A 252,725-nucleotide genomic window follows, 5' to 3' on the forward strand; every position below is an offset into this window, starting at 1 on the left:
CTGTGTTTGCTGTGTGCTGGGAACACCTGCCAGAGCTACTGTGGCTCAAGGAATGGCTGATCTAGTTTCCATAACAGTTGTGGGAGGCCAACAGCCCAGCAGGGTCTCTCTCTCCCTGCCTCTCTCTGAATTCCTTCCTGTTCTAAGAATCCAGGATGATGGTAGCTCTCCAGGTCATCTTCAGAAACAGAAAAGCACTGATGGTCACATGTGGAGTGGATAAAAGCACCCTATCAGGCCTGGGTCACTCATCACAGAGGACAGCTTGCATGCAGGGCAACCAGCTCCCTGAGACAACTCTACTATAGAAAGGGAGGCCCATGATAATTGAAGTTGCTGCCAAACTGAACTAGATTGTGTTTGAAGGTGAATGCTAGAAAGGATGGGACTTGTGGAGAAAACGGAAGACTGCACACTGTTGGTGCAATGGAAATAGTGCGGCCACTTCCTCCAGCACTCCAGGACTGAGCTACCCTGTGGTCCAGGCGCCACCAGTCTCCATAGCCAAAAGAAATGCCTGTATGCTAGGGTTTAGTACTAGAGTTCTTGCTACCAGTAATAGCTGTGCTACAGGACCAGCCCAAGTGCCCATCTGCAGATACACAGTGAATTATCACCCAGCTATCAAGAGGACTGGAATCTGCCACTTCTCAGGAAGATGAATGTAACTGAGAAACACCATGTTAAACAAAACAGACCCCCCTGCAAAAAAAAAGTTCTCTCTTAAATGTGGAAATATAAGGAAAAAACCTGAAAAGTAGTCATTACTAGGGAATAGGAGTTTGGGGAGCCAGGTAAAGGTGGAGGAGGAATGCCTGAATATGACCAACGCTTGCCACACACATGTATGGAAACACCATTGTGGATTCCACTGATATGTACAGTTCATGTGCTCATTTAACAGAATGGCACAGTATACTGTCATGAGCACTGCAGAATGAGAAACATCAATTTAGAACCAGGCATGGTGGCTCACATAATCCCAACACCAAGCTAGGATTCTTCATTTGATCTTCCTCTTTCCAGATGACTCCAACTTGTTTCAAGTCAAAAAACAAAACAAAACTAAGCAGCCCACCAGGTTTTACTCTCTGTTCTAGGAACCCTGGATGTCCCTGCAAGCAACCTGGTGTTAGACAGAATCAGAAGCAGTCTTCAGATGTGCCATTTGTGGTGACTGGTGTTTCTTTAACAAAACGGGCTTTCACATATGGGATTGTTGAATCCTACATTTTCCATAGGTGCTCTTGTAGACAAACATCCAGAACATCGTGGGTCTTCTAAACCTTTTGGTGATGATCCTTTTTGTAGTGGCATCTTGCTTTGCAGTGAACTTTCAGTGGTGGCCACTGCCGCTTTAATCTTATCCATGCAATTAACAGATTAAAGATTCATGATCATAAAAAAATAAAGATACATAGTAAAGACTGATTCAGATGGGGGAAAAAGCTCTAAAGGGTTTACTTACAGTGTTTTAAAATATACATAGACTTGGAAAAAAATTTTAAAAAAGGGCAGATTTATAAAATAGGATTGTAACATACTGCACCAAGAATGAGGAATAGGCAAGTATTACACTCATGAGGTAACAGAAAAGCATATGGGAAATTATTTTAATAATGTATGGATTATTAAAGGAGGTATAGATTTTACTCATTGCCAGGTACGTGGGCAAATACCCACCGCAGAAAGCAAACAACTGAAAAGGGCACGCATTCTCCACAGGGAGCATATGACAACTCATAACCCACATAAAAATAACATTCCAACTCCTGGTCTTTACAACTTTTCTAAAAGACCGATAAAGCTAAAATGTGTGGGAAATGTATATGTAAGTCTCTACAGACGCAATCAGGAAACAAGCTAGGCGAGCCCTGGCAGCACACAGGACTAAGGCGCAACCGCCTATAACAAAGTACAAATAAGGTAGCCCAGCACTGCAGTTTTGAACACTGGAGAGGCTGAAGCAGGGGGATTTTTGACAACTTAAACTACCTTGGGCTACCATGAGAAATCCTGTCTTCAAAAACAGGCAAAATAAAAATATGTGAAAAAAAGGCAGGTCAAACACATGAGGGAGGACATGAACATAAAAAAAGTTCTAGTTTGTAGTTTTGGTGTCATAATTCTAATGAGATGTTTTCACAAATCAAAGTGATGAAAGATCGTTTATTAAACAAAGCCCTTCGGAGACAGAGCAATCTGCCCAAGATTTTGAGGGGCAGTGGGCCTGCCCACTAGAGCTGGAAGAAGAAGCCTACAAGGACTTGGGCATGAGGGCCAGGGGTTCATAGCAATGCTACATTGTGAGGTATCTAAAAACCCACTAATAAAGAGGAGTTAAATAAATTACAGTCCTATATAACACAACACTCAGACGTAGACAGTTCTGAAGAATGAGGTAGGTAACACAGACAGATGTATGAAGATGCTCTGAGATCATCAGTCCACTGTCAGGACACACAGGAAACAAGCTCCAGGCTGTTTAGATGACTTGGTACACAAGGAGACTCAGGGGATGCACATGTGTTCTCTGCTGTTTTGGTGGTTCGCTGCAAGTGCTGTCTGTTTTGGAGATTCTGGGCACATATCTGTTCCTCTCTGGAGAAAGAACTATCCCCGATACTCACTTTTTAGATTCTTCTCATGTTTTCTTTAGATTTTTCACTCAAACCCAAAATTACAAGATGCAATTGCAGCTGGGGAGCCTGCATGGGACCAGGACCTGTCCCTGGTGCATGAGCTGGCCCTTTGGAACCTATTCCCTGTGGTGGGATGCCTTGCCCAGCCCTGATGCAAGGGGGAGGGGCTTGGTCCTGCCCCAACTTTATATACCATGCTGTGTTGACTCCTGTGGAGGCCTTACCCCTTCTGAATGGGGACAGAGGAGGAGTGGATGAGGGGTAGGGGTAGAAGGTAGGTGGGGGAAGGGAGCAGGAGAAGAGGGGGGAAGGGAAATTGTGGTTGGTGTGTAAAATAAATAAAAACTTTTTAGTTAAAACAAATCACATCGTTGAAACTCATTTTCTCTTAGCATATCTTCCCTAAGAGCTCCAGAGCACCTGCTGGAAGCCAAGGAGCCCATGGATCTAGACCCACTTCAACCTGTAGTGTTAGTGACATCACCACTACACCGTGTGTTCTCTCTCTGTCTCTGTCTCTCTCTATCTCTCTCTCTGTCTCTCTCTCTGTCTCTCTGTCTCTGTCTCTGTCTCTCTCTCTCTCTCTCTCTCTCTCTCTCTCTCTCTCTCTCAGGTTAAAATATGCATCAGGAGACCAGCTTCACAGGGAGATGTCTACTGCTCACTGGCAGCCTCCATTCGCTGTCCCACGGTACGTAACAAACGCTGCATATTCGCACAGACCTGCCAGAGATGTTGGCACATCAGCGCATGGTCTTTACTGGCCACGAAGGAAGATGGCGAGCCAAGCTGGCCCATGTCTCCCACTGTTCACACGAAGGAATGTGTCTGGTTACTCTGCAACTCTGTGCTGCTGCTCTGGTCCTGGCAGCCTCAGAGTTACGGCAGCTCCATCGCCTTCCTCCAGGAAAGCACTGGTCTCCCTGGGATTCTTCTCGTAGTTGACCTCGGGGCAATCTGGGTGCTGCCTCCTGTGTTTGTTCTTCTGCCTCCTCTTGTATGCCTGATATGCTAGGTGGAAAAAAAAACAAATAGCATTGAAAATCACTTTAGACTGAGTGGTGGCAGCGCACGCCTTTAATCCCAGCACTCAGGAGACAGGCAGGTGGATCTCTGTGCATTTGAGACCAGCCTGGTCTACAAGAGCGAGTTCCAGGACAGCCTCCAAAGCCACAGAGAAACCCTGTCTCAAAACCCCCCTCAAAAAAATCACTTTAGCAAAGAGTACAAGTGGGGGACAGGGCATACGCATCTCTACTTTGGGAGAGTTGATCGGTTTGCATGGTACGTGAGTGGGAACCTGAGGGAAAGAAGTGAGAAGAGAAAGCTATGGAATGAAAGGTGTTGGGTATCAGAATGGCTCTCTCTATGTAGAATTGCGGTTTATTCATCAGATCTCTGAGCTTATTCACTCAGTCAGCCAACAAACCCTTGCGGGTGCTTACTGTGCATCGGGCTCTCGCCTGAGTGCTAGGACATAGCTGCAAAGAGGCTCAATATAATGTTTCTTGGAAACTTTGGGTCTCAGAACTGGGAGTTTGTCCTAATAGTACGTCTGTATCCCATAGGAAACCCCCAAGCCCAAGTGTCCTTACACCACTGTTATCATACCAATAGCACATGATAATCAGTATGTGTGGTGGTTAGTATGAGAGCACGCCCCCACGAGCCCATGCATTTCAACACTTGGACCCCAGTGCTGGGCACTGCAAAGCCTTAGGAGACGGAGCCTTGCTGGAGGAAGTGCTTCACTAGGGACACAGTTTGAGCTTCTTTGGAGCCTGGCTCTGCTTCCTGTGTGTAGCTGAAACATGACCAGCTAGTCTCCGGCTGCCCTGCCTCCTGCCACTATGTGCACACGCCCCCACCCTCTCTCTAGCTGTAAGTGAACATGAGATCTCTCTTCTATAGGTTATCTTTGGGCGCTGCATTTCACCACAGCAGCAGAAAGGTGTAACGTGTACAATCAACTCCATCAGTACCCACTAACCTTCCTAGAGCCTATCCCAGAGTCCAAGACCGAGATAAACGGATGTACATGTACATATGTGCATTCACACCTTCTTGCAATTTGTCTCCCGCACATAAGCATTTACCCCCAAAGTAACATGTATTCGGCTGAGTAGGCAGGAGACTAGCACATGTGGGTCCATGTATGCGTAATATTGCACTGTGTCTGCATTTGTTTATGTGTTAGGTTTGTATTTGAAAAATCCTCTGCACCAGCTGAGCCTAGGTTTTCCTTCTCTGGGGCCCATCATTTGGAGAAGCTCGAGCCTCTGAGTGAGACACGACATAAAAGCTACGGGGATGGTTTTGTATAGTTCAGCTCTCCGTGGTTTCAAGATCTCACTCAAATGGCTTTTTAAATATTTTCTGGGAAATGCCCACTGCATCGGAGTATCCTGACGGAGTATCCGGACTCCGTGGTCCCCAACAGTGTGAGGCTAAAGTTACAACACCAGGGCAGGACATACAGAGAGAATTCATCCACCTGCGACAATGAGGAGTCCATGCAGCACTTGGAAGAGCCCGTAGGCCAACGCAAAGTTAAACAGCTGGACCAGGTACTCGGCAGGGAAGGACAGCTGCAGCATGGCGACGCACAGCTGGATGTTCTGAGCTCCGGTCTCTATGGAAATCGTCCTGCACCTGTCGTGAGCAGATTGGAGAGATGTGAACTAGCAAAAAGGACCACCCTCGAGAGTTCCCTTCGAATAATGACAGGGCTAAGCTACAAACCCAGGCAACTAAAAGAATGTGTTCACTGACAGCTACTACTGGGATCATCTTCTGTATACGGCAAGGATGCCCCATGGAATAGGGCCTGGAGAACCCTGGCCCAAGAATTGGAGTAAAAGGACAAGACGCACACCAGAAAAGGTTCACCAACAATTTGAACAATGATCAGGGCCAGGAGATGCTGTAGAAACTCAGCAGCGGCAGTTCCAGGAAGCTTTGCAGAGTAGTGAAGCTACAGAACTTGAAGAGGTGATCAGTATCAGGGGAGTGGCAGCAAGGAGCGTGTGAGCATGGCACGTGAGTGAGCAGACCCAAGTGTGAGCATGGAACAAGTGTGAGCATGGAACAAGTGTGAGCAGGCCCAAGTGTGAACATGGAACAAGTGTGAGCATGGAACAAGTGTAAGCAGACCCGAGTGTGAGCAGACCCGAGTGTGAGCATGGAACAAGTGTGAGCATGGAACAAGTGTGAGCAGACCCAAGTGTGAGCATGGCACAAGTGTGAGCAGACCCAAGTGTGAGCATGGAACAACTGTGAGCAGACCCAAGTGTGAGCATGGCACAAGTGTGAGCAGACCCGAGTGTGAGCATGGAACAACTGTGAGCAGACCCGAGTGTGAGCATGGCACAACTGTGAGCAGACCCGAGTGTGAGCATGGAACAACTGTGAGCAGACCCGAGTGTGAGCATGGCACAAGTGTGAGCAGACCCGAGTGTGAGCATGGAACAAGTGTGAGCAGACCCGAGTGTGAGCATGGAACAAGTGTGAGCAGGCACAAATGTGAGCAGGCACAAGCATGAGCGTGGTTCTTCAGGAGGGGCTTCTTGTACTAAAAGCCAGTCTGCATGCAGAGGAGGAATGGAGGAGACCAGAATATAAGGCGCTTGCAGCCTTCATATGTGAAAAGGATGGTTAAAGGTGCTTTGGTGGAGCCGGGATTCCACATAGACACGGGGTGTGAAACAGGCAAGTTCTGTGACACACTGTATTCCTCCTTCCTTCATGCAGAGTGCACTTCCCTCAAACTTCCTAGCTTGATGTGCCAACACAGAGTTGCAGCTCACCGGGACCATTCACAAAGCAAATGCGGCTATCTCCGGCCTCATCTCTGTCAGGCTAGGGGATGAGAGAAGGACTAGACAGCTGACAACGCTTAACTTTTCTCCAGATCCAGCCGTCAATCTCCATCACTCACTAGTCTATGCTCCTAACTATTGAACTTGGAAGCAAACCCAGGTTCAAACCCAAATTCCCCTTTCTAGCTATAGGAACTTGGTTACATTCCTAATCTTCTCCAGAGGGCTTGCTCATCAGTGGGCGGGATAACCACAGCTCCCTGCTGTCAGGTTGCAACAAGAAGAAAGCAGGGCTAGACGAGGCGGGGCCTCACCCAGTGCTTGTGCAATGCTCAGTGGTGTTCCTGGGTGGAATGGAAGCAGTGTAAGAGCAACCCAAGCCTTCCCCACCCAGCCTTTCCAGTCCAGACACTTTCCTGTAATCATTCCCAATTTAAAAATAAACCCACTTGCTGAGAAACAGAAAATACTCCCAGGAGTTACGAAAGAACTGAAATTACCCTTGACTTCCCTGCTCTAAATACCATTTCTTCCAGTATTTTTCCATATTCTTTTTGCCTTTTTCCCACAAAGTAGAAATCAGCAATTTTAAACTAGTTTAGCTCTGGATCATTGCCCAATATCATCAGGATTAATGCAGTGTTCCTGTCACACACATGCTGCATAAATAAACATGACCCTATTGTTAGATATTTAAATTGTTTCCATTTTTACCTTTCTAGAGAGCACTGTAATTGGCATCTTATTGTATCAGTATTCATGTGTATATCTGATAGACATAGCACTAGAATAGATTACCAATGAGTGTGGGGACACACACCTCTTTAATTCTGTCACTCAAGAGGCTGAGACATGAGAATATAGAGTTAAGGTCAGCCAGGTCTCCATAGCAACACCCTGCTCTCAACCACAGTCAAAAGCACTGAGTTAATAGTCAGAAACACACACGAGGCTGCTAGTACAACACTAAATTGCCTTCCAGAAAGTTAATGCTGGTCTCTGTCACCATCCCCCTCATTATTATATCATTGCATTCATATCATGACATGCACGCCGACATTTAGATTTTACAGTATTTATAAATGTATACCCAAGTCCAAATGATAATATTTAAGACAAATTCCTGTATTATTCTAAACTAGTAATTCTTTAAAAATCTGGCACAATGAACGAGGATTTGGTCTATTAAAATGTACTCATGCCCTACTATAATCTCTATATTGAGCAAAAAAAAAATTTCACCCCTGCTATTGATCCATGGGTTCACACATCACCCTTCTCGGGTTTATAATTGAGACAGGGTCTTCTGATGTAGTCCTGGCTGGACTTGAACAGTTCAGAGACCAACAAGCCATACTAAAACCCTAACCCTAAATTCATAAACTACAACCAGTGCTGATGCTTTGTCACCTTGGCATGAGCTGGAGTTATCTGAAGGAAAGGCACCTTAATCAAGAAAATGCATCCATAAGATCCAGCTGTGGGGCACTTTCTTAATTAGTGATTGATGGGGGAGGACCCAGCCTACTGTGGGAGGGACCATCTGGGCAGGTGGTCCTGGGTGCTATAAGAAAGCAGGCTGAACAAGCCATGGGGAGCAAGCCAGTAAGCAGAGTCCTCCATGGCCTGTGCATCAGCTCCTGCCTCCAGGTTCCTGTCCTTCTTGCTTGAGTTGCTGCCCTGACTTCCTTCAATGACTGACTACAATGTGGAAATAAACCCTTTCCTCCCCAGGTCGTTTTTGGTCAAGCTGTTTCATTGCTGCAATAGTAACCCTGACTATATAAACCCCATCCAGCCGGGCGGTGGTGGCGCATGCCTTTAATCCCAGCACTTAGGAGGCAGAGGCAGGCAGATCTCTGTGAGTTCGAGGCCAGGCTGGACGGACAGCCTCCAAAATAATACAGAGAGACCCTGTCTCGTAAAACCAAAATAAAATAAAATAAACCCCATCCATGTGACTTTCGTCTATGTAAAGAATCACCATAAGCTTCCTGATCACAAGCGAAGTAAAACCCTTCCTGTTTCCTGGCAGAGCTCAACACACCTGCCTCAGAAAGCTTACAGAGCCCAGCAAGAATCAGAGGAAGAGCTTGTGTCTAGCAAACACAGGTCTGAACCCTGAGTCTCAGACACACACATGCATGCACACCTTACAGGTTATGTAACTATACCTTTGCCAAGATTGGTGAGTGAGGAATGCCAGCAGGAAGCCAGTGACATGGCCAACCAAAGGAAAAATGAAACTGATGATCAGAAGGGTGACATCTGTGTTCCATCCTTTTGCCAGAACCACACCAGTGACCGCCACCACCAGAAGGAGGATTCCACCAACGATGGCCCCAACCTACAGCAAAGCAAAAACGTCAGTGATTGGGAGACACAGCTGAGGTTCTTCCTGTGAAGCTGAGCTCGGCACAGGTGTAAAAGGTTAAACTTTAGACGTTTAGCCGGAGCATTAAATCAGATAAAGTGAAGGCTGGATCCTGTATAACACACATATATGCACTTTCTTCATAGGCATAACTATGATGAAGTAGATTAACAACTAAATAGCAGAAGGGTTGTCCCTGATCAGGAGCAGTGGATAATGGTACAAAAACAACCACAACTACACAGAAAGGCTGAAATGGGATTTTTAAATTGTTGTCAATTAATGCCCCTTTAAGAAAAATAATTAATGACTGAGTACTTGAAAAGAAAGTTCCCATAGTCACACTGCCCTCTTGTTCTGTAAACATTTCCCCCTGGGAATGTTCTCCTCTTAAAGTGACAGTGATGAGTGTGGGAACGAAGAGGCCTATCCCATGAGTGCAGCCCAGTGCTCCATGCACTCACTCAGGTCCTCCTTCACCTGTCCTCTCGCTCTCTTTGGAGCAACAATGGGCATTGTTCAACTGGAATAGCAGCCCACAGAGGCAGAGTGAGCTCAGATAGGGCCAAACCATAAACTCCAAGCTGAGATAAACGGACATTTCTGCTGAACCTCCAATTAACCCCCAAACGCTCATTTCTTCCTAAATGTAAAACACAGCTGAGATTCCTTCTCAGCTTTGAAGAAACACAAGCCTCTATCTTCTGACGTGATTTTTAAAGTCATTTTAGCAAGAACACTTATTCCTCAAATAGATAAAAGACAGCCCTGCCAAACAAGGGAAGAAAGGATGCTTGGGTTCCCACCATTCCAGCCCTCAGCGCTTTCGGGGTGATCTCACCCACACCTTGCCATGATGAGCTCAGCAGCCCTGGCTTGTGTATACCAATCACAACTCCAGCGGCGTGTGCCTGGGAATGCATCAGCAAGGCAGCCCTTCATCCTGTTCTGCTGAGGAGAAGTCACCAATGTCCCCACACACTGAGGTTCCATTGTGCACACTGCAGGGAGGAGCTTCACCTTGCTGGTGCTCGTAGGAAGCCCAGGGGAGGGACAGGTCCTGGCCATCACAGGCCGTGTCAGGCCTAAGTGTTTCTGTCCGCTAAGAGCATCATGTTTTCCAAGCTGTCACAAACATGTGTGGGCCAATGGGACTGACAGAGCAAGGCTCCCAGACAAAGGGCAGGAAACGGGCTGTACTGGGACAGCTCTTGGGTTCCACCTCTTAGTCTCTGTGTCTGCTATGTGTAGGAGGGGGTGCTGACCTTAAGAATGACTTTCGCTTGCTTTGGCCACCTATAATTCACGTAGACACCGAAGGCCACAGGAACAACCAGGGACACAAGGGTAATTCCTAAAAAGAAAGAAAAACCATCAGACAGTGCCCCTCTCCCCTAGTGCCCCATACCTTCCCAGTAACTTCTGATTCAATTAGTTAACAGCTTTGAAATAACTTTTTGGTTTTTTAGGGGGTAGAGGCCGAGACATGGTTTCTCTGTGCAATAGTCCTGGCTGTCCTGGAACTCAACTTTGTAGACCAGGCTGGTCTTGAAGTCAGAGACTCACCTGCCCCTGCCTCCCGAGTACTGGGATTAAAGGCGTGTGCTACCATCACCTGACAAGACAATTTTTGAAGAGTATGTTCTGCTAGTAAATTCTATCACATCTGGGCCACGGTTTCGCTCAGAATCCCCCAACAATCAACCACAGGGATTTTCAAGACAATGGAAATACCCTGGTGAGAAATGAGAATGGTCCTTCTATGACATTCCCAGCTAGAGGACGGGGCTCATAAAAACATGCACCATGGTTTGTGGACACCTAGCCAGTGTGAGACACACTGTGAGCTCAGTAAACCTGTCTTCTTCATAAATATGCTGCCTCAGATATTCCCTACACCAACAAAAACTAGCGCATAATGGCTAGGTGTCTTGGTGTTAGGGTCGGAGTCCTGAGTTAGGATTTCAGTTCCACATTTCATCCAGTTACCTAACCTTGCTAACCCTGAAAGAATAAGAAATAGAACTAGAAGCAAGGAGGATCGATTTAGATGGTGCTAAACACCACATAAAGAGATTTGTAGTTATCTGTCATCTGGACCATTGTCACTGCTCTTTCTACTCATTATACAAGCCCCACACAGACCTATGCTCTGATACGGAACGGTGAGACTCTGTGTAAGGTTCCAGGACCGGGTGTAGACGTAGAGACAGAGAGGCATCATCCCCAGGGCAGCCACTGTGGAACAGGTGGTCATACTGACGCTGAAAGGAAAATGAAAATCTTAGGAGGGAAAGTCAGAAACCATGGACCTGGCCCTTACCCACTTTAGTACATAGTCTTGGGCTAGACGTGGTGGCTCACTGGATAGAAAGAGGCGGGTGGGTCTCTGTGAGTTCAAGGCCAGCCAGGTCTACATAGTGAGACCCCTGTCTCAAAAGAATTAAGAATGTAGTCTTTGCCAAAAGCAACTCCTAGAACCCACTTTTTCAAAGCAACTCTGGGACCCACTTTCTCAGAGGTTACTGGGGATACACTACTACAGAGCTCACTGCTCTCAACTCTAAAGAAAGCATGCAAGAATTTCTTAAACCCTTTGGGGCTTGAATAAAACAAGTTAAAACACCAAAACTCTGACTAAACACCTGTCTGGTACAAAGTGTTAAATATTAGGAAGCCATCGGAACACTTGTGTGAGATTCCCACTGGATATGGAGGAGCCTGTAGTCACTGACTCCTGACTGGGAGCATTGGAAAGCTGAACCAGGGAATGGGATCTGAGAGAGGAACTCCATGACAGGTGGTGGGCTGAACCAAAAATGCTCCTCCGAACAGTGTGTAACCTTCCGGCTAGGAACAGGCATTGATTTCAAACGACTCTCACTTCTGTAGCAGCACTCCTCCAAAGTGAAATCCCAGCACTAAAAGTCTGGAATTTTCTATCTGTTAGACATTTGCCCAAAGCTTGAGTTTGCAGTGTAGACTACTCTAGACATGCAGTGTAGACTATCTTTGACGTCTCCTGAAAGTATTGAAGACAGATCTCATTGTAACCTTACTACACACTTACTTCTCCGAGACTCACTCTCTTTAATGCTCCCAGCCTCTTCTTGCCCTCCTCCCTGAACAATCTGCCTTATTGGACCTTCTCTTCTTGCCTAGGGGGCTCTTTGAAAATCGGGGTACATAGCATTTTGCATGACTCAAGCCTTTTTTTGATAAATTTACCGTTTATCATTGACTTTGCTCGTGATATTTGTCATAATTAAAATTTATGTAGTTAAAGCTGTTGGGTATTTTTTCCAGGTGTGACAATGCACCCCTTTAATCCCAGCCCTCAAGAGGCAGAGGCAGGTGGATCTCTGTGAGTTCCAGGACAGCCTGGCCTACATACTGAGTTCCAGACCAGTAAGTTGTTGTTTTCTGATGGCCTCTAAGTTTCCCATCCTTGTAAAGATGTCTTCCATTCCTGGGGGGCATTCTGACATCACTCCTACATTTTACTTGATTTATGGCTTGATAGTCTATGTTTTGATTTGTAGCTCATTTGAAGTTTGTCTTTTATATGGTATAGGATATGAAGCTATTTTGTCTTGAGAGGCAAGTGTGTGGATACACTTTGCTCACTAAACTGAAGTACTGCCTTTATCATGTACTAATTAAATGCCCAAGTTTTTCAAATATTTTGGAAAACTCTAATCTAGCTCACTGGTAAGTAATTTTTTTCCTAAACAAATACCAGACTTTCTTAACTAAATTGTCTCCATAAAATACAGGGTTGCCTGGCGGTTGTAGCACATGACTTTAATCCCAGCACTTGGGAAGGAGAGGCAGGTGGATCTCTGTGAGTTCAAAGCCAACCTGGTCTATAAAGTGAGTTCCAGGATAGCCAGGGATACACAGATAGGCCCTGTCTCAATATATATATGGTCAATATTTCCACAAAATTTTTCCTTTTTAAACTTTGTCTCCTAAAAAACTTTTTGCATATCTTTCAGCCCATATAAACCTAAAATTATTTTATTCTGTCCAGAGTAGCCTCTGGAGTCAATCTCCAACACCCAAAACAAAACAAAGATGTCTTCAGCTAAGCTAAAGAAAGGCCAGTATTTTACCACAGCTCTTTAACCTGTTTCCATGGGGATGGCACCCTATTTCCATGGAGATAGCACCCTGGGAAGTTTTCCAAATGCTTGACCTATGTTGTATGCCTTGGCTCTCTGCTTACCAAGTCCTGGAAGGAATTCTACGTTGCATCACTTTAATCTTGAACTATGGAGTCTGGAATGCTCTATGCCACCCCCATATGGTTTTGGCTCCAGCAGCAAAAGGGTGAGATTCCTCACTGTAAAAAGCTAAACATCAGCAAGACTGTGAAATCTTGCCCCCAACCTCTGTAGAATCATTTGATCCTGTGCTGCATTTAATGGTGGCTGTAGAGGGGCAAGAGAAGCTCTGGTGGTCTGCCATCTACTGCAAACAGCAACCAAGGTGGAAAAGCACAGAAACTGAACTGCGTGATGTTTAATGGGAAGCCACGCCTTCCAGTGCCTGCCAAGAAATTCCAATGCAACATCAACAGGGGATGTGGCTAACTGGATCCCTCCACTGTTCACAGGGTGGAAAATCCACAGGCATTATCTGACTTCCACATAACAAGATTCCACTCGCACAGGGAAGGTTGGCACCACCAAAAACTATTGCAGAGAATAATGAGACAGATTCAGCAAGACTGGACAAACAGGTAAATCCTGAACCTCCCTTACAGCAAGGGAATAGTAAAGCCACGCATTCCACTAGAAGGCAGTAGTCAATATCATTCTGCAATTGGGGATTAAGTTATTCAAATGTGAGCCTTGGGCAGCAGATCAGTACCCATCCCAAGTATACACACGGACTTTGGACTCCCATAGAACAATGTGAGGTGCACTCTCACCCTGAACTCTTGGGGAAGGATCTAGGCCCTGCCCTATATGAAATGACAGACTATGGACACCCCCATGGAGGGCCTCACCCTCCCTGGGGGAATGAGGGGATAACTGGGGGGGGTTGGGGGAAGGGCACGGGAGGAGGGGAGGGAAAGGGAGAGGGACCTGGAACTGACTTGTGAAGCAACCTTGTTTCTTATCTAAATTTAAACTGGAAAATAAAATTCTAAAAAAGTTATTCAAATGTTTTGATTCTAAACCCAAAAAATTGAGAACTCAGTGCATGGTGGCCCATGCCTGTCATTCCATCCTTTACCAATGTGGGACCTGAGAGCCAGGCATGGTGGCCCATGGCTGCCATTCCAGCCCTTGGAGGAGCAGAAGAAGGAGGAGTAGGAATTTAAAGACATCGTTAGCTATGGATGGAGTTTGAGGTCAGCCTGGGCTACATGAGATCCTGCATCACAACAAATCAAAACAATTGTGGAAACTGAGATACAATGAGATCAATGGCTCCATGGGGCTCAGCACCTTGAGAGGCACAACGCTCTATTGCCTGCCTCATGGACGACAGGTCAGTAGGCAGATTGTGCTAAGCAAGCAGTCTAAAGTACACACACACACACACACACACACACACACATACCACACACACACACACACATACACACACACATACCACACACACACACTCACATACACACACACACATACCACACACACACACTCACATGCACACATAGACATCTACACACACACTACATTTAATCCTCACAGCTCATAAAATGATTGTGTTTCTTGTCATTTTAGAAATGGAGAAGGCAGGTGAGAGGACTCATGGTATAAGGGCACTGACAGCCAAGCCTTGCAATCTGATCCACAGAAACCACATGGTGGAAGGAGAGAACCAACTCTTGCAAATTGTCCTCTGACCTTCACACACACACACACACACACACACACACACACACACACACACACGCCAAACAAATATAAAACAAAAGCGAGCACATTGCAGCACAGATAAATTCCATAACGTGCCCAGATGTCTCTGCCAGTCAACTTTGCACCCCGTTACTGTGTCTTGATGCATCCCATTGCTATGTCTTGATGCACTTAACTGCTGCATGGCACGGCCAGTTCCTGATTCTTGAGCTCTTCCCTCAAAAGCAGGAATCTGCATGTCTCAAACAGAGCATACTGCAAAAAATGTTACCAATTCCTTACCCATGTCGTCTGCAATGTACTTTGAGTCCAGCCCATGGAGGGGCAAAATCATCTTGCACCCAGGCTGACCTTGCTGTTTGCATTGGTGCTGGAATGTGGTGGGACAGATGGTGATCGAGGTTCAAACTCAGGCCTCACATAGCTTTGCATGCTTCCCCTTTCTCAGAATCCTGGTGGATCTAAATACACACACACACACACACACACACACACACACACACACACACACACACACAGACCGACAGACACACATAGAGAGACAGAAAGACAGAGACAGAACTCAAGAGCACATGTGAACATTAACCACGTTGTCTCCTGGCTGAAGCCATCAGTCCACATCTAACCCCAGCCACCCCCAAAGGGTCCAGCAAAGAATGCCTGGCTGACTCAGCCAGGCCCTGGTGCACTGTGTCTAAGCTTTTTGGTACATATAAGCCAATTTCTTTTAGACCAATTAGGGAAAATCATACTATGACTGCAGCAGACAGATCAGATCAGCTGACATTGAAAGGTATTTGAAGAACACGGGCAAATGGAAATGGGAAAACCAGAGTGTGTTTAGTGAACAATGAGGCGTTCGTTTTGACTGGAAGCCTTATGAGAAAGTAACCTGGAGAGCTGAGGTAAACTGGTCGATTCAGTAAGCGCTAGGATACTGCATGCATGACAGAAGTGTTATAATTTCCGATTACAAGAACCGAGGGCAGACACTGTGCTCCTTCCCTTTCCAGGGACAGCCACATCTTCTCATGCAGTGCCAGTCTCAACCAAGACACATGGTAAAGGTCACAGGGAACTGATTTGGCCTCATCGGGCTCTGGTCTCCAGGGCCGTCTTCATCCCTAGCAAAGTGGCTATTGTTGCCCTCAGTGACTCCTTCATTGACCTCAACTACAGGGTCTCCATGTTTCAGTATGACTCTACACATAGTAAGTTCCACAGCACCGTCAAGGATGAGAATGGACCTTGTCATCAATGGGAAAGCCATCTCCATCCTCCAGGAGTGAGCCCCCTTCAACACCAAACAGAGTGACGCTGGTGCCAAGAATGTTGTGGCATCCACTGGTGTCTTCACCACCACAGTGAAGGGTGGAGCCCACTTGAAGGGTGGCTACAGAAGAGTCATGTCTCTTCAGCTGGTGCCTGCATGGTCACGACGGGTATCAGCAATGCCCCCCCCCCCGTGCCCCGCCTACCCACCCTGGCCAAAGTCATCCCTGACGATTTTGGCAATGCCCTCATCAACCACTTTTGTCAAACTCATTTCCTGGTATGACAACCAATTTGGCAACAGCAACTGTGTGGTGGCCCTTATAGTCCTCACGGCCCCTTGGGCAACCCAACCCCAGCAAGAACACAAGAGGAAGAGAAGGGCCCTCAGTCCCTACCCCAATTCAGCCCCCACTACACCGAGCATCTCCCCTCCTGGTTTCCACTTCAGGCCCCAGAAGAAGGGGAGTGGCTTAGAGAGCCCTACTTCCTCAAACACAGAATACCATCAATCAAGTACCCTGTATGAAAGACGGGAAGAGAGAGGCCCTCAATTGGAGACTGCTTTATCTATTCATAACAAAATGGTAACAAAATGTGGAGAGAACCCCGTGAAAAGGCAACTCTTGGCCATGAAAGAAGACCCTAGGGCCTGACCCCAGGAAGCAACAGTGGAGGATGACAGGAAGCCAGGGCTGTGGACCACTCAGCAAGAGGGTGGGCCTGGCAGTGGACTGAGGGAACAGAGAGAGGAACAAGAGCAGCGAGCTGAGGGAGCCAAAGACTAAGGAGAGGAGCCCAGGGCCCTGCAAGGTGCCTGTGTTGCCACGCCCAGTGTGTAGACACTTGCTCAAGTTGGAAACACCTGTTTTAGGTGAACGCAGGAAAAACCACGTGCCGACTGAGTTAAGTGGAGAGAAAGCAACAGAGCTGTACCGGGGATCATCTCCCCAGAGCTTTGCCTCAGTTTCCCCATTTGTGAAATAAAGATGTGGGATTAAGCATGCTTCCATTTCAGCCAGAATGACTGTTGATGACTGTGTTTTACCCAATGTGATTTTTGTTGGTAATCAGCTGTGAAGCAATGTGCTGAATACAGACATGGTTCTGCTCATCAAGATAGAATGTTCTGAGCCGGGCGGTGGTGGGACACACCTTTAATCCCAGCTCTTGGGAGGTAGAGGCGGGTGGGTCTCTGTGAGTTCAAGACCAGCCTGGTCTGCAGAGTGAGTTCCAGGACAGCCATGACAGTTACACAGAGAAATCCTGTCTTGCAAAACAAAAAATAAAAAATAAAAAATAAAAAAAAACAGGCTATTCTGTTTGAATGAAACTTTCCCTGAGATTTAAACATTTATTAGTGCTATATCCATAGGCTTTTAAAACCCAACATTTAGATCCCATTTTAAAATTCCACCTCTAAGAGGATTGCTTTCAGCTCAAGGCCAACCTAGGCTACATATTGCGTTTGAGGTCCCACTGAATTTGAGGCCAGCTTGCACACAGGATAGGGGCACTCCATGGTGAAGTGCTTGTCAAGAAAGAAAAGGAGGAAAGTAGCTAACATTCACTGCATATCTGGCGTATGCCTGGCTCTGTGTCACATGTATACATGTGTACGTATTTTCAGACAAATTGATGAAACACTAGGGCTAAGAGATGGCCTAGTGGTTAAGAGCACTGGCTGCTCTTCCAGAGGACCCAGGTTCCATCACAAGCACCCACATGGTGGCTCATAGCCATCTATAACTCCAGTCCCAGGGGATCTGATGCCCTCTTCTGGCCTCATCTGATACCAGACATGCAAGTGCTATACAGACATACAAGCAAGCAAAACACCGACACACATTAAAGAATAAATAAATAAATCTTTTTTTAGTTGAAATGCTGATGAAACCGGGAGTGATGGCACGTGCCTTTAATTCCAGCACTCGGGCGTCAGAGGCAGGCACATCCCTGAGTTCAAGGCCAGTCTGGTCTACAAAGGAGGTTCCTGGACAGCCAGGACTACACAGAGAATCCCTGTCTCAAAATCATCAACAACAACAAAGTCGATTGAGAACACAGATGGTGACAGACATGTGGTGTACAACCACAATCCCAGCACTAGGGAACTGAAGACAAAAGAATCAGGAACTCAAAGTCACACGGGCTAGGTTAGACCTTGTCACAATAAAACAAAAGCAAAATAAATAAAAGAGATAGAGTCAGTAATAAGAAACAAGACGAACTTTATCTTCCACACACATTCTATTCATTGGTGTTTCTATGGCAATTCTGATGAGCCAGGGGTGTGTTTCCCCAAACAAAAGTGTTTCAAAACACTGTTAAAGACTTGGGCTCATACTCCAAACAGATGATGCGGTTTCGTTGCCAAATGTCATGGGAAAAAAACTGCCTAAGTTACAAACTGATATAAACCAGATGTGAATTCCAGTGTGAACTCAGCTCTACTTCTTGTTGCTCTTGTTATTTAACCAACTTGAATCGCCTTCTCAGAATAATAAAAGGTCACTTACGAGGTGATTATGAGAGCCCAGGAGAGAAGAAGCCCAGACCTCCTCTGTACCTATGAACATTAGATTCCTTTCTTTCCAGAGACCCTTGGGACCCAGGCTTCATCGCTGACACATGAGCATTAATGGACAACTTCACTGAACTTCAAGTAGCGGCTTATGAGTGGAGATAGAAAACCATCAAGAATTTTTTTCAAGTGGGTAACTAGTAGGCATTGCCATACAAAAGTTAATTACTTGTCTATGCGGTATGCTCCCATTAAAATGTATAGTCGAAATCTGTTCAGTATACTAAATACTCAGTACATGCAAGGGAACTAGAAAGAGACCTGAAGCTAACTCACTGAGGTCAGCTCCCACTTCAGTCACCAATTCTGACTCATGGATTCATTCGCTGATTCATTGTTTCATTCATTCATTCATTATATAGTAAATCTCAATTAAATGGCATACACATGCAAAGATTTAAATTTATATGGAATATTTTTCCTGCACAGAATGCAAACGTGTTTAGAAGCAAAAAAAAAATATCTAGGGAGATCATTGTTTTTTAACTCCCCACCCCCAATCCTGACTCATCTATTCTTTTTTCAAATGTTGTTCTTACTTCTCCTCAAAACACTTGACTCCAAAATTGTGGGATTCACTCACCGTTGTTAGAAGGGGAATAAGTGATAGGGTTTAATTTCTCCTGGAGTATTTATCTACCCCATCAGCAGGATTAAACTCTGATGCAAACCTAAAGGAGGCAAATGCAATGAGACAGCTTATCACCGAGTCTATCTGCTGCCCTGGAGTCCTTCATGCAGGCTCTTAAAGCATTGCTTCTGAAGGACATCATGGAGATGCTCCTGAGAGCAATGAGAAAAGAACGAGCCACATGGGCTCCATTCTGATTATATATCTTGCTACCATTACCATCACTATCATTGGCTATACGGAATTCTGGTGCTGTCCTGGGAAATTATGGTTAGAGATGCCAACAGACAGAGAATGAGTGCATGCTCAGGAAATGCCATCTCTGCATATGAACCGCATCCCATCCATGACTCAGGACAGGAAAAGCTGCCAAGAAAGCAGAAGCCGATCGCAGCAGAGAGAGTTTGGAGCTGAGAAAGGCTGCCCAAGTTTCAGCGATGTTTGTAGTACTTTCCACTCAGAGCTCCCCAGAGATTACAAGATTTTGCACCAAAGTGTCCTTGACTCCTAGGCAAACAGGGAAACCTGGGGGAGGTCCCTACTGTGACTTACCTGAGATCCATATCTCCATCAACCCAGAAGGTGAGAACATTAGAGATGGTGCCCCCAGGGCAACACCCCATGATGAGGACAGCAATAGCTTGGAAGGGTTTCAGAGAGAAGCCAATGGCTAGCAGATAGGCTGTCACAGGCATGAGCCCAAACTGGCAAAGCAGTCCAACCGCAATGCCCCAGGGTCTTCTGAGGTGCGACCACAGCTTCTGAATCTCCACAGAACATCCGAAAGAGAACATGACCAGACCCACCATCACGGCTGACACCACGGTGAAAACAAGCTTCAGGGTTCCTTGGCCCTCCATCTCCCCCGACAGTTCTCTCTCCATGCTGTTGGCAGAGCAGGTGGAGTTGCTCCAACAGTCTGAGCTCATCTCTTCTCTAGACAGCAGGAACACAGAGAGAGGAGCATCAGCAACCAGCACTGGGCAGGTCTATCCAGATGCATTTCCTAATAGTGCAACAAAGTGACGCTGGAGAATCCTTCCAGTTGCTGTTGGCCAACCACATGATTCACCCTAATCTGATCAAGTTATTCACAAGTGACATTGTGAGAGCAATGTGGTCAGGCAAGAAACTCAGCAAACTATGGCAAGCACGGCTTTGCATTCTGTTCTCACTAACTACTGACTGTCCAAGTGCTGGGAATGAGACAGACAAACATATTGTCGAGTGGAATGAGTGGACCACACTGACAATATCACATCATGTTCTAGGGAAGTAGGCCAGATGCCAAGACATAATTCCTCCAAATTCAGTAGGGATTTCAAACAGCCAGGATGCAATGTTATGTAGGCAGACCGACTAAGTCAGGAAAAAACAAAGACAGCTGTGCCAAAGCCACGCCTCACTGCATTCATAAGACGTTTCAGATATTAAAAGCGAAACAAGGCCAGTCTGGAAAATGTCAAGGAGGCTGAGGATAATTTCAAGAGATTTTAAATTGGCCTTTTCTTTTTCTTCTTCTCCTTTCTCTGAGGACTTGTGTCTAAAGCCAATAATTAAACACCTGCAAGAATAAAATGGTATTAAGCACCTGGTTGTGTCTCATAAAGCATGTGGAAACTCGGTTTCTCTCCCAACATAATTTAAATTTTCTTCTGGAGACTCAAGTCCGCTTTGTGACACACACTGTTGGGCCACCTAGTCAAGTCTGGCAGCCTTGCAAATGCACGCCATGGAGCGCTTGCTCTGAGAACCACTCCTGATGCCGTGCACTGGCCCTCTGTACCATCTAACCAGGTCCGAGGGGAAACAGAATTCCTAAACCATCAGCTGCCACCCTCTTCTCACTGACAGCAGAGGGCTGGTTTTGTTTGTTTGTTTTTGTTTGTTTTTTCAGTGTGCAGAGTGGGAACAAGGCACGCTTTGTCAACCTGTCCCCAGCCTTAAGAGAGATGTCCACTATGTATTGCTTGTTCTTGGGTAGCAAACCTGTTCCATGACAAAACGCTCAAGGCATGCTGGCTGCATTTTGTACACTGGTTGGCTGCAGGTGAAAAATAAAGGATAAGCAACCCTGGAGATATCCTGACAGCAGCTCTGGAACTCTCAGCACTTGGAAGACAGAGGCAGGCAGATCTTTGTGAGTTCAAGGCCAGCCTGGTCTATTAGTAAGTTCCAGGACAAGTAGGGGAATGTAGAGAGACCCTGTCTCCCTACCCTCCCCACAAATCGAAATCAGCAATCACAGAAAAGGCAGGCTGTGTAGACATGGCCCAAGATGAAAGGACAAATTCAGGATCTTTTCAAAAACTAAACTTCAGAAATAGAAAGACTAATGTCACACAGAAAAGAGACAAAATCCTAGAAAAGAAAACTCACCAACACCAGGCCTGAGAGTCTAGCTCAATGACATAGACCTCCCTATTCTGCCAGGCATAAGGGTCTAGCTCAGAGACATGGGCCTCCCTACCAGGCCTGAAAGTCTACTTCAGTGACACGGGGCTTCCTTAATCTGCCACACCCTAGGTTCCTTTTCCAGCACTGAAAAATAAAATGAGGTGAATATCGCCTGTTTGTAAGTGCTGAGGGAAACAAGGTGTTCTCCTGTAGTTCACACATCAGGCTGAAACATCACAATATTTCTGGGATGGAAACATGTATCAATAGACTTGTAATTACTATGAACCTAGTAAGTAAGTTTAAATATTGGCAAAGGCAAACTTGTTCTTCTTTGGGGAAGACATTCTTACCCACAGCAGTCCTGTTACTGAGGAATGTCTTCTTAATTATAATGACGTTGTGTTTATAAAGCAGAAACCTAGAAATAAATGTCCAAACAGAGACTAAGGATTTTATGGTACAACTAATAGTGAGATATTATGGGTTGCTTAAGAGGTAAACATTTTCGAGCCGGGCGTTGGTGGTGCACGCCTTTAATCCCAGCACTCGGGAGGCAGAGGCAGGCGGATCTCTGTGAGTTCGAGGCCAGCCTGGTCAAGGCTAAGCTAGTTCCAGGACAGCCTCCAAAAACCTCGGAGAAACCCTGCCTCGAAAATAAAAAAAAAAAGAGAGGTAAACATTTTCACAAGAAAAAATGTTATGATAGCTAAACAAGGAAAAAAATCAAGATCAAATGGTATGAATAGAATGCTCCCAGCTGTTTTAAAATAATAAACAGAATAGCTCAGTGGTAGAGGTTGTTCACAACACACACACACACACACACACACACACACACATACACACGTACACACTACAATTATTATCATTGTTTTTAAACAAACAGGAAGAAAGATCATGGTGATTACTTCTGGCTAAGGGATTATTGACTTTTATTCCTCTGTATTTTTTTACCACATTTGTCATCTTTAAAAGGGCTGTTAATCAATGTTTTTATAAGAAGAAAATTGGGAGAGTGGAGAAAAGGGAGCTAAAATGAAGAAGCTGTGACGTAAAGCGCCCTAGAGGGTAACAACCTGATGACTTGTCATGAGCAAACAGATGGTCACAATGTCGCAGTTTCCATCCATGTTCTTAGCTTCGCATGGGGAAGAACAGATAACAAAGGCTTCCAGGTAAGGGACATTTGCAGAAATGGAAGGTCGGCCAGGAATGGAGGAAGGCTGACCCGCCAGGTCGCAGTCAGAGACCGTGGAAAATGGAATTGCTAGGAGCTTCCCCTGAACAGCACAGGACCCACATTCAGGGGGAAACAGCCAGGGGCAGAGAGAAAGCACTGATTAATGAAGCTAGGTGCCCACCCTGACCTGCTGTCTGCACAGAATAGAACATCTAGTCCTCTTCCTAGATGTCTTTTCTGGCCTCCATTTACCAGGTTATATGTTATTTAGATTGTAACTCTACATGCTCAACAGTTGTTTAAGTGCTGGAATAATGGCAAGGAGATGCATCACAAGTTGTAATAAAAGAAATTAATCAGGTTTGTCTGCTAATACATATGCCCCGTGAGAACAGCCATATTTACTTAGAGTTCCTGTGCCCCGGGCCCTCTGATGGACCCTGAGCACCTCTCTGTCAGCCCTCCCAACAGCCTGCCAAGTAGACCACATCGTGACTCACTAAGCATGAGGGAAATGGCCATCGAGGAGATTCAACAGCCTGCTGGCTGAGTTTCTGAATGAGTCAAGATGTGGAAGCCACTTCTAAGTCTCAACTATGAAAATAAATAAAAACACATGGGGCATGCTAGCCTACACGTTTTATCCCAGCTCTCCCAAGGCAGAGGCAGGTGGATCTCTGAGTTTGAGGCCAGCCTGGTCTACATAGTAAGTTCCAGGCAAGTCTGATGACTTGAGTTCATTTCTATATAAGCAAATGAAAATAAATAAATCTCCCCTATGAGTTCTTAAAAATAAAAGGCAAGCTGGGCAGTGATGGCACACTCCTTTTAATCCCAGAACTCAGGAGGCAGAGGCAGGCGGATCTCTGTGAGTTGGAGACCAGCTTTGTCTACAGAGTGAGTTCCAGAACATCCATGAGTGTTAAACACAGAGAAACCCTGTCTCAAGATGCAAGATAGATAGATAGATAGATAGATAGATAGATAGATAGATAGATAGATAGACAGATAGATGATAGATAGATGACAAATGTATGAACTTTTATTGTATATTTCATTGTTACTGATATTCAAATTCAGTGCCATGTCCTGTCATTATTATTTACCTTAACCTTTGACTCCTGTTTATACAAGTACTAAATGATACAATAAATAAACTAATGGACACTAAAAGAGTGTGCTGGAAAGGACAGCACCCTAACTTGTTCTCTATTGTGCAGTAATTATTTGGTTCAAACACTCGAGATCCTAAGCACAAAGACTGTCCTTGCATGTATTATGGGCTCTAAATTGCTTTTCAGTAGCCTTGCTAAGGTACATAAACAATCTGGGCGTGCTTGGTTACACCTATAATTCCTGTGTTCTGGAGACTAAGGCAGGAGGATTACCATGAGTTCCAGGCCTCCCTAGACTACAAAATAGCACCCTATCTCAAAACATACAAACAAGCAAAAATATACAGAACCAAAATGGGAAAGAGGAGACAGATCCAGTGCCAGTGTGGACAACAAAAGAGGATATTCACCCTGTCTTCCACACTTTCTTTCTCTTATTTCATTTATTTATTTGTTTGTTTCTTTTAGGTTTTCAAGACTGGGTTTCTCTGTGTAGCCCTGGATGTTCTGGAATTTGCTCTGTAGGCCAGGTTGGCCTCAAACTCACAAAGATTCACCTGCCTCTGCCTCCCCAGTGCTGGTATTAAAGGTGTGTGCCACCAGAGCCCGGCTCCACTTTCTTCTTTTTAGTGGTTTCAATTTACCAATAAAGAGATTGGCTTGTTTTGTGGGTAATCCTTTTACATTTTGCTTGACAGTTTCACCTGTCTAAATAATGAACGTTAGCTACTTCCTCCCCTGTTTCCCTCCCTCATCCTCCCCTTCTCCTGCCACAGCCCTTCTCACCAAGCCCCGCCCACACTCCCGCGTTCTTTCTGTGTGTGACCCTCTGAGTTTAATAGGAGTTACTTGTGCAACTGGGGACAAGACACAGGTGCAAGTGTCTCTCCTTTCACAGCAGGGAAGGCCAAAGCCAAGCGGCGCAGAGTGGTGTGGACATCAAGGCCAAGCATCAGAGGAACTTCCATGGTGGCACCATGACAGCCAGTCAGTGTGCCATTGGACTACGGATGGGTGGCAGCAATATATGTTCCAGCCGGTCGGATATGACTGACTGCAGTACCAGACAACACCTTTGTGACCCCAAGAACCACACCCTGAGATCCACAGCATCACCAGCTTACGGGTGGGCACCAACAAGTGTGCCAGCCGGGGGCATGACAGTTCCAACAATCCAGGGACACATCTAAGACACCAAGTTGGACACCAACAAGTGCCACACCTCTTCCGGGCCATTGTGGATGGGGTGCACATGGGGTGCCAGCCAGAGAAGCTAGAGAAGCTAGGTCTTTGCTCTGGGGAGGCAGGTGTGTAACCCCAAGTATTGACCACAGAGCACAGAAGCCAAAGGGGGTTCATCCTTACTGTCAGGAGGAAGCCAGCTACTGAACACCCTTGTGGTGAATTTGGTGGTTTCCTGTGTTTTCATTGTGGTTTTTGTTTTTTGTTTGTTTGTTTGTTTGTTTGAAGTTGAGCCTCACTCGTAGCCCTCTCTGGCCTAGACTTCACCACAGTCCTCATGCTTCAGCTTCCTGGGGGTGGGATGACAGAGCAGCGCTGTCTATGATTGGCTTTCCCTCTTCCCCATCATGCCCTGCTTCCCAGGTTTTTGTGTTTTGTGGTCATCTCTGCCCCTGCTTGGGAAAGGGGCCAGTGGCAGGGGATGAGTGCCAAGTGGAGGACAAGATCTTAAAACACTGAGGTGTTTTGAGGGAACTCATCTGTTTCTCTTAGACCCCCCCCCAGACCTGAGCCTCCCAGTAGCCCAGTGGGGCAACTGAGGCTGGAATAGGATGAGGGACTGAGAAACGAACCCGGATGTACCTACACCTGGCTCCTCTGGGTTTTGAACTTCCTAGCTCTTCCTACACCAGCTTTATTAATTATCCCAGGTCCGTGCTGGCCTACAAATGCTGGATGTGACATTCCCAGAGGCCCCTGAATCTGAGATACTTTGTCTGGACCAAAAAGATTTTAGGCTGGGCAAGGGTGGCACATGCCTTTAATCCCAGCACTAGGGAGGCAGAGGCAGGCAGGTCTCTGTGTAGGCTCCAAAGCTACACAGAGAAACCCTGTCTTGAAAAGCAAAAACAAAAAAGAATTTTTTTTCTAGACAGGGTTTCTCTGTGTAGCCCTGGCTATCCTGGAACTCACTCTATAGACCAGGCTGGCCTCAAACTCAAGTATCAAGTATCCACCTGCTTCTGCCTTTGGAGTGCTGGGATTTAAGGCATGCTCAACCAAGCCCGGCTGAAACATTAGTATTTAAAGGCAGTTTGACAACTCAACATTTTAGCAGAGCATGGTAGTGGGTTCCCCCTGGGGCCTATTGCCTCCACAGCCAGGCTCTTAACCAGGATTTTGGAATCTGGCATGAGTTGCCTAATGGGGAGCTGACCTCAAGTCCAATCAGAAAAGCTGGTTACTGTGCTACCTAATTTTATGTCAGTTTGACACAGGCTAGAGTCACCTGAGAGGGGGGAAATCTCGACTGAGAAAATGACCCCTTAAGATCCGGCTGCAGGCAAGCCTGGAGAGGATTTTCTTAGTTAAAGTGATTGATGGAGGGGGGGGGGGGGGGGGGCTGGAGAAATGGTTCAGTGGTTAAGAGCACTGACTGCTCTTTCAGAGGACCTAAGTTTAATTCCCAGCACCCACATGGCAGCTCACAGCTATCTATAACTCCAGTTCTAGGGGATCCAACACCCATGGCAGAACACCAATGTATATAAAATAGAAATAAATAAATTTTTTAAAAGCGATTGATGGGGGAAGGCCCGGCCCATTATGGACAGTGCCATCCCTGGGCTGGTGATTCTGGGTTCTGTAAGAGAGCAGACTGAGCCGACTTGCTATAAAGAGCAAGCCGACAAGCAAAACCCCTTCATGGCTTCTGCATCAGTTCCTGCCTCTGTAGTGACCAGCCTCCCCGTTTTAGCAGCCATTACAGGCTAACATGTGCTTGCATGACCTTGCCCTCTCCTGTCCTGGTCACTAAGGTCAGACGCCCTCCTCATGGCAAGGAACCAATCAGAAGTTAGCTGGCAGGGCTGTGCTTTACGGCTCTGGGTGTGCTTTACGGACAGTGCACAACAGTGACGTGCAGAGCATAGCAACCGCTCTGGAAACCTGGAAGCGCACCAATCCTGAGACTCTTTCATGCCCCTAGACACTCCCCTTACACTGCCCTTTAAGATCCCTGCCTCGAGGTTGCTTGGGGTCTTTCTCCAGCCATTCGCCTTGGTGGTGGGGTAAAGGGCCCGAGCTAATGGGGTTAGCTCGTTAAACATCAACAATAAAAGACTCTTTGCTTTTGCATAGAAATGAGCCTCTTGGTGATTTGGGGTTCAGAATTTGGGCACAACACCTCTAAGTTCCTACCCAGTTTGATTTCCTTCAATGATGAACACTGATGTCGAACTGTAAGCCAAGTTAACCCTTTCCTCCCCAGCTTGCTTTTGGTCATGGTGTTTCCTCACAGCAATAGTGACCCTAACTAAGACAAGTTGATACCAGATCTGTGGGGTATTGCTGTGACGGACCTGAACATATTTTGAGGATGATTGTGCAAGGGCTTTTGGCTGGAGAAGTCATTACAGGTCGAGAGCTTGGTGAACTGTTCTGTATGAGCTTAGACGATGAGGACCTTGAGAGCAATGTGAACAATGGAGGCCTGGCTTGTGAAGTTTCAGAGGAAAGCAAAGGCTCTACCGGGCCATGTATATGAAGAAACTGTGGTGTCTGGTCAGCTGGGGCTGAAGAAGCAGCTATGATTAGCAAGAGCCCAGCATCACTGAGGTGAGATCTTCTGGGAAGTGTTTCCTTCAGACCAGCACACAGAAGCTGTGCTCCAGAAGCGGCCAAAGTTGTACCTTTTGTTGGCAGCTGACCTTGGTAGTATAAGAGCCACACCGGTGGTGCTGGTTTTGAAGGCACGAAGGGGTTATAGAAAGCAGCTGAGGCTTAGCATGGTGTGCCTGAAGAGGGCCCAGGAAATCCTGAAAGTGCAGCCCGGTAGCAGCAGAAGACCCAGAATTTTGAAGATGCCAGGACCATGGGACGGTCACCAAGAACATCAGCAGCCATGGAGTGGAGCCAGCTGGAGCCTAGAAGACAAGCTGTGTGTGCCGTAGAGGTTAGGGCCAGAGAAGTGGTGGATCCCAGACATGGGACACAAAATTATTTATACTGTTGGAGTTTGGTTTGGTTTGTGCAGCAGTGGTGCATGGAGCCTGCCCTAGCTTAGAAGACAAGCTGTGTGTGTTACAGAGTAGAGAAGTGACCCAAACCCTTTGAAGGAACCTAGAAGATCATGAGTTTGGTTTTGCTTTGTTCAGATTGTGACTGTACCCATACTCTTCCCTATTGAAGTAAAAGCTTTTATTTATTTTATAGGAACCCACAGTTGAGAGACTTTGAATTTTTAAGAGAAATTTGGGTTTTTAGGAGACTTTGGATTTCTATAGAAACTGAATTCATTTTTTAATTAATCTTTTGTTTTGTTTTAAAGACTTTATTTATTTGTTTGTTATGTATACAGTGTTCTGTCTGCACACATCATTAAAGATTGTTGTGAGCCACCACATGGGTACTGGGAATTGAACTCAGGGCCTCTACAAGAGCAGCTAGTGCTCTTAACCTCTGAGTCATCTCTCCAGTCCAGGACTGAACTTTTAAAGTATTTGAATTGGTAAAGACTTTGGGACTTTAAGTTTGGAATATGTTTTATGTTTGTGGTATTTATTAATCTGAGGTCTTATCAGGTTGACAAGGTCAATTGTGCTGTCTAATTTTATGTCATCTTGACACAGGCTAGAGTCACCAGAAAGGAGGGAACAACAATTGAGAAAATGCCTCCATAAAATCGGGCTGTAGGCAAGCCTATAGGGCATTTTCTCAACTACTGATCAATGGGGGAGGACCCAGCCCATGGTGGGTGGTGCCATCCCTGAGCTGGTAGTCCTGGGTTCTATAAGAAAGCAGGCTAAACAAGCCATAGGGCGCAAGCCAGTAAGCAGCACCCTCCATGGCCTCTGCATCAGCTCCTGCCTCCAGGTTCCTGCCCTGACTTGAGTTCCTATCCTGACTTCCTACAGTGATGAACAGCGCTATGGAAGTGTAAGAAGTGTAAGCCAAGTTAACCCTTTTATTCCCCCCACACACTTGCTTTGGTCATGGTGTTTCATGGCAGCAATAGAAACCCTGACTAAGACACTTAGCTTCTGAGTAGTCATACACTCTTGCACTAGAGGACACCTCTTCCTAGGAGGTGGTTATTGTGACTTCAAGGCTTCATAGTTGGGTAAGACTGCTGTTAGTGTTTCGCCCCCAGGGGACCATGTAGCACCTCCAGGCACTAGGAAGACTAGCTGATAGGAAGGAAGCACCCAGCCTGGCTCCAGTTTGATTTCTCTGTGCTCTGACTAAAATGTGTTGTTTCCAGGAATCGGGTCTTAACATAAACTTCTACCAAAGCAATAGCCATTGCTTTGTTTGTAGATACTTTGGGACCTCCCTGGCCAACAATTTATAGGGAAGTGATGTGCACCTGACATTGAAATTTATTTGATAACCCATGGCTTCTGGGAGGAGCGTAATCTACCCATGGAAGACATCTCCATTTAAAATGGGTTTTTATTGTGTTTCCAGTAAACTTGTAAATCAGGCTTCTGTATGCTTCTTTTTCATATATCTAATTTGTATTTCACTCCCCACTCTCCTCCTCTTCCATCTCCTCCCCACCCCTCCCTGATTAAACTTTTCTACCTATTATTTTTATTAACCATTTGTGTTTTCTTCTTTTGAGAGCTTAAGTTCCATAGACAGTTTTTAAAGCAGGCTTTTGATTTATCGCTATAGTTCTTTTTTTTTTAACCACTTTTTTTATTTAAATTAGAAACATACTTGCTTCACATGTCGATCCCAGCTTCCTCTCCCCCCCTCTCTTGGCCCTCTACCAGCCCCCCCAGTCCCCCACCCAATCCCCACGCCATTCTCTAAGGGAGGGTGAGGCCCTCCATGGGGGATCTCCACAATCTGTCATTTCATCTGGGGCAGGGCCTAGGCCCTCCCCCCGCTATAGTTCTTGAAATCAGATGTTTTTATTACTTCCAACAATTGTTATTTACAGGATAATGAAGCTTTTGTGCTTCTATGTGCATTTGTTTTATTTCTGTGAAGAATTGAGCTGGCATTTTGGTTGGGGCTGCATTGAACTTGTAGATTGCTTTTTGTAGGTGAATGTTGTTGCAGTATTGCTACCTACCCATGAGCGTGGGAGGCCTCTCTGTCTCCTGTGCCTTTTTCAATTTCTTTCTTCAGGGTTGTCAGGGTGTGTTGTTGTTGTTGTTGTTGTTGTTGTGGGTTTCTTTTCCTTAGGTTAATTTCAAGGCACACTGTTTAGGCTGCTGTGAGTGGGTTATTTCCTTGATTACTTTCTTGATATGTTTGTCATTGGTATATAAAAAGATGACTGTTTTTTGGTTTTTTGGGTTTTTTTTTGTTTGTTTGTTTGTTTTTACAAGACAGGGTTTCTCTGTATTGTTTCGGAGGCTGTCGGTCCAGCCTGGCCTCGAACTCACAGAGATCCGCCTGCCTCTGCCTCCCGAGTGCTGGGATTAAAGGCGTGCGCCACTATCGCCCAGCTCGATGACTGGTTTTGTAGAAGTTGATTTTGTAACCTGCCGATTGGCTGAACTTGTCCTTCAGATCTAGGAGTTTCCTGGTGTTTACCTTAGGGTGTCTCAGGTACAGAATCATGTCATCTACAAGTAAGGCTGCTTTGATTTCTTCCTTCCATATTTGTCTCTCTCCTGTTTCTTTTACCTTACTACTCTAGGTATGGCTTCCGGCACTCTAATGAATAGGAGTGATGGCAGTGAGCACCCTTGTCATGTTCCTAACATTACTGGGGATGCCAGTGTTAGTGGAGTGTCTCTCCATGTACCATAATCTTGACTACAGATTTGTCCTAAGTAGCCTATATTAAGATGGGAAGTATGCACGCCTTTAATCCCAGCATCAGGAGGCAGAGGCAGGCATATCTCTGTGAGTTCGAGGCCAGCTGGTCTGTAAGAGCTAGTTCCAGGACAGCCTCCAAAGCCACAGAGAAACCCTGTCAAGAAAAACCAATAATAATAATAATAATAATATGGGAAGTGTTCCCTAGTCTCTCTGAGGATTTTATCATGAAGGGATATTAGATTTTGTCTGCATTTATTAAGATGATCATGTGATCCATCATTCAGACCATTTGTATGACAAATTACACTTATTGATTTAGTTAAGTTGAATCACCACTGTATGCCTGGAATAAAGCTAACTTGATCACAGTGAAAGAACTTTGGGATGTGCGGAGTTTAATTTGCAAGTATCTTACTGAGAATTTTGTGTTCATTCGGGAGATTGGTCTGTAGATTTTTTGTTGTTGTTGTTGTTTTTGTCTGGTTTCAGATTCAGGATAATACTGTTTTTTTTAAGATTTATTATTTAATATGTTCAGTGTTCTGCCTGCTGTATGCCTGCAGGCCAGAAGAGGGCACCAGATCTCATTACAGATGGTTGTGAGCTACCAAGTGGTGGCTGGGAATTGAACTTAAGACCTCTGGAAGAGAAGCCAATGTTCTTCACCTCTGAACCATCTCTCCAGCCCAGATAATGCTATTTTTATAGATGTCCTTTTCTATTTTATGGAAAAAATTTAGAAGTTCTAGCGTTAGTTGTCTTTTGGATGACTTGTAAAATCCTGTGCTGACATCTGGACCTGGGCATTTTTTCAGCTGGAGGATTTTAAATTATGGCTTTACTCTTATTTTTATAAGTCTTTTAAATTATTTCAACTTCGTCAACTGTGTGGGGTCACATGCTCTCAGATTTTCTAGTTCGGTGCAATGTACAATGTTAATGCATGGCCCCCTCATTTTCTGGATTTCATTGGTACCTGCTGTAATGTCATCCTTTTCATCGCTAATATTATTTTGTTCTTCTCTCTCTCTGTCTTGGTTAATGTGGCTGAGGGCTTGTCAATCATGTAACAAATGGTGTCCTCTGGCCTTATGCACCCTGGCACCTACACTCCCTCAAAAGATCATAAGCTGAGGATAAACATAACTCAGGAGTAGACACTGAAAGAGAAACCATGCTCCATGTGGGCCAGTGATCCCGCTCAGCAGATAAGGGCCTTGCTCAGAAGTCATACAATCTGAGTTCAATCCCCAGGACCCAAAAGGTAGGTAGAAGTGACTCCTGCAAGTTGGCATCTGACCTCCGTATGTGTGCCATGGTATATGCTTGAACACAGGTGCCCACAATAAACACATATAAACGCCCATAACAAGTGGATCTTTAAGAGAAATCCCAGAACTAGCTAGTGCCTTCCACATATGGTGGTACCTCTAAAGGAGGAAGGGCCCTCACCAGATGCTGGGTCTTCTTTATCTGAGGAAAAAATGGGATTTTTAACATTGCAGCCCAAATAGAGCAGTAGGATTGATCTGAGGGAAATCATAATACGATTTAAGATTTAGAGGGAAATAGAAGGGTTACTTTTGAGTTGAAGCTGGGGCAAAGAGAAAGTACTTATTTTCTTTTTTCTGCTGATAAATCAATATATTATCCCCACAGAGGGGAAAAACACTCAACATCGCAACATGATCGTGTGGGTTGGTCACATGACAACACGTAGAAATAGAATGAGCAGGCAAAGTTACCTGTCTCCAGTGTGAGAACCAGGACGGGGAGAGGGAGCTGTTTTTAGAAACAAACCTCTCCTTGACCCTTTAAATCATATTTGTTTCATTTTAAATTTTAGCATAACATACAAAGTAATGAATGTCAGCATGGCACCGTCCACATGTGTCATTATAGTCTGGACTTATTTGTTTCTCCACCACAAAATACATTTATAACTGGTTGCTTTATAAGAAAGAAATATATTTATCTCTCTCTATTGAAATCCAGATCCACCCACCATTCTCCCCCTCCTTTTTTTTTTTTTTTTTTTTTTTTTTTTTTTGGCCTCAAGGAAACACAACTCATAGAAAGGAGTGACAAAAAACCAAATCTATAAACTAAAAACCTGGACATTTCTATTACTATCTTAAGTATGGCAATATCTTGTTTGTACAAATAAAGTGTGTCTGAAGATCAGAGAGTGAAGCTTGCCACTAACTAACCACAGAGGTCTGGAGGTCTGTATAGACAGACAGGAAGTGAGATGGTTGGTCAGAGAAAGGAATATAGATAAGAGAAAAACGGGTCTCTTTTCTACTGGGAAGCTAGTGAGATAAAGGTGGCTTTGGCTTGCTCCTCCCCCTCCCTGATCTCAGTATTTTCCCCTATATCTTTTTATGGGCTTTTATTAAGACTCTTGTTACACTTATATGTGATTTTTAAGGTATTAAAACTAACAATCATGTCAGCAGTTATATTGTTCAGTAGACTTGTAGACTTTTGGAAACATAGTTTCCAAGAAAATTGTTGGAGGCATTAACTGTTGGGACTCATGGATTACAGACAGTAACGTAAAAGGAGTGCATTTACTCTGCATCCAGGCTGTGAGCTACAGAATAAGCAGGTGACATTCATGTCATCATGGCACAAAACAACTTCATACAGCTTTAAAGTATTGAGATTATTTTTTATTCCTTTATGTGTGTGTGTGTGTGTGTGTGTGTGCAAGTGAGTGTGAGTATGTGTATCCTGATAAGTTTCATTATTTGCTTACAGTAAGGACTTATTCAGAGAAGCATGGGTACCTTACCAGCCCATAAAGAAAATGTTTCTTCGTCATTTGCAATTTCTCTTGAAAACCTGGACTATTACAATAACTCTTCCCGCCAGCCTGGTCCCAGAACCACATCAGTCCCAATGAACATGCAGGATGCTATATTAATTATGACATCATTGGCCGTTTGCTATGGTTTCTTGTTGGCTAGCTCTGACTTAATCATCAACCCATAACTGCTAATCTGAGTATTTCCATGCAGTTTTCTCTTACTGGAGAAAGGGTTCAGACCTCTTACTCTTCTCATATCCTACATGGTGACTGACTGTGCCTCCATTTCCCAGAATCCTTCACCTCTCCTAGTACTACCTATCTTGCTTCCCTATTTGCTAACAGTGCTTTATTCATCAACCAACAAGACAAACATATACCCAGAAGAGCATTCCCCATCACTGGACAGTTTTCTCCTCGGAGAAAACAGAATTGCACATTCTTCCCTGATGTCGATGTGGTGTGGTGTCAACAGAGCGAGGCTGAGAAGCTGCTGCCCTTCAACAAGAACCATGTCTGTAACTCTCAAGTTTGCACTGCATCTTTGTGTAGTCACTGATTGCTTTTGATCATTGATGCTACTTACTCGGTGACTAGGCTTGAGCTCACAATGCTCATCTTGATACCAGGATGAGCTGGTTAATAAATGCCTGTCTTATTTGATAACTGGGATAAATAGATCATTATGCCCATCTTACTTGGTACCAGGATGAGTGGATCCATAATGCATATCTTTCCCATAATCTTAAAAACCTAGAGTGACTGTCATACATTCAGTTGTTCAAAACAACAGAATGCCAGGCTGTTGACATTATATACACGCTTTAATCCCAGCACTGTGGAGGAAGAAGCAGGTGGATCTTTGCCAATTAGAAGCCGATCTAAAAAGCTTATTCAAGAACCGTCAGCACCGCCATGTGTGTGCTGGAAATCAAACCTAGGTTATGTGCAGGAGCAACAAGTGCTCTTAACTTCTGAGCTGTCTCTCCAACTCCAGGGTTTGGTCCTCAACAAAGTGGTAGTCTGGATGCAAGGTTAGAAGCTACTGAGAAAAGCAAAAAGGATAGTCCTTTTCCCTCAACAGGGACTGGCTCTTTTTACAAATGCCTATGTTTCAAGAGAAAGTTATAAGGTAAGGTGGGCTGGCTACTTTTACAAATACCTACATTTCAAGGGAAAGTTGTAAGATGTGCAAAGAGAAGTTTCTCTGTAGAGTGGATGATAGTTAATAGACTCAACCAGGGAAAGTGAAGAGAATATATGAGACTATGGAGTGCTAAACCTGACATCTACATCACCTGACATTTCCCTCTCTCAGAGCTCAAAGAACATCAAAGAGAAGGGTCAGAAAGATTAGGAGAACCAGAGTCAAGTTGCTGTGAAATGTCTTCTGGACATGACCGGAGACACTGCACCCATGAACTCATAGCCACTGTGGTTGCTGGCACAAGATCAGTCAGTACTCCAGTCTAAGATCCCACCCATGCCCAAGGAGATAATGGCACTTAAGGGGTGGCTGCTCCAGGAGGGAGTGTCTGTTTTCTTCAGTAGCCCATGGTCATTCATTGTCCCATGCTCCAGGAGGGCATCCATGAGTATTTGGGTAGCTCTAGTTAAACTCAGTCGATTTGTTGTTTGGTTGGTTGGTTGGTTTTTGGACATAGAAGTTGTAGGCAGAATGTGGAGGGTAGCCTGTGAGGAGTTGGAGCAGGGAATATTGTTGTATATGATCTAAATACATTGTACTCACATATAAAATTGCCAAAGAATACACTTTAAAATGTGACTTTAAAACCTTCGCTCAAGAGATGGAGTGTGTTGATTCAGCAGCCAGGGGACCAGGGGAAACCAGAGACAGGCAGTGGCAGTCTGTCCAGCCCAAAGGCTCAGGTGAGCTCTGCCCTCACAGCTGCAGTGAAGGGCTTCACTAGACAGAGTGTGGTGAGGCCAGCAAAGACTGCGTTGTAGAGGAACACGATGTAGAAATTGCCCAGCCAGTTGAAGGGTCCAAAGTCACCCAGCAGGTCGAAGCAAGTCAGCCAAAGGGTCCGAGAAGACAGGAAGTGTCGTGCCATCTAGGCCTCAGGCTTCGGAAGAGTGGAGAACTGTAGAAACCCATGACTGAGGACACCATCAGCTAAAAGATCAACATGACCTGGATGATGACACCAAAGGATCCCAGTTTGGAAAAGGAGACCTGACCCAGGGAGACATCCTGAATGCCCCTTGGCGTGGCAGCCTCATCGATGAGCAGCTCCAGGATACGGATGGCCACAACAAGCACGGACAGGCCCATCAGCAGCAGCAAGCACAGCATGGTCAGAGGGTAGCCCAGGTTCCGCTGCCAGGCCGAAGCCTTCCATCGCTTTTCTAAGAGGACCCTCTGTGTCTGCAGAGCCAGGACCTGTCTGTGCAGCAGCTGCATGTCCAAAGGCAGCCAGCAGGAGGAGGGATTGCAGAATCGTTGAGTCAGAGCTGCCTCCTCAAAGGCTCAACAATTCAGCTGTTCTTCCAGGTCTTCTAGCAGCCGGGGCTTGACCAGCAACTTCCCAGTGACTGAGAACATGCGGGCCAGACCTAGGGGAGTGTACACCAGGAACAGGAGAACTCTGAGGAAGGAGATACAGGAATAGAGGTAGGGGGTTAGTACTCCCAGAAGTCAAAGAGCGACTCTCTGCTGGCCTTGTCATTGTCTACAATGGCTGACGCCACCCACGCCATGCCCAGCACAAGCAGGGTGAGGAGGAGTATCAGCATCACCACTGTCTCATAGACCCGGCCCAGGACACCCTTTCTGGAGCCAGTGAAACCCTCAGACTCTGTGAAGAAATATGCAGAGGGCATAAGGAAGATGAGGGACATTGGAGAAGAGAAAAATGCAATCTTGTTAGCTGTGGCATCTTCATCAACCACTGTGGTGAACTAGGCGGGTTTCTTGGAGCCCATCAGGAAGATACAGAGGATGTACAATGTTGCAAACAGAAGTATTGAGATGATGCACTTGCGGACCCTGTCGTGGAACAGCTGCTCTCGCACGGGTAGCACTTCATAATCAGCTGCTTCCATACTCTGCTCAGCATGACTGGGGCAGGAGTGTCCCCGGGCCCGGGAGGATGAGCAGGGATGAGGCCACCACCCACCAAGCACCGGGACCTAGCCTAGGAGCCACCAGCTCCTCCTCCTATCTTCACAAGCAGTATTAAGAGAGAAAAAGAACACGTGCCTGCAACTATTGTGTAGTCAGAAGACTCGTGCAGCTGCAGAAGGCACTTTTCTCTCAACTAACGCGGAACTGCTGTGTCTTCAAATCTCATCTTAAGATGCTGTTAGATGCTTTCTGCAGGAAAGCTTTTGGCAAAAAAAAAATTTTAAAGGTACATGTTCATTAACTTTCACAGCAGCACAAAGACTAGAAACCTAGCATAACCTGTATCTGAGGGAAGATATGACATGTGTGACAGGCCCTACAAGGTCCTGAGTGTCAACCACAAGCCACTCACTCTCTATGTTATGGGGAACTACAGGGGGACACTCAGATGTCACCTTTCTGCACACAAACTATCCAGAGTGCTCTTAAGGGAAAGATGTGACAAGCTATTATCAGCGATAACACCACTTTTTTAAACAAAGACACCTCAGAACTTCCATAAACATAGTGTGGCTTGATCCTGGAACCCTCCCCAGGGCCTGCAAGGAAATAAAGGACAGGCACACAGACACACGTGCAGAAAAACTGCACACAAGTAACCGGTAACCTCCATGTGTTTACTATGTGCGGGATGGTAGGGTGGCTTAGCTGCTCTCGGAAGCAGGTCTCTGGGGGCAGCAGCCTTGAGCTGTAAACAGAAGGAGAACAGTGCATTTAGGGTACTATTTTTGCACATGCTGATAAATACTCGGCAAACATGTGTACTTGGACCGGAAGAAGAAGAGGGCTTTGTCAATTTCCCTTGGGTCTGTGGCCTTGGCCCTTGTCATGGCTGTGCCTACATCATTAATACACATTCACTCGGGATGTGCTCATGTCTATCTATGTGTCTGTCTGTCTCTCCATCTCCACCCTGCATGTACATATTAAAACATTCCATCCTGTAAGAAGTTCCTTAAGTTAGGAAGGAAAACAACTCAAAATAGCTTCAGGAAGTCCCTGAAACTGACCAGATTCACTAGGCTTCTCCCTGCCAGAGTAGCCAAGCCAAGATGCAAAGATGACTAAGACAAGATTGGCTTCTACCTGGGAGAGGTGTAGACCAACTGAGTAACTTGGAAAGGACACTCTCCAAACTGTTGAGCTGCCTACAGGCTGTGCAGTGTGCTGCAGGTCCGCAGCTTTTGTGAGCTGTCGCCATGCTAAGGCAGGCTTTGGGGATGCAGCCATCTGTGAGTCATTTCTGGTCCTCCATCCACATTGTTGTAAGTAACTCCCGGTTCACCAAGTTGGACTTCCGTGGTTCTGCACTTCAGTCTGCTGTTGGTTCTTCATCTGGGGTGAGTAGACCTGTGTGGAGTCCCCCTAGCAAAAGTTGTCCAACAATAGTGTGTATATGTGCACATGTATGTGTATGGGCATGCACATGACATGATATATGTGTGGAGGTCAGAGGACAGTCTACAAGAATCAGTTCTCATCTGTCCCCATGTGAGTCCCAGGGAATGGATTTAGGTCATCAGGCTTGACAGCAAGAACCTTTACCAACTGACCCACCTCTTTAGTCTAGTGCCATACTTTGAATTAAAATACCAGGTCACACAACCTGAACACACACACACACACACACACACACACTCAAGATCTTTCTCTCCCCCAGGCTGGCTTCAAACTCAAAAATCCCCCTGCCGGACTCCAACCTCTTGCATGTTGGAATGGCAGGGGTACATACCACACAAGACATTTTCTGAAAAATTCAACAGTTCTGGTTTCCACAAAGGTTGACAGAGTCAGGTAAACACCATTTTCTACACCTAGATTATAATGACACAACAGGGTGCTGTGCCCACAGCAATGGTTAACACCAGAGGAATTCTCATTTTACCCCGGTAATTCATCCAGTACCATGACATCACTATAAACTACTTACCATTCTTACCACCACTTTGCGCATAGACTTGAAGAAAAAGTCACCCAGCCTGAGTCACATTGCTATGTGCAACTGAAGAAAAGCAAGTCTAGAGTCTGTTCTGTTTCTGTTTCTCAGTGCTGGAGACCCAGACCTCACATACACTCTACCGCTGTGTTACAAACCGACTCAAGGCTGAGAGTTTAAAAACCGCTACATCACAGAACCCTCTGTGAAGTCAGGGGATGAGAAGATCCTAAGATCTCTGTTGAACCACCTTTAAAAAACAACAAAAAAAAAACCAGTGCTTAAATACAACATTATTATCCAAATATGTTTTATTGTATGTAAATTCTAGAAAACATACAAGTTCAGTTCTTTCCAGTTAATTCCTCACTCTGCAAACATGAATTTTCCTCACAATAAAGCCTTCTTTGTCCCTTCATGACCCTTTCAGGAGCATGTGCACACACAACACCTGCTCCAGGTCCATTGTAAAAAGATCATTAGCTGAAAGGAAAGTGGCTTGACAATTTTTTCAGGATAACAAAAAACAGAGTAAGTCTCTCTTTAAAGGGCCACATGATAAAGCGTTAAAAAATAAAGTGCTGCATGGGTATAATAAGTGACACTTTACCAAAGAGTGACAGCTGTGGAGTTACTGAAATGTAATCTACCATTTTCTTAACCAGACGAAAATGTGCAGTTTCTCCTTTTTAAGAGAACTTCTCTCTCACCGCCTTTCTGAGAACTCTCCTTGGGATCTCAAAGACGCAGTGTTTCTTCAGAGTGCTGCGTCTCACGAGGACTGTCCTCCACGCCATCTTATAAGCATGAAATGAGAAACACAAAACGACTCAACTCCAGGTGCGTGTGCATCTACTTACAGGGAGGGCTGCTGTATGTGACACAAAGAACAAGAGAGCGGCAGGAAGCCAGGAGCTCCGTCAATGTCTACCACGCCATGCCTAGAAACACTGGCCCAGTCATCCATGGGCACCTCTGTGTCTCCTTGACACCGTGCAAGAATTGGAGACCTCCATCCCCATGGACGCCGGAAACAGGCTCAGACTCAGCAGCACAAGGGGTCACTTGGGTTGAAGCGGCGTTCTCAAGCCGACTCTCTGCTGCCTTAGTGCAACCTGGACCTCCTCACGAGCCTTCTCCTGTTGCTTCAGCTTGGTTAGGCGCTTCATTTCATACTCGTTCTCTACTTTGATGGCTAAAAGGATAAAACAAACGAAGTCGTCTGAGTGGCGGTTTCACCTGGCAGCATCTCAGAACACAGAGCAGTTGGACACTGCTGAAGAATTAACAACTTGACTGAGGACAGATGGGGAGCACAGGTGTGGATGACAAACTTAAAAGTGTTGTGGTCACTAGCAAATGATAAATCATTTATTAAAGTAGATTGGAAGGAAGGAAGGAAAGAAGGAAGGAGAAAGAAAGAAAAAAGAAGAAAGAAAGAAGACTTACTTTGTGCTGAAGGGAGCAGGCCTTCCTTGACAGTTTTGCATGCCGCGAGCTTTATGGGACTACAGAATGTAATTTCTCCCAAGAACGGCAACTTGATGTTCGCTAAGTTTGTGTACCAGGTCTTTGTGAGCTCTGCAAGGTCCCACGGTTCCTGTCTGAAGCAAAAGTTCATGGACTTGTTCAGTTTGTAATCGGGCATGCTATGTGAAATACAGATGTCTTGCTACCCTTCCCTCCAGTTTGGTTTTTAGAGGATTTTCCAGAGTTACCACCATAACTAGGAATAAAAAAAAAACTACTAATTAACAGAGACAGGATTTGTTTACAGTGCAGCAGATTACAATTCCAGGAAATCCACTAATGAGATGGTAAACAGGAACTATAGGCTACAATGTCTTTATATAAATATATATATACATATATATTCATACATATATATATACATATATATATATATATATATATATATTGACACAGGGTCTTACCATGATGCCCTGGCTAGCTACTGGGACTACTGTGTGGTGGTAACAATGTGTGTTCATTATGTGTTCCCTGTATCCCAGGCAACCAGCAGGTCTTAGACCTGCATTGGTTCATTTGCAAGCCCCACCACAATAGATGAGCGTGCACTGTGTTACAGGTGTGGGAGATAAGGATAAGACACAGTGCACAGAGGGAGCCAGGTTTGGAGCCCAGGACTCCAGACTGAAAAGTCCATGTTAACATACACTGTCTGCCAAAGAGGACGGTAAGCTAAACTGAACCTTGGCACACCAGCTAAGGAAGTGCTCTATACAAGTCTTATTAGTACATTTGTATACTCTCAAGATGTGTGTTAAGATGGCAGCGGTAAAGCTGTTTTTGAATGACTGAAACTAAAGAAAAACACACAGACATATACATTTAGACATAATATTAAGAAACACGCTGGGCGGTGGTGGCTCACACCTTTAATCCCAGCACTCAGGAGGCAGAGGCAGTCAGCTCTCAGTGAGTTTGAGGCCAGCCTGGTCTACAAAGTGAGTTCCAGGACCGCCAGGGCTGTTACACAGAGAAACCCTGTCTTGAAAAACAATTTTTTAGGGCTGGAGATGGCTCAGTGGTTAAGAGAATTGACTGTTCTTCCAGAGGTCCTGAATTCAATTCCCAGCAACCACTTGGTGGCTCACAACCATCTATAATGAGATCTGGTGCCCTCTTCTGGTGTGCAAGCATACATGCAGAACACTGTATACATAATAAATAAATAAAATCTTTTTTTTAAAAAAAAAAGGCCGTTTTGCTCAGTCTCTGCCGCATCCTCCTGCCTGTCGCCATGGCCGCCTACAAGCTAGTGCTGATCCGGCACGGCGAGAGCGCCTGGAACCTAGAGAACCGCTTCAGCGGCTGGTACGATGCTGACCTGAGCCCGGCGGGCCACGAGGAGGCGAAGCGTGGCGGACAGGCATTGCGAGATGCTGGCTATGAATTTGACATCTGCTTCACTTCCGTGCAGAAGAGAGCAATCCGGACCCTCTGGACAGTCTTGGATGCCATTGACCAGATGTGGCTGCCAGTGGTCAGGAGCTGGCGCCTTAATGAGCGACACTATGGGGGTCTGACTGGTCTCAATAAAGCAGAAACTGCTGCTAAGCATGGTGAGGCGCAGGTAAAGATCTGGAGGCGATCTTACGATGTCCCACCGCCTCCAATGGAGCCTGATCATCCCTTCTACAGCAACATCAGTAAGGATCGCAGGTACGCAGACCTTACTGAGGACCAGCTACCCTCCTGTGAGAGCCTCAAGGACTCTATTGCCAGAGCTCTGCCCTTCTGGAATAAAGAAATTGTCCCTCAGATCAAGGAGGGGAAAAGAGTCCTGATTGCAGCCCATGGCACAGGCCTTCGGGGCATCATCAAGCATCTGGAGGGGCTCTCAGAAGAGGCCATCATGGAGCTGAACCTGCCAACAGGCATTCCCATTGTCTATGAGTTGGACAAGAACTTGAAGCCTGTCAAACCCATGCAGTTCCTGGGAGATGAAGAGACCGTGCAGAAAGCCATGGAAGCTGTGGCTGCTCAGGGCAAGGTCAAGAAGTGAAGGCAGACTCCTACCCTAACACCCTCCTCCCTGCCTGTTTACGCCTCCTGCACCCTCCCCCAACACCTGCCACACTGACTACATCTTTAGAATCTTAAGTTTAAGTTGTAGTTGCAGATGGGGACCCATGGCTCCCATTTTCATTTAGTATTTTATCCCCTGCACCCACTCCCTTCATAGAGCCTAGTCAGAAAAACACCTCTGGGGTGCAGGTTCTTGGTCCACATCCAGGGACATCGCCTCTTACCAGGAGAGGTGAGAGGTAGTGATTACTTTTCTTAGTCCTGTGTTTACTAAGGGTTGGCTTTAGGAAGAAGAACCATGCAGTGATGTAACCAGTGAGAAGCTGCAGCCAAGTTTTGTCCCAGTTAGGTAACTGGGGGCTGTAGCCATTCCAGTAGAAGGTGAAGGTAACTCACATGGTGACTTAAACATACTACCTTCCTATCTGATCCTAAAGGAGCTGCTGGCCCTGGAAGGTTGGGATCAATCCTGTCAAGTCTTGTGTTGTTACATTTACTTTTACAAAAAAAAAAAGGGTACATATGTATTTATCAGCAGAAAAAGCCCCTCTGCTGTTTCTAGTGGTGATTGAAATAGTTCCATGTGATCACCAGAAAATAAGCCATTCCTCATATTAGATGGGATAAACTCTGTGTCCTCAAGGGGCAGGAGTGCTTCTCGCTGTGTTAAGTTACCTCTGCCTTGCTTTGGAGAGGTGCAGTTCCCTTTGATCATGTCCAGGTTTTGTCTTTCACTGTCTGAATCATGTTCCAGCTGCTTGGCCCTACTATGTGGGTTCAGAACTCGTTTTGGGCATAACTACTAAATCTCTTTCCAGATCAGTATAATAAAGGAGTGATGTGCAATAAAAAAAAAGGCGTTTTTTTTTAAAAAGAAAGAACCCCACTATTTTATATGCTAACTTAAAAATTAAAATGTTTTTAAGTAAGGTAATGCAGTCTCCCCCAGAATATCATAAGCACATGGCTGTGGTTTGATCAACCTAGAAACATGTCTTCTCATTTCAAAGTCTTTCTTTGGTGTGAAGACTGAATAGAATTGTGTCTCAGTTGCAACTGTCAACTTGATACAGCCTAGAATGACCTAAGAAGGGAATCTCAACTGAGGGATTTCCCAGATCACAAGTCCTATGGCCTCATCTGGGGGGGGGGGCTATCTTTACTTTTAGTTACATTGGAAGGCCCAGCTCGCAGTGGGTTGCAACACTACCTGGAGGCAGGTGGTCTGGGGATGTATGGTTAGTTAAGCATGAGCCTTGAGCCAGTCAGCAAGCAGTGTTCCTCCAAGGTTTCTTCTTCAAGCTCCTGCCTAGAGTTTGTGCTTTGACTTACCTCAATGATGAACTATGATGTGAAAGTGTCCTCCCCTGTATGCAAAACTTATTTTTCAGATTATATATATGTGTGTGTGTGTGTGTTTTGCTTGCACATATGTATAGGTATTCATGCATGCTTTATGCCCCTTGGGTCCAGAAGAGGGTGACAGGTCCCCTGGAACTGGAGTTGGAGACTGTGGGTACTAGGAACCAAGTTCTGATCCTTGCAAAAGCAGAGGGTGCTGTTCATCCATGAGCCATCTCTCTAGCCCCCCGTTTGTATATCCTTATAAAAGTAGTATTTGGGAAGCTGCAAGATGGGTCATCCGTTAAGGGGTTTGGTTCCCAGTGTCTACAGAGGGCAGCTGACACCACCTGTTAACTCCACTTCCAGGGGAGGTCTTCTGTCCTCCATGGGAACCTGCTCAAACACAGTGCACATACAAAGAGGAATGTACAAACATAAAGATAAATAATTTTTCCAAGTAGCCTTTTAGAAACAAAATCCAGACACTTTGAAATGCTTTCATATACTCTATTAACTTGCTGCGAACAAGAGTGCCAAACCCGTCACAAACTCCAGCAATACTATCGTAGTGTGTGTGTGTGTGTGTGTGTGTGTGTGTGTGTGTACTTACACTTTATAACAGCTGCCCTTCAAAATGGTTTGCACTGTGTTCCTTCTTGGCAAGCCATATGCCATGGCGAACGATGACAATCTTTTCCTTACATAGGAGCCTGGTGTAGCATCTCCGATGCTCTATTCACTTTGCCTGAAAGAATAACAGTCTTAGTTAACAGCTCTAATTTGAATATGGTAGGGCCAAATAATCAAAAGGTCGCGACAAAACATTGAGGGGTGTCAGGAAGCACTTTCGTAAACATTCCATGTATCTGAACCATGAACATAAAAGCTAGCTGTGTTCCATGAACATAAAAGCTAGCTGTGTTCGTTTTTCAGGCAGTTGCTCTATCAGTTCAGACACCATCGAAGAAGAGGGAAAGTCCAGCGGCAGCTGTCCTGTGAGAGGATGCAGTTGGCAGTGGTGCGCCATGGCACCATAGGTGGTTACTGCCTGCGCCTGAGTCCTCACAGCTGCGCACCCTTGTGGCTGTGATAGGGACAATGATCCCGCAGCTCTACGCCCCGACATCGCCAAGCTTGCACTGGCCACCGCCCTTCCCACGGCGCAGTTCCATACAGAACAGGCTGGGGCAGAGCAGCGAGTTGCCCTGCGGCCCTCCCACGCCCATCCGCTTCCGGCCCTCTGTACCCGGCTGGAGCCGCGGCCCCGCGACCCAGGGCGGCAAGCGCTAGGCGCACATGGCCGCGCACTCGCAGCCGCCCCGCCGCGGACGCGCGCCTATCTACTTGCTCGGGCGCCCGCCTGCTAATGAGCCGGCTTGCTTGCTCATGCGCTCCCACTTGCCCGTGCTCGCCTTGCGTCAACCGCCGCCTCAATAAAGGGCTTTGTGTGCGCGCATAGGGTGCTCTGACTCAACCGGTCCGCGGTGGGAGTCACACTTCACGAGCGGGTGACAACCTCTGTCCATGCCCACGGTCCAGGCTCTGGCGATAGCATCTACAAAGAGCAGATGGATTTGAGTGGATTGTCATCAAAACCGTGACCGTGGGGGTCCATCTAGTCACTTCTTAGGGTGACACACACAAATGGTAGCACAATGCGGGAGGGTTTGCTAGAGTTGCTCCTCCCTCCTCTGACCCTAAATGACTTCCTAAAGCAAGGAGAATATCTTATGTGTAGGTTTCCTGGGTTGTAAGGATTACAGATAATGCTTGAGAGTCTGTGAGCCACGAAGGGAAAGATTATATCATCGTGAGTAGTGACAGCCCTGTGAAACAGGCAAAGGGTTCCGATTGAGAGGAGAATGCACACTCAGTACGTAGTGAGTTCCAAGGCCAGCTTTTAAAGTCAAACATACCAATCTCTTTACCTGTCACACTTCTTTCCCGTTTGGTTTTGTTGAGAGTCAATCTAGAATGACCTACGACCACTATGTAGCCCAGTGTGGCTTCAAACATGCAGGTCATTAGGCGTGGCTGCAAGCCTTTATCCCTGAGCCACCTCGACAGTCCAACCTATACTTAGCTGGCAAGGGAGATGTCATGATCACAAAGGTGGTTTTCCCAGGGCGAGTCTTATCCATTGCACTCTGGATGTGGGGAGCCCTGCAAGTTCCCCAAATGTGAGATGCTCCACTGCATAATTTGTGGTAGTAGGGGACTATATTTACCCTTCCGTCTGAATTAGAAGAGGACGGGGGAGAGGAGGAAGAGGAGAGGAGGAAGATAACAACGAACAGAAAACATTTTTACAGACAGGTGCCCTACAATGATCTAGCAAACGCTCATCCAGACCCACTCATAATCCTTAACTACATCAACAAAGAGTATGTGACCGCACTGCATCCCCACAACTACAGGAGAAATAAAACTAGCCATTCAAGGAGGCTGTCCAATGGAGACCTACAAATAGACTATTTTCTGAATCTTCTTTAGAAATACCACATTTTGGCTGGAGAAATACCTCAGTGGAAAAGAGCACCTGTTGCTCTTCAGAAGACCCAGATTCCATTCCCAGCATCCACGTGGGGCTAACAACCATCTGAAACTCCTGTTCCAGAGCATCCAACACCCTTTTCCGGCCTCTAAGGGCATGTACATACAAGGTGCATAGACATGCATGCAGGAAAAAATACCCTAACACTCAAAATAAAGCCTTAAGAGATAGAGAGATGGTTCAGCAGTTAAGAGCTCTGGCTACTCCTCCAGAGGATACAGATTCAAATCCCAGCACCCACGTGGCCATCCACAGCCCTCTAACTGCAGCCCCAAAAGATCTGATGCTGTCATCTGACCTCTACAGACTACATACATGCACATGGCACACAGACATACATACATGAAAGGAGAAAATAGCCATACACATAAAAAAATTTTAATGAGCTGGGCGATGGTGGCACACACCTTTAATCCCAGCACTCAAGAGACAGAGAGAGGCAAGTGGATCTTTATGAGTTCTAGGTCAGCCTGGTCTACAGAGTGAGTTCCAGAGTTCCAGGACAGTCAGAACTATTACAGAGAAACCCTATCTTGGAAAAGAAAGAAAGAAAGAAAGAAAGAAAGAAAGAAAGAAAGAAAGAAAGAAAGAAAGAAAGAGGAAGTACCAAATTCTAGCAGGAAGGGACATAGGGTCAGTAAGAAAAAATAATGAACTTGAACAAAGAGTATGGATACATTTATGAAGTTCCTGGGATAAATCCCAATACTTTGTGCCCTAACTTAAATTACCAAATTCTACCTCTCTTTGCTTCCCCTCTCCTCCCTCCTCTTTCTGTGTCTCTTGTTTATGCCCATCTTTACCTCCATCTCTTAGTCTCTCCCCATTTTGCTGGTACCTCTTCCTTATCCTACAGTTGGTTAACATTCTTCATTTTAATTGTTAAAGTGAGAACTGATGCCTCCTAGTGTTAAAATTACAAAGTTACAAAGAAGACTGCCAACCAGATGAGTGCCCAAACAGGAACTTTCAGTAACTGTAATAGCACTTACCATGTTTTAGATGCTGTTCAATTCAGTGCACAACTGACTCATTTAATTACCACATGATTGGTGGCCTCCTGAGGTTAAAGGTGTGTGCCAATGCGTCCCAGTTTATATAGAGATTTTGTTTTTTCAACACGAGTTTCTCTTTGTAGCTCTGGCTGTTCTGGAACTTACTCTGTAGATCAGGCTGGCCTCAGACTCAGAGATCCACCTGCCTCTGTCTCCCAAGTGCTGGGATTAAAGGTGTGTGCCACCACCACCACCACCACCACCACCACTCAGCACAATGAAAACTTTAAGACAACGAAAAAAGAAATTAAAGAGTATAAAAAGACTTGGGGAAGACTTTCATTCAATTCTCCTAGTTGGCAGAATTAATACTGTGAAAATGACTAACCTACAAATTCTATGAAAGCCCATCAAAATCCCAATGCTATTCTTCCTAGAACTAAACAAAAAAATCCTAAAAGTTTTATGGAGACACAAAAACACCACAGCAGTCCTGACCGGAAAGAAGCTGCCAGCAATTTCACAGTACCTAACCTCATATTGCAGTCAATCACAATGACAAAGACAGTATGGTAAGGGCACAAAAGCAGATATGTAGGCCATTGGGACATAATAATAAACCCAGAAATGAGCACACATGGTTACAGTCTTCTAATTTTTGGTGAAGGGGTCAAAATAATATACTGGAGTGGAAAAGCCTACTTGACACATAGTGCTAGAAAAAACTGGATACCCACCTACAAAATAAGTAAAATCTATTCAGTTTTCTCTTTCTGCACAAAAACCAATTCAAAGCAGATTAAAGAACTTAACTTAGTGCTAAGACACTGAACTTGCTAGAGTACAGTGTAGAATATTTCAAGACAGAGACACAGGTGGGGTTTCTAGATAGGACTCAAGTAGCATGGCAGAATCCCAGAAATTAGAATGAGGTCATAGCAAAGCAAACCATCAGCAAACTGAGCAGCTGATCCACAGGGTGCCAGAAAGTCCTCAGCAGTTCTACACAGACAGGGAGTGAATATCTAGAACATATGGAAAGATCTGCAAAAATTAAACTCTAACAAATTGTCAGGTATTACAGCACATGTCTTTAATCCCAGCACTTGAGAGGCAGAGTCAGTTGGATCGCTGTGAGTTCAAGTCCATCCTGGTCTACAGAGCAAGTTCCATGACAGCCTCCAAAGTTACCCAGAGAAACCCTGTCTTGACAAAAAGAAAGGAAAAGAAAAAGAGGAGGAGGAGGAGAAGCAGCAGCAGCAGAAGAAGAAGAAGAAGAAGAAGAAGATGATGATGATGAAGAAGAAGAAGAAGAAGTCAAGTTTACCTTAATCCCAGCACTGGGGAGCCCCAGTGGCAGGTGGATGGATTCTATGAGTTCAAGGCCAGCCTGGTCTACACAGTGCAGTGAGTTCCAACTCTGGAGACAAGGTCCCTCTGGCCTCAGAGGGCACCTACACTCATGTGTACATACCCACATATGACATATATATATGTATATATATACATATACATATTCGATTGAAGATAGTTCATTTAGTTGGGGCAGCACAGGACACAAGGACCTGAAACACAAGCCTACATCCAAACTCGCATCTTTTCCCAGCCTGAGCCCAATGCCTCAGTTCTCCACACAAGACAGAGTCGATTGTGTATACATCATCACTGTCATAATTTGAGACTGCATATTAAGACGTAAGAGAAAGTTTAGCACATGCTATATAAAGTAGAAACTCTCAGTATTTTGAGAATTTGAAAGAAAAAGTTTAGGTCTGACGAGGTGAAGCATAACTTAGCCCCAGCACTCAGGAAGTTGAGACAGAAGGACTGCTAGAGACGTATAATAAGATGTCTCAAAAACTCAAACAGTTAAACTTGGTTTTCAATGTTCTTCCAAACCAACAGGAAGAAGCAGGGGAGGCAACGGAGTCAAGGAAGTGCTTGCTAAGCAGGTGTGGGGCCATGAGTCTGAGCTTCCCATAAAAAGCTAGGCGTGCTGGCGTGCACCTGCAATCCACTGCTGAGGGACAGCCAGGACAACCCTAGGCCTTGCGGACTGGTCAGCCTAGACTGTTTGGCACTGTCTCAAAATCCAAGGTGGGCAGCTCAGGAAGGACAACAGCCAAAGCTGACCTATGGTCTCTACATGTATGTGTACACATGTGCACATTCGCCTGCACACACAGGGGCTCTGTGTACCACTGCCCACATGAGACTGTTAATCCTAAACTATCAGACCAGTAAATGATCAGTGGATAATCTGCTACTATAACCACCAAATCTTGTGAAGTTATGGAATGTTTTTGCTTTTTACTTATGGCTCTTCTGAGAAGGCAAAAGATTGACTTCTAATTCCCCCATGTAACCCAGGCTGACCTCAAACTCACAGTACTCTTGCCTCAACCTCCTAAGTATTGGGATCCTAGGAGATGCCACCATATTTCCAACTAGAGAAATTCAAGCAGATACAAGAGCAAGAGATTCATGTAATCAAGTCACCATGCCCTGTGCCCAAGTAACAGTTGACCCTCGAGGTCAGCTTACTGGATTCAAACTACTGTCACCTAGGAGACTTCCAAGGCACCCTTCTGAGTGTGTCTGTTTCCAGACAGGACTAATAGGAAAGGAAGAAACCCCCTTACATGTGGGCAGCCACACCTCATGGGATTGGAGCTTTGTACAAATGCAAGGAGAAGGAGAAAGCAAAGCCAGCAAATAATCGCCTTTCTCTGTCTCCCGACCGGGATGAGGTGAGCAGCCTTCCACACACTTCCCCTGCCATGATGCACTGCCCAAGTCATGCAAGGAGCCAGGCATTGATGGTGCATGCCTTTAACCCCAGCACTTAAGAGGCAGCGGCAGAGGCTTCTGAGTTCAAAGCCCACCTAACCAGGCATGTTCCAGAGCGTGTTCCAGAGTGTGTTCCAGGACAGGCTCCAAAGCAATACAGAGAAACCCTGTCTCAGAGAAAAACAAGAAAAACAAAACATGCTCATGCAGGGACTGAACGCTTTGAATCCATAAACCAAAGCAAATCTCTCCTGTTTTTAAGATATTCTGTCAGGGATTTTGGTCTCAGGGACACAGAAATAGCTAATACACTCATCAACCAATGGCAGCCACTAGCAACATGATTCCAACACTGTTTACTCTGTCGCTTTCTGCCTTTAAAATGCGTTGATCTGCTCCGGTGTAGTGGTGCTTGCCTGTAATTTCAGAACACCAGAGGTAGAAGGGGTGGATTAAGAGTTCAAGACCAACTGCAGCTATAAATTCAAGGCCATTCTGAGCCTGATAAGACACTTTCAAAAAGAAAAGGAAAAAAGGAAGGGTAGGGAAAATGGAGGAGTTACAAGGGAAGGGGTTAGCAGAGAGGTGAGAAGAGAAAAAAGAAAAGTCTTTAAAAACACACACCATTAATCCCAGCACTCAGGACAGCGAAACTGTTAGTTCAAGGTCAGCCTGGTCTACATACTGAGCTACAGGACAGCCAGAGCTACATAATGAGACTCATTTGAAAAAAAGAAAAGGAAATTCATTGATTGGTTATGCCACCTTTTTCTTTTTCTTATGGTGATAGGAATTCAACCTCCCCTCTATCAACTAAGCAACAGCCCAGCCTGGTCTATTGAAACAGAGTCTCTCTATGGCTCAGGTGGCCTTGACCTTCCCAAAGATGGAATCCCAGACTATGCCTACCTAGTTGTGTTGCCTTTTAATATTTACTTAGAATTAAAAATAGATGTCTCTGGAGCTGGTCATTTTAAAACATTTTTCTAATGTAAAATTTCAGGCTGAGATGCTAATGGCTGGATGTGAAGGCCACATAGAAGGAGTGAAAATTGGCATCTGGGGGAACCAGTTTCTTCCACACAAGCGAAACACTCACCACAGTCTCAATCCACACTGTAGGTCTGGAGGAATGGATAGCACCACATTGACAACTGATAGCTGTACTTCTCCAAGCAAGAGAGACACCACCCCAAGCTTTCCCCAGCTGTACACTTGGCACTTCCTTTGTGTGCCAGGCAAGGGTTCCAGCTCAGTCCAGAAGCCGGTTTTACAAGTGACAGAGGGCTTGGTCCTGGTTATGGGAGACACCAGAGAGACAAAGAAGTGCTTTAAGGGCACCCATGGGGAAAGTGGATCATGGAAGAAGGCCTTGCCAACTTGGCTGGCAGTCAGGGTATCCAGCCAGAGTGGGGTGAGATTAAAACGGAGTGTAGAGTTGAGAAGGGAGCACTCCCGGTTGAGAGGCCCTCTTCAGTGCTCCCCTGGCCTCAGACACTGCCCCTCTGCAATGTCACCATACTGGACTTAATCTCTGAGTGCAGGCATTGGTCTGCAGCCAAGCCTCCTCAAGGGACGAGGCCATGCTTCAAGTTAGGCTCTATGTCAAGCTCCTGTTTTCTCACACACAGCTGTAGCAATCCCTCCATAGTACCTGAATGACAGTTATTCACAAAACTGGAAACTGATGTCATTTCAAGGAGAAGTGGCCTAGTGATCTGAGATTAGTCCCAGGAAGATCAGAGTCCCCATCATCAGGAAGACAGTTCCAACATCACTCCGGCTTCTGAAGTTTGGATTATGGTGGGTTTTTTTGTTTGTTTGGTTTTTGGCTTTTGTTTTTTTGAGACAGGGTTCTCTGTGAAACTTTGTAGACCAGGCTGGCCTCAAACTCACAGAGATCCACCTGCCTCTGCCTCCCGAGTGCTGGAGTGCTGGGATTAAAGGTGTGTGCCACCACCGCCCGGCTGGATTTTTGCTTTTAAACTTTTCTTAGGGCCATTTTTTTAAATCTTTGTTTCTTTTCTGTGTAAGTGTGTGTGTGTGTGTGTGTGTGTGTGTGTGTGTGTGTGTGTGTGTGTGTGTGTGTGCCTTTTGTGTGCAGGTGTTACAGACCCAGAAACAGGCATTGGATCTCCCAGAACTGGAATTTCAGGCTGTTGAGAGCCACTCGATGTGGGTTCTGGGAACTGAACCTGGGTACACAGTAAGAGCTCTTAACCCCTGCGTTACCATTTGATGGGCTCCATAATAATGTTCTGTGGGCAAACAGGAGTATCTCACATAGGCCCTCATCAGCCACAAACAACTAGAGTCTGTGCAGGCTGGGTGACCTTGAGAACACAGCCATTTCCCAGGAAATGCTAAGCTCAGCAAGCAGATGAGTATGGATCCTAAGGGTCAGGAAGGGACAACTTTCAGATCAATATTTATTAGTAGGAAGGCCTTGTCTCTCCAGGGGGCCTTTGTGGCTGTGGTGTAGAGTAGAAGATCACCGGTGTGTCTCAAAGGGTAATTTTGGGACATCCTGGCAGTCAAGCAGGGAATGACTCTGAAATACACAACCCCAGGTTCTCCCTCCAGATTCAGCCAGTCTGGGCCAGTTCAGGAAGCAAGGTTTTCTAAACAAGTGTCCCCTATCCCCTTTCAGATAATGCAGGATGATCATCTAACCAAAAGGACTCCATAGAAAACCAGCAGGGACTGACCACCGACCTGGAGCATTGTAGAAATACATATTCTTTGAACTTCATGATTTTTCACTTTTGGGTGGTTGGAGGTGAATGAGACAGGACCTCATGATGCAGCCCCAGCTGGTCTAGAGTTTTCAAGTAGTTCAAGAAAGCTGCAAGCCTTTCAACCTGAGTACATAAACATACACACACAGCGCATGCGCTCATATGTACCTACATACGACTCATGCATTCACACTGGCACACACGTTAGTGTGGTGTCTAGACACAGAAGTGTGGAGACAGAATACATAACACAGAGGAAAAGGAAATACAGGTGTTGCTGAGTGACTTAGTTGTAGTCAGGGAAAACACAATTTAAAGTCCTAATTTTGTTTCAATTTTCCTTCTTCTCGTTCCCCATGAAATTAAGCAAATGACTTTCATTTCCCTATTTCAAGCACCTCCTCCTCCTCCTCCTCCTCCTCTTCTTCCTTTTTTTTTCTTCTTTAAGAGTCACATGCAGCTCAGGCTAGTCTCGAACTTGCTACATAGCCAAGGAAGACTTTGAGCTTCCTCTCCTCCTGCCTTCACCTCCGAAGTGATAGGATTGGAGGTTAGGGCCACCATACCAGACTGCTTTTTTAAAGTTTGGTATCATTCTTCAGCCCTAGTCAAACTGGAACTCACTGTGTAGCCCAGGCTTGGCTCAGTCTCAGTGCAATCCTCCTGTCTCAGATTTCTGAGTACTGCGTTACAAGAGTAAGCCACGATGCCCTAGTGCTGTTCTGATGTTTTTTCTTCTCTTTCTTAGCCCTGCCTCTCATTTTTTAAAAATTAGAAGTCACGGACAGGAGAGATGGCTCAGCAGATGAGAGCACTTCCAGAGGCCCAGGGTTCAATTCCCAGCACCCACATGGCAGCTCACAACTATCTATAACTCTAGTTCCGGGGCTTCTGATACCATCCCACAGACATGCATGCAGGCAAAACACCAATGCACATGAAATAAAAAGAAATTTTAAAAGTTAGAGGTCATTGGCCGGGCGTTGGTGGCGCACGCCTTTAATCCCAGCACTTGGGAGGCAGAGGCAGGCAGATCTCTGTGAGTTCGAGGCCAGCCTGGTCTACAAAGTGAGTTCCAGGACAGCCTCCAAAGCTACAGAGAAACCCTGTCTCGAAAAACCAAAAAAAAAAAGTTAGAGGTCATTATTTTAGTAAATATTGCCTGAGGACTCATTATGTGGTGTGTTTGCTGTTGGAGAAGGTGGTGCCCCAGAATCTAAAAGTGGAACTTGAGACTTACTCAGATGAGTCACGAATAGCCCCCCCTAAAGCAGTGATGCAGGAGGACAGCTTTAGCAGGGTACACTCTGCAATCTGCGATCACTCTTGGACAGCAGGGTCTGTGCAGGAGGAGAAGAACAGAGCACAGGGCTGGGAGAGAGCCACGCCAGGCGGAGCCTGGCATTACCTTCATCTGTTTCAAAATAGCAGAGAGCAGAGATGAAACCCTGCCCAATCTCCGGGGCTTGAGGACAAGCCCAGCTAACCTGATGTATATGGGGAGACTGGGTTAAGAAATTATGAAAAGCCAGGCATGGGGAAGCATGCCTTTCTTTAATTCTAGCACTCAGGAGGCTGAGGCAGGAGGATCTATGTAACTTTGAGTCCAATCTGATTTATGTAGCAAGCTCCAGGACATCCAGAACTACACAGAGAGACCCTACCTCAAAAAATATAAGCCGGAGTGTGATGCTGCACGCCTTTAGTCCCAGCACTGGGGAGGCAGAGGCAGGCAGATCTCTGAGTTCAAGGCTAACCTGGTCTACAGAGTGAGGCCCAGGACAACCAGGACTGTTACACACAGAAACCTGTCCCTAAAAAAGGAAATTTAAAATGAAAATAAAAAATGTGATGAGAATTCCCAGGAGGCCACATGGCTGAGGTTGGTTGTCAAAGTGCAGTCTGAGAAAGTGTGCTTGTCTGGGTTCCAAGCCGTGGGCAACTCCTGGCCATCTCTCTTAGTAACCTCTTGTGTCTGTTCTATGGATTTCCTACCTGTGAGAAACTGGCTACATGAAGATGTCACCAAGTAAGTATATAGTCGATACCTAATAGTGACAACGGGGGCAGTAGTTAAGGATAGTCAGCAGGTTTTCATACCTTTATGTAACTTAGCAACTAACAATTACTTCCGCATCTCTTTCTTTTGAGGCAAGATCTCACCACGTAACTGAAGACCAAGCTGGTCTCACACTCACAGAGATCCATCTGCCTCTGCTTCTACTCCAGAGTGCAGGGATCAAAGGTGTGTGCCACCACCTCTGGTTAATCACTTCACATTTTAATCTAATTATTTTTATCAGATGCGGAATTATGAAGTATAGGACTGCCTATCTGTCCACATGAAAATAATCACCCGTGTGAAATAAATACACACCTTTCTACCGTTCCTTACATATATCTCCTCTCATCCACTTCCCAAAATATTCTTCAGATTTCCCATAAGGTTTGAAGTAAATAAAACCCCAGAAGAAGGGAGAGAAAGATAATATTGCAGCCACATAATAAAGTCACAAATGCTGACACACTGATCATAAGTCTAAAATTAAGTCAACTTGATTTTTAAAAAATTGCATAACTTCCAGAGAACTAGATCACACCAAACAGTTTACAGTGCAGGTACTGGTTTATCCCATGGGCCACTGGACAGAGCAGCCAGCCCTCAGGCAAACATTGAAACCTAGACTAGGCAGGCACTCATGACTCCATCTCTTATGGCTTCCCTCTGCCGTCGCTACAGGGCATATGTTCCTTCCCTCGTCAGTTGGATTTCTCTGTTCTTCTTAGATGGAAGGAATACGGCTGCTCTTCTGAAGCTAGTTTGAAGGGCATAGAAACTGACTTTCTGTCCCAATACCACAAAGGAAGACACTAACTGCTTAAATTCAGAGTCGGCCTGTCTTCCCTGAACCAGCCTTGGTGTGGAGATGGCAGGCAAGGGAAGAGTCTTCACGACAATCTAAAGCCAGGAGTCCTGTCCTGCAGAGGACTAGAGAACCCACCCACCCCTAGATAAGGGATTACAGGCTGTGCAGTCCTTAGACACCCACACACTGACTTCCTTACTGATAGAGGACACTGGACTCCCCTGAAGCCAATCCGAGATACATGATTCCCCATGAGGACTCAAAAAAACAACAAAAACAAACAAAAGAAAGAAAGAAAGAAAGAAAGAAAGAAAGAAAGAAAGAAAGAAAGAAAGAAAGAAAACAAGCCTTCTCCACAGCTTCCTATGACGGTTAATAGGAAGGGAGGCAGTCAATGAAAAGTCAGCGGGCTCAGCGTTTGGGCACTGGAGGAGCTGAAGTTAATTCAGGATTGCTAACTAAGCGAAGCACTTCCTGGAACGAAGTGAACGTTGTCCATCGCCTTCCTGAATCGTCCCTCCGTCTTCCTCGCTCTGCCTTCTTGTTCAGGTATCTGCTGCTCTTCACTGAGCTTGTACAGACACTCCCTAAGCCCTGTGAAGGACTGTGATGAGTCTAGCATTCTCTTTGTCCCCAGCTGTGTTAGGCATAAATTGATGGTGTGTTCCGTCCAGTGATATGCTATATAAAGTCACCTGTAACTTTCTGAGAAAGAGTTCCAGGACAGCCAGAGCTGTTACACAGAGAAACCCCGTCTCGAAAAACCAAAAGAAAAAAGAAATGACCATTACCAAAAAGAAAAGGAAACAAGGCATGAGTTTCAGAAATGTGAAAATGCCATCCCAAGGGTGGGAGTGAAGCCAAGTGCTCTTCAGGCAAGCGCTGGGTCAGGCAGGCGGATCACACGCTGGAGAAACAGCCCAAACAGCAGCTGTCTCGGGGGCCAAAAACCTGAGCACCTCTAGTGTTCAAAGCAGACAAGCCCTGGAGTCCCAGGCTCTCTCTAATCCCAGCAGAGAGGAAGAGGCAGGAGAAACAGAAATTCAGGGTTATATTAAACAATATTATATTTCTTCATGGTGGAAGAAATGGAGGTCATTCTGTGTAGATGAGAGGGTGGCAAAAAAGACAAAATAAAGTGCGGGGAGGGGGAGGGGCGGGCATCGAGGTGGCACAGGCCTGGGGATGGGAGCAAAGGACGGGGAATTCAAGGTCATCCTTGGATATATACCAAGTTTGAGGCCAGCCTTAGGTCCTCAGGAGTCTCTCAAAAAGCCAGCAGAGAAAGCTTGGCATAAAACAGTAAAGTCAGAATGGAAAGGAATCATGGCAGAGGTGCATCCCCGCAGGGCTGCTTGGGGAAACTGAGGCGAAGAATGTCACTGACCGGATGGAAGCTCAGATGGGCAAGGGGACGTCTTAGAGTGACTCACGGGGAGTTTCCCATTTCGTTAGCTTCGGGAAATAAAATCAGACTAGCCTAATGGCTCTCTTCCCACCGCATCCTTCCTTCAGCCTGAGCTTTGGGGAGCCCAACACCCGTCACTCCGCTAAGCCCTATAAACAGACAATTAGTATAAAAATGATGCGCGTTCGTCTCCCAGCTAGTGCGAGCGATGGAAAGCCCCTGGAACGGCACCAGGTCCTTTTCTGTCTGGGCTCACGCAACGATTCTGTAAACTTTTCTCAGGGTTTTTGGCTTTGTTTCCTTCTTGAATTGATCCTGCTGCCGCGCAGTGCACGTCCCCAGGGATTCCAGTGAGAACACCCAATGCTCATAAATTGCCAGTCGTTTTTTCTCACTGCTGCTTTTGGTCCTACTATCTCAGTTCGGGAACAAGCTGGGTCTGGAAAGGTTAAGGAAGCTGTTGGCTGCACATCACTTAGCTAGAAAATCTAAAGAGGATCAAATCCAAAGCCTGGTGCGCTCCTATGAGCCCTCTCCCCCACCCCCCAACCCCCACAGCGGGTCTCAGGTGCCAGTACCTTCATCGAAAGGTCTGCCTCGTTTCCTGCTCTCAACAAAGACTTACAAGTTAAGATCTGGAGCCGAGCACATGATACACACTTGTACTCACAGTGCAGGTGGAGGCAGGAAGGGTCAGAAATTCAAGACAAGGGCCGGGCAAGAGTAAAGACCCAAATTTGGATCTCCCAACTCACATATAAGATCAAGAATGATGGATCGAATCTGTAACCCCGGGCTGGAACTTCAATGGGAGGGACAGAGACATCAATGTCCCTGGAGTTTGCTGAGCAGCCAGTGTAGGCATTAGCAAGCTTCAGGGTCACTGAGTCTAAGGAAAACATTAGGGGAAGACCAATTGAATACGATATTCATCCATCCAGCGCTCGCCTTTAATCCCTCATTTGGGAAGCTGAGACAAGGGAATCTGAGTTTGAGGCCAGCCTGGTCTACAGGACAACCCTAACAACAACACAGGGAACAGTCTACAAAACAAAACAAAACAACAAACGAACAAAAACAAAGAAAGGAGAGAGAGAGAGAGAGAGAGAGAGAGAGAGAGAGAGAGAGAGAGAGAGAGAGAGAGAGAGAGAGACAGCAGGCAGTGGTGGCACACGCCTTTAATCCCAGTATCAGGAGGCTGGCAGGAGGCAATCGGATCTCTGTGAGTTCGAGACCAGCCCGGTCTACAGAGAGAGTTCCAGGACAGCCTCCCAAAGCCACAGAGAAACCCTGCCTTAAAAAAAAAAAAAAAAAAAAAACACCCACTTAATATGATTCCCAGCCCCAAAACAACAAAACTGAGTCACTCTGTAATAGGGACAATTAACATCTGTACTGAACATATTCAGATACTCTCTCGTGGTTGCGGCTAAACCAACACAACTTACAAATCATTTCCATACCGCTTCAGTATATTAGTATTATGGTATTAGTACTTCAGTATATTAGTATTATAGCATTAATACTTCAGTATATTAGCATTATAGTGTTAGTATTTTAGTGTATTAGTATTATGGTATTAGTACTTCAGTATATTAGTATTATAGTATCAGTGCTTCAATAATAGTATTATACACCTACAGATGACCTCAAATACATAGGATGATGTGTGCAGGCTAACCACACCATTTTATATAGGATTTCAGATCCGTGGAATCTTTTCTGGGGTGGAGTTTCTGGAAACCATACTGCGTTGTGACTATTTTGTCCTTTGTTGTCCACATTTATACACTTCAGCCATCTGTAGTCTAGCTTTCCACATGGCCCCCAGTCATTATCTATCTATTCTTGGGCCAACAACATTCGACACTTATTTATTTGCAATGTAAACTGTTTTTTACTCCATGTTTCCAACATTGACTTAGCTATTTAGGTACTCTCTGACCCCATTCTGTGAAATTTCATCAGCTTCCTTAAATTTTTATTTTACTATTTATTTATTTGTTTGTTTATTCTGAGGCAGGCTCTCTCTGTATAGGCCTGGTTGTCTTGAAACTCACTATGTAGCGTAGGCTGGCCTTGAACTCACAGAGATCTTTACTGTAGTTTTAAGTTTTCTCCATGAAAGTGTCACTGTTGGGAAGAAGGGGTGGACCTGTGCTTAGGAGAACTTGTTTTCTTTCAGAGGAGATGGGGGTTTGGTTCCCAGCACCATGCTGTGGCTCCCAGCACCACGTTGTGGCTCAGAACCCTCTGAAACACCTATTCCCAGGGATCTAATGCCTTCTTCTGACTTCTGTAGACACCAGGTATGCACGTGGTGCACATGCAAACATGCAGCCCAAGCAATTTATACATATGAAATAAACAAGTACAAAAGGGCTTACTCAACAATGTTGAGCATGCAAATTCAGACCCGGCCCCCTAATGACAAACCAGATATCTAGCTCATGCACGTAACCCCAGCTCCAAGGAGGGTGAAACGGACGGTGCTACCTTCCAGCCTAGCCAAGAAAGCCCAAGCCTGATTAAGTGATAGATTACCTCAAAGGGAACAGCAAAGAGTTTGATCACCAGCCTTTGTTCCCGGATGAATCGAACATGTACACACACTCACACAGATACACACACATAATTCTTTAAGTGTAACCACTTGGGAGGCTGAGGTAGGAAAATGTTGAATTTTGAGAACCAACTGGCTCACAAAAGAAGATTCTGTATTTAAAAACAAAGCCAAGTGTGGTGGTGCAAGCCTTAATTCCAACACTCAGGAGGAGGAGGCAAACAGATGTCTGGGAGTTCCAAGACATGCTGGTCTAGATATTGATTCCAGAGTAACCAGGGCTACATAGAGAGACCCTGTCTCAAACAAAACAAAACAAAATCTCAAAGGGTCAATAAGTTGGCTCAACAGCTAAGGATGTATGCTTCCAAGGTCAATTTCCAGTACCCACACACACCATAGAAGAAGAGAGCTGAGTCCTGCAAGCTGTTCTCTGACTTCACCTGCATACTCTGGTACACACACACACATATGTACACAAACATATGATAAATAAGCAAATGTAATAAAAACATATAGCAAATTTTACAATGTGAAACTCCATCTTTTTCTAGTTAAACTTCAACTGCTTTGTAATGTGCTTAAACAAAGCCCTACCCAGCAATGACCTTGATGTTGCTGGAAAAAAAAAAAAAGAAAACCTGCCCAGTGTGACTGCTGACTACACAGTTAAATTGTATTCCCTAATCCCCCAAGACATGTCTATCTGTGACTGACCTAGTTTTGGAAGGGTATTGCTACAGATGCCATTGAGCTAAAGTGAAGTCATACTGGACCAGGTGGGTTCCAATCCAATGACAGATGTCCTTATAATAGAGGGAAATTTGGACACAAATTCAGAAAGAAAATTCCATGTGCTGATGGAAACAGAGACCAGAGTCATCCATCTCCAAGCCAGCATACTCCAAGATTCCCAGAAGTCACCAGCAAAGAAGACTCCTCTCCAAGACCCTCCAGAACATGGCCTTACTAACCTTACTTCAGAGAGCTGAGATGCAGTGGACTTCTGATGCCCTGTGTGTCTGTTTATTATGCTGTCATTTGTCGTCACAGCCCTCGGAGCATAATGTGTCTCTTTTGTCTGCAATAAGAAGGCAGAAGTTTGTCCTTCTCTTGGTTCTTGTACAGGTGGAAACAATCTGGCCAGATGATCAGAAGAGGGGACAAACTGAAGGTGTGGTGTCAGAGCCTTAGGGGAAGGAAGTCTGTCAATGGGTCTTTCTTAGCACAGATACCATCTATATTTCTGTCTTTATGACCAAAGGAGGCCCACTGAGAGGATGCTCTTAGTTACCAACAAGACCACAACAGCCTCTGAGGATGCCAAGTAATCTTTTTGTTCTTACTTTGTGGACTCACACACAAAGTGGCCATGATGGCAAGAGGGGAGGCTAGCTATGTGCTCAACACATAGATTTCTTACCAAGACTGACCAGGCTAGCACTATTGCTGGGAGCCTTATCTGCCATTGGCAGACACCAGCACAAGCCCTCAGATAGGGCACCATTGTCCACAGCTGCCTGGCATGGGAGGATTATGCTGGCACACGTGTGTAGTCTGTGAATAGATGATCTTTCTACCTCTGCCAAGACCTCCTCAAAATGCCTTGTTTGCCATTGTGCCATTCCATACAGCATGGCTTCCGAACACAAGAAACTCATGCACAGTCGTGGGAATGAGCCTGTAGAACTTATATACTCCATCAGCAAGAAGTGGCTGAAGGCAGAACTACCTATGACACTTGAAGTGACTGTCGAGGTCTGTTCAGGATGCTACGACAACCCACTAAGAATGAGTGGCTTACAGACAGTAGAAACTTATTTAGCTCAGTTCTGGAGGTTGAGAGACCAAGATGAAGATGACATCAGTGTGTTGTGCAATGAGGTCTTTCTTCCTCAGGAACAATTCTTTGCCACTCTGTCCCTGACTGCTGGAAGAGGGAAGGATATCTGTAGCCTCTTTTATAGAATCGGTGCTGACCTCATTTGTGGGGGCTCTCAAATGCCACATCTCTAAATACTATTTATCTTAGGGGTGTGGTTTGCAAACTAGGAATTTAAAGAGGTACCACAGCATTGGTGAAACACCTTTAAAGGTGGGGTTCTGGGGGCTGGAGAGATGGCTCAGAGGTTAAGAGCACTGACTGCTCTTCCAGGGGTCATGAGTTCAGTTCTCAGCAACAACATGGTGACTCACAACCATCTGCAATTCAATCTGGTGCCCTCTTCTGGCATGTAGGCAGAACACTGAATATGTAATAAATAAATAAATCTTTAAAAAAAAGTAAGATGGGGTTGTGTTTTGCGAGTTTCACTGTTTGCTTTAAGTGGAGGACTATTTTACCGCCATGTCCGCCACACTGAGAATACACAGGTCTAGACATCAAGATTCAAGATCAGCTATTAATGAGCAGCCCTGTCAGAAACAGTTTCTTCTGGTCTTGTGTAGAGAGAAGCCTTTTCCTTGCCAGCCGCTTTGGTTTTTCTCCACCAGTAGCCTGGACTCTGCTGCGTTGTAGTCCCCAAATAACACACAAGATGCTGTATTAATTATAAAGCTGTTGGCTTTGCTTGTTTCTTACTGGCTAGCTCTGACTTAAGTATTTAACCCATCTAAGCATTTCTCTTACCAGATGGACATCTTACTTCTCGGGTGGGCTACATGATGACTCCCTGTATTTCTCCTACCCGGAGTCCTCCTGGACTCCTAGTCCCACCTATCTTGCTTCCCTATTGGCCAACAGTGCTTTATTGACATATATACAGGATTTCCCCATAATCTCCTCTTTTCTGTCTAAAAAGAAATGTCTTAACTTTAACATAGTCAAATTATATATAACAGAACAGTTATCAAGTAAGAACATAGTTACAATATTTTGTCTATCAACATTTAGCAAGATTTAAAGAAAATATCATCCATCCCATCCTTGTGGATCCAAAGTTCCATATGTAGCTTATCTTTTATCATAACTAAGGAAAACTCAACTTCATCAAAGACCACAGAAGGATAATATATAAACACTAGAATTGACAGAGACATCTCGCTTCCTGGACAGTCACCCGAAGTTCCTCTGTAATGTTGGGACATCCATCTTCAGCCCATACACCACAGTGTGTCTGGAAGACTTCTCAGCAAAGCAGGAAATTTCAAACTGTCCATCTGCATCAGCAGTCTGTCATTCATTTTTCTGTGTCCTGCAGAAAGTCTTGTAGACTCTTCCATGAATCAGGAACCCTGAAAGACTGTTTGAGTTTAGCAGTCACTTTCCTGTGGGCCCTGTATGTCTAGTTTATACAGCAACAGTCAAGCAGTCTAGGCAAGAGCAGTTTCTTGCCCAAGTGGCTAATCTTGCTGATTGAACTTATTCCCCAAAAAGGAGTACTTCTACCACAATATGCCACAAAGCCATCAAATCAGAAGATGGTGGTACCACTTCACTGTTTCAAACTCATATCACAAAACAGCGGCCAGGAAAGGTCTCTGTGCTGATGGAGTGGCTGATATCAACAAGCAAAATTCCCAGCCACCTTGAGGTCCCACCAGTGAGTGCAGGAATATGTCTGAAACACAGGCATATCCAGGACCAGCCCTTCCCACTTCAATACCCAATAGTGCATACTAATAGAAAACTGTAACAAAAAAATAATAAAGGCATTGAAAATGCAATACCTTAGTGCTGTATAGATGGCTCAATAGTTAAGAGAACTGACTACTCTTCCAGAGGACATGGGTTCAATTCCTAGCACCCACATAGCAGCTAACAACTGTCTTAACTCCAAGATCTGAACTCTCACACAGACATACATGCAGGTAAAATACCAATTTATATAAAAGAAAAAGAAAAAAGGGAGAGAGAGAGAGAGAGAGACAGAGAGACAGAGAGAGAGAGAGAGAAAGAGAATGCAATACCTCATGTCTTAAAGTTTAGATCACTTTCCAGGCCAGCAGACCAGTTGAACTTCTGAGGGCAAAGGAAATATGAACTAAGAAGTAGAAAGAGGAAGTATTAACTATGCAATTTTGACCTCAGGACCAGCAACAAAGACAGGGGCTATGGTAGTTTTGAATTTGTTTTCATTAGATGTACGTTGATTCATAAGTATTAATCATTATTTTCTTTTATGTCTATTGTAATTTCATATTCAGGCGTTGGTAGTTGGTTTTACAGAATGTTTAGTAGAACTATGACAAAGTAAAAAGCTATCAGGAAAAAAAAGCTATCAGTAGCTGGATATGGTGGGGCATGCCTCCACTCTCAACGCTTTCCAGGGTGAGGCAGGAAGATCAGGAGTTCAAGGCTAGCTGGGCTATAGAAGACTCTGTCCAAGCTGGGCATGTTGGCACACACCTTTAATCCCAGCAATCAGGAGGCAGAGGCAGGCAGATCTCTTCAAGTCAGGATGGTCTACAAATGAGTTCCAGGACAGTCAGGGCTGTTATACAGAGAAACCCTGTTTCAAAAGAGAAAGAAAGAAAGAAAGAAAGAAAGAAAGAAAGAAAGAAAGAAAGAAAGAAAGAAAGAAAGAAAGAAAGAGAAAGAAGGAAGGAAGAGAGAGAGAGACTAGAGGGAGGGAGGGAGGAAAGAAGGAAGGAAGGAAGAAAGGAAGGATAGAAGGAAGGAAGGAAGGAAGGAAGGAAGGAAGGAAGGAAGGAAGGAAGGAAGGAAAGAAGGAAAGCCTGTCCAAAATAAAAATGGAAATTAAAAAAATTACAGGACTGGAGCTGGAGAGATGGCTCAGAGGTTAAGAGCACTGGCTGCTCTTTCAGAGGACCTGAGTTCAATTCCCAGCAACCACATGGTGGCTCACAAACACCTGTAACTGAGATCTGGTGCTCTCTTCTGGCATGCAGGCATATGTGTGGGCAAAACATTGTATACATCATAAATAAATGTATCTTTAAAAAAAATACAGGACCAATTACATGGGTCACTATATTATGGCACTTGCTGCTAAGCCTGAGTTCAATTCCCAGGACCCACATAGTAGAAAGACAGAACTGATCCCTACAAATTTTCCTCCTGACTCCCACATATGTGCCGTGTGTGTGTGTGTGTGTGTGTGTGTGTGTGTGTGTGTGTGTGTGTGTGTGTGTGTGGTTAGAATGAGGTGTCCTGACAGTCCTGGGCTGTAGCTATTTGGGAAGGCCTAGGAGGTATGGCCTTGCTGGAGGAGGTGTGTCACTGGGGCAGTCTGTGAGAGTTCCAAGACTCACACCATTTCCAGTTCACTTCCTGCATCCTACCTGCTTTTCAAGATGTCAGCCCTCAGCCGGGTAGTGACACACATCTTTAGTCCCAGGGCTCAGGAGGCAGAGGCAGGTGTGGATCTCTATGAGTTTGAGCCCAGCCTGGTCTACAAAGAGAGTTCCAAGGCAGCCAGGGCTATACAGGCAGAGAAACCCTGGACCAGAATGCCCCCCTCCAAAAAACTGTGAACCCTCAGTTTCTGCTCTAGTTTGTTCAAGGCTTGTTGCAAGATGCTCCACCCCGCCTCTCACCCCTCTGGCTCCGACTTGGCTCTGCCTCCCTAGTCTTGCACCACCACTACCTACCAATAAATGTAACTTTTAAAGTAGTCAGTGTTCAAATAATTTTTCATTTCACTTTTTAAACTCGCAGTAAAATACATAAAGCTTAGAGTTTATCATCTTAACCTTTGTGGGGTATTTGGTCCTGGGGATTGAACCACAGAGCTTTGTCCATGCTCTACCATGGACTAACAATTCCACCACAATTTTAACCACTTTTACTTGTCATGAAATACATTGGTATTTTGTGCAACAACCACTGTGCAACTACCCGATTCCACCGGTTTCTCTATCTCCACTAACTGAAGCTCTGTATGTGTTAGGCAATCAGCTTCGGTTTGTCCTCCTGACGTGGGCTGTGGAAGCTGCCTCTCTGCTGTCTCCATGGCTCTTCTGGCTACCTCGTATAAGTGGAATCCTATAATGCTTGCCTTCTTGTGAATGGATTTTGGGGGGGAGGTGAGGAGTATTGGAGATTGAAGCTAGGACCACTGAGCCACATTCTGAGATCCTATGTAACTGGATTCCTAAAAAAAAAAAAAAAAAAGGACAGATTTTGCCTGGGATGGTGGTACACACCTTTGATCCTAGGACTGGAGAGGCAGAGGCAGGATCTCTGTGAGTTTGAGGCCAGCCTGGTCTACAGGATGAGTTCCAGGACAGCCACGGCTACACAGAGAAACCCTATCTCGAGAAACCACACACACACACACTATTTTATCTTTTATTATGTCTGCATGAATGTGTGCATGTGAGTTTGTATACACATGATTTCAGGTGCCCATGGAGTCCAGAAGGGGGCATCAGAGCCTTTGCAGATGGAGTTATAGGTTGCTGTATGCTGCCCCATGTGGGCGCCAGAAACCAAACAAACTCTCTGCAGGAGCGCTACCTACCCTAACCACTGAGCTACCTCTCCTGCCCTAATCCCTAATCATTTATAATCTTTAACTGTTGTAATTTTAAAGAAGTAAAAGTCATAAACCCCATATAAACATAAAACGAATGTATCAGAGGTCTTACATAACTCATTAATAAATGAAGAGGCCAGTACGATATTGCAAGTAGGTCAAGGATGAATTCAAAGAACCACACACATTTAGAGGACACATAATGTTAGAGTAAGTTAGTCTACTTTTTTTTTTTTTTTTTTTTTTTGAGACAGAGTTTCTCTGTAGCTTTGGAGCCTGTCCTAAAACTCACTCTGCAGACCAGGCTGGCTTCAAACTCTGAGAACCACTTGCTTCTGCCTCTCAAGTGCTGGTGTTAAAGGAGTGTGTCACCACTGCCCAGCGAGTAAGTTTTCTTTTTCAAAGTGTGCAAAATGAACTAGGGTGGTAGTGCACACGGGTGCAATCTCAGTGCCTTGGAGGTGGAAACATCAGCGTTGAGTCTACCACTGCTACATGTGTGAGTTTGTAGCTGGCCTGGAATGCATGGCATTTTGCCTAAAATAAATACATACATATCAAATCAAAACAACAATAAAATAAATCTAAAAAATCAAAATAGCAAACGATAAAATATATAACATCATCTAACCTGACAGAAATAAGCTATATTTTCCCTAGGAACAGTCGATTTTACTTCTGTGGGTTAAAATCCTGTCTCAAAAACAAACAAACAAATAAATAAATAAATTACTATTTATCTATGCATTATTAGTACTTTTCTACAAATTAAGGCGTTGTAAAATAATCTCCCGTCTCAAAAACAAAGCAAAGAGCCAAGGAGTGTGTTCAAGACAGGCCACCCGGTCACCATACACAGACCAGGCTGGGCTCAAACTCACAGCACGGGTGGGTGTGGGCGTGCAGTACTGGGTGGGGAAAGCGGAGGCGGGGAGCGCACGTGTCCGCCATTGCCTTTCTGCTGCATTTCCTTTTTCTGGCTCTCATTGCCAGCTCGTGCAATGTTAGGCCTCATCCGTAGAGGGCACTAGAGAGACACCGGAGGCACTGCGGTTCCCTCCCCAAGCCACTGGTCCCTGTGGCAAGAAACACAGGCAACCCAGAGGAAGACTTCTGGCTCACAGTCCTGCCCTGCCCTGGGCAACTGTCTGAATCCCAGTCCAGCTCAAGGCCTCTTCTAGGTCGGTTCCTGGAGGCACGCACCCTGAGCTCAAACTTGGCGTTACACCACTTCTGATAAATTTTCAGTGTGGTCTCCTGTTGTCACCGTAATGATCAAATCTCTCCCTGTTTCTTTCTTCCTTCTCCTCCTCTGCCCTACAAGCACAGGGTCTCGCTGTGTACCCCAGGCTAGCCTGCCACTGACTAACCCTATTATTTCTTAAATTTCAGACTTAGCTTAGTGGAAGACTGGCTGCCTAATTTAAGCAAGGTCAGCTCCCAGCACTGCAAAAAAGAGGATAAACAAATAAATTAGCACATTCTTTGTCTATTTGAATTCCTTCCTCCTGAAGTGTCCATTGTATTTCTTAGATTTCAGTTCTGAGCTGTAAATTATTTACTTTTACATTTCTTTTCTCTTTGAACCTGACTGCCTCTTCTTTTTTAAGGCTACAATAAGTACACCTGCACTTTTTGTTTTTCTTCATTTCAGGACTTTCTCAAAAACATAATTTGTGTGTGTGTGTGTGTGTGTGTGAGTGAGTGTGTGAGTGTGTGTGTGTGAGTGTGTGAGTGTGTGTGTTTTGAGACAGTCTCATCTCACTATGTAGTTCTGCCTAGGACTCACTATGTAGATAAGGCTAGCCTAAAAGTATGAGCAACCATGCCTGGCTTTTTCTTTTCTTTTTTTTTTTTTTTTTTTTGGTTTTTTTTCGAGACAGGGTTTCTCTGTGGCTTTGGAGGCTGTCCTAGAACTCACTTGGTAGCCCAGGCTGGTCTCGAACTCACAGAGATCCACCTGCCTCTGCCTCCTGAGTGCTGAGATTAAAGGCGTGCGCCACCAACGCCTGGCCTGGCTTTTTCTTTTTAATATTTACTTATTTATTTACTGAGACAGGGTCTCTCTACATAGCGCTGACTGTCCTGGAACTCACTCTGTAGACCAAGTTGGCCTTGAACTCACAGAGATCTGACTGCCTCTGCCTCCCAAGTGCTAGAATCAAAAGCATGTGCCACCACAGCCAGGTCAAAAAAATCATTTTTAAAGTGGGTCCTTTGTATGATGAACCGTCTCAGAATTTGTAAGTCAGACATGCTAGTTTTAGTGTGTGTGTGTGTGAGAGAGAGAGAGAGAGGGAGAGAGAGAGAGAGAATGTGCTCCTATTTTGTTTTCTTGAGGCAGTTGTTACAGGGCTCAGGCTGGCCTCCAACTCATTATGTAACCTAGTATAACTTGAATGTCTGGTTATATAATGGGAATGACCTTGAACCCCTGGCCTTCCAGCTCACCTTCCAAGTACTGGGATTAAAGGCTTGTGCCACCACATCAGGCTCTTCCCTTCTCTGTCTTTGAGGTGTGACCTTACTTTTAGCCAAGGCTGACTTCTATCTCAAGAGTCCTGCCTCAGTCTCCAAGTGCTGTGTTTGCTGAAGTGAGCCATCATGGTCCGATGTGACAACTGGACTTCAGATGACTATTGATTCAAATTTTTAAGTATAAAATTCTAGTCTCAAAGGGTTTCTCTTTTGTGTTTTAGCGTTTAACAAATACTATCATCTTGGAGCCAATGTACCTTTGAGAAGTCTAATATCACATGTTCTCTGTTTCTAGAAGAGATTGTCTTCTTTATCGTTACTGCTCTTAAATTCCTCGATAATGTGTCTACTGTGGACTTTTCTTATCTCTTCCCTTTGGTGCTTTATGAACCCTTTCAACTTGAAATTTGACTCTGACTCTATTATTTACTTGGACATGCCCTCTTCCTTCTCTGCCCCAGAACAACACAGATCCCGGAGCAGGCTGCACGGGGAGGGCAGTGGCTGAGCACCACTCGGCACAGCTCATTTTCCTTTCATTTCTCTTTCAGACTCCATCTTCCTTTGCTCCTCTGACCACCATGTTTTCTTGTTGTGTCTTATTCATTAGTCTTTGTGGCAGGTTTCTTCACTTGGTTTTTAGAGCAGGAATAAACAAACAGCATCTTAGAGGGTTAACCATATCCATTCTGCCGATGCTCATTTCCGTGGTGTGTGAGCTGTCGCTGCTCTTCCCCATGGCATACTCGCTGTGGACACTTTGGTGTTATAATGGCTGAGTACAGTGCTTTGCTAGAGAGTCTAGGTACTGACAAAGCTTACTTACATTTGTACTGACTTGCTGTTTACAGAAAGAAAAGGTTGGCACACGCCACTTGGGATGCAAAGGCAGGCAGATCTCTGTGAGTTTGAGGCCAACCTGGTCTACAAATCAAGTTCCAGGACAGCCAAGACTGTTACACAGAGAAACCCTGTTTCAGAAAAGAAGGAAGGAAAGAAGAAAGAAAGAAAACCAATCATCAGTGGCACACACCTTTAATCCCAGCACTCAAGACGCAGATGCCGGTGTTATCTGAGTTTGAGGCCAGTCTGATCTATATATTGAGTTTCAGATCTGTAAAGGCTACCCAGTGAGACTCTGTCTCAAATAAAATAAACCTGCCTCTGCCTATTGAATGCTGAAAGTAAACCCAGTTTTAAAAGCTTTGTTTTAGCCGGGCGTTGGTGGCACACGCCTTTAATCCCAGCACTCGGGAGGCAGAGGCAGGTGGATCTCTGTGAGTTCGAGGCCAGCCTGGTCTACAAAGTGAGTTCCAGGAGAGCCTCCAAAGCTACAGAGAAACCCTGTCTCGAAAAACAAAAAAAAAAAAAACAAAAAAAAAACTTTGTTTTAAAGAAAGAAGTTTGAAAACCCCTATTCCAGAGTAGGAATGAACCCAATTTCTCTTTCTAGCCCATGGACCTACAATGTGCCTTGCCAGGGATCATTGAATGAATAAATAAACAAGTAAACAAATAAATATGTTTTGAAGGACAGATACTATAGCACAGGCATAAGCATGCACACACACACACACACATGTGCAAGCACACACACCATGCCATGCTAGAGACCAAACCCACAGCTGTCAACTCACTACACAAGCCTTCTACCACTGAACTAAACCCACAGCCTGACTGACACCATTTCAAAAGGGAAAACTAAGAAATATTGTTCTGAAGGTTCAAAGTGTTCCAGCTTAAGGGACTAGAATAGTCCAAGACAGTGAAATGAGAATGGAGGGAGCTTTTCTAGCGGAACAGAATGTGCTACAGAAAGGAAGTTGATGTTTGCCTACTTGAGGACAGATATTTTCACTGTACGTTAGACCAAACAATATACAGATAACTTGAAGAACCAGATAGAAACATTTGTCTGTCTTCCATTAAGTCAGTCACTGAAGATGTGCAAGAACATGAAGTAATCTTGGCCATTTCATTAACTTCATTTAGAGTTAGGAGAAAAGTGTTTTCATTAAAATGTACTATTTAGCCAGGCAGTAGTGGTATATACCTTTTTTTTTAATCCTTTTTCTTTTTTTTAATTAATTAATTTATTTATTATATATACAGTATTCTGCCTACATGTATGTCTGCTGGCCAGAAGAAGGCACCAGGTCTCCCTACAGATGGTTGTGAGCCACCATGTGGTTGCTAGGAATTGAACTCAGGACCTTTGGAAGAGCAGTCACTGCTCTTAACCTCTGAGCCATCTCTCCAGCCCCCTGTGGTATACACCTTTAATCCCAGCACCCAGGAGGCAGAGGCAGGTGGATCTCTGTGAGTCTGCGGCCAGCCTGGTCTTTAGAGGGAGTTCCAGGACAGGCTCCAAAGCTTCAGAGAAATCTTGTCTTGAAAAACCAATAAATAAATAAATAACTATTTATTTATTTTATCTTGTAATTATTTTTATTATTACCATAAATGAATAAAGGTCTTGGGGGGGGATTCGAGACAGGCTTTCTCTGTGGCATTGGAGGCTGTCCTGGAACTCTCTCTATAGAGCAGGCTGGCCTCAAACTCACAGAGATCCACCTACCTCTGCCTCCTGGGTGCTGGGATTAAAGCTGTACACCACCACTGCCTGGCTATAAAGGCCTTTCTTAAGACAAAGACAAAAAGAACAATTTAAGAAATAGTCTCAGCCCCCTCCCCCAAACAAACAAATGGGGCCTTGGTGCCACACATCTCTGACCCCAGCCCTCAGGAGTCAAGGGCAGGTGAATCTCTGTGAATTCTACATGGTGAGAATCAAGATGACATAGAGAGACCCTGTCTCAAACAACCAAAAACCAACCTCCCCACCCCCACATGGAGATGAAATAGTCATTAGTTTAATGCCAGCACCACATGTGCAGAGCTAATCTGGTTTTAGTAAAATTAAAAGTTGAACCACATAGGAAAAGAAGTTCAGGAAGTCTTGAGCCTCAAATGATTCACGTAAGAGGACTCCTCCGGCAGCTGTGGAAGACAGATTAGAGAAGGGAAATGGGGGACAATAGGGTGGGGAGCAGAGTGCAGCACTGAACATGAGCCCACACTCACTTCATGCAAAACCCAATCTCAGACTTGTTAGAAAAGGTGATGTCAGGCCACTGGGAACTGGCTATCTCGCAATGCAGACACAGTGAAATCGAAATGGCTCTTTTCATGCTGACCAGGTGCGCAGCGGTCACGTTCACACATCTACCTCCCAGGTAGTCCAGAATTTCTCCATCTGCCCACAGTCTATACCTGACTTTCTGCACACTTTATTCCATGGCCTTAGAGATCAGGACCGCAGCTTCACTGGCTCCAATTCATTGTCATATGTCAGTCAGCGTAATCTTTCCACAGTGTAGTGTAGTCAAAGCAACCTTCTGGGACTAGAAAGATAAGCCAATGATTTATAGCATACACCGGTGACAAGGACTTAAATAGTCCCAGGGAATTAACAGCTGAAGCTGTTAAGAGAATTGGCGTTAGTGGAAGACAATTACAGATGGCATATGTGGATTGTATAGATCCAAAACTTAACTGCATTCTGGTCATATCACCCTCTAAGCAATCCCCTACAGGAATTTAATACAGAGGCAAGATGTTATCATAGTGTGGATCTTTTTTTTTTAACCACATAAACTGAATTAAAAAATTAAAAACTTGGGCTGGAGAGATGGCTCAGAGGTTAAGAGCACTGACTGCTCTTCCAGAGGTCTTGAGTTCAATTCCCAGCAACCACATGGTGGCTGACAACCATCTACAATTCAATCTGGTGTATATGTAATAAATAAATAAAATCTTAAAAAAAAAAACTATCCCCCCCCAACAAGCAAACAAATATTGCCCAATTTATTGACTGATTATACTGATTAATAATAAAAAAATTAAAAACTTATGTGGAAAAGATCTCTGAGTTGATTCTAAAAGGAAAATTGAGACTTCATCAATTAGCAGGAATATATCTAGCAGAAATTATAGTACCATTTACAATGACGAAATTGACAAATTATGGAAGGCAGGGAACCCTAGCAAAGAGCAAGAGAACTGACTGGATCCTTCCTCCAATTGTACGGGAAACACCAATAACTGGAGCCCCTACATTCTATACTGATGCAAATAAATCAGGAAAGGCAGGTTGCAAATCAGAAAATTAAACTAAAGTGGATCTAAGTCCTTATAATTCTGTTTAAAAATAAGAATTATTTGCTATTCTCACAATGTTAGTGGATCATAAAGAACCTCTCAACATACTTACTGATTCACAATATGCAGAAAGAATTGTTTCACATATTGAAACCACTGAATTTATACTAGATGGTACAGAATTGACTTCATTATTTATTCAGTTACAAGACATAGTCAGGGACAGGAGTCATGTCACATTGCACACATCTGATTCCATACAGGTCTGCCAGACCCTCTAGCACAAGGTAATAATGAAATTGATCAATTATTGCTAGGGAATGTGCTAAAGGACTCAGAATTTTCTTAAAACAAAAAAACACCATGTCAATAGCAAAGGTTAGAAAAAGGACTTCCATCACTTGGCAACAAACCTAGGAAATTATGAGGAAATGTCCTACTTGTTCTTTTTACAACCAAAGTCCACTACCTGCAGGAAGTAATCCAAAAGGTACTCAAAGGAATGAAATCTGGCAAATGGATGTGTTCCATTTTGTAGAATTTGGAAAATTGAAATATGTACACCACATCATTGATACCTATTCAGGTTTCCAATGGGCAACTGCTTTAAGTTCAGAAAAGGCTGATTCGGTAATTACACATTTGCTAGAAGTCATGGCCATCATGGTTATATCTGCACAAATAAAGAAACACAATGCTCCAGCATATGCCTCTAAGAAAATAAAACAGTATTTTGCTCATTATAATATAAAGCATATTACAGATACACCACACAATCCTACAGGGTAAGCAGTTAAAGAAAGATCAAGTGGAACGAAACTCTAGAGGGTATGCTAAATAAACAGAAAGGAATGATAAGGAACCCCAGAAATAGACTGCATGGTGCTTTATTAACTTTGAATTTTCTGAATGCTAATGAGAAAGGAACAACAGCCGAGAAGAAACACTGGATAATAGAAAAAAACTACAGAATTTTTTTTTTTTTTTTGGTTTTTCGAGACAGGGTTTCTCTGTATTGTTTTGGAGGCTGTCCTGGAACTCACTCTGTAGACCAGGCTGGCCTCAAACTCACAGAGATCTGCCTGCCTCTGCCTCCCGAGTGCTGGGATTAAAGGCGTGTGCCACCAACGCCCGGCTAAAACTACAGAATTAAATCAGCCAGTATACTTTAAAGATGTCTTGACCTCTGAATGGAAGCCAGAACATGTGTTACGTTGGGGAAGAGGTTTTGCTTTTATTTCCACAGGTGAAAAAAAAAGCTATGGATACCATCAAAATTGATAAAGATTCGATGTGAACAAGCAACTCTTAACTAGAAGAGATGATAGTTCATCAAGTAGCATGGCCATTTAATCTAACATATAAAACTAATGTTTTCCATTTGATCAGATATAACCTGCTAAAGGAGAACCTACCCAAAAATTTAGGGTTAGGGAAAGGTTTTATTTTTGTCTTTTTGGGAGAATAAAAGGATACAGCTAGGGAATCCAGAGACCATTGGACAAATGAGACATCTAAAGAAAAGGGACAAATAATGCAGAAAAATTATTCCAAGGAAAGGAGTAAATTAGTCTATTTTGGTATCATATTTGCAACAGGATAAAATTTCATAAATCTTCCCAAATGTTTGTTTCTGCTTTTCTATATAGACATAGTGCAAATGGTTCTTTTGTAGACCCAGTCCAAATAGAGATTAAAGCTGGCTTTGGAGTTGGAGAGTGACTCTCTCCTTCTCTAAACCTAAGCATGCTTGTTAAAGAAAAATAAAAAATATTTATCTCATGTCAGAAGAGCCACCTGATATGGAACAGAAGAACAACAAATATTTAAGGACTATTGTATTGCCATTGAAATGCCTAGAGGGAGCTATTGAAAGCCCCTATTCCAAAACTGGTTCATTCATTTCCTGCCACTGTGGATGAAATTCCTTCCCAGAATAATTAAATAACCTAATGCCAATTGAAAAAAAAAACATTGTTCTGGATGAAAGAAAAGTTTTAGAAACTAAAACAAAAAATTCAGGGGAAGCCATAGGTCAAATTTGATAAGGATTAGATTAGGAACCTCTCCAAAATTAGGGTTGGGGAATGGTTTTGTTTTTGTCTTTCCAGAAAAATGAAAATAAATATCTTGAGGAATTTAAGACCTTTGAACAAATAAGCATCCAAAGAAGAAGGGAGAAATACCCAGGAAAAAATTACCATAAAAGGGAATAATCTTCCATAATGTAATCTCTGAAGTCTCCAAAGAGAAGACTGAATCCCAGCAGGGTGGAGGTCACACACACCTTTAATCCCACCACTTGGGAGGCAGACATGGGTGGATTGTGAGTTTGAGGCCAGCCTGATCTACAAAGTAAATTTCAGGACAGCCAGAACTGTTGACACAGAGAAACCCTGTCTTGAAAAACAAAACAATTAACAAATGAACAAACAAAAGAAGATGGAACCCCATAACAGCAACTTTTCCAGGACTATGACAACAGCTTTAAACTGAACAACACCAACTAAAGATTGGCTTTGGACTACAAACTGCTCAGACCTTTTTTGAGGAGGCCAACTGAAATGATCTCTATCCAGGACTTGAGACAAGCCCTGTGCTTTTCCATTATGCAGAGACTGGACAAAAAAGCAATACAGCTTGCCTGGCAGTGGTGGTGCACACCTTTAATCCCAGCACTCAGGAGGCAGAGGCAGGGGGATCTCTGTGAGTTCAAGACCAGCCTGGTCTACGAGAGCTCGTTCCAAGATAGCCTCCAAAGCCACAGAGAAACCCTGACTCGAGAAAAAAAAAGATACAGCTTGACAGTTAACCCGAAATTTTCTTTTCAGGATCCCCTAAATATGCAGCCACCCCCTACCCCACAGCAGGAAGTAACTTTAAGAACACAACACCCAGGGCTGGAGAGATGGCTCAGAGGTTAAGAGCACTGGTTTGCTCTTCCAGAGGACCCGGGTTCAATTCCCAGCACCCACATGGCAGCTCACAACTGTCTGTAACTCTGGTTTCAGGGGATCTGACACCTTCTATACCAATGCAAATAAAATAAAATAAATAAATAGTTAAAAAAAAAACACAACACCCACATTCCCAAGAGGTGGAGTGGGTGGTTTTTGGTCACTCAATAGGTTATGGATGTTTGTCATTGTTTAGGGAAACTGGTATCAGGATTCTCTGGCCACACTGAGAAGAGGCAGCAGTTTGAAGCTTGATGAAGAGCTCATGCCTGAGCTTGAGTTTGAGATAAGAGCTAGTGGCCGACTGCTTTGCCTCCATTATCTTCAGGTTGAACCCCAATATCAGTCTCTGGGTTCTTTTTTTATTCGTGTTATGGTTTTTATTTGTGTTTGTGTATGTGTATGGCTGAGGGCATGCAAGTGTGGAGGTCACAGGACAGCTTTCAGGCTCTTGGCCTTCCAGCTTCTTGAAGCAGGGTCCCCTTTGTACCTGCTGCTGCCCTGTGTGCTGAGAGCTTCCAGGCAATTCTTCTATCTCCACATTCTGCCTTGAGGGAATGCTGGATTACAGGTGCCTACCACGGCATCTAGTTTTGTTTTGTGAGATTTAGTTATTTATTTTTATGCTATGTGCATTAGTGTTTTGCCTGCCTCTAGGCCTGTGTGTTGCATATGTGCAGTATCTATGGAAGGCAGAAAAGGGCACTAGATCCTCTGGACCTGGAGTTACAGATGGTTGTAAACTACCATGTGGGTGTTTGGAACTGAACCCTAGTCCTCTGGGCGAGTAGTCAGCACTCCTAATCCTGAGCCTTCTCTCCAACCCCTGCATCTGGCTTTTTAATGTGGATTCCTGGGCTCCAAGTCAAACTCAAGTAGTCTACTGTGGGATAGTGCTTTTTCCAGCTAAGCCAGGAAACGGTGACATATGTGATTAATCCCAGGACTGCCTCTGCCTCCTGAGTGCAGAGAGGAAGGTAGATCCCACCCACTATGCTGTGAGGGGTATCAAACCATCCTCTGATCTGCTGGAATAACAAAAAGCATTCTCTACCGCTCACACATTTCACCAGCCCTGATTTAAGTACTTCTAAACTGCCCAGTTATCAGTGAGGAAACCATAGGTGTGTGCTGACACTGATCACTAACTCATGGATACCTGCCTCTTCACTGAATCTGTTGTGAGCTGTTGTAAGCTGTCTTTGTTATGGTGTGTCCCACTCATGGCACACAGCCTTCAGAAGATCACAGAAGTGGAAGAAACTGTTCTCCAAAACAAATCTCCATCACTCTCAACTTCAAACAAAACACTGAACTTCCAGTGTCAACATCATGTCCCTCTGGTCTTTTACAATGAGATATACATTAGGAAAAATACATATATTAGGCATACAACAAAAAAGGCATACAAACTCATCAGATACGTTTCTACTAGAAAATTGTAAGAATGGTCCAAATACCGAGGTGATTCCTGTCCCGCTCTGCCTGAGCTATGTGAGAAGGTGTTTCAGATAAATGAGTAAACATTTAGGGACAACAACAAAAGCCCTGCTGCTTCACCGGGGACATTAAAATTATTTCCACAGTAAAGTAAATTAACACAGTGTCACCGTGGGGACACAATCGAGAGGCAAGCACTGTGATACTGAACTGAACTCCCTATGTTTTGGAAAACAATCCATGGGCACTAAAGCGCAGTAGTCAATAAAGTGTTTAATTTGGAAATGCAAATATTTATCGATCCGGTTTTCAATTTTATGAACAGTGAAGGTCTCATGAGGGACAAAACAGCACTTAATTGGAAGAGGGGGCAGGACACAGCACATCGGATTTCTTTTTCATAGGTTGTATTTATTTCCATAGGCACTGGGTTACATCTAAGTAAGATGCCTTCCTTCCTTCCTTCCTTCCTTCCTTCCTTCTTTCCTTCCTTCCTTCCTTCCTCCCTCCCTCCCTCCCTCCCTCCCTCCCTCCCTCCCTCCCTCCCTCCCTCCTTCCTTCCTTCCTTCCTTCCTTCCTTCCTTCCTTCCTTCCTTCCTTCCTTCCTGTTTTGTTTTTCCAGACCCGGTTTCTCTGTGTAACAGAGCTGTCCTGGAACTCGCTTTGTAGACCAGGTTGGTCTCAAAACTCACAGAGATGCGCCTGCCTCTGCTGGGATAAAAGGCGTGCGCCACCACCTGTCACCCAGCTGACTTTCATAATTAAAGACACGTAGCCAGGCATAGTGGCGCATAGTGAATTTCAGGGCAACCAGGGCTACCTAGTGGGAATCTGTCTCAAAAAGAGAACACTCGGGGGCGTGTCCTAGGACATTTCATACACCCTGACTTTTTCAGGAAAGAAAGTGAGGTTCGGGATTGGGGACAGCTGATTAGCTTGCTCAGAGTAGGACTCTTAAAGGAACTGAACCCTTCTTCCTGTGGGTCTGCACCACCGCGTCCTGAACATCCATTAGAATTCCCAGCGGTTGAGCGGGCAGAGCGCAAAAAGCCTGAGGCGCAACTCCGAAGCACAGCTTTCCTAAGTGACTTTGTGGCAGGTCGGCGATATTGAGCAGAGTTTCGGTTTCATTATTTGAGAAATGGGAACAGTGTATCTGTTTAAGAAGGTTGCTGAGAAGATGAACTGGGCCTGTGAGTGAAGAGCCCGTTCCTGTAAATCGCTCCCAGATGCTAGTTGTTATCGCCATTAAAGGACATGGAATCCTATTCAGTTGTACAGCTTGCAAAAAGCCGCCTTGACACTTCCCCTCGCAACTTGACCCGGAGCTTAATCTGGTTGTCAAGCTAAAGGGTTCTAGGGTCCCCACAGCAGCCTGGGGCAGGGTCACCCACGCGGCCGGCGCAGTCACTGCCGCGTTCTCTCCGGATCCGCAGCCACCCCTCACCCCACGATCCTCCCACTCGCGTCTCCGCAGGAGGACCGCGATGTTCCTAGCCTTTAGGGTGGCGCGGGCCGGAGGGCGTGGACCGGGGCGGAGCTGGACCGGGTGGGGGGGGTGGGGTGAAGCGAGGGGCGTGGTCTGGTGCGGCGGGCGTGGCCTGGGCCTCCGGGCGGCAGATGCCCGAAGCTGGCAGAGCCCGGGTGCACTCGGCCCGCAGCCTGTACGCACCGTAGTGCCGGCTGCACCCTCGAGCCCTTCAGCTCTAGAGCTGAACTGGCGTCCCTGCATCTCAACAGGTCAAGGGAGGTGACGAGGACGCCCCAGCGAGGACTGGAGGATCAAAGGAAGTAGAAGGTAAGCCGAGTCCTGCGTGCCCCGGGCTGGGGGCCTGGGGGTGGGGGGGAGTTCCTCCTGGTCCCCGGCGCCGCAGTCGCGAACTTCTCCGCAGCCAGGCTGCCCCGCACTCTAACTCGAGGCCGGCCTTGCCACTTTGCCAGTGGGAACCTTTCGGCAGAATGGGCGCAGAAGACAGGCTCTCACTGCTCCTGTCTGCGGTTCCGCTGCAGGTAGCTTCCAGAAACCCAGGGGTCGAGGACCTGAGAGGTCGTTCGTCCACCCTCGCTCCCTTGAGCCCCGCGCCCTGCGGGAAAATGTCCCGTTGTTAGAGCCTGGTCCCTGAGTTGCGTAACAGGACTCCCAGAAGTTTCTTGAGTACAGCCAGGTTCTTCCCTCCTCCTCTTCCGACCCTCCTTCCCCCAGCATCTGGCAGGAGATTAGTGGTACCTACCCATCGCCTCTAATTGTGATGGAGAGGAGGTGTGGGGCGGTGGTCAGCATCCTCCAGGCAGGGAAAGTTGGAGGCACTTCTGAGAACTGCTGTTCCGGACGGAGGGAGACTGCCTTTTAAGAATAAGGGTTGGCCAGTTTCTCTGGACGCTACCCACCACCCCACCCCCACTGTTTTCTCCAGTGCCGGGTCCTGGGTCACTGATCCTTTATCACTCGGTTAGTGAGTTTGAGGGGGACGGTCCGAGAGTACCAATCGTACGCTTCCTATGTGGAACCCTACTTCCATGAACGAAGTCCTGAGGGGCCTTCCAACGTCTTGCGTTTGGGTTTTCTCCACCAATACTGTTATGCAAATCGTCCTAAGACCCTTGGCTTTGGAGGTTGGGAGTGTGTCCGAACCAGACAGAGCTGGCGGAAAGCCCTAACTGCCGGCGGTTCCATTTGCCTTGCTTTGTACTCTTTTGAAGGGTAGGGTGGGATAATTTTAATCCTGTTGGTTCGCCGTGGGGGGTATGACCCGCCACTGAGGAACTTGGCACATTGAAAACCTTCAGTGCGGAACCATGAACCGAGATGCAGACGCAGTGCTGCCTGGGACAGTTTCAAAGTGAGAATTCTGAGCTCTGCAATGGAGGAGGTACTGGAGGAGTCCTAGGAGTGGGCTATGCGCAGGATTCAGGGCAAGGTCATACAAAATGCCTGCAAGGTGGGGGTGGGCAACTGCGCTCTCTCAGACCTAGGCGGCGTCAGGCTCGTGGTCTTAGAAAGGGGCTCGCAAAGGGGGAAAAAAAAACCTGAAGTTCTTCCTTGCGGCTTACAAACACCTAGATATGGCCCTGCTTGAGTGTTTGCTTCCTCTGTCTAATGTATTTCCTTAGCTCGCCTTTCATCTTTAGTGGGAAGGATTCCGTGAGTGGGTATTCTAGAAATAGATTCACAAGAGATTGAAAACTCTCGTTGGCTCGCCTGCTTCATTTAAAGGTGATTTCTTGACTGTGTGTGGGAAGATAAACATGCATAAAGGGAGGGGAGAATGGAGAGCTAACAATCCTGGTGAGAAGAGGGAAGATAAATTCTAATTAAAGCCAGGGAAACGCATTTGAAACCAGTGTGTCCGAGGAGGGCAGGCTTAGGAAAGAAAGACTGGGATGAGAGGAGCCAAAGAGGGGGCCTCAGACGAAGACCGAGTGTTAGACAGGCGTGATTGTTTTTAGTTTTGAAATGTCACCAGTTTGCTGATTCTGGGGAAGCGAGACTAGCAGGTTCTTTGCAGCCTGAAGAAAGAAGCTGGGCTGTTACATTTTGACGTTAATTTGTTTTACTCAGCCGGGAGGTGGTGGCACACGCCTTTAATCCCAGAACTCGGAAGGCAGAGGCAGGAAAATCTCTGTGAATTCGAGACCAGCCTGGTCTACAAGAGCTAGTTGCAGGACAGCCTCCAAAGCCAATTCAGTGCAGAAAGTGCATTTCTATGGGACCCTCGGCTTTGGTCATTCGCCTAACTCTTCGACCTTGCAAAAAGACAGTTTTGATGAATCATGTTGTCTTCGGTTAGGATGCAAAGATCACCCACTCAAAGGTTAGATAATATAGCAGAATAAATCCAGGCTATTTTAAATACTCCTTTCCTGACTGTATGCCTAACAAGCTGCCCCCACCCCCCAGCCAGTGTTCCGCTATGGGGTAATCAGTATCAGAACCCGCTGTTTCTTCTGTTTCCTACTTGGTTTAACTGAATTTTGTCAAGCACTGGTTCAGCTAACAGGTGGTGGCGGCAGTGGTGTTACTCCTGTTCTTTATCCTCTACCTCCTTTCCATCCTTCTGGGTTTTGCTTTTTTTTTTTTCCCAAAGAATCTCACTATGCAGTCTTTGTGATCCTCCTGCCTCAGCCTCTGCTGGGGTTACAAGCATGCACTATACCCCTAGCTTAGCTTTAGAAGACCTTCAGTTAAGATATACATATATTTGGGGTTGGGGAGATGACTCAGTGACTAAAAGCACGGGCTGCTCTTTCAGAGGACCTAGGTTCAATTCCCAGCACCCACATGGCAGTCCACAACTATCTGCAACTGCAATTCCAGGGAATTCAACACCCTCACAGGCATGCAAGCAGAACACCAATGCACATAAAATAAAAACAAATCATAGAAAAGGTAAACACACTTATGAGTTGCATTTTTGTTAGACACCAATTTTTTTGTTTTGTTTTTTATTTTTTGTTTTTTATTTCCTGACAGGATTTCTCTGTAGTCCTGGCTATCTTGGAACCCACTCTGTACACCAGGCTGGAAATTCAAAGAGATCCACCTGCCTCTGCCTCCCAGGTGCTGGAATCAAAGTGTGAACGACCACACACCCAGCATACACCAGTACATATTTATCCAAACACTTGTTCAGTTAATTGCTGTCTTCAATGTTGAAAACATGAATAGAAAATTGTTCTTTCTTCCCTTGTGTTTTGAGACATGGTCTCGGTCTATAGTCCAGGCTGACCTAGAACTTGATACATAGACTTGTAACTCTATATTGTCTCTGCTTCCCAAGAGCTGGGATTATAGACATAAGTTATGTCTCTTGTTATTTGCAGACGAGTGATTTTTTTAAGAGTTTATTTTATGTGTGTGAGTGCTTACCTGTAAGTATGTGCATGTGGTACCCGCAGAAGCCAGAGGATAGTGTCAGAGCCCCTGAACTGGAGTTAAGCTGCAAATTCCCCATGCACATGCTGGGAACTGGGTCCTGCAAGAGCAGTCAGTGCTCTTAACAACTGAACCATCTCCTCTCCAGCCTCAGCCAGACAGATTCTTTTCTTTTCTTTCTTTTTTTTTTTAATTTTTTGAGACAGGATTTCTCTGTGTAGCTTTGGAACCTGTGCTGGAACTCACTCTGTAGACCAAGGCTGGCCTCGGACTCACAGAGATCCACCTGTCTCTGCCTCCCAAGCACTGGTTTTAAAAGAGTGCACCACCACCACCCAGCACAGACAGATTATTACTATGTAGCTGGATGAAACTAGTATGGAACCCAAGAACTGTCTGCCTCAACTTGGGAAGTGCTAGGATTGTTGGGGTGTACCACCACATAGCCAGTTTAAAATCAAACTGTTGAAAAGAAACTTGTTCTTATTATTTTTGAAAAACAAGTGGAAAGAATTCCATACTAGGCTCTCTCATCAAATTTGCATAATCTCATGGAGTTAGTTGAATGTTAACATCCAAGTCCTGAAATAGCCCTATATTTCCAAAGCTGAGCTGGAAAGAGATCTCAGTAGTAAAGAGCAGTTACTGTTCTTCCAGTGGACCTGGATTTAGTTCCCATTGACCACATAACTCTAGCTCCATGGTATCTTTCATGCCCCCACCCCAGGCCTCTGAGGGCATCCCCCCCAAAAAGGTTCTTTGAGATAGGGTTCCTTTGTATAACAGCTCTTGCTGTCTCGAAACTCACTCTGTAGACCAGGCTGGTCCAGAACTCAGAGATCCACCTGGGGAACTGGGGACTTGAATCTTGGATTGTATTAAAATTAATTATGTAAATGTGACTTACTTGTAAGTAGCATGGAAATAAATATGAAATGTGTAATTCTTAATAAGTGCGGGTATTTTATTTTTATATTTATTTTTTTATTTTTTTATTTTTTTTGGTTTTTTCGAGACAGGGTTTCTCTGTGGCTTTGGAGGCTGTCCTGGTACTCACTCTGTAGACCAGGCTGGCCTCGAACTCACAGAGATCTGCCTGCCTCTGCCTCCCAAGTGCTAGGATTAAAGGCGTGCGCCACCAACGCCCGGCGGTGCGGGTATTTTATTAATGGATATGGTTAACTCGTGTATGTGTGTGTGAACACCTGTGTGTGTGTGTACAGGCCAGAGGAGGAAGTCACATGTCCTGTGCTACCACTCCTGCCTTATTCCCTCGAGAACAGGGTCTAACACAGTCTGGAGCTCAGCTGGCACCCAGTGAGCTCCAGCAACCTGCCTTCACCCCTCACAGAGCTAGGATTACAGGCACATGTGGGTCCATGGCTTTGAAGGCAGGTCCCCATGCTTGCCCAGCAACCACCTTACCAGCTAAACCCAGTCCTCAACCCCCCCCCCTTCTCTCCAGTTTTGTGGTAGGGTTTTCTGTAGCTAGCCACAAACTGTGCATGTTCCTGGAATTGAACCATGGACCTGTGCATAGTAGGCAAACACTCTACCAAATGAGCTATGCCTGCAGCCACCACCCCTCCAACCCCTTAACTTCTGGTGTTTACGTGTGTTATCATAGTCTTGACTGAGTGACAAGGCCATCATGGCTGCTAATGAGTTTGCTGCTAATGAGTTCCTCTTTCCTGCCTCAGGACAGCTCTCCTTTAGGAGCATTCTCCAGGGGAGGAAAGTCAGCTGACATTCTTAAATTATCTGGCCCATTTTAAACATGACTAAGTGTTTCTTGTTAGAGTGACTTTTTCCTACTGGAAGAGTTTTGTGACAAGTGGAGCCTGAAGGAAATAATGTTATGAAGCCTCTTGTTCAGTCCTGATACCTCTTCGGTGTGCCAGCCTGCAGCCTGCTGAGCCTCGATCTGCAGAAGAGCTATTGGTGCACTCCCCTAGAGCACTTCTGTGCTACTGCCCTGGCAGGCAATCCGGCACACCTAATTGTAGCTCTTAAGCAGAAGTACATTTTCCCTTTTAAAATCAGGAAACTGAGCTGAAGTTGAACAACTTGACTCTGTGACTCAGGGCCTGGTGTACTTTCTAGTACGGTACACTATGTTGGCTATGTTGATATGTGGTTTCCTGTTTTTCAAGAATTACAGCTTGACTTTAAAATATAAATAGTCTTTCTCCTTGGCTAAGTGATTCTTTCTCATCACTGTGGGAGTGAAAAAGTAAGCATTTTCATCTTGCATTCCAGATATGTATTTGTGCCCCAAAGGAGGCGAATTTAATAGGCAAATTGTATTCATCTGCACTGGGGCTCTTAGTTGGGCCTGGAGTCTGTAACCCCAGGTGTTCAGCAGGCAGAGGCAAGAGAATCACAAGTTCAAGGGGAGGAGCTTGAGAGAGATGGCTCAGTGGTTTCATCGGCTGCTCTTCCAGATGACCCAGTTCCCAGCACCCACATCATTGCTCACAGTGATCTGCAACTATCCAGTCTCGGGCAACCTGAAACCCTCTTCTGGCCTCCGCAGATAATTCCAGAATATGGTGCATGCATGCACAGACACATGCATGCAGTGCAAACACTCGTGCATAAAATACATAAAATCTCAAAAAAAAAAAAAAAAGAGACAGGTTCAAGAGTAGCCTGAATAACTCATTAAGACTCATTCTTAAAATACTGCTAGGCATGATGGTTCAGAGATTTTTAGTCCCAGCACTTGGAAGACAGAGGCAGGCTGATCTCTGTGAGTTCAAGGCCAGTCCAATCTCAAACACAGTGAGATTCTGTCCTACAAAACACACAAATAATAAATCAAAAAGGGATGGGCATATAGTAGTATAGTTGATTAGGTCACTTTTCTGGGACAGGTGGAATAGAGACAGGCTCCCTGCCTACCCAGACTAGCCTACTTGTCAAGCAAGAGACCTAGTCTCAAAACCAAGGTGGAATGACCCCTGAGGTTGCCCTCCAGCCTCTGCATATATGTACTTACAAACTGGCTCCTTTATTTCAGAAAAAAACATTACTGAGTTTATGAAAGCTCCATTGTGGCTTTCAAGAATACATACCTGAGTAGATCCCTCGTTCCCACCCATTTCCTTTAGCTTAGCCTTGTAGATTTGTTGGGTGTGTGTATGTATGTATGTTGATTCGGTGATTATCAGCATCTCCTGGAAGGTTTCATAGCCACAGATGATCCCATTAGTGCCAGAGTCCCTGATTCCGGTGAGTCTGAGATGCTGGTGCAGAATTTGCATTTGTAACCAGGAGCTGTTGCTGTGTAACAACTGCTTCTATTTCTGGAACCAGCTTTAGCACCCCTTGTATAGCAGAGGCTTAGCACTGTGACTCTGGACTGGATGTGCAGCCTACAGCCTTTAATGTACCTACCGCTACTTGTCAATACTCTGGACAAAGCAATTAACTGCTGGTCAAGGAATGTGAATATGTGATGTTATCCTATTTACAAGCCAGCAAATTAACCTGCCACAGTCTCCAGGGCTGCGTGGCGACAGAGGAATGACTTTGTCATTCATAATCAGTAGCTGGAGTGCCAGTATTTTATTTTCCTACTCTAAGCTCCAATTTACACAAGGGTTTACCTGCAAACTCAGGGAACTGTGTTCCAAGAAGGAATCCAGAACCCAGGGAATCCCATCTTTTTGGTTTTTATGAGGCAGGGTTTCTCTGTATTGTTTTGGAGGCTGTCGGTCCAGCCCAGCCTCAAACTCACAGAGATCCGCCTGCCTCTGCCTCCCGAGTGCTGGGATTAAAGGCGTGCGCCACCACTGCCCCGGCAGGGAATCCCATCTTTTATAATTGACAGTACAGCTGTTCTGAACTTCAGGCGAGTTAGTGTCTTGGTTACACTGTGTAATAAACATGTTCCCCTTTGTTGTAGAAGTAGACACTAGCTGTATTCTCCAAGGCTGTTCCATACATACAGTCTTGAGGGAAACCTGTATCACAGACACTTGGTATCTCTGCATGTATGACATTCCACAGACCTGAGAATTGTCTCTAAAATAAGGGAGTGGCACAGTAGTGCTTGCCCTACTAAGTAGTTGAGTCAACTAAGCCACTAAATGAATGGGTACTTAGAGCAGAACATTATAAATGCTACTTTTAATATGTGTGTGGTATTTTTACCCCAATGGAAAGTGTTGTGTTGGCTTTTTATTACATTTTTGTGTGCATATGTATGTGTGTGCAAACCCACAACATGTATGTCGAGGTCAGAGGACAACTTGTGGAAGTTGGTCCTCTCCTTCCAGAATGTGGGTCTCGGGAACTCAGGTTACCAGGCTTGGTGACAATTTTTTTTTACCCACTAAGCCATCTCTCTGGTCCTCTTTCCTTGGTTTTTCAAAACAATGTTTTTCTGTGTAACAGTCCTGGCTGTCCTGGAATTCGATTTGTAGACCAGGCTGGCCTCAAACTTCCTGAGATCCTCCTGCCTCTGCCTCCCAGTGCTGGAATTAGAGGCGTGCCCCACAGCTGCATGGTGGCCCTCTTTCCTTCGTAACTGTAACTAAATGCAGGGACTAGAGTAATGGCTCCTACTTGGTGATCATTTCAGTTCTCAAAACCCACAGAGTGGTTCACAACTACGGCAGGCTTTGACATGGCATTTCAAGTTCCCTCTCTGCTTTCTGCTCCAAGTTGGAAATGTGAACTCTCAACCGTTGCTGCTGCCACATCTGCTTAATGACACTTCCCTGCTATGGTGGACTCTTATTTCTCTGCAATTTTAAAGCCCAAATAAACCATCCCCCCTATAAATTGCCTTAATCATGGTAAAATAGATAAAAATACTTTAGGGCTGGACATGGTGGGACACACCTTTAATCCAGTACTCTGGAGGCAGAGCTAGGTAGATCTCTGAGTTCTGTTGAGCCTGATCTATTGAGAAATTTCCAGGATATCCAGGGCTACACAGAGAAACCCTGCCTTGGGTGAATACTTGGTCTGGGTTGCTTCTGCTTCCTCATCAGATTGTAGTCTCTACCAGCTTCCTCTTGAGCCATGGTTAAAGAATCAGACATTTCCCTTCTACTATTCCTATGCAGACTTCAGCCCTGCATTTTTTAAGAAAACAAACAAAAAATAGGGTTTTGCCCTCCAGCCCTGGCTGCCTGGCTGGCCTGAGATATTTAGATAACACTGATAACAAACTTGCAGCCTTCTGAGTGCCCACTATGTAATAGTGGAAGGAACACCATGGGAGTAACCATCTTTCCAATTGAGTTTAAGATGAAATTCTTTCCTAGTACTGTTACTAGACCAAAAACCTGTGACTAGACAGGTCGTGGACCCGAGGGGAAAACCTAAACTACTTTCCTGTTAAATAAACATAGTATTAAACTGACTCCTAAAAAAATTCTACCCGCCGGGCGTTGGTGGCGCACGCCTTTAATCCCAGCACTCGGGAGGCAGAGGCAGGCGGATCTCTGTGAGTTCAAGGCCAACCTGGTCTACAGAGCGAGTTCCAGGACAGCCTCCAATGCCACAGAGAAACCCTGTCTCGAAAAACCCAAAAAAAAAAAAAAAATTCTACCCATAAGTTAGTGCATTTCTCAGCCCTTATCCAAGACTTCCATTTGGAGTTGATGGTGGTTAATACAGAGACCCACAACTGGTCAGGATGCAGAGAAGGAGACTGCTGGGTTTTCAGCTCTGAATGGGATGCCTGTTATCACCCCCCTCCTCCTAAGGCTCAGGAATCTTTGTTTATTTTTGTTTGTTTTTGGGGGGGGGTTCCAGGCAGGGTTTCTTTGTGGCTTTGGAGGTTGTCCTGGAACTCACTCTGTAGACCAGGCTGGCCCAACTCACAGAGATCCGCCTGCTTCTGCCTCCTGAGTGCTGGGATCAAAGGCATGTACCTCCACCACCTCCTGGCACTCAGGAATCTTTGTAGAGGGGCCGGCCAGAAGGACTGTAGATCCAGAAGTAGTGGATAACTGTAAGGAAATGGTTTTCTGGGCACAGCAGGGCAGGGAATTTGCTGTGCTTAGGATGCACAAGAGCTGTGCATGCTCAGGTCAGACAAAAATCTCAGCCTGGAGAGAGGAAGTTGACACAAAGCCCCACCCCTACCTGAGGAGCTATCAGTTATTGACAACTGCTGGGAGAGGAAGAGTCAGTTTTCTTTAGGAGTGTTACCCCTGGTAAGTGGCTGTTCCCAGGGAAGGCTACGCACCCAAGAATATACGAGCATCACAAACTGGACTCAATTGTTTGAAAATTAGAAATTAAAATTAGAAAACAAAAAAGGATGGATGTGTAGGGAAGGGGAGGGGCAGTTCTGGAGAAGCCAAGGAAGGGGTGAATATGATCAGAACATATTGTACAAAATTCTCAAAGAACTACCAAAAAATGAAAAAAAAAAAAAAAGAGAGAAGAGATTATACTTCTCAGTAGCTGAAGTTTCTCAATGTGTATCAAATTTCCCACCCCTCCTCCTCAGTATGGCACACAGGTATGCAGCTGACCCAAAGTATGAACTAAGCATCTATTTGGCCAAGCCTCAGATTTGGAGGGTTATTTGACAATGTAACATTTTCAGCCAGGCCCATGCAACCTCTGGCCCAGAATAGCCTTAATTAAAACATTTTGGCCCTCCCCCCATAAATAAATTGAGCTATTCTTTTTTTAAAGATTTATTTATTAGTATACAGTGTTCTGTCTGCATGTATGCCACACACCAGAAGAGGGCACCAGATGTCATTATAGATGGTTGTGAACCACCACGTGGTTGCTGGGAATTGAACTCAGGTCCTGGAACTGGCTTGGTAGACCAGGCTGGCCTCGAACTCACAGAGATCCGACTGCCTCTGCCTCCCAAGTGCTGGGATTAAAGGCATGCGCCACCAACGCCCGGCTCAAATTGAGCTATTCTTGACGTGGACTTTGTAATGACAGTGTCCCATCACCATGTCAAAAGGCTACATATATATTCTTACTGTACTTCACTCCATAAGGTCTGTCTGTTAATTCAAGAATCATAGCCTCTGGGGATACATATGAAAATTAGAACTGAAGTTTGTATTTCATTGAGGAGAGTTAAAAATTTTTTATACATTAAACTCAGATACTGGTGTGTACTAAGAAAAAAAATTAAAATATGGTCTATGCTGTTATTTTTCTCCCTAATACAAAATCCCATTTGATCTTGTTGCCATGGACCCCAATTTTGTGTAGAACTACGTTCATCCTACCTTAGATGCTGGGCCACCATCCTCTGCCATTCTCCTGATTCACCTGCCTCTCTGGAAGCTGGGAGACCACTTCCTACAAGTGCATTTTTGATGGCCCACATCTTTAAAGAATTTTTCTTTCTCAACAAAAGGAGAATTTGGACCATTTGTACTCCTCCTGCTGCTGCTGCTTTCTTCCTTCCTGCCTTGACTATGAGTTAGATGTCTGTGTGTAGCATCCAGCTTTTGCACCTTAAGATGACAAAGCATGGTGAAGAGGGCAGAGCAGAGGGGACTGGATTCCTGATGCCCCGACTAGCTGAGAGTCTCCTGGAGCCAGCCTCCTGGACTGGCTATAGAGGAGCATAGACTTAAATATATTTACATATTTATTTATTTTTGGTTTGTTTTTGAGACAGGGTATCTCTGTGTTGCTTTGGATGTTGTCCTGGAACTCGTAGACCTGGAACTCACAGAGATCCACCTGCCTCTGCCTCCCGAGTGCTGGGATTAAAGGCTCCACTAATGCCCGGCAGGAGCATAGACTTAAGACAAATGGTTGTTACCTTGCTACCAAGAGCATTGTTAATTATCCAGGAAGAGAATTGGGGCTCATAGAGAGCTGTGGAAAGCCTATTACATCACTAAGTTTCAGGAGTCAGAGATGGCCTTCCTGTCCCCCAGCTGGGCACCAAATCATGGCTGAGGGGAGCCAGCAGTACATGGGTGTGTGCTTGGATCTGATGTGACTGCACAGACTCTGGATGGGAGTTGGCTGGAAAATCATGCTCTGTGGGCTTGTGGGCCATGTGGCCTTGGAGAGATAGAGGAGTTATAAGTGGTCAAGTCTGTTTGGAGTGGGGCGAAATTCTGGAAAATGGGGGGGGAAGTGATTCATGAGTCACCCTAACACATTGCGAGTTACTGAGAGATGACTATTCCTGGAAAGGGGTGGGGGTGGGGATAGTAGGGATGGCCAGAAAGAGAGTAGTGCAGGAGCCCTCTTGCTTCTGTAGACACTATGGATAAAACTAGGTCATGATCATGGGATCTGAGACCAGGTTAGTTCAGTTTGTCAATTCAAAACTGGAATCTTCAGGGTATGCCTAAATCAACCAGATCAAACCAGACGAATAGTACCACTTGGGAAGTGTGCTCCATGATGATGATGTAATGAAATCAATGTAAAATGAAAACTTCAGGAAGACCTTTTACTTTTTTTTCCCTCCTTTCTTTCTCTTTCTCTCTCTCTCTCTTTTTTTTTTTTTTTTTTTTTTTTTTTGAGACAAGATTTCTCTGTAGCCCTGGCTCTCCTAAGACTTGCTCTGTAGACCACACTGAGCTCTTCTTGACTCTGCCTCCTGAATGATGGCACCTAAAGCCACCAATGCCTGGCTCAGGAGAGTCTTTTCTTTTTTCTTTAATTTTTAAATGTATTTATGTATGAGTGTTCTGCATGTATACCTGTATCATATCCTATTTTAGACATCATATCCTTTTATAGATGGTTGTGGACCACCATGTGGTTGCTAGGAATTGAACCCAGGCAGAGCCTTGTGTATATTAGGCAAGTGCTACTACAATCCAGCCCCCACGTGACTACGCACATTCATACTCCAGCAAACACATGCACACACCACACACACATACACACACAGATTTTTTTTTTCATTTGAGGGGATAGGAATGGGTCTACTAGCCCTGGCTAGTCTCAGACTCACTGACTTTGAAATCTTCCTACCTCAGCCCCCAAGTGGCATGATTAGAGGCTTGGGCCACCATACCCAGCTTCATGTGACTGTAATTTTTGTCAGGGAGGGGTGAGACAGAGTCTAATTGTGTAGATGATTGTATATCTAGGAAGGATTCCTTTTTGTTTTTGTTTTTTTTTTGTTTGTTTGCTTTATTTTATTTTGCTTTTTTTGTTTGTTTTTTCAAGACAGGGTTTCTCTGTAGCTTTGGAGGCTGTCCTGAAATTCACTCAGTAGACCAGGCTGGCCTCAATCTCAGAGATCCGCCTGCCTCTGCCTCCCCGAGTGCTGGGATTAAAGGTGTGAGCCACCACAGCCCTGCTAGGAAGGAGAGATTCCTTTTTTTTTTTTTTTTTTTTGGTGGTTTTTCGAGACAGGGTTTCTCTGTGGCTTTGGAGGCTGTCCTGAAACTAGCTCTTGTAGACCAGGCTGGTCTGGAATTCATAGAGATCCGCCTGCCTCTGCCTCCCGAGTGCTGGGATTAAAGGCGTGCACCACCACCGCCCAGCCAAGGAAAGATTCCTTTTAAAGTAATTCCTTGAATAAGAGACACTAACCTGGATGCTGAAGAAATGGCTCAGTGGTCAAGAGGTCTTCCAGAGGACCTGGGTTCAATTCCCGGCACCCACATGGCACCCACATTCCATCTTCTGGCCACTGTGGACACCAGGCCCACAGATGGTTGTTAAGAGAAGCTTTTTCTTTGCTAGCCTCTTTGGTTTATCTCCCGCCAGCCGCCTGGGCTCTGCCGCATTGTAGTCCCCAAATGAACACACAAGACGCTGTATTAATTATGAAGCTGTTGGCCTTGCTTGTCTCTTACTGGCTAGCTCTGCCTTAAGTAATTACCCCATAATTGTTAATCTAAGTATGTCTCTTACCGGAGAATAGTTCCGGGCTCCTACCCCATGGGGTTACATGTCGACTCTCTTGTGTTTCTCCTTCCCAGAATCCTCCTGGACTCCTAGCCCCACCTATCTAGATTCCTATTGGCCAGACAGTGCTTTATTAACATAAGACTTCCCCAACATTGACGGTGAACTGTTATACATGCAGGCAAAACACCCATACATACATATAAAATAAAAATAAATAAATCTAGTTGCTGGGCCTAGTGGTGAACTCCTTTAATTCCAGTACTCAGGAGGCAGAGACAAGCAGATAAATATCTATGATTTCACGGCCAGCCTGGTTTACATAGTGAGTTCCAGGATAGCAGAAGCTATATAATGAGGCCCTGTCTCAAGAAAACAAGCAAACAAAGAATTAAAGAAATCTAAAAAGAGAGCTGCTGGTCTGAACTGTAAGCGCAATATCTTTCTGCAGTGATTAGAATGATATTCTGACTATCCTGGGCCTATCTTCTAAACCCACCTTCTATCTGATGAATGTACACTAGCTGTGCAAACCACATATGAGCAGAGTAGACAGATCCTGTAGACAGAATCGGGTCTTTCCTGTTAGATTAAGCCCTGAGTCCCAGCGGCACAGTCATCTTGCTCCTACCTCTGTGGTTTCAGAAAGCGTCTACCTCTCAGCTAAATTGGGGATGGGAATAGCACAGGCTGTGGTCGCTTTCCCTTCCTATGCACGTAAATGGCTATTAGCACTCCTGTAGCCTTCCATTTCTCAGCCTGTAGGGCTGTCTTGGGTGGGTTCTCAGGGCATGCTTCTCCATCCTTTGATGTCCCTCTGCATGAAATGAAAACTGACAACTACAATGTTTCCTGAGCATCACATTCTCTACTTAACCTCTCTATAAAGTTTCAGTATCCTACCTCAGTTCCTCTCTGGCATTCTCCACCCCAGTTTTGTTCTCTATAGCAGCTCTTGGGGGTAGAGTATCTATTTTGTTCAACATTTCTTCATTTGTGCCTCCTGTCATGCATGCACCTGTAACATTAGTAGAGGCAGGGCTGTGTGCTTTATCTTCTGGTTGCTTATTGCGTGCCTTCGGAGCTAGGAATCTGTTTCAGTCTTGTTGGGTTTGTTGTTATGATAGACACTATAACAAAAGCAATTTAAGCTGGTGGTGTATGGTGTAGAGCATGCCTTAATCCCAGCAGGCAGATCTCTGTCCATTTGAGGCCAGCCTGGTCTACAAAGCAAGTTCCAGGGCAGCCAGAATTGTTACACAGAGAAATCCTGTCTAGGAAGGAAGGAAGGAAGGAAGGAAGGAAGGAAGGAAGGAAGGAAGGAAGGAAGGAAGGAGGAAAGGAAGGAAAGACAACTTACGAGAGAAAGGGTTTATTTGGTGATTCACAAGTCCAGGTTTTAGCCCTTCATTGTGAGAAAGTCAAGGTGACAGGACTTGAAGCAGCTGGTAACATGACCTCCATAATCAAGAGCAAAGAGCAGTGATTTAATATGCTCTTGCCAATGAACAGTTGGTTTACTTTCTCCACTCACCCAATTCAGCATCCTTTGCCTAGGAGATGGTACAACCCACAGTGGGCAGGTCTTCCTACCTCAGTTAAAACATAATCCTCACAGACCAGACCACAGACCAACCTAATCTAGACAGCCCCCTGCTGAGAGTCCCTACCCACGTGATTCTAAGCTGTGTCATGTTAATAACCTCATAGACTGGGTAGACTGGCTTGATCAACAAACAGTTTGGGCTTCATTAGCAGAATCACGGTGGGAATGCCATTGTAGACTCTTTAAATGCCTCTTCAGAAGTATTACCAAGGATAACACCAACAGGATTCCAATAATTTTATTGATCGTTTTCTGTGTTCAAGAAAGTGAGTCAGAGAGGAGAGGAAAGGACGAAGGTGGGAGAAAGTAAGGGGGGGACAATGTCAGGGAGGGGAGCAGGATGAAAAGGGGTGTGGAGTTGGAGTTTATAGGGATCTTGCCTAAGTTCTGTTGCCTGGAGGAGTGACTCCAAAAGAAGTTTGACCCTGAAAACCTTACAGCTCCACTGGTGAGAGTGAAAGGCAATATAACATCTGCTACATTGTAGCTTTTGGGTAGAAGAGATAATAGTAACAAACAGTGTCTATTGGGACAGAAACATTGTAATTTAAATTTCATGGAAAGAGATATCAAAGGCCTTATCAGCACTGCTAGAAGAACTAGGGAGGATTCTATAGAGTGGTTCAGCCCCAGGTGAAATTGTTACAGTTAAGTGGTCACAGCAGGCAATTGAAAATGGTTACAGATTTCATGTAGTGTTGCCATTTGTATCAAATAGTGACAAATTAAGGTAATTGGCAACCCACCTTTGTCTTTACAAATGCTTGGGGAAAAAAAACCAAACAAACCAACAGTAAAGCAAATTAGAGTAAATCCAGCCAATTTACGGATAGGCAGGGAAAGGAAACAGCTGCTGGTATTTACTCAGAAAGTTATTCCTAGACACGCAGATAGAACCAAGGCCGCCTGCCCAGATTGTAGGACAAATGCCTTTTACTAAAATCCAGTCTCATTTTTAGAGAATACACCAAGAATTTTATTTTAAACCAGCATATGGCACATGCCTGTAATTGTAACTCATAGGAGGTAGAGGCAGGATGATCAGGCAACTTGTGTTGTATAGTGATTTTTGAGACCCTGTTTAAAATTGAAGAAGAAAGGGAGAAAGAGGAGATGAGGAGTAAGATTGCCATTTGGATCTATCTGTTTGATTTTTTTAGACAGGGTTTTGTTGCATGCTCAGCCCAGCCTTGAACTCTAACCAGGTTATAGGTATGTGCCTCCATGACTAGCCAACCTACACTTTTAAAGAATTCATGGGCTGGGCAGTGGTGGTGCACGCCTTTAATCCCAGCACTTTCGAGGCAGAGGCAGGTGGATCTCTGTGAGTCTACAAGAGCTAGTTCCAGGACAGGCTCCAAAGCTACACAGAGAAACCCTGTCTTGAAAAACAAAAACAACTGGGTGTTGGTGGCACAAGCCTTTAATCCCAGCACTCGGAGACAGAGGCAGGCGGAGGTGGATCTCTGAGTTCGAGGACAGCCTGATCTACAGAGAGAGTTCCAGGACTGCCTCCAAAACAATACATAGAAACACTGTCTCGAAAAAAATAAAACCAAAAGCAAACAAAAAAAATTGAATTCATGTTTATTAAATACAGGCACTGTGTGCCCCCACCCCACTTCCCTGCCCAGACAGCAGCAGTCATGGCTCAGTGGGCCCCTACATTTCTTTTTTAAAGTAATACATTGTTACATGAAGATCAGCTGTTTCTGGCATTCTCCATACCCTTCCCCCTCTCCTCTTAGTTCTGTTTCATATACTAATACAACCTGTGACCTTGATTGGTAGCTTCAAACCCAGTCTCATCTGCAAGATGAGATATTAGTGCTTACTCTGAAATTTTATCATACTATTTACTTGAAACACCATTTTTCAAAGGCTTACCATAATGCTTAGCACAGAGTTGACACTAGAAAAAAATGATAATTTCCTTCCCTCTTTCCCATCATAAGCCTATGTATATTTTTTTCCTTTCTGAAATGGCTTTGAGTAGCCCCTCAAAACTCGTAGTAATGTTTGACTTTTGAAATATGCTAGCTACTTTGTTCATGAAACTTGGAAGTTATTGAAAAAATTTTCTTTCTAAAATGTTTTAAAACTAATTTTACTTGTATTTTGTATACATTGGTGTTCTACCTGCATGCATATTTGTGTGAGGGTTTCAGATACCCTGGAACAGGAGTTATAGACAATTGTGAGTTGCCATGCGGGTGCTGGGTCTTGAACCGGTGTCCTCTAGAAGAGCAGCCAGCACTCCCAACCACTGAGCCGTCTCTCCAGCCCCTCTAAAATAGTTTATTCTTTGAGAATGTCATACATTTTGAGTACCCCAACTCCTCCCAGATCCATCCCCCATCTCCCTACCCAGAACTCCATGTTGTCTTTGTTGTTGTTGATATCCCATGGACTTTAGTTTATGCCCTCTGGTATGTGTGAACCCATAGACTGGAGATTGTCCTCCAGGAGCCACACCCTTGAACACTCACTCTCCCTCCTTGAAAACTTAACTGCCCAGAGCTACTCCTTTAGGGGTGAGGGCTCATGCACCTATTTCCAGTTCGTGATGCAGTGTTGACAGTGATCCCACCCATGTCTCTACAGGCAACTGCTGCTGCCAAGCTCGTGAGTGCTGTGGTCCCATGGTCATGGTCCCATCATGGTCAGCAGACACTGTTTTGCTTCAGTCCTTCCTGACTGCTGGCTCTTATGCTTTTTTTTTTGTTGTTGTTGTTGTTCCTTCTTCTGAGATGGTCTCTAGCCTTGGGGAGGGGGTGTGATGATGTAGATGTCCCACTTGTGTGTAAGTATTCCTCCAACACTTCTTCTCTGTCTTTTGACCAGTTATGAATTTCTGGGTTAACCGGCATTCATTGCACAGAGAAACTTCACTGTTGAGGTCTGAGAGCTGCACTGTCTATGGGTAGAGAGATTCAGATTTAGAGGGCAGCTTGATACTGTGTCCATGTTAAGAGAAGAATCAGTTTGCTGAATGTGGTGGCAAACGTCTTTAATATCAGCTCTTGAGAGGCAGAGGCAGGCTAATCTCTGTGAGTTCTAGATGAGCCTGATCTGCATAGTGAATTCTAGGCTATCCACGGCTACATAGTATGACCCTGTTTCAAACAAACATAGTAGTGAGTCCATCCATGTGACCTGAGAGCTCCCCAACATGGATTCTTGGCCAGATCTACAGTCCCAGGCATGGGTTCCCTCCTGTATACTGGCCTTAAATCCAAGCAGAAACCAGTAGGTTACAGCATATATGTCTGTTATATCTGTGAGCATATGTTTCCATATCACTCATTATTGCTGCTCACTCGATTTGAGGCTGAGGAAGACCATTGATGTTTTCTCTTCCTCCCAGCAGCCTGCTCAGTACTGGTTAGTATAAAAGCTAACCAGTAGCTTCCAGTGTGACAATCGTGTGGTGTCTTCAGCAATAGGGTCTTACCATGATGAACAATCAAGAGTAATGGCAATAGGCTGTACTGCTTGTGGGGTAGTCTCTTAATTTTTATTTAGTTATTTTTATTTTTATTTTATTTATTTTTTATTTTTTTGGTTTTTTGAGACAGAGTTTCTCTGTATTGTTTTGGAGGCTGTCTTGGTACTTGCTCTGTAGACCAGGCTGGCTTCGAACTCACAGAGATCCACCTGCCTCTGTCTCCTGAGTGCTGGGATTAAAGGCGTGCGCCACCAATGCCCAGCGTGGGGTAGTCTCCTGGATACCACTAGCCAACAGCTTAGAGGAGGGTATCCCACATCTGGCACCGGTTCCAATTAAATTCCATATAAATATTTGGAAGTTTATATAAGAGTAAGTTTCTTTTTCAAACATCCTTAGTATTAGTTATCTCTTCCCCAGTATCATCCTCTGTTCTACCCTTGCATCTCTCTCCCAATTTAAACGCTCTTGCCTTTATCCCCCCCCCTTCTTGTCACTAGTGTCCTACTCTTCACTCTCTCTGAAGGTCCTGGGGGGGGGGCAGTGGTGATGCACATCTTTAATCTCAGCACTTAGGAGGGAGAGGTAGGTAGATCTCTGAGTCTGCGGCCAGCCTGGTCTACAAAGTGAGTTAGTTCCAGGACACCTGTGACTACAAAGAGAAACCCTGTTGTGAAAAAACAAACAAAAAAAGATCTTCCTTTCTCTTCCCCCCAGTGGTCCTACCTAATTTCCTGTGCTCTGAGGACTCTCCTGACTGAACGCACAAATCTTAAGATTTGATGCTAAGATCCACATATGAGTGAGACTATGTGGCGTTTGTCTTTCTGGGTCTGGGTTATCTCACCTGGTATGTTTTCTAGCTCAACCATTTACCTACAAATTTCATTTCTCATTACAGCTGAGCAGAATTCCACTGTAAGTGTTTACCACGTTTTCATTATCCACTCATCAGTTGCAGTTGATGGGCATCTAGGCTTTCCCCATGTCCTAGCTGTTGTGGGTAGAGCAGAGATTAACATGGATGAGTGTGCATCTCTGTAGTAGGAAATAGATTTCTTGAGGTATTTCCAGGAATGATATAGTGGTATAGTAGGGTCACATAATGGATCACATTGATTTCTATAGTGGCTGGGCCAATCTGTACTCCCTGAGACACATGAGGGTTTCCCAAATCCTCCCAACATTTGTTGCTTTTTGTTTCCTTAAGTTTAGCCATTCTGACTGGGTTAACACGGGGTCTCACAAAAGTTTTAATTGTCAATTCCCTGATGGCTAAGAATGATAACATTTTTCCCAATATTTCTTAGCCATTTGTATTTCTGAGAGTCATTTTCTAATCCAAGTGGGAACTCTGACTTCTGTCTCTGTGATGGTTTCCCAATGGTGTCACCATGTTTACAGCTGCTGTTTCTCTTCCAGATGAGGACCTTCCACTGACCAACAACAATGGCTTTCAAAGGCAGCAGCAGCAGCAGCAGCAGGTAAGTATGGAGTCCGGGATTCAAAAGAATTTAACATTTACGGTGACATTTAAGTTTAGAATCTGATCCTTAAAGAACTCCCAGCTGCTTGTCATTCCAGCACTCTGAAGTCTGAAGCTGGCTTGGACCACACAGAAAGTTGTAGGTCAGCCAGGACTCTACTTGTCACTTGGTTCTGGGGAAAGCCCTGAAGGTTTCTGCCTAGCTACATCCATCTGTTCAATCTGGGTACCCTCACATGCAACCCATTCCATTCCTTTGACCTTTTACTGTTTTGATCCATCTGTAAGTACATGTTGTTGTTGTTGTTGGCATTTTGTTTCAAGTTTTGATTTTTTTGAGACAGGGTTTCTCTGTCCTGAAGCTCACTCTGTAGACCAGACTGGTCTCAAATTCATAGAGATCCACCTGCCTTTGCCTCCCAAGTGCTGGGATTAAAGTCATGCGCCTCTACCACCCAGCTATCGATATTAGTTGTTTTGACTTGTTTTAAGACAGGGTTTCTCTCCTGCCCTAGCTGTCCTGAATCTTGATTTGTAGACCAGGTTGGCTTTGAACTCAGAGTTCTTGCCTCTGCCTCCCCAGTGCTAGGACTAAAGGCATGTGATACCACATGTGGCTAAGTGTACAAAATTATAAAATTTTGTATCAATAGGAAAAGTATCTGGGTATGGTGGTACATACCTTTAACCTTAGCACTGTGACTTCCAGACCAACCTGGTCTACATAATGTGTTCCAGGCTGGCCAACACTACATAGGGAGACCATGTCTCCAAAAAAAAAAAACAAAAAAACAAAAACAAAAAGAAAAGAAAATTAAGGTGCATGCTTGTAATTTAACACTTCAGAGCCAGGCGGAGACTTGAAGACGCAGAGTTAGAGGCCAGATTTAGCCACACAGGGAGTTTGAGGCCTGCCTGGTCTCATGAGACCCCATGACTCAAACAAAACAAACAAAAATTAAGTGAGTGAATACATGACTCACTCGAAAGCATGCTCTGTTGCTCTTGCAGAGGACCCAAGTTTGATCTGTAAGTCCTGCTGCAGGTATCTGATGCCACTTCTGGCATCTAAGGGGTCCTGTGCTCACATACCTTCACACAGGCATGTATGTGTATAAACATAACTTCAAATAGCTAGGCAAAGGGGCAAATATCTTTAATTCTAACACCTGGCAGGAGGCAGAGGCAGGCAGAAGCAGGCAGGTCTCTGTGAGCTCAAGCCTAGCCTGGTCTACAGAGCTAATTCCATCCAGGATAGCTGGACCTGTTACATGGAGAAACCCTGCCGTGAATGAATGAATAAATAAATAAATAAATCTTTTTCTTGTTTTTGAAGGAGACTCTGTAAGTTTAAAAGCATGTACCACATCACTGTGCCTAGCTAATAAGTTTTCTTTTTATTTTTCTTTATTTTTTCTTTTAAGAAAGTTAAATATGGCTATGTAGTGGTGCACACCTTTAATCTCAGCACTTGGGGGCAAAGGCAAGCAGATCTCTGAGTTATAGACCAACTTTGTCTACAAAATGGTTCTAGGACAGCCAGGGCTACACAGAGAAACCCTGTCTTGAACCCCCTCCAAAAAAAAGATTAAAATGAAGGATATTAGGAAGGGATTGTTGTTTTCTTTTTAGACAGAGCCATATTTTAGACATCTTCTAATTTTTCTTTTTGCATTTGTGTGCATGCATGCATGCGTGTGTACGTGTGTGTGTGCACACATGGGTATCTGGGTCCCAGGGTTGTCAGGCTTTGTGACTTTCCTTTACCCACTCAGCCACCTCACAGGGCCCCCAAGTCCCGTTTAGACTCTAGCATTTAGAGCGGAGGCTAATATTGATGAGGACAAATGGATGCATGAGTAACCAGTTCAAATTCAAGCCACATTCTCACTTCTCCCTGTCTTTGGATTGTGTTGGGTTTTTTTGTTTGTTTGTTTGTTTTGTTTTGTTTTTAGTGAAAGTTTAATTATTTTTATTTTATTTGCATTTGTGTTTTTTGAGCATGTATGTCTGTGTGAGGTTGTCAGACTTGTAGTTACAGACAGTTGTGAGCTGCCATGTGGTTGCTGGGAATTGCACCTGGGCCCTCTGGAAGAGCAGTCAGTGCTCTTAACCCCTGAGCCATCTCTCCAGCCCCAAACTGTGCTGTTTTGACTGAACTTTCTAATTGATTTTTTTTCCTCCTCACTGAAGCAGAACTTTATTATTATTTATTTTAGGCAGGGGGGCTTTATTTCACTCATGAGTTAAAATTTCTTACCCTTTTTAAATCAATCGCCGTGATGTCTATTTCCTTCCGTGACTCACTCTTAAAGGCAAAGTTAAGTTTTTCATAGCATGTGCAAAATTATATTCTGGGATTGGGTTCCAGGTACGACACTGGAACCAGAATCAAGCTGAGAGATATTCAAGAAATATTTGTTTTGTAGCTGAGGAAGGTTGAGTTTATTTTAGAGTCTCCTACCAGATTGTTGGGGTACCATTTGATAATCTCCATGAAGGGAGGTACATATGATCCCTGATCAGGTCAGTGGTCTCCCTCTGGCAGAAAGCGCTGTGTGACTCTCTCCTAATTGAGAGGAATGCCCAATTACCGAGGAAGCTACAAGGTGTTAAAGCAGATTAGCACCTGTCATTGAGACAGATTCTCTCAGGGTAAGTAGACCAGGGACTGAATACTGAAGAGATGAATGGTCTTTGACTATGGTGTTTTGTTTTCCTGAAATTAACTGTCTTGGGCTTTGTAAAGAACCCACACCTGGAAATATGAAATGCGAGTGTGAAGGTTCCGGGAGTTTTCCAAGTGACATAGTTTCTGGTCTAACTTACAGCATCATGCTCCCGCTGGCTCAGAACACGGCTTTCCCGTGTTAAAGAAACATGTTAGTAATTGGCAGGTTCGTGTTGTTGTCCCATACAGCTTTGCATGAGTCAGCCCAGCCTGATGGGCTTAGGAAAGTTTAATTTGGGGTTTATCTCAGATAGAAGGGAATCATTTTTAGAATTGTTTCCTGAACGGTCAGTTAATTTGGTGGTGGGGAGACTAAACTATAGAAATAGAAGTAGAAATTGATTTCCCAGTAAGATTATGTAACCTCTGCTCACAACGATGGGGCACTGTAGGCAGGAGTCCATGACCAGCCTCTGTGGGGGCCTCTTCTCTAACACAGTCAGGAAGGGGGATTGATTTATTGGCTTTTAGAGCTCCGTTAAAGTCAGGCTAAGGGGAATCATTAGCATAAAGTGCTTGTCCATGTGCCTGGAACATCTTAACCTCTCAGTCTGGAACCCATTTTCCACTCAGGCGAAGGTGGCGATGGGAGGCTTGCAGCCGCCTTCATTCTCCTTCGGGGGGGGGGAGGTTTTGGCTAGTGGTCAGGTCCTAGGAAGAAGGGGGTCTTATTCTCCAGGAACAGCTTCAATGGGGAGGGACTTTAGAACGGAGGCACAGGCCACAGTGCAGTTACTGCTATAGCTGCTTCCAGACTACTGCCATAAATCTGTAAATTATTCTTCCCAAGCAAACAAGCATGACACAGGACACACAGCAGGTGGTAGCACAATGTATGTGTTCACTCAGCAGGTGTTACTGTGGTCTATTTCACCTCTAAGAATGTGGGGCGGGGTGGGAGTTGGGTGGTGGAGGTGCATGCCTTTAATTCCAGGTCTGGGAGGCAGAGGTAGGTCTCTGTAAACTTGAGGACAGCCTGATCTACAGAGTGAGTTCCAGAACAGCTACGCTACACATAGAAACTTTGTCTTGAAAAATCAAAAACAAGCAAACAAATAACAAACAACTAAATAAAAAGTGCCTATGGGGTTGCCCTAAGAACTAACCATAAGAGCATTCTTCCTGGGCCAGAGAGATGGCTCAGTGGTTAAGAACACTGATTGTTCTTCCAGGGGGTCCTGTGTTCAATTCCCAGCAACCATATGGTGGCTCACAACCATCTGTAGTGACATCTGGTGCCCTCTCCTAGCAAGGAGGCATACATGCAGGCCTACTTTATTCCCTGAAGTATTATTTACTCTTCTGTAATAAACTTCATTGAGGCATAATTTACATCTTTTAAAGTATACACTAAACACTTTCAGCACAATTTTATTCTTTAACATTTGTTTAATTTTATGTGTATGGACATTTTGCCTGCTTATATGTATATGTACTATGTGCATGAGTAGTGCCCATGGAGACCAGAAGAGGGCATAGGACACCATGCTGTGGCTAGGAGCTGAACCTGGGTCCTTACAAGAGTAGTCAGTGCTACTGTTGAGCTCCATCTCCAAGTCCATGACAGCCCACATTTAGACATGTCTTCATCAGTAATAGACAAAGTTACTTTTTTTGTAGTTTGTTAAAGAGAAGCCTTTTTCTTGATAGAAGCTTTCCCGCCAGCAGCCTGGGCTCTGCTGCGATGTAGTCCCCAAATAACACACAAGATGCTGTATTAATTATGAAGCTGTTGGCCTTGCTTGTTTCTTACTGGCTAGCTCTGACTTAAGTAATTACCCCATAATTGTTAATCTAAGTTTGTCTCTTACCGGAGAATAGTTCCAGGCTTCCTACCCCCATGGCGTTACATGTTGACTCTTTCCTGTGTTTCTCCTTCCCAGAATCCTCCTGGACTCCTAGCCCCACCTATCTAGATTCCTATTGGCCAGCCAGTGCTTTATTGGCATAAGACTTCCCCAACAGTAGTTAACCCTGGTACCTCCTTCCTCACCTATTAATGATATTAAGCACTTACCATCTTGATACATTTGTCTGTACCAGGCAGGTCATACAAATGTGCATGTGTAGTGTAACGTATTTATTTCATCCTTTGGGTTTTTTTTTTGTTGTTGTTGTTGTTGTTGTTTTTCGAGACAGGGTTTCTCTGTATTGTTTTGGAGGCTCTCCTGGAACTCACTTTGTAGACCAGGATGGCCTCAAACTCACAGAGATCCCCCTGCCTCTGCCTCCCAAGTGCTGGGATTAAAGGCTCATCCTTTGTTTTAAATTGAGAAATGATATGCCATTGTCTGGGCAGATGTCTTTTTCTTACTGCTTACATTCAAGTTGCATTTTCTCTATTGTGAATAATGTGCATGTGTTTTTCTGTGGGCGGAGGGCGGGCGTTCAGGAGGGGATTGTGTGCTTGTGAGGCAGATGCCACCAGAGTCATCTAGTCATCTATATTAATCGAAGCATGCAGTTTAAGAGCCAGGAGGTGGTTTCGGGTTCATTTGCATGTGGCCTGCCTCTCTGCATTCAGCCACAGATGTACAAAAGCTGACAACCGGAAGCCGATGACTTAATCTGGTCCTTGGTGTCTGTGTTCTGCACACTGTCCGGGCCGCCCTATCTGCTGAGGTGTGAATGAGTAGACTGCACGTTCTTGGACTCTGCTGGGTGCTAAGGCAGGAAGAAGTCCTCTTCTTTTTACAGACTTCTGTGACATGTCCTAGCCTGTGACGCTGGCTGTGGGCTTCTCCTTTAGAATTCAGGGACCAGAATTAGAACTTCAATTCCACTTTCCCCATGATTTTCACAAGTTTGGGGGATATTATTTCAAATCATGACTTCTGTCCTCTGTCCTTGTTTTCCTGAAAACAGTAAAGGCACAATGAGTATGTGACTGAGGCCATGGGATGCCGGGGCCCCTACAGTTTGGGGCTCAGAAACCTTGTGAGTTTGCAGTGAAAACATTAACTCAAGGCCCTGTTCACATTGTCTCCACTTTGACCAACTTGTCCTAACACCTTCACCCGAGAAAGCCTCTTCCTAGCCCACAGAGAAGAGGATCCTGTTTTTTTTTGTTTGTTTGTTTTGTTTTCCTATCTTAAGAAAGGTTTAAGCCAAGTGGTAGTAGAGCCCACCAGAGGCAAAGGCAGGTGGATCTTTGTGAGTTCTAGGCCAACCTCGTCTACACAGTGATTTGGTTTCAGGACAGTGAAGGCTACACAGAGAAACCCTGTCTTGGAAAACAAAGTAAAATTTAAAGGGGGCTGGTAAGTGGCTCCATGAGTAGAGATGCCTGCAGCCAAGCTGACAGCCCAAGTTCAAGCCCCAGGCCCCACGTGGTAGAGAAAAGACTCTCCAAAGTCTTCCCTCTGACTTCCACATGGTTGGGCAGACAACAAACAAATGCAATAACAAATGGGTTTGTGTTTGTTTTCTCCAGACAGGGTTTCTCTGTGTAACCTTGGCTGTCCTGGAATTTGCTCTGTAGACCAGGTTGGCCTTGAACTCACAGAGATCATGCCGTATTAAACCAACCAAAAGAGGAAGTTATTGAAGATATCATTTCTCTTTTGTTTGTGTTTTTAGAGACAGGGCTTCGCTTTGTACTCTCAGCTGGCCTGGAACTGGCTATGTAGACCAGGCTGGCCTGGAACTCCATCAGCCTGACCCCCACCTGCTGGAATAAAAGGCATGTACTGCCACACCTGGCCCTTAGAAGCTTTTGAAACAGTGTTCACCAGAACTCACAATGTGAGAGAGAACCTGCTCCCATAAAGTTGTCCTCTGTGGTGGTGTAGGCAAGCATGCACACACAATAGATGGATGGATGGATGGATAGATAGGTAGATAGGTAGAGAGATAGATAGATGTAACCAAAATTTAAAGAGTATATTAATTATAGTGTTACAAATAATTTTTGAGTCATCATCTTGTTATATACCTTAGGCTGGCATCAAGCTCTCCATCATTCATCCATCTCCTGGGTTACATGTGTGTACCAGGATGACTGATTTTTGTAATTTGTTTTTGCTTCACTGTGTAGCCACATCCAGCCTAGAACTGTTAACTAGGTCAGGCTGTCCTTGAACTCACAAAGATCTACTCCATCACTACCCCTAGAGTGCTGAAATTAAAGGCGTGTGCTGCCATACCCAGGTAAATGGTATGCTTTAACTTAAAAATATTTACTTAAAAATAATGTCTGCTGGGTGTGGTGGCCCATACCTCTAATTCCAGAACCCAGGAGGTAGAGGGCGGTGGATCTTTGAGACCTGCCTGCTCCAGCACAGCTAGAAGGACGGAGACCCTCTCTCCAAGGCTAGCAGAAAAAACAAAGTCTCCCTGCAGGACGCCTTCCTCTTGTCTACCCCTCAGACTTCTCATCTACTTTAGAATTCTTTAAACATTTAGCATTCTTTAAAAGAAAGTTCCGCAGGTAATTCTGGTGCGGGGGGGGGGCACGGGGACGACGGCACACGGGTTCCTCCTTGTGATGTCCACCTCAGGCAAGTGTAGCTGAAGCATTCTTTACACTGGAGAAAATCTCCGCCTTGCCCTGAGGGAGGAACACTTGACGGTTCTGGAAGGTTAGACCCCTTGGGCTTTCTAGGGAAGCATAAAAAGCCAGAGAAAGTTGTTCCAGATGGGATGCCTGTAGTGGGAAGTTGCTCTCCAGTGGGGTTGGAGCAAACCCACACCAGAGTGCACAGGGGTGTGCTGAGGATATCTCTTGAGCGAGATCTTAAAGCAGTTTCTCTCCTGTCTCTGATAAATAATTGGAAGGAGAGGCAATGAATTTTTTTTTCTGACAGTTGTTTCTTACTGGGGGCTGGGGCTTCGTTTGCAAGTGAAAGGGCTGCAGCCGGGAGTAGTTGACATCACAATAGGCCCTGACTCTTTTCACATCAAAGTGTAAAAGAACCCCCAGGGGTGATAAATGGGGGCTGCTGGACTCTTTCCCTGTAAACAAAGCTGAGAGATGACCTCTAGATTTTTTTTTTTAATTAAAGGAAAACAGGGTTTCCTAGTGGTGCGTGCCCGCTCCTGAAGTTTGACTGTTCTTTCCGGAGGGGATCTCTGTTGAGGTTGGGGGCAGGCAGCCCAGTTTCCAGGGGCCTGCCTTGGAAAAAAGCTCCCTGCCCAGGGTGGGCCTGCAGGGATCTTTTTTGTTCCTACAGTAAGGCTGGATTTCAGTAAGGCTGATTTCTGAGCCCTGCTGTCTGTCCTGGGAAGGTTGAGAACTCTCTTCTCCACCCTCAACATCAGAAGAAGCTCTGAGCATATGTGCTGGATGAGGAGCTGAGTTTTAAGAACTGGCAGTTTATAAAAGTGGTCCAAAGGCAATTGTAAAGTTTTCACTCCAAGATTGAGGATAGAGTTTCTTTTATGTAGTTAACAGTACTTTCCATGCGGTTGTGCTTTAAATTTAGTGTTTGGAAAGGCTTATGGTGTTGAAAGGAACATCGCCAAAGTCGCATTTTATGGAAGACTAAGATTTGGGAGCTACTGTCCAGACTGAGGGCTCGCTGGAGGTTGCGTCCTCATGAAACTCTGCTGCCCTTAGCTTGGCTCCTCCGTGCTCCCTGTAAGATTGTAAGATGGAGGCCAGAGCATCCTTTTATGATCTGAGCAGCACTGAGCAGGTCTAGGTCAGCACTGGGCACTCGAATTCTAAAGCTTGCTTGATTTTGCAGGCTGTCCCCAGTCTGTGTTCCGTGTAGCTGGAAGATTGAGAAAGGGGCAGAGGTCACAGCTGGTAAGGAGCTTGGAGTTCTGGAAGGGTGGCAGGGAAACAAACGCAGGATGCAGCCAAGGTCCGCTCAACCATTTTCAAGGCCTCCTCATCCACCTGAGAGGAGGAAGGGTGGGAAATGAAGGCTAGCTAGCTACGCACATCTACCACAAGTCGAAACCAACTAAAGGCACTTTTTATTGGGTTTGAGCTAAAAATTCATGGCATCCTAGGCAAGTCCTGTACCACTGAGCATTGTCTTCAGTCCTAATATTTAATGTGCATAGCTAGACACTGCTAAGCCTTTTTCACATTTTTTATTTACTTATTTTATCTATATGAGAATTCTATCTACATGTATACCTTTATGCCAGAAGAGGGTGTCATCAGATCCTACTACAGATGGTTGTGAGCCACCGTGTGGTTGCTGGTATTGAACTCAGGTTTCCTAGAAGAGCGGCCAGTGCTCTCAACTGCTGAGCCATCTCTCCAGCCCCCTCTGCTAAGTATTTCCTAGACCTCCTTCCTTCCCTTCCTCTCTCCTTTCCCTGTTTCTTCCTTACTCTCTTTTATGCAGGGTTTCACTCTCTCCCTGGGGAGATATATGCAGTTACATTTTGTAGATGAAAAAAAATTAAGTTGATTTATCTGGGACAGTTAAACTAGTTTCCCATTTTTTATTGGTAGACTTTGAAACAGGGTCCCCACTCTATAACCCAGGGTGGCCTAGAACTCTTCGGCAAGTCGCCTGCCTCAGTCTCCAAGCGTTGGTTTTACAGGCATGAGCCACCGTGCCTGGTTTAAGTCCAGCTGTTATTAGAACCCAAGCCCAGCTGTATATTAGCTGCTTAGGAACAGGAGGCAGTGAATGCTGCACACTCTGGCTTGCCTGGAAGAGATTTATGCTGAATCCTTCTGGAGCCTACTGTCATTTCTGATACTGTTAATGAGTACTAGGTAACAGGTTGTTCCTAGGGGATCGGTTCAGCACCACAGGGGGCACCCAGCGAAGACACAAAGCCGATTAGGATGGGAGGGGGCCGGGTGGCTAACGAGCCATATGGCGGGGAAGAGATTAGGTACCGAGAGGAGGAGGCGGCTCTCCTGCCTGGACCATCTCAGCTGCACCCACCCAAGTTTCCCACCCACGAGATAGGGTGTTTCCAAGAGTGCTTGTGGTCGGCACAGCCCCCATGCAGGTGCCAGGTGGTGGCCTTGCATGCAGATCAATCGCCCTCCCAACGGTTGCACTGTGCAGCTGTTCCTCTTTTAGACTGTCTGGCAACATCCGGCGGAGACTTACTTCCCCCAGTGGCCTCTTGCTGCCTGAGATAGGAGATTTTCTAAATGTAAGGATGGAGCACTAACTTCCATGTGGGACCCAGTGTGTCAGGGGTGGGGCTGCAGGACAGTTTTTACAAAAGCATAACAAGCAAATTCTTTGAGGTAGCGATGCGCACCTTTAATCCCAGCAGGTGGATAATGAGTTCCAGCCCAGGCTGGTCTAGGAGTAAGTTCCAGGACAGCCAGGTCTATCTACACAGAGAAACCCTGTCTTGAAAACAAAACAAAACAATTTATTCACTACTAAGGGCCACAGCTGGTGGACGGACTGGGTGGTGAGTGGGTATTTGGACAGCATCATGGTTTCCTTTTGGTCTTTGACCAATGGTAAGGACTGACTGGTCCTCCTTACAGCCTCTGAGGAGCCTCTGCTGCCTTTTGGGGAATAGTGGCCTAAGGAACTCAAAACCAGCTAGTCTTGGGTTTGAATTCTAGCATTCCCCCACCCCTACCCTTAGGTGTGTAAAGCTGGGAGAATTACCCCTTAAGTGTGTTCCTTTGTCTGTACAGTAAAAATAGGATTCAGTGTTTGTTGTTTCAAATCCCAACAGATGGTACTGTGGCAGTGCATGCCTTTAAAGATTGACAACCAACAATAATAATTAAAGATTGTTATTGTTTTGAGACAGTCTCACTATGTATCCTTCACTGGTCTGGAACTCAATATGTAGACTAGGCTAGCCTAGGAACTCATGGCAATCCACCTGCCTCTGCCTCCCAAGTGCTGGAATTAAACGTGTGGACCACCACTCCCAGCCTTAAATTATTATTATTATTATTTTTGGTTTTTCGAGACAGAGTTTCTCTGTATTGTTTCGGAGGCTGTCCTGGAACTCGCTCTGTAGACCAGGCTGGCCTCGAACTCACAGAGATCTGCCTGCCTCTACCTCCCGAGTGTTGAGAGGCATGTGCCACCAATGCCCGGCTCCTTAAATTATTTTTAAAAACCATTTTCTGTGTATGAGTGTCTTGCCTCTGCTTGTTTTTCTGTATGCCACATGCATGGCCTGGAGCTCACAGAGGCCACAAGAGGGCATCAGATCCCCCACCGGGGACTGGAGTTACACGGTTATGAGCTGTCATGTGTGTAATGGGGATAAAAACTTGAATCTCTTTTGTTTCATTTTCATTTTTGAGACTGGGTCACTCTATATGTAGCCCCAGCTGTCTTGGAACTACATAGATCAGGCTGGGTTGTCCATAGTTCTGGGACTGAAGGGGAGCATCACCACAGCTGGCCTTTGAGCAGCCAGTACTCACAATCACTAGAGATCACTCCTCCCCCAAGCTATGAAAGCCACCCTGTGGAACCAGCAGTGTGTGAAAGCTGCTTCACCGTGTGTCCTGCTAACTGAGGGCTCAGGCTTTTTAGTGGGACTTTAATTTGTTGTTCGGATCTTATTAAGAGCCTGGATAATTTATCTATTACTCACACTGATAATGAAACCCAGGCCTTCAGCATGCTAGGCATTACTGCTCTACCACAGAGCTATAGCGCTAAACTCTAGCTATCCTCCTCTACATTTGCATAATTTAAAATGGCAGATAACCAGGCGTTGGCGGCACATGCCTTTAATCCTAGCACTCGGGAGGCAGAGACAGGCGGATCTCTGAGTTCTGAGTTCGAGGTCAGTCTGGTCTACAGAATGAGTTCCATGATAAGCCAGGGTTACACTTAGAAACCTTGTCTCTAAATAAACAAAAAATGGTAGATACACTTATGAACTGACTTATCATTATATTTCATAATTCCTGTTGAAAGGTCATTGTTATTGATTAATGTAGATAACTGTCCAGAGAGTGTAGGTGTTTATAATTTTTCCTTTTATTTTAAGCAGGTAGAAGCACTGTTTTCCCCTCAGATTCTACACGATAGTTCTTTTTCTCAAAGTAATAACCAGAATTAGGTTATGGAGAAACCCCAGTGTCCAAAGGGTCCAGCTGGAAAAGGCAAGCTAGGAGCCACTGAGAGTTGTGCAGGCTCAGGTCTGAGGTGGGGTGCCTCGGCCCCTTTGGAGCACCTGCCAGAGTTGACATCCCAGTACCTAGGAAGAGAAGAGAATGCCACCGGGCGTTTGACATGTCATGCTTCATTTTTTCAAAGAGTTATATTTTCAATCATTATGTGTGTATGTACGTATGCACACGCGTGTGCGTGCCTGCCCCCTATGCGTGTCCCTCACTTCTTGCAAAATCAATCCAAAGTTTTTGTTCTGTTACTAATTAGTTAGCTTGGTGTTTGTGTCAAAACCTGTTACTAGGGAGATAATTAGTCTTGTTGACCCAACTGTTGAACACTGTATTTTAAGGCCTGGGTATAAAATCTACAGAATTGTGTGAGTGGTGACTTCATTGTTCTTTTAAAACCAAATTGCTTTAAAACACAGGCAAACCTCCTGGCCAGCCATGCTTGACAGTCACATGTACTTCACTCTACAGACTAACTTGTCAGTGGTATCTCATGGCAGGCATCTTGTCTGTTGTAGTCAGGGTGCTTGTTTGGGCTAATGTTCAGATCTGTGCATAGTTGCTGCCTATGTGGGACATTTTCCCCCTGTCATATAGAGTTTTGAGCCTGTACCTAGGAACACAGCAGGCCAAACCCCCAGACCACAATCTGTGTTTGGGAGAGATACATTCTGTGGTGGCTTCTAGACAGTTAGAATTGATGCTATCATCATTAAGCTGATGCGCGATTTTGGGGTGTTTAGTGGTTATCCCATGCAGTTTGCTTGTCGACCTGTTGGGATTTGCTGCCCAAAGCTCAGGGGTTCTCAGTGTGCCTTCTGCAGGGCCCTTCTTCCCCATCCACCAATGGGCACCTAGCATTTCTTTGCTCTTGCTTGGGTCTGTACATCCTCCACTAAAGAACCCCTTTTATACTTCAGCAAAGTATGTGGATGTGAGATCATCATGCTTAGGTGTTTTCCCCTAAGATAATCTTGAAAGTTTGAGAAACATGCAGCTTCTTTGAAATACATATAACAACATGCAGGAGTGTGTCTTAGCCCAGAAAATGCACCCAGCAACTGTGCATAGTGATACATATTGAAGTTTCCTATGCTGTGGTCAAAGCTTACTCTCCCAGGTATAGGGCACATTGGCTCACGTGCTGGGCTTTCTGCTCTGATTAGGTCCCATTTATTTCTTCTAACACTTCCTTTTATCCTGCTTCACTGTCTAAAACTAAACAAAATAGCCAAACAACAACAACAACAAAAACCTTGCCAACTCCCAAATCTGACCTGCTTCCTTGTACTACAGAGTTTTCTCTGTATAGTGTCATTTTCAAAAATTATTTATTTTTGTTTTATGCACATTGGTGTTTTGCCTGCATTTACATCTGTGTGAGGGTGTCAGGTCACCTAGAACTGAAATTACTGACAGTTTTAGCTGCCATGTGGGTGCTGGAAATTGAACTCAGGTCCTCTGTAAGAGCAGTTAGTTCTCTTAACCACTGAGCCATCTCTCCAGTACTCTGTATGATTTCTTAAATCTTAGACAAGATCTCACAGCCCAGCCTGGCTTCCAGCCCTCTATGTGATAGAGGGTTGAACTCCTCTATCTTGCCCAGTCTCCTGAGGGCTAGGATTGCAGGCCTGCACCACTGTGCCAGCCCCTGTATATACTCTGAGAGTGGCTTCACCACCCCCAGTGTGGCTCTCAATCTGGACTCCTAAGCCTGAACTAGGCTGCCATCATTTCCCCTGCAATTACCCCACCCTCTGCATGTGAGTTAGCATATCTCTTTCCATCCTCCCTTTCCCTTGTTAGGAAAGACCTCATTAGAGTAAGATTTCTGAGATCATTTTCATGATATAGAAGTTCAGGGGTCCATCAGGACTCATCCTCCATCAGCCCTGTTGCCTAGCTACGAAAGTTTCACAAGCCCATCTATAGGCTTCTGCCTTCAAGCCCCCATGCCTTGGCACATGTTGTTTCTTTCATCTCTGCCCTGACCATCTGTTCCTTTATCTGCAGCCACCGTCAGGAGAGTATGGGGGCTTTTACGAATGTATAGGAGGAACACCTCTTGCATTTGTGGCCAACAATCAGGGAAGGCTTCTTGGAAGTAGAGAATTTGATGCTCAGAGCTCAATGGTTAAGAGCATGTACAACCCTTGAAGAGAACTAGAATTGATTTCTCAGCACCAGAAGCACCAGCTCTAGGGAGACCCAATGCCTCTAGCTTCCTTAGTTACTGGTATGGTTGTGCATATACTCACCCCCATATATATGTATATTGTGAGGAGGGTTCTCCTTATGTAGTATGGCTATGTAGATTATGCTGGCCTCAAACTCACAGGTCTGTCTGCCTCCGCTCCTAAGTTCTAAGGTTAAAGGTTTGGCAATACACATACATCTCAAAACAAACAACAGCAAACAAAAAACCTGGTGTTTTTTTTTTAGGAGTTTTTTAAAAAAAAAAGTGACCGGGCTTTGGTGATACACACCTTTAATCCCAGCACTCTGGAGGCAGAGGCAGGCGGATCTCTGTGAGTTCGAGGCCAGCCTGGTCTACAGAGTGAGTTCCAGGACAGCCTCCAAAGCCACAGAGAAACCTTGTCTCGAAAAACCAAAAAAAAAAAAAACAAAAAACAAAAAACAGACGTCAAGAGCAATCAATGTTTAATCCTTTGGCTTTTCCACATGGAGATGCTGTCGTTAGGATGAGGACAATAGAGGACAGATCAGGTAGAAGTCCCCTCTGAATGAAGCCACAGTTATGTGCCACAGTGCATATGGGGAGGTCGGGGGACTGACTACTCTGCACAGTTGGCTGTATCTTTCCTTCTAGTTGATGGGATGCAGGGGTTAAATTCAGTTTTTCCGGCTTGCACACAAGTGCCTAGAACCAGTGAGCTGTCACTGCCCAGCCACACTTTCTGAGCAGCCATGGTTGGACATACCTCTTACCTGTCTAAGTCTGGAATTCATGGCAGGTCAATGCTTAGGATGCACATTTATTCTGTAGAAAATGAATCTCAGCTGTGCTGAGGTTTCCAAAGACAGTGAGAAGGTGGGAATGTCCAGAAATAGAAAACACTAACAACCCAGTGGCAACTTAATAACAAGAAGGCTGGCAGAGTTTGAGGAACTGAAGCTGTGTAAAGTCTGGGGTGCAGCTCAGTCCAGAGGGCTTTCCCTACCAGGAGCAAAGATGGTAACTAAGGACATCATCTCAGCACCTCTAAGGTCTCTAAGATAATTAAACATGAGAGAGCTGGGGGCCCTCAGAAATAGTTATTTTTGTTGTTGTTGCTTTGCCTGCTCTGTTTTTGTTGTCTATTTACTTATAGACAGGAGGAGCTCATGTAGCCCAGGCTGGCTCCAAACTTTGCCAAAGATGACCTTGAATTCCTGTTCCTTCTGCTTCCTCCCAGGCACTCAGAGCACAGTTGTGCTCTATCCAATACCCCCCCTCTGTTCTTTTGTTTTTGTTTTTAATTCTCGGATCTAGGGTGTTTTAAAATATATGTCGGCATTTCTTCACAGTACACTGTAGAGGTTTTCTGTAGTCATGGTGGCTGAGGTACAGTGTTGTACTTGATTCCTGTGACGGGCAAAGATCTCAGGAACAGAACTTTTGGTGACCTTTCCGGAGGGTTTATGCTGAGGGGGGATGGGAACTCTTGTTAAAATAAGCTGGCCAGTGGGTGGTGGTAAGGTAAGCTATGAGGAGAGATTTATGAGCGGCATCCTGTCCTGGGATCACCGCTGGGGATGGAAGAGGGGGAGCAGCTACTATATAAATCAGGAAGGCAGCTCCGGATACGATGTGGGCCACTGGAGGGTCTGAGGACGACTCGCTGCTGGGTTTGGCAGAACACATGGTAGAGGAGGCTCCACGGGTCCTGTTCTTGAGTCCACACAGGAAGTGGTGTTGAGTTAGGCGGTCCCTTTCCCTGAGGGGAAAACAGCAAAGCCAGAGACGTGGCACTGTGTCCCAGAGTCACCTATAGACTTCAGTTGCTTCCTGGATTGTGAAGAAAGGGAGAGGTGAGCCTTGGGAGAGGGAGTGGGAGGTTGTGTGGATTTTCCTGGGTCTTGTGTTGAGCACATCCATCTCTCCATGGATCACCTGCTTGTTCATTCCAGAGTTTGCAGAAGTTCCCACTTAGTGTAGGGTGAGCGTGTAAAAGCTTGAACAGAGGGAAAAGCATTAACCTGATTAACTCTCCCTCCCCTCAATGAAGGGCAAATTCAGTAGAAGAGTGGATTCTGAGATTAGGGCTGGGGAGATGGTTCAGCACTTACCGTTCTCTCAGAATCAAGAGTTCAGTTCTCAGTTCCCAGAGCGGCTCATAGCTGCCTGTAACTCCAACTCCAAAGGATCCAGTGTCTCAGGTCTACACTGTATTCACTCAGGCAAACAGGTACACGCACACATTCATATTTTTTTCCTTTACAAAGGGTAAGATTGGAATATAGCTGAATTAGCAGAGAGCCTGTCCAGCGTCCACAAAGCCCTGAGTTCCATTCCTAGCATTGTATAAATTGAGTGTGCCGCAAGGACGGTCTCAGCTAGTTCCAGGCTGGCCTGGGATACCTGGGGCTCTGTCTAATAAATAAATGAAAAAAATAAATATAAGATCATGCCCTGGGGCCTGGACAGACGGCTCAGAAGTTAAGAGCACTGGCTGCTCTTCCAGAGGTCGATTCCCAGAAACCACATGGTGGCTCACAACCATTGTAATGAGATCTGGTGCCCTATTCTGGCCTGCAGGGATACATGCAGGCAGAACACTGTACACATAATAAATAAATAAATCTTAAAAAAAAAAAAGATCATGCCCTGTTTTGGAAAGTCTACAAATTGCCAAGTAGAACGAAAGGCACCTGATTTTTTTCTGGGTAATATCCTTATTTCATCTGCCAGACTGTGTGGGTGATGACTTGTATGTTATCCCAGCACTTGGGAAACAGTCAGGAGCATCTCTGAGTTTGAGGACAGCTTGGTCTACAAAACAAGTTTCAGGATAGCTAGGGCTACACAGAGAAACTCTATCTTAAGAAACAAACAACACAAAGATTATTTCATTAGTCTAGATGAGTACACACATAACAGGTTTGAGAGTAGAACAATAGGTTTAGAATCACCCCCTCCCCCAATTTATATACTTAGAGGTAAACATAAGGATTCAGGCATTATGCTGGCCTGCCCCTATCACCTGGAAGAATGCACTCAGGCGGTACCCTGGTCAGCACAGGTGCAAAGGACCCCTTTAAAAGAAAGACCTCCGCCCATTTACGATCTCTTTGCCTGCTCCTCTCTTTCCCGCTCTCTTCCCTTTGTTCCCCTGGGGCAGACAGGACTTTTCCTGTCTCCCTCTTCTCTTCTGTCCTCTCTGTCTGTCTCTTTACCTCTCTTCTCTTCCCTTCCCCCTTCCCTCCCCTTTCTAATAAAAAGACTCACTTAGGCTCTGTCCGCCTGGCTTGTTTGTCCCTCTGCCTCGGTCACCCTCACCTGTCAGAATCCACCAAGGTTCCTCACTCTTTATCATAACAATATGACTGTGTGTCTTTAGATTTTGTGTAGAGATTTGCTGTGTAGGTAAATTTATGATGTTGCTAAAATGTTCTTACACTGGCTCCCACCCCTGGAGACACATGCACACCTACACATACATGTCGCAGGGAGTCAGGATTCAGCACAGGTTAACTGAAGTTTATTTATTCAGGGAGAATGCACTTACACATGAAGCAGATGGCCACCACGGATTCCTTCTCCAGGGATCCACCCATGCTGGTCTTTGTGACCCGACTTGAAGCAACAGAGAGAGAGAGAAACTACCTGTGCCCCGACCCAGATCTAAACCCCCTCTCCATCACGCCTGCACCTCTGGCCACGCCCAAATGGGCATGGTCAGCGCTACAGGCCCCGGGCGGGGTGGGTATCTCCCTACACATACGTGCACATGTGTGTGTTCAATGACTAAGTCTTCATTCTTCTGCTTCCTTTAGAGAAAATGAAAATGTTATTTGGTCACTGTATTATCACTGTGACAAAACCCCAAGGAAGACCTTTGTTTTCTTTCTTGATTTCAGAAGAATGGTGACTTGGCCCCTGTGGCAGGGCAATGTGTCATTGTTGGAGTACTTGTAGGAGGCTTGCTCACCCCATGTTGACTGGGAAGTCAACAGGGAAGCGGGGAAAGTGGGAGAAGGAGCCCCAATATCTCTTTTAAGGGCACACCCAGGGAACTTGCTTCCTGTATGTCCCACATCTTCTAAAGTGTCACCACCTCTCGGTGGCTCCACAGGCAGTGATTTAAACTTTTACTTCAGGGGACAATTCTGATCCAAATTGCAACCGTGGGCATGTGAGTGCCAGTTGTATTCCAGGCATTTTTCTGTTCACTTAAGGCATGGCAACTAAAGATACAAGATCTTTCTGGTATCAGTGTCAGGTGTTCAAAGAGTAGGCATGCACCTGGGTCAAAGAGTAAGACTGGTGGGGTAGAGCGTCAGGTGGGCATGGAGGCTCTTCCTTTTGTGAACATCGCCTGAGAGCCTCCTTAGATAAACTATATAAGCAAAGACCCGAGGACTGGGACTAGGCATGGAGGCAAGTTTTTATTTGAGACAGGGTTTCTCTGTGTAGCCCTGACTGTCCTGGATCTCCATATGTAAACCAGGGTAGCCTCTAACTCAGAGACCTGTCTGCCTCTTTTTCCTGGGTGCTGGGATTGAAGGCATGTCCTGGCCGTGGTGTTTCTTTGTTTTTTGTTTTGTTTTTTCAAGACAGGGTTTCTCTGTATTGTTTTGGAGGTTGCTCTGTAGACCAGGCTTGCCTCGAACTCACAGAGATCCACCTGCCTCTGCCTCCCGAGTGCTGGGATTAAAGGCGTGTGCCACCAACACCCAACGCCCCTACTCTGGGTGTTTCAAAGTGGCTGTGAGACTGGGACTCTGAGAGAGGACGTGGTTCCCTGGGCCCTGGAGTGTAGCAGGTTAGGTTGGGGGGCGGTGTCCATAGGAGTTTTGTTAATGGGTGGTGGCAGCTACCAGAGAGGAAGCATGCCGTCAGCTCACGCCTTTTGCGGGACACTTGGGAAGCTTTGTGGTGTTATGCTACAATCGGTATTGGGGAAACCCCTTGTGCATGGGTGTCCTCTTTCTCTCGGTTTACAGAGAGAACAGAATTATGGGGATGAAAACATTCCCAAGTTGGGGCCAGATTCCTGGTGGTTCTTCAATGGTCATCACTCACAGAAGGGAGTCTAGCCGGGCCGTGGTGGCACACGCCTTTAATCACAGAAGCAGGAGGATCTTTGTGAGTTCAAGACAAGCCTGGTCTACAAGAGATAGTTCCAGGACAGCCTCCAAATCCACAGAGAAACCCTATCAAAAAACTAAAAAGAAAAAGAGAGAGTCTAATCTTCTAATCTGGGAATTTCTATTTCCTAGCATGTTGTTGTTGTTACGGTTTTTGAGGCAGTTTTACCTCAAACTTGTGACCAGCCCGCCTCCCTCCTCAGTGATGACAGGTGTGTGTGTGTCAATACACTGAGGTCATGGCATGGTATGTTTAATAGTTCTCCAATTAGTTACTGCGACTATTACCTTGGTGCTACAGAATGTCTGGGGCTTTCTGGCCTCAGTCGGTCCCCTTCTTCAGTGGACATGGTATTTCTGAGCCCATCAGTGTGAGTTTTATGTCACCTTTTCCATGACAAAGTGAAGCTGAACCCACATCCCCAGCCCTGGGCTGTCAGCCTGGATTAATCAAGGCCCGAGATCATCTATTATGAGGCTGGTAAATTAAATAAAGCTTTGGCTTTCATCAGAAGCTTGTCAAGGGGCTTCTCTCTGGAGGCGCAAAGCTCTCTTTGTGTTCCCAGCTGTGGTTCAACAACCAGATGATTTCTTTGGACTTTACAGCATTGACAGTGTTATACAGTTCAAACTGTGTTGGAAGCACAGAGGACCTGAGGCATTGTGGCTGGGGACTTGGCAAAAAGCTTTGTGATCACCTGGACCGGGTATTAAAGTTGAGAGAGAACAGAACGGGTTTCACTCCTGAGAGAGCCAGACAGGTTAGCCTGGAACATTTTCTTCTATTGCAGTCTGTTACAGCCCTAATGTCTCCAAGAAAAGAGAAAGGAGGCAGTGGGTTCAGAGAAGTTGGAACTGCTTGGGCTATGCTGCGAAGCCTAGAATGGTAGTCAGTGCCTCTGCTGCAAAGAATCCAGAGTAGTAGATAGTGGCCCCCACTGTGGCCAAGGAGTTAGAAGCAAAACGTTCGGTCAGGATAAATAAACATAGATTTCAAAGAATTAGTCTGTGGGCAGGAAGAGAATAAAGCTACGTCTTCCTTAACTAACTGCAAGTAAACATAAAGAGGTGTACTGTTTGGGAGTGGATCCCCGTGTTCAGTCCCCAGTGCTGCCTACAAACTGGGTGTGGCATCATGGCTTGTAATCCTGGCACTCTGGAGTTAGAGGCAGGAGCATCAGATGTTCAAGACCTACTTGAGTATATAGTAAATATGAGGCTAGCCTAGGCTATTTGAGATCCTGTCATGAGAAAAAAAAAAGGTACTATTTCTTTTTATATTTGAGCCAGTCTCATTATGTAGCTCAGCCTGGCCTCAAACTCAGAGATTTGCCTGCTTCAGTCTCCCTAACACTGGGATTAAAAGTGCACCACACCCAGAAATACTGGGGTTTGTTTGTTTGTTTGTTTTTGTTTTTTTAAGACAGGGTTTCTTTGTGTAGCCTTGGCTGTCCTGGAACTCTCTCTGTAGATCAGGCTGACCTCAAACTCACAGAGATCCTCTTGCCTCTGCTTTCTAGTGATGGGACTAAAGGAGTGAGCCACCACCACCACCACCACCGGACACAATACTGCTTCTTTTAAATAGGTCATTAGACATGATAACTCAGCATTAACTTGCTAACTGATGGACTTGAATTTGCTAAGTAGCTGATGCTGGAATTACAAGCATTTACCACTATTCCTAGCTTGCAAATTTAAATTTAAATTAGATTGTATCTCCTGGTCATAGCCTAGCTAGCCCAGGGCTAGTCACTGGAGAAGAGGAAATAAGAGAGGTGAAAGATTGTGGGAGAAAACAAAGATAAGAACACCTGGGCTGGAAGATTCTGGAGTTCTCTCTAGGAGGCGTGGGACCTAAGGCTTTTGACCTTGGTCACAGTCTGCTAGTAGGAGTGTTGCTGGAGGCTTTGAAGATGGAGGTCGGTAGTCCTCCATGGGGAGTTAACTTGGCAGCTTTTGGGGGAGTGGATTAGTCCTGGTGAGGCTGGAGGTGGAGACCGGTTTGGTCAGGTGCAGTACCCATAGCACCAGGCTGCTTTTGCGCTGCTTCAGAAGTGTGGAAAGTGTGGCTTCCAGGTGCTAGGCTATAGGAATAACCACCAGACTGGCTTGATAGTGAATTTTACATTGACTTCCTCATCTAATCTATGCCCCCACAGACCCTTAAATGACCATAGCCAGGCAGAAACTTATCCTCTCCTTAGTTCTGGATGCAGGCTGACTTGGAGCAAGAGGGAACAGCTAAGGGACACGCTGTCACGGAGATTTTCTTTGGGACCCAACCTTGTTTTAGAAGGCTGGTGTTTTTTTCTTATCCATCCATTGGTCAAATCTTTATTTAACAAGAAGAGCATTTAAAAGATAAAATCTGACCCGAGGCTGAAGATTTAACTCAACTTCCCTGCCTTGTCAAGAGGCCCAGGGTTGTATTAACTCAGGTAGGGCAGGGCAGGGTGGAGACCCAGTTCTCAGGAGACAGAGGCAAAAGAACTGGAAATTTGGGGCCAGCCTCTGCCACAGAGAAAGTTGCAGGCCAATGAGGCTCTATATACTGTGTGTGTGTGTGTGTGTGTGTGTGTGTGTGTGTGTGTGTCTGTCTGTCTGTCTGTCTGTCTGTCTGTCTGTCTAGACTCAAACTCAGGCAGTCCAAAATTAAGGGCACATGGAAAGGGTAGGGAGGCCTTACCCAAAAGTCTGCTAGAATTTTCTTGACAGAGTCAAGAATTTTGTTACACTTAACAATTCACTACTGTGAAGATTGCTTGCATAGAGAACAATATTCTTTTCTTTTTTAAGAGAGTTATTTCAAATAAGAATGTTAAATAGCAATCTGTTATGTATGTGTGACCTTTGAGTTTAACTTACTTTTTTTTCCCCAGTAGAAAGTCTTTAACACTGGAAATCTTTTTTTTTTTTCCACTCTGGAAATATTAAACAAGTTTTTGGACTTGTTTACAGTCAAAACTTTTTTTAAAGCCCTTGTAACCTAGTATTGTAAAGATTCCTTCCATCCTTGTGACTCAAGGTTTTTATCTTATCAGACTGTTTTCTTATCAGTACCTCAGAAAACATTCTAGGATCTCATTTTTACCAAGAGGGAAAGGGGGGTGGGGAGGAAGTCCTTAGAAATGCTATAAACTAGGCAGGTCAGGGTGTCACATGTCTTTAGTTCCAGTACTAGAGAACCAGAGGCAGGGGGATAGAACTCTTTGAGTTGGCAATCACACACACACACACACACACACACACACACACACACACACACACACTCTTTTTCTTGTTTGTTTTTTTAAGACAGGGTTTCTCTATGTACCCTTGGGCATCCTGGAACTCACTTTGTAGATCCTCCTGCCTCTGCCTCCCGAGTGCTGGGATTAAAGGTGTGCATCACCAGCGCCCAGCGTGAAACTATTTTTCAATAAACAACTTTGCTTCACTCTATCATCTTATTTTGAAATGATTTTTCTTCTTAAAATATAAATTTTTATTTTATATGTACTGTGTTTTGCCTGTATGCAGGTCTGTGTATCATACGCATGCAGTGTCTTACAAAGGCCAGAAGGGGACTTAAGATCCTCTAAAACTGGAGTTAACTGGTTGGGTTGTTGTAAGTGCAGGGAATTGAATGAGGTTCCTGGAGGAGCAACCAGTCAGCTCTTAGCTTGAGCCATCTTTCCAGTCCCCTTCCTCTATAAAGAACTAGTGGTATGAGGAAACCTATCAAGTATTTATTTATACCTTCTATGTACTAGGTTTAGGTGTTAAAAATAAAATGGATGAATAAAACAGACACAGGTCCTCCTGCTCCTCAGGTACTTTAGTGGGAGAGACAGAAACCAAAACTGAAATTGATCTAATAAGTGATTGAGGCTTTATTTAGCTCAGTGATAGGACGAGGGTGTCCCTAACTCCACCAGACAAAAGCAATCAGAGTAAAGTAATTGAAAGGGTAGGAAAGTCAAGTTTAGATCAAAAGGAGATGACACTGAGCAAAAGCATTCTAGGTGATCATCACGGGTGAGTAAAGGAGCGTGCAGTGTGGAGCTCAGTGCTGTGTGGCAAGGAGGGGCCAACAGAGGCAACGATAGACAGACAGATAGACAGACAGACAGACAGACAGACAGACAGACAGACAGATAGACAGATAGATAGATGGATGATAGGTAGTTAGATAGATAGATAGGTATATAGATGATAGATAGGTAGATGATAGAGAGATAGATGATGGGTAGATAGATGGTAGAAAGCTATAGGTAGATAGATGGTAGGCAGTCAGACAGATGGATAGATTAGATAGGTAAGAGTGTCTTCTGACACTTAGAGGAAAGTGTTTAGTGAGGAGTATTTGAAGGGTTCTCCATGCAGACGCATGGTATTTGAATTGTGTTCCTAGAGCCTGGAAGGTCACTGTGTTACAGTCAGTGCAGAGCTGAGAAGCACATGGAGTCATGGCTGGTAGATGTCACAGCCTGTGGCACACTCTTGCTTGCTGGGTGGACGAGGCGAGGGTTTTATTTTGTTTTCCCAGTCTCCTGGGCTTCATCTTGTCATCTGTAGTAACCCTGGAATAGCGACAGCTCTGTTGTTAGGTCATTGGCAGGACTGATTAAATTGATCCCTCTCACTTTCTTGGAACAGTGTCTGTCACACAGTAAGTCCCTAAGAAGGACGGTGGCTGAATGGGAAGGTTCCTGTCTCTTCACATTGCATTGGAATGACCCCGGAGCTCCTGCAGGCCCCTGGCCCTGACTGCCAGGTAGATATGAAGGAGCCTTTGGCCTTCTCACAGCTTTAGAGGGACTGAGCACATGTGTTAGGCTGGAAGCCAATTTCTGTGTGTCCTCTGGCCTTGCCCATTCCCCTCGCCTCCTGCATAATTACCTGTTCCCTGGTCTATGTTCCCACAGCATTCCAACTCCTTGGCGGTATTTTCCCACTGTATTTTATGGTGTGTGCTTCTTGTTCAAGACCAAGCCCCTCGGGGTGTTAAGGACTATGTGGTTAGTCATCTTCACATCCCAGTGCCAAAAGAATGCCTAGTGCTGGCACATTCTGGGAACTTGATAAATGTTTGTTGAATTTATTTGAAAGATTTGCCAGGGAGTTGCCCTAACTTATAATTCAGGAGAAAGGTTCTCCTGAGGGAGAAGTCTGGGCCTGTTGCTATGGGAGGGTGTTTTCGCTCTTTCATGCAACAAGTATTTATTGAGTGCCTACTGCACACGGTGTTGTGGGGGAGATGGAGATGAGTCAGGCTCGCCCTCTGCCCTGGGTTGTGTTGACTCTGATAGTCTTAATTATGGGTGTACTGGAAGCAGTAAATGGTTGCTGATAGGTGTAATGAGAAATGCGCTGTGAAGTGGTTTTCTTGTATTGGAGGCTTTGTTTGGAAGTGTAATTACTTTGATCAAGGAATCTTGGAGTTGTTTTCTTTTTTTCCACCACATCTCATTTCTCGTGTTTCCTTTTTGTTTTGTGACGGAATCTGTCTGGTCAGTTTACCAACTGTTGGATTTTAATGCTGAGTAGCTATGACTCCCATCTGTGTGAGGTGTAGGGAAATGGCCTTAGCTAAAATATTTTCATGAGTTCTAGTAGATTGTTCTGGATTTACTTCACCGTGTTGGGTGTTACCTTTGATTAGAGTGCCTCGTTACACGCTCTAGTTCCAGCTGTATTTTGAATTTACTGGCTGGCTTGTCTTTGCTTTTCTCCCTATAATTTGCTGGCACCTTCAAATGCCCCTACTCCCTCCCTTTACCTTGAAAAGGTTAGCTTGCTTTGTTTGAGCATAACTTTTTTCTCCCATGAGTTTTATAAACCAGGAAACTTTGCCTGTTTTAGCCAAGGAGTGTTCTCAGGCCCTCCAGCTCTGTTGGTCTTAGATTCCAGGGACTGCTAAATTCTTCCACTCCCAAGTCCCCCTGCCAGTGTTGGCACATGGGCAAATCCTGGAACACCAAAGTCCTGGGTAAATATGCATGGCTCAGATGAGCCGATAAGCATGAAGTGTGTGAGGGGTGGGACCTGTTTCTAAGCTGCCCAAGTTTCTCAGGAGGATATTTTAATAGTTCTTTGTGAAGTAATTATTTGGGAACCTTTAAAATATCCTATCAGAGAAACTGAAGTGTCGATTAAATATGGAAAGGTCAATCCTGCATACTAAGATGGGCATGGAAATCTCACTTGTCTACTTGACTGGCAAATGCCTGGAGTTTGACATGTATTGTTGCTGTAACTGGTAGGAATGCGGAATGGTACGTAGCTCGGTGACAAAGTGAAATACACATTTGGGCTTTGTCCTGTTTCTTGGCACTAACCCCTAAAATCCTTGGCATTTTCAGAGTGATAAATGTCTTGTCCTATGCTGTGTTGGCTGATGGAGACCAATCAATCAAATGACCAAGGGCTGATTAAATTCAGCTTACCTCCCAGAATAAATCTTGAGAAATAAGAGGATATAGGTTGTAAAGAACCCTGAGACCCATTCACTGTGCAATAAGGATCCTGAACACACAGTTACATCTGAAAACCAGTTGGACAGTTTATGCTGTGGATAAAAACTTACTTTTCATTAAGTTTCTGCATCCCATAAGCCTCTCTGCTGATGCAGTAATCTAAATCAAACCAAATCAAACCCAATTAGAAAAGCCTGTGTTTAATGGATACAATGCTCCTGGACGGCCTTCCAGCTGCCTCTCCCAACCCCCCCAGCCAGAGGAGACAGTAAAGTGAGACCGGAAAACCACAGTCTATTTTCTGGAAGGCAGTTTAAATACCCTGTGGGAGTGGTCTTGAGACTCTCTGAGGGAGGGACCATCATTTGGTGTTCTTTCTGAGATGCAGCAGGGTTAGGAGGAAGATGGGTGAGGGGGTTTGAGTGGAACTTCCACCATAATGTCCCAGACTCTTTGGGTATATGGATGCCAGGGGCTGGGGTGAAGCTTCCACCATAACAGTTTATAGTTTAATTAATTAATTAATATAAAATTGTTTGAATGAGTTGCTAGTACTTCGCTCACGTTTTAAAAGTCTCCGCTTTCATCTGTTAAAACCTGGGAAATGGCAGTCCTTGAATTCCCTCCTATAAAATACGGAAGAGGGCTCGGTACCTGCTGGCCTCTTCTGCCTTGCTGCTACAGTTACCTAACTAGCAATCCCTCTTGCTTTTCTCCCAAGAGTCTATTATGACAGTATGTAGGTTCCCACATTGCTTGCGGATGGGTCCCCTTTAGCCTGTGTGCTTGTGGGGTAGGGACATTGTGCTCTATTTCTAGCCATTTCCTGGCTCTGAAGTAGGATCTTGAGTCGGGGGTGGGGGGGGGGTAGGAGGGGTAGGGAGTGGGGGTGTCAGACCTGGAGTTGATAGGCGAGGATTTAGAGCCCAGAGTGAATCTGCCTTGGGTGTGGAAGCTGAAGTTCTTTTTAGTAGGTAGTGACTACTGACTTAGCCCCTCCTGATGGCTGCATAGCTTTTTGGAGGCACTTATATACCCGCAGGGAGATCTATATAGGGATCATTCATTCGTGAGCTGCTTCAGATAGAAGGATGAAGGACAGTCAGTGTCAGGGGACTCATCTCTGTAAGACTGCACACCACAGGGGGACTACTGTATCTCTTGAACCTCTGAGGTCTCCCAACAGCAGATTCCGATTGCCCATTAGCAGGGTGCTGGCCATAGGCAGCAGCCTTAGGCACTGACAGTGAGAAGAAGAGAGGAATTTCTTGCCAATCATTTATTGGATAACATCTGATAGCTGTCATCAGTTCACATTTATCTGGCAAAAGTGGGGCTTAAGTGTTGTGGTAAGCAGGTGAGGCTGTCCAAATGGTGTGCCCCCAGAAACTTGGTAAAACTCCTCCTAAAAAGGAATGAGTTATAGAATTGGAAAGGTTCCCACTGTCCTATTTTGTTTTGTTTTGTTTTTATATTGTTTGTTTGAGACAGGGTCCCATAAACCCCAGACCAATCTAAAAGTCCTGGAGGAGCTGAGGCCAACCAGTTGATTCTCTTGCCTCTACTGCCCAAGTGCTGGGATACAGGTGTGCTACAAGCCCAGCTCATTTCGTACCTGTGATCACCTGTGATTGTTGGACATTGATACTGCAACCCTGGCTCTCCACAGCTCGCATTTGCTTAGCAGGCACATGTACGGGTGCTGTTAGTTGACATTGTCTTAGCCCAGTGTTCTTGGTCTTCCTAATGCTGAGACCCTTTAATACAGTTCCTTGCCACTTTATAATGGTGATTTTGCTATTGTTATGAATCATAATGTAAATATCTGTGTTTCCCAATGGTCTTAGGCAATCCCTGTGAAAGGGCTGTTGCCCCCACCCCCACCCCAAGGGGGTGAAGACCCACAAGTTGAGAACCACTGGTAGCTTATTTAAGTTTCTTTCTTTCTTTTTTTTTTTTTGGTTTTTTCGAGACAAGGTTTCTCTGTGGCTTTGGAGGCTGTCCTGGAACTCGCTCTGTAGACCAGGGTGGCCTCAAACTCAGAGATCCCCCTGCCTCTGCCTCCCGAGTGCTGGGATTAAAGGCGTGTGCCACCAACGCCCGGCCACCTATTTGAGTTTCTTAACCATATTTTTTGGTCACCATTCTCCTTGAAACATCTGCTAAAGAAAATATTATAGGGTCCTAGTTTTCTTTAAATAGGGTTTTTTCATCCTTATCTTCAGTCATTGAACAATAGTAGGCAATTTTAAGCACTGGATTTCTTTTTTAAGTTTTATTTATTTTTCTGTATTAGTGTCCTATCTGCATGTATGCCTTATGCCAGAAGAGGGCATTGGATACCATTATAGATGGTTGTGAGTCACCATGTGGTTGCTGGGACTTGAACTCAGGACCACTGGAAGAGCAGCTAGGGCTCTTAAGTACTGAGCCATCTCTCCAGTCTGGCGGTGAATTTCCTTTAAACCCCAGATATTTCTAGAGATAACCAAACCAATTCAAAAGTAACTTCATTTGGGTGTAGTGTGCCAAAATATAGATAGATAGCGGCAGGAAAACTTTTTCTAAAGATCTGGGACTATTTCCTCAATATAACAGCCTTTCCTTGTGTGTATGTGTATCTGTCTGCCTCTCTCTGTGTCTCTGTGTCTCTGTGTCTCTGTCTCTCTCTCTCTCTCTCTCTCTCTCTCTCTCTCTCTCTCTCTCTCTCTCTCTCTCTCTCTCTCTCTCTCTCTCTCTCTCTGTGTCTGCCTGTGGGTCTATTTCTTTTTTCAGTGTCATGTAGTCCAGGCTGGCCTCAAACAGGCCAGGTGACTTCGAACTCAAATCTCCAGCTTTCATACTGCTGGAGTTTACATATTCACCACCCTCAGCTAACAATAGCATTGATTTGTAATTTATTAGGCACCATGCATATATATGATGTGTGCATGCCACAGTGTATGGAGTGGAGATTAGAGTCTGTTCTCCTACTGTGTGGGTTCCTGGAATCCAACTCAGGCTGTCATGCTTGACAGCAAACACCTTTACCCGTTGAGCTGGCCCAACAATAGAAAGAGAGACGGTAGAACACTGTGGTTCTGAGGCTGGACCCTGGTGAGAGGGCCTTATCTCTGTCCCGAACCTTACCAGATGCATGACTCTGAGAAAGCCGACCGTCTCATGAGGTTCATTTTCCTTATCTGTGTTCAGCAAGGGTGACCACACTGTGTGGTTGAGGCCTGTTGCAGGAATTAATTGACTATTATTAAAGCATGTAGAACAGGCTGTTCAGAAAGCTTGAGTTTCTTACAAAGTCACCCTCACATTTGCTGTTGGCTTTGGATTCTGGTCTAAAGACACCAAGGGCTATCCCCCTCATGTCTGGAAGAAAGGGACCATTAGGTGAATTTTCAGGGGGAGCCCCTTAAGTTAAGCATTTTCCAGCACGAGGCTAGCCCTGGCTTTGCAGTGTTCCTGCCTTGTGAGGACACTAGCAAGCTTGTCAGCAGGGAGAATCTCCCAGCCATGAGTTCACCTTGACAAGTTCTAGTTGGATTAGCAGGGACATGTCCCCCATTGTGAGAACCTCAAAATCTCTCTTGCTGGAGTTTCACCTCTCTGCTTTCCATCTTCCTTGTATGCAGGGATGTACCTCAGGGCTTCGGGCATGCTGAGTACCCCCAAAACCATAAGCTCCCCCACCCTGGCCCTACCCCCAGAACTTCCTTAAGTACGTCTTTGAACATAGGCTTTGAAATAATAATTTTAGCTCAGTAAACTGTAGTTTTTTTAAAAGAGGCTGTTAAGTTATTTTTATGTGTCTGTAGGAATTTGCAAAGCACCTAGAAGAAAGTATCAGATCCCTGGGAAGCTAGTTACAGGCCACTCAATAAGAATTAGGGAAATAGCCAGGTGTTGCTGACACACGCCTTTAATCCCAGCATTCAGGAGGCAGAGGCAGGCGGATCTCTGTGAGTCTGAGGCCAGCCTGATATATAGAGCAAGTTCCAGGACAGCCTCCAAAACAACACAGAAAAACCCTGTCTCGAAAAAACCAACCAACCAACCAAACAAACAAAAGCACCAAAAAGCAATAACAAAAAGAATTAGGGTAATGTAACTGAGGTCCTCTGCAAGGGCCAAGCCAACTGTTGATCGTGAAAAAAATTTTTTTCGAGACAGGGTTTCTCTGTAGCTTTGGAGGCTGTCCTGGAACTCACTTTGTAGACCAGGCTGGCCTCCAACTCACAGAGATCCGCCTGCCTCTGCCTCCCGAGTGCTGGGATTAAAGGTGTGCACCACCAACGCCTGGCATGAAAATTTTAATAATAATAATTGGTTATTATTTAACTTTCTATCCCTTATAGTCACTTTATCTTCAGATGTTTAGAATTTAGCTACAAGGTAGAACTCCTGATAATCTTCCAGTTCTTGGGAGGTGGAAATAATTCAAGTCCCTGTTATTACATAGAGAGTTGGAGGCTAGCCTGGGATATAGGACATTGATCTATCCCCACTCCCTGCCCCCCCCAACTTAGCAATGGAGCTGCTCTTTCTCTGTTTGAGGTAGTAAAGGCTTAGAAGGCAGATACTCTTCTCCCCACCCCATCAGTAGCCCCAAATTATCTATAGTGTTGCATATAGCTTTAGAAATAACAAGGGCTTAATGTTTTTGAGACAGGGTTTCTCTGTGGAGCCCTGGTTGTAGATCAGAACTCTGGCCTCTGAACACTAAGAGATCCGCCTGCCTCTTCCTCCTGAGTGCTAGGATTAAAGGCGCGGGCCAACACCACCTGGCAGTTTTATTTAGTTTTAATCTTACTGTATTTGTGAATTAGGTGAAGACTGCAGCTGGGCGTTGGTTGTGCACACCTTTAATCCCACCACTTGAGAAGCCAGAGGCAGGCTAATCACAGTGAGTCTGAGGCCAGCCTGGTCTACAGAGTGAGTTCCAGGCCAGCCAGGACCATTATACAAAGAAACTGTTGAAAAACCAAAAAATAAAATAAAAAAAAAAGGACAGAGATAGACAAATAAAGCTCTCCTGGCTATCTGAAGAGAGCCTTGGTCCTAGACATAATGTCAAATTCATACCCCAAATTAGGTTCTGAATTGCTTGATGTCAAACACTTACTAGAAATAACGGCAGCACTTTTACAACTGGCACCACAGAACATTCCAGTAGTTGATGGAACCTCATTTGTGTGTGGGAGGCCAGGTCTCTGTAGTTCAGAAGCTGTGAGTATTGAAAATTGTAAGTATAATTCTCCCTCTCCCCCAAGGCAAAAACACCCCAAAACTCTTGGAAATATTCCTGTCTTCCAATTCTTAAATCCCCCCCCCCCATTTTATGTCTTCAGGGAAATTTTGGGGTAGTTTGGGACTAGGAAAAAGCCACAAAGAAATGAATGACTGTTCCTTTGATTAGTGTTTCTATCTCTGAGGCACAATCTCCTGGCATAGCCCACCCTACCTTCAGGCCTCTCTCTCTCTCTCTCTCTCTCTCTCTCTCTCTCTCTCTCTCTCTCTCTCTCTCTCTCTCTCTCTCTCTCTCTCTCTCTCTCTCTCTCTCTCTCCCTGCCTCCTGAGTGCCCCAGTGGTCACTTACCTTGGAGAGTTTGCAGAATGACATGTGACACTTCTCAGATCTCAATGGTATTGTGAACTGCCTGAGAATTTTGTGAAAATCCACTCTGATTCAGCAGACTGACTAGGGAACCAAAGTCTACCTGTCAAGCCAGCAGCCAGTATTAAGGGTGTCAGCGGAGTGGTGGCTTGTTTTTCGTGGTCAGGCCCAAAAATAGAGATTCTCAAGCTTCAAGGTAGATTAAGTCACCTGAGGACAACAACTGACTCAAAACTCCATCCTCAAAGCCACTGACCTGGGCTTGGCTAGAGGGTGTTGGCAAGTGTCGGGATGGCAGCACACAAATCACCCACGTGATTCTCTGCAGCAGCCATCTGTGAAACACCGCACTATCAGGAAGTACTTGCCTTCACAATGAGGATGTGAAAGCTGGAGGAATATGGTTCAGTGGCTAAGGGCGCACACTGCCTCTTGAAGAATACCTCAGTTTTGTTCCTGGCATCTCTGTTACTCAGTTCACAACCACTTGTAACTTCAGCGTCAGGGAATTTCAGGGAACCATCACCATTTGTCAACCTCCAAGGGCACTGAACTCATGCATACAAACCTGAGGATGTACACACACACACACACACACACACACACACACACACAGAGAGAGAGAGAGAGAGAGAGAGAGAGAGAGAGAGAGAGAGAGAGAGAGAGCACATTTAAAAAAGTTGAAGTGGTGATGTATCTCTTTAAAATTGTTTTGTTTGTTTTTCCTTCTCCATTGGACCCAAGTTTTGAAGACACTAAGCATTGTGGGTCAGTGGTGTAATGCTCACCTGCTATGCCAAGGCGTTGGATTCATCCCCAAGCACTGTGTAAACAGATGCATAAAGGAACATCTACTGTGTTTAGTCTCTGCTGTCATCCTGTTGCGATAAAATACTGTAATTAAGATAATTTAAGGGGGAAAGGGCTTTTTTTAAAGATTTATTTTTATTTTACATGCATGGCTATTTTGCCTGCACGTCTGCTCACGGCATTCACTCCTCATACCCTCAGAGGCCAGAAGAGGCCATCAGATCCCCTTCTGATAGTTGTTTCAGACAGTTGTTAGCCCCCATGTGGGTGCTGAGTATTGAACCCTGGTCCCTTGGAAGATCAGCCAGGGCTCTTAACCACTGAGTCATCTCTGCTGCCCCAGAGGGAAAGGGCTTCCCGACTCATGGTTCAAGGCTACACCTATCATAGTGTGGAAATCACTGCAGAAGTCTGAAACAGATGGTCATACCACATCCATAATCGGGAAGCAAGCAGCTCCTTTTCTCCATTCGGAATGGTGTCACCCACAGTGCGCTGGTGTTCAACACCTCAGTTCAGCCAGGGTGATCCTCTACAGGCTCTCCTGGAGGCCCATTTCCCAGGTACTCCAGATCTGTCAAGTTGACAGACTCTGTCATGGACGTCCCCACACCACCCCTGCACTTTCCCCCTCTAAAAGGTCACATCTGGGGGTTGCTGTATCTGGGGATCGATGTCTGGAACAGTAAGTGACAGAGGAAAGGAGATCATGTGTTGTGGGCCATTCTGCCCAACTCTGGCCCTGTTGAGCCAGAAGTACTTAGGGGTCCCCCCAGCCTTGACTGGTTTCTCTGCTGGCTCCGGCTCTCCCCCATCTGCGTTCTGTCTGTGGAAAGGGTTTCATTTCCCGTGTTCTGCCTATTTGCTCATGTGAAGTTGTCATGTAAAAAGCACAGGGAGCCCAAATTTCTTTTAGTTCTGACTGTGACAGTTAAGGAACACAGGTGACCTGGTACTGTTTATAGTTTTGTGGTATTCAGAGTCTTCATGATCTGCTAATGGGAAACACCCCTTGAGTTCTGCCTCCTGCAGAGTTGCCCAGAGTGGAAGTGATGAATCAATGTCCCCTTCTTTCCTGGTCTCCTTTCTCGTTGAGAACCTGTGGGTTTCTTCTGTGTGGAAACTGATCTTTGCAAACCAAAGGCACAGCCATGGTAGTGTGGTAGCGTGGACTTATTTCTTGTGGCAATTCCTCCAATTTTTCAATTCTTTCACACATCCGGGAACCCAGAATCAGACTCCAAAGAAGGGAGCAGACAGAAGGGTCAACTTTCAATTTGACATCGCTATTACTATTACTATGGTCTCACACATGCCACAGTGCTCTGTGGAGGCTAGACTGTGGAGTTTTCTCTCTTACCGTTTCCTTTATTCGGGTAGCTGAACTCAGCAGTGCCAGGGTCTCTATTTCCTCCGGCAGTCTCTAGAAGAATTTGTAGAAACATTCCAAGTAGTTATTGTCTACTGCTACAAACGTGTGGCATCCACAGAGAAGACTACCTGGACATGGATTTATTCATGGCAATAGAAAGTTTTTTTGACTATACTGGGTGTGGCACTGAACCTTTCTCAGGGTGAGCTCATAAACACAAAAGCTGTATCCTGGGTTGACATACTTCAGTTAAGATCAGTTAGCCAGAAGCGAGGCTACAGAAGCAAAAAAGCAAGGTCAGTCTATTTGGAGGCTTTCCTAGAACTATGGACTTTGGATTAGGTCTCTGATTCCTTTTTGGGCAGTGGTACTGCCTACACACTGAGTTTTACAGCTGGAATGGTACGTTCACCATGAAGTCAGTTGTGTTAAGGTCTGGGGCCTGTGACACTTTTTAATTTTATTTATTATTAAGTATACAGTGCTCTTCCTGCAGGCCAGAAGAGGGCACCAGATCTTGTTACAGATGGTTGTGAGCCACCATGTGGTTGCTGGGAATTGAACTCAGAACCTCTGGAAGAGCAGTCAGTGCTCTTAACCTCTGAGCCATCTCTCCAGCCCCACTTCCACCTTTTAGAGGTGCCACTCATCCCTTACCTCCTATTTATTTATTTAATCTATCTATCTATCATTTATTTTTTTGAGACAGGATGTCTTAAACCTCTCTTTAAGGGGGTGGACAGACTGATAGACACAGGGTAGTTGGCAGACTTCCTCTCCACCGTCAAAATCATAAAAACGGAAGGACAGAAGAAACTCCCACTGCAGTGTAAATGTGATACTTTAATGGGAAAACAAATGAACTCAAAATATGGAGTTTAGTTCAGAGGGATTTACCAATGTTGATTTCTCAGTTTTTTTCCTTTGTTTGTTTTTTTCAGTTTGGGTTTCTCTGTGTAGCTTTGGAGTCTGTCCTGGCACTTGCTCTGTAGACCAGGCTGACCTCCAACTCAGAGAGATACGCCTGCCTCTTGCCTCTGCCTCCCGAGTGCTGGGATTAAAGGTGTGCACCACCGCCCAGATGGATGGTTTCTCAGGTTTTTTAAAGCACGGTAATAGAAGATACAATTCATAGCTGGTGAGATGCTATGTGGAGCATCCTTTGTAACTCCTTCAAGCGAATACATAATAGTTTTATTCTGGCTGGCCTGCCTCTGTCTCCTAAGTGCTGGGGTTAAAGGCATACTCCCAACCAGGAGTGGTGTTGAAGCCAGAAGACCGAGGTCAAAATCACTATAGATCACACAGCAGGAGAGCTCATTTTAAAAACTTTGTAGGCTGGGCATGGTGGCATGGGCCTTTAATCCCAGCACTTGGGAGTCCCAGGTGGAACTCTGAGACTTTTACCTGGTCTACACAGTGCATTTCAGGACAGCCAGAGCTAGGTAATAGACCCTTTCTAAAACCAAACCAAACCAAAAGACACCAACAAATAAATAATAAAAACAAACTGTGCCGGGTGTTGGTGGCACATGCCTTTAATCCCAGCACTCAGGAGGCAGAGGCAGGCGGATCTCTGTGAGTTCAAAGCCAGCCTTGTCTACAGAGCGAGCTCCAGGATAGGCTCCAAAGCAATACAGAGAAACCCTGTCTTGAAAAACAACAAAACAAAACAAAAACCTGTCTGTGTTGCTGATGGGGATGGACAAGTGAAACTTTGAGCTAAGAACTATTATTTGCATGGAGGGGCAGAGACGTTGAGGGAGAGCTGACATAGAAGGTTTTATGAATGGAGAAATAGAAGATAAGGACAAGTGCATGCCTGAAGAAAATGGGAATTTTTGGTTTGAGTTTCTCTTTTAAAATGATACAAATTTGCAAGTCCTCATTCTCAAAGTAGTCAGTGAGATCAGGAAGTCTGAGCAGCTGGTTGTCCTTCCTTTCCTGTCCTGAATGCCTGGGAGGCAAGGTGTGAGGGCTGGCTGTGATCAGTTTGCTATGTGGATGTGTTTGATGAGGAGTCAAGCAGGAGTACTTCTGAGCTCCAGGACTGGGACTCAGCCGCCCTCTGGAGAGAGCAGTGCCTTGGAAGTGGTACGGTTCTTAATCCTGGAGCAAGCACCATTTCAGATCGATTTGAAATGGATTAGAGACTTGCTTTTCTTTATCCAATGGGGAGGGCAAGTGGAAGTACGTGTGTGTGTGTGTGTGTGTGTGTGTGTGTGTGTGTGTGTGAGAGAGAGAGAGAGAGAGAGAGAGAGAGAGAGAGAGAGAGAGAGAGAGAGAGAGAGAGAGAGAGAGAGAGAGAGAGAGTATCGTTTGTAACAAGGAAGGCGTTTGGGGTTGGGGGGCATTTGGAAATCAGAGATCTGGAAATAGATTTCCTTAAGCCCTTCTTTGCCCTTACACATACTGTGACCCCCCAATCACCCCAGTTTGCAGAGGTAGGTGAAACGTTGAGGGAGGGGTGTGTGGAGGTAGCCCCCCCCCCCCATTTCAGGCATGCAGGGGAAGACGCCTCAACCCCTTCCCACTCGCCTCTTCTCCCTTCTCCTCTGTCTGTTTTGGGTTATTTTATTTTTAGAATCTGGAACACTTCTTTTTGGCAAAGTGATTTTGACCACATCCTTTTCAACTATAACACACTGAAACGAAGCGGCATTTCTTGGGAGATTTGACCTATGTGGCTCACAGGCCATTTTGGTTTATGACAGTCACATGCCCATTGTGGTACAAATGTGTACACTGAGGTATTTTAGAGCGAATATGGCAGCTTGCATTTAAAAAATTGTATGATATGCTGGGTGCGGTGGTACAGTCCCTGAGTCCCAATACTGCTGAGCCAGGGAGAGGCAAGATCTGTGCAAGCTCTGCGCTAGCCTGGTCTACATAACACGTACTTTGGAATTTAAATAGGCATCTAAAAACATATTTGTGTGCTTTATCAAAGTAACAGTGGAGTGCCTCAGTGATGGCTCTGAACTGCCTCTCATCCTCTCTATTCCTCTCTCCTTCCCTTCCTTCATTCCTCTCACCTCTCCTCTGCTGCTCTCCTACCTGCTCTTCTCTTCTAGCTTTTTGGGACAGGGTCTCTTGTAGCCTAGGTCCCTCCAACTGGATAGATACATTGCCCAGTATGGCTTTAAACTGCCGATCCCACCGTTTCAGTCAACGATGGCTTACCTAGTTTTCATTTCTGGACAGATTCAGTTGAGTTGGTGATTATTTAAAATACATCTAGCTGGGGCTACAGCTAGCGGGCTTGACTGAGACATACCAGCCCTGGGCTTGAATACTGTGTGTAGTTAGCATTACACACACATAAGAGTTATTTTGAAAGCTCATTTATTTAAAGAGCTAATGAAAAGGTCCTCCTGGCATTCAGGAGGTACAACGATTGCCCCACTCAGCTTGTAAAGTTTGCCCTCTGCTAACTTGAGCACCCTGGGCCCCTGTGGGAGTAATGGATTCAGGAAATGTAGAAAGAGAAAGTTGTTCTTTTGTTGTGTGAATGATGAGCTTTGCTGTCTCACAATTGCTGTCTATCATTAAGAGAAAGTCTACTGGGTAATAAGACAACTCTACATTTCAATTTTTTAATGAGCCAATTACTATTTAGGACAGAGTCTTATATGTAGTTTGACTGACTTGGAACTTAGTATGTAGACTATGCTGGCCTCTAAGTGATCCGCCTGTCTCTGCCTCTGCGTCTGGAGCGAGAGCCGTCCGTGTTCATTCCAGCCAGCTGGACTCTGGCAGTCTCTAACTTTCTCAGGTGCTTCTGAGATGACTGCCATGGAAACCCTGAGCTTCAGCACTTCATCAGAAAAGCCAAAAAGAGTTGTGTGCTCTCAACACCTTCCCAGTGGGTTTTGCTCACTTTCATTTCCCAATTAGACCTTGGGTCCCACGTAATGGCGATTTTAAAGCACTTGGCAACAACAGTGTTGAAATTGGCCCATCTTTATTCACACAGCCTCCACTGGGGTGACTTTTCCTGGACTTCTAGTTTGTTTTGTTCTATTACTACTAGTGAGGTTCACTTCCATTTTAGATTCTTTTTGGGGGGAGTAGGGGAGGATTTTTCAAGATAGGGTTTCTCTGCTATCCTGGAACTTATCCTGTAGAGCAGGCTGGCTTGGAACTCAGAGATTCACCTGCCTCTGCCTCCTGAGTGTTGGGATTAAAGATGTGGACTACCGCCGACTGGCAGATTATTCTAATTTACATTATAAAACACTCAGAATCCAGAGACTGTCAGGTTTGTTTCACCTTGATAGGAAAATTTTGTTGTATTTTTATTGACATTTAAATTGTTTCAACAATTATCACTTGAAGAGTGCCGTCATTTGTTTTGAGGTGTGGGGGTCAAACAATGAGCTATTTTTATAGGTTAGGAAAGCTCTGCTAGGCCACAAAGCCAAGCCAAAAAGGAATTTAGAAACATCTTTTTTCAGGGAGTCTCACTGTGTAACCCTGGCTGACCTGGAACACGGAGCACTGTCTGCCTGAGTGCTGGATTAAAAGTGTATGGCACTGTGTCCACCTTAGACTTTCCCTCCCTCACCTTGCTGAATCTTTACTTTTTTCTTTTAGAATAAACCCATACAAGGTAAGACAGGAGTATAACCCCGAATAGAAGGAAAAGCATTTACATGCTAGTTTTCAGCAGAACTTGCTTCTAATTTTAATACTAATGACATTTCTAGCCCATTCCTAATGGATATTTTGAATGAATAATGTTTTCTCTGATTTTACACCTGAGGCTATTTTGTTTACAGAATAAGTGACCAAAGTTGGCATACAAGTCCCTTATACAATAGTGTATTTCCTGATTTACACAGAGAAGGGTATGTCTGAGTGTTGGTCCAAGTGAGCTTTGAAATTTGATCCTCCTGCCTCAGCCTGCCAGGTAACTGAGCTTATTGGTGTGAACCACTGCACTTTGAGGAAGTTATTTTCATAACATCTTTTTTCTCAAGATTCCAAGAGGATATTTTTCTAATTTTTATTTACTTATTTTTATGTGTCTGGAGTTTTGTCTGTACATATGTCTGTACACCAGTCTTGTGCCTGTTGCCTGCAGAGGCCAGAAGACAGCTCAGATCCCTTGGCACTGGAGTGGCAGTTAAGAGCTGGAGTCCTGTTGAATGTGGTCTTCTGAAAGAGCAGCTGAGCCATCTCGCCAGGCCTTCGTGCAGGATCTTGCACTGTCAAACGTTGTCATTTAGAACCTACGGCTCCCTAAGTCGCGCAGGTCTTTTGAATCATTCACTGTCACCATGATCTGTCAGCATCTCTTTCTGAGTATGGGCAACTGTCTCTCTCACAATGGCATTTGTAAAGTTTTCCCAAATGCTTGGAAGCTTAAACTTTATCTTTGGCATTGAACACTGGCAGTTGTTTTCCTTGAAGAAAGACTTTGCCAGCTGCCCTAGTCAGAAGTTTGTGAAGTGTTCTTTCAAGGAAACAACACAAAAACACAACCAATTCAGGGTTGCGGCTAGCTCACTTTCACAAATGCTGGTTTTTGGGACCACCAACGTGCTCCCCAGTTCAGGATCGTGCACCTTCCATTTTGTCTCCCAGAGAGGAGGAGGAGGAGCAAGAAGGAAAAGAAACCTCACTTAAGAGTCAAGGTTTAGCGTTGGTGGTATAGTGGTGAGCATAGCTGCCTTCCAAGAGTCAAGGTTTAGCAGGGCGGTGGTGGGGCACGCCTTTAAGCCCAGCACTGCAGAGGCAGAAGCAGGCAGATCTCTGAGTTGGAGACCCAGCCTGGTCTACAAGAGCGAGTTCCGGGACAGCCTCCAGAGCCACAGAGAAACCCTGCCTGGAAAAACCAAAAAAAAAAAAAAAAAAAAAAAAAAGACTAGTTACTTCATTAAGGGCATTCCCAAAGAACACGTGCTCTCCCGACCACTAATGGGTGTGGTGAGGTGGAAAAAAAGCAGTGACCACTGGCCTCAATTGTGGAATCCTCCGGAGGTGTCAGTCACTATCAGCATTGTCTTGTATTGTTCTGAAAGTGATTCTGACCTCTGGGAGAGGACCCTGGGGAGTCTAGAGAGAGAGAGAGAGACATTACATTGTGGTCTTGGTGTCGAACCTTTCGGTCTTCAGGAATTGGGCTGTGTGTCAGTGAGCGTCGAAGCGCACCCGGCAAGAGTGTCCTTTCAGCATTGCTCTAAGGGTTTCCGGCACCAGCAGCAAGACGGTCCTCGGGAAGCCGAAGTCCTTTCCCTGCTGCTCTGCCTATCGTAGTTCTTAGCCGCTTCCCAGGCAAGGCTTGGTGCCATCCCCGATATCCGAGTTGGACGCAGTTTCGATTGTACTTTCGAGCGTTTATTGAATCGTTGTTTGCATCACGGTTTTTGTTTGGGGGAGGGAAGCAATTCTTTTAATTTATTAGGGGACTTCCCCAAATGGTTGTTTTCTGTGAATCCGCACGTTGCCCCAAGAGGGAAGTCGTTGTGTAAACACTTGTCTCTCAGTACTAAACTCAAAACTGAAAGCAAAGTTAAAGCAGTGTCCCTTGCGGATCCCTGACGTTTCCGATGGCAAGCCCTGCAGTGGCGGCCAGAAGCAGAGAAGGTAGTGTGGGACTGCCCGCTTCCTGCACAACCCCGCGGCTCCAGGACGCCGAGGTCCCAGCCGGAGCGCCAGGGTCCGCAGAGCTCACGTTTGCACACGGCGGGGCTGGAGGCAGCGGCGGCTGAGTGCGCTGCCCTTAAAAGGAGGCGGGCCGTACCACCGCGGCGCCCGCGGGGGGGTCCCGGCGAGCTCGGGCTCCTCGAGGGGAGCCGAGGGCCGTGCGCTTCGCCCTCGGAGTGCGAGCCGACTGGCAGCGGGGAGCCCTCGGCGGGCGGTGGAGACGCGACCGGTGGTCTTCAGTGCCCCGAGCGTGCCCCGGGGCGGTGGGCAGCGCCGGTCCCCGGGCTCGAGCGAGGTGCGGTTCGCCCGGCCGCCCCCTGTGCCCGGATGTCCGTCAGGCTCGGCGCGAGCCGAGGCTCCGGGGGGCGGAGGCGGCGCTGAGGACGCAGCGGCCGGGAGCTGAGCGTCCGCGCGGCTGGGGCGTCCGCTGGGTAGCGTCGCAGACGGCTGCGGTGGATGCGGAGCGCGGCGCGGGCGGAGGAGCCCGCGGGCCGAGGGTTCTGATGGACTCGGGACGCCGGGCTGTGTGAGCCGAGCCATGGCAGCCCACTCCAGGTGAGGCGGGCGGTCGGGCGCGGGGGCTTCCCGGACCCTCCGGTGAGCGGCCGCCGGGGCCGGAGCTGGGGTGGCGACGCGGGTGGGGGTGCCGGGGCGGGGACCGCAGGAAGCCACTGGGTCACTGCTATCTCATCCCCGAGTGTCAGGCAGAAAAACAGGGTCTGCACCGGGCGCAGAGGGGACCGCCCGAAAAGTTAAGGTTGAAGTTAAAGCTCCCGCTTCTGCCCAAAGAGCTGTTACTTTTCGGCAAGTGAAGTTGGTTTCACTCGTCTGCCGGAGCCTCGGTGTTTTCATTGACGTGCCCTGTGCAGTCTTCTTTGGCTCTCCTCGTTGCTCCATTGGGGTGTCTTCAAAAGAAAACTTGGAAGTACACTTAATGGAAAATAGAATTCGCCCCGGCGAGGGTGGGGGAGGATTTGCCTGGTGAGTAATGAAGACTTTCCTGCTAGAATGTACGATTCCACATAAAACGGCGCTGCCAGACCGAATCTGCTGAGTAGGCAGAGGCCGGAATGCGCCCGGTTGGTGAAGGGGAGCGTGGCTAATGACCCGCAGTTGCTGTCAGAGCTGCACTGTGCACCGTAAGGCGCCAGGACCTGGAGCCCTGCCTTCTCCGGGGTCTGCAGGTTTTGAAAGAAACCTTAAGAAACTTGACCGCGCGCCGGTGATTGATTGCCTAAGATTCAAGCTGTAAAGTGTCATTGCGTTTCAGTCGTGACAGCAATTGGTGATCAGGGAAACGGAGTGGGGGTGGGGGAGCACACCATTTAAAAACTTGCCAGAAGCACGGGCTCACAATTAGGCAGAGACTCTTCAGTATCTTATTGAGGCAGGATCTGGAAGCTGAGTCAACCAATTTTTTAGATCTGAAAACTCATATCATGGAGAGCAGTAGATGTGTTAGAGATCGAGTAGATAGGACTTGACTTTTTCTAAGAGATTAAAAACTTTCGAGGAAAGGAAGAACTTCCCCAAATAGGAAAGCTCCTGAGTGATGCCTACTTTAAAGACAAATTTGATCTTCTCAACTCAGCTTAATTTCTGCCTCCATTTTATTGTGTGTTCGAAGGAAGGCGTTCATGACTGAGCACAAGGGCAAAGAAACAGAATTTGCGTCTGTAAAAACTTTTGCTGGATGCTAAAAAGTGATGTTTGTTTGCATGGAATATAGCCCCAAACTCCTACATTCCCAGCTCTTGAGCTCTGGGCACAAACAGGAGCTGTAGATGTTTCATAGTGACATTGTGTTTACTAGAGGTGTCTAAGTCTTGCTCACATTTACCGTTTGTTTGAAATTAAGAACTGCTTATCTTCTTTGCTATTATGCCATTACTTTGTCAGTGATACATTTTGATAAATACTCTCCAACACAATCTGTTTCCTTTGTGTTCCAATGTAATTAATTTTGTGTTAAAAAAGATACCCTGAGTGCCATTATTTATCTCACTGCCTCAGGAGCCCATGGCACAAAACTTGGAGTGAAGGTACCCCTATAAAATAGTTAACACTGGCAGAGCATGGGCATTTGAACCCAGACTCTGTTGTTCCAATGCCTGAGCCCTTAGACTAACGTCAAAGGCAAATGAGATAATGTGAATAGGATAAAGGATAAGTAAATTGGATACTGAGTGTCTCAAGACACAGCACTAAGCTGCTGTAACTGGGTTGCCTCTTTGGTCACCTACATAGATAGTGCTTTATTATCTACACTTGGTAGTTGTTAAGGAAACTGAGACCTAGCCAGGGTGTTTGGTGCCCAAGGTCACACAGGTGGAACACGCCTGCCCCCAGGTGTACTCTGTAGCTGCTACAGTGTAGCCCCTCCTGGCTTGCCATTGCCTCTGTGGCTGCGCCTCACTGGAAGCACATAAAATTATTTCTGCTAATATTGTTCTGCTGCAAGATGCTAAGATAAATCTAAGTTGTCAGTGAGGTTCCTCAACGTATTAGCAAATTAAAATAGGAGGTCCAGACATTATTTCTGACCCCTACGTGGCCTGACTACCTGCTCTGAAACTAGAGACAAAACTACAAGGGGCCAGTTTGTGGTTTTCTTAGCCTGCTTGTTGAGAGCGTTTGCCATACTGTAAATATCTCTTCAGTTACACCTTGAATGTGGTCCAAGCTTGTGAAGACATCATGGTATAGCATAGATAATTGCTGAGATTCAAGGAGAGGATGTATGGAAAAGACTCAAGACCCCAGAGTCAGACCAAGTTTCTATGGGAAGTGCTAAGAGAAATGGAAGCATTCTTTGTGAAATCATGAGCTTAAGAGCACTGGCTGCACCGGGCGTTGGTGGCGCACGCCTTTAATCCCAGCACTCGGGAGGCAGAGGCAGGCGGATCTCTGAGTTCGAGGCCAGCCTGGTCTACAGATCGAGGTCCAGGACAGCCTCCAAAGCCACAGAGAAACCCTGTCTCGAAAAACCAAAAAATAAAATAAAATAAAATAAAAATAAAAATAAAAAAGAGCACTGGCTGCTCTTGCAGAGAACCCCAGCTCTGTTCTCAGCACCCACACAATAGCTCACAACCACCTGTAACTCCAGTTCCTGAAGATTCAGTGCCGCCTTGGATGCTAGGCAGTACACCCACATACAGGCAAAAACACTTACAATTAAAAATCTAAAATCCCATCAAACCTACCACCAGTAGTTTCACTGTGCATAGACTTAATTGTAGGTGGTAACTTGGAGCTCTTGCAGCAGTGAAAGTGGGTGCAGGAACCAGGGGTTCCTGACTGCTGAGTGAATGAGCTGTGCATTCCCTTCACCGCTGCCATGTGGCTCCTCAAGGCAGGGAGGGCACTTGCTGCTCTCCTTTGGTGGTCCTGTATCTGTTGTGAAGGATGGGTAATGATTTCTGGGCCCACGAGCAGCTTTAAAACCATTACATTCTCTTACCAAATCCTGAAAGTAGGTTATTATTTTTTGTTCCTTCCTTCCTTCTTCCCTCCCCCCCACCCTATCTCCCTCCCTGTATCTGGCAATCCTGGAACTCTATGGAGAACAGGCTGGCCTCAGACTCATGATCCGTCTTCCTCTCCTGGGTTCAAAGGCATGTGCCACCATGTTACCATGTTTGGTAGTAGATTTTTTTTTTTTTGAGACAGGGTTTCTCTGTGGCTTTGGATGCTGTCCTGGAACTCGCTTGGTAGTCCAGGCTGGTCTCGAACTTACAGAGATCCGCCTGCCTCTGCCTCCTGAGTGCTGGGATTAAAGGCGTGTGCCACCATTGGTAGTAGATTTTTTTTTTTGAGAAATGGAAGACATTTATTAACTACTACTTGGGGGAAAATGGTTTATTTAGGTTCAGAGTTGGGAGTTAGTCACAGCAGGTGCATATGGTATGTTCCAGTTCAGTGTGGGCTTTCTCTGGAACTTGTAAACATAACACACCCTGAACTCACTTCCTTGAGAGAACTGGTAGAAGCTTGATTTCTTCAATGTGAACCGGTTACAGAGTCTCTTCTATGTAGAGACTATTCTTTATGGAATTACAGAAATGATTTAGTAAACTCAACAGCTGAGGGACAGTTGATTGCTAGAGTGTAAAGGAGGTATGTGTTTGAGTTTCTGCCCCCCACCCCAATTCCTTCATTGAAACAGTCCATGGATTCTAGGATGGAAAACATATCTTCTACCATCAGGGATTAATCATTATAAAACTGACCTCGTGCTGTGCTCTGATAGGCGTTGTAATTCCAGCATTTGGGAGTTGCAACGATAGCTGCAAGTTCTAAACCAGCCAGGGCAATCTTTTGTGCTATGAGAGGCCTCCTGGCCCACACCTACAATGGGGAAGGGTATCTGGGTAGCATGGGGGAGTTGCAACTATTCTTTGAGAGAATTGCACCTGGTAGTTGAAGCCTTCCAAGCACTGTGAAAGGAGACTAGGGCTAGCATTTTTCCTTTGGAACTTTGTGGGTACCAATGAAGTCCCAAAAGTCAATAAAGATGTAAAGATGTTACATTATTCCCAAGCTTGATACAAAGCTGTTTTTCTTTTTCTTTTTTTTTCTTTTTTTGTTGGCTCTCTCTTGATTCTAGGGAGAGAAACTGTTCCAGTTGAGTACAGAACCAGTTTGGCCCCACCCTGTACCTCCACCGCCTACTGGTTACCTGGAAGAAAAACCAGAATGCAAAGTGATTAAACAGAATAATCACTTGGAAAGTGTAGTCAAGGAAGAGATTTGGAGGGGGGATGTGTGCCAGTCCTTGACCCCCCCTGACTGCCGCCCCCCCCCATTGTCCAAGGTACTTTTACACACGATGCCTGTGACAGAGCAGACACAGACAGGTCTTCAGGGGTTACTTTCTAGTTCATCGTTAGAGCCCAGCGAGCTTCCTGACTCACTGTCTAGTTCTTTCCAAGATGAAGACTGCAGGAGCCATGAGTCATTCTTTCTTAAAGTCATCTGGCTTATGGGGATATTGTTTGGCAAAATAAATGGAAATGATCTCCTAAGAGATCTAGGTGGTTCTATGGCTTAGCACGAGTTGTTCCACAGAGTTTGTGAGCGGGAGACTCTGTGAATGCTGTTAGAATCTCATGTATATTCAGGGAGGAAGCGGTCTCCATGGATGTGGGGCAAAACGGCATTTCTATCTTATTCCAGCTGATGTGTGACTGAAAAGCTGTTGGAAGGGAATAAATGGCCACAGCTCTTAAGTGTTATATGACTCAGCTGCCTTAACATATAATTCTAGCTTTCTCTGTTTTTCAGGCTTCTCCAATTCATTTGTTTCTCAGGACTCACAAATAAGTGCATTTCAATTTAGAATGTGAAATGTTTTGGAAATACAGTTTGTGCCTCTGGAAACTGGCATTTCCTGGTTCAGCCACATGACTGTCTAGAGCTGGGGTATATAGCTCCTTTGCAGGTGCAGTTATTTTATTGCTCTCGGTATAACTTAGAGCTTAAACCCTTACCTGTGTTTTTACTCCCTGAAGTGGGCGTCTAGCTTTGCCTTAGATTGTTGTCTTTCAGGTCATGATAGACATAACATGCACTGATTTGCTCCAAATAGTAGAGTAGGGAGACTTCATGGTGTTCTCATACAGGTCTGGTGGCACACACTTAATTCCAGCACTCTGGAGGCAGAGGAAGGTGGATTTCTTGAGTTCCAGGCCAGCCCTGTTGGTCTATGTAGAGAATTCCAGGACAGCCAGGGCTACGTGGTGAGAAAGAGGAAATAACAGTTGAAGTTTAGTTTCAGACTTAGCAGAAACATAAAATGTGTAATTTTGTGTCTGATGCCCTGGGAGTCCCGAGCACTGACTTGTGGGTGTCCCTATGCACTTTCCTCTCTCCTATCTTTGCCACGAGTTAAAGCTTAACCCAGTGGCTTAGCTGGTGGACCCGGGATCCTGGGAGCCTCCTCCTCCCCTTTACTCTTGTTGGTTTATTAGCTTTGCTTTTAATTTAACCGGCTTAAATGCCTGTAGGAGTCTCAGGGCAGGAATTTGATGTTAGATTTAAAGTATTAACAGCAAATTCTCAGTAGTGACTTTTATCTTGTCCAAAGGAGCAGAAGTAAACAAAGGGAGAAATATTTTTATTGACACTTAAATGGTGTTTATTTTAGAATTAGGCCTTATCTTTTCAAAGGACACCCACAGTTTGACCACAACTGGAAACTACTAAGAACTGTCTTTCCACTTCTGTGACTCATAGGAGTGAGTGGTGAGTGGAGTGCTGGCGACTGTAGGGTCCTTTAAGAGGACCGGGGAGCAGTAAGGATCTCTTTCAGCCTGCTTCTGGGCTGGTAACTGAACACATGAAGTCAAGGAGTGTTCTAGGGATATGCAAGTCCTTATCCTTGGCTGAACACAAGAATCGCAAGGTGGCTTCCCTTCCCCCAGAGCTGCTGATTGGTCAGGTCCTGGGTGGAGCAGGGTGGAACCCTGCTGGCACGGAGGCCAGGGGCCCACATATCAGCTTTGTGAACTGGTTAGTGAGAAAGGAAGAAATCATGCAAATGCAATGTGGTTAAATTTTTATTTACAATGTAACTCAGGTAGACACTTTCTCCTGCCAACCCAGAACGGGGTGGGATCTAGCTGAGAGTGTAGAGCTCCCTCAGTCCCTGTTCATATTGTAGGTGGTCACTGAGATGTTAACGCTGCTTGTGATCTAAGTGTGAAGGAAGGGTACCAGCAAGGGCAGCAGTCGGTCGTGTGGCGCTTGGCAGGGATAGCTGCTTTCAGAGGACCTCAATGTTTACTCGCCCCTATTGGTCTCTTCCTATACCCCTTAGCCACACTCTCTTCCACTCCCTCCCCGCCGCGGTTCATCAGGTGCCGGGCTGAGTTACACAGCTGGGAATTGCTGGTGACTATTTGAATAGGCTATGAAACCGAAGTGAAAGCGGTTTGTGTTTGTTGGGCAAAAGCATCATCTTGGTGTCCTGTTGTCGAACAGGAACTCTTAAGTGGGGGACCGCTACTGGGAGGTTAGTGTTAAATGAAGGCACATGTCACTTCCTGTAACAGCCTTCAGGAAGCACTGGAGGAGGTGCTCTGACTTCTCAGTTCTTGGAGCGCTCCTCCCGGGGGCTGCCCTGTCAGAGGCAGAAGCTGATGAAATATGGAGTCCCACTCAAGGGCACTGTGCAGTACAATTAAATTTTGATTTGGTGCATATGTTTTTGTGGCCTCGACAGACCACAGTCACCAGGTGACATCCATCCTGGGTAGCATGTCTGGGTTGCTGGTTAAAGCTACATGCCCTCCTCCTCCCTACCCCTACCCCCACTTAAAAAGGCAGGTGAATCTGATTCACTGTGGAAAAATGCTATAAAATTAACCAGCCAGTTCTCATAGCATGAGGGAAATGGGCAGTTTGGTAGAGAATATTTATTTTTAGCTCTTTAGCTGACTCAGATATTTCTAAGTAACAAGGCCCTTCTTAGTAGTTTGGAGTTACCAAAACATTGATTAAAGGGAGTCCATGGTATTCTAATTATGTTACTTCAATTTTTTTCCCTGAAAGGAAGAAGAAATTCATCTCACTGAGACAATATGCTAGATTTTAAATAGTTTTAAGTTAGCTTAAGAACTTATGTGTAGACAGACATAAAGTTAACTCAAGCTTTAATACTGCATATTGTTTTCCAGTAACTTGGAGTTACCGTTACACTCAGGCATTGTTTTCCTGTTTTTCTTTCACAGCCTGTGTCTTCCATTCCTTCTGCTCTCCTTTCAGACATAGGCCATGCCCTCATTAACTCCATATGTACCCAACCTCCTAGAGGCAGAGGCAAGCTGATGTCTGTGAGTTTGAGGCTAACCTGCTCTATAAAGCAAGTTCCAGGATGGCTAGGGCTAGCTACATGAAGAAATGCTGTCTGGAAACACCTAAAAAATTCAAAGTCTATTTAAAAGGAGCAATTATGTAAGTTGCCAGGGTATGTGGGGTTTTGCTTGCCTGCTTCGATGGCAAGGGCTTGTATCTAGAAATGCCTTCCTTGTCCTCATTTTAGCTGGCATGTTATCCTAAGGATGAAGCATTAGTTTTCAGGCTCATTTATCTCATTTATCTTTGAGTTTAATTTGTGGTTCTTAAATGTCTGGAACCTTTTGTGTCGAGAGCAAAGCTTCATTTCTTCTTAGGTCACCCCTGTCACGATGCTGACATGGTAGCATTCCACACTCTCACTGCCTCCAGAGTGCTGGGCACCACACTGCTCAGTCCTCCCTTTCCCTAACGAGCACCCCCAACCCCTAACGAGCACCCCCAATGGTGACTAGGCAGCTCCACTAAGTCACCCACTGTCATCAGTCTTCTGTTTCCCTTGTCACATCCCATTCTATGATTGTTCTATCCCGATGAAAATCAAATGGCTTCATTGAGATGCGCATTGCTCTCTGTAAAGTTCAGTCATTTAAACGGCACAGTTCATTTAAATTTCCTGGGTTTTTGCCTGCATGTCTGTCTTTGCAGCACATGTGCCTATGGAGGTTGAAAAGAAGGCATCAGATCCCCTGGGGTTGAAGTTACAGAGTCAGCTGCCATATATATATATAGATGCTGGGAACTGTACTCATGTCCTCTAGAAGAGCAGCTAGTGTTCTTAACTGCCAAGTCATTTCTCCATCCCTCACTGATGTCCATTTTTTTAAAAAATTACCTTACTAAGTGGTTATAGTATTGGCCGTAAGTGGGTTTCTGAAGATTTTATTATTATTATTGTTATTATTATTATTATTATTTTGGTTTTTCGAGACAGGGTTTCTCTGTGGCTTAGGAGGCTGTCCTGGAACTCACTTTGTAGACCAGGCTGGCCTCGAACTCACAGAGATCCACCTGCCTCTGCCTCCCAAGTGCTGGGATTAAAGGCGTGCGCCACCAACGCCCGGCTTGAAGATTTTATTTTTATTTTATTTTTGATACAGGGTTTCTCTGTGTAGCCCTGGCTGTCCTGGAACTGACTCTGTAGACCAGGCTGACCTGAACTCACATAGATCCACCTGCCTCTGCCAGCCCTGAGTGCTGGGGTTAAAGGTGAGCACACACCCCACCCCTACCGGCATTTTTTCCCCAAAGGGCAAGTTTTAAAGTTATATTTATCTACAAAAAACTAAACAGCCGGGCAGTGGTGGCACACGCCTTTAATCCCAGCACTCGGGAGGCAGAGGCAGGTGGATCTCTGTGAGTTCCAGGCCAGCCTGGTCTACAGAATGAGTTCCAGAACAGCCTCCAAAACAATACAGAGAAACCCTGTCTCGTAAAACCAAACAAAACCAAACCAAACCAAACAAAACCAAACCAAACCAAACAAAACCAAACCAAACCAAACCAAACAAACAAACAAAAAACAAAACTAAACAGTGCCTATTTAGCTCACTTTAGTGTTGAGTTCTTTGGCCTTACCCTTTCCCAGTTTGTCAAGTGAGCCACAGACATTGGACCCAGGATGTTGTCTCCATGGTGGTCACGGCTCTTACCTATCCTTTTAATTGGCCCCGATGGCTTCTACCTTTGTCTTTGGCCCTTTGACTTCTGAGTTAACAGGTGTAAAGGCAAAGGTGGTGCATGTCTTCCTTTGGGTCAACCTGGCCTTCCTGTTGGTGATGCAGTAGAGACTCCCGTCTTGTGACACAATCGGCTTGATGGAGTGCACATCACCTGTGATCACCGCAAGCTGAGCCGTCTTGTTCTCCAGCTAGGTAGTGACCATCTTGAAGGACAGGTGGTCTCTTCTCGCCAGCAGTTTTCTTATCCGTCCTGGCCTGCTCCCACAGGAGAACTGGCAAATAGCAGGAGGTACTTTGAGGCACTTACAGAGGATAGGCAGCCCTTTGCCCCTGCAGCTGCATGGAGCCGAACCATTTGACAAAGCCTACAAGGTCTCTCTTTGGGGCTGGATGTCTGGTCCAGTATCAACATTCTCAAACCGAAGAGTCACTGGTTTTTGAACTTCCTGTTTCTTCACAGCAGGGCTAGGGACACCTTCTTCCTTGAACCGTTTTCCTCTTAAGTAGCTCCTCTGGAGGAGAAAGTGGACTTTTAAAGTCACCCACCCTACCCATTCCCTGAGATGTCTATGTCAAATACAGTTAATCCTGGTTCCCAGACCCACACAGCCATTAGCCTACTTTCTGCCCATGTGAAATTGCCTTTTCTGGATATTTTACATACATGGATTCATAAACGGAATGTAGTGGTTTCTTGGGTGCAGTTTTTTTTTCACTCAGATAATTTTTGAGGTTCTTTTATGGTCCAGTCTGTGTAGTTGTGTTGTAGTTACTGTTGAGTAGTTGCAGTGTGGGTTGGGGTGAACAGGTTTTTTTTTTTTTTTTGCTCTGTTAGGAATAATTTTATAAAATTCCCTTGCAAGTTTTTGTGAGATCATTTTACTTTTTCTTAGTTACGTACTTAGAGGTGGAGTTTTATGACTTCCATGATCGCTTTCTGCTTACTTTTAGATTTTGTGTGTGCGTGTGTACGTGTGCCTACACACCACAGTGTGAGGGCAGCAGTTGGAGGTCAGCCTAGTGAACTGTCTCTTTAACCTGCACGTGGGCTCTGGAGAGGAAAGTCAGGCTGCAAGTTTGCTCTTGTCTTCATCTTGTGATCCACCTTAACAGCCCATGCTTGTTTTGTTTTTTAAATTTTTTTTAAGAATTTACCAAACAATTATTTGTTTATTCTAGCCTAAATTTAGCAGATCTGATTTTAGTCAACTTTTTGGAAGTTATTTGCCATCTTTATAGTTGTGTGGTCTGTGAAAGGAATGACTATGAGATGTGACCAACTTTGTATTTGATTGTTAGAAAATGTATTAGTTTTAATTTATATGGTTTAAGACCACAACTCCCACATGATGTAGACCTCCCTCCCTCCCTCCCTGCCTCCCTCCCTCTCTCCCTCCTTCCTTTTTTTTCCGAGACAGGGTCTCTCTCTATACCTCTGGCTTTATGCTTTCTGTTACCTGTGTGCAGGGCACTAAGTTGGGTATGATGGACAGCCCATCTTCCCTATGAGGTCAGATATCAGCCAACAAAAGAGCAGATAAAGTGATTGCAAACTGACCCATGCTGCTGTCCTGTGACATGGTCTTTCAGTCAAAGGGGCCAAAACCCACAGGTTGAGAACTGCTGGGTTAGATAGTCAGATGTCAGTTAACCAGGTCACTAAGTACGAAAGCTTAAAGCTAACCCCCCTGCCCATGTAGAGGACTGCTCATGGGAAGCAGGCTGCAAGAGAGCCTTCAGCTCTCCAGATCTTTATGAGGTTATAGGCAATTTTTTTACATTAGTTTTTCAAAGCCCACGGAGGAGGTTTGGGGGACATTGAAAACTGTTACATACTGAAGGTGCATGTTTCCAAGTAGCTTTTCCTCAGGGTTCTGTGGCTTTCTGAGATGTGATAACAGAGGGTGCTGCAGGAACTGCCAGTTTCTCGCCTCTCTGGGTGTGTGAAATTACCACAGGGCCCACTCATCATCTCCCCGTGCGTCTACCCTACTGCTATCTTCAAGTGACGTGTTTAGTCCTGGACTTTTGGGACATCTTCCTTGACTTTTTTCTAATGAATGCGTCATGAGCATATAAAAATAATTTTTTTCTATCTTTAGATACTAGAATTAGATGAGTTGTGCAATATACCTACCTACCTGTCTTAGAAAGATAAGTTATAAGAAAAAAAACTTATAAGTTGATCTGCCATGGCCTGAGAAATGACTAAAAGGCTCATACGTGTAATTGGTGTTATATTAACTATGGTATCCTGAGTTGTTCTCGCCTTACAAATATTAATAGGTCTTTTTACAAATTATTATTGGCTAGGTGGTGGTGGCTGAGTTCAATACCAGCTTGGTCTACAGAGCAAGTTCCGGGACAACCAAGCTACACAGAGAAGCCCTGTCTCAAAAAACAAATAACAATAACAAACATATTTTACCTGTATGAGTGTCTTGTCTGCATCCTGTCTCTGAACCATGTATGTGCAGTGCTTACAGAGATCACAAGGAGGGCATTGGATCCCCGGAACTGGAGGTATATACACTTGTGGGCATTATGTTGGTGCTGGGAATCCAACTCTGGTCCTGAAAGAGAAGTCAGTGCTGTTAATTGCTGGGCCATCTCTCTCCAGCCCTTTGAATGTTTTTGATGCATAGATGCCAGTAACCATTCTTGCTCCTCCTCTTACAGACAAGACCTCACTTTGTAGCCCAGGCTGACTTTAAGTGTGCCAGCCTTCTTCTGTTCCTCAGCCTTCTGAGTGCTGAAGACAGTTACTATCCCTGGCTTATGTCTTTTAAAACAGCTTGTATCTTTCAGAAGTTTTGAGGTAATTTTGTTTTGTTTTTAAACGTGTGCATTACCTTGGCTTACAGACTGAGAGACACTTCCACAAACCTTCATTCTTCACCTCTCTCCAAAGTGCCCATTCTTTTGGCCTGACAGCCACCATCAAAGTCTGTCTTGTGGTTGTCTCTCTGACAGCGTGGCAGACAGAGCTTCCTTCTTTAGTGTTTAGTCTTTGCCAAAAATGCTTTGAGAATTTAAAAAAAAAAAAACCAGATTTATTCGTTTTATGTGTTATGGGTGTTTTGCCTGCACACAGGTGCACCATGTGTGTACAGGATGCCCAGGAAGGTAAGAGGAGACTGTCAGATCTCTAGTTACAGGTGACTGTGAGTCATGTGGGTGTTAGGACCAGAATCCCGGTCTCCTGCAAGAGTAACATGTGCTCCCCAGTGAGTGGGAGCGCAGGTGAGTGTGAGCACTTTCTCACCAAACTCAGGGCCTTTTGTTTTAGTAAGATGCTTTCCTCACAGGGTGGGAAAACCTCATGCTGTTTTTCAGAACATTGCAGCTCAGTTCAGGGTTGCCAGGTTCCTCGTAAGTTTTCATGAGATGATTGGAAAAGGTTTGTGCTTGCAGCTCCAGAATCACCAGCCAGACACCATCGTTCTGTCATGGAGACAATGGGGGAGTTCTTTTGCCTCAGAACCAGAGAGTCATAGAAATGTGCCCTTATCCTTGCCATCGATTAAGGAAACTCTGCCCCAGCCCGAGCAATTTAAATGTGATGATTTCAACATGACTCTAGGCAGAAGAGCACTTTAAATGTGCTTTTGAGGTGCATCTCATTTAACTGAGCTTTTCTCCTCCTTGTCTCTCTTTGCCTTGACAGGGTCTCCCACAGAATTGCTTGTCAGTTTCAAGTTGGCTGACTGCCAGCAAGCTCTCAGGAACAGCCTGTCTCCACCATCTCCTTCCCTCCCTCCCTCCCTCCCTCCCTCCCTCCCTCCCTCCCTCCCTCCCTCCCTCCCTCCCACCTGGCGTTTTTTTACATGGGTGCTGGGGATTTGAACTCAGATCCTTGTGTTTTTACTCACTGAGCCATCTCTCCAGCCTGGGGGAAAAATTCTTTAAGGGTAATTTGTAATGGTGAGCTTTGACACTTAGAAAGGCAGGGCCTGTATGAAGTGAAATTTTTTTTTTTAAATAGGCACTTGTTGGCTAGGTGGCAGATACAACACAAAGTAGATAGATAGAACTGTAGATTCCACCCCTTTCTCAAGTGTGTGTGTGTGTGTGTGTGTGTGTGTGTGTGTGTGTGTGTGTGTGTTGGGGGTGGGGCTTGCAGGAAAAACCACTTTGGAATATAAAGAAGGAAGTACAATTCTGATGGTCTCTTTGGAGGCATAAACCAGAAGGTGAAGAAATAGGCCACGAGCCCAGAGAGGATTAATTTTCTGAAGTCTTACAAACACCTAATTCCCAAGTAGGGAATGATATTTAAAAACAGGATTGGGGTAGGGCAACAAGGAAAGTGAAGCCAGGCTCGGTTCTGGATCATTTGTTTCCCTGGGGAGCTACACCCAGAAGCAAAGCCAAGCATGCTTATCCCTGTAATCAGGAGGCTGAGATGGGGAGGCTGAGATGGGGCCACGAGTTTAAGGCCAGCCTGGGGCCCACAGCAAGACCCTTGTCAAAAACAGAGTGACAATGTTCCTGAGACCAAGCCAGAGCAAGCCTTTGAAGGTTTAGGTCAGGGCCAGTTTGGGTGATGACCATGGACACGGAGAAGGCACAGATAGAGCTACTCATTCCTGCGTGACCAACACCCATTTTTGCAAGTTCTGGGCCACTGTTTTTGTTTCCTCAAATAGATTCACTATAAGTCTGGCAGATACATGACTTGAGCTTCTAAGCCTTTCCTTTCTGGTAAAGCTTCAGATAGATTGCAAGCTGGGTCCAGAGACTAGGATCACACGGAGAGGTAGAGGCACCTCACCTGTGGCAGCCTCAGTCAGCCTCAGTTTATCCTGGTGGTCTATGTAAAACTTTCAAACACTCAGAAAGCAAGAGAAAGTCCTACTACAGATTATGACAACATATTCTTACAATGAATTTATGTCTGTCACTGCCTATCATTAATATTTTATACATATTTATAAGTTATGGATGTCAGTATACATTTTCTTAAATATTTTAGAATGTGTATTAACTAAAGTTCAGGAGTATAGTTTTTTTTTTCCTTCTAAAATATGAAAGAGGCACAAACTTTAAAGTGAACCGAGGCTGGGCGTTGGTGGTGCATGCCTTTAATCTCAGCATAGGGAGGTAGAGGCAGGGGGATCTCGGTTAATTTGAGGCCAACCTGGTCTACAGAGCGAGTTCCGGGACAGATTCCAAAGCAATACAGACAAACCCTGTCTTGAAAAACAGAAACAAAATGATAAAGTGGACTGAGATGCGCTGACAGAAAAGAAGGTATAGAAATAGTTCCAGCTTATTTTTTGGTAGATATGTGGGGAGATGATTAAAACATGAGTAAACCTACATACACCTGCTTTAGTGTTTTTTCCTTGAATGGTGTTATTTCTGTTCTTAAAAGCATTACAATGATCAAGGCATGGTTTTGCACACCTTTAGTCCTAGCATTGGAGGCAGAGGCAGGTGGATCCCTGTGAGTTTGTGGCCAGCCTGATCTACAGAGCTGGTCTACAGCCAGGGTGACATGGAAAAACCCTGTCTGAAAAACAAACAAACAAAAACCCCCAAACAAACAAAAAAAATCTATTAAGCAAATGGTAGGATGACTGATCTGTGGGTACATTATCACCATGGTTGTGTTACTCAAGCTGCGGGCAAGCAGGCAGGGCCCCAGGGAAGGAGAGAGGGATCAGTTGATGTCATCATTCTGCATGGGTTGGGCCTTTGATTTCTGAGCTCAAGGCTTATTCTCAGAGTCTTCCCTTTGGGCCACGATGAGATAAATGTGGGAATAAGTAGATGGCCCTTCCAGGAGATCTGGGAGTGGATTTCTAGATAACCAGGGGCCCCAAGCTGAAGTTGGGCAAGTTGTAATTTGTCAGTCAGGTTATCTGATGCTGGTACCTGTCTCTGCTACTCCCCGCTTTGAGTAGAACGCTACATAAATGCTCCAGCCATTTCTTAGCAACTTTACTATGAGGGAGCAGTTGAATTTCTGACTCTAGTGAGTTGTAAGGGAAGCAAGGGTCTCCCCAGGGGCAGATGAGGGTAGAAGAGGGTAGAAGGGTATTTTAAGGTAGGGAGTTAGAAGCTCACTCTACCTCTGTTAGAATACCTTCAACATACTAGGATATAGTGGTACTGACTTTCACCAGATGGTTTTGGAATGAGAATTCTCTTCCTTTAACAGCAGCAGGAAGTTGTCTTGATTCTGAATATTTTCCAAAACTACTCCTTTTGTGGGGACTCCCTGGGCCTTGGCAGTTTCAGTCGCAGATCTGCTATCTTACACCCGGTCTCCTGTCCCTTCCATTTACTCCATCCTATCGTGAAGGGTTTCGGTATAGTAACTAAAATTCATTTTCCTACTTTAGGATCAGCCAGAGCCAACACCTAGGATGGTTTTACACTTCATATGCCTGCTCATCTCCTCTAAGAGACACCTCCCCACTTGGAGAAGTTACTGATAGGTGCACACAGCCCACGGGAGACCCGAGGCTGGGAAATCCACACTGGGGCCGAGGCCAGCCCGGCTCACTTCCCAGCACACGGCCTTGCATTGCTATCTTCGAGGAGGAGGGGACAGAGGAGGGGGCGGAGGGAACATACTCAGATGAGATAGCAATAAGCTGGGAGATTTATAGCTTTTTCCTTCAAGTCAGGAAAGTGGATAACTAGAATGTAAAATAACTATTTCCACCTAGCCGGGTGGTGATGTCGCACGCCTTTGATCCCAGCACTCTGGGAGACAGAGACAGGTGGATCTCAGTGTTCCACTCCTGCCTGATATTTAGAGCAAGTTCCAGGACTGCCAAGGCTACACAGAGAAACCCTGTCTTGCCAGGGTGAGGTGGGGGTGGGGGAACCAACCAACCAAAATATTTTTCCAGAGCAGTATCTCCTTTTTAAAATGAAGTCTTCAAAGTAAAACACACCATGAGCTGGAGAGATGGCCCGAACGTTTCATGAGTTCTGGCTGGTCTTCCAGAGGAGCTGTTTTGATTCCCAGCACTTGAGCATGCGATGACTAACGATCTAAAATAGAGTTCCTGGGATCCGACACCCTTGTCTGGCCTGTGTGGGAACTGCACAAATAATTAAATGTCTTTAAAAAGGCATAAAGTTGTTTTAAGTAGGAAATTAATTGCTCCAGAGTTTGCACAGCAGGGCTCTGGGTAACACTGTACTTACTCTTTGAGTCCCCGAGTCCCTGTCCTGGGCTATTCATGTAGCTTAGAGGACTGTATAGCAGTGATTAGCTTTGTGTCATCATTTGAGGCTCCACCCAGTTAATTTCATTTCCTTTTAAATTCTGACACCCACCTGTCCCTAGGCCAGTGTTGTATGTGTCAGTAACTTGAAGGCATTGTTGGTGCCTGGAGAAAGACCGAAGATCATGGTGGTGGGCAAGTGTTCCAGGAAATAATTAGGGTGGCGTCTGTGTGTGTGTGTGTGTGTGTGTGTGTGTGTGTGTGTGTGTGTGTGTGTGTGTGTGTGTAAGAAGCTGTCGTCCCCACAAATTATCAGGGCTTCTTTCAAACCGTGAGAAATGTGGGTTGGGGTTGGGGGTTGGGGTAAGATAGGTACAAACAGTCCCTGGTGAATGATCGCTCTTCACAATGCTTGCTCCAGGGGTCACGGGGCCCCTTCCCCCCCTGGAAACTTCTGCTCATCTTTCAAGACTCAGTTCAGATGTCTGCACACTGCTCCAGATCACCCAGGCTCTTCAGAGAGTCTGTTCCTCATTCCTCAACACTGTAACCAACCTCCATTTCCTTCCTTTGTCTCCTCAGGGTGTAGAATCTTAATTCCTTACGTCTGGCACACAAAAGAGTCAATATTTCCTGGAAATAAGTTGATTTTCTGTTGTCACTCTGAGGTGTAAGTGTTAGGGTACAGGAAACTATAGAGGTTTATTTATGCACTTGAATATTAGCTTAAGAAGATGCTATTGTATTCCAAGGCAAGTATTTTATAATAAAAAAACTATTATCATGCACAGGTATTTGGTAATTTTGAATGTTTGCTTTTGTTCACTTATTGGCAGATATGAGCCTCTACTTTTCAGAGATAGATGAGACATGGACATTTTAAGGACACGCTTGCTTAAGATTTTAGTTTCTTAGTCACAAAGGTGGGATACTTCTTTGAGGTCAATAAACGCCCCTTGTTTTATGCAAGCAAGTGGCCTGTTGGTAGTCCCCAGGAAATTATATATTCTGCATGTAAATGTTGATGCTTGGGCCAAAATCCAGCCGAAGAATCCAGATAAGTGCTGTGCAGCTCACAACACCACATAGCAGAGGTTAAAGGAAGGGAGCCTGCTCCAGAGAAACAGTAACGTGCTGTTTAAGGAGATGCCAATTACAGCAGGTTATGATGAAAGTGAGAATATTTAGAAACATGTAATTGTTACTGTTGCCATACAAAGCATGGGTGCACGCTTCCAGCTTTCTCCTATAACAATCTCCCTGTTCCTCCTACTTAAAACGATTGGAATGAGGTGGACTAAGACTGCCTTTAGATTTTTACGACTTTCAACTCTGCAAAACCAAGTGTGGCGTGGGTAATTAAATCACCCGAGGGAGAGGTAAATACAAGTCAGGGTGTAGGGAGAAGAAATGGGGATTCATCTTTATGGACAATTTGTTCTCAAACTTTTGTTTTGTTCACGTCAGATTAAATGCCGGAGCTTGACATAAAAAATGTAGTGTTTCTCTTTAGTATTGTACCCACAGCAGTCTGTTTAATTCAGTTGAAAATACAGTTGACAAGAGCTTGTATTTTGGGGGGGATGGAGGATCCTTCAGTTCCCTATCCCTCCATGATGGGGTTTTGTGAATAGAGTAGGATCTCTGTCATTTTTGTTGCTGCAGCTACTGTTTATTCAGTGACTGAGAAATGTTTTGATTGGTCTCTCTGTACACTGACAAAGATGCAATGTTTCTTCGAATTTTATTCTGGACAATGTAAAGAAACAGATTGTCCCATGCCAGCTTCCTTGTTTCCCCATTTCCCCCTCACTGTTATCAATACACAGACCTTGCTTTTCCTTTCCTTTTCCAAGTGGAAGCCTTTCCGGTTGCTTCCTGCCGCTGGGTAGCAAGGCTAACTGCTGGGCCTTTGTCTTGGCCAGAGTGGTTGCTGGTGAACTGGCTTGATTTCAAACAGTTCTCCTTAGTGGATGTGGTGCGGTTGGTTTTTCTGGAATGTGCGCTGGAAGTTCATTCCTGGGAGGGACTCTTCCTTTTGGATCCAAAACTTCTGTGTGTTCCAAGCTGTTCTACAGGAGTGACCTCCTCCTTCAGTTTGGTGTGCTGTTTAATTATCTGGAGCTAACTATTAAGTGAGAAAATGTCTTAAAACATTTTTTTTTTAGGTGGGGCATAGTGTTGCCTGCCTTTAATTCCAGCACTCAGAGGCAGAGAGAATCCGATCATCTCTGAGTTCAAGGCCAGCCGGCCTGGTCTGTATAAGGAGTTCCAAGGCAGGCAAGACTACATAGAGAGACCCTGTCTCAATCCCCACACCATGTTTAGCATGCTTATTTTTTTTTTAAAAATGGGCTATAGAGCTAGTTTTAAACAGCATGAACTTGCTTCTAAATAATTTGTTGTGAGAAAAAAACGTTCATTTGTCCACCCAATTACTACAGTTCAGCACCCTAATGATACGCAAGATGAATTTGGGAATGCATTAGTTTTTCTTGTTGGTACTTGGATATTTGTTGATCTGTTAAGCATCTGGAGAATGGTGCCCGTTAAAAGTTATCTTTTGAAAATGTATGCTTTTAATGAAACCGAGCTAGTTTTCAACTGGGTATAGAGCAGGTGTGGGGCAGCCCACACTTTGTCCCAGTGTCCCCGTGGCCAAGGGAGGGTTACAGATCACTGAGTACATCAGCTAGTGGACAAGTTAATTTTAGATGGTAGCTGAGCGGGATGAAGCGAGGTGAAGTGCATGCCTCTGCTGAGAGGTGAGCCCTGTGTAGATCGAGGACACGAGATACCAGCGAGCAGAGGAGCGAGGCGGCACCAGGCACAGGGTGTCCAGACAGCAGGGCACGGCTGGATGTGTCCCAGACCTCAGAAGAAGGCTGGTGTGACCGAATCGAATCTGAGGAGGTGGCCCTTAAGGTGAATGTGGTAGCCAGGCCTTACCTGCAGGCTCCTGGATTTGAATATTGAGTAATCAGTGCTGTGGTGAGCACTAGGGACAGCTTGGCACATCATCGTATACAGTGTTTTTAGCAGGAGGGAAGCTCCTACTATGTGTCCTTCTCTCTGTAACCCTGGGCTTTTAGACTTGCTGTTTGTAGCCTCCTGCCTCCAGCGGCACGAGCTCTTAGCTGTGGAGGGAACTGCTCCATCCTGTGTTCTTCCCCTCTATTGAGGTTTTTTGGGTGGCATTTTTGTTGTTGACGTTTTAGCCCTAGACATATCTTTGGAATTATCTACTCACACCATATGCAGGTGTGAGGACAGACAGTTGACAGGAATAGCTTCTCCTCCCGACATGTGAGTTTCTGGGTACCAAACTTGGGTTTCAAGTTTGACAGGAAGTACCTTCATGTGCAGAGCCATATCTCTATCCATCAAATAATGTTTTTAAGAGCTATCCTGAGTGTTACCCAAGCACCTTCCGCCCCCCCCCATAGTGCAGTTTTATGATTAATTAGCAAGTGTGGTAAGCAGACAACTTCCCTGCAGCAGTCCCTGAGCACATGGTGTCACCCAGCTGCTCCCCTGGAGCATCTGGGGAAGGGTGATGTCAACATCCTTCTAAGTTTGAGTCATCTCATGGGCAGGAGAATCCGCTGGCGAGATCCATTTTAGGGGACCAGACAATGAATCACAGTTCGTCATCTTCCAGAGTGGCGGAATTCTGCAGAAATCTGCGTCGTTTGATGTCTGATATGATGGGTTGAGTGGCACTATGCTAAGCTCTGTGGTGTGTATAGTGCCCCAGTGGGTGGGTGTGGGGGGCGTTGTCTGTGTGCGTGAAGAGCTCCCAGGACAATAAGGCCACCCAAGGCACACCTGCAGTGCTATCGAGCTTAGATAACTGTCAGACAGACAGCAAATGTGTCGCCTGATAATGGCACCAAGGAACAGCCGTTATCCTTCGTGCTTGCTTGGAGAGATGACGTGAGGAGCCAGGAGAACGGGTCCTCAGATCCCCGCAGGAGGTTGCTCCTGTTTGCTGCCATCCTCCCTCTGCAGCTGCAGTTCTGTAGGAGGCCATGACCTCTGGGTGTGGGGGGTGATGGAGGAGGAGTTTTAAAGGTCTGGCAGGCAGCTCTGTGGAGGTGGCTGGCCCAGGAGAGCAGCTGGTTAGCTCCACATCCAAGTGTAGAAGTCCACACAGCACCTCCCTTGAGGATTGGATTCAGTGCTCAAGCAATATTAACTTGCTTCTGCAAAGATGAAAAGCAGTTAGCTAAATGCAGCAGGTGTTCAGAAATAATAGGACACGAAAGTCGCTTGCCTACATTCTTTCACGTTGTGACCACAGACAGGACTCTCTCAGTTCGTGACTGTGGTGAGGCCAATCTGTGTGAGCCTCGTTATCCTTTAGGTGTGTAATGCGGTCCTCCATGGCAACTGAACAGTGAGGAGTACGGCATGGTCATATGAGGCCCGTCTTCTGGTGGTTCTCAGGAAGAGCCGACGGTCTGCCCAAGTAAACAATGTCATTTTTATGTGGCCTGCGTGACTAGGGGTGGAGAGGGCAGGGCTACACCCAGCCAAGTGACAGATTTCTTTTTGAAAGACAGCATTGCTATGTAGCCCTGCCCTGGAACTCACTGTGTAGACCAGGCTGGTCTTGAACTCACAGAGATCCGTCTGCGTCTGCCTCCCAAGTGCTGGGATTAAAGGTTGTGCCACAGATTTATCTCAAGTGAGGGGGTGTTTTCTATGTGTCTCTTCAGTTTACTGCAGGCAGAGTACTGTCTAGGGGGAATGGTCTGCAGAGACAATTTTCTGTAACTCTTTAGTGACATTAATCTATTCACATTTCAGGTTTCATTAAAAACATCTTATCACTCTCTAGCTCCAGACTGCCAAAACGTTGAGGTGAGAAGTTATTGCTTCTCACTGCTGTGGTTCTATAATTGTAATCTTGCTTAGCCAGTATATAATATATATTCAGATTTATTTATGTTACTCTATGTATGAATGTCTTGTCTGTGTGTATCCATGTGCACACATGGTCAGGTGCCCACAGAGGTCAGAAGGCATTGGGTTCTCCACATCTGGAGTTACAGATGGTTGTGAGCCACCACGTGGGTTCTAGGAACTAAACCCAGGTCTCTGCAAGAGCACCGGGTGTTCTCAGCTGCCGAGCCGTCTCTCTGACCTCAGTATTTGTGTTTTATATGTATAGGTGTGTTTTGCTTGCATTGTATGTGTGTGCCCAGTCTGTAGGGAGGCTGAAGGTGTCAGATCCTGGGAAGTGGAGTTACAGCTGGTTAAACCAGTGCCTCTAACTACTTGGCCACTGTTCTAGCCCTGTTTCTTCCGCTTTGGCTTTGCTTTTCACTTTCATTGGTATACTTGAAAGGGAGAGACTCGTTCTTACGTTGCACATAGGGAAACCTAGCTTTTCTCCTCATCTTTTGTCTCTCATTTCCACTGGGTAGTGCATCTGCATAGTTTCCCTTGTCCACACTTAAAGCAAGTTTGATAAGAAGGCAGGTGATTTTGTTTTCTACCTGTAGGTTAAAAACTCGCCTCTGTAAGTATATCTATACACATGTAAAACTCCAGCCCTGGCACCTGGACCTTGGACCATGTTCTCCAGTTTACTTCAGGCTAACTTTTGCTTCTTTATACACAGGGATCTAAAATTATGTGCTAACAAGCCAGGGCTGAGTCTAGTGTTCAGAGCTCTGTAAAATGGTGTGCGTGTGTGTGTGTGCGTGTGTGTGTGCGTGTGTGTGCGTGTGTGCGCGAGAGAGAGAGAGAGAGAGAGAGAGAGAGAGAGAGAGAGAGAGAGAGAGAGAGAGAGAGATTATTTTGAAACACTGTGTGAGTATTCTTTTGTAAAAAGCATATTGCAATACAACTCTTGTTTTTGAGACTGGGTCCCTCTAGATAGCCCTGGTTGTTCTGGGATTTGCTCTGCAGACCAGGCTGGCCTGCCTTAAACAGAGATCAGCCTGACTTAAACAGAGACCAGCCTGGCTTTGCCTCCCTAGCCATGGTGTTAAAGGTGTGCATCACCACACTGGGCACAAAACTGAATTTAAACAGAATGTTCCAGAAACCACATTAACCGTCTAACCCTAGTCTCATGTGTCACTTTACAGAGTATAAAGTGTAGCTTATGAGACCTATTTATTCTCTCATTAGAGCCCATGCAGAAATATCTAGCAGGTTTTTTTGGAAGGTCAATCAACATGCCATGCATCTCATTAGAATTCAACGTTCATTCGGCTTTATCAGTTTAAAACTTGTAACACCCATGTAAGGCATGCAAATAGTCTCTGAGTTGTCAAAGAGACTTTATGACATGTAACAAGACCTTAAATTTCTCTATCATGTGTTGCCCTCAGGAAAGTGAAGGGGCCAGAAGTTAGGTGAGCTGTGTTTCCAAGGCTGATTTGTGAACCGGGGGTGGGGGGGTGGGGGGTGGGGGGCGGGGGCACCTAAAGCTGTTTCCAATGTCACAACAAGCCATAGTGGGGCCGAGCCTACTGTGGCAAACAGCAACGGGTAGCTGGAAGTCCTAGGCATGACGATCCCTGGGTGCTACCCCAGGAAAACAGCTGACAAGAATAGCTGTTTTGTCATTGGCACCATCTGATTTTTTTTTTTAAATGCCAGTTTGGGTTGCAAGACTCTGTGTTTGAGGACCAAGTCCTCCTGATTCAGGACCCTGGTGCCCCCAGTCTTTGTCATGTGTTGTAGGTAATAGGAGAGCTAATAAGAGGGAAAATCTTGGAAGACTTAGCTGAGTGATTTTTTTATTTTTATTACTATTATGAGAAAGTCTGTTGCACATTCTTTTCACACACATGAAACGAGGAGGAAAATGTCTCTATTTTGTCTTCAAACATGAAGCTATCCTGTGTTTAAACAACATTTGGAGAAATATAGTTTAATGGCAAACTAATGTACTCTAAATGTGTTGACATCTTCCATAAAACTAACGTGTAAAAAAGTTTCCAAGATACCATGTGGCAAGAATGGAGACAAAGGGCAAAAGATAAAGCAGAATTCTTCCCAGTGTTCTAATGGCTCTTGACGGAACCTAGGGACCCTGCGCCTTCACCTCTATCTGCTTGTGACATAAATACATGTCCCTGTTTTGTAAGCCAAGGTGGCTGGCAGTTGTGAGTCTCATAGTGTTTCCATTTGTATGTTGAAGGCAGAATTGCGGAGTTTCTAAAAGAGTAAGGACGATTCCAGTTAGCAACGGGCCATGTTGATTTCCTTTTCCTCCCCTGGCTATAAGGAGAAGTGTGTGGAAGAATATACCAACCTCTACTCTCCAAAGGACAATCAAAACTGGGAACATCTCTGAGAGAAAGGCATACCCGGGGTGAGCGGTGATAAATGGGTAGTCCACTGTTCACAGGCAGCCCTGTGGGGCCCTGGGTTGCCATGGGAGCAGGAATGGCATTTGGCGGTCCCGCTTGACTAGCCTAGTTTAGTGGCAGGGCTTGTGGGCTCCAGCCTGGGAGAAGGTGCTTCAGCCAGATGATACCAGAGCCAGCATGCTGCCTCAGGCCCCCAGCCCCGCTAGGGCCTTTGTGTGCTGCCTGGTTCGTTATTCCCCTTTCTAGTGCCTAGGAAAGAGAAGAGAGGACCCCCTCCCCCCCACACACTTAATGCTTACAGAGCTGGGATGACTTTTATTTTCCCAGTACTTTAGCACCTCTGCGACACATTCCATCCCCCAAGGAGAAGCCTTTGAGTAAATGTGCTATGACAGGCCCAGCATGGGGTTGACTTAACCGTTGTACCCAAGGGTGTGAGGAATTGGAGCTGAGTTTCTCAGAATTGTCACCAACTCTCTGAAAGTGAGCACACCCTGGCATGTTTTAGGTCCCCAAATCTTCATTCCGATTTCTTAAAAACAAAAACGAAGTTAGAGTTTAAATTCCAACTGTTAGCGAGAACATCTGGGTTACCATCCACCTCAGCTGGATCGAGAACTCAGCTGTGTTAAGTCCGTCACGTGTGAGCGCTCTCACCAGGCACTGGTGGCAGGAGGCCTGCAGCTTCCTTCATTCCTCTCTCTAGCTTGGAGGGGCGGCTCGCTGTATTCTTGTAGGGGTCTTCCCCCTGTGTCCTGTGAACCTCCACACTGCAGAGTGTCATGATGCAGGATTGTGGCGACTGAGGAGAGGTATCCCTGTCCCAGGGTGTCATTCAGTTCTTCTGGAGAGCTCCCAGATTTGTGGGGTGAGCAGTTCTCAGGTGGGGTTGAATGTAGTAGGTCAGCCTGTGGGCTTGGCTGTTCCACAGTCATTAGGCTTCGTGGTTTTTCTCTCTAGGGAGGATTACTGGATTGGAGTGGAGGCTCCATGAACATGGCTTGGCTCACCAGCCAGAAGAATCAGACGCTCCCTGCTATGGGTATATTATGAGCACTTAGGTACAAGGTTATTTATATAGCCAGTCTGTGAAATAAATCCATGTGAGTCTCTTAGTATGTGAGAAACAGGAGTCCAAAAGTTCCTTGGTTATTATGGGACCAGGGAAGTTTAACAAAAGGATCTAAAGGATTGTAGCTTAGTTTTTAGAACACGAGGAGCACCTGTACTCGGTTCGCCTCTCTTTCTGACACTTCCTGTAAGGTCTTTGTGCAATTGGTTGAACTGGTCATGTATTCTGTGGTTTTTGAGGTTGTTCTCCCGGCAGGGATAATGGCTGGGCTGACGTGTACCTCTGTGAAACTAAGGAATTAAGGTGATTATAAGTTAGCACGCCTCCTTCATCGTCAGCACCCTGTTTAACACAGCCAGGCGGGTTTGCTAGCAGATCTGAGGCTGAGAACATAAGCTTTTGGATTTCCAGGGCGTCATGAGTAAGTCAATCTTTGAGCCTTATGTTTTTCCACTTGAAAAATGGGTCTCCTAAAAAATCCTATTATGACAGGTCTGACTGAAGACTAAATAGGAAGGAAAACAAGGTAATGTGGCCAGGACAGTGCTGACTGAGGCCCAGCACGGTGGCGCCTGTCCCTGCCACAGCTGCTGTCCTTACCACTGTTGTTCTCATCAGCCCTCAGATCCACTCTTCTCAGCTTCCTTCCAGACCCTTCCTCTCACCTGAAGAGCTGTGGCCTCTGTAATCTGCTCCTGTAAATGCCTTTACCCTCCGACTCTGTAATCTGCTCCTGTAGATGCCTTTACCCTCCGAATGCACAGTGCTGTGGCCATTAGCAAGCAAGGGTCTCTGACTTGTGGCTGTTTGGGTATCAGTGTGATGTTACCCAGAGTGAAAATGGTGTGTGGCTTCTCCTGGGAGGAGGTGATGGCCTTTAATTAAAGCCATAGTTAACTTGTAATTATTCAAAGGTAATTACAGAGTGAGAATCACGAAAACCTTCACTGTTGCCTGAAAAATCCCCTCATTTAAAAATTCTTCCAGACTGTGCAGGGCGGTAGTGGTGCATGCCTTTGATCCCAGCACTCAGGAGGCAGAGGCAGGCAGATTTCTGTGAGTTTGAGGCCAACCTGGTCTACAGAGTGAGTTCCAGGACAGCCTGGGCTGTACACAGAAAGCCAGGTCAAGAAAAAAAATACATACATATATACATACATACGCATACATACCCAACACATGTACATATAATACACACGTGCATACACAGGTAATACATACATAATACATATACAATACACACATACACATATGCATATATAATGCATACCTAACACACACAAATAATACATGTAATGCACACATGCATAATACATACACACATGCATGCATGCTTACATACATACACACACACACACATACACACACACACACACACACACACACACACACACACACACACACACACACACACACACACACACACACACACCCTTTCTTCCTGGCTGAGAAATGGCTCCATGGTAGAGTGATTGCTGAGCAAGCCTGGCAACCTGAGCTCAAGTCTTAGAACCCACAAAAAAGTGGAAGGAGAGAAACAATGGCATAGTGTAGTCCTGTGATCATCACATGTGCCGTAGTAGCCATGTCCCCACATGTGTGTATGCATGGGCAGACACATACCAATGGCTATAATAACAATAAGAAAGGGTAATACCCAGTGGCAGCACTGCCAGTGAAATCTTGAGTTTGTTTAATTCCTGGAACTCTCTTGAAGGTGGAATGAACGAACTCTCCAGAGCTGTCTCTGCCCCGCATGCGTGCTGTTATGTGTATGCCCCCCCACACTGCACACATACATATCTGTCTGTGCACATAACAATCCTCCCGTCTTTCCCCACCTTGCTCTGCACTTAGTTTGAAACTGTCTGTGAGGGTCCTTGTCATGATATGGGTGATGGCATTACTTTGTTTTGAAATTCACCTTGCCCCTGATTTCAAAGGGACTATGAAAAGAATATTTCTGGAAAAGAAAATATTGCCCAGGCCCTTTCAAAAGCAACTCAGTACTGAAGTAAACCAGAAGCCTGCCTGGTGGAATTGGCAAACGCTGTTTAAGTGGCATAAAGAAAAACGTTGGCCCAGAACGGGTCCCCAGCCTCCCTGAACACCTCTGTGACCTGGTTCCTTGGCCCTCTGCCTTGTCCAGGAGCCTTGGCGAAAGCAACCACAGACAGTGTGGGTGAGTCTTCCAGTCTGGACTTGGGTCCACCCGACAGACAGTCATGGGTATATATCTACTCACATCACTACTTGTAGATGTGTCAGCTGAACAGTGACAGCGAGTTAAATTCATCCATCCAAAGTCTTTGGTATTGCCTTATAATATATGGGTCTAGCCAGGCTTATACCTTTAATCTCTGCACTACGGAGGCAGGGGCGGAGGAGAGGGTGTCGGAGAGACCCTGTCTCAAAAACAAACCAAAACAAAGGCGGGGAGGGAGCCTTGCTGTTGCCAAGACTGTGAGAAGGCTAGAAGGTTGCAGGCATGGCCAGTGAAGGCTGCTTAGAGAGACCCCACCTCTTCATCTCCCCATCCCAAAACACAGTTCTGCCAGCCAGGAACAGTCCCATTCTTACTAGGGAAGAATGGACTTTATATTTTCATTTCTCCCGTGTTTTAGTTTTCCAACTAGCATACAGTGATCTCTGCCACTTGAGTTCACATTTGTCATCTTTGAAGTTGGTCTTAAAGATTCTTGTATTTTATGTTACATGTAAGAGGTCACATGAATTAATGCGTACCACATGAGTGTAGGAGCTCACCGAGGCCAGAGGGTGTTGAGCAGGTACATAGTTGGTGGATTTGAGGGGCGTCTTTAAAGCGGGTGACATTTGAATAGCTGAATCTATCAGAAATGGAAAGTTAGGGGTGAGGGTATGTGGTCAAAGTGGGGGGAGGCACAGAAGGTAGAGAGAGAGGCAGAGCTTTGTGATTGGAATGGAAGTAAATCAACTCCCAGGTCACACCATGACTGCTGAGACTGGAGTATGGGGTGGTTTGTAGAGTGAGTGTTCCTGTACAGACATCAGCCCTGGAAGCATGGTTACCTTTCAGCAGAGGGATCTGAGTGGAAGGGGCTGGCTCTTACAAGGTGTACTTGGGCAGTGTGTGTGGGGGGGGGACGGCCAAGTAGAGTGCATGTGACAGGCCTGTGGGGCAGCCATGGGATCCTGTCACGCATTCATTGAAACCAGATTGTCAGGGAATTCTAATACAAAGCACAGATGTAGAGGCTATTCTGTAGTATCAGGAGCCACCAAGCGATTGATATAGACAGTGATCTGAGAGTCAGGTATGAACTTGGATCCTTAAACCCAGTCATTAAAGGAAGCTGGGGAGGCACAGAGACCAAGAGGCTCCTGTGAGAGGAATGGAAGGAAGAGGGGGGCCTTTGGCTTCAGCTGGAACCGGGAAGGATAGGTAGGCATGGCCAAGGTAATCAGCATTTTCCTTTGTTCAGATAGCACTGGGAGGGACACCCATGACAGATCCTGGAAGCAGGTCAAGAAGACAGTCTTATTATAGCTCTTTATTCCCATTACTCAGTGCAGATCACAGAGGAGGGCCTGGAGGGTGCAGGCTGTGTTCCTGGCAGTGAAGCAGGCCTGTTTGGGGGAGCGTTTGTAGTTGAAATCAACTTGCTTTCAGAATTCGTCTCCGATTTGCCTGTCAGCAAGTTCATTTTAGCCAGTTTGATACCACGTCCAATGATGTAGGATACTTTTTAAAATGCAGTTCAAATTGGACGTTGTGACATCCAACTGTATGTAGAACTGACATCTATAATTGGGTTGTTCGTCCTTGACATTTGAAGTAATTATAGATCATCTTTCTGTGTTTATATGCTAAGACACCCTCAGAATAGACTGAGGAAAAAATAAATGATAAGTTTTGGGCATTTGGTGATCTTTTAATTAGAAAATCAGCCTTTGTCTTTGAATTTTCTCTGTAGACAAGGATGGTCTTGAACTTGTAGCAATCCTCCTCAGTAGCGGGATTACTGGTGTGAACCATTGGCACAGTAGGACTCATGCCCTTCTCCTCCCTCCTACCCTACCCCCTCCTTTTTTATTTTGAAGTGTGTGTGTATGCATGCATGCATGCGTGTGTGAGTACATGGGCACCAGAAGGTATCCACAGAGGCCAGAAGAGGCGCTAGATTTCTTTTGGAGCTGTGAACTATGAGCTGGGAATGAAACTTGGGTCCCACGCAAGAGCAGTATGCACTCCTAACTGCTGTGCCGTTTCTGCAACCCCGTGTGCACGTTCTATAGTTACATCCCATCACCCCATCATGAATATTCTTGCTCCTTCTACACCCGTGTGTGCACAACAAAACTTGGATGCTGATAGATTTTTTTTTCCTGTTCTTTTGTGGCACTTGGAAAAGCTTGTACAATGAAGACAGAAACCTCCTTCGGATTAGAGAGAAGGAAAGACGCAACCAAGAAACTCATGCAGGGAAAGAGGTGTTTGCTGAGACGGCCCCACTCTTTGGAGAGCCCTACAAGGTATTTACTGTGTGAGAGGGAGCAGGGCTGGCCCGTCACAATGCTAAACTTGATGGAAGAGTTACTCATTGTAACTGAGTTCAACCAGGGGTCACCACCAAGGAAACAACTTATCCCAGAGGTTGTTTTTGAAAACAAAATCTGAAAACTCTTTGAACATTGTTAGTCAGAATTACCAAAGTGTATGGTTTTCTTTTGTAATGTTAGTCTCCTGTAATTAGTAATGTGTATCTGTGGCAGGCTTCTCAGTGGGGGGAAATAGTTAACATTGCATTACACATGAAGCGGAGAGGGTTTTCTCTTAACGATATTACATAATCATTTATTAAGCGATTGCTCTGCTTAGATGTGTTTCCGCAGTCTGAGTCTGCCATCTTTCTGTTTCTCAGACTGCAAAAGGCGATGAGCTGTCAAGTCGGATACAGAACATGCTAGGTGACTACGAAGAGATGAAGGAGTTCTTGAGTACCAAATCTTGCCCTCAGCGCCTGGATGGTTCCGAAGATAGGCCGGGGAAGTCGAGACATCCTTTATTTCATGACAGGGGGAGCAGCATCCCGTCCAACTCCTTCCGCACCCACGTCTACCACCAGCCTATTCATACTTCTTCAGCCCCTGGACCACTTTCTGTTGGGAACATTAGCCACAGTCCAAAGATGGCACCGCCAAGGATGGAACCAGCGCCAAGTCTCCATGCCAAAAACTATGGCCCGCCCGACAGCCAGCGTCTGACTCAAGATCGCCTCAGCCAGGAGGGGCACTGTTCCAACCACAGAAAGTGTGACCACAGAGCTGATGGTGACTCAGCTCCGGAGATGAAGCTCTCGCCCTTAATCTCCTCTTTGCCGTCCCCAGTGCCCCCTCTGTCACCTGTACATTCCAGGCTGCAGGGAGGCAGCAAGGCGCCCAGCTGTAGCACTAGCAATAAAAGCTACAGCGCAGCCATGTCTTCCAAGGACCTGGTGGCGAAGGTCCAAGATAATGAGACTCCTCATGACAGTTTGGTGGCAGCTACCAGCCTTGGGGTAGCCCCTTCTCAGACATTTCCACCCCCTCCTCTCCCCTCAAAAAGTGTTGCAATGCAGCAGAAGCCCACAGCGTATGTCCGGCCCATGGACGGTCAGGATCAGGCTCCTAGTGAGTCCCCCGAGCTGAAGCCGCCGTTGGAGGACTATGGCCAGCAGAGCTTCGAGAAACCCGATGTAAAAGTGCCTGCTAAGGCCAAGCTCACCAGACTGAGGATGCCTTCGCAGGAAGTGGAGGTGAGTGGAATCTCTTGGGATCTTTCCAGTTACAGGAGCTTTGAGACGCAGGCCTCTGGGGCTTGGGAGGAGGGAGGAGGGAGTTGAGTCTGGCTCCTGGGTGGGGCCATGGGACATTCCTTTGGCTTTAGGATCTTATCAGTCCACAAAGAACTCAAATCTCACACGATTAACAGCAGATGCTGGAATCCAGACCTTCTCATTTTGAAGACACTCTTCTCGTTGTTCAGGCCTGAGATCCTCCTGCCTCAGCTCCTCAATGCTGCAGCAGGATGACTTGTTCAACTTGCAGTTTTTGCAGACTGATTTAAAGACCCCTCACTGAGTCACATGGCAAAGCATGGAGACCCTGAGGAGGATTAGCGTGTACCTCTGTGTGTCCCGCGACCCATCAAAATGTGTAACATTTCTGATACCAGAGAGTTTTGAGCACAAAAGTGCAAAAATTGGGATTAATACTTCCTTGGTCTCTGTCAATGTTTCCTAAGGCAAGTAAAATCAGAGTATTAAGATGTTGAAGGGAATGGCTTCATGCTTCAAAAAATTAGCCACTTTTATTGACTATGTCGAGTATGTGAGTGTGCCTGGACACCTGTGATAGTTGGGGCCCTTGTCTGCACCATGTGGGTCTCAGGCACTGAACATTTGCTTTGCTGCCAAGTGCCCTCTTGCTAGTCCCCAGATATTTCCTTTTTTTTTTTTTAAAGGATTTGGTCCCTGTAAATTTTAAGGAGCTTTTCAACTTAAAATTTATTTTATAGCTTCTTTTGTGTTTTTTGAGGCAGGGTCTCTCTCTTAGCCTTTGCTAATCTCAAACCCAGAGATCTGCCTGCCACTGCCTCCCAAGTGCTAACATTAAAGGTGTATAGCACCTGGAGATCTGTTATAAAGTATTTATTTTTTTATTTACTTCTTAAAAACAACTATAGTGGGTATACTTTGCCTGCCTTTGAGAATGGTGTCACAAATATACAGAATGTTGCTCTCCTAAGGATGGTGTTTCAAAGTAACCAAAATACTGTCACTTGTAATTTTTAAAAATAAGATCTGCTCCCTGTAAGCACTAAAGATGCTAACCTGTTTCCCTAAATCCCCTTTGTAAAGCTTGAAAAGCCAGGAGGGAAGCCAGGCACTGTGGGCTCACACAGTCAATCCTATGCGGCAGAGACAGGTAGATCTCTGAGTTTCAGGTCACTCTGGTCTACATAGTGAGACTTTGTCTTCCCCCGACCCCCTTTGGTTTTTTTAAGATGAGGTTTCTCTGTGTAGTCCTGGCTGTCTTGGAGGGAACTCACTCTGTAGACCAGGGTGGCCTCGAACTCAGAGACCCACCTGCTTTTGCCTCTGGGATTAAAGGTTACCACCACCAACCTGTTTTTGGGCCCCTTAGCTGGGAGGTCTAAAGGCTCCTTCTGGCACCTAAGAGGAGAAGCCTTCTCCCTTAGGCGTCAGCTTCGGGTTTTGAAGAATCATGTTGGGTTCTTGACTCAGTTCCCAAACATCGAGTGCATTTGAGAACGTTGAAAAAATAGCACATGCCTGAGGGCTGAGGGGGAGCTGATCAGACGGTGAAGCTTGCTGGACCCGGGAGTTCAGCTTGTGAAGATTTCTGCACATACCGTCCTGTGTTGGCAGAAGAAGGAAGACCCTGCTTTCAGTCTGGCTTTAACACTACCTTGTTCTTTCAGTTCGGCCTTTACAATTACCTATTTGAATAGGGCATCTAGAGGGTAACTTGCCGGTGTTGTTCTCTCCAGCATGTGCGTTCTGGGGTCAGTTTGTCTGTTCCTCTGGGCAGCAGGCACCTCTACCCATGTGCCATCGGCTCTCTCCCTTTTCTTAAGGTCAACTCTCAGTCTTAACCAGTCACACCCCATCTCGTGGATGTTACGTCTGAGTGTGTGCTCGGAGTGTTTCTCAAAAACTTCTTAGGTTTTCAGATGAGTAAACTGACTCTCAGTACGGCTAAAAATCTTTGTTCAGGGTCTCACAGAAATTCAGGACATTATCCAGTACAAGCCAATTTTATTAGTGAGTACTGTTCTCTTGTCAATTCCCCAATAAGTGAGTAATGAATTTCTGTAGTCCCATTTGGCCCTGCATGCTCATCTCCCTGACCTGCTCCCCACGGCTGTGCCTCTCCCTCAGTGTCCTGGAGCGAAGGTAACTAGCTGGCTATCACCACAAGACCTATCACTTCGTCTTACTTTCTTTCGATTTTTTTTTCTATTAGAATCTGTAGCCTGGAAATTACTTTTCACTAATACCTAAGGTGCTTCAATATTCCACTCTTGAAAGAGAGATGGCAGGGCCTGATGCAGTGGCACCCAACGTTGGTCATCACTCAGGAAGCAGAGAGGCAGGCAGAGCTCTGTGAGCTTTTTGATGTAGAAGCAACATAGTCTGTACCCAGTGGTGAGAATTCTGGGTCTGGGCTCCCACACCAGAGAAGGCCCAGGAGGCCTGTCCAGCCGTCCCTTTAGCCTCTGAACAACAGGGTGGTGGTGGTGAGACACCAGGCGCAGATCTGTGAGACGACATGAGTGGGTAGACATGAGGCATCAGAGGCCACCACACTGACCACACATGCCAAGGGATGACCTTGTCCTAATTAGGACAATATTTTTCGAAGTGTCTAGTTTTTTACTTTTATGCCATGCTGTAATAAATTCAGGGTATGCAGTGTTTGCTGACTGAAAATCTGAAACATAGAGTGTAAAACTAGACTCCTGTGACTAAATTGTTTTGACAGGAAAGATGTTTGAAACATTCTGTAAGAATGTTCAGATTAACTGATAGGAAAATATTTCTTTCCAAGCTCACAAGTTCTCGGGCATGAATGAAAAAATGTGGGAAATGACTTAAGGAATTCCAAGTATACAACAGGATTCAGGAAAACAGCAAAGTGCTTCTAAAATACAGCAGCAAGTATTTTTAGTTAGTATGTTAAAAGTCTATTCTAATCACAACCTCCAAACATGAAATAAATAAGCAAAAATGAATCACCATATCTGACTAGTACACACTGTAAACATGGATTGATGTGTCATACCATGTCACAAATATGCAGTTACTACATGTTAATCAAATTTTTAAACATTAGAGGAGGAAATGGAACTACTAACTACTGATTTGATATTACTCAGATGTATTGTAGGTTTTGAATTAGTACATCATATCCTTATCCTATACAAATGGATAATTAAAGTAGTAATAAATAAAAGTGAACTCTAAGGAAAATTCCCAGGCTTGAGACTCTTTAAGAGTGAAGGCAAGAAACATAAGTATCACAGAATGCTCTTAATTCAGGCATTCAGTCCAAAACTCCAAATTATGCCCACTTCGAATTCTTAGAATTCTGTTATTTATAAATTAGAATTAAAGAGCAAACTAAGGTAATTTATCTAAAGGAGAGTGCTAGAAATACGACCTCTAATTACTTAAATACTAGGGCCCCTAGATTAAAACATTAAACTTAAATCCTTCAGCCCAATGGATTAAGGAGATTAGCCTGAGCTTGACAAATTACTATGGGGTTAAGGGGGAGTGCAGGCTGAAAGTAGGCCATGCATAAATAGAAGATGATGTTCAAGAGAAAAGGCCTGGTTTGCTTGCTGCCCGGACCATTGTGGGGGAAGGGAGGACTGTACTTTGTCAATCTAATGATTTTAACAACTAAAAATAACAAAATCATTGTGAAAATAGCTGGTTATGGAGTTCTTAGAGAATATGAACAAGCAGCAAATTTAAACTTGGAAGATAGTGAATTTTTTTTTCTTCAAAGATGTGGCTCTTGGCAACTGGGAAGGAGAAATGCAAGGCGGAAAAATATGTTTGTTATGAGATCTTGGTCTCTTTCCTAGGAAGAATGTGCTTAAATGTCTAAGTTGCTCATCCCGGCCAAACAAAACCATCAATCCAGCCATCATGTCTGGTCTTCTGTCCCTGTATTCTCAGTGCCACACAAAGGACAGAACTAACACAGGAAAGAGTTAAATGATTGGGGTAGCAGAGGGCCGGGCAGTGGAGACTCTGAGTGTTGGCACAGCCACTGCTCCAGGGACTGGGGGGTGGTGGCGGGGAGTCTAACATCCCTCCACAAATGCCTGATGTGTGAGAACAGCAATGAGGAACAGGAATTCCTTATCCTGGTACCAAATGTACTTCTGGCAGTTTTGAGAAGGAACAGAAAGTGAAAAAAACAATTCCATCTAATACCACCCAGTTTCAGTTTTATACTTTCCCCCTCGGGCTGCTGTAAGCAGTTCTGTTCTTTGCACCAACTCATTACCAGCAATTTTAGAGCTTTTCAAAAAAATTTTTTTCTGCATTTACTTAATGTTTTGTCAGAGCTTAAAATGTTTTCCACAATCTTGCCTGGCACCAGATACTGCAGGTGGAGACTGTTTTGAACTAAAACAGGACATTTCAGGGGAATACACAGACTCATTCTCTACCTGGTGAATTCTCTAGCCTGTAAATACTGCCCTAAGAAACAAAACCCCAGAAAACACACTGGCAAAACAAAGCAGCTTGTAGCCCTGGGCTGTCTGTTAGCAGCTCTTGCTCAAAATGTCTGTGGGTCACTTGTCACTATTTTTAAACTCCTATTTTTAGATTTGCAGGTCCAGGACCTGGCCAGCCTCCAGGGAGGTCCAGGGCACCCATTTCTAGTTTTTCGCTGGACATGGTTTGCAGTCTTTACCCGGCACCCATAATCCTCACAGAGGTAGATAGACTAACTCCTCCTGATCCTTCTATTTCATGTAGGTCACCCTGAGCCCCCTCCATCTGCCTGGCCCCCCAGCAACATCGTCCTGTTCACTGGCACAACCGCAGGGCTGCCAGGCAGTTGGCATGGCAGCTGCCGCTGGCATAAGGACTGTGCCTGAGATCAGAGGAAACTGTCACATTACAGTGACACTGACCAAAGAAGACAAGTTTACTTTAGTCAGTTGTCAGCAGCAGATGCTTCTATGCCAGGAGCACCCATTCTCCAGTCACCAAATCTCACGTTGAATGCCTGCTCCTCAGGAAGCATGCCAGGGCACACAGTCCTATGTCTCAAACACACATTACATGACAAAGACCAAGATGTAGGAGAAATCTCCACTCTCCTGGTTTTCCCCATCACGGTAAATGTAAAACCGTAAGGAAAAGGGTAGACGTTGGGGTGGTACTCAGAAGAGGAGTCTGTAATGCTGGTGCAGCAGTAAGGCTGATCATGTTACCCACCTGGGCTTTTGAAACTTTAGATGAATGCCAGTTAGGATAATCCAGGTGGGTAGGGCCCATGCCCAAATTTGACTTAAGTTAAAATCGCAGTGCTTAGAGTTGAAGGTAGGGGGCCTTATGCACACTAGGCTATATCCCTGCCCCAGGTTGAATTTAGGTGTGGGGTTTTACCTGCTTGTGTGTCTGCATCATAGGTGTGCTTGGTGCCCTTGCAGGCCAGAAGAGGGCACCAGATCTCCTACAACTGGAGTTGTAGATGTTTGTAAATTTCCTCTGTCTGGGGCGGGGGAGGAGTGGGGGGGAGGAGAGTTAGAGTTCTTAACTACTGAGCCAACTCACCAGCCCCACCAATTTGGTTTTTAGAGTATTGAAAATAATTAAAAAGCCCAAAGAAAGAGACCATTTGCTTTATCATCGTTGGTGTTCTAAGAACTAGTTTGCAGTGAAGTGTGTGTCACATACGTGTAGCCCCTGTGCAGAGCAGGGGTGGTCTCAAGTTACAGGCCAGTCCTGACCCAAACAAGCAAAGGAACAAAACCAAAAAGATCTGTTTGCCGCCGGGCGGTGGTGTCGCACGCCTTTAATCCCAGCACTTGGGAGGCAGAGGCAGGCGGATCTCTGTGAGTTCGAGGCTGGGCTGGACCGACAGCCTCCAAAACAATACAGAGAAACCCTGTCTCGTAAAAACCAAAAAAAAAAAAAAAAAAAAAAAAAAGATCTGTTTGCCAAAGTGTCAGGATCTCTGTGTTCCCCACCCCCTCCACTGCCTGATATCCCTAGGCCTGGCAGACTCTTGTGAGCAATAACATCCACATGGCTTGGCAGTTTCTGGAGTAAATATCACACCTTATAAAAACAGGCAATCAGGAATATTTTACTTTGATTTCTAAAGAACTTGCTCGTTTCTCTCTGTCTCTCTGTCTCTGTCTCTCTGTCTCTCTGTTTCTGTCTCTCTCCCTCTCTCCCCCTTTCCCTCCCCCACTCTCTCCCTCTCCCTCCTCCCCCTCCCTCCCCATTGTTACAGCAACCTGTGACATGAGTTGGCATGAGTCCCATTTTACACGTTGTAGAGCTGAGTCTCTACGGAGTTTAAGGACATCCAGTGGTGTACCGTCCCAAAGCTTGTCGGTGGAGTGGTGACAACTCGGGTGACTTGTTTCAGGCTCCCTGGTTTTCTGTGCTGACAACTGATGTAATGGAATTAGGACTGTTGAGAGGTTTCAAAGCAGAGAACCACCAAGCCTCAGTTCAGGTGCTGCTTATGTCCTCAGCTTTGCCTTTCGCCTTTCAGAGCTGGGAGTCATCCAGACAAGGCTGCTCCGTTCTCACTTGGTTAACTGTATCCACAATCTGCTTCTCTGGCTGTGGTCTCACAGCTCCCTGTGGTCTCACAGCAGGTGCCTGCCTTCCTCTCTCAGGCTTCTGCCTGGCTCCACTTTGCTGCTTTGAACCACTGTCCTTTCCCAGCACCCCCTCAGGGTGTTGAATCCCACTCAGTCTTCCCTGTTTCTGAGTGCAGTGGACCATCCTCTGGCCTCACCGTCACCTCTGCTTCCTTGTTCCCTGCACAGCTGAAGCTGTGTAGTTACAAGTAGGCAGACACACTCTGCCTGTGTTTTCTCCAGGCCTCGTGGCCTCAGCCTGACACCTGGGTTGTGCCACAGGGATGACCCAGGGAAGCGCACCAGGTCATGCCATGCTACGCCATGTACCTTCTTTGTGGCTGGCTTTCACTGCCCTCTCTAGACCCGTCTTCACCTCTGTTAGAAGTCCCTGTTCTTGCTTTCTCTCTCCCCAGGGCTCTGCCCTCACCCATATATCCCTGGTGATGTTTATCCAGGCTTCAGCTGCTGAAAGTAGAGCGTCTCACAAGGTGATACCTTTAGCCTTAAACATTTAAAGCTCCTGGCTCTTCCCTCCACTGCCCTTCCAGAGCTTTTGTAGGGGTGTATGTGTGGGTGTCCTGGGTTTATTCACTGGGCTTCATCTCACTGTGTCTCCCGTTCCTTGTCCTGCTTTTTTCCTGGGCCCCAGGCTCGCTGGCTTTCTGTGACCAGCTTTAGCCTTTTGCAGGTCAGTCGTGTGAATATGGCTGTATGAGGAGTCAGGGGAAGCACCCCATTCCTCCCTCCCTCCCTCACTGCCCTGTCTTATGGCCTGAGGTCTCTCTCTCTCACTGTCCTTGAGCCCGCCGCCTGCTTCTGTCCTGTACATGGTTACATCAGCTCACGAGAAGGGGTCTTATTAAATCTAATATTCCTCAGTACTTCTCCCCTCCTCTTTCCCCTTCTTATTGTGTCCAGTTGGCCTCAAACCTATCAGCCCAGCTCTGCCTCAGCCTCCCTGGCAGCTGGGACTGCAGGTGTCGGTCACGGATTCTGTCTTTACCTTCTTTGCCTCTGATAGCGGTGGTCTGCCTTTAGAAACCCCACCCTGAGAGCCGAGAGGGAGGGTAGGCAAGCTGTGCCAGGCCCGGCTGCCATCGCACACAGGTCCTGGAAAGTGACTGATGGCACTGTGGCAATGTGTCAGGCAGCATGTGCCAATCTACAGACCATGGAGGAGACCACAGGAACAATGGGTAAGACTGTCTCATGCTCTGTCCCCCTGGCAAAGGGCTCTTCAGAAGCTCTTTTGAGAAAAATGGAAAATGTAATTTATCAAAAATTGGGTCTGTGGTTAGTTAATTAGAAAATCTTCCATAAATAGAGCTTCTAGTCTCTGTTTTCCACACATCCCACTGCGAGAGAAGAGAGACCGAGGCAAACTGTTGGAGACGCTGCCCCATTGAGGAGCTCTCTCTGGAACAGTGTCCTTGAAATTTTGATTTTGGTGTTTTCATTGGAAGTTGGAAGCATATTGAATTCCCCCGAAGCAGCAATCGACTCTTAGAGTAGACACTATTTTCATCTGGAGACACCAGTTGGTGGACATCTCAGGTGCAGCAGTAGAGCCCCTAGGGCCTGGAGACCAAGGAGTGCTCTGCAGCGGTCATAGGGGTTGTGTTTGTGGTACAGGCTGGGCTGAGGGGTCACAGAAGTAAAGTTGGAGACAAGAAGTGGATCCCTGTCACCAGGCTGGGCCACCTGGTCAAGACACGGAGATCAGGCTGGTGGAGGAGATGTACCTGTTCTCCCTGCCCATCGAGGAACCTGAGGTTACTGACTTTTCTCTGGGTGCATCTCTAAAGGATGAAGTTCTCAAGATCATGCCAGTGCAGACGCAGACGGGTCTGGCCAGTGGACCAGGTTCAAAACATTTGTCATTATTGGGGACGGCAATGGTATCATGAGTTCTAAGAAGGTAGGGGCTGCCATCCAAAGGACCATTGCCTTGACCAAGGCTTCCATCATCCCTGTTCAGAGAGGCTACAACCCTTACACTGTTCATGCAAGGTGACTGACCACTGTGGCTCTGTACTGGTGCGGAGTGAACAGGTCCTCTTGTGGTAACTATTTCAAATTCATTTCTGACCGTGCCGCCGATTTGTCCTGAAGGACGTTGGTTCCACAGGACTCACAGGAGACTGGAGTATGCAGTCTGAGCATACTCATCAATGAAGCAATCCTGGGCCTTTAAGATTGCCTCCAGGGTACTGTGGTAGGGTAGACTATCAATAACTGCAGATCCAGGGTGTAGATGATTTGCATAACAATAGGGTATTATAGCCTGTGTTTTATTTTCCACACTTACAGAATTACCTTTTCATTTGTTGATCACTTCATTTATTAAAAGCACTGATCATGGGTTTTGTCCTAAAGCAGCGGTTCTCAACCTGTGGGTTGTGATATTGTTGGGGGTTGAACCATGCTTTCAAAGGGGTTGTCTAAATACAGATATTTACATTACCATTTATAACAGTAGCAAATTTCCAGTTGTTATTAAGTAGCAACCAAAATAATTTTATCGTTGGGGGTCACCACTACATGAGGAACTGTATTAAAGGGTCGCAACATTAGGAAATTCCTAAAGAGTAGGAGTTAGCTAAGAACCTCAGAATAGAGAAAATTTCAGGAACACTCCAGTATTTGGGTAAGTAAATCCTAGTGTTTGCTTCCTAATATCATTGGCATGTAGACCATGGTGGCTCACACCTGTAATCTCAGCACTCTGGAGACTGAGAGGGGAGGGTGGCGGTGAGTTTGTGACCAGTACGTGCTAGTGAGTGATAATTAGTCTCAATAGCCTGACAGAAAGGGGCTTCCTGTGTGTTACCTTGCTCCCATCCAGCCCTGGGGTCCTCGCCAGAAGCCTTTCCCCTCTTTTTCTTGTGCAGTTCATGACTTGGGGGATGTTTTGCAGTTCTTCCAGCCCAGCCTTTAGGGTTTATCAGCACTTGCCTGATGGACAGCACCCAGCCCAGGCTTCCTCCTAATCATCCTCCCCCCAGCCCCCAGAGCACAGGATCCCACCCTCCAAAATTACAACATTTCTTCCTCCACACAAGTCAGTTCAGAGTTTATTGGGAGCATATTTAGGACACAGCTATAATGGCATCCTCCGAGCTCCAGATACAGAGGTTGCTTAAGCCAGAGGCACTATGTGGGGATGTGGGAACAGAGTAGAAGGGGGAAAGGAAGGGAAGTGCCATGGTGGGGTAGTGTTAGAAATGGCAATGCCTCATTCGGGAGGCAGAGAGACAGACTTCTGTGATGTTGAGGCCACTATAGACCAACACACTGAATTCAGGCCTGCTAAGGCTACATAGTAATACTCAGGGATGAACTAGAAGCAGCATGTCCATGCTGTTCCATGAGCTTAATTAGCACTTGGTCCATGGTAGACCCAAGGCTGGAGGCTTGCATGGCTGCCAGCATCCTGCTCATCAGCAGCAGTGTATGTAAGCAGAGCTTCTGTAGGTGACCTTGACAGATGTCTGAGAGTTCCAAGACTCTCCCAGTTGGCAGAATCTGCTCATTTTTCCCTACGAACGACAATGAGCATTAACATCATGGTGATTGTACCTGCATCCAGCAAGTAGCAGGTGAGGGTCTTTGGTGAGAAGTAGATCCTAGAGTGTGCCTCCAGTCCATGCATCTGTTTAAGTAAGAATATTAACTTAAACATATGATGGGATTTCAGGGACATTGTTTGTAACCACGTTCGATTGGGGGGATGTGTTTCCAGTTGCAGGGAATATCACCAAGGCGTTCCCACCCCCCTCAGGTTTTTTTTCCTTTCAAAACAGAGTTTCTCTGTGTAACAGCTCTGTCTGTTCTAGAATTTATAGACTAGGCTGGCCTCGAACTCACAGAGATCTACCTGCCTCTACGTCCCCCCAATTCTGGGATTAAATGGGTATGCCACCACCACCAGGCTTCAGAGGTTTTAATTTCTCTGTGTTCTATTTCTTTAGAACATTAGCTCAGCCTACCCTTCAGAGCCAGAACTTGGTTCCAGCAGAATTGTTTTGAAAACAGTTGCTCCTAATATGTCAAAATTGTGTGGCTTAAGATAAAGAGGACACTGTAGCCTGATTTGTTTAAACTAGGAACAGAAATGTTCACATGCCAGAGTTGGATATACACAGAGCAGAGTTCAATTCCTAGCAGACTTTATAGTTTTTATCACTCATATTTTCAGTTGTCCATCAAAGTGCTGGATCAAAAGGAAAGTTATATGAAGAATTAGGATATTTTACTTGCATTTTATTTTTAGGTGGATTTTGTCTTACGCAAGCAGTTAGAGCAGCACTGTGAGGAACCTCTGTAACTGATAACACGAGCAAACTGCTAAGATGATGTCGTTGTTAAAGTAACAAAAAACTTAGATGACAGATTGTGTTGAAACCTCTAGCACGAGATTAATTTTTTAGTTGATTCTGTTTGTGTAAAATGTGAATATAAAAATCACCACTCAGTGAGCCAGAGGTCACTGAGGTGTGCAAGCCAGTGGTAGAACACTGGCCTTACTTTGACCTCCAGTTCAGAAGGAGAAGGAGAAAGAGGAAAGAAGGAAGGGAACAATAATGGAGGGGAAATTACTGCATTTGCTCTAGGACCCTTTCTCTAACTGGTGACTCCTGTCTGTATACACATAATGCCATGGGATAGAATTGGTTTTAGAGGAAATTGTTACCCAAATGAGGTTTTTTTTTTTTTTTTAAAGCTCAGACACATCCTCATGTGTAATTATGCAGGCACACTCCTTATTCGGTGGCATTTAATAGGGGTTCCCATTGATGGCTTAAATATTTTGCTTTATGTGCCATCAGCTGCTTTAATCCCCACTGACCCTTCTCCAGTCCTTGAAAGTAGCACAAAGAGTAAGCCATTTTAGAGTCTTGGTTTTGCCAGAGCAAGGGAGGAGGGATGGGTTGCCCATTGGTGAAGCTGTATGCTTTTAAACTCTGCACATGGTGCCTTGCAGGAGTCAAAAAACTACCAAAGGGACAGATGTTGCCAATTTCAAATGTACAGGGGGAAGGCAAACATTGCTAAGCAACGCTGTACTTGAGAGAGCGTTTTTTTAGGAGCAGAGCCAGGGGATTTGTGCCTGGGAGCACTTCTGCTTCTTATGGCGCTGTGCCAGGAAGGCATGCGAAGGTCTTCCTTGTCAGGGCCACAATTGCCGCCACCAGCACCTATGGCAGTGACCTAGTGAGACAGGAAAGCTTTCTTGCCATGTAGAAAGGAAGGCATTAAGACATGCTCAGGAAGGTAAGTGTCCCCACTGCCCCACAGTAAATATCCATCCAGAGGTTCAGGTGGGGAAGACCAGAAAGTAGATGGAGAGTATGGAATAAGGCAGGAGATGGCGAAGTCTCAAAAGAAACTTGTGTTTGTCTGTTTCTCCTGCAACAGCCAGGGCAGCTGGTCAGTCTGTTGCATGCATGACTATAAACAAGGTAAATAAGCTTTGCAGCCTCAGGCACTCTGCATCTCCCAGGCCCTCGGCTGTGGGCACCTGATAGTAATGGCAGGCTTCTTGTTCTTTTTTTGGCTGTCACCAGAGACTTGGGCCACCTCTTGAGATTTGTGTGGCTGTTTGTTTGGGCTCTGGAGCCTGCTTTAATGAAATAGTAGAGAAAGTATTCATATACATAGTTTTATATTTGTAGCAGATGCAGGCCTATTTTTATTGTGTCTTTTGAAACATTGTCTCACTATGTACCTCAGATAGGCAATTTGAGCATTTGCTGCCCCTGCCACCGAAGTTTTGGGATTATAGGATTATACCACCACACTGGGCTACATGTATATTGGTAATACACTTATGGCAATTAAAAGCATAAATGTTCATTAATTACTATAACCAATTGTTTTTTTTTCCTGTATCTTTCAAACACTGGACTTGAATTTATGAATGATTTGGCAAATGCTGCAAAGCTATAGATAGAAGCTACTGATCATTTAAAAGTCAAAACATTCATTGTGCTCATTCATTACTGTTTTAAGGTCTCATACCTTTGTTTTTCAGCAGATACATTTAGAAGGCTGGAGAACATCATGCACTTATTTTTAAAGGTGCACGTGTGTGTGCACACACTCGAACTCCCACGCACACACTCTGGTACATGAGTGCAGGTACTCACAGAAGCCAAAGGTATTAGATCCTTCCTGAGTAGGAGTCACAGGCATTTGTGAGCTTCTTGTTGTGGGGGCTGGACTCAAACTAAGGCCCTGCAGGAACGTTATGCATCCCCTCCCTTCCCTCAGTAGGGCTTTTCTGTGCAACAATTCTGGCTGTCCTGTATTCACTTTGTAAACAAGGCTGACCTCAAACTCACAGAGATCTACCTTTACCTCCCAAGTGCTGGGGTTAAAGGTGCATGCTACCACTGCCAGGCTATTACATGCATTCTTAACCTCTGAGCCATCTCTCCAGCTGCCTTCACAGGTGTGAAGGTACAGCAGTCATGCCTTTCAGAAGCCTAGGGACTTTTCAGAACATCCTGACTGTAATGCAAACAAATAGAGAGATAAGCTTCCTTGTTCTTTTAGCTTTGTGCTTCTCACTGATTGGTTTTTACCTTTTTCTGTTTGTTTTGTTTTTATTTTTATTTTATTTTTGCATTGCCTGTGGTTACACTATCTGTATATGTGTGGAGTATAAGTATATCTGATGAAAAACTAATACGATGTCAGTGTCTCCGTTTTCCCTCTCAGAAAGAACATGTTTAGTTTAAGACTAAGCTATGTTACCAAGTGGTGGTACTGATACCTGCCTTTAATCATAGTATTTAGGAGGCAGAGGCAGGCTGCTCTCTGAGTTCAAGGCCAGCCTGGTCTACAGAGAGAAACCCTGTCTGGAAAAACAAACAAACAAAGCCATAATTGGAGTTGGCCATAAAACAGTTTGAGATGATTCTCAAATTACTTGCTCTCCCATCCCCCCTCCACGTTAGGGTTTCTCTGTGTAACTCTGACTGCCTTGGAACTCACTCTGTAGACCAGGCTGGCCTGCCTCTGCCTCCCCAGTGCTGGTACTTTTCTTGTTTTTGAATACAGTGTTCTAGCTGTTTCATTCTGTCTGCAAAAATCTGTGGAGAGACTGTCTTCATTACAAAGGCAGCTGTTGGGTATGAGATGACTCTAAAGGTTAGGTACAAGACTTCTCTGCTCAGGAGCAAGCCACTCTAAAGGTACAGCTTCATTCTCAGTCTGTACTCTTCATTCTAGTACAGTATGACAGTGTTAGGCACTTTCATGGAGCCTATTACAATAAATCAATAAAAAATTGGGGTTGAAAGGACCTTAATGAAGTCTTTTAAAGGTTACTGGTCGCACTTTGTCACCCAGCTGGTGGTGTAAATTACCATGTCAGGAAGGAAGCGGGAGCACTCCAGTACTGTTTTCCCATGGGCCGTATGCCAGGTGTCTGGAAGTATCCAGGGCCACTGCTGGGTCATATATAAGTGAGACGCAATGCATCGTCTAAAGGTAGCTATTTGGTGGTTGCTGTCAGTGTGGTTCTTGTTTTCCATCGCTCTCTTCTCTGGCTTCTAGAGTCTGTCTTTTGGAAAAGGAAAGGGTAAAAACTTGAGAGGTAATAAATATAAGAATATTTGGAATTGAGATGAACGTGGCTGTTAGTGTGTGCCCTCGAACACCATAAGGTTGGACTCTGGGGTCAAGAGCTCTAGAGATATGGGTCTGAGGGCCACCGGCCCTGTGTGTACATCCCATGGACAACAGCCAGAAGCAGGCATGTGACATACAAAGATGGGCTTGAAAGGAGCCAGTGACTAATGCTTCCAAAATAGGGACAAACCTGTTTTCTTAGTTTTTAAGAGTATAGTGAATACCTTATAATCAGAAAACATTATAGTACTTTACAGGTAATTTCTCCCTCTCACATTTTAAGTGCTGGTTTAAAATGTGCTTGTTTGTTTTGAGACACACAGTCTTGCTTATGTAGCTAAAGGTAACTTGAACTTGTGGCTATTCCACACTTGGCCTTTACCTGGCTCCAGTATTAAATACTACTGAGGAATGTTAAGTGTTTATTCATAACTTTACTATTAAGTATATTTTCATTTTTGATTGGCCAGTAAATGACTAGCAGGTGACCTTTGCTGAAATCTTATGCAGTTTGTCTGTTCGGGAATTCAGCATGATGACTAAGTTTCTTCTAACATCCTCCCTTGTTTCCTCCATCTATCCATCCTTTCCTCCCTTCTTTGAGAGAAGGTCCTTCTGTCTATGTAAACTGGTTCATTCTGGACTTTACAAACTCTGGTCTTAGTCTCCAGTTAAACTGATAGACAAAGGCTTACATGCTTCATCTACTTGAATTGGTTTTAAACAGGCTGTAACAGGTAAAATGTATTTTAAATTTAGGTGCTTGTTGGTAGGCTTAAATAAATGATATATATCCACTTATAATATTCTGGTGGTACGTTCTTAAAACCTTCTTTTTCTCTTCTCCTTTTGTGGTGTTGGGGCTTGAACCCAGGCCTTGTGCATTGTCATTAAGTGTACAATAGTAAGTTCTACTTTCCCAAGGTAATTTTCCTATACTGTACCAATTTATTTGTTTCTTGTTCAATATGTGGAAGTGAAGGCCCGAGTCTTCCTTCCTCCTCCTGTGTTTGTTACAGTATCCATAATCCCCAGGAAGTTTGAAGCTGTTTGTTTACTCCAAGTACTTATGCCTCTGGCCTACCTTTGCAGTAATTTTCTTTTTTCCCCTTTCCTCTGGCTGGATTCTGGTTTTTGTTTTTTAAACTAATCAATGCCAGGAGACAGACAAGCAACACCTAGCCTGGAAGAGACTAGGTGATTACTGCCTTGGTAAACCTGGGATAAAAGCTTTGCATTCGTCCTGACAAGGCATGCATTAAATGATTTATCTCATTCCTATGACTTCATTTTCTTTCAACCTCCTCCAGGAACTGTCCCACCCAATCCCTTTCATTCAGCTGCCTCTGCAGCCTCAGCTTGTACTTAGCTATTATAAAACAAACTAAAACAAACAACAACAACAAACCCAAAAAACAAAGTCCATGCACCCCATGAAACTCAGAAGTAAACACGGTTTGCAAGCACCAGGTGCCACTTAAATGCGACAGACAGGAACACTAAGGCAGAGCAGGTTTAAGTCTCTGTAAACATCTCATGATTGACAATGTAATATAGTACTGTTGTTTTAGATGAGAACTGTGTGTTAATGTGATTTATAAGAGACAAGAGCAGCAAGAGAGGCCGAGTGTGCATGTGTGTGCACACACATGTATGTGGGCAGAATGGAGGTTGTTCAGAGTGCACAGTGACAACATACCCAGCTGTGGGTTTGTACCTTCCTTGCAGTCATACACTACACTTGAAGAGGTACTCATATTTGCACAATTGACTTTGTATACATTCTCAAGCCATTTCTATAGTAAGTAGAATTGGGTTTCAAAAGGAGAAATAGATCATATAGTTTAGGCTATTTGAAAGAACTTGTCCCCCCCCTTTTTTTTTAAATCACTGAAGAGAGATATCTAGACTTGTTCCCCCCACTGCTTACTTAGCCGTTCTCACTAAATCATTCATGATTGCTATACCTACAGTGGGCATTACGGGGCGTCACGTGATCGTTCTTCAAACGCCCAGTGTTTTAGAGGAGTACCCCACTGGGGATCTCAGCTCCCCACAGCACGTGGCAGTGGGTGGCAGTTTGCAGTCGGTAAGGAAGCTGAAGACAGGTTAGACGTGCTCTCCAGTAGCTGGGTGGTGATGTTCCTGTTGCTTGACCATCTGCTCACCCGGGTACTACTTCTAAGTGACCTTAAACACAAACCCTAACTTTACACTAGGAAAATAACTGACTGGCTGGCAAGTACGTTAAGCACTGGTAGGTACTGGCTATTTCATTTGGCTTCAAGGAACCTTGAAAATGCTACCAAAAACCTAGGAACTCAGAATGTTGTGAGAAGGAATAGTACTGGAAATTAGGGATGGCAGCTCTTAGGTCACGCCCTCATTATTAGCATATTCCTGTCAAGTTAATGTTTACAATTCTATATGCAGAGAACAGCCGTTCAGTACTTAATTTGCTTTTATTTATTGAATCCAGATTGCAAGAGTCTTCAGAATTACCAATGTTGCTTTCTCTTAACAAAACTCTAAACAATTTCCAGGATGGAAAAGTTCAGTTAGTTCAGATTGAGATTTTTAAGATGTTCATGTGTTTTAGAAAAATGGACCGTCCTTATGACACCAGTTAAAACAAATGGCTTCAGCAGTGTGATCAAATGACTGCCTGGGAAGGAACACTGAATTGTCTAATTACCCTCATTGGTCTTTAAAGGCTACTTTCTGTAAGGGTTTAGAAGTTTCAGTTTTTTGTTTTGGTTTGTTTTACCCCTCCTCCCATTTTTAGCCCATTTTTGCTTTAGTGTAGTTTGCGGCTAGAACAGTTTCCCTAAAAGTATACCTTAAATAAGTAGCACAGGCGGTAGGCTCTCATTTTCTGAACGAGGTATGGGCTGCCAGTGCAGATAGACTGAAGGCATTCTCTGTCACTGTGTAGCTATGGGATCTTCTGATCTCCTGACTCACAGGGGCACACACCCACCCACCCCTCCTTTACCCGAAGCAAGCATGTTGCTTGGAGGAGACAGATGAGAACACCAGCATTGCAGCTCCAAGCTGAGCTTGATTGGAGGTGAGGGAAAACTAACTTCTAGGGAAGAGCAGCAGTGTTTGGCTCTCTCCCCTCTTCCAGATTCTCCCACCAGGGAAGCTGCTTACTCTTCCTGTAGCAGGTTTTGCTATAAAATAACGCATGGCCCTCAGGTCCCTCTTTTTCCTTAGTCTCACTGTGTAGTTGACAATGGCTGAGCCTCCCGGGAACTGGGATTATAGAAATGCACCACCACAGTACCGCTTCCCTAGGTTTATAATCTTTTATGCATCTTCCTCCTAAAATGTCCGGAGAACCATAGAGATTTCTGCAAATCTGTCTAATTAGATGTGTGCTGACCTGTGTCTCTGGCATGCAGGCGGATGCTACGTAGAGGTGTTTAGGGACATGAATGATTTTTGTGGGTGCACATCCTCCTGAGGGTATAATTCAATGGTTGAATGTGTGTTTGGCACGCTCTGATCCCTGGCATCAAAAAACACGAAACAGCAACCTGTTTAAAAAACACAAAAAAACAAACAAACAAACAAATAACGCTTCACATATTTAGGGGTCAGTGATATGGCTTTGTGTATCATGCACATACCTGGTGGCCATGGAGGCCTAAAGAAGGCATGCGCTCCCCTAGAACTGGAGTTACAGATGTGGGTGCCAGAATCCTACCCATGTCCTCTGGAAAATCAGCATGCGCTCATAACCACCAAGTCATGTCTCCAGCCCCAGAAATCAGAATTCCAAGTCTGAAGAACAGAAACACCACCAGCAAATGTTGTTGGTGACATTTATGCAGCAGTGATGTGTGGTCAAGTCGGGGGTGGGGATGGGGTGGCTGGCCCCTGCTTTCAGAGAACTTATTGCCTAGACTAAGCAGAGGTAGTAACAGGATGGAGGATAGGGTACAGACAAGTCTGGGGGCCCACAGTAACACAATTGGCAGCTCTGGGGGAGTCAGTCTGTAGCAGAGTGTGCCTGAGGAACACCTGGGCAACCGGGACTAAAGCGGGCAAAAGCGTATTTTCTCTGTCCCCTGAGGGCTGGTTGAGCAGGTACTTGGAAGGGACAGAGTGTTGGAGCCAGGGACATGCAGCCCATCTAGCCCATGGGGTAGGGATGCAGCAGAGAGCAGACAGTAACCCAAGGGGCAGTGTATTGGGGGAAAGCTTCTATGAAGATCTTGTTGGAGTTTCTTCTCAAGCAATCACATTGCTAAAGAAGACTTGGCTAATTCATGGCTGGCATTGGGCGCACGTCTGCCAGCTGTTAATGCTCTGTGGCAGTGCACTTGGCTTCACGCTGCCCCTGTGAAGTGGTTAGACGTGCTAATAGTCTCCTTTATCACAATAAGGAAATAATCCTGAGAGGTCAAGTTTTATCCAGGGTCACTGGTCAGGTCCCGAGCAAAGGCACCAAAGACAACCTGGGGTCTTTTGGCTCACTGCTTCAGTGTGGCCTCCATTTCCTGGTAAGCCTTTACAAGAATAGCATCATCATAAAAAAAGCTGCTCCATTGAAACCTGATGACAAACGAGCACTGCCGGGGCCTCTAGGCTCGGGGACAAGGGTTTTTGTGTGTGTGTGTGTGTGTTCAGTTCCTTTCAGCTGAGTGAAACAAAGTTCAGAAGACCTTTGTAAACACTCTCCATTTCGGTGTCAATACTGAGTGTTGCTCTAGGAGCTGACAGATTAGACCGTGGCCAGAATTCTGCCTTTTTTTTTTTTTTTTTTTTTTGGGTCTGAAGCGCTTGAATGACGTAGTAGTGAGAGGCAGTGAGTGAAATGTGAACCCCAAAATTCAGCTTTGCTACCTGTAGAAGGAAATGAAGAAACACTGCTCCTTAACAAATAAATGGTCTTGGTCATGCATGAAACAGAGACCCAGGTGCCTCTGCGAGCTTGTCTCGGGCACTGACAGTCTTGGGAAAGCCAGTTTGACAGGATCTGGAAGCTTGGCTCAGCTGTTTCAGAGCCTCTGTGTGACCTTGTGTGGCACACAATTTTAGTCTGCCCGTTGTAAAATCTGCCCACCACAGTGCTTGATGTGAGTGTGAAATTGGATACTGTACAGCATTCCCTGAGACATTTTCATTGATCTTAAGTTTTTCTTTTTCCTTCGTTTTGTAAATGGGATGTATGTATATCTCAGGACTGATGGATACATTTAGTGGCCTGATTTCTTCTCCATGCCAAGCCTAGTGATCACTTTGATAATCAGTGGTATCAATTTGAGAAAATTATAGCATGCTTAAGAGTTTAATGCAATGCCCAGTATAATATGCCTTCAGTAAGTAGCTGCCGTGTTCTCTGCTTAATTGAGTAGGGTTATTGTTCTTGGGTGAGGGCCATGCCCCAGTGGGGAAGTTAGCCTGCTGGAGCATTGATCTTATGTAAAGTGACAACAGTGTAGCAGGAGTAGTTGGTGGTGGTATCCCTGCCCAAGGAACATGGCCCCTGAGTGCGGAGATGACAGCGAGAGCTGAGACTTAGTCAGCCTGTGTTCCCTGTTCTTCCCGATTATCAATTATTGATTTTGCTGTTGTGTTTCATTATCTTGTATTCCCTAAGAAATCTTCTTAAAAATCTGCCACTGAGCCTCAGCTGCCTAACCAGGACTGACTGTCCAGTCTTTGGTAAGAGCTACCAGGAAAGCCCTGCTGGGGGTGGGGGTGGGGGGGGTGGGGAGGATGCAGGTTTTAAGAGCCAGATTAGTACATGATTTGCTCGGAACCTCCTCCCTTTTTGGGAAGTTTCCTTTTGGGTTGCAGACTTTGAGGTGCCAAGCTGTTCTTTATTACACGAGGCAGCCTGTCCTTATGCTGCAGAAAGACCCATTTCTCTCTCTGCCTTGTGTCTAATTCAGGGTGAGAGAGGAGGAACATCCGGTAGACTTGAGCTACACCGACTCTCAGATAGCTTGTGTTATTTTTGTTTCACGTTTACTTATTTATTAGGCATGTGTACGGTATACACATGCCTGTGTACAGCATGGAACACATGTAGAGGTCAGAAGAAAGCTGGGATTTGGTTCTCCCCTTGTACTGTGTGGCTTGTGGGGACGGAAGTCATCAGGCTTAGTACCTTTACCCACTGGGCCATCTCACCAGGGCTTTCTTTTAAAGACAGGCTCCAGGGTAGGTAGGTGCACAGAGGAGGGCTTGGGAGAAAGGGCTCGAGCCCCGACTTTCTCTGCAGCAGGGCGTGGCGTGTGGGGGTGAGAGTGTGGGTAGGAGAGAATAGGTAAGAGAATATGGTAGGAATCAGATGCTATCCCTGGGAAAGCAGAGTAAGATGCTGTGAGCGTTCCTTTTAGTGACGTTAGTTAGTACTTTGTAGGCATGCAGTCGGCCCTAAGGAAGACCTAGGTAGGTGGGTTGCTTCTTACCTCCTGTGTTTTGGAAAGAATGGGCATGCTCTTTTGTTGGTCCTCACATAGCATGCTTTTCCATTTTTACTAATTGCCAGCCACTTTGACTGTTCTCACTTTTCATCCTTGCCCCAGGCAGGGGGAGGGGGCTATTGTCCCCTGCCTCTGTGTGATTGTGTGATTCGCTTCTGTTTGGGACTTTTTCTAATAGTGGTTGTCGGTCATTGAAATCAGCATATAGTCATATTTTATGCCTAGGTGAAAACACCATTTTTAAAAATCTGACATTTATGCTACAATGCAGCACTCTCATTTGGTCCTGGTTTTTGACATCTTTTGATGGTTTTTGGAAACTGAAAGCTAGTTTGACTTGCAGAATGTCTGGGGATGGGGTTGATGGATGCAGTAAGTAGGGTAGAGTTTCCTTAACTCTCTCTGGTCATATCCCTGAACCTCCCACAGAACCGCCGTCAGGGTATTTCCTTGTTTCAAACATGTATTGAGGCCGATCACATTACATTTGAATTTTGACATTACTGTTCAATTCAATTACAGCATGGTGCCAAGGTTTGTGCCCTTTTTTCTCTTGATTGTTCTTAAATTAGACCAAGACAAAATGGTAGATTAGTGAACCTCAGTTGTGAATTAACAACCTGTGTTATAGGATAGTACACTTTTAAGTTGTTTCTGAGACCAAGGGGAGACCGCTTCGCATGTGTCTACCTGCTATCTGGAGGTGGTACGCTATCCAGACCGTCTATCAACTGCGTGACTGTGTCGGCAGCAGAGATATGAAGAGCATGGCATTATGCTGCATACTTGATGGCTCAGGGGTTGACACAGAACAAAAGGGACTGTCCTATTGAAAACTAAAGAATTGTGTGCTGGTTCCCATGTTTCTAATGTAGAAATTGTTTTAGATTTAGCCTTTCGTTTTCTTTGTACTGCAAGTATGTGCAGACTATGAACTGCTCCCCCAGCTCCGTCTATGGTGGTGACGTCTATGGCGGTGACATTGAGTATCCACTGCTTCTGTTTAGCTAGAGATGAAGTGGAGGCATAAGCAGTGGGTTCCAATCCAAGTCACTCATGCCACCACCCCATATATTGTCCTTTGTGCACATGCAGGTATGTATACATAGGTGTGAGTGTGCTTCTGTAAAGTAAAATTCCAGCAGAAGTGAGATAAGGCTCAAGTTGTTATTGAAAATAAGTTTTTTAGGGGCTGGAGAGATGGCTCAGCAGTTTTGAGCTCATAGCTGTCTTCCAGAGGATCCATGCTCAAAACCAGCACCCAATGATATGCAGCTTGCAACCTTGTGTAAGTCCAGTTCTTGGTGTTCTGACATCGTCCTCTGGCTTCTGGAAGTGTCTATATATCACACACACACACACACACACACACACACACACACACGAAGCAGGGGAGGAAAGGAGAGACAGATGGAAACAGACATCTTTAAACATAAAGTGAGTTTTGGAAAACTATGATGAAACGCTGTCCGTGACTGGCCTCTGGCCTCCACTATGGCTCCAGTCAGGTTCTGATGATCTCCATGTCTGTGGTTTTTTTTTTTTTTTTTTTTGCCTCCGTTTCCGTTACATTGCCCTCTGAGATTCACTAATGTGTTCCTCTCCTCCTCCCTTCTGCCCATCATTCCTTCCTCCCTGCTCCTTCTTTCTTAGCAGGGCACTTACACAAGCCAGGCAAGTGTGTGTCCCCAGCCCGCACTCTGTTTTAAGACGTCCCCAGTTACTTTCAGCCTAACGGTCATATGTGGGTGCATGTGTGCCTCCAGTTTTCTGCTCTTCCCCAAGGGGAAGCTGGGACTCCACAGTGCAGTTCCTAGCGCTCAGGTAGTCAAGGGTGGGTCCGGGAGTGAACCGCCCTGAACCTCTCCACCCCGTACCCACTGTCCCCATCACCCCCACTGTCGAGCTTTGTAAGCTGAGTTTCCCTCTGTTTCCTTTGCAGCAGCCCTTCTCCAGTGACGTTCATTGCGTCGAAGAGATTCTTAAGGTGAGTTCATAACTACCCTGTGTCGTCTGAAGAAATCCCGAACTGAGCTCACGAACGGCTGTCATTCCCATGAGAAGTGCCGTCCCAATACGGACCGTTACTCAGATTTGACTTGCTAAGATGAAGTTCACAAACTGCAAGAAATCTGGATCAGAGTTATGGATTTCTCAGGTTTTGTGCCCGCCCAAAGAGACCAAGGAGTGGTGCTTACTTCCCAGGAAGAAACACCATGTATGGGTGTAGCATGGGAGACACCAGGCTTAAATAGTGCCACATCCTGATTCTTGCCTTTTATACAGTGAAACCTGGTGTGCATGGGTGCTTTCTAATGAGATCTTGTACCTTGAAGAGTGGAGCTGAGTGTGGTGTGTGTGCTTTTCCATTCCCAGCACTCCATGGCAGAGGCAGACTAGTGATCTCTGTAAGTTTCCGGTCGGCCAGGGCTACCTAGTGAGATCCTGTGTGTTACATGCATGAATGTGCACGAGTGCTTGCACACAATGTGCGTTGCGTGTCCCACATGCACGCGCAGGTACATGGTCATGTTTAGACTTCCTTACTGGGTTCTTTTTGGTTTTCTTATTGTGAGTTCTGTGACTGCCTTACCCATGTACATGTATTACCATATGTATATCACCTCTCCTGCAAATGTATCGTCACATGTACATTACCCACTTGCATTAGAATGATGTATTCCCTTAAAAAACGAAACAAAAACAAAGAAATCCTAGTAGATTCTTCTCTTGAGCTCTAAGCTTGCTTTCCTTTGTCAGGTCAGAGAGCTGCATAGTGGTATCCAGTAATTGTAGTAATGGGGGGGGGTTCTCTGTGCTTCTCACTCTCTTGCATATAATTTGCTGCCATTCGTCTTAATATTCTTGTGTCTTTTATTAAGTTTGATCTTTTTTTGAAATTCTAGATCTATGGACTTTATTCTCCACTGTTCATTTTTTCCTCTAAAATACATACTTATCTTCAAATTTACTTTTATTCCACCTCTTTGCAAAAATACTAACCAATGCTGCTGTTTGCAGCCAGCAAATAAGGCTATTGCTTACCTTTTTTATTTTGAGTTTTTACTTTATTTGTACAAGAAGCGTTTGGGCAGATATTTGAACATGCTTGTACCATCTCTGCCCTGGCCCCAGTGTGCACCCTTTTGTAGTTGGGATTCTTCGGAGGCATGTTTTGCAGTGCTAATGGCTGATGTTCTTGCCAACTAGCAAGGGCAGTGAATATTTAACTAATAACCTCGCTCATGTTTTGGAGTCACCCTTCACCATTCCTGATTCTAAAATACTCAATTTATCAACTCAAAAACAAAAGCAAAAACCCAAAATTCACGCTTCGTATTTTCTCTGCAAGTATGCGTCTGTTCTCTATTTACCCAAAGTGCCGGATAGGACAGACTTCCGTGGGCAGTGCTTCTTGTAGGCTTTTGTTATTTTGATTTTGGGTTTTGAGACAGGGTTTCTCTGTGTAGCCTTGGCTGTCCTGGAACTCACTTTTGTAGACCAGGTTGTCCTCGAACTCACAGAGATCCACCTGCCTCTGCCTCCTGAGTGCTGGGATTAAAGGCATGCACCACCACCACCAGGCTTTTTTGTAGGTTTTGATATTTTTTAGTACAAGACAACTGTACCTCTCTTCAGGCATGATAGTATTATGGTCCTGGGTGCTAATAAAAGCATCCACTCCCGTTCCCTCCCCCAGTATTGAGTATGGTATTATACTCAAATGCTTGAGAAACAATTCAAGCAAAGACTGTATGTTTCCATTTGGAAGTCAGAAATGACAACCCAGGACCGAAGAGGCATGGGCCTTTTCATAGAGAAAATCCCAGCTCTGTCTGTTCTGTCCCCCCTCTCTGAAGATGGCTTTCTTAGGTGGAAGAGCTCTGAGCTGGTGGGGGACCCTGGTGCTGTCTACCAGTCTTTCCTGTACCGATTCAGTGTCCCCTGCCCGTAGTTCCCATTCTTCATCTTAGGTCAACAATTTATTCAGATTGCCAAGAAGAGTAAAGATCAGCCATAGATGATGTACGATGCTCAGTGTCGTTTTTCACTTGTTCTCTGAGGCCATGTTTAGGTCAGAAGTGTTCTTTCTAACGAAGGGGGCGTGATGTACTCCCTAAGATCTGCCACCAGAGTCATGTGTTTTAGTGGCATGGTCCCAGAGGCCTGTGGCGGAGTATGCAGGGGATAGGCATCCCCTCGGGGCAGTGTGCTTGTGGTGCTGGCTTCGTACGGAGTGGCACTATTGCTTGCTACTCATTTTATTTGCTGTGCAGACACGGTTTTAGATACTAGGATGCCAGTAAAGAGGACAGGGCCTTTGTGTTCATGGGGATCAAGACACGGAGGGTAAAGTTACGATGCAGTGATGGGCAAGGACGTAGTGACAGGCCAGTGAAGGGGAGGATCGTGGGGTAGAGAAGTCTTGAGGTTAGAAAGGTTTGTGCTCTAGAGAGACAGCTGAAGCAACAAACTCAGGGGGTCTGGGGGAAAATGAGCGAGGAGGAGGAGAGAGGAGACTGTAGCCTAGAAGGGCTAAGGGATGGAGTGGAGGGCTGCCTGCTCAACTTTCTCCTCTTTGTAATGGCCCCAGTTTCTCTAAAGCCTAAGGCATTTAGGAAGTGTGGAAGTTCTTCCAGACCGGGAACCACTTGAGAGTCCACAAGAGTTTAAGTACCTTACAGCTACCTGACTGCTCGGGGCACAGCCTTAGGCTGCGGGCGCTGCTGGGAATAACTGGTAGTAAAAGGCCACAGATGTCCTCACAATTCCAATAAATTCTTGGAAAACATTAGGATGCTGTTGCAAGCTCTTCAGTGACTCCACACCTAGAATATGCTGATGAGCAAAAGAGCAAAGAGCTCAGTGGGTGCAGGATCAAAAACGCCTGGAAAACTACATTCCAGTTAAATATGATGGGTGGCTGTTGATGTCGGGGCACATTCCCTAATCTCAACACCGAGGAGGCCGAATCGGGGCTCCCTACATAGAGAGACCCTGTCTCAAAAAGGCGCTCCCTACCGAGGGGTTGTGCAGGTTCTACTCACCGTTCTTTTGACTCCAGTACCCAAGCACTTACTTAAATTGCCCTCACAGAATGAGTGCTCAGAGCTGAGTTTTCAGTGAGCACGGACGCCCAGAATTCAGGCCACTATCGATTGCTGACAGAGATTCCAGTTGGGGCAAAGCGGATGGCCTGGAGCCGATAAAAAAGTATGAGTTCACTGTTAGCAAGTAGTAGTCCAAGCCCACATCAGAGGCTGGGGGGATGGCTCAGTAGTTAAGAGCAGAATGCCTTTAAAATAAAATAAAATGAACCTCACACCAGTCACGTTGTCTTAGCACATGCGAGGTCTCCTGTTCTCACCTGCTGCTGTGACTGTTCACGGGGACAGTGGGGAAGGGCCAGGGAGGAACTGCATGCACACACTCTCGTGCCAACTTGCCTGTTGAGAAGCCAGGATGGTGTTGCTCAGACAGGAGCCAGGCAGTGCTGGCCTGGACGAGGATGCAGTGCCATGTGCTGGGCAGCTGCCTCTGGGGAGAGAGCTGTCAAGTGCCCCTTTGTAGCCGGGTGCAAACATGTGACTTATCTGTCTTATCTAGGGAGACAGAGGAAGGAGCCTGTAACCTCTCTTGAGCCTTTGGCTCCCTCTGGGCTTTGGCTCAGTCTATTAAATTTCCCTGTTTGTTTTTTAATTTGTATAAAATGAGTTTCTTCATCTTGAAATGATCTAACACCATTGAGCCCTCTCAAGGGGTGTGTGTGTGCTCACGCACGCGCAGATATACATGTATATTCATGATTATACACTTTTAACTTGCCATACCTATTTCCCCTTAACCTTAAAGGTTTTTGAGACAGGGTTTCTGTAGACCAGGCTGACCTTGAACTTAGAGATCCCCCTGCCTCTGCCTCCCGGAGTACTGGAATTAAAGGTGTGCACCATCACCTCCTCGGCCCCTTCAAGTTTCTAAGCAAAGCAACATAAATATGATAGTACCAAAAAGTATATTAATTTGTAAGTTTTAGAAATCTTTCCCTTAACCAAGAAAATAGGGAATAAAGATTAAAGTTTTACTACTGAGAAAGTAAAGCCCCTGCTTCTGAAAACCTGCGAGCAGTGCTTCCAGGGAAGGGTCAAATCTATTAGAACCCTCCTGAGTGGAGCGAGGGGCCTGAATGACTTGTTTGTTTAAGTCCGGCAGGAAAGTTCTCCCTTTGAAGTTCAATAATTCTCGGAAGTGCAGTGAAGGAGCTGGGGGAGAGTGCTGAGCCACGGCCTTTCCCAGTGCTGCCTGCCACTTCAGGGCCCGGAGCTGCCCGAGCGTCGCCAGCCCCGGCTGGTGGACGCCGTGGTACACCGTAAAGTCCAGTGCCGGCCCATTTGGTTCCCACCCATGTTCAGCTTTCAGTGTAGCCTGGTGCCAGCGTCGTTCTAAAAGTGGACGAAATGTCCTGTGAGATTGTGCTTCCTGTGGACCACTGACCCACGTTGCAATGATGTCCCACTTATACCTGCCTTTTCCCCTTCTCCAAATCTCTTCTAGGAAATGACCCACTCGTGGCCCCCTCCTCTGACAGCCATACACACACCCAGTACAGCCGAGCCGTCCAGATTTCCTTTTCCTACAAAGGTAATTAATTCTATAAATCACACCAGGCACCGTGTCCACAGTGGGGAGAGGTCGGGGTGTAGGACAGGGACAGTGTCAACAGTGGGGAGAGGTAGGGATGTAGGACAGACATGGTGCCCACAGCAGGGAGATGTATATGGGGTGCTGCTCTGAGCATTGCCAACTGGCATCTTTGGAGACTGGGCTAAAGGTCAAAATTTACCTTTTACTGACCTTTGGAAGGCTTTTTTTAGATTAAATCTATTCTCCATCTCATGTTGGTAAGAATTGTTATAGGGCTTTATATATTAGAGCATTTAGAACTTCCCAATCCTGTTTTCAGTTGAGAATTTTTCCTCCAGGGATGGGAAGACAGGGAGAGGGAAATTGACTGAGGTAGATTACTTATTACTAGTCCGCCTTCTAGACGATGCATCTAGATGAATGAGCACATGCAAATTGTCTAAAGTGAACATCTAACACTAATCCTGGTTTCCATAGCAAGCAAATGAGTCACTGACATGGTTTTAAAAGCTGTTTAACACAGCCATCATTTTCTTTTTGGCTTTTACTTATTTTTTTTTTTTTTATATCTTATGTGTATGGCTATTTTGCCTGCATGTATGTCTGTGCACCGCATGTATGCAGTACCCACAGACGCCAGAAATGGGCAATGGCTTGTCTGGGACTGCTGTTTTAGGTAGTTGTGGGTCTGTCATGTTGGTCATGTTGGTGCTGGGGAGTCAAACTCTGGTCCTCTGGAAGAGTCGAAGTGCTCCTAACCTCTCAGCCATCGCTCTTTTCTCAAGTGTACTTTTAAATAACCTTCAGGATGTATCCCAAACACTTGGAGATCTGCATTCTGTCTGGCCTGATATACATATGCTCCTATTTATAGGTAATTCTAACCATGACACTGTTTTCAGAAGTTATAACTGCAAAACCCCAAATTTACTGTTGTTATTGTACCTAGTTTATCACAATATTTTTTTAAACAGAAGATCCATTAATAATGGTTTTAAAACAAAGTTTTAAACTATACAAATACAATTGCTTAACACCAAAGGAAAAGTAAATTCGTAGAGAGCTGGAAACAAGGAAAGCGATTCCATGCAGAAATCAGACTGTTGTGCGTTCCACCCTGTCTATTCAGGGTAACGGATGATTGACTAGAGGGCTGGGTGCTTTGTGTCATGAGTGAAAAGTGGAGTGTAGGAGGTGAGTGGTGAGTTCAGTGACTGCTATCCACACCATCGTGTCATCTCTCTATATTAATTATATAATGTAATAATATATAATAAAATATAATACATGTTCATCTCTATATATAATATAGATAATATGTATTTATCTCTCTCTATGTATATATATATGTGTGTGTGTGTGTGTGTGTGTGTGTGTGTGTGTGTGTGTGTGTGTGTAAAGAGAGAGGAAACATAGTGCTGCCCTGTATGCTGTAAGCAACACTTCTCTTTTTTTATTTGTTTTTTGAGATAGGGTTTCTCTGTAGCTTTGGAGCCTGTCTTGCAACTGGCTCTGTAGACCAGGCTGGTCTCGAACTCACAGAGACCCACCTACCTCTGCCTCCTGATCTGTGTGCTCCACCATCACCCATCAAGCCGCACGTCTCTAACGATGAACTTTTCTTTCTAGGATCCTCTGCTCATCAGTTCTGCAACCCAAAGCCAAAGCCAAAGTAAGTGAACACCTGGTGTCATGTATTACACTCCAGAACAAAGCATTTTTTAAACATAGTAACATATTTAATGAGGATACATTTGTAACAAGTGCCCACGGAGTCTAGAAAGGAAAGCAAACCCAGAGCTACTTTGCAGGTAGAGTGTGAAGTAAGCAGTTTTCACAAAGCTTCAAACAAATACAAGTAGTACTACATGACTTGTGGTTATCTGTTGTTGTTGCTCTGGCTTTTGAGACAGGGTTTCTCTGTGTAGACTTGGCTATCCTGGAACTAGCTCTGTAGACCAAGACTCAGAGATCTGCTTGTTTCTGCTGGATTTGTGGGCCCCTCACCTCCTGACACATGGTTACACTGAGAACAACTCACAGTGTTCCTCTGTCTCCAAGTGATTCTTTCTAGGTCCCCTCTTTAAGGGCTGTAAATTCTGGAAAACCTGGGGAGCTAACAGGACCTAGCTTTTCTCCCCAAAAGTAACCACCCAGAGCAATGTGTCATGTCCTGATTATTTGTACGTCAACCCTTACAAAGAACGCTAGGATATTTGCCATCATTCAGTTCATCAGAACAAGTTAAGGGGACGAGATGCTGGCACAGGTGGGGCTGCCAGGCGGCAGGTGAATGAAGTGCTAGTCTACGACAGGGGACATCCATAGTATGGTCTGTGCTTCTTATGGGGGTCTTGGGGAAGAGGAGCTTGTAAATGTCCACAGGTGATGGGATGTGTTAAGTCACCCCTCTTTTTTCTTGATGATTTTTTTCTCTTTCCCATCTTAGAGATTCAAGCTCTTAGACTGGGGTTGAATACATTAGTGTGAGCATGTAGCTTTCCTGGAGCTGTTTTGGTCAGTCAAGTTTCATTGGTCCATAGCCTCTGCTGTTAACTCTTTTTACAAGCATATTCACGTTTGAAACTTGACCTCCTCTGCTGTCTGGTGCTGATAGACCAGGCTTACTGTTCTCTGTCGAGAGAGATGGAGTGCCACCTTGTAAAGGAGTCACAGTCAGTGGCCACTCCACATTATGCCCTGATGATGTTAAGTTGCAGAAGCAGTTAACTGAAATTGATGGCCACGTGAAGAGGTGACACTTGGGAGTCAGTCCGAGGACACGCGACCACTACAGCAGTCCTGAGTGCCAGCCCAGCTGTGGATGGTTTCTGCATGCCTCTTTTCTTGCTTCTCCTCCCTTCTATCTGCTGTCTGCAGGGTCTGTGCCACCCACTGGCCATGGCTGTGCGGCTGCTAGTTCTAACTATAAAGACAGAAAGAAACTTGACCCTATCCTGCCTCTGAGTTGCTGGAGACAAGCACACCTTGGCCCGAGCAGTTTTGGGGCTGTCAGACTGGCAGTACTCCTGGGAATTGCTTCATCAGGTGCTTACCTGAGGTCATTTTGAGGGCGGCTGCTTTTTCTCTTGGTATTTTGGGGATTTTATCCTAGTGAGGATGTGGCCTTTGTGTCCTGAAAGAGAGACGTGTGATGGTCAGATGGGGAAGGAGTGAGGTATCGATAAAAGCAGCTTTCATTGAAGAGTGCAATGTCCTGGCTAGTTTTATGTTAGCTTGACACAAGTCAGAGTCATTTGGAAGAGGGAACCTCAATTGAGAAAATACCCCCCTCCCCATGGGCAAGCCTGTGGTGCATTTTCTTGATTGCTAATAGATGTGGGCAGGCCCAGATCACCGTGGGTGTGTCACCTGTGGCCTGGTGTTCCTGAGTGCTGTAAGAAGGCAGGTTGAGCAAGCTGTGAGGAGAACAAGCCAGTTAGCAGCAGCCCTCCATGGTCTCTGCTCCCGTTCCTGCCTCCAGGTTCCTGCCTAGAGCTCTTACCCTGACTTCCCCAGGTGATGGATTACAAAGGTGTAAGATGAAATAAACCCTTTCCTCTCCGGGTCGCTTTTGGTCCTGGTATTCAATCACAGCAACATAAACTAATTAAGACAGCATGCTTTTCTCAAAGAACACCAGCAAGTGAATTCTCACGTTTATTTATCTATTTATAGGGTTTCTCCATGTAGCCTTGGCTGTCCTGGAACTCACTCTGTAGACCAGGCTGGACTTTCCTCCTCCTCTTTCCTCCTCCTCCTCCACCTCCACACTGGGATCATGGGGCCTGGTACTTAGGTTTTAGAATCTGGAGAAAAGTGTAGGGCTTTTATATGAGTGACCTGCTGTTTATGTCTGAGCTCACACAACACGGTCACCTAAGGTTTTCCAGCTTGCAGTCTGGTCAGGATGACCTCTTAGGGAGTCCTTGAGAATGGAGCTCTAGCTGTCTAGGCTGTTACTTGAAAATATGAGAGCTGCTGCCACCGTATGGAAAGAGTGAGTAACTGCATGTACGCAAGGCTGAAAGAGTTGATGCCTAAAAGGTTCCCGTGTTTACTTTCCACATTTATAATTTTCTAGACCTCGTGTCGGGGCACATAGGTGCTTCCCGTCTGGTAGATTGCCTCACTTCCTGTTCCCTGTAGGGTTCACCAGGGTACGACTCAGGAACCGATTTTTCTGAGGCACCCTTGTGCTATGGCCCCGCACTTTCTGTCCTGCACCCAGAACTCTGTGGACCTGGCTCTTGCCCCTGCCCCTGCTGGTCCCTGCACTCCATGCCCATCCTCACCCAGGACAGACCTGTGGCCTGCCTGACTCCCCCACTTCTCCATCCTCCCGAAGGTCTTCCGGCACTCACGCTGGTGGACGCAAACCCACAGGTTCCTGTGGTTCAGCCATTTCACATTTCATGCTCTCTGCAGTTCACTCCCTGGGTCATTACTAACAGAGTGGCTGATCAGGAATGTGGACAGTACATTTACATAATTGCCAAGTGTACTTGCCGCACACTGCCCTAGTTCGTGGATGTTTGTGGACCTGCTTCATGTCCCTCGGGCAACTGTAAGCCCATTTGAAGGCTGGACCAGATGTTTTTACACATATTGGTTTCTACCCTGCAGTCTATAAATAGGTGTGGAGTGAATGAATTAGGCTATGGGACATGGACTCCAGGAGGGACAGGTGGGACGGAGCTGTGCTATTACAGATGGACTTGGGAGTCAAGCCAGGTGGGATATGAGATCAGCATTGTCACTGAGCCCCCACAGGAACCCAGGAAACTGTCATCAAGAACAGAAACTGTCTCCCACAGTTTGAAAGATACCAGCGAGATGGGGTGGTACACCCAAGCCCTGTTTTCAGAGTAGCTCTGCTGGCTTATTGAGAATTTGTTGCAGATGTTTTGTTTCTGAACAAGCTTTACCTCTCACAGGGCCATAAGTACTGTCTTAGGAGACGGCATCAGGTGCAGTGGCCAGTGCAGAATTTATACCATGTCCGGGTAAAGGGAGGAACCAGTGCAGAGGGGACTTAATGATTTTATAAATGTGTGTCCATGCCGCTCTGACTCTGCCTTCCTCCCCACAGAACAATACGATGCACCCTCCAAATCCCATCGCAGTTCCCAGCAAGGAACATCGTAAGTAGAGAAAGGGAAAACCAGCCTTCATTTATTTGGCATTGAAATTGATAATGTGGCGTTGAAATTTCCCATTATGCAGATTCTCCCCTCCCCCGCTCTCAGTTAACGACATTTGTAAAATATGGCTGCATTGTAAAGGGAGGAAACCACCCACGGTTGCGCCTGGATCAGGGTTATGCACTATAGGAGAATGTGCCACGGGGTTTTCTGAGAAGAAAGGCTTTGAGCTATTATTTATGCATTGACCGTGGAACTCACAAGGCTCTGGCTTTCAAAATTTCAAACTTCAGTAGTTTTAGCTTTGGGAATTGAATTTGGGGGATGTGTGGGATGAGATTTTCTGCCATTTTCTTGCCTATTTAATGACAGGAGCTTGTTCTGCCACCCAGATGCTCTCATCCAGGCCAGGCACATCTAAATGTATTCTGGGTTTTTGGAACACTTTAATGTTCACATTATAGTTGTTTAATTCAGTATTTTGACCCAATTTATTTCTTCAAATTATCGAATGACTGACTATTTCTTTACTGCACCCCCCCAACCCCAAGTCATTGCTAGGAACTGAGTGAGGCGACCTGCTCAGGCTCCTCCCTTGGTGTTAGACTTGTTTTTTTTTTTTTTTGGTTTTTTTTTTTTTTGGTTTTTTCGAGACAGGGTTTCTCTGTGGCTTTGGAGGCTGTCCTGGAACTCGCTCTGTAGACCAGGCTGGCCGCGAACTCACAGAGATCCGCCTGCCTCTGCCTCCCGAGTGCTGGGATTAAAGGCGTGCGCCACCAACGCCCGGCTTGGTGTTAGACTTGTTAATTCAGAGTCCTGCTGCTTCGTGCCTGGTACCTGAGGAGGCCAGATGAGGGCAGTAGATGCTCTGGAACTGAATTACAGATGGTAGCGAACCATGTGGGTGCCAGGAATTAAACTCTGGTCCTCTGGAAAAGCAGCCAGTGATCTTAATTGCTGAGCCATCTCTCCAGCTTGTTCCTCATGTTTTGGAAGGTGGGCATTGCTAAATGATCCCAGTTGTGTAGAAGAGATTATCACATGTCTCTGTGACCAAATGATACAGGGTTAACTCGTTGTTACCAGCTCCCTGATGGAGTGGTTTTCATTTCAACATTGAAAAATTGAACAGTGACATTAAGGGTTTTGGTAGATACGTTCTAATTGTCCGAAGGATGGGGTCTTTTGCTTGGTCAGGGTATGTTTTATTGTGCTCTTGCTGGATGAGGGGTTTTTGCTTATTAGTGTTGTGTACTTGAAAAAGACAAAACCCACCAAACCTATGTCACTTGCATTTCCCCTTTTCTGTTTTGTTTTTTCACTTTGGGGAATTTTGCTGGCAGTTTTGAATCACTGGCTTAGACCATGGCAAGAAAAGAGGAGCTAAGCCAAGGACCAATGCTGTGAGAGTCAGTGAGACTAGCCCCATGCCATCAGGATTGGTCTCGTTTGTGATGGTTGGAAGTTGGGGATCAAGCCCTGATCACCAAAGAACGCCCTGGTCATTGTCTTTGGGGCATCTAGGAGGGAGAACTGACCCAGCGTTCACCCGGCGGTCAGTTCAGCAGAAAGCAGATTGGGTAGCGCAGTGGCACCGAGGGCCGGAAGTGGCCGTGTGTCTGCTTTGTGAGTGAGGCATGAAAGGTGCCGGACAGGGTGGTACACCCTGGAAGCTGCCTGAGAGTGTGTGGGCAGAAGTCACTTCCTCCTCTGTCCCTCACGTGCAGGCCAGTGTCCTAGTAACTGCATAGCAACTGTTGAAACCAGAGAAGCCTGAAAGCTCATTGCAAATGTACTTCTTCCCCCGGGACAGAATTCTTTAACTAAAAGCTGCTAATTGATATCTGAAAGGAGTGCTTGAGCTCTTAAGAGACTGAGGGGGAGGGTAAAAACAGTACTGGGGGTGGTGGGGGATGGGGGTGGGCAGGTGAGGATGGGAGGGGGAGCTGGAGGAAGTGTGATACTGAGGCTGGGCAGATAGGTAATGAAGGTGGGGTGATTTCAATAGGGAAATGTACCCCATGAACAAAGGGATCCCTTTTATGCACTTGCCTTTAGCAGGGAGTGAGTTAAATTTTGCCATATATCGTTCTCACATTCAGTGTGGCGGGGTTCTCAATGAAAATAGTTAATTGGCTCTGGTGGCAACACCCAGGGCTTGCTAGTGTGGTTAGGCTGCTTGAGCGGCAGGTAGAGGGTTAGGGTAGTGGTCTGTCGTCCCCTGGGCATCAGAATTGTTAATTACAGGCTTGTTTATGCTCTGGCTTGAAAGTCAGTCTATACCTTGCTAGGCCTAGAAGGAGCTAATACCTTTAAAACTGGACATGAAAGGAAGAATGAGGCCGGTGGTAGTAACCCTCACGTGTGTCCCTCACGTGTGTCCCTCACGTGTGTCCAGCCTGGGGTGGGGGTGGGGGCAAAGCGGGAGCATGAGCCCTGAATGGAGTGCGTGTTTGAGCACACTGCTTTTGTGTTCGTGCGTGCCTGTGTACATGTGTGTGCGCGTTTTAAGCTCCAGTTACTTCCCAGCGACCCTTTAGGCAGAACGCTGCAGGTAACTGAAGACTGTGGTGTCAGGGCTGCTGTTTGCCTGCAGTTCAGGGAGGGCGTGTTATGCTCAGTGGTGCTTGGCTTTGCACAGTCCACTTCTTTTCCAAGATGTGGACAGCACTTAGAGCCTCCTCTTCCTAAGGCTTTCATGTCCCTTGTACGGCTCCTTTCTGGGAGTCCAGGGCAGTGGCAGCCCCTTGGGGGAGGGGACGGGGGCAGCGCTTGAGCTCGCTCGCTCCAGCCTTAGAAGCTGTTGGCGGCAACTAGCCTTCTCCTGTACCCTCACCGATGAGCCAAAAGGTGCTTTCCTTCCTTTATTTGTTTCCTCTGAAATCAATCCCCACTGTGAATAAAGGAATAAAAGACAGAAACCCGTCTCCCGTTTGAAGTTTGACGTACTTGGATGATTACTCTTGAAAGAGGGAGCGCGGGCTTCAGGGCTACCTGAGTTGGATGAGAAGGAATGGGGTGCTAGCAGCAGCCAGGGGAAGTCTCAGAAGTTTGTAATAATCCCGATTACTCAAACTGTCCCAATAGTGCCAGTTTTTGAATACCTTGGTGCAGGTGGCAGGGCCAACCCTCGGTTTCCGGTGCTACTATTGTGAGCAGCATAGCAGGACTTGATGTCAGCTGAGGGCCCTGGGCCTTCCGGCTTTGTTTACTGTTTTGTGTTTCTGTAGTACAGGGGATTGAACCCTGGGCCTTGCTTAGACTCCTGGAAACTTGCATCCCCAGTCCCCAGATGTCCTTTAGAATGAGGTATGATGACACAGTTTGCCTGTCCCAGTTAACTTCAATCATATTAGCTTAAGAAAATTAATTTTTCTCTTGCCATTTTATAGTAAGTTGGGTTAACAGTGCTGGATGACGTTTTACTTGGATTCTCACCGGCAGGCAGCTCTAACTGTGAAAGTGTCATTGATGAATACGTATCATCAAAAACAAATGCTAAAGCTCTGTCAGGTGGGAGTCTTACGTTATCAGTTGCTGAGGTGTCACCCCTCTGCTTCAGGGGCACACACCTGTGCTGTCGTTTATACATTGCCGATGGACTTTTGTAACTGCCAACCTCTGCTGAGCCCGCTACACCTGGCTCTTTGGGAAAGGGACACTTGGGGTCAAATGATTGAGAACCTAGCCTTATGGGTATACATAATGGCTGTGTTAACTCACATATAAGAGGAAGTGTTTTATGTGTTTCTGGAGGAAAACCAGAGGTTTACAGTGAAACACAGTAAGGGTCCTAGCTTTTATGCCTGCCTGCCTGCCTGCCTGCCTGCCTGCCTGCCTGCCTGCCTGCCTGCCTGCCTCCCTCCCTCCCTCCCTCCCTCCCTCCCTCCCTCCCTCCCTCCCTCCCTCCCTCCCTCCCTCCCTCCCTCCCTCCCTCCCTCCCTCCCCCTCCCCCCATTTCTTCTTCCGGCTTTTTGTTATAATGGCTTAAGATCTGAATTTTTGTTTGTGATATCTACTATCTTCCTCTTCAAAATCTGTAGTCTCCCATGGTCTCCCATAAGGCAATTGTGGCCCATGTTTCAAAAAGGAGCCACAAGTCAGAGTCAGTGGCTTTGTAACCCTGGTACTTGGAAGGCTGAGGGAGGAGAGTTAGGGGTTGAAGGCAGTGTAGTTTACACTATGACACCCTGTCTCCAAAAAGTAAAAGAACCAATGCCAGGCAGCAGATCTCAGTGAGTTCAAGGCCAGTCTGATCTGCATAATGAGTTCTGTGCCAGCTGGGGCTATATAGTGAGCTGTCTGGAAAAACAAACAGGCGAAGGAACAAAAGTCTGAGAAAGTCATAACCTTGTGGAATTCCAGTTGTGACTTGGAGTTCAGCCTCCTTCATCCTCCATTCCCATCTGTTCCCAAGCGACTGAGTAACGATACCCATCCTCATGTGTTCATTGACAGTCAGGGTTCTTAACATTTTAACACACCCACTACCGCCATCAGGATTTACCAATCCCAGATTACTGCTGTTAGCTTGACTTGACTTGTTCCTCCTCAAGTAAAATGGTACTAAAAATTAAGCCAGAGAGGAGACTGTTTAAATAATTTTGGGGTTCTTTGGTGTTGAATATTGGCAGAGAAAGCCTTGGATAAGCCCATAGGGAAGAAAGCAAAGCAAGAGTTGTCTCTGAGTTTCACGCAGTAACGTTGGGGTGACTCATGGAACCCATGCCTGCCAGAGCCTGCCTGGCTCCATGTACCCTGCTGGTGGAGCAGAATACAGAAGGCTCCAGGGGTGTCTGACACGTCACAGTGCTCTAAATGTGCTTACACTGTGTTGGGGTCCAGAGTTAGTTTCCTGGATCATTTGGGCTCCTGTTGAACAGCATGGGTGTAGTGTAGCATACAGTGCTGAGTCCTTTGCCTGGGAGCTTGGAAATGACATCAGTTATTTGATCATTGTGTCAGGTTTAATTTTATAGGGGCAAACTAGCACTATCATGCCAAGAGGATAGTTACTGCTTTATGCTAAATTGATGTCTTTTTCATGTCTCCTAGATCCCAGGTCTTCTAGCTATCGTGTCAAACAGATCGGCCAGAGTAGGGGGATCTCACACCATGGGACAAACTCAGCATCCCACTTGCGGATTGCAAAGGGCCATTTCCTGTTCACACCCACCGCATGCGTGGTCTACGGGGCAGACATAGCTCTGCAACGTTGCTACTTATTCACTAGCAGGGCTGATTGTTCCTTCTTCTGGCTTAGTTTTCTCATTATCGCCCCTGCTGCACTTCTCTGGCCTTCTTTTTTCCTCTCCTCCTTCCCTCTCCCCATCTCCCTATCTCCCCATCTCCCCAAACTCTGGCTTCTCCCTGTGCTTTCCTGTGGATTTAGCCCAGGGAGAGCCTCATGGATGCTGAGCAAGAGTTCTTTGACCGGGCTCCAGAGGCTCCAGCCAGCACTTCAGCGTGTGCGTGTTCTTGGTTCAGGAACACGAAGGTGGAAATGTCCTCGACTTCGCCTCAGAAAAATGAACGATGGATGAGGAGGGGCATGTCCCTGAGGGGTGTTGCTCTCCTGACCTAGGTTTTATGGACAGGAGTAGGACTAGATCTGGAGGGTTTCGGTTCTCGATTAGAGGGGACAAAGCTCTCACCCAGGTATGATTCCTCTGTGTTTAAGGGCCAGTCCCCTCGCAGACAGCACGCAAACTGAATTTCGCATGGAGCAACCAGGAGACGAGCAGCTGATTCCTCTCTCGTGCCCAAGCTCCCATTTCCTGCCACTGTTGGGATTCTTTCTGCCTGTGAAAAACCATAACGACACTCACCAGTTTCCCCCGTTAAGCTAGATTTGATTACGGTTTTTCAGTAAATCATAGGCGTGTGTCATAACATCTTCTCCCTGCCTACCTCCTGGTGGCTGATGCATGCTGACTCACCCACATCTGGGGTGGTAAACTGTTTTCTGGAAGATTTTGTGGTTACTCTTGGCTGGGTCAGCAGACACTGACACGGTGCTTCTGTCTGCTGATTCTCACATGAGATACATGACGTCTTTTTGTTTTTTTGGGAAGTCTCATGGAGTCCAGGTTGGCCTGGGATTTGAACTTGCTCTTCCCCTGTAGTTGAGCTTAAACTTCTGGTCCTGCCCCAGCCTTCCCATCTCTCAAGCGCAGGGTTTCAGGCAGGTGCTGCTAAGCCTTTTTTCCTGATAGCTTTCTGTCTGTCTGTCTGTCTGTCTGTCTGTCTGTCTGTCTGTCTGCGATAGTGTGGAAGTTAGAGTTGGTTTCCAACTCCAGTTACCCTGCTTGGCCAGAAGCTGCCTTACCCTCTGAACCATTTCACTGGCCCATGACATTTTTAGTTTGTTTGAGGCAGGATCTCTCTCTATGTAGACCACGTTGACCTTGAACTCAGATCCTCCTAGCTTTGCCTCTTGAGTACCAGGATTAAAGGTGTGCACCACCATACCAGGCCTGCTTGGCCAGCTTTTTAATTCTTTATTAAATAAATTATACTCACAGATTTAGACTACAGGAAACACTGCATGTATGTATCCCACTAAAAGCTTATGTAAGTGATAGAAATTACATGTTTTTATTTTGTAGGACACACTCAGATCCATCTTCACGAAGTCTTCCTTCACTGAGCACTGTCTCCTCTGTAGAGTCTTGAGTAGCTTCTATACCAGCAGATATGTTTTGCCATTGACTTCTCATCCTATCTAACCTCCAGAAGGAGAAGTTGATAGAATTTCCACGGTACCTGCCGTTTCCAGATGAGCTCAGAATGTCTTCCGTGTGTGTCTTTACTGACTTCAGGAGAATGTGTGTGTAGCAGTCAGGTGTTACACAGTAGCAAGAGAGTGGGAGTATGGTGGGGTTACAGGCTCATTTGTGGGACAGAAAATTAACAAAGATTAGTCTTATGCAAAAGAAACCCAGTAGCGGAGGGAGATGTTTGTTCCTGTAGTTTTGTTGTTCATGGTTAATGCTGAATACACCTTGCCGGGCTTCCCCCTCTCTGTTGTGTTATACTGTGTGATTTTTGTTTTTCCTCCAAAAACAATACAGCTTGCTGTGTCCCCTAGCCAAGCCAGCTTAGCAGCAAACCTGTTGAGTAACTCTTTTTTTGCATACCATTCTGATGGCCAGCTGCCAAGTCCCATGACCGAAGGCTGTGTTTTTCTCTCCTTCCTCCTCCTGATTTTTTGTGTTTTGTTTTTGAGACAAATGTTCTTTGTGTAACCCTAACTGTTCTGAAAGTGTAGACCAGGCTAGCCTTGGTTGAACTCTGAGATCAGGCTGCCTTTGCCTCCTGAGTGCTCGAATCAGGTGTGAGCCAGCTTTGCCTTTCACGTTTTAAACAACTTACACAGGCATTTTAGTACATGTGCTGGTGAAATAGTTCCTAGCTGGAGTTAGCACATCACATGCGCACGGTCGTTTATGAAAATCCCAGTTCTATAATTTACCTCATTAGAAAATGTAGTGGTTTTTTACCAGGGCTTCCTGAAGGAACCGTGCTACTTCATGGTGCTACAGTAAAAACTGCTGATCAAATTACTGAGGTGTTTTGTGAGCTACCGAATGATTTTTAATTCGTTTTCTGGAACATAAATAATACAGATTTTTCTGTTTTACTTCCAACTTTCAAAAAATAGCTACGCCTATAAAATTGAAGAGAACGATTAGTGGTCGATGCCATTGATATTTGGGGATCTCCGGGAAAATCGTAAGGAAGGACAGGTGCTCAAATCGAGAAAACAAGTACTGTTTAGTGACATTTTTATTTTAATATCAAAATTTGTCATAAGCCAGAGTGCCTAGCAGTGTATAGCCAGAGTGTAGCAATATGAACTTTAGGGAATGAACTAATTTTCTTTCCCCTACCAGAATTAATAATTGTGAGTTTAAAATACTTTCTTACTAACAACAGTGCCATTTATTACTAACTAAATTAATGGAATATTGATCATTGATTTGTATTCAAGTAGATAAAAGAGAATGAATTTTTATTCATTTATTTTGGCTGTGAAAGTGTTCAATATTAATAATGTTCTCTGGACAAAAAAACTATTGTCAGTTGTCTTGAAGTTTTGTGTGCTTAGCGCTGATTAAATGCTTTACATCCATTTAGCATCAGCACATGGGTGGATAATCATTGATTATTACTTTCCTTAGAGACCGTGGAAGAAAGCTGTTCAAGTATATTTGCTACGTATATATGTTCTCTGTCATTGTCTGTGTGCACACTCTCACGGAAGGAGCACAGTCTTAGGGCAGATTAGAAGTGGCCACCAGAAGTTCTGTAGGGTTGGGACAGGATAAGAGGTTGGCTGATCTGCCTTCAGTGCTAAAATAGTAACGCCTGGGTTTCTAGAAAACTGAACCAAGCAAGCAAATAAAGCAAGTCTCCAACTTATTCCAGCCCTGTCCTCTTTCAGCATCTTTAGGCACGTATTGTATTTAAATGCCCCCCAAACAATTAGGAGTTCTCTTAAATTCCCCACTGTCTATCCTTTTTTTCCCAGCATGCTTGAGGATGACCTGCAGCTCAGTGATAGTGAAGACAGCGACACCGAACACGTGAGTGTTGAGCCTGAGACCAAGAATCCTTCTAAGTCCACCGAATGTACCCCAGCTGCTTGTCCTAACCTGTGTTTTTGTTGTCTTCCCCTCCTCCCGGAACATCTCATCCTTACTGCTACCACGGATGTCCAGGCCACAGAGAAACCTCCGTCCCCATCTGCACCTCCAAGGTACCATTTGCTCCTTTCTCCCCATCACACACACCTAAACCAGAGTCATGGCTCTAGCTGCATGAAAGGGATGATACGGGGTCACAGTCGAAGAAAAGTCCCCATGATTATTAAAGTCCCGAGTCAGCTGGTGGGGTCGTTGGCCTGTGAAAGTGGAAGAGGCCCTGCAACCACCCACAGCACTGTTCCGGATGTCTGAGCCTAAGCGTTAGCATCGGGAAAGTGCTTGCCTTCCAAGCACAAGGACTTGGATCAGCACCCGCACAGGAGTCATGTGGACAGCACAATCCGGGTGCTGGAGGTGTGAAAACAGGCAGACTCCCTGGAGTTGCCAGCCCATCTGGCCTGAGACAGACCCTGCCTTCAAACTGGAGACCAATGGAAGAGGACACTTAGTAGGGGCCTCTGGCCTCCACATGCATTCATTTGTACACATGTGCCGTTCACCCTCATGCTCACACACACGCTCACCCCCACCCCCGCCTGCCCCCATTGAGCCCGCCATGGTGATACACACCTGTAATCCTTGTGGGAGGTTGAGGCAAGAGGATAGGAAGTTCGAGGCCAGATGGGGGTAGAGAATGACTTTCAAACTTTTAAAAGTAAGCTGTAAACACATTTTATTCTTGGCATTGTGTGAAGGGTGCTTAGGTGAAGGAACCCCATGTATTTGTGAAACTGATAGATAACCATGTTTTCAAAACCAGTAATACCGAATTCTTCTAGAACTTGTTTCAGGGCTTCTCTTTTCTTAGTTTTAGCTGCTTTAAAATGTGACTTCCAGACATTTAATGTGAGGGGAACTGCGTTACTTTCACCTTCAGATGAGTCAGCCCTGTTTTAGAAAAGTAATGCTCTGTGTTTGGGAAATGGAAACTAATTTTTGAACTACTTTCACAGTATTTTTCTCCTGGTACTAAATATAATGATTTAAGGTGAAAAATACCTGTGCTCACAGACAAAGACTTGAAAGGTGCCCAGCCATTTAAAGAGAAAGTCACCAGAAAGAATCTGAGTGTCAGTGGTGACGATGTGGTTATTAATAGTAAAGGAAGCATTAATTATACAGTTCACAGCTTCATACACCTAGCCTGTTTATTTATATCCACTCTCTTTAAAATTTCAAGTGGCTCACATCGACTTGACCTCAGAGGGCAGGGAAAGCTAGGAACACAAGCTCATTTCCCAGGGTGTCCTTCCGCTGTGACTGGCCCACACCCTGCATCTGTCTCACCACTGATGGAGAGTCCTCAGCGTACAGAGGTCCTGGGACAGTGTCTGCTCTAAGATGAACCCAGCCAGTGATTTTTATTATGCTGTTCAGTAGTCAGTTATTTAATAAGGGTTTGTTTTAAGAATATTGTAGGTAGGTCCGGAAACGTTGAAGGTTATGGTTAAAGATGTCTGCTTTAGCCAATACCATTTAGGGCAACTAAGACAACATATATATCTAGTCCCGATCCATGTGTTTTCCCATTGACCTACAGTTAGTTAATGGTCGACCTTGAAACTTGGAGTTGTCCATGCCCAGCTAGTGATAAAGAATGGCCCATTGTCTAACACCACCAGGAAGTGACTGGGCCACTTCTGAGCTCATACTGCTCTCTGTCTGGTTGCTATGTAGTTAAGTCCTATGTAGAGAATACAAGGGGGGGGATTTACACACTAACTTCTCTTTCACACCTTTGTTTTTGAGTCATACATAGTAGGAGCCAGTAATCTTCATGAGCCACACAGTAAATTATTTTAGCCTTTGTGGGACATGTAACTCTCTGTTGTAACTGCTTAACTCTGCTATGACAGCACAGACACCACCACAGACGGCATGTTCTAATAAAGCTTTCTGTAGAAAATGTGGCAGGCCATCCAGGCCCTGGTTAACCGGTCCTTGCTATTAGGCACCTGACATAAGCCTAATATCCATTAGGCCCCTACGCACTGGATGATAAGACAGCAGTGATGCTTTTACTTGCTAGGAGCAGGTAGGAGGGCAAAGGTGACCGGGCATGAAATCCCGTGTTCATGACCCTCTAATGGTACCTCTGGTTCCTTTTTAGCGCTCCACCGAAGCTTCCCGAACCAACGGTGTCAGCACATTCCAGTAGCGCAGAGTCGGAGAGCAGCGCGTCAGACAGCTCCTCGGACTCCGAGAGTGAGAGCAGCTCAAGTGACAGCGAGGAGAATGAGCCCCTAGAGACCCCGGTTCCCGAGGTATGGTGGCCCTTTCAAAGGTAACCGGAGATGGCAGGGTGCTGGCTTTTGGCTGGGAGTCAGAGCCGCACAGGGACCCTGGTGCTGTGAATGGTCTGACTGTGGCCATGCTTTGCCGCCGTGTGGAACCATGTGCTCAGCAAGTGCTTGGCCATGGAGACGGACACGCAGACATGACAGATTCCTCTGCAGCTGCTCAGTGTGGCTCCCTAAGAGTGTTTGCACTCTGTCTTTTCTATTGAGAAGGGAAACTTGTTTTAACTAGGTTACTGTATCAGTGTCAGTGAAAGTTCTTTCATAATTCAGAAACCTGTGAGTTAAAGAAAACGAAGAAACGTAAGCTTGAAGCAAGTCATCAGTTCTGTTTTTGAACCACTAAATGCCGTGCAGTAAATTGGTGGCAAAGTGATTGGCCAGGTAATGTAGGGACAACCAAGTGTGTTGGCACCCACTTTGGAAGTACCACAAAGATGAACAAGCAGTAACACCGGAAGACATGAGAACTATGTTTTCACTAGAGAGTTCACGTATGTGCTGATTGGTTACACACCAGAAACTGTCTGTAAGAGCTAACAAGGTTACTACATGCCTTCAGAACCCGGCTAGCAGTATTAAAACTGAGCTCATGAGAAGGGAAGGCATTCTTACTGTCTTTTTACTGGATGAGACCAATCTTTACAGAGAGCACTGTCTCTGTATTTAAGATTAGAATGCCAGGAAATGAGGCCTTTTGATAAGACAGCATTAAAGTTTTCTGAGTTCATCTCTGAGAGATGGTAGTTCAACTAGAGCAGCAACTGGACACCCTGGAGAGCAGGCTGTGGCCTCAGGGCCTGGATGAGGGCAGCTGAGATTGAGGAAGGGAGTCCAGGGCTGGTAGGCGGGACTCTGCCTGGCCCAGCCCAAGCACCTAGGGGTGTCCTCCGGTTTTCCTTTTTGAGTTTTGTATAATGCATGGACATGGATCGGCATTAACTGCATCTGAAGTGTCTTCTGGAGTTCAGACACAGCACGTGGGCCTCTGTGTTCCTTGTGTGGCACTGGCTGTGAAATGATCCCTCTGGATCTTAGGAGGGAGGGGGGTGAGCATGTTGGTGTTCACCAGAAGAGCTTTGTGGCAGGTGATTTTGTTGTTTTTGGTACTGGGACGTGAAAATGTCGAGCATACTTAGCATGTACTCTGCCACTGAATGGAATCCTCAGCTCTGCACTTCATCTTCAGTAAGGAAAATATGTGTGCTTGTTACATTATTAATAGAAAATGTTCAATAAAACCAGTTCAATTCAAAACAGATTAAGTTAAACGCTTTGGCTGTATAATTGAAACCTTTAAAAATAATTACATAAAAAAGAAATTTCCTGCCGGATGGTAGTGGCACATGCCTTTAATCCCAGAATTTGGGAGCAGAGACAGGTGAATGGATCTCTGTAAGTTCATGGCCATCATGACAGCTAGGGCTACACTGAGAAACCCTGTCAGAAAACAAAAAAATCCTTGTTGGCATTGTAGCATTCTTAGGGTCCTTGGTCCAATCCCTAATGTCTCCAAAAAGAAAATGAAAAATAGAAAAGTGATTTAATCTCATTTGTTATAAGTAAACTTATGTTTCAGTTATCAAACAATGACTGGATTAAAGCTCGCTGGGCAGCATGTGCCTGTGAACCTGGCTCTGAGAAACCTGAGGCTGGAGAGTAGCCTGGGCTACATGGTCTACCCTAGCTCCCCAAAGCTCAAACCAACAAAAGTCCAACAAGGTGGATTGGAACTTCTAGGTGCAGAATAAGTGTTCCTGTCTCACTGTCTTTTAAATCACCCCAGGGGAGAAGCTGTGTCTCCGCCTGTGAGGTCTGCGTTCCGCACTGGGGCTTGCTCTTGGGAATATGTTGTCTTAGTTTTACTTTATTTTCCCTTAGTTATCTATCTACTTTTTGTCACCTTTCAAATGAGTATCTCCTAAAGTTTACCCTTTTAGCTGAGGGTGACATGGACAATATAATCAACCGTATACTAGCTCTAACTTTCTCACCCACTTGTATCTTTAATTTTGAGACAAGGTCTCTATGAGACTCTAGGTGGCCAGGAACTCATTCTGTATTCTAGGCTGGAAGAGACCCGCTGGCCTCTGCCTCTTGCGTGCTGGGATTAAAGCACCACCATGCCCGCTTATTTATTTAGTGTGTGTCTGTGAGGGCACACTTGTGTGAGGAACACTTGAGGAAGACGAGCAGAGGACAACTGAGTAGCTGATGTCTCTGCCCAACTTTACATGGTCCCCAGGCATCAAACTCAGGTTATCAGGTTTGTGCAATATATAGGCAAATACGTATACCGCAAAGCTTTGTTTTGAACCATAGTTCATTCTAAAATACACACACATGTGTTACTTCCAGAGGTTAGGAGACCCAAGGGGCCCATGTTTAGGCACACTCAGGCCACTCCTACTTCCAGTCTATAGGTTTTACCACCATTGAGAGGAACAGAGTACATGAGGAAAAGGAAGACAAAAACGAAAAGCCAAACTTGAATCCCACCTGGTGCTTCTGTTTTAAAGTTACACTCTGACTTAACCAAATCTTTTATTCAAACATCTCAACACAGATAATTCCTAGCCTTAAGCAGCCATCTCGTTTGCAACTTCATTTGGGTACGGGGAAGAGCTGTGTCTACGTTTTCTCCTCGTTGGGCTCACCACTCAGGGTTATTGTGTAGAAACAGGCCACAGGATTCCCTTCTGGACCTTCAAGACCACAGTGGAAGTAAAAATACGCTATTTTTGTAACCAGGATATCCTTTTAGGGATGACTAAATGCACCCCAGTATTGCTCTGTGTTAGGGATAGAATTGCAGGAGTGACTCCTCCTTTGGGTCCTGAGGATCCTGTCAGAGGTGTTGACCAATCTATCCCAGCCTTTCCCAAGGAATGGTGGGAAGCGTTTGAACCTGATAAAACTGTCTGCCTTACAGCTTTATCAGATCACTTAACCACTGTCTTCTACATAGGAAGTCATATGGTAAGGAGCTCTCTGTTATTCGACACTCTTAACTACCTTACCTTGTTAGAATAGCGAATACAATTATATTTCCATGTGATAAAATGCCCTGCACATTATAGTAGTCGGCTTCCTTCCCCTCGTGCTGAAATTCAAATGAGCACCTGGGTGAGTTTGTGTAAGCTGGAGGCGGGACAAGAGATCTGTCACCATAGGGGCTGTGTGGGGTAAACAGAAAGAGCCCAGCCTCGTCTGCCTACAGGAGCCCTCCTGACTTCTCTGGTTCTTTGTGGTGTTACTCTGTTGTGAGCACACAAAGCCTAGATCATCTTACTCCTCACCTAATGCATCCACAGCACATGCTTTGTATTAGGCCTGCATGTTTTGCAGATTTGGATTATTTGATGTATTTCGCTTTGGAAAATTGTTTTCCCTTTGAAAAACTTCCATGGCGATGCTGAGGATAAAGGGCAGTGATAGAGCGCTGGCCTACTGGGCACTAGGCTTCCAGTTTTCCCCGGCATGCTAAAATTCAATTAAGAAAATTGTATTAGGTTCAACCTACTGTGTGGCTCTTCTCCATGATCTAATCAGCTAGATCTCATGCGTAATACTTTCAGTTAGTGCTCTGGTGGTCTGTATATGAGTTAACTATTCATGGAAGCCACTACTAAGAGTGGATCTTGGGGAAAGAGGGAAACACAGAGCAAGCCAGTCATGTTTGGTGTCTTCTAAAAATATAATTGTCACTGACTCTATCAACTGGCACTTTCCCATATAGTCTGTAATTCAAGTAAGGATGCCACATAGTGATAGAGGGATGGCTTGGTGGTTGGGAGATGCAGTACTCCTGGAGGGGACCTGACGTAGGTTCTCAGCACCCAACTGCTCACAGTGGCCTAAAACTCCAGCTCTAAGGGGATCTGACACTCTCCTCTGGCCATTTGTACCCCCAATATAATTAATATACACTGCATAAATTTATAAAGCAGAATAAAAACATTAAAGATGAATAATAAAAATTACAAAGTAAAATATTAAATCAATATAAAAGTTGGGCAGTAGTGGCACATACCTTTAATTCCAGCAGAGGCAGGTGGATGCCTGTGAATTTGAGTCCACCCTGGTCTACAGAGCCAAGTCTCAGAACAGCCAGGGTGGGCTACACAGAGAAACCCTGTTTTGGAAAATCAAAACAACAAGTAAGTGTGTGTGTGTGTGTGTGTGTGTGTGTGTGTGTGTGTGTGTGTGTGTGTGTGTGTGTGTAGGATGGCCACATATTCCATGACATGGCATGCGTCAACAGTTAATTTAGCAGCAAGAGTTCACTCACAGGAGGATTTAAGGACTTCTGTTGATCTGCCCTATCAGTTATTTGGCCAATAATCAATATTCCTGTCTGTTGTGGATCTTGTCTTTGTGCTTAGGAAGAGATGCAGCTTTAGACCTGGCTGCCTGTAGTAAAAGGTGCTGTGTCTACCCTAAAGAGTGGGAAGGACTAGTCCCTGCTAATGTGACATAACTATCTGGGTAAAGTTTGGAAATCAGATCTCTATGTTAGACTGGTAATCCCATCACATATAAACTACTGTTTTTAAGTAAATAAGAGAAAGTAGGTGTTAGATAAGTGTTTATCAGTTGGAAAAAAAGGGTTCTTTTTATTCCTCATCTCCTACATTACAAGTCAAAGTGTGTTCATTCTGTTCAAATTCTATCATAATTAGACATCGGTACAAAAGACATACCACAAAGGTGTCTTAGCAGTTGCCAGTTGCTTATTAGTTAGTATCTATTAGGTGAAGTTCTCAAATTGCAAAATTGTTCAAGCCTGTTTTAAGAACGGTTACAGACTTCTGGTTTGTGAATTGAAGGGGACTGCTAACAGAGAAGAATAGTTTACCAACACCGGTTAGTTAACACTTCTCTCTCTCTGGTTTTCTAGCCTGAGCCTCCGTCAACAAACAAATGGCAGCTGGACAACTGGTTGACCAAAGTCAGCCAGCCATCGGTGCCCCTCGACGGTCGGGGAAGCACAGAGTCCCCACGCTGGCGCCAGGAAAGTAAGGATGGAGACTGCGCCACTGACCAGCAGCACCCCGAGTCCAAAGACCCTGCCCCCAAGAGTTCCAGCAAAGCTCCACGAGGTCCCGCCGAGGGGCCCCAGCCTGGGAAGAGGGGCTGCCAGAAATCCCCCGCCCAACAGGAGCCCCCACCTCGGCAAACTATCGGAACCAAGCAACCCAGAAAACCTGCCAAGGGCTCTGGTCAGGCAGAGCCCCAGGCCAGCTCACAGGCGGAGAGTGAACCAGGATCCCTTCCCTATGTCTCGAAAGAGCAGACTCCCAAAGACAAGCCCAAGGTGAAGACGAAAGGCAGGCCACGAGCTGTGGGCAACAGGGAGCCTAAGCCTGAAGCTCCTGTGCCCAAGCCGCCGGCCGCCGTGCCCAAGCCGCAGGCAGCTGTGCCCACCCCCACCGAGAAGAGGAAACACAAGAGTTCCCCGGCCCCCTCCAAGACACTGTCAGGCCCTCAGCCCCCAAAGGACAATGCTGGGGACAGGAACCCCGAGCACTTTGCCCTTGTCTCGTTGACTCAGAGCCAAGGCCCCCTTCCCAGCAGCAGGGGTGGCAGCGGCGGCGGTGGCAGCAGCAGCAGCAGCAGCAGCAGCAGCAGGACTAGCGGCTGCCGACAGGCTGTGATTGTCCAGGAGGATGGCCGCAAAGACAGACTCCTGTTACCCTTGAGAGACACCAAGTTGCTCTCGCCACTCAGGGACGCTCCACCGCCAACGAGCTTGGTGGTGAAGATAACCCTAGACCTTCTCACTAGGATCCCACAGCCCTCCGTGAAGGGGGGCCGCTCTAGGGAGGTGGGCGACAAGCAGCTGCCGGCTGCGAAGAAGCAGGACACCGAGAAGAGAAGCCGCGACCCCTCCAGCAAAGTCACCAAGAAGAGAAAGGTGAGTGCAGGGCCACGCATGCCTGCCTGGCAGTGGACGCCGTGGCCAGGGATCCCCGAAGCCTTTGCCCTCACTGGCTCTCTGGGGTTCTGGGGCTTGCACCCTCTTGTTTCCCATTCTGCAGGCAGTCACTTGGGTCAGGGGCCCCAAGTCATGGAAGAGGTAAGCTTTCTCCACACCAGGCATCACTCTGAGGGCAGCCTTCAGTGTGTGCAGAGATCACAGCTCACTCTCTGGCATGTGATGCTTTTGTCCTGGAAACCATGAATTAGAATGATAGTGTTGTGAATGCTTTGCTGCTAGGACCGTTTAAACATACGGGTAAGAGATCTTGAGTGAAGTGAGCCAGTGGGCTGAGCTGCAGACGACTGAGCATCTGAGTTTTCATGGGAAACCTGCCTCACTTGAGACTTTTTTATTACGTAGGCATGCCGCCAGTTTGGACAGTGTCGTCTTTATTGTAAATTGTTGCGCTTTAGCTCACTCTCTCTCTCTTTTGCTTCTTTGTGATGAGGTAAGAGTAGGGAGTGTTTCCCCAGGGGCACTCTGCCTGCCCAGATCTTGACACACAAGCACAAGCAGGGCCGACTGTCTTGCTGACAAGGGATAAGATTTAGCACCCTTCAGCTGTGGAACATTAATTGAAAATACCGGGAAGGGCCACGAAGCTTGCTGTCATGTCCGAGGCCCCACTGGTTTCTCCACCTTTTAAAGATACGGCCTGACTCCAGCACCCTGAAAACGGTGACTTTTCTCCAGAACCTGCTTGTTGGACACATGAGAGTGCGCGTGACCACATCTTTGGGGTGATTCAGGTGCTTGCTGAAGATGCTGTTTGAGCTAGAAAAAAGACTTTTGGGGGTGTGTGTGGAGGTGAGATCGTCTGTGTAGCCCTGGCTGTCCAGGAACATGCCATGTATGTAGAACAGGCTGATCTCAAACCCACAGAAATCACCAGCCTCTTCCTGACTCCCAATTAAAGGTCTGCACCACCTGGCCAGAAAGATTTTAAAACTTTCAGAATGAGGTGTGTGTGTGTGTGTGTGTGTGTGTGTGTGTGTGTGTGTGTGTGTCCCCGTCCGTCCGTCCATCCGTCCCCGTCTGCCCGTCTGTCTCTCTCAGACAAAGGAATTGTGGTGGGCCTGTTTAGGAAGAAGCGCTCCTGCATCTGCCATCTTAGAGCATGTGTCAAGGATACACTGGTTTACCTGCTCCTGCCAGCAAGCCTCCATCACCTCTCTTAGCTCTGCTTGTTTTACACGGTCTCTGGCACTGTCTGTCTTTCTGCTTTCCACCGGAGTGGAGGGGGAGCTTTGTTTCCTGTGCTGCCTTGTTAGAGTTGTCAGGGATCCCCAGCCTTCAGTAGGGTCTAGGCGAGCTCCTCCCTCTTGTCCCTTTGGAAGGTGAACCTTTAGGCATGGCCCAAGGGAAGCTCATTTTGGTTAGACCCCAGGAAACATTTTGTTCAGCACATGGAGAAGTTATGATCTCATCTTAATTGAGCATTATCGAGTTCACTTAATTGAGCTCTTCAAAGTGTCTGGTCCAAAAGAAACTGAGAACAAACGCTAGCTGTGGTGCCTCTTCGCATGCTGTCCTGCAGGCTCTCTTGGCATCATTACAGAGTCCTGTCTCCTCGCAGCTCTATCCTGCCCACCACCCTAAACTTCTCCAGCTCATGGGCCTCCCAGTCCTAGCTGTGACTCCTGTAGAACCTGCCATTTGGGCCATGTGCTCTTATGACTCTTGGTCCCCTCCTCTCTACAATAAAAACCTTCCCTTCAACCATACCTCAAAGCGGTTATGTCCACACAAAGCTCTGGCCAGCACCGAGAGATTTGGCTTGGAAATCTGTCTGAGACAGGTCAAGGTGGGACCCATTGGTTTAAACCCTGGCTGTAATGAAGACCTCCCAAGCCTGACATTGTAGTCACCTGGGGCAGCAGGGGGCCCTCCCACTCAGGTAGTTTGAAATTCCTAGGCAATCCCGATGCTCCCAGGGCTGGGAGCAATGGAGCGCAGCCTTTACGCAGTTGCTGCTCACGAAAGCTCAGATGCTTGGGCAGAGAAATTGCTCAGGTGTTCCTCGAGTGTGGCTGGTATGGATAAGGCAGCCAGGAATTCTTGCCTGGGGTGTGTCATTAGTTGGCAGCTTGACTGAGAAGCTTTCAGGTAGGTGTGAATAAAACACCAGCTGCTGTGTGTTTACCCCTCAGAGTCATGTGTCCTTTAGTATGTTACTTCCTGGACATCAGGGTGGGAGGTATTGCGTATGTCACCCACTCTGTGCGTCAGCTCTGTGACCGCCATTCGGGCCTCCCTGGCTCTGGGGCAGAGGTTATACTAACTAACTTCCTTTTAACTTGGGACTATTTCTTCCCAAATTTAGATTGTGAAGGCCTTCTAGTGTGAGTAGTAGAAAAGGCTTCCTAACGATGTATTAGGGACATTTAAGAGTTTCTAAATCCTTCACATTTATGCAGTTCATGTAAAGGCCCCTCAGAACTTCTCCCTCTCCTGGATGAAATTTAGCGAGAATTCTCAAGAAGATTCACAGTCATTAAGGCTTTTCATGAGAATATTGGAGACCATGTGGCAGGACACGATGCAGCTCAGGGTGGGCCACTTCGCCAGCATTATCAGGGCTTTGGATTCAGTACCCGGCCATGCAGCTCAGGGTGGGCCACTTCGCCAGCATTATCAGGGCTTTGGATTCAGTACCCGGCCATGCAGCTCAGGGTGGGCCACTTCACTAGCATTATCAGGGCTTTGGATTCAGTACCCGGCCATGCAGCTCAGGGTGGGCCACTTCGCCAGCATTAGTAGGGCCTTGGATTCAGCCGTGCAGACTGAAAGCCAGGCAACGAGAAAGATGGATGGTGCTGTGATGAAGGCATCCTGAGGGAACTGGATTAGGAATGGTCCGTGAGGCACACTGGAGAAACTGAGGTACTACATTTGCACCAAGAGTACTCACTCAAAATGTTGACGACAATTTAGAAGTTAAAGTACTAACTCCCACTTTTCCTAAGTTAGGAAAAACTGAATTGGAGGCACCCTAGAAACACCCTAGCAAGCATGGAGCTCCACGTGGAGTCCTACTATGTGCTCACTTTTCTGTAGAAGACGGTTCATCCGGTTCATTTCATCCATTCACTTAAAGTTTTCTCCTCAAACAAGCAGGTGTTCCTTTGCTATTGTTGTGTTGTTCTCGCTGTGTAGCTCAGACTGGCTGGAGGCCAGGACCCTTCTGCTTCTGTCTCCCAAGTGTGGGGATTACAGTCGTATGTTTAAATAAGTAGGTAGTCTTTCTTACTGGTCATTCTAACAAAAATCGATGGAATGAAGGAGTTCACTGAAGCCTTGCTCTAACACAGTTGATTTAGTAACCAAGAAGCCATGACCTTTGGTGGGGGATCAGTGTATCTATATATTCCTTTATTTATGTGGACAGAGGAAGAGAAGTCATTGTGTGCGACAGGAAAAGCAGTGTTTCTTATGCTTGGGATGGTTACTGCTGCCTTCTGTCATCCAAAGGCCAATTGTCCTTTCTTGTCCTCATCCCGCCAGGTTAGTAACCCCAGATTTTGTCCTTAGAGGTCGAGGGTACGAAATTGGATGCATTAGAATTTATTAAAAAGTCTCCTAGGTTTTCTTTCTTGCCACCTGGCTGCCATGTGGCAGCCGTCATCGGTACCTGTCTGTCTGCCTAGCCAGGGAGGGAGAGGTAAAGCTGGTCTGTTTTCCTCTCTCATAGTGCTTTCTTCTCGAGACTCTCATGGCTGCCCAGTAGATGCACTCCTCCTGTCTCCTGGTCTGTCCTCTCCCTCACTCATCCTTTTGTGTACACACATGTATCCTGGGAAGATTCTGGAGCGTCACAGAGTCCAAGATCCATATTCTGACTCTGGTGACTCTACTCACTAGGGCTGTTACAGTGTACTTCTGGCTTCACGCCTCCATTGCCCCATGCTGCCAGTCTGTGCCCATGCATACCCCTTCTCCAGGACCCTAGCTTCCTCCTCAGATCCTCGTCTACACCATCCAAGCCAAGCTCCCAGCGTCCTTCCACAAGTCAGAGCCCGAGTTACTGTCATCTGCCTTCGGTTTCCTTTGAACTGCAAGGCACCCTCAGGATGAGCCAGTGCAAGGCAGGTGCCAGGCCACTGTCCACCCAGGAGGGAGGGCCTCCCATTCTGTAGGTGGAGTAGCACTTGGCACATCACCCGGAGGCCATTCTTAGTTTACGTTCTGGTTGACAGACAGCATTACCTCTCTGGGGGAAGCCTGGCCTTTCCAGACAGGAGGCCGCTTCCAAGTGTGCAGTGCGCAGTGCTCAGGGAGCAGGCAGTGGAGCCTTTGCTGGCGGCCTTTCTGTTAGGTATTGGGTACCGTGTTCCTGCGGTCTGGAGTACCAAGAGAAAGGTAATGATCCGGGTGAGATGTAAACCCTAGCATTTTTACCTGCCTTGAAGCTGATGTCCTGTGTGCCGGCTCCTCTTGTGTCTCTAATTGGCACAGGCTCCAGTTACAGTCAGCTGGTGAAGAGCATCTTGTCTGAAACGTACTTGCTGTGTGTTTAGGTGGTATGTATGTGACTTGTTGTGATACCAAGCATATCCCACACAACATGAATATAGCCAACAGAAATGGACTCTCATTCCCTTCTGGACTTCAGGGTTTGGACAGTGTGTGTTTGCCTCCCCTCTTTTTGCATCATAAACTGCCTGGAAATACCTTCTGTTTAGGTTCATGTTTTAGCATCTCACCTGTAAGGAAATTCTTAGTTTTCTCCAGATGTAGAGTTGTCACTTTGTTGCAGTGTTTGTGAACTGTATCTGTGCAGCCTTTTAAGCCCTGGGGCCTTCGGGTGGCAGGAAGTTTTAGCACAAACAGGTACTATGGGGTTTACTGCATCCATGGCAGAAATTCTGCTTTAGCTTTTCATTATAATCTTTGCCTCTCAACCAGGGATGTGTTGGGTGCTACCCTTCCTCTGAGCACGATGACACTGAAGTCGTCTTGTGACACCAGCACCCCTCCCTTCTGAATTTCACCATTAAGAGTCTGCTTCTGGCTTATGCTCACAGTGGCATGGAACTTGGGGCATTTTAGTCATGGTTTTAGGCTTTCCTACCTCATTTCCCAGTCTTTCCTAGCAATGGTTGCAATTCTGTGTATGTATGTGCTTAGTGTGTGTCTGTATGGGGGTGGGAGGGGTGTGTGTGTGGATATGTGCGGTGTATGCCCATTTATACACAGATGTGTGCATCTGTGCATAGGCCAGAACAGGATGGCGAATACCCTGCTGCATCACCCTCTGCCATATTCCTGAGACAAGGTCTCTCACTGAAATCAATTCTGGCAGCCACCTAACTCCAGCAATCCTCCTGCCTCTTCCCCATCCTTACAACATTGGGGACACATGGGGCATGCACACAATCATGCCTGGCTTTTTTATGTGGGTTCTAGGGATTTGAACTGACGTCCTCATGCATGTTCAGTAAGCTCTTACACAGAGCCACAGCTGATTTGTCCTTGTTTGTTTTATCAAGACACAGTTTCTCTGTGTAGACCCAGCTGTCCTAGAACTCTGTAGACCAGGCTGGCCTGGAACTCACAGAGATCTGCCTGCCTCTGCCTCCCGAGTGCTGGGATTAAAGGCATGCACCACCCCCGCCCGGCTGCAACAACTGATTTGTCTGTATCCTCTCTGCTTCGTGTGTGTCATCCATTCTCTGTGCTGGTTAATGAGAAGTTAAAGCTTCAGTGAGACCCTGGAAGGAGCCAGAAGAAGAGCTCTTGGGGGGCGGGGTGGGGGGTAACAGAACATATGTAACATGAAAGTGGGGGGTGCCAGGGGAAGAAGGGTCCCCAGCAAGGTCTCCTTTGAGGACAAATACAAATGCACTATCTGTGAAATGCCCAATTTAAAGAACTAAAAAGAAGCGAGGGAAAGACCAGTGTAGAGCCCAGCGTACAGATCACCTCTGGCAAGCTGGGTGGGTTGGTGCTGCCCAGGAAGATGGGAAGTAAACCAACTTTGTGACGAGTTTTCATTAGCCACATAAAAATGGAAAAGGAAGCTAGTGACAGTTTTAGTAGTATTACCTAGGGAATCAAGTACCCTGTACTTAGTATTGAAACTATTCCAAGTCTTTGCTTACTCTGGGCTAGCCAGGTTCAAGTCTAGGAGCTCAGGGCCTGCAGTCATGGCTGCTTCCCTTGGCTTACAATCTTGTATTGTACCTGTGTTCCATCTGAACACTCACTTCTGTGCACACCACGCTAGTAAGAACAAGCATTCTGTGTGCCTCCCTGGGCAAGTCCACTTCAAAACAAACCATCCACAGAGGAACAGAAGCACACTCTGGGGCACAAGTGTCTGCACGACACCAGGAGGAGGGAGACAGTTTTTCCCTTTTTTCAGCAGGACCAGGTCGTGTAGTGTGCGGGTATTCCATGGCACTGTGCATACTAGTATGTTCTTACTCATTGGAGAGATTTGGGGTGAGGATGCTAGAGTGGTGAGACCTGGACCCCTGCCTGCCTGTGATGCGTGGTGAGACCTGGACCCCACACCAGTTACTGTGATGCGTGGTGAGACCTGGACCCCACACCAGTTACTGTGATGCGTGGTGAGACCTGGACCCCACACCAGTTACTGTGAGGCGTGGTGAGACCTGGACCCCCAATCCCAGTTCCTTGGAGCACTTTCTTCCTTTACAGCTCAAAGATCTGGGCTTGGTTGTGGATTGTCCCGGACTGACTGTGTGTCCCAGATTTCTAGGTCAGGGAACTCACAGCCAAGAGCTTTGCTCTCAGTGCTCTGGAGATGAGGGACTCTTACTCATAATGTCACCACACACCATCTGCTAGAGAGAACATGCTGTTCTGAATGTCCCAGCTGAAGAGGCCACCATACCATCCTGTGTGATTTTTTTTTTTTTTGGCAAGGGTGGGGTGTGTGTGTGTGTGTGTGTGATGTCAATGACACATGGGAATAGTTTTTGCCATGAACATTTGCTCTTTTAATAATTAAATGCATTTTACATTTTAGTTATATAAATGGGCTCTTCTAAGTTACTTAAATCTTCGTGTAAATTCCTTTTCCTTCCGTAGTCCCACTGAAGTCATGCTTCTGTCACTTAACCAATTGTCTGTCTGTCTGTCTGAAGAGCTCAATGTTGGCTTTCTTCCCCAGTCAGGATCTACTTTTTTTCTTTCTTTTTGGAGACAAGTTCTCACTCAACCTAGAACTCACAGATTCAGCAAGACAGCTATATCTCCAGTCCCTTAATCAAGTTCCTTTGAAAAATAAAAACCTATTTCTTCTGGGGATGGGGTAGGAAGGTTGAAGACACAACAGAAGGCAGAAAATTAGAACCCCAAGGACCCATTTTTGTATGTGGCACATATATATGCTGCTGTTTCTGTAGGATATCCAGGGCACATCCAGCTCATTTCTTTCTCAACAACACTTTAGTCTTCACTGGAGAAGACTGTTAAGTATTGGACTCTGAGGATTAAACATAAAGTAGTTTTGTGAGTAGCTGGTCTTACAAGGAAAGGGGAGATGCCACAGTCACCCCACGTTTGCAGCGTGGATACCATGCTTTACTAGTCTTTGTTTTGTTCATTTGCTCAGTCCCTGCATATAATAATAATGCTTTTAAATATTTGGAAACATGATGGTGTGTTGGAGGGTCCATGCCCTCTGTCATCTGTTATTCTTGACACCTTCCCTGCTTAGTATGAAGAATGGCCTTTATTCATGCCAAATATGTCTCAATAGAAACCACATCAAAGTTAGAACATCCTGGAGTCTCTTACTTCTCCACAAAGAAGAATGCAATCGTGTCATTTCAGGAAATGGATGGGATTAGAAGTCATAGAAATTAACCAGACTCAGACAAATCCCACATGGTTTGTCTTATGAAGAACCTAGAATTAAAAATATAATAATTGCTTGAGTATGGTAGCACGTACCTTTAATCTCAGCACTTGGGAGGTAGAGGCAGATGGATTTCTCTAAGTTTGAGGCCAGCCTGTTCTACACTACAGCCAGACAAACCCCCTCTCCGTGTGTGTGTGTGTATGTGTGTGTGTGTGTATGTGTGTGTGAGAGAGAGAGAGAGAGAGAGAGAGAGAGAGAGAGAGAGAGAGAGAGAGAGAGAGAGAGAGAGAGAGAGAGCGAGCAGGAGAATGGCTGTGTGTGTATATATATGTATACACACATACATATGAATGACATAAAGTAGGAGAGGAAATATGTACACACATAGATGACAAAGTAGGAGCCAGGGTATATCACACACACACACACACACACACACACACGAATGACATAAAGAAGGAAGACTATATACACAGGTATAGGAGTGACGTGGAGGAACCCACAAGCATCAGGGGTGGCCCAGAGAAGGTCCTGATCAATGTCCATTATGTGCACGTTGACTGCATCACACCGACGCCCATTACTTAGAGTGCTTTCTCCACTGCACTGCACACAGCCTCTGACGTGTGAGTGACGGCGCTGCTATCTGCACAGGTGTCCCCCTCCCGTTGTATGGAGGTTGCTAACACTCGGCTGTGCTTCTTGGCTTCCAATAACAGGGTGACTCAGAAAAAGACCATGCAAACAAAAAGATCAAATTGGAGAAGGACGTCCAGTCACACTGTGCTTCATCTTCACCTTCCCACAGGGAACCCCCCAAAACCAAGTGAGTACGGCGGTTGGGAACACCCCGGGACGGATGCCTAGCCTCTGGTGGTGACAGGACAGAGGCTTTCTCCTGCACTGTGAAAGTGACTGGTTCTGAGCCAGTGTGTTCATTCGTGGGGTCCCATCCACGAATGTCCCATGAGAATCCACAGCCCCCTGCCTGGCAGCAAACCACTAAGGAGCACTTCCTAGACGCCGAGGGTTTCTCTTCTCTGAGACCCCCTTTTTTAGTGGTGCTGAGGATGTAGTCAGGGCCTTGTACCCGCTAAGCAACGTGCTCTGCCACCCAGCCGTCACTCGCCTGGATTTTTCCCCCTATGAGAAAATAAGAGTCAGCGTACAGTTCAGTGGTATGGAGCACTTACAGCATGCAGTGAGGTCCTAGACTTAACCCCTAGAACTGTGTGGGCACAGGGGCAGAGAAGAAAAGCACTATATGTTCCTTTTTGTTTTGTTTTGTTTTAAGCAGGATGGGAAATGGGTAAAACTTGCTCACAGCCCTGGAGTTCCTACTGGGTCTTGCTTGGACGTGGGATAGCTCAGGTTCAGAGCTCTGCCTTAGAGAGTCCAGTGAGAACTACGTGGCCTTCACGTGTCTGGGTGGGAGAGAAATGACAGATGACAGTAGCAGTGTCAAGATGGTGTGACTTCTCTCAGGCTTACGCAAGAAATTGTTTCACAAGAGACTTTGGCAAACAGAGTGCATCACAAATGCTCCTTGGGGGTGTGGATGGGCAGGGGGTGCGTGCCACCAGATACAGGAGAGTGGCAGATGTGGCGGCAGCAGTGAGCTTGCCTGTTGTCTGGTTAAGATACAGATAGGTGAGAGATGGGAATGGTCAGGGAATCTTTCAGCTGAGTGGAAACGCCACAGTTGGTTACTAACTTCGAGTTAGGTCTTACAGAGCATCAGATGTCCCTAGAACCTGGCCCCTCTGTGTCATAGTTTCAGGCTCTGTGACACTGCAGTCTTTGGTGCCCCTGACCATAGTTTCAGGCTCTGTGACACTGCAGTCTTTGGTGCCCCTGACCATTTCCTCCTTCCGTAAACAAATGGCAAAGTGTGATGTGGATTCTGCTGTGACTACTATTGCTCTCCAGGACACCCAGGCCCTCCTCGGAGTCCTCAAGAAAGGACATGCTTCCTCCACCACCTGTGTCGTCGTCGTCGTCGTCCTCCTCCTCCTCGTCCTCCCAGAAGTCAACCAAAACTGCACACAAGAGGTCAAAGCCGGATGCAGACTCCTGTAGTCAGGACCCTCCCAAAAGTGCCAGCAGCACCAAGAGCAACTGTAAGGACTCTTCCGTCCCCAAGCACAGAAAAGTGCAGGCTCGGGGCACTGAACACAAAGTAAGCAGTGGCACTGACAGAATGCGTGTGGTCTTTGGGCTCTCTCCTGCCAATCTCAGGACATCTGTCTGTTTTAGGATGACAACCTCGAGTTGCTTTTAAAGAGCTAATGGGGGAGGGGTCATCTATTAAAGTGAACCAGAGAAAAATCACACTAGCTTTCATCATGCATTATTTTCACATGTTTAGATGCTTGGCTTAAGAAATGGGCTAGTTCAGCTGGGTGTTGGTGGTGCACACCTTTAATCCCAGCACTTGGGAGGCAGAGGCAGAAGGATCTCTGTAGTTTGAGGCTAGCCTGGTCTACAGAGCGAGTTCCAGGACAGCCTCCAAAGCTACAGAGAAACCCTGCCTCAACGCCCCCCCCCAAAAGAAAAAGAAAAAAAGAAATGAGCTAGTTCACTTCTTCATTTGGAACTTTAATCTCAAATACTTCAGTTATTGGTCATAACAGGAAATAAGTTGGGAGGCCTGGCTTCCAGTTAGCCCGGGTCGTGCTGGGGGAGGGCAGGCTTTGCTGGGTTACCTGCTCTTCTCCTGTAGCTCCAGTTAAGTCTGTAGCTCGGGAAATGCTGGACCAAGCCGACTGCTGTTGACTTCCTGGGAACCCTGCTACCCTGGGCTTTGGAGGGCCGTTGCTGCCAGGGTAGTGGTCCTGTCCCTGAAAGGGTGATGTATGTGTGTTTTAAAGGGGTCTTCTGGAGAGGCTGCAAACCCTTTCCCAGTGCCTTCTTTGCCAAATGGTAACTGTAAACCAGGGAAGTCACAAGTGAAGTCTGACAGGTGAGCTCCACCCCCCCCACCCCCACCCCGCCCCACCCCCTACCCCACCCCCCTGCTTTCTCCCTGTCCCACCCTTTAGTTCCCCTCTGTTTCATCATCTTTTGCCCCAGGTAGTCACTTTAGGTTTAGACTCACATCTGCCTTTTCTGTTTACTTTTTGCAGACAGCAAGCTGATTTTCACATGAAGGAGGCTAAAAAGTTGAAGTGCAAAGCAGAGGCAATGGTCAGTCTTGGTTATGGCCTTGGTTAAACAGTCTCTGATTAAGGGGAAAAACTGTGGTCTCCTTCTGCCGTATTGCACACCATGGAGTGTTTATGTGTGGGGGATGGGGCAGCAGGTAGGACGACTGTGTGCAGGGGCTCTGGGGTGGGGGCAGCAGCAGGAGTGAGGCCTGAGGGGGAATTGTTCAGTCTGATCAATTGTGTACAGACTTAAAACTGCCTGAGTGCAAGCTCATCTCTGGGATGTCGGTTTAATGTATGATGTATGAATGCTCGCTCTCTCTCTCTCTCTCTCTCTCTCTCTCTCTCTCTCTCTCTCTCTCTCTCTCTCTCTCTCTCTCTCTCTCTCTCTCTCTCTCTCTCTCTCTCTCTCTCAATTCACTCACTCAATCAGTCCTTAAGATGTACAACATGACTGACTATTAATTCAGTCTGTGTCCACCCTAAACACTATGCCAGGTGAAGAAGCCTAGTTCATCTTATGCACTGACCCGAGGAGATAGCTGGCCATTGGAAGGCAGTGTCAGCTGCAGACTATAAACATCCTTACTTTCGACTGACTCCCCTAATTGTCAAGCCTCCCATCCTCACTTTTGTGAGCTGCTGAACTTCTGGAAGGGGATGGTTTGCTGTTAACTGTAGACATGAAGTGTGTTCTTACGTCCTGCAGCATGCTGTTTGGTGGGGTCACATGTGCACACCCTGAGTCTCACATTTGTTGGGGTGGGGGTTGTGCCGCAATCAGAAACAACTCTCAGAGGCCAGCTCTCTGTCCACCCCGTGGGTAGGTCCCAGGGGTCAGCCATGTCACCGTGTTGGGCAGCAAGCACTTTTGCATGCTGAGACATCTCATTAGCTTCCTGGAAGGCACTCTGGACAGATTGCTCCTGAAGACTCCCAGCTAGACCTGTTGGCTCTGACTCAGTTGCCTCCTTTGGGCCACCGACCGGGACTTTGGCATATGCCTTTCTACCCCAGGCTGCAGGTCCCCTGTTATCAGATAAAATGGTCCTTGGTGAGCTCCCATGCTTGGTGCTGTGAGGGATGGTGGCAAGCCCCCTTGGTCCTAGTACTGACACTACCCTGTACCCAGCATGTGGGCAGCTCTGCCTGTGCCAAGCGTGTCGCTTGAGCTGCCTCTTCCCTGCTTTCCAAGACGCTGCAGCCCTGGGACTCTTTCAGGTTTGGGGGCGACTGCTCTGCGCCATAGGCAGATACCCAAAACTTGCTCGACCTTAGACACTGCTAGCTTTTGACTGTTTTAGTCAAACAGTTGTAATACTCCAAGGAATCTGGGTTTGCTCTTTGCATCTTCTTTTCCCCGGTGGGTCAGGACCCCCTGATTTGTACCAACTGCATCCCATTGTAACAAATTTTCTTAGGACCTGCTGCTTCCACTGGTGACCTGCATATGGCCACCCTCCCCATGGTTGAGTAACATTGCCCTCCTCTGCTTCTTATGCAAGATCTTATACAGCCCAGGCTGGCTGCAGACATGTAGCCACCGCCCTGCCTCAGCCTCTCAGTTCTAGAGTCACCAGCGAGTGTCACCATGCCTAGCTGCTATCTTTTATCCATTCCATGACCCGGCAGAGCTGTTCATTTGGCATCTGGGCAGTGAAATGCACAACTGGACTCGGAGTGTATTTCACCTTTACATTGTCCTCCCCGCGAGTGGGGAATTCCAGCTGGACCCCTCTAGCACTATTTGAGGAGATTGATGGGCATTGTGACAGGAATGCCATTGTTAGCCTTACAGAGTACTTAAGGAACTGGGCATGGGATGATTGTTATATGATACTTCATTTATGTACCAAGGGTAATATTAATATTGGAAATTCCCCAAGAGAAATTGTTTTAAATGAACAAGTTTGAGAATTATGAGTCCTAGGCTTCATCACAGGACTTACGAGCACTTGCTGCTCCTGCAGAGGACCTAGGCTCAGTTGCCAGCACCACCGCATGGCAGCTCCAGGTCTGGAGGATCTGACGCCCCCTTCTGGCCTCTGCAGGCACAGCTGTTTGCACAGTGCACATAAACACATGCAGACAAAACACCCACATATGTGGCAATAAAATAATGAGAATTAGAGTCCCATCAATGAAGCAAACTAGTCACAACCTATACAGCTCATTGAGACGTACTAGTTTGACATATTTTTTTTCTGTCAGTACCTTTTTGAGCTTATGCTCTGTAGGAAAAATTACTAAGTTACTTCTGAAATATTTAAAGCTATAGTGTCTGAAATGCAGGTGCATGCTTGTGTGCGCGCGCACATGTGTATGTGACACTCCAGTTTGTCCCTTAGTGGTAAGATGCAGGTAGCAGTAGCAGGGGAAGAGCACTTTCCCTACCCCTAATGCACAGCAACAACACAAGGAAACCCAGAGCAGCCTAAGGAGGATCTGTCTGCCTCCCCGTTTCCAACAAGTGTCTTTATTTACTGTTTTCCTCCCCTCTGAACAGAGCAAATGGAAGCGTTAGCACCACCTACAAGCTGGCCCGTGTTAGCCAGCTGTGCTCAGTGTGTGTCATATGCCACGTGCAGAGAGTGGGCTGTTTGCCACACTTCTGCTTAGCTGAATTGGCTGTGCGCCACTCAGCAAGATCAAGTGACCGAATGTGTATTTAGGATTAGGCAGACCACCAATATCTGATTTTGTTTATATTTCCTTGAAGGGGATTTTGAGAGTTTGTCCCTGTTGGCTCCGGGCATGTCCTGACAAAAGACTTCCATGTCAAAGATGATTAATTGTCTGCCGGGCCATCAAGTGATCAGTTAGATGTTTTATATAAGAGGCCTATAAGACGATAAGCCTCAACCTCCACAAAGAAACTGGTGACTGTTAAGATGCTGGAGTGACTGGATCGCAGCCACTAACAGGGCTGTGCCCTTTGTGCTTGGGGAAGTTCTGAGAGTTGTCTTAATATAGAATTCCTTTCTTTTCCCTAGTGAATTTTTCTAGAAGCCACTTTTCACAGGGTCAGAGCTGAGCGCTATGGCTAATTCATCTTGTTCCGTTTATTCTTTCATCTCTCATAAGACATAAGAGAAGTTATAGGACAGAATGTGTGTTCTTCTCCCACAGGCGGACAAGGCTGGAAAGGCCTTCAAGTATTTGGAAGCCATCCTGTCTTTTATTGAGTGTGGGATGGCCACGGAGTCAGAAAGCTCAGCCAAGTCTGCGTACTCGGTGTACTCCGAAACCATAGACCTCATTAAGTAAGTACTGGGGTGTTCTGCCCCCTGCAGACCTCCCTCTCTCTCCTCGGATGTGAAGACAGCTGGAGGAGCCCTGGAGAGGGCCCTGCGGCTCAGTGGCAGCACCTCCCTGTCATGACCCAGGCTCTGGCTTGGTCCACAAACTTTTTTCTTGTCCTGAATTAAAGTATGTCGTGGATGAGGGAACACAGGATGACTGGGCACACCCAGGCCATTTTGCTAGTCTCTGGGGTACTTTTCTTTCCCAGCTTAGGTTTCCTATTGGTGTCTTCTCCAGTGCGGGCTCCCTGCCCTTCATCAGGGTTTAGTGAGGACGTGGCCGAGCTTGGTCTCAGGAGAGAGCAGGCTCGGGGCCAGGTCTGCTGAGCTGGCTCGTGGTTGCTCTCAACCCCCACACATCTGTGTTGCACTCATCTTCATGCCCTCTGGAGGACACGAGGGGAAGCGAGCACAGCCCGGCTCCTGTGACCGACCTGTTTAATCTCGTGCGCTTTTGTATCTCCCTCCCTGCAGGTTCACCATGTCACTGAAATCCTTCTCAGATACCACGGCGCCAATACAAGACAAGATATTTGCCGTTTTATGGTTTGTACATTTTTATTTGTTGTATAAATAGCCATTATGTAGATAATTTTTTCATCAAAGGAAAATGCTATCCTGGAACTCTGAGTTTTAGGCCAGGTTTGGTCTGTATAGAGATCTGCCTGCCTCAGCAGTGCTGGGATTAATTTATTTTCTTGAAGTGAGAATTGTGGCAGAAGGCAGGTGAACCCGCTGTGGCCATTAGAAAGTGGCTGCTGGGCTCGTCTGTGGTCTCAGGATTCAAGTGATATTGGTGCTTCTGTTTTCCTGCCATTGTTTACTTTTGGTGGCGGTGTACGGTGTGGCGAGATGCTTGAGAGGACACCCCTCCACCCCCCCACCCCACCCCACCCCGCCAGAGAGGGGAAGCCAGCGGGTTCACAAGGGCTGATTGCAGTGTGTCCCGTAGTGGGCACTCTGACCGGGAGGCCATCCACAATTCACGGTAACCTCTGTTTTCATTCACAGCTTGCGTTGCCAGTCCCTGTTGAACATGGCCATGTTTCGCTGTAAAAGAGACATAGTCATGAAGTATTCTCGCACTCTTAGTGACCACTACAAGAGTTCTCCCAAAGTGGCCCAGGCACCTTCTCCATGCATGGCCAGGCAAGTGTAAATACAGCTAAATGATACAGTCAAGTCATTCACCTCCTGCTTCTGTGTATGTGACTGGGTTGTTCAAAAATCATGTAGTTCACCTTTATGTGCACTGGCTCTTTAAACCTAAACCATTAGCTACCTCTGCCCTTCTGAGAAACGGGTATAAACTACATCTAGGTTGATAACATATAAGGTACAGTGGTCCCCTCTTACTTGCCAGTCGGTACATCCCAAGGTTTTCCCAGTGAGTTGCCTAAGACCCCAGCTAGTCTCCTAAGCTGCATCTTTTGTTGTGTACGTTCAGGTGTGAAGGCAGAAACAGCAGGAGATTCATAGCAGTGGCTAAGCCTGTGTGGGCTCTGGAGCAGTGACTTTCTGCGTCAGTGTGGGTCTCTTGGTTTTTAATCTCTGCACCACACAAAGAAATTAACGATAATAGAACAGTTTTAGTACACAGCAATCAGAGTTTGAGACTGTGCCCTTTCTGTTGAATCAAGACAAACAATGATATTTTGGGGCATGGTTTGCTGTGGGTAGCAAGTTAGTCTGTGGCTAATGGGGAAGTGTAACTGCAGAGACCGGAGAGGCAGCGAGCAGTCAGCAACTCAAGCATGTTAAGTATCTAAGGTCACAAGAGTGCTAGGGGGAAACCAGCAACAGAAACTGCTGTTCTTTCTCCCTTGCTTTGATAAATCCTCCTGGCATTTCAACAAACGAGCTTTCTAGACCCGTGTATCCTTGGCCATTTCCAGGACCCACACTGGTGGTGCATGCCTAGCAAGATCTCCTCCGCTGCCCCCAACACATTCTGTGAACAGAAATTGCTCACGTTTGCTGTAAGAAGACAGGCAGAATCCTTAGAATGTTTCGAGATCAAAATGAATGTTGGAATGTGTCTTGATGGTCCTGCCCAGTACTGTTTGCTTTGTCTAAGACAGGGCCTCCCTCACTCGGTAGCCCAAGCTGGCCTCAAACCCGTGAGGTTTCCATCTCACGTCCTGAGTCAGGCAGCACTGCATGCATCCCTTGTTTTGTTGGTCTGTGCTCCTCAGGGAGCCGCTTCTTCCGGGCCTTGCTTTTAGAGAACATTAACTATAATACAGACCCACTTCCAGCAATCAGAAAAGGAGGGGCTTCATGCGGCCTCTTACGCTGCAGAGAAGATTGGCATGGCCCCTGCGCAAGGTGACACAAGTTTGTGAAGCCTTCATAGTACAAACAAACACAAACCGCCCTGGATGGAGGCTAGTCCAAGAGCACACGCTGTCAGTCATGTGATTTAGCAAGGGTGGCCTCTTCGTGACAGTCCTCACAGCAGCAGGGGCCACCACCCTCTGCAGCTCCCTCTTGAGTGTCGGCAGCTTCTGCCGCATCTTGGTTATGTGATTGAGCTGTCTCTCCCTGGCCCCAACTGAAGCATGTGAACTTGTGGGACCAGGCCATCATCCTGGGGCCTCGGAACCAGGCACTGTACCCAGCCTGTGGTTACTGACTCAGTAGCAGTTTATAAGAGTCGGGCAAACACTTCACCTCTGTGATGCTGAGACCCAGGGAAAGCAAGATAAATGCCTAGAAAGTGATGTTTGGGGGCGGCTCTGAGTCAGGCCTGAGCGGGGAAGCAAGGCTCAGCCGTGCCCAGCTCTGTGAGATTCCAAGGCTTAGTTCAGATGAGAGTGCTGGGAACACAGGCCCATCTTCCAGGTCTGCCTTGAAAGAAAGACCTGAGCAGTGATTGTAGTTTTGGGGAGCATACCCTGAAGTTTAGGCTGCAGTTCTAGAGACAGTAGTCTGACATCTGCTGGTTGGTGTGACTGACCAAGTCTCTCTCTCTCCATCCTTGCAGAAGCACAGGCGTCCCATCCCCGCTGTCCCCAATGCCTTCTCCTGCCAGCTCTGTCGGTTCCCAGTCAAGTGCTGGCAGTCTGGGGGGCAGTGGGGTGACTGCCACCGTCACTACTCCAGTCACCATCCATAACATGACCTCATCCTATGTCACCATCACATCCCACGTCCTTAAGGCCTTTAACCTTTGGGAACAGGCAGAGGCCCTTACAAAGAAGAACAAAGGTGAGTGGCTCTTGGCAGCAGGTGGGAGGGGTTCGGGTTCATGTTTACATTCTGTTTCGTGAAGCAAGAGATGGGTAGCCATTCTTAGCCCTCTGCTCTGCTTCATAGCCTGCTTGCAGGTCTTCCTTGAGGTCTGTGGTGGGAACCAGATCCCTGCCAAGCCAAGTTAGAATTGGCTTTCACACTCTGCCTCTTCACACCTGTTGGCGTCGCTGCTTCAGCCCGAATTGAAATGGTGGCTGAAGCGGGATGTGGTCTGGCTGTCTGCCCCTCGGCTCAGCACATTGGAGATGAAGCAGCGTGGCCCCAGGCTGTTCGTTTGTCTTCGGCATTGTTAAGATGACCAGCTACACTCTGAGGCATACAGCGTAGCAAACGTTATTGAGACCTATCTGGGGAAGGATCGGGAGCTCCAGGTTTTTGAGTCAGGGGAAGCGGATGATGCTTGTGCCAGCTAAGTTCACCATAAGTGACCACTGTTAGATCTTCCTGGTGGGACAAGTGACCACCTCTCTAGCTCTCCATCTCTCCACAGCCTCTGCCTTATTGGCAATCTGTCCCCTCTTCCTTCATGCATTCGTTGCTCACAATGCATCAGCTGGCCACCACACACACCACACACTATTCTAGGTATGAGTTATGTGCTCAGAAGGGAAGGCTGTAGCCAGCACTTACAGACGAGCATGCTAAGTGAGCCACAGGATGGTGTGGGGTACTGTCTTCCGACCGTTTTACAGTTTAACTTGATGCTGCTGTGCATGTATTTACTCTTAGTTGATTTGGATTTTACTGCAGAATTCTTTGCCCAGCTCAGCACGAAGGTGTGCGTCTTGGCCCTCAACAGCAGCCTGGTGGACCTGGTGCACTACACAAGACAAGGTCTGCAGCGGCTGAAGCAAGCACCCAAAACCCCCTAGTGCGGGCTGGGCTCTACTTGATGCCCTGGAATGTCTTTGCACACGCGGAAGCCTTGACCCAGTGTAGACAACCGTCTGATCGGGATGTCACACTCAACAAATGAAGTGCCGTCAGATGGCCAGAACGCTTGCCCACTTAAACTCGAAAGAGCTGTGTGCGTGGCCATCGGTTGGACACCGGTTAGCAGAGCGGACGGTGGGAATGATGACCTGCCTTTCCTAATGGAAGGACGGAAGTGCAATGGAGCCCAAGCGGCAGATGAGGTCCAGCAACATTTCTGGTTTGGTTTTTCTGTTTGAACAGTAGCATACAAGCGACAGCCATTTCAAGTCTCACAGCGATTCCTGTCATCTCAGGAGCCACACTAGTTCACTTCCAGAAGGAATTTTTTTTGAATAATAATTTTTGGTGAAGGGTTTTATGGATATATATTTTTTCTTTTCAAGTTTTAAAGGAAAACATTGTTTAATAAATTCTAATGGCTGCCTGTAAAATAGAAGTTGTGAAGGGCTCCGCTGTGCTCAGTTCCTGCAGCGAACAGTGGCCTTGTTGACACTGAGTGTTGCTGTTTAGAGATTGAAGGTGACGACCTGCCCCCGCCCCCCAGTGCCTAGAGTCCTGCACGTAGTCTAGCTCTGGTCTCTCTGGCTTCACTCAAAGCAAACCCAGGGCAGTCCTAGAGAAGTGGCAGCATCTAGACCCAGGATCCATCTTACGGTCTCCCCGCACTTCCTCCCGCTGCCACAGCCTGGGCAGTGACCGGCTAAGCAGCAGCCTGGGTTGCTGGTACAGTCCCCACCATGGTGTGGGCAAAGGGAGCCAGCGTTTGCCTCGGGCTGGACTTCATCATCTACTAAAGTCCCAGGTGCTGACGGCAACGCGTGCATCGGTGAAGGAAAGGGAGGTCTTCCTACAGAGGCTGTATTTTTCTGCTACAAATTGTTTTATATTTATAGCAAAACTCAATTTCCCAAAGCCCTTGATTATCCAGGGGATGCGGATATCTGGGGCAGAGGGGTTAACCCAACTTACAAAAGGAATCCATTACCACACATCTTCCTTCCAGACCGTCTTCTCAGGTAGCGATTCGATAATGTTGAAGAGGACCTGTGCTCGCCCAAGCTGTGTGCCCCGCCCACATTAGACCGAGGGCACACTCATGGTTCACACCTGCCCATAAGCACAGGCCTTCACCGAAACTGCAAAGGATATTACTGGAATACTCTTGAGTGCAGTGTTGTTTTAAAAGCCAATTCTTTTACCCATTCTAGGAAGTAAAATTTGCACAGGTATTCACATGATGGAAGCATGTTATGGCTTTTCCTCACTCACCCTGACTCCGCTTCCTACAAGCCATGCCATGTGTCTGTACCTATAGATTAGTGGGGGTCCCTGGGGTGTGGTGGGTGAGACTTTCTTGGTACTTTGGTAAATCTACACAGGGCTGCAGGCGAGTGTGATGCCAGGTGTCTGTGTGGGCTTCTCTGCTTTGGGTAACACCAGAGAAAGGCTGCCTTGTGCAGATCTGAGCGTAGACTGTCTGTGAGCTGACGAAGCAGTTCTTTGTATTGATGATCTGAAGAACTTGGTAGCCGAGCTGCAGCACGAGGTAGGTCGTCCCTGGTTCTACATCACCTCTTGTGGGCTCTTCAGGATCTTTTCCCTTCTCCCATGGCTGGTTGTCCCTTCACAACAAGCTGCTTGTTGCTTGCAACTGGTCCTGGTCCAGGCACATTTTGCCAAAGCACGTGTGTGTCCCGTCAGGAGACCCTGTGCCCCTTGACTGAACACCTTCAGCCCGTGCAGGAAGAATGGGCCGCTCCATCCTTTGTACTGGATGCCTTTTCTCAACTCTATATACTACAATTTCATTTGTACCTTGAGAACTAATAATTTGGACAGACCTGTTTACACCAATTTGGTCTGTAGATAGTTTTCCCACAAAGCTGTACCTAAAGAGAGAAAGCCTCCAGCTGCCTTTGTAGTAGAGTGTAACGGTGACTGGTCAGAGCTGTTCTATTCATCGTGGAAACCTGGAGAATCTCTTTAAGCTATTTGCACTTTTCACTGTATGCTTACAGTCCCCAAAAGCCACTTTCCCCCCTGAGGTAATTAATTTGGAAAGGCTATAAAATTAACCCCCTTGAATGTGGGATGTTCTTGTAACCACAGAAAAACATGGTTTCATGGTGAGGCAATCTTGCCTTTGCCGCTACAAAGGGTGTGTATGGCCTGCCTGTCTTCAATATAAAGTAGAGGGACACACACTATTTCCCAAGTGTGGGATGTTTTCTTTTGGAAATAATTAAAATTTGACATGTAAAAGCCCCACTAGCTAATAATAAAAACATGTCACTAAAGCCAGTCATTCTGCTAAGATGCCAAGAGGGCAGGCCACATGGGAGGAGTACCTGATTTATTGTAATGTTTTGACAAAAATGTCTGTCCATCCTCTGGACAGTCAGGACCCCACCTACCCCGCTGTGTTCTCTTATTCTAGATCTTAGGACATTTAGCGTGGGATCTTCCACATCCTAATTGAAAATGTGCCTTAACTGATACCTTGTGTATTGATGTTAGGGACAGGGCCCCTTCTTAGGGTTCCTGTTTCTGAAGCGCTGTGTGCTCCACACACAGCTACAGTCTCTTGACACAGAGGATGACAGGTTTGTCTTAGATCTTTTGTGCCTTTGTTGACCAAACAATTTCTGAAGTCATGCTGTTCGTTTTGTCACAGCTTCAAGGGTTAGTTTCCTTTCTGGCTTTGTGAAGTTTGAGATGTATTTGTGCGTCTTAAGGTAAATGAGTTGGGCTTTAAAACAAAAAATTTAAAATCTTTCCATGCCTCCTACAGATTCCTTCTTTCTCTTGATTTATTTTCCCAACACTACAAAAACATCTTTGAAAATTACCACTTCATTTGTTTCATTCTTTACCACTGCTTAGCAGTATTTAAATCTCCCGAGAATATTTTGGGCTCCTCTGAGAAACACAGAAGTGTAGATTTTTCTCACTGAAGAATGAGCTACTGCCTCGCGGCTGTGGAGACGCGAGGCTGTCTTGATGTCTCCCTCCTGTTGGTCTTGGTCCATTTGGAAGTAATGGGTGTGAGGATGTTTTCTGTGCCTTTAGTCTGTTGTCCTGTGGAAGGGAAGGTTAAGGGCAGAAGGGCATGCTGTTGGTATTTTCCTTCAAAATCTGCAAGTGGTATTTCTGCCAGGTAATCTCCAGTGTTCGGTCCAGTCATGCTGGCTTCCCAGTGAGAACAGTTGCCTCATGGCCACGCTCTTGTTGATGGCTCATTTTCAAGCACGTTTCTTCAGGTTGCCTGGAGATTTCTTGGGGGTAAATCACACTATTTTCTGTTCCACTGTGCATCAAGACATCAGCAGTTACTGTGATGACAAAAAAGTGCCTCTTTCCCTACCTAAGAGGGAGCCGGAGGACAGGAAGGCTGCCTCTCTGTCCCTAGGACACTGGAATAAGGCCACTGACAGGCAGGCCAAGCTTCCCTGCTGGGCTGTGCCGTGGTTGACCTAAAGAAGAGATGAGCTCTCTTTGCTTAGGTGTTTTAGCAATACTCAGTACAGGCAGTATTAAGTTTGCTTCTGTTCAGGCCATGGCGTGTATTGCTAATACTGCATACCCTCACAATATCAAGCACACACTGTACATGTTGGGGTGTGGGCATGTTGTGTCCCAATCTTGTTTTAATTTTTTCTGAATGTGATCATGTTTTGGATGATACCTGAGCAGGGTTGCCTTTTTTATTTATTATCATTATATATTATATTATATATTTTCTTTCTTAGAGGAAAGTCAAATCTTGGTGTTATTAAAATTGCTTTAAGAAGGATAGGTTGTCCAGGTGATAATGAAATCACTGGTATGTCTTTAATGACTTTCTTTGATTGCCATGGCATGTGTGCCAGCCCTCACCAGCACAGTGCTTTGGGGAGCAGGCCAGGGGGCCCTGGTGCAACAGAAGCACAGGGGGCACCACGCGTTCGCCAGCGTCGGGAGTGGCCTGCACACTTGGCTTGTGAATGAGGCTTGGCTGCCCTTTAGAGTACTTGAAAGGGGCAGACATGATCTGTGAGAGGATGCTTTCTTTTTAAGAATATCTGCAAAAGATCGTTCCAAAGATAATGTGCCACAGATCTCTTGTTTTTCTCTGTAATGAGGAGTAAGTGCTGTTTTAAAAATGTAACTGACTTGTTCATCTTCAGTCTTTCCACAAGATCAAACTGTAGAAAAAATATTTAATAAAAACTTAGAGAAATCATTGGTGCTGAGCCTGTGGTTTTTATTTTGTCCCACTATGGTGATTGTTTGTTTGCTGGGTCAGGTCACGGGTCCTGCTGTCCTGCGCTCACAGTATGTTTATACTGCTGATGTGGGGAAAGAAATGCCACATCCAGAGCAGCTTGTAGCATCCTCAGCTGTCTGGTCCTCAGGAAACACCTAGACAGTTGCCTACAATTAGGTAGGACCCCGACACTGGCTCTGACTTCCTGAGTTTGAACCTCAGCTTTATAGCTCTGTGGCTTTGGAAATGTTAATTAACCTCTCTGGTCTTGTCATTTATGTGCTTGCTGCTCTGTCACATTGAAAAGGCCACAGAAGATGGATTTGACCCCAGTTTCCATCTTCACCCTCTCAGTCCTAGTGACATTACACAGTATGACCCATCGAGCAAGCCCATGATAAAGGTGGCGGGGTAAGTGTGGGAGAGGGAGCCTGTGCTGACAGAGCTCAGCTGACGTGGGCCTCGAGTGATGGGTGGCTCAAAGATAGGCAGGTCTTCTGTGTATGTGACTGTTTTAGCAAAGACTTGTCTGTACTAACTCACTCACCCAACCATCTGTTAGACGCCGATGTAATTTGGGATATCACACCTGTGGGTCTCGATCCTTTGCCAAACTTCTATCTCTGAAAATATTGGCATTACAATTCATAACAGTAGTAAAATTACAGCTATGAAGCAGCAACGAAAAGAACTTCATGGTTGGGGTCCCACAACAGGAGGGATTGTACGTTAGGGTGTTAGGAAGGTTGAGAACAACAGGTCTAAGAGGCATGCCCATGACTATCCCCGAAACAAAACGTGAGAAAACATCAAACTGCTTCCTGGAATACATTCTCAAAGTGGATCACAGAGTGAGAAGATGCACACGTTCTCCACACATACAGAAAGCAGAACAGTGCAATATTTACACATGCGGGCCATTTTGAGTGGAAGTGTAGTTAAGCGGCAAACATTTCCCCCTAAAAGTTTTGGCATGCACCTCTCTGGGCACCTGCGATGTGACCCCAGCGCCACAGGGGGAGCTAAGAAAACATCTAAGCTTTACATCCAAGCCCTGCCACTGCCCTCAAGGTGTTGTGCACATTTTCTAAACACAGGTTCCACTGTACTGTGTGTTTCCTGTGGTCATTATGCCCCACAGTCCGGCGAGGCAGTGTCAGCACTGGTGTCACGTCTGCAGCTCTTATCAGTGAGCATTTAGATGCTTTGGGAGTTTGCATTTCCTGCAGAAACCTCTGCTCGGGGCCCATAGAGCCATCTCAATGGTCAGACCCATGGCAGATCACCGTGTCCAGGGGCTTGCTACTGGAACCTAAGCAGAGGCCTCTATCCCAGCTGTGATGAGGTCACTGTACTGTCTGGTTTTAGCAGGACTCTGAGCATTTGTGGTCTTGTAGCAGACCACACTCTGCTGAAGCTGAGACACCAAGGCTCTGATAATGGAGGCCTTTGCTTTCTAACAGACCCGAAGGGGGACCTGGAAACACTTTCCCAACAGACTGTTCTATTTGAGCTATAAAGGGCCATGTGCCTGCTCTGGATAAATGCTTTACTCCCTTCTCCCTCCCTGTCACTGGGCTGCCCCTAAGAAGAAACAATTACAGGTTTTTACATCTCTGTTGCTAAATATTCCTGCAAATTACACTCTAAGCACCACCAAAGTGAAAACAAAAACAGCCAGGTGCCTTGGCCAATCTTCACGGGGTACTCACACTACAGACAGCAGTGGTCCACACTCCCCTCAGAGACTCACACTACAGACAGCAGGAGACCATCAGTGGCCTACACTCTCCTCAGACTTACACTACAGACAGCAGGAGGCCATCAGTGGCCTACACTCTCCTCAGAGACCCACACTACAGACACCAGGAGGCCATCAGTGGCCCGCCTCCCTGCTTTCCCACTTCCACTGGTGATCTTTGTAGGAGCTGGCACAGATGTGACATGACCTGGTCCTGAGGAGGAGGACTGACTGAGGGGTTCACAGGGTTGGGCCTACCATGATGCTTACTGAAGAGTCTTAGGGGTCAAAGTTTACACCAAACTTCAAAGCTCTCTTGAGATGGGGGCCTCACTACATATTCTGGGCTGGTCTTGAAAACCATCTGTGCACTATGCCAGCCTTGGCTTCACTATCTGTATTAGTTACTCTCTGCTGCTGAGATGAAATACCATGGCCCACGGCACTGACCAGGAGGAAGTTATTCTGGCTTCCAGTGCAGAGGAGAGCCCGCAATGAGGAAGGAGGCGGCAGGAAGGGGGATAACACCTTTTGTCGCACAGGAGAGGGAGGGGTGCTTCCTCCAGCAAGGATCCCCATCCTAAAGGGCCTACAGACAGCATCTGCCCCAGTTGCCCCGAGCTAGAATCATAGGTTGAGCCACCACGACTGGCTCATTTCAGCACTGGCTAATGTGGCAGGGCGAGTTACGAGGTCGGTTCTTTGGTAAGTGATGCAGAGGAAACTTCCACGTTGCTCTGTTTGCCTCTCTCCAGTGACAAAGAAGCAGGCCACCGTGCCACCCATGTAGCCATCATTTCTTTCTTTGGCGCAGGGACATGGACCCCAGCCCCCTGGGCCATACAGTTCTATTACCTGGCAATGTTACTACTCCTTCCCCCTTCTCCACGGGACCAGAGTTTGCTCTTGATCTTAGCGTCCCTTCTGGAGTTCGCATAAGTCAGGGCTGGTTGCTCAGCAGGTAAAGGCCTGACAAGTGTGGTCTCTGGCTATCACGTGCTGGGAGGAGAGAACCGACTCCTCCCACAAGCTGCCCACTGCCCCACTCTCACCCAGATACATAATTTTTTTCTTAACTAAAAGAGCTACAGCCTAGTGTCTGAGGTACCAATAGTGGTAAAGAAGGAAACATTTTAAGCCTGGTCTCAGGTTGTTCTTAGTATGAGAACAGAAAGAAAGCCACAATAAATACAAATCCGTTTTGAAGCTAGGCTTCTTCTCATTAGGGCCAAGTTTCCCAGATGTAATGTGCACAAGTGGCCACTAGGTGGCAACTGTTGCCTTTAGCTTTAACCACAATATCATTTCACACATTGCAGAATGAAATTATCAAAGGAAACAACGATGCCAATTGAGAACCGAGACTTTTTTTGTGGGAATATAATGGTATAACCACTTTGAATAATAGTTATGATTTTTTAAAAGTTAAATCAAGTTGAGAGAAGGCTGGGAGCACAGGGAAGTAGCTGTCCCTCTGGCATCATCAGGTAAACAGGCCAGCTTCCCGGCCTGTGTTCCAGAGCCTGCAGATCGCCTGGGAACTGCACAGAGCTCCCAATCCCGGCGGGAGCATCAGGTAAACAGGCCAGCTTCCTGGCCTGTGTTCCAGAGCCTGCAGATCGCCTGGGAACTGCACAGAGCTCCCAATCCTGGCGGGAGCCAAGCACCCCAGACTCCAGATCTTCTCTCCCACCAACGAGTCCAGGAAACTAGAGAAGGCTGGGTGCACAGGGAAGTAGCTGTCCCTCTGGCATCATCAGGTAAACAGGCCAGCTTCCCGGCCTGTGATCCAGAGCCTGCAGATCGCCTGGGAACTGCACAGAGCTCCCAACCCCGGCAGGAGCATCAGGTAAACAGACCAGCTTCCCGGCCTGTGTTCCAGAACCTGCAGATCGCCTGGGAACTGCACAGAGCTCCCAATCCCGGCGGGAGCATCAGGTAAACAGGCCAGCTTCCCGGCCTGTGTTCCAGAGCCTGCAGATCGCCTGGGAACTGCACAGAGCTCCCAATCCCGGCGGGAGCCAAGCACCCCAGACTCCAGATCTTCTCTCCCACCAAAGAGACCAGGAAACTACAGGAGCCAGGGAGACCAGGGGAGTAGCAGTTCCGGATCAGGTACAACAGGACCCAGCATAGGGTCCAGGGGACCAGGTAGGAGGCTAAGCGCCCCAGATTCCTGTTCTTCTCTACCCACGGACCAGCATTTGGACAAGGCATAGAAGAACCACCAGATTACTGGACTTACTAGCACCCACCAAAAGGGAACTCTGGTCCCCAGACCAGGAAGGGGCTCTTTCTGCACCCACTAGAAGAAGAGATGGGAAAGAGACAATACAAAAACACAGTCAGCAACAGAAAAACAAATATGACACCGCCAGATTCTAGAGACTCCACACCAGCAAGACCCCAATATTCCAACGCAAAGGAAGCAGAAGAGAACGACCTTAAAAGCACTTTCATGAAAATGATAGAGGCCCTAAAAGAGGATATTGGAAAATCCCTCAAAGAAATGGAAGAAAAAACAAACCAAAAAATGCAAGAAATGGAAGAAAAAACAAACCAAAAAATGCAAGAATTGGAAGAAAAAACAAACCAAAAAAGGCACGAAATGGAAGAAGAAATGAAGCAAAAAATGCAAGAAATGGAAGAAAAAACAAACCAAAAAATGCAAGAATTAGAAGAAGAAACATACCAAATAAGGCAGGAAATGGAAGAAGAAACAAAGCAAAAAATGCAAGAAATGGTAGAAAAAACAAAGCAAAAAATGAAAAAAATGGAGGAAGAAACAAACCAAAAAAGGCAGGAAATGGAAGAAGAAACAAAGCACAAAATCCAAGAAATGGAACAAAAAGCAAACCAAAAAATGCAAGAAATGGAAGAAAGAACAAACCAAAAAATTCATAAAAGGCAACAAATGGACGAACAGATAAACAGAAAATTGCAAGAAGCAATGCAAACGCTGCAAGGGTTGAAAACTGAAATAGAGTCACTAAAAAAAACACAATCTGAAGAAAGGCAGAAAATAGAAAAGCTGGACAAACAGTCAGGCACTACCAAGACAAGCATTACCAACAGAATAGAAGAGATGGAAGACAGAATCTCAAGTGTTGAAGATACACTAGGAGAAATGGATTTATCAACCAAAGAAAACCTTAAATCCAACAAATCCTTAACACAAAACATCCAGGAATTATGGGACACCATGAAAAGACCAAACCTAAGAATAATAGGTATAGAAGAAGGAGAAGAAATCCACCTCAAAGGGGCAGAAGGCATATTCAACAAAATCATAGAAGAAAACTTTCCCAACCTTAAGAAAGACATGCCAATGAAGGTACAAGAAGCCTACAGAACACCAAATAGAGTGGACCACAAAAAAAAATCCCTCGCCACATAATAATCAAGACCCCAAACATACAGAATAAAGAAAGAATATTAAGAGCAGCTAAGGAAAAAGGTCAAGTAACATATAAAGGCAGACCTATCAGAATTACACCTGATTTCTCCATGGAAACTCTGAAAGCCAGAAGGTCCTGGATAGATATTCTACCTACACTAAGAGACCATGGATGCCAGCCCAGACTACTATACCCGGCAAAGCTCTCAATCACTATAGACGGAGAAAACAAGATATTCCATGACAAAACTAGATTCAACCAATATGTGTCCACTAACCCAGCCCTACAGAAAATTTTAGAAGGAAAACTCCAACCCAAGGAAGCTAACTACAACCAGAAAAACATAAGCATTAGAGAATCCCTCTCTACCAACAGCCAAAAGAACAAAGGGGTGAAATTCCACCCATAATTCCACCAACAACAACCATCGCAAATCGAAGAAGGATGAGCAATCAATGGTCATTAATATCCCTCAATATTAACGGCCTTAACTCACCCATAAAAAGACACAGACTAGCAGAATGGATTCGAAGACAAAACCCTTCCTTCTGCTGCATACAAGAAACACACCTCACCCTCAAAGACAGACATTACTTGAGAGTTAAAGGTTGGGAAAAGATTTTTCAATCAAATGGACCCAAGAAACAAGCAGGGGTAGCAATCCTAATATCTAACAAACTAGACTTTAAAATAAAATCAATCAAAAGAGATGAAGGAGGTCATTACATACTCATCACAGGTGAAACCCACCAAGATGAAGTGTCTATCCTGAACATCTATGCCCCCAATACAAAGGCATCCACATTCGTTAAAGAAACATTATTAGAACTTAAATCTCATCTAAAGCCCCACACAGTTATAGTGGGAGATTTCAACACACCACTCTCACCACTAGACAAGAATACCAGACAGAAACTCAACAAAGAAGCAAAGTGTCTAATAGAAGTAATGACCCAACTGGGATTAACAGATATCTATAGAACATTTCATCCACATAAAAAAGAATATACCTTCTTCTCACCACCACATGGAACCTTCTCAAAAATCGACCACATACTTGGCAACATATCAAACCTCAGCAGCTACAAAAAAATTGGAATAACTCCATGCATCTTATCAGACCACCATGCCTTAAAATTAGAATTCAACAACAACACAAATTGCAGAAAACCTACAAACTCATGGAAATTGAATAATGCTCAACTGCACCATCCCTGGGTCAAAGAGGAAATAAAAAAAGAAATTAAAGACTTCCTCGAATTCAATGAGAATGAAGACACAACATACCCAAACCTATGGGACACTTTGAAAGCAGTGCTACGGGGGAAGCTCATAGCACTAAGTGCTCACATGAAGAAACAGGAAAACAGTTATACCAGAGAATTAACATCACAGCTAAAAGCTCTAGAACACAAAGAAGCAAACTCCCCCAGGAGGAGTAGACGCCAGGAAATAATCAAATTGAGGGCTGAAATCAACAAAGTAGAAACCAGGAAAACAATACAAAGAATCAATGCAACGAAGAGTTGGTTCTTTGAGAAAATCAACAAGATAGTCAAACCTTTGTCCAAACTTACCAAACAGCAGAGAGTGAACACGCAAATTAACAAAATCAGAAATGAAAAGGGGGACATAACAACAGACTCTGAGGAAATCCAGAGAATCATTAGGTCATACTTTGAAAACCTGTACTCCACAAAATTCGAAAATTTAAAGGAAATGGATGACTTCCTGGATAGCTATCACTTGCCAAAACTAAATCAAGAACAGATAAGCAATTTAAATAGACCTATAACCCCTATGGAAATAGAAGCTGTCATCAAAAGTCTCCCAACCAAAAAAAGTCCAGGTCCAGATGGCCTCAGTGCAGAATTCTACCACAAATTCAAAGAACAGCTTATACCAATTCTTCTCAAAGTGTTCCACACAATAGAAGCAGAAGGGTCTTTGCCAAACTCTTTCTATGAGGCTTCAATAACCTTGATCCCCAAGCCACACAAAGATACAACCAAGAAAGAGAACTTCAGACCAATATCCCTCATGAACATTGATGCAAAAATACTCAATAAAATACTGGCAAATCGGATCCAAGAACACATCAAAACAATCATTCACCACGATCAAGTAGGTTTCATCCCAGGGATGCAGGGATGGTTCAACATACGAAAATCCATCAACGTAATCCACCATATAAACAAGCTGAAAAACAAAAATCACATGATCATCTCACTAGATGCTGAAAAAGCCTTTGACAAAATCCAACACCCCTTCATGATAAAGGTCTTGGAGAGATCTGGGATAACAGGGACATACTTAAACATAATAAAAGCCATATACAGTAAACCAACAGCCAACATCAAACTAAATGGACAGAAACTCAACGCAATTCCTCTAAAATCAGGAACAAAACAAGGCTGTCCACTCTCTCCATACCTTTTCAACATGGTACTTGAAGTTCTAGCTATTGCCATACGACAACAAAGGGGGATCAAGGGGATACAAATTGGGAAGGAAGAAGTCAAACTTTCACTGTTTGCAGACGATATGATAGTTTACATCAATGACCCAAAGAACTCTACCAGGGAACTCTTACAGCTGATTAACACCTTCAGCAAAGTGGCAGGTTACAAGATCAACTCAAGAAAGTCAGTAGCCCTACTATATACAGATGATAAAAGGGCTGAAAGAGAAATCAGAGAAACATCACCCTTTACAATTGCCACAAACAACATAAAATACCTTGGGGTAACGCTAACCAAACAAGTGAAAGACCTGTATCGTAAGAACTTTGAATCTTTAAAGAAAGAAATTAAAGAAGCCCTCAGAAAATGGAAAGATCTCCCATGCTCTTGGATAGGTAGGATCAATGTAGTAAAAATGGCAATCCTGCCAAAAGCAATCTACAGATTCAATGCTATCCCCATTAAAATCCCAGCACAATTCTTCACACACCTTGAAAGAACAATAATCAATTTTGTATGGAAAAACAAAAGACCCAGGATAGCCAAAACAACCCTGTTCAACAAGGCAACGTCCGGAGGCATCACTATCCCTGACCTCAAGCTCTATTATAGAGCTATAGTCCTGAAAACAGCTTGGTATTGGCACAAAAATAGACAGGCAGACCAATGGAATCGAATTGAAAATCCGGGTATTAACCCACACACGTACGAACATCTGATCTTTGACAAAGAAGCTAAAAATATACAATGGAATAAAGAAAGCATCTTCAACAAATGGTGCTGGCATAATTGGAGACTGGCATGTAGAAGAATGCGGATCGATCCATGTTTATCGCCATGCACAAAACTTAAGTCCAAATGGATCAAAGACCTCAACATAAATCCAGCCACACTGAACCTCTTAGAAGAGAAAGTGGGTGGTACCCTTGAACGAATTGGTACAGGAGACAGCTTCCTGAACATAACACCAGTAGCACAGACAGTGAGATCAACAATTAATAAATGGGACCTACTGAAACTGAGAAGCTTCTGTAAGGCAAAGGACACAGTCAGCAAGACAAAAAGGCAGCCTACAGAATGGGAAAAAATATTCACTAATCCCACATCTGACAGAGGGTTGATCTCCAAAATTTACAAAGAACTCAAGAAGCAAGTCTCCAAAACAGCAAAGGACCCAATTAAGAAGTGGGCTGCAGAACTAAATAGAGAGTTTTCAATAGAGGAGTCTAAAATGGCTGAGAGGCACTTGAGAAAGTGCTCAACATCCTTAGCCATCCGGGAAATGCAAATCAAAGCAACTCTGAGATACCATCTCACTCCTGTCAGAATGGCTAAAATCAAAAACACCAATGACAATTTATGCTGGAGAGGATGCGGTGAAAGGGGGACACTCCTCCATTGCTGGTGGGAGTGCCAACTGGTTCAGCCACTTTGGAAAGCAGTATGGAGATTCCTCAGAAAAATGGGAATAAACCTACCACAAGACCCAGCAACTGCACTCTTAGGCATATATCCAAAAGATGCCTATTCATATAACAAAGATGTCTGTTCCACTATGTTCATAGCAGCTTTATTTGTAATGGCCAGAACTTGGAAGCAACCTAGATGTCCCTCACCCGAAGAATGGATAGAGAAAATGTGGTACATCTACACAATGGAGTACTATTCAGCAGAAAAAAATAATGGAATCATGAGATTCGCAGGCAAATGGATGACACTAGAAGAAACCATCCTGAGTGAGGTAACCCAGTCACAAAAAGAGAAACATGGCATGTACTCTCTCATATATGGATTTTAGACATAGATCTGGGGAGTGCCAGCCTACAATCCTATTACCAGAGAGTCTGGGAAACAGAAACTTCATTTACTGGCTGGTTAAGTACTGAGCTGAATTCAAGAAAGCCAGTATCAGAGAGGGAGGACTGATGATCAAAGGGATTAAGACTGGGCTGGTTGAACCCCCAGAAACAGCTGACCAGACAAAGGTTAACTCTTGAATCCCAGGCATCAGCCTGGGAATCCAGCATGGGACTGATAGGTAATCTATTGAGCCTTGGACAGCAGATCAGTACCCATCCCAAGTATACACACGGTCTCTGGACTCCCATAGAACAATGTGAGGTGCACTCTCACCCTGAACTCTTGGGGAAGGGTCTAGGCCCTGCCCTATATGAAATGACAGACTATGGACACCCCCATGGAGGGCCTCACCCTCCCTGGGGGAATGAGGGGATAACGGGGGGGGGATGGGGGGAGGGCACGGGAGGAGGGGAGGGAAAGGGAGAGGGACCTCGTACTGACTTGTGAAGCAACCTTGTTTCTTATCTAAATTTAAAATGGAAAATAAAAAAAATATTAATAAAAAAAAAAGTTAAATCAAGTTACATAAACCCCAGCAATTTCATAGCCTACCTGGTCCCACAGCTATTTAGCCCCAAATAAACACAGAGGTTTAAATTATAAACTGTTTGACCTATGGCTTGGGATTCTTACTGGCTAGTTCTCTCTTAATTATTATCCATAACTACTAATGTATGTATTTCTCCATGGCCTTACCTTAACGGAGAATGCCCAGACCTGTTGCTCCTTCGGCGACTTCATGGCATCTCTGGTGGTTCTTCTATGTCCTCTCCCCAGAATTCTCTTCTGGTAAGTCCCGACTATAGTTCCTGCCTGGCTACTGGCCAGTCAGTGTTTTATTTATCAACCAATAAGAAAAACATATATTCAAAGCATATGGAAGGACATCCCCCACCACAATTCTACTTGTAGAAGCATGGTCAAGAAAGGGGAAAACCCAGTTTCATCATCACTCAGAGACAGCAATGCTCATGGAAGCCACCATGCCATCAGCAAGATGTGTGTGTGTGTAATGGAAGACATTGGTATACGTGTGACAGTGTGCATGAGGCCAAGTGACGTAAGCCAGAGGCAGGACCCCAGCAAAGGGAGGGCTCGGGTGATTCTGGGGGGTGAGGAGGCACCCCAAGTTTGGATTATGAAGAGCCAAGCACGATTCTGTAGTGTCACGAAGTCACTTACAAAAGCAAAGCTGACCCCCAAAGCCCTGTACTAGACCAGGGATGATGAATGAGAGAAGACAGACAGACGAAACTGGCCTAGTAAGCCTTGACTCTGGTTCCCAGACTGCTGTTGACCAACCGTTGAGCGGGGAGAGGAAGGGTGTCAGGGTAAGGGCTTTGCTACATTTGTTAACTGAACAGTAACTGAACAGAAAAGTTTGTTCTTAAACAGTTACAAAGTCCCAGTCCTAATTCCTTTCTGAGTCTATATGTGCACCAAGGCCATTTCTGAGGGCTCACAGCATTTCAGTGCGACCTCTGCTACTCTACACTGATACTGTTAGCTTTCTAAAAGTCAAGTATAATGCAACATCTTACAAACTTGGGACATTCAGGGAAAAGAAAAACTCCTAGTGGCCACTAGGAGTCATCATACTGGTCCTGAATTTTTTTTATCATTAAAATCACTTGAAAAACTTTAGGAATGATAAGTATTTGATCAAGAAGTTCATGAAGCCAGGGGTGGTAGCCGTCACCTTTAATCTCAGGATTCAGGAGGCAGACACAGGTGATCTCTATGAATCTGAGGCTAGCTTAGTCTCCAATAGTGAGTTCCAGACCAATCAGGGCTGCATAGTGAGACCCTGTATTTAAAGACTCAGTCTGCTCAGCAAACTCACAGGAATGTGGTGCTGAGTGAGAGAAAGGTTTGAGTGAGTCATCACTTAAGAGTACTTTTCC

At 45.8% G+C, this 252,725-nt stretch overlaps 4 protein-coding genes, 1 long non-coding RNA gene, 1 other non-coding gene and 1 pseudogene across 7 annotated transcripts; 3 read left to right on the top strand and 4 right to left on the bottom strand.

The window, feature by feature from the left end:
- Positions 1-1,599: 1,599 nt before the first annotated feature.
- Slc10a6 (solute carrier family 10 member 6) lies at positions 1,600-20,438 on the bottom strand. Its single transcript, XM_005076424.4, has 6 exons — positions 19,747-20,438; positions 10,980-11,098; positions 10,100-10,188; positions 8,635-8,807; positions 5,137-5,294; positions 1,600-3,653 (listed from the first exon to the last, which is right to left on the bottom strand). The coding sequence occupies exons 1-6, from the start codon at positions 20,121-20,123 to the stop codon at positions 3,475-3,477; spliced, it is 1,095 nt and encodes a 364-aa protein (XP_005076481.2). The 5' UTR covers positions 20,124-20,438; the 3' UTR covers positions 1,600-3,474.
- A 14,144-nt stretch (positions 20,439-34,582) lies between these two features.
- Positions 34,583-36,742, bottom strand: LOC101842528 (annotated as a pseudogene).
- A 2,299-nt stretch (positions 36,743-39,041) lies between these two features.
- On the bottom strand, positions 39,042-45,042 carry CUNH4orf36 (chromosome unknown C4orf36 homolog). Its single transcript, XM_021230864.2, has 4 exons — positions 44,891-45,042; positions 44,255-44,389; positions 40,198-40,352; positions 39,042-39,943 (listed from the first exon to the last, which is right to left on the bottom strand). Exons 2-4 carry the CDS (start codon positions 44,317-44,319, stop codon positions 39,810-39,812), a joined length of 354 nt encoding a protein of 117 aa, XP_021086523.1. The 5' UTR covers positions 44,320-44,389; positions 44,891-45,042; the 3' UTR covers positions 39,042-39,809.
- LOC121140902 (phosphoglycerate mutase 1-like) lies at positions 41,478-42,278 on the top strand. Its single transcript, XM_040747544.1, has one exon. It carries the CDS (start codon positions 41,513-41,515, stop codon positions 42,275-42,277), a length of 765 nt encoding a protein of 254 aa, XP_040603478.1. The 5' UTR covers positions 41,478-41,512; the 3' UTR covers position 42,278.
- Positions 45,043-45,719: 677 nt separating the features above from the next.
- On the top strand, positions 45,720-45,877 carry LOC121141042. Its single transcript, XR_005877989.1, has one exon. It is a non-coding gene; the product is annotated as a U1 spliceosomal RNA (small nuclear RNA).
- A 31,939-nt stretch (positions 45,878-77,816) lies between these two features.
- LOC121140903 lies at positions 77,817-79,393 on the bottom strand. The gene is made up of 2 exons (XR_005877852.1): positions 79,267-79,393; positions 77,817-79,119 (listed from the first exon to the last, which is right to left on the bottom strand). It is a non-coding gene; the product is annotated as an uncharacterized LOC121140903 (long non-coding RNA).
- Positions 78,640-241,336, top strand: Aff1 (AF4/FMR2 family member 1). Of its 2 annotated transcripts, XM_013117978.3 has the most exons (21): positions 78,640-78,833; positions 98,216-98,277; positions 167,787-167,907; positions 168,297-169,169; positions 191,813-191,857; positions 196,423-196,509; positions 198,142-198,184; positions 201,605-201,656; positions 210,190-210,244; positions 210,380-210,417; positions 212,475-212,628; positions 217,562-218,578; positions 227,195-227,301; positions 228,405-228,654; positions 229,346-229,437; positions 229,601-229,661; positions 232,751-232,884; positions 233,398-233,469; positions 233,935-234,072; positions 235,910-236,133; positions 236,929-241,336. In XM_013117978.3, exons 2-21 carry the CDS (start codon positions 98,243-98,245, stop codon positions 237,048-237,050), a joined length of 3,720 nt encoding a protein of 1,239 aa, XP_012973432.1. In that variant the 5' UTR covers positions 78,640-78,833; positions 98,216-98,242; the 3' UTR covers positions 237,051-241,336. The 2 variants fall into 2 exon arrangements, with proteins under 2 accessions (XP_012973432.1, XP_012973433.1); XM_013117979.3 differs by lacking the exons at positions 78,640-78,833; positions 98,216-98,277 and adding an exon at positions 137,487-138,815.
- The last annotated feature ends 11,389 nt before the right edge of the window (positions 241,337-252,725 follow it).

Source organism: Mesocricetus auratus, unplaced genomic scaffold, assembly GCF_017639785.1.
Source record: "Mesocricetus auratus isolate SY011 unplaced genomic scaffold, BCM_Maur_2.0 Super-Scaffold_100006, whole genome shotgun sequence".
Taxonomy (NCBI): domain Eukaryota; kingdom Metazoa; phylum Chordata; class Mammalia; order Rodentia; family Cricetidae; genus Mesocricetus; species Mesocricetus auratus.

Coding starts and splice junctions, on each gene's coding strand:
- CUNH4orf36 (XM_021230864.2), bottom strand. CDS start 44,319: ATGGCATATGGCTTGCCAAGAAGGAACACAGTGCAAACCATTTTGAAG. Junction 40,353..44,254: donor AAGGGCAGCTGTTATAAAGT/GTAAGTACACAC, acceptor CTTTTGCTTCAG/ACAGGAACCGTGGGACCTTG. Junction 39,944..40,197: donor CCTGCTCCCTTCAGCACAAA/GTAAGTCTTCTT, acceptor TTATCCTTTTAG/CCATCAAAGTAGAGAACGAG.
- LOC121140902 (XM_040747544.1), top strand. CDS start 41,513: ATGGCCGCCTACAAGCTAGTGCTGATCCGGCACGGCGAGAGCGCCTGG.
- Slc10a6 (XM_005076424.4), bottom strand. CDS start 20,123: ATGAGCTCAGACTGTTGGAGCAACTCCACCTGCTCTGCCAACAGCATG. Junction 10,189..10,979: donor CGTTCCGTATCAGAGCATAG/GTCTGTGTGGGG, acceptor CTTTCTTTTTAG/GAATTACCCTTGTGTCCCTG. Junction 3,654..5,136: donor TGGACTCCTCATTGTCGCAG/GTGGATGAATTC, acceptor TTTTCCACCTAG/CATATCAGGCATACAAGAGG.
- Aff1 (XM_013117978.3), top strand. CDS start 98,243: ATGGCTTTCAAAGGCAGCAGCAGCAGCAGCAGCAG. Junction 198,185..201,604: donor AACCCAAAGCCAAAGCCAAA/GTAAGTGAACAC, acceptor TCCTCCCCACAG/AACAATACGATGCACCCTCC. Junction 234,073..235,909: donor CCTTCTCCATGCATGGCCAG/GCAAGTGTAAAT, acceptor CCATCCTTGCAG/AAGCACAGGCGTCCCATCCC.